Genomic DNA, 288,358 nt, shown 5'->3' on the forward strand with positions numbered 1-288,358 from the left:
ACCATGCTTATCTGTTGGTAGGGTGTTCCTTTCCTTAAACTTCATTGCATCATCTGTAAACAAACTGTTGCTTTGCATTGCCAAAAAGCTCTATTTTTGTTTCATCTGTCCACAGAACATTTTCCCAGAAGGATTGTGGTTCGTCAAGGTACTCTTTGGCAAAGATCAGTCGTTCCTTTTCATGTCTTTTCTTCAGCAATGGCTTGTTTCTTGGCCTTCACCAATAAAGCTCTTCTTGGTTTAGTGTGCAAGACTGTTCCAGGTTGGTCTTCAGTTCAGCTTGATGTGGTGTTTTTTCCACCATTAACACCAATCTTCGAAAACATCTCTTGTCAATTTTCCTCTTTCCCCCTCGTTCAGGGAGGTTCCTGATGGTACCATGCTTGGCAAACTTCTCAAAGGGAACCTGTCACCCCCGCTCAGGCGTTTGTAACTAAAAGAGCCACATTGTGCAGCACAGATGCTGCATTCTGACAAGGTGGCTCTTTTAGTTATGATGCCTGCACATGCTGAAATAATCACTTATAAAATGTGCCCCCTCTTACCCTGAAATCACCAGGGAGGCGGGTCTTTCCTTTCTAATCAGATGCAGCACAGCCGTCACTCCGACCCTGTGCGCGCCGGTCGCCGCCTCCTCTTGCTTCATTATCATCCCCGGCGCCTGCGCGCATTAAGTTTTTTTGGGGGCGTACGCTGTTGCGCTGCCCTTTGTACTTAAAGCGCAGGAGCCGGGGACGATAATGAAGCAAGAGGAGGCGGCGCTGGTGCGCACAGGCCAGGAGTGACGGCTGTGCTGCGTCTGATTAGAAAGGAAAGACCCGCCTCCCTGGCGATTTCAGGGTGAGAGGGGGCACATTTTATAAGTGATTATTTCAGCGTGTGCAGGCATCATAACTAAAAGAGCCACCTTGTCAGAATGCGATTTATAGAAAAATAGGGAGCACCACAGCTGGGCAAACGCAATGTTATGCTAATAGTAGATCTATAAAGGGGTGCAGCACCATGCATAGCCAAAAGGACATAATGGAGCAACCAAGAAAAGCAGACACGCAAAATGGAGCGCACACCCAGAAAAATACAAGCTAAGTAGCAACAAAATACAAAAAGTTTACTGAAAACAGAGACACATACACTAGAATAAAAGCATGTTAAAATATAACAACCACACCACTGATCCCATGGTATGGCCTCCCCACACTTTCTGGATCCCGGGATCATCTTCCCTTACTCCTGACTTCTGACAGCTGACAGCCCAGACCGCAGACCGGATGACCTGATCGGGTGATTTATACTCATACCTTGTGTTTTTTCTACCATTGTGCCACATATCCTGACCTTTGTGGGCACTTTTTTATAGCCTGGGTGATATTCTTGTTCCATCTGTCCACCCTGCTTTACATTTCTACTTTTCCTTTGGTTCAATTTACCTTTGCTGGTATTACCCCCCTTTTTTTTTTTTTTTGCCTATTATGGCCCCTTGATAGTCACAGGCTCGTCTTCTATAGCAAGGCTATTCATTCATAGTGGGGGTATCTGGGGACGCCCAGACCCTCTGTGCTCTTTTATATGTTTGCACTATTACATCTGTATTATTGAATTATTGAGCCACATTACATTTTTATAGGGCTTAGGGGGTTTCATTCCCCACTTTACAGGTCTTCCTTATATGCTGTCTAAATTATTGATTTTCATATATAGGTATTTTTTGGTTGCCATTATTGTTGTGTTGTATAGCACATACACTCACTGGCCACTTTATTAGGTACACCTGTCCAACTTCTTGTTAACACTTAATTTCTAATCAGCCAATCACATGGCGGCAACTCAGTGCATTTAGGCATGTAGACATGGTCAAGACAATCTCCTGCAGTTCAAACCGAGCATCAGTATGGGGAAGAAAGGTGATTTGAGTGCCTTTGAACGTGGCATGGTTGTTGGTGCCAGAAGGGCTGGTCTGAGTATTTCAGAAACTGCTGATCTACTGGGATTTTCACGCACAACCATCTCTAGGGTTTACCGAGAATGGTCCGAAAAAGAAAAAAAATCCAGTGAGCGGCAGTTCTGTGGGCGGAAATGCCTTGTTGATGCCAGAGGTCAGAGGAGAATGGGCAGACTGGTTCGAGCTGATAGAAAGGCAACAGTGACTCAAATCGCCACCCGTTACAACCAAGGTAGGCCTAAGAGCATCTCTGAACGCACAGTGCGTCGAACTTTGAGGCAGATGGGCTACAGCAGCAGAAGACCACACCGGGTACCACTCCTTTCAGCTAAGAACAGGAAACTGAGGCTACAATTTGCACAAGCTCATCGAAATTGGACAGTAGAAGATTGGAAAAACGTTGCTTGGTCTGATGAGTCTCGATTTCTGCTGCGACATTCGGATGGTAGGGTCAGAATTTGGCGTAAACAACATGAAAGCATGGATCCATCCTGCCTTGTATCAATGGTTCAGGGATGTGCAGCCGACAAATCTGCGGCAACTGTGTGATGCCATCATGTCAATATGGACCAAAATCTCTGAGGAATGCTTCCAGCACCTTGTTGTATCTATGCCACGAAGAATTGAGGCAGTTCTGAAGGCAAAAGGGGGTCCAACCCGTTACTAGCATGGTGTACCTAATAAAGTGGCCAGTGAGTGTATATTACTATTTGTATTTTGGGCTGTCTTTCATGAGTATTCACCATGGGATCAGTGGTGTGGTTGTTATATTTTAACATGCTTTTAGTCTAGTGTATGTGTCTCTGTTTTCAATAAACTTTTTGTATTTTGTTGCCACCTTGTCAGAATGCAACATTTGTGCTGCATAAGGTGGCTCTTTTAGTTACAAACGCCTGAGGGGGGTGACAGGTTCCCTTTAATAACAGTACGCACTGTTGAAACTGGGATACCAAAGTCTTTGGAGATGGCCTTATACACGTTGGAAGTCTTGGGTTTGCTAATAATAGCAGTTCTGATGTCCTCAGACAGCTCCTTTGTCTTGACCATTGTGACAAAGAACAGGGCCTACCATGGGGCTTTTTAAAACACTGAAGTCATTATTCATTGGCTAATTTATGTCAGCGACAATTAATCACAGGTGATTCTCATTTGTGATTTAGCACAGGCGAGTAAAAATATGTTTCCATACCAATTTAATGTAAAGGGGCCAATACCAGTGCACAGCAGCTTTAGGTTTTTCTATTTTTCTCTCCCATTGTTTTTTGCTTTAAATTAATGTTTATCATTTGCTCTTTTGTATTTAACACGAGTGCTCTACACAAAAAAAATGTTTTATTTGATTCATTTTTTTCGGGAGATATTCCACATTATGAACTTACACTTCATGTGTGCCAATAATGATAAGCAGGACTGTAAGCCACTAAAACCTAAAAATCCTTAAGCGCTTAGATAGGGGGAGCTGCTGGTCTTGCATCACCCTCATATTATAGAGCTATTTTATCTGCCAATGTGCTGCTTGGTGTTTGCCTGGAAAAGCTTGGTCACATTCACTGTGGATGTGTAATATTGAAAACGTCAGTTTCCCAACTGCAGATATGTATTAAAACGGTGAGCTCTAAGGGGTCTTATTCCCTTATTGCTGTATTAAAACGATGATTGGGAATAAGGCTGTAGCGCCCCCAGAGTTAAAAGTCTCCAGGGGTACCGGGCTACCAGGTGTAGCTGAGACCCTGGAGAACATGATCAGGGCTGGATTTTTCCAGTCCCCAATGATAGGAATTTTTCCTATTGGTTCCTTTTGATCACTGTGATAGACCCTATCACAGTGATCATAAGAAACAAAATAGTAAATCAAATCCCAATTTGTCATACCCTTAATTAGATAAAAATTAAAAAAATATATATATACTGTACATTTTTCCATTCTTTACAGTTGGGGTTGGGGTTAGAATTAGAATTGAGGGGTTTTCAAAAGTAAAAAAAAAAATATGACGATATGCCGGCTAGTGTTGAGTGTAAATGCTTGGTACTCGAGTTTGCATCGGGTGCTCGGGTATGCACAGAATATCGCAGATCCCTGCATTTTTTGGGGGTGTCTAACAGCTACAAAACATGTGAAGCATGTCGCTCGAGCACCCACGATAACATTCGGTGCATACCCGAGCACCTGATGCAAACTGGAGTAGCGAGCACTTGCGCTCAACACTAATGACAATATATTCAATATGACGACCTAATGTTATCAAATTCTATGTTGTCCACTGTTTAGGCACATCAGGAGCTCTGTAAACACGACATGGTGTCCACTAATTGTTCAAACAAATTTTACATTCAAAAAGTCAAATGGCGCTCCTTCCCTTCAGTGTCCTGCCGTGCGTCCAAACAGTGGATTTCCACCACATATGGGGTATAGGCATACTCATGAGATTTTGCACAACAAATTTTGTGGTCATTTTTCTCCTGTTTCCCTTGTGAAATAAAAAAGTTTGAGTCTAAAGTAAAAGTGCATTTTTTGTGAAAAACATTGAAATTAATCTGTGACCCCCTGGAACACTTTTCAGTTATTAGGGATGATTCCCACTTGCGATAAAATCAGAAGAATGCAATCCAATTAAAAATCAGATTGCATTTGGACCAATATTATTCTGTCATTGTGTGTTCATCCTTTTTTTTTTTTCCAGCTCACATTGGATCACGATCGCTTTGGAAAAAAAATTGCAGCATGCTACGATTGTAGAAGTCAATGGGTGCAGGAAAAAAAAAATCGCACAGCACTCGGATGACATGAGTGTTGTCCAATTTTTACACACCGATCTCCTTGGAAAAGCCAGCAATTCATCTGCCACATACAGTAAGATCACAGAGTGACAGGTTAGAAAAGAATAGAAAGAATAGATATATACACATAGAATACTGTGGTGCAGTGACCAATCTTACAGCCAGGGGGCGCTGTGTGTGCGCTTCAAGTTGCGCTTGGAGGCATAATGGTGATGAGAAAAAGTCCGGCAGGATTATAAATGGCCGGTATGTGTGTCGCAGAGGAGATCACTCTGTGCTGTCAGTCTAAAATTATGTTGTGTTCTGGGACCTGTAGTCCCACAAGTAATTGTGTAGTTCTAATGGGAGATTGGCAGGGCTAGTTATGAGAGATGGGAGGGTCAAACTAGCCACACACACACCCACACTCCCACCCATGGGAGTGGTTACAGGTAGATAATGTTACCAGGGTGTGGGTCACATGGTTCCTGTGCAAGGTCCTGGACGGTCGGTGTTGGAAGCTCCTGTGAGTGGAGTCTTCCTGGAAGCACCTGAGACCGTGGACTTGGTGGACGAGGTGTTGGATTGTCCAGGTATGGACTGGAGTCCTGCAAGCACCTAGTAAGAGTGTGAGTCCTGGAATGGTCAGGGTGTTGGATTGTCCTCGGATGGACTGGAGTCCTGCAAGCACTTGGTAAGATCATGAACTGATGGCCTGTGTGTTGAAAGTGCCTGTGATTGGACTTCCTGAAAGCACATGGAGAGGCTGCAACTACAGGGCCTGTGACGGCTTCTGTATTGGGCAGGCTACAGTTCCTACTGTGGGTCTGGACTATCCGAGGTGCCCTGGTCATAAGGACGGTGATCCCAGTGAGGCAGCTTTCCCCTGTGAACCAGCACTGGCAGGAGTCAGTGTATGGAGCCGGAGCTCCTGTAAGGTAACTCCAGGTAACAAGGGGTTACGGGCAGACATGGATCTGCCATTGGAACAGACTGTAGATGGTTAATGTGTTCCGTTGATGTAAATAATGAACTGTTTGTGTTATGGTTTATAACGTTTAATAAACCGGAATAGACTGTTTAAGTGAAGAAATCGTGCCTGGGTGCTTAAATCCCATGCCAAGCGAGTGTCCCCCAAGACACGTAGTGGGTGAAACGCTACAATTGGTGTTCGAATGCGGGCAACGCCCCAGAAGCACATGTACAGTGAGAAAATGCGTTTAGGCTGTAAAGCCGACTGTGTAACAGACAGGAGTCTGTGCTATGCTGACCGGGGTCAGTGAGAGACTGTGAAGTTTTTTTTCTCAAGTCAGCTTGCTGTGGCTCGGTGAGGTTACGAAGTTTGCTGTGGCTCGGCAGGGTCACGAAGGTGACAAGCGTCTTGCTGTGGATCGGCGGGTCCACGAAGGGGAAAAGCATCTTGCTGTGGATCGGCGGGTCCACGAAGTCTGCGGTGCAGAGCACTGTGGAGTATAGCTGCAGTTGCAGCAAAGAGAGAGAAAAAAAATAAGAAAAAGACATTGCTGGTTTAGAGCGTGCAGACTCTTAAAGGGCCAGTGCCAGGCCAGAGTCACATTGGTGTGCTGTGCAAGCTGGGGCCTGAAAGTACTGTTGGGAGTCCACGGGGTATACCCCAGGGAAGGGGTGGTGTCCCTAATAGGGTAATGTCCCAAAAAGGGGGCGGTAACCCAAACAGGTATGGTTGTAAAAACAAAGGGGGCGGAGTCCCAAAAGGGGGCGGTATCCCAAAAGGGAGTAGGTGCCCAAAAGGGGGTGGTGACCCTAAAGGGGGCAGAGGCCCAAAAGGGGGCAGAACCTCCTGAAACTAAAGGGGTGGCACAAACGGACTGTTGCCAGACACAATGGTACTATGTGTATCCAATTTTCCATGTGAACTACCCTCCTGGTAAGAAGCTGCGTGGGTGTGTTCTAGAGTTGAACGCAGATGTAGAGGATGTTTTTGGTCTGGTTGATTCGGGTAGCGCGGTGACCCTGGTAAGGGCTGTAGAAGATAAATTTGTAATGTCTGAAAGGAAGATTGAGGTCACATGCATCCATGGGGACACTAAGGTTTATTCAGTGGCCTTGGTACAACTCGAGATGGTCAGGAGCCATACAAGTCTGGAGGCCGCCATAGTTCCTAACCTACCTTGTCCGGTGATAGTAGGCCAGGACTGTAAGTTATTCTTAGACTTGTGGGAGGAGGGAGTTCCTCTGCAGCACGAGGATGGAAGTCTCATTACTGTGGCAGGGGCATACATTAAGACAGGAAAAATCCCACAATTGACGGATCAGACATCAGGGTTACCAGTGTGAAGGGTTTGTCTGCCCAACTTACCGACATGTTGTCACCTGACGTGTACCCCAAGATGACTGGTAGTCGTGTGTTAAATAAAACCTGTGTAGCTGACACCCGATTAGAAAGCAACTTGAGCGTTCACCATGTTGTGGGGTGTGACACAGACTCTGGGGGGTGACTGTGATGTTTCATTACCAGTCGCAACCAGTAGAGCTGAGTATGAGGTTGTGCGGACAGAAACACTGACACAGGGGAACAACAGTGCTCCACAAGGTAAAGTCAGGATGGCTGGGGCAGCCATAACAGAAATTATGACCTGTGTAAGGGGCGACTGCGGGTTCCAGGATGACCGATTGGGTGGTGGTGACTCCCATTCAGATGATGACGCCAGCGGAAAAGAGTGCAGTATAGCTGAGTCAAGTACTAGTGGCAAGTCTTCCTCCCGTCGCCGGAGACGTAAAAGAGGAAAAGGGGCTGAACAAATTGCACCTGGTGAGAAGGTTGTTAAAGAGGAGGTCCAGGATCTCGCTAATGAGTTGTCTCATGAGAAGCAAAAGGTAACAGATTTACAAGCCAAGTTAAGGCATCTGAGACAAGCAGCTGAGCACAGGGTGGATAAGCTGGAGAAAGAAGTCTCTGAGCTCCGAGGTCACCTGTCAATGTGGCAAAGTGTGAACAAAGCCTTAAGGAAAGATGTGGAAGTGCTCAGAGAAGCATTAAAGGGACTCTGTCACCTGAATTTGGAGGGAACAATTTTCAGCCATAGAGGCGGGGTTTTTCGGCTGTTTGATTCACCCTTTCCTTACCCTCTGGCTGCATGCTGGCTGCAATATTGGATTGAAGTTCATTCTCTGCCCTCCGTAGTACATGCCTGCACAAGGCAATCTAAGTGGTCTTCTGCAAGAGAAGGAGATGCTGGCCACAGACTCACAGCGGCAGTACCAGAATGGTAACTAGGTAAAGATGCCAGTGCCCATCCTGGCCAGGGATCTGGAAGAGTGTAAAGCGGAGGAAGAATTGGCACTAAAAACAGAACAAGACAGTCACCCGGTCGTGGCAGATGTCTTAATGGAAAGGTCCATGGAAGAACAGGAGCCGTCCGTCCATGAAGAGAGTGAGACCCCGCTCTTCAAGTGTGTGATTGATGTACCCGAAGAGGTGCAAGAAGCCTTTACCGGTGAAGGTGTGCATGAGGCCTTTAGAAAAGCAGTGGAAGCATGTAGTGTGCACTGGGCACCAGAGACTAAACAGTTGGTGATACTGTCGACTATGGAAGTCACAGTGAAGCGGGTGGCTATCATGAAGGATATGCACCTACAATGTCTCCGTACGAAACAGATGATCTTGTTGAGAAATAAGGAAGCCGCTCGACGTTTGGAGCATACCAGGAAAGTTCAAAGTCGGCTGGGCTTTGTGGAAGACATTGTTCAAGTACCCATAAGTCTAGTGGGGAAAGTCATTGGAAGATTTGGAAAAGTGATGCAAGACCTGGTGAATAGATCCGGTGTGGTAAGACTGAGGATACCGGATGCTGGTGAAGATGAGATGGTTCCATTTGTTGTAATTGGCTCAGTAGATAGCCTTAGGAACATTTGAGTGCTTCTTGAATACCGGGTGACGTATCTAAAGGAGATAGAGCAGCTAAGACTGGAGCGTCTGAAGATTAATAAATAGCTGCAGAATATAAGATGGCGACCACTTCCAACCCAGGGTTTGGAGATACGAAAAGGTACCCTAAGTAATAAAAGAGTTCAAAGTAGTGACTCCTCTGTTAGCTCGAGGCTGAGTGACCCAGGTGGGAGACCTGGTAGCTGATGTAGTAGCGAAGGGTCAGACTCAGACCAGACTGTCAGCTCGACTGTAAGTGGGTTGACCAAAAAGGGTCTGCTGACACAGACGGATGGTGACTCAAGGGTTGAAACTCAAGGCCGACAAACTGACCGCTGGGGACGGGGAAGGCCTATCAAAGGTGACATGGGTTCCCGGTATCGGAACTCCGGTATAACAGGCCAGATTAACCCCCCGCCCAGAATATACCCGGGGTTAAAGGGGCCTAGGCCAGATTATACCCCGGGTATATTCTGGCGTAGCCCAAACTATACCCCAGGGTATAAATTGAATAAACTGAACCACCAAGCAGTCATGAAATCCACAATTGATAATACTTTATTTATAAAAAATACACAACAATATTCCAGACAAAAAGGGCACAATAGGGCTAAAAGATGACAAAAAGGATGCCATCAGCATCAAGATATGCCCAAGGTAGGGTACGTCCCTGAATAGAGGCAATTGCATACAATCAACCTTGACAGGTGCAAAATGTAAAGTGCAAAGTGCAATACTCATAACATCCACTGGCACATGTGGCGATAATACCCGTATAGGCCATAAATGGGTGGTCTATTTTGCATACTCCATGGCTACAGTGCCGGTATCACAAATACCAAAGCCCATATGTAAATGCACATTACCTCATATAGATGACAAGTAGCACAGGGACACCCGTCCACCCCGACGCGCATTTCGGTATGGAACCTTCCTCAAGGGGCGCCAGTTTATACCCCTCTGGGCCAGATTATACCCCAGGTATATTCTGGCCTAGCCCAAACTATACCCCGGGGTACAAATTGGACTAGTCCAGTTTATACCCCTCCAGGTCAGAATATACCCCAGCTACTGTAGATTAGATTTTTCAGGCTTTTGAGAACCATTGAGTGACATTCTTAATAATGGGGCCCCAGGCAGCACACAGGGGCCGCAGGAAGCGCATGGGGCCCCAGGCAGAGCACAGGGGCCATAGGCAGCGCACGGGGCCCCAAGCAGCGCCCAGGGGCCCCAGGCAGCGCACAGGGCTCCAGTCAGTGCAAAGGGGCCCAAGGCAGCGCACAAAGGCCCCAGGCAACGTACAGGGCACCATGCAGGGCAGCATGCAGCACACAGGGGCCCCAGGCAGCACACAGGGCCCCCAGGCAGCACACAGGGCCCCCAGGCAGCACACAGGGCTCCAGTCAGTGCAAAGTGGCCCAAGGCAGCGCACAAGGGCCCCAGGCAACGTACAGGGCCCCAGGCAGTGCACAGGGCCCCAGACAGAACACAGGGCCCCATGCAGCGCACAGGGACCCATGCAGAACACGAGGTCCCAGGCAGCACACAGGGGCCCCAGGCAGCGCACAGGGCCCCAGGCAGCACACGGGACCCCAGGCAACACACAAGGTCCCAGGCAGTGCTCAGGGGCCCCAGACAGTGCACAGGGGCCCCAGACAGCGCACAGGGGCCCCAGGCAGCGCACAGGGCCCCAGGCAGCACACGGGGCCCCAGGCAGCACACAGGGGCCCCAGGGTACACACGAGGTCCCAGGCAGCACACAGGGGCCCCAGGCAGCACACGGAGTGGCAGAGACAGTGCACAAGGGAGGGGAAGAGACAGCGTGCAAGGGGGAAGAGACAGTGAACGGGGACCTAGGCAGCACACAGGGCCCCAAGCAGCGCACAGGGGGGCAGAGACAGTGCACAAGGGAGGGGGAAGTGATTGTGTGCAAGGGCAGGAAGAGACAGTGCGCAGGGCCCTGTGCGCTGTCTCTGCCCCCTGTGCGCTGTCTGAGATCCCATGTGCGCTGTTTGGGACCCCCTGTGTGATGTCTGTGGCCCCATTCTTGAGTATATTAAAGATTAAAGCATATTAAAGATCAGATTTTTCACGCTTATGAGAACCATTGAGTGATGTAGTCAAGAACGGGGCCCCAGACATCGCACAGGGGCCCCAGACATCGCACATCGCACAGGGGCCCTAGACATCTTAGGCTAGTTTCACATTTGCGCACGGCTGTGTACGTTCTTAGTGAAGCCCCGCCCACTGCAGCGCCCGCTAGTTAAGCTCCGCCCAGGTACGCATGCGGCCTGCGTACCCTATCTTTATCATTGGGTACGCAGGCCCTGCGGATGTTTGCGTCCAGATGTGTTGTTTTGACGATTCAGTGAACGCAAGAAAATCCAACTTGTTGCCTTCGCCGCGGGTTGCAGCACTGTCAAAAGAACGTGGGCGGAGCTTAACCAGCAGGGCGCAGCAGTGGTCAAGGCTTCACTAAGAGCGTACGCATGTGCACGGCTGTATGCAAATGTGAAACTAGCCTTACAGGATTGAGTGATATACTCAAGAGCAGAGCCCCAGACATCGCAAAGGGGGTCCCAGACAGCGTACAGTGGGTCCCAGATAGCGCACAGGGGGTCCCAGACAGTGCACAGGGGACATGCGCTCTGTCTATTTCCCCCTTGCGCGCTCTTACCCCCTTGCTCACTGTCTTTGCCCCCCTATGTGCTATCTGGGACCCCTGTGGGATGCCTGGGGTCCTGTGGGCTGCCTGGGGTCCTGTGTGCTGCCTGGGGCACCGTACGCTGTTTGGGGCCCTGTGCACTTCCTGTGGCCCCTGTGCTCTTCCTGGGCCCCTCTGTGCTGCCTGTTGCCCTGTGCTCTTCCTGGGGCCCCTCTGTTCTGCCGTGGGCCCCTGTGTTCTGCCGTGGGCCCCTGTGTTCTGCCGTGGGCCCCTGTGCGCTGCCTGAGGCCTCTGTGCACTGCCTGGAGCCCTGTGGGCTGCCTGAGGCCCCTGTGGGCTGTCTGGGATCCTGTGCACTGCCTGGGGCACCGTGCGTTGCCTGGAGCCCTGTGGGCTGCCTGGGGCCCCTGTGGGCTGTCTGGGGTTCTGTGCACTGCCTGGGGCACCGTGCGCTGTTTGGGGCTCTGTGCACTGCCTGGGGCCCCTCTGTGCTGCCTGGGGCCCTGTGTGCTGCCTGGGGCCCTGTGTGCTGCCTGGGGCCCCTGTGCTCTTCCTGGGGCCCCTCTGTGCTGCCTGGGGCCCTGTGGGCTGCCTTGGGCCCCTGTGTGCTGCCTGGGGCCCTTTGCTCTTCCTGTGGCCCCTGTGCTCTTCCTGGAGCCCCTCTGTGCTGCCTGGGGCCCCTCTGTGCTGCCTGTTGCCCTGTGTGCTGCCTGGGGCCTCTGTGCTCTTCCTGGGGCCCCTCTGTGCTGCCTGGGGCCCTGTGTGCTGCCTTGGGCCCCTGTGCTCTTCCTGGGGCCTCTCTGTTCTGCCTGGGGCCCCTCTGTGCTGCTTGTTGCCCTGTGCTCTTCTTGGAGCCCCTCTGTGCTGCCGTGGGCCCCTGTGTTCTGCCGTGGGCCCCTGTGCGCTGCCGTGGGCCCCTGTGCGCTGTTTGAGGCCCCTGTGCGCTGCCTGGCGCCCTGTGGGCTGCCTGGGGCCCCTGTGGGCTGTCTTGGATCCTGTGCACTGCCTGGGGCACCGTGCGCTGTTTGGGGCTCCGTGCGCTGCCTGGTGCCCCTCTGTGCTGCCTGGGGCCCCTCTGTGCTGCCTGGGGCCCTCTGCACTGCCTGGGGCCCCTGTGCTCTTCCTGGGGCCTTTCTGTGCTGCCTGGGGCCCTGTGGGCTGCCTTGGGCCCCTGTGTGCTGCCTGGGGCCCTTTGCTCTTCCTGTGGCCCCTGTGCTCTTTCTGGAGCCCCTCTGTGCTGCCTGGGGCCCCTCTGTGCTGCCTGTTGCCCTGTGCGCTGCCTGGGGCCTCTGTGCTCTTTCTGGGGCCCCTCTGTACTGCCTTGTGCCCCTGTGCTCTTCCTGGGGCCCCTCTGTGCTGCCTGGGGCCCTGTGCTCTTCCTGGGTCCCCGTGCACTTCCTGGGTCCCCGTGCACTTCCTGTGGCCCCTGCGCTCTTCCTGGGGCCCCTGTGCTCTGCCTGGGGCCCTGTGTGCTGCCATGGGCCCCTGTGCTCTTCCTGTGGCCCCTCTGTGCTGCCTGGGGCCCCTCTGTGCTGCCTGTTGCCCTGTACAGTGCCTGAGGCCCCTGTGCGCTGCCTGGAGCCCTGTGGGCTGCCTGGGGCTCCGTGATTGATTATATCACTCAATGGTTCTCAAAAGGCTGAAAAATCTGATCTACAGCACCTGGAGGGGTATAATCTGGACTAGTCCAATTTGTACCCTGGGGTATAATTTGGGCTAGGCCAGAATATACCCGGGGTATATTCTGGCCTAGGCCAATTTAACCCCGGGTATATTCTGGGCGCGGGGCTTAATCTGGCCTGTTACACCGGGTTTATGTCATGTGTCCACCCCAATAGGGTTGAACAAAGGGAAGAGGTATGTGGTGCAGTGACCAATCTTACAGCCAGGGGACGCTGTGTGTGCGCTTCAAGATGCGCTTGGAGCCATAATGGTGATGAGAAAAAGTCCGGCAGGATTATAAATGGCCGGTATGTGTGTCGCAGAGGAGGTCACTCTGTGCTGTCAGTCTAAAGTTATGTTGTGTTCTGGGACCTGTAGTCCCACAAGTAATTGTGTAGTTCTAATGGGAGATTGGCAGGGCTAGTTATGAGAGATGGGAGGGTCAAACTAGCCACACACACACACCCACACTCCCACCCATGGGAGTGGTTACAGGTAAATAATGTTACCAGGGTGTGGGTCACATGGTTCCTGTGCAAGGTCCTGGATGGTCGGTGTTGGAAGCTCCTGTGAGTGGAGTCTTCCTGGAAGCACCTGAGACCGTGGACTTAGTGGACGAGGTGTTGGATTGTCCTGGTATGGACTGGAGTCCTGCAAGCACCTGGTAAGAGTGAGTCCTGGAATGGTCAGGGTGTTGGATTGTCCTCGGATGGACTAGAGTCCTGCAAGCACCTGGTAAGATCATGGACTGATGGCCTGTGTGTTGAAAGTGCCTGTGATTGGACTTCCTGAAAGCACATGGAGAGGCTGCAACTACAGGGCCTGTGACGGCTTCTGTATTGGGCAGGCTACAGTTCCTACTGTGGGTCTGGACTATCCGAGGTGCCCTGGTCACAAGGACGGTGATCCCAGTGAGGCAGCTTTCCCCTGTGAACCAGCACTGGCAGGAGTCAGTGTATGGAGCCGGAGCTCCTGTAAGGTAACTCCAGGTAACAAGGGGTTACGGGCAGACACGGATCTGCCATTGGAACAGACTATAGATGGTTAATGTGTTCCGTTGATGTAAATAATGAACTGTTTGTGTTATGGTTTATGACTAGTGTTGAGCAATACCTTCCAATATGCATTGGTATCGGTATCGGATAATATCGGCCGATACCGGCAAAATATCGGATCTCGCCGATACCGATACCCGATACCAATGCATTTCAATGGGACGCAAAGTATCGGAATGGTTCCCAGGGCCTGAAGGAGAGGAAACTCTCCTTCAGGCCCTTGGATCCATATTTATGTGTAAAATAAAGAATTAAAATAAAAAATATGGATGTACTCACCTCTCCGGCGGCCCCTGGACTTTACCGATGTAACCGGGAGCCTCCGTTCCTAAGAATGAGCGCATGAAGGGCCTTCGATGACGTCGCGGCTTCTGATTGGTCGCGTGAGCGCTCATGTGACCGCTCACGCGACCAATCACAAGCCGCGACGTCATCGCAGGTCCTTCACGCGCTCATTCTTAGGAACGGAGGCTCCCGGTTACAGCGGTAAGATCCAGGGGCCGCCGGAGAGGTGAGCATATCCATATTTTTTATTTTAATTCTTTATTTTACACATGAATATGGTTCCGATACCGATTCCCGATATCACAAAAGTATCGGAATTCCGATACCGCAAGTATCGGCCGATACCCGATACTTGCGGTATCGGAATGCTCAACACTATTTATGACGTTTAATAAACCGGAATAGACTGTTTAAGTGAAGAAATCGTGCCTGAGTGCTTAAATCCCATACCAAGCGAGTGTCCCCCAAGACACGTAGTGGGTGAAACACTACAATACATAGAAATATACTGTAGATGTCAGTGACACACACATATATATATATATATATATATATATATATATATATATATATGTATATACACTCACCGGCCACTTTATTAGGTACACCTGTCCAACTTCTTGTTAACACTTAATTTCTAATCAGCCAATCACATGGCGGCAACTCAGTGCATTTAGGCATGTAGACATGGTCAAGACAATCTCCTGCAGTTCAAACCGAGCATCAGTATGGGGAAGAAAGGTGATTTGAGTGCCTTTGAACGTGGCATGGTTGTTGGTGCCAGAAGGGCTGGTCTGAGTATTTCAGAAACTGCTGATCTACTGGGATTTTCACGCACAACCATCTCTAGGGTTTACAGAGAATGGTCCGAAAAAGAAAAAAAATCCAGTGAGCGGCAGTTCTGTGGGCGGAAATGCCTTGTTGATGCCAGAGGTCAGAGGAGAATGGGCAGACTGGTTCGAGCTGATAGAAAGGCAACAGTGACTCAAATCGCCACCCGTTACAACCAAGGTAGGCCTAAGAGCATCTCTGAACGCACAGTGCGTCGAACTTTGAGGCAGATGGGCTACAGCAGCAGAAGACCACACCGGGTACCACTCCTTTCAGCTAAGAACAGGAAACTGAGGCTACAATTTGTACAAGCTCATCGAAATTGGACAGTAGAAGATTGGAAAAACGTTGCTTGGTCTGATGAGTCTCGATTTCTGCTGCGACATTCGGATGGTAGGGTCAGAATTTGGCGTAAACAACATGAAAGCATGGATCCATCCTGCCTTGTATGGAGCATCTTTGGGATGTGCAGCCGACAAATCTGCGGCAACTGTGTGATGCCATCATGTCAATATGGACCAAAATCTCTGAGGAATGCTTCCAGCACCTTGTTGAATCTATGCCACGAAGAATTGAGGCAGTTCTGAAGGCAAAAGGGGGTCCAACCCGTTACTAGCATGGTGTACCTAATAAAGTGGCCAGTGAGTGTATATACTGCTTAAAAAAATAGAGGGAGCTCTAAAATCCCACATCCTAGATATCATCAACGTAAATCACAACTAATATCCCACGGAGGTCTGGAGTTGGAATGATGCTCAAAATCAAAGTGGAAAATGAAGATACAGGCTGATCCAACTTCAGTGGAAATGCCTCAATACAAGGAAATGATGCTCAGTATTGTGTGCCCTCCACGTTCCTTTATGACCTCCCTACAATGCCTGGGCATGCTCCTGATGAGGCGGCGGATGGTCTCCTGAGGGATCTTTTCCCAGACCTGGACTAAAGCATCCGCCAACTCCAGGACAGTCAGTGGCGCACCGTGACGTTAGTGGATGGTGCGAGACATGATGATTCAGGTCTGGGGAACGGGCGGGCCAATCCACAGCTTAAATGCCTTCATCTTGCAGGAACTGCTGACACACTCCAGCCACATGAGGTCTGGCATTGTCCTGCATTACGAGGAACTCAGGGCCAACTGCACCAGCATATGGTCTCACAAGGGGTCTGAGGATCTCATCTCGGTACCTAATGGCAGTCAGGGCTGTGCGGCCCTCCAAAGAAATGCCACCCCACACCATTACTGACCCACTGAAACATCCTTCAGCATGACCGGTTTGGCAGGCAGCAGATCGCTCTCCACAGCGTCTCCAGATTCTGTCACGTCTGTCACATGTGCTCAGTGTGAACCTGCTTTCATCTGTGAAGAGCACAGGGTGCCAGTGGCGAATTTGCCAATCCTGGTGTTCTGTGGCAAATGCCAAGCATCCTGCATGGTGTTGGGCTGTGAGCATAACCCACATCTGTGGACATCGGGCACTCAGACCGTCCTCATGGAGTCGGTTTCTAACCGTTTGTGCAGATATATGCACATTTGTGGCCTGTTGGAGGTCATTTTGCAGGGCTCTGGCAGTGCTCCTCATGTTCCTCCTTGCACAAAGGCTGAGGTATCAGTCCTGCTGCCAGGTTGTTGCCCTCCAACGGCCTCCTCCACGTCTCCTGGAGTACTGGCCTGTCTCCTGGTAGCGCCACCAGCCTCTGGACACTACGCTGGCAGACACAGCAAACCTTCTTGCCACAGCTCGCATTGATGTGCCATCCTGGGTGAGCTGCACTACCTGAGCCACTTGTGTGGGTTGTAGAGTCCGTCTCATGCCACGAATGTGAAAGCACAACCAACATTCAAAAGTGACCAAAACATCAGCCAGAAAGCATTGGTACTGAGATGTGGTCTGTGGTCCCCACCTGCGGAACTGTAGCGCCCCCACTGTTGCAGGGCCGAGGGGTACCCGGTACCGGGCCTCTGAGTCTCTGCGCTGGGATTGTCACGGTGGCTAGACCCGGTCCGTGACCCTGCTGAGGGGCGCCCAATAATAGGTGTGGGAAGTGATGGTAGTGCGGTGGAGTGCCGGTCGCAGTAAATAACGAGGACACCAGGTTGCAGTCTCTTTACCTCTTTACTGGAGGCTTCAGGACCCTCAGTCCGGAATATGGTTAACTGGGCTGCGCAAGTCCGGCCGGTCTGATGGCACCTCCAGAGTTCCCTTTGCAGGAGGAAATCTGTGCCTACCTTCTAGCGCTTGTGTGTTGTGGTCCTCCCCTGCTGTGCTTACGGGATAGTCCCCACAACTGTTGTGTCTGTTTCTGAAGTTCCCTCACAACTCGATTCTGATGTTCTTCTTCGTCCCCCAGATTATATGGCTAGGACGCACCCGTATGACGGGTAGGCTCGGAGTTCTTCCGGGACCCTAGAGTCGCCCCTCTCCAAAGGTTGCCCCCTATGTCTTCGTAGGTGATTTGTGTGAGACAGCCCGCCTATAACTGACTGTCCTGCCGTAGGTTTGAAGTATTGCTTGGAGCCTAGTACTTCCTCGGCGTTCCGGCCACCGGCTGCGCGCCTCAGTAGGATGTTGCCTCGTCTTACAGCACGACTCCTACTGGTATTTCTCCTTGTTGCGTCGATCTCGTTTCTCACTCAGCACAATAAACCTCGCTTCTTATCCTTTCTTGGGGTACCGCTGCGATCAAGTGCAGGCGCGGTCCAGTAACGTTCTTTCTGTTCGCTAGGCCGCTGTCAGGATCCCACCCCTGACAGGGACCCCCCTGAATCTTCCCCTGCAACACCCTCTGCCACAGGATGTTGCCTGGTTCCAACCCAGTCAGCTTCTCCCTAACTTCCTATCCAACCCCCAGTTTTACCAGATTGTGAGGAGTGGCCTAATACATAGCACCCTTAGCTCCCCCTGGAGGCCAGACTGTGAAGTGTATTGGTGTCTGTGATACCTGGTCAGGTGAACTCCTTCAGTGCCATCAGACGTACCATAGCCCCCCTTAGCGGCGGAGCATCAGTACTGCAACGACCAGGACTCTGGGGCGCTGCAGAACCACTCCTTTATTGAGTGTGTCTTGATAATTGCCAATAATTTCCATCTGTTGTCTATTCCATTTGCACAACAGCATGTGAAATTGTCAAAAAGTGTTGCTTCCTAAGTGGACAGTTTGATTTCACGGAAGTTTGATTTACTTGACGTTATATTCTGTTGTTTAAGTGTTCCCTTTATTTTTTTGAGTAGTGTATATTACATAGATAGATAGATGAACTGTAAAATCACACTGACAGGTTAGAAAAAAATAGAAAGAATAGATATATACACATAGAATAGATAGATATATAGATGTCAGTGACACACATATATACAGTGCCTTGCGAAAGTATTTGGCCCCTGGAACTTTTCCCACATATCATGCTTCAAACATAAAGATACCAAATGTAAATTTATGGTGAAGAATCAACAGTGGACCACAATTGTGAAGTTGAATTAAATTTATTGGTTATTTTAAATTTTTGTGGAAATTCAAAAACTGAAAAGTGGGGCGTGCAATATTATTCGGCCCCTTTAACTTAATACTTTGTTGCGCCAACTTTTGCTGTGATTACAGCTGCAAGTCGCTTGGGGTATGTCTCATCAGTTTTGAACATCGAGACACTGAAAATTCTTGCCAATTCTTCCTTGACAAACAGCTCCAGCTCAGTGAGGTTTGATGGAGATCGTTTGTGAACAGCAGTTTTCAGCTCTTTCCACAGATTCTCGATTGGATTGAGGTCTGGACTTTGACTTGGCCATTCTAACACCTGGATATGTTTATTTATTTGTGAACTATTCCATTATAGATTTTGCTTTATGTTTGGGATCATTGTCTTGTTGGAAGACAAATCTCTGTCCCAGTCTCAGGTCTTTTGCAGAGTCCAACAGGTTTTCTTCAAGAATGGTCCTGTATTTGGCTCCATCCATCTCCCCAACAATTTTAACCATCTTCCCTGTCCCTGCTGAAGAAAAGCAGGCCCAAACCATGATGCTGCCACCAACATGTTTGACAGTGGGGATGATGTGTTCAGGGTGATGAGCTGTGTTGCCTTTACCCCAAACATATAGTTTGGCATTGTTGCCAAAAAGTTTGATTTTGGTTTCATCTGACCAGAGCACCTTCTTCCACATGTTTGGTATGTCTCCCAGGTGGCTTGTTGCAAACTTTAAACAACACTTTTTATGGATATCTTTGTGAAATGGCTTTCTTCTTGCCACTATTCCATAAAGGTCTGATTTGTGCAGTGTACGACTGACTGTTGTCCTATGGACAGACTGTCCCACCTCAGCTGTAGATCTCTGCAATTCATCCAGAGTGATCATGGGCCTGTTGGCTGCATCTCTGATCAGTCTTCTCCTTGTTTGAGATTAAAGTTTAGAGGGATGGCCGGGTCTCGGTAGATTTGCAGTGGTATGATACTCCTTCCATTTCAATATGATCGCTTGCACAGTGCTCCTTGGGATGTTTAAAGTTTTGGAAATCATATTGTATCCAAATCCGGCTTAAAACTTTTCCATAACAGTATCACGGACCTGCCTGTTGTTTTTTGGTCTTCATGATGTTCTCTGTGCTTCAAACAGAACCCTGAGACTATCACAGAGCAGGTGCATTTATACGGAGACTTGATTACACACAGGTGGATTATATTTATCATCATTAGGCATTTAGGACAACATTGGATCATTCAGAGATCCACAATGAACTTCTGGAGTGAGTTTGCTGCACTGAAAGTAAAGAGGCAGAATAATATTGCATGCCCCACTTTTCAGTTTTTGAATTTCCACAAAAATTTAAAATACCCAATACATTTCATTCAACTTCACAATTGTGTTCCACTTGTTGCTGATTCATCACCAAAAATTTACATTTGGTATCTTTATGTTTGAAGCATGATATGTGGGAAAAGGTTGAAAAGTTCCAGGAGGCCGAGTACTTTCGCAAGGAACTGTATATGTATATATTGCATAGATAGATGAAAAGCCGGCAGTTCACCAGCCGCGTACTGTAAAATCACACTGACAGGTTAAAAAAGAATAGAAAGAATAGATATATACCCATCAAATAGATAGATATATAGATGTCAGTGACACGCACATTTATATATGTATATATTGCATAGCTAGATAGATGAAAAGCTGGCAATTCACCAGCCGCGTACTGTAAAATCACAATGACAGGTTAGAAAAGAATAGAAAGAATAGATATATACACATAGAATAGATGGATATATAGATGTCAGTGACACACACATATATATATACTGTATGTATATATTGCATAGATAGATAGATGAAAAGCTGGCAATTCACCAGCCGTGTCAGTGACATATACAATTAGTACAGTGTGTGAGCAGCTTACTGCAAATATATTTTATTATTAAAAGATTATTTTTCTTGAAAAAATGGCATGGGCTTCCGCATAATTTTCTTAGCCAGCAGAGCGAAAGCTGACGGTTTTGGGACGTTTATAGCCTGGAAAGGGGGTAATACCCATGGAGCTCCCCAGGCTATTAATATCAGCTCACAACTGAATATTTAGCCTTTACTGGCTATTAAAATGGGGGACCTGTTGTGAATTCCGTTCTCGGGCTCCCTCCTGTGGTCATGAATGGTACTTTGGTGAGTTCTGTCCTTGGACACCCTCTGGTGGCTTTGAGTGGAACTGCTAATCTTTGAGGTTGGCTTTCTCAGCTGCCCTCGCTTATTGCTTCTGCTGGCTTCCCTATTTAACTCTGCCCTGGTCGTTAGTTCATGTCAGCTGTCAATGTCTCAGTACTGGTTCAGATCTCTCTTGGATTTCTCAGATGACCTGTCTACTCCAGCAGAAGCTAAGTCCCTGCTAGTTCATTTGCTGTTCATTGGTTTTTGAATATATTTCTCAGTACATGCTATGTTTCTAGTCCAGCTTGCTATTATGATATTTCCTTGCTAGCTGGGAGCTCTGGGGGTGCAGAGCTGCACCTCCACACCGTGAGTCGGTGTGGAGGTCTTTTTGCACACTCTGCGTGGTTTTTGTAGTTTTTAATATTGACCGCACAGTTCCCTTTCCTATCCTCTGTCTATCTAGAGAAGATTTGGCCTCCTTTGCTAAAATCTGTTTCATTCCTGTGTTTGTTACTTCCCTCTTAACTCACAGTCAATATTTGTGGGGGGCTACCTTTACTTTGGGGAATTTCTCTGAGGCAAGGTAGGCTGCTATTTCCATCTTTAGGGGTAGTTAGCTCTTAGGCTGTGAAGAGGCGTCTAGGGAGAGTTAGGCATGCTCCACGGCTATTTCTAGTGTGTGTGATAGGATTAGGAATTGCGGTCAGTAGAGTTACCACCTCCTCAGAGCTTGTCCCAGGTTTTCTGTTTTAACCATCAGGTCATTTCGGGTGCTCCTAACCACCAGGTCCATAACAGTACAGCTGGCCCACAAAGTGTTAATGCATCTCAAAAGAGGGATAAGAGAAGTTCTGAGTCAATTTTTTTTCTTTGCAGCTTGTTTTGTCTTCCTTTTCCCCTTAACCTCTGGGTGGTTCAGGACTCAGGTGTAGATATGGATATTCAATGTTTGTCCTCTTGTGTGGATCAACTCACTGCAAGGGTACAAAGTATTCAAGATTATGTAGTTCAGAATCCGATGTTAGAGCCTAAAATTCCAATTCCTGATTTGTTTTCTGGGGATAGATCTAAATTTTTGAATTTCAAAAATAATTGCAGACTGTTTCTTGCTCTGAAGCCCCGCTCCTCTGGTGACCCCATTCAGCAAGTAAAGATTATTATTTCTTTGTTGCGTGGCGACCCGCAAGACTGGGCATTCTCCCTTGAGCCAGGAAATCCTGCATTGCTTAATGTAGATGCATTTTTTCTAGCGCTTGGATTGCTGTATGACGAACCAAATTCTGTGGATGAGGCAGAAAAGATCTTGCTGACTCTATGTCAGGGTCAGGATGAAGCAGAAGTATATTGCCAGAAGTTTAGAAAGTGGTCTGTGCTTACACAATGGAATGAGTGTGCCCTGGCAGCAATTTTCAGAAAGGGTCTTTCTGAAGCCCTTAAAGATGTTATGGTGGGGTTCCCCACGTCTGCTGGTCTGAATGAATCAATGTCTTTGGCCATTCAGATTGATCGGCGTTTGCGCGAGCGCAAAGTTGTGCACCATTTGGCGGTGTACTCTGAGCGGAGGCCTGAGCCTATGCAATGTGATAGGACTTTGACCAGAGCTGAACGGCAAGAACACAGACGTCAGAATGGGCTGTGTTTTTACTGTGGTGACTCCTCTCATGCTATCTCTGATTGTCCTAAGCGCACTAACAGGTTCGCTAGGTCTGTCACCATTAGTACTGTGCAGCCTAAATTTCTCTTATCTGTTACTCTGATTTGCTCATTGTCGTCCTACTCTGTTATGGCATTTGTGGATTCGGGCGCTGCCCTGAACTTGATGGACTTGGAGTTTGCCAGGCGCTGTGGTTTTTCCTTGGAGCCTTTGCAGAGTCCTATTCCCTTAAGGGGGATTGATGCTACGCCATTGGCCAAGAATAAACCTCAGTACTGGACTCAGCTGACCATGTGCATGGCTCTCGCACATCAGGAAAATATTCGCTTTTTGGTGTTGCATAATTTGCATGATGTTGTCGTGTTGGGTTTGCCATGGTTACAGGTTCATAATCCAGTACTGGATTGGAAATCAATGTCTGTGTCTAGTTGGGGTTGTCAAGGGATACATAGTGATGTTCCTTTGATGTCAATTTCTTCTTCCACTCCTTCTGAAGTCCCTGAGTTTTTGTCGGATTACCAGGATGTATTTGATGAGCCCAAGTCCAGTGCCCTACCTCCTCATAGGGACTGTGATTGCGCTATTAATTTGATTCCTGGTAGTAAGTTCCCTAAGGGCCGACTGTTCAATTTATCTGTGCCAGAACATGCCGCTATGCGGAGTTATGTAAAGGAGTCCTTGGAGAAAGGGCATATTCGCCCGTCTTCGTCACCGTTGGGAGCAGGATTCTTTTTTGTTGCCAAGAAGGATGGCTCTCTGAGACCCTGTATAGATTACCGCCTTCTCAATAAAATCACGGTCAAATTTCAGTACCCTTTGCCTCTGTTGTCTGATTTGTTTGCTCGGATTAAGGGGGCTAGTTGGTTTACCAAGATTGACCTTCGAGGGGCGTATAATCTTGTGCGTATTAAACAGGGCGATGAATGGAAAACAGCATTTAATACGCCCGAGGGCCATTTTGAGTACCTGGTGATGCCATTCGGGCTTTCTAATGCTCCATCTGTGTTTCAGTCCTTTATGCACGACATCTTCCGGAAGTATCTGGATAGGTTCATGATTGTATATTTGGATGATATTTTGGTCTTTTCGGATGATTGGGAGTCTCATGTGAGGCAGGTCAGGATGGTGTTCCAAGTCCTTCATGCTAATGCGTTGTTTGTGAAGGGGTCTAAATGCCTCTTTGGAGTTCAGAAGGTTTCCTTTTTGGGCTTCATTTTTTCCCCTTCTACTATCGAGATGGATCCTGTTAAAGTTCAGGCCATTTATGATTGGACTCAACCTACATCTGTGAAGAGTCTTCAGAAGTTCCTGGGCTTTGCTAATTTTTACCGTCGCTTCATCGCTAATTTTTCTAGTGTGGTTAAGCCTTTGACTGATTTGACAAAGAAAGGCGCTGATGTGGTGAATTGGTCCCCTGCGGCCGTTGAGGCTTTTCAGGAGCTTAAACGTCGTTTTACTTCGGCCCCTGTGTTGCATCAGCCAGATGTTTTGCTCCCTTTTCAGGTCGAGGTTGATGCTTCTGAGATTGGGGCAGGGGCTGTTTTGTCTCAGAGAAGTTCTGATGGCTCTTTGATGAAGCCATGTGCTTTCTTTTCTAGAAAGTTTTCGCCTGCTGAGCGTAATTATGATGTCGGCAATCGGGAGTTGTTGGCTATGAAGTGGGCATTCGAGGAGTGGCGACATTGGCTTGAGGGAGCCAAACATCGCATGGTGGTCCTGACTGATCACAAGAATCTGACTTACCTCGAGTCTGCCAAGCGGTTGAATCCTAGACAGGCTCGATGGTCACTGTTTTTCTCCCATTTCGATTTTGTGGTCTCATACCTTCCGGGATCTAAGAATGCGAAGGCTGATGCCCTTTCTAGGAGTTTTTTGCCTTATTCTCCGGGAGTCCCTGAGCCGGCTGGTATTCTGTTATGACCCCAATGGCAGAGGGTCGCAGAAATAATTACTAAGTCTGCAAACACAAAAACCAGCTCATAGGGCAGTGGTAACTGGGCTGACCATATATCTAATCCTAGCACCACAAATAACAGCAGCCGGGAAACGTGCCTACGTTGATTCTAGACGTCTCGCGCCAGCCGGAGAACTAACTAACCCTAGAAGGGAAAAGAAAGACCTTTCTTGCCTCCAGAGAAAAGACCCCAAAAGTTGGATACAAGCCCCCAACAAATAATAACGGTGAGGTAAGAGGAAAAGACAAACGTAAGAATGAGCTAGGTATTTAGCAAAGAGAGGCCCACTAGCTAATAGCAGAATATAGTAAGATAACTTATATGGTCAGCAAAAACCCTATCAAAAATATCCACGCTGGAAATTCAAGAACCCCCGAACCGTCTAACGGCCCGGGGGAAGAACACCAGCCCCCTAGAGCTTCCAGCAAGGTCAGGAATCACATTTAGTACAAGCTGGACAAAAATGAGAGCAAGCAAATAACCCAAAAAACAAAGAAGCAAGACTTAGCTTAATTTTGCACGAACCAGGACCAGCAGATAGGAGCAAACAGAAAGGATCTGATTACAAGGATGCCAGGCACTGGACTAAGGATCCAGGAAGTTTATATAGCAACACCCCTGTACTAACGACCCAGGTGGGTGCAAACTGAGGGAAGAAAATCCCAGAGTCATATCACTAGTAACCACAAGAGGGAGCCAAAAAGTCTAATTCACAACAGTACCCCCCCCTTAAGGAGGGGTCACCGAACCCTCACCAAGACCACCAGGGCGATCAGGATGAGCAGCGTGAAAGGCACGAACTAAATCAGCCGCATGCACATCAGAGGCAACCACCCAGGAATTATCCTCCTGACCATAGCCCTTCCACTTGACCAGATACTGAAGCCTCCGTCTGGAGAGACGAGAATCCAAGATCTTCTCCACCACGTACTCCAACTCGCCCTCAACCAACACCGGAGCAGGAGGCTCAGCAGAAGGAACCACAGGCACAACGTAGCGTCGCAACAAAGACCTATGGAACACGTTGTGAATGGCAAACGACACCGGAAGATCCAAGCGAAAGGACACTGGATTAAGGACTTCCAATATCTTGTAAGGACCGATGAAGCGAGGCTTAAATTTAGGAGAGGAGACCTTCATAGGAACAAATCGAGAAGACAGCCACACCAAATCCCCAACACGAAGTCGGGGACCCACACCGCGGCGGCGGTTGGCAAAACGCTGAGCCTTCTCCTGTGACAATTTTAAGTTGTCCACCACATGATTCCAGATCTGCTGCGACCTATCCACCACAGAATCTACCCCAGGACAGTCAGAAGGCTCCACATGTCCCGAGGAAAAACGAGGATGGAAACCAGAGTTGCAGAAAAATGGCGAAACCAAAGTAGCGGAACTAGCCCGATTATTAAGGGCAAACTCAGCCAATGGCAAGAAGGTCACCCAATCATCCTGATCTGCCGAAACAAAACACCTCAAATAAGCCTCCAGAGTCTGATTAGTTCGCTCCGTTTGTCCATTAGTCTGAGGATGAAAGGCAGACGAGAACGACAAATCAATGCCCATCCTAACACAAAAGGATCGCCAGAACCTGGAAACAAACTGGGATCCTCTGTCAGACACAATATTCTCAGGAATGCCATGTAAACGAACCACATTCTGAAAGAACACAGGAACCAGATCGGAAGAGGAAGGCAGCTTAGGCAAAGGCACCAAATGGACCATTTTCGAAAAGCGATCACATACCACCCAGATGACAGACATACCCTGAGACACCGGGAGATCAGAAATGAAATCCATGGAAATGTGTGTCCAAGGCCTCTTCGGGACAGGCAAGGGCAAGAGCAACCCGCTGGCACGAGAACAGCAAGGCTTAGCTCGAGCACAAGTCCCACAGGACTGCACAAATGACCGCACATCCCGTGACAAGGAAGGCCACCAAAAGGACCTAGCCACCAGATCTCTGGTGCCAAAAATTCCCGGATGCCCTGCCAACACCGAGGAATGAACCTCGGAAATGACTCTGCTGGTCCACTTATCCGGAACAAACAGTCTGTCAGGTGGACAAGAGTCAGGTCTACCAGCCTGAAATCTCTGCAACACGCGTCGCAAATCAGGAGAAATGGCTGACAAGATAACTCCCTCTTTAAGAATACCAACTGGTTCTGCGACTCCAGGAGAGTCAGGCACAAAGCTCCTTGAAAGAGCATCAGCCTTCACATTCTTTGAACCTGGTAAATACGAGACCACAAAGTCAAAACGGGAGAAAAACAATGACCAGCGGGCCTGTCTAGGATTCAGGCGTTTAGCAGACTCGAGATACATCAGATTTTTGTGATCAGTCAAGACCACCACACGATGCTTAGCACCCTCGAGCCAATGACGCCACTCCTCAAATGCCCACTTCATGGCCAGCAACACCCGATTGCCAACATCATAATTCCGCTCAGCAGGCGAAAACTTCCTAGAGAAGAAAGCACATGGTCTCATTACCGAGCAACCAGGGCCTCTCTGTGACAAAACGGCCCCTGCCCCAATCTCAGAAGCATCCACTTCGACCTGAAAGGGAAGTGAGACATCAGACTGGCACAAAACAGGCGCCGAAGTAAACCGGCGTTTCAACTCCTGGAACGCCTCCACGGCTGCAGGAGCCCAGTTAGCAACATCAGAACCTTTCTTGGTCATATCCGTCAAAGGTTTAACAACGCTAGAAAAATTAGCGATAAAACGACGGTAGAAGTTAGCAAAACCCAAGAACTTCTGAAGACTCTTAACTGACGTGGGTTGAGTCCACTCATGAATAGCTCGGACCTTGACTGGGTCCATCTCCACAGCAGAAGGGGAAAAAATAAACCCCAAAAAGGGAACCTTCTGTACTCCAAAGAGACACTTTGAGCCCTTAACAAACAAAGCATTCTCACGCAAAACCTGAAACACCATCCTGACCTGCTCCACATGTGAGTCCCAATCTTCAGAGAAAACCAGAATATCATCCAGATAAACAATCATAAATTTATCCAGATACTTCCGGAAAATATCATGCATAAAGGACTGAAACACTGAGGGAGCATTAGAGAGCCCAAAAGGCATCACCAAGTACTCAAAATGACCTTCGGGCGTATTAAATGCAGTCTTCCATTCATCTCCTTGCTTAATGCGCACAAGGTTGTATGCACCACGAAGATCTATCTTGGTGAACCACTTGGCACCTTTAATCCGGGCAAACAAGTCCGACAACAGAGGCAAAGGATACTGAAATTTAACAGTGATTTTATTCAGAAGCCGATAGTCAATACAAGGTCTCAAAGATCCGTCCTTCTTGGCCACAAAAAAGAATCCCGCACCAAGAGGGGAAGAGGATGGACGGATATGCCCCTTCTCCAGAGACTCCTTGATATACGAACGCATTGCGGCATGCTCAGGTACAGACAGATTAAATAATCTTCCCTTAGGAAATTTACTACCTGGAATCAGATCTATGGCGCAGTCACAGTCCCTATGAGGAGGCAGAGCACTGGATCTGGACTCGCTGAATACATCCTGATAATCAGACAAATACTCAGGAACTTCCGAAGGAGTAGAGGAAGCAATAGACACCGGCGGGGAATCAGCATGAATTCCCTGACAGCCCCAACTTGACACAGACATTGCCTTCCAATCCAAGACTGGATTGTGGGTCTGTAACCATGGCAGACCCAAAACGACCAAATCATGCATTTTATGCAGAACAAGAAAACGAATCACCTCCCGATGTTCAGGAGTCATGCACATGGTTACCTGCGTCCAAAACTGCGGTTTATTTTCCGCCAATGGCGTAGCATCAATACCTCTAAGAGGAATAGGATTTACCAACGGTTCAAGAACAAAACCACAGCGCTTGGCAAATGACAGATCCATAAGACTCAGGGCAGCACCTGAATCCACAAACGCCATAACAGGGTAAGAAGACAATGAGCAAATTAAAGTCACAGACAAAATAAATTTAGGTTGCAAATTACCAATGGCGACAGGACTAACAACCCTTGTTAGGCGTTTAGAGCATGCTGATATAACATGTGTAGAATCACCACAGTAAAAACACAACCCATTCTGACGTCTATGATTTTTCCGCTCATTTCTAGTCTGAATTCTATCACATTGCATTAAATCAGATGTTTGTTCAGACAACACCACCAGAGGATTAGCGGTTTTGCGCTCCCGCAAACGCCGGTCAATTTGAATAGCCAGCGCCATGGAATCATTCAGACTTGTAGGAATGGGGAAACCCACCATCACATTCTTAATGGCTTCAGAAAGGCCATTTCTGAAATTTGCGGCCAAAGCACACTCATTCCACTGAGTAAGCACGGACCATTTCCGAAATTTTTGGCAATACACTTCAGCTTCATCCTGGCCCTGAGAAATAGCCAGCAAGGCTTTTTCTGCCTGAACTTCAAGATTGGGTTCCTCGTAAAGCAATCCGAGCGCCAGAAAAAACGCATCAATATTTGCCAATGCCGGATCTCCTGGCGCTAGCGAGAAAGCCCAATCCTGAGGGTCGCCCCGTAAAAAAGAAATAACAATTTTAACTTGCTGAGCTGAATCTCCAGATGAACGGGGTCTCAGAGAAAGAAACAATTTACAATTATTCTTGAAATTCCTAAACCTAAATCGGTCTCCAGAAAACAGTTCAGGAATAGGTATTTTAGGTTCAGACATAGGACTACTGGTAACAAAATCTTGTATGCCCTGCACACGAGCAGCAAGCTGGTCTACACTTGTAATCAAGGTCTGGACATTCATGTCTGCAGCAAGCACAAGCCACTCAAAGGTAAAGGGGAGAAAGAGAGGAAAAAAAAAAAAAAACTCAGAATTTCCTTTCTTATTATCCCACTTCTGCAATGCATTAAACATTCAATGTTGGCCTGGCATACTGTTATGACCCCAATGGCAGAGGGTCGCAGAAATAATTACTAAGTCTGCAAACACAAAAACCAGCTCATAGGGCAGTGGTAACTGGGCTGACCATATATCTAATCCTAGCACCACAAATAACAGCAGCCGGGGAACGTGCCTACGTTGATTCTAGACGTCTCGCGCCAGCCGGAGAACTAACTAACCCTAGAAGGGAAAAGAAAGACCTTTCTTGCCTCCAGAGAAAAGACCCCAAAAGTTGGATACAAGCCCCCAACAAATAATAACGGTGAGGTAAGAGGAAAAGACAAACGTAAGAATGAGCTAGGTATTTAGCAAAGAGAGGCCCACTAGCTAATAGCAGAATATAGTAAGATAACTTATATGGTCAGCAAAAACCCTATCAAAAATATCCACGCTGGAAATTCAAGAACCCCCGAACCGTCTAACGGCCCGGGGGAAGAACACCAGCCCCCTAGAGCTTCCAGCAAGGTCAGGAATCACATTTAGTACAAGCTGGACAAAAATGAGAGCAAGCAAATAACCCAAAAAACAAAGAAGCAAGACTTAGCTTAATTTTGCACGAACCAGGACCAGCAGATAGGAGCAAACAGAAAGGATCTGATTACAACGATGCCAGGCACTGGACTAAGGATCCAGGAAGTTTATATAGCAACACCCCTGTACTAACGACCCAGGTGGGTGCAAACTAAGGGAAGAAAATCCCAGAGTCATATCACTAGTAACCACAAGAGGGAGCCAAAAAGTCTAATTCACAACAGTATTCTCAAAGAGGGGGTGATTCTGTCTGCCATCTCCCCTGATTTGCGGCGGGTGCTGCAGGAGTTTCAGGCTGATAGACCTGACCGCTGTCCAGTGGAGAAACTGTTTGTCCCTGATAGATGGACTAGTAGGGTTATTTCTGAGGTTCATTGTTCAGTATTGGCTGGTCATCCTGGGATTTTTGGTACTAGAGATTTGGTTGCTAGGTTCTTTTGGTGGCCTTCCTTGTAACGGGATGTGCGTTCTTTTGTGCAGTCCTGTGGGATTTGTGCTCGGGCCAAACCTTGCTGTTCTCGTGCCAGTGGGTTGCTTTTGCCTTTGCCTGTCCCGAAGAGGCCCTGGATGCATATTTCCATGGATTTTATTTCTGATCTTCCTGTCTCTCAAAGGATGTCTGTCATCTGGGTGGTTTGTGATCGGTTTTCTAAGATGGTCCATTTGGTACCCTTGCCTAAATTGCCTTCCTCTTCTGATTTGGTTCCATTATTTTTTCAGCATGTGATTCGTTTGCATGGCATTCCGGAGAACATTGTGTCGGACAGAGGTTCCCAGTTTGTTTCTAGGTTTTGGCGGTCCTTTTGTGCTAAGATGGGCATTGATTTGTCTTTTTCTTCAGCATTCCATCCTCAGACAAATGGCCAAACCGAACGAACCAATCAGACCTTGGAAACCTATCTGAGATGCTTTGTTTCTGCTGATCAGGATGATTGGGTGACCTTCTTGCCATTGGCCGAGTTCGCCTTAATAATCGGGCTAGTTCTGCTACTTTGGTTTCGCCTTTTTTTTGTAATTCTGGTTTGGATCCTCGCTTTTCTTCAGGGCAGGTTGAGCCTTCTGACTGTCCTGGTGTGGATTCTGTGGTGGATAGGTTGCAGCAAATTTGGACCCATGTGGTGGACAATTTGACGTTGTCTCAGGAGAAGGCGCAACGTTTTGCTAACCGCCGTCGCTGTGTTGGTCCCCGACTTCGTGTTGGGGATTTAGTTTGGTTGTCTTCTCGTTATGTTCCTATGAAGGTTTCTTCTCCTAAGTTCAAGCCTCGTTTCATTGGTCCTTATAAGATTTCTGAAATTATCAATCCTGTGTCGTTTCGTTTGGCCCTTCCAGCTTCTTTTGTGTTATGATCCTTAGTGACTGAGGATCACAGAACTGACGAGCTAAGTAACTGAACATAGAACGAGCTCTAGGGAGGTGGTAACTGGACTGACCGCAATCCTGATCCTAACCAAACACACTAAAGGTAGCCGGTGAACGTGCCTGAATTCCTAGACGTCACGACACAGCCTGAGAAACTAGCTACCCCTAGAGATAGAAAGTAAGACCTCACTTGCCTCAGAGAAATAACCCCAAAGATATAGAAAGCCCCCAACAAATAATAACGGTGAGGTAAGGGGAAAATACAAACGTAGAAATGAAAACAGATTCAGCAAATGAGGCCCGCTAGTACTAGATAGCAGAAGACAGATAGGAAACTGTGCGGTCAGTAGAAAACCCTATACAAAATATCCACGCTGAGAATTCAAGAACCCCCACACCAACTAACGGTGTGAGGGGAGAAACTCAGCCCTCTAGAGCTACCAGCAAGCGAGGAAATCACATATTAGCAAGCTGGACGAGGACAGATAATAAACTAAGAAACATATTGAACACTGATGATCAAAAAATGAACAAACAGAAACTTAGCTTCTCTTGGAGAGACTGATAACGAAGGTAGTCAGGAGAGATCAAAATAGCACTGAATACATCGACAGCAGGCAAAAACTGAAAGTCCAGGTGAGCTAAATAGGAAACCAACTAGCAGATAACGAGACAGCTGATCCCAGCCACAGACCTGCAGAATGACAAAAAGAGCCACCAGAGGGAGCCCAAAGATAGCACTCACACAGTACCACTTGTGACCACAAGAGGGAGCCCAAAAACAGAGTTCACAACAGTACCCCCCCTTGAGGAGGGGTCACCGAACCCTCATCAAAACCCCCAGGGCGATCAGGATGATCAACATGGAAGGCATGAACCAAATCGGCCGCATGAACATCAGAGGCGACAACCCAGGAATTATCCTCCTGACCATAGCCCTTCCAGTTAACCAAATACTGAAGCCTCCGTCTAGAAATATGAGAATCCAAGATCTTCTCCACCACGTACTCCAATTCGCCCTCAACCAGCACCGGAGCAGGGGGCTCAACAGAAGGAACCACAGGCACCACATACCTCCGCAACAAAGACCTATGGAACACATTATGAATGGCAAACGACGCTGGGAGGTCCAAACGAAATGACACAGGGTTAAGGATTTCCAAAATCTTATAAGGACCGATGAAGCGAGGCTTGAACTTAGGAGAGGAGACCTTCATAGGAACATACCGAGAAGACAGCCATACCAAATCCCCAACACGAAGTCGGGGACCCACACCGCGACGGCAGTTGGCAAAGCGCTGAGCCTTCTCCTGTGACAACTTCAAATTGTCCACCACATGGTTCCAAATCTGCTGCAACCTATCCACCACAGAATCCACCCCAGGACAGTCAGACGGCTCCACCTGACCCGAGGAAAAACGAGGATGAAAGCCAGAATTACAAAAAAAAGGCGAAACCAAAGTAGCAGAACTAGCCCGATTATTAAGGGCAAACTCGGCCAATGGCAAAAACGCAACCATCCTGATCAGCAGAAACAAAACATCTTAAATAAGTTTCCAAGGTCTGATTAGTTCGCTCGGTTTGGCCATTCGTCTGAGGATGAAAGGCAGACGAAAAAGACAAATCAATGCCCATCTTAGCACAAAAGATCCGCCAAAATCTGGACACAAACTGGGATCCTGTTATGATCCTTAGTGGCTGAGGATCACGAATAGACCAGCAAGTGAATAAACTAAGGACAAGCTCTAGGGAGATGGTAACTGGACTGATCGCAAATCTGAACCTATCCAACACAAATAGAGGTAGCCGGTGAACGTGCCTAAAAAATTCCTAGACGTCTCGAGCCAGCCTGAGGAACTAGCTACCCCTAAAGAGAAAGAAAGTCCTCGCTTGCCTCCAGAGAAATAATCCCCAAAGATATAGAAGCCTCCAACAAATATTAACGGTGAAGTAAGAAGAAAGCACATACGTAGGGATGAAATCAGATTCAGCAAAAGAGGCCCACTAGTACTAGAAAGCAGAAAATAGAGCAGGGGTCTATGCGATCAATAAAAAACCCTTACAAAATATCCATCCTGAGATTTCAAGAACCCACGCACCAACTAATGGTGTGTGGGGAGAAACTCAGTCCACTAGAGCATCCAGCAAGCGAGGGAATCACATTTTAGCAAGCTGGACAAGAAAACATGATAAACACTGCTGATCAAAAAATGAGCAAACAAAACTTAGCTTGTCCTGGATGGACTGGGAGCAAGGTAGTCAGAAGGAATTTGAGTAGCACTGATTACATCGACAGCCGGCAACAAGTGAAAGCAAAACAGAGCTATATAGGAACCTCCCAGAGGATAACGAACCAGCTGATAGCCAGAGACCAGCAGGATAACAAACAAAGCCACCAGGGGGAGCCCAAAGCAAAAGTCACACCATACCACCAGTGACCACAAGAGGGAGCCTGAAAACAGAGTTCACAACAGGATCCTCTGTCAGACACAATATTTTCAGGGATGCCGTGCAAGCGAACCACATTCTGAAAAAATAGAGGAACCAAATCGGAGGAGGAAGGCAACTTAGGCAAGGGCACCAAATGGACCATTTTAGAAAAACGATCACACACCACCCAGATGACAGACATTCTCTGAGAGACTGGAAGATCCGAAATAAAATCCATGGAAATGTGCGTCCAAGGCCTCTTCGGGACAGGCAAAGGCAAAAGCAAACCGCTGGCACAAGAACAGCAAGGCTTAGCCCGAGCACAAATCCCACAGGACTGCACAAAGGAACGCACATCCCGCGACAAGGAAGGCCACCAGAAGGACCTAGCCACCAAATCTCTGGTACCAAAAATCCCAGGATGACCTGCCAACACCGAAGAATGAACCTCGGAAATAACTCTGCTGGTCCATCTATCTGGGACAAACAGTCTCTCTGGTGGACAACGGTCAGGTCTATCCGCCTGAAATTCCTGCAGCACTCGTCGCAAATCTGGGGAAATGGCAGACAAAATCACTCCCTCTCTGAGGATACCAGCCGGCTCTGAAACTCCCAGAGAGTCAGGCACAAAACTCCTAGAAAGAGCATCAGCCTTCACGTTCTTCGAACCAGGCAGGTACGAGACCACGAAATCGAAACGGGAGAAAAACAACGACCAACGAGCCTGTCTGGGATTCAGCCGCTTGGCAGACTCGAGATAGATCAGATTTTTGTGATCAGTCAAGACCACCACACGATGTTTAGCTCCTTCGAGCCAATGTCGCCACTCCTCAAATGCCCACTTCATAGCCAACAACTCCCGATTACCAACATCATAATTCCGCTCGGCAGGCGAAAACTTCCTTGAAAAGAAAGCACAAGGCTTCATCACAGAGCAATCAGAGCTTCTCTGCGACAAAACAGCCCCTGCTCCAATCTCAGAAGCATCAACCTCGACCTGAAAAGGAAGAGAGATATCAGGCTGACATAAAACTGGAGCCGAAGAAAAACGGTGCTTCAGCTCCTGAAAGGCTTCCACGGCCGCAGAAGACCAATTAGTCACATCAGAACCCTTCTTGGTCAAATCCGTCAAGGGTTTAACCACACCAGAAAAATTAGCAATGAAGCGACGGTAAAAATTAGCAAAACCCAAGAACTTCTGAAGACTCTTAACAGATGTAGGCCGAGTCCAGTCATGAATAGCCTGGACCTTGACTGGGTCCATCTCAATAGTAGAAGGAGGAGAAAAAATAAAATCCAAAAAGGAAACCTTCTGTACTCCGAAGAGACATTTTGAGCCCTTCACAAATAAGGCATTAGCACGCAGGACCTGAAATACCATCCTGACCTGCTTCACATGGGACTCCCAATCCTCAGAAAAGACCAAAATGTCATCCAGATACACAATCATAAATTTATCCAGATATTCTCGGAAGATGTCATGCATGAAGGACTGAAACACAGAAGGAGCATTAGAGAGTCCAAAAGGTATCACCAAGTACTCAAAATGGCCTTCGGGCGTATTAAATGCTGTTTTCCATTCATCCCCCTGCTTAATACGCACAAGGTTATACGCACCACGAAGATCTATCTTGGTGAACCAACTGGACCCCTTAATCCGAGCAAACAGATCAGACAATAATGGCAAAGGATACTGAAATTTGACCGTGATTTTATTTAGAAGACGATAATCTAAACAAGGTCTCAGAGAACCATCCTTCTTGGCCACAAAAAAGAATCCTGCACCAAGAGGGGATGAGGATGGCCGAATATGTCCCTTCTCCAAAGACTCCTTTATATAACTCCGCATAGCGGCATGTTCTGGTACAGACAAATTAAAAAGTCGTCCCTTAGGGAACTACCAGGAATCAAATTTATAGCACAATCACAATCCCTATGAGGAGGCAGGGCACCGGATCTGGGCTCATCAAATACATCCTGGTAGTCCGACAAAAACTCAGGGACCTCAGAAGGAGTGGAAGAAGCAATTGACACCAAAGGAGCATCGCCATGAATCCCCTGGCAACCCCAACTTGACACAGACATAGCTTTCCAATCCAGAACTGGATTATGGGCCTGCAACCATGGCAGACCCAAAACGACAACATCATGCAAATTATGCAGCACAAGAAAGTGAATCACCTCCTGATGTACAGGAGTCATGCACATGGTCACTTGAGTCCAATACTGAGGCTTATTCTCAGCCAATGGTGTAGCATCAATTCCCCTCAGTGGAATAGGGAATTTTAAAGGCTCCAGGACCAAACCACAGCTCCTGGCAAACGACAAATCCATCAGATTCAGGGCAGCATCTGAATCCACAAAAGCCATAACCGAGTAGGATGAAAAAGAACAAATCAAAGTAACAGACAAAATGAATTTAGGCTGTACAGTACCAACGGTGACAGATCCAGCGATTTTTTTTAAGCGCTTAGAGCATGCTGAGATAACATGAGTAGAATCACCACAGTAAAAGCACAACCCATTTTGACGTCTATGACTTTGCCGCTCAATTCTGGTCAGAATTCTGTCACATTGCATAGACTCAGGTCTCTGTTCAGAAAACACCACCAGATGGTGCGCAGATTTGCGCTCCCGCAAACGCCGATCAATCTGAATGGCCAAAGCCATTGAGTCATTCAGACTTGCCGGCGTGGGGAACCCCACCATAACATTCTTAATGGCTTCAGAAAGACCTTCTCTGAAATTTGCAGCCAGGGCACACTCATTCCATTGAGTAAGCACCGACCATTTCCTAAATTTTTGACAATACACCTCTGCTTCATCCTGTCCCTGAGATAGGGGCAGCAAAGCCTTTTCTGCCTGGTTCTCAAGATTAGGTTCCTCATGAAGTAGTCCAAGCGCCAGAAAAAACGCATCCACATTCAGCAATGCAGGATCTCCTGGCGTCAGGGAGAAAGCCCAATCTTGAGGGTCGCCACGTAACAAGGAGATAACAATTTTAACTTGCTGAGCGGAATCACCAGAGGAACGAGGTCTCAAGGAAAGAAATAATTTACAATTATTCTTAAAATTCAGAAACCTAGATCTATCTCCAGAAAACAACTCAGGAATAGGTATTTTTGGCTCTGACATAGGACTGTGAACAACAAAATCCTGAATGCTTTGCACCCTTGAAGCAAGATGATCCACACTAGAAGTCAGACTCTGAATATCCATGTCTGCAGCTGAACTCAAAGCCACCCAGAGATTAAGGGGATGAGAGAAGCTGGACAGACTGCAGCAAAGGGAGAAAAAAAAAATTGCACTCAGGACTTCTCTTATCCCACTTCTGCGATGCATTAAACACTCTTTGGCCTGCTGTACTGTTATGATCCTTAGTGATTGAGGATCACAGAACTGACGAGCTAAGTAACTGAATATAGAACGAGCTCTAGGGAGGTGGTAACTGGACTGACCGCAATCCTGATCCTAACCAAACACACTAAAGGTAGCCGGTGAACGTGCCTGAATTCCTAGACGTCACGACACAGCCTGAGAAACTAGCTACCCCTAGAGATAGAAAGTAAGACCTCACTTGCCTCAGAGAAATAACCCCAAAGATATAGAAAGCCCCCAACAAATAATAACGGTGAGGTAAGGGGAAAATACAAACGTAGAAATGAAAACAGATTCAGCAAATGAGGCCCGCTAGTACTAGATAGCAGAAGACAGATAGGAAATTGTGCGGTCAGTAGAAAACCCTATACAAAATATCCACACTGAGAATTCAAGAACCCCCACACCAACTAACGGTGTGAGGGGAGAAACTCAGCCCTCTAGAGCTACCAGCAAGCGAGGAAATCACATATTAGCAAGCTGGACGAGGACAGATAATAAACCAAGAAACATATTGAACACTGATGATCAAAAAATGAACAAACAGAAACTTAGCTTCTCTTGGAGAGACTGATAACGAAGGTAGTCAGGAGAGATCAAAATAGCACTGAATACATCGACAGCAGGCAAAAACTGAAAGTCCAGGTGAGCTAAATAGGAAACCAACTAGCAGATAACGAGACAGCTGATCCCAGCCACAGACCTGCAGAATGACAAAAAGAGCCACCAGAGGGAGCCCAAAGATAGCACTCACACAGTACCACTTGTGACCACAAGAGGGAGCCCAAAAACAGAGTTCACAACACTTTTGCCATCCATAATGTGTTCCATAGGTCGTTGTTGCGGAGATATGTGACGCCTATGGTTCCTTCCGTTGATCCTCCTGCTCCGGTGTTGGTTGAGGGGGAGTTGGAGTATGTGGTGGAGAAGATTTCAGATTCTCGTATTTCGAGACGGAAGCTTCAGTACCTGGTTAAATGGAAGGGCTATGGTCAGGAGGATAATTCCTGGGTTGTTGACTCCGATGTCCATGCTGCCGATTTGGTTCGTGCCTTTCATTTGGCTCGTCCTGATCGGCCTGGGGGCTCTGGTGAGGGTTCGGTGACCCCTCCTCAAGGGGGGGGGTACTGTTGTGAATTCCGTTCTCGGGCTCCCTCCTGTGGTCATGAATGGTACTTTGGTGAGTTCTGTCCTTGGACACCCTCTGGTGGCTTTGAGTGGAACTGCTGATCTTTGAGGTTGGCTTTCTCAGCTGCCCTCGCTTATTGCTTCTGCTGGCTTCCCTATTTAACTCTGCCCTGGTCGTTAGTTCATGCCAGCTGTCAATGTCTCAGTACTGGTTCAGATCTCTCTTGGATTTCTCAGATGACCTGTCTACTCCAGCAGAAGCTAAGTCCCTGCTAGTTCATTTGCTGTTCATTGGTTTTTGAATATATTTCTCAGTACATGCTATGTTTCTAGTCCAGCTTGCTATTATGATATTTCCTTGCTAGCTGGGAGCTCTGGGGGTGCAGAGCTGCACCTCCACACCGTGAGTCGGTGTGGAGGTCTTTTTGCACACTCTGCGTGGTTTTTGTAGTTTTTAATACTGACCGCACAGTTCCCTTTCCTATCCTCTGTCTATCTAGAGAAGATTCGGCCTCCTTTGCTAAAATCTGTTTCATTCCTGTGTTTGTTACTTCCCTCTTAACTCACAGTCAATATTTGTGGGGGGCTACCTTTACTTTGGGGAATTTCTCTGAGGCAAGGTAGGCGGCTATTTCCATCTTTAGGGGTAGTTAGCTCTTAGGCTGTGAAGAGACGTCTAGGGAGAGTTAGGCACGCTCCACGGCTATTTCTAGTGTGTGTGATAGGATTAGGAATTGCGGTCAGTAGAGTTACCACCTCCTCAGAGCTTGTCCCAGGTTTTCTGTTTTAACCATCAGGTCATTTCGGGTGCTCCTAGCCACCAGGTCCATAACAGGGACCCCTCCAAAAAAATGACTTGGGGTCCCCCAGGCTAAAAGCATCTGCTCTCAGCTGCCCCAGAAAAGGCATATCTCTAAGATGTGCCAATTTTGGCACCTAGCTTTGCTCGTCCCACCTGCCCTCTAGTGGTGGCAAGCAGGGTGATGGTTGGGAGGAGTTAAGTTCACCTTTGTATTGTCAGCGTCTGCTCAGTGTCTCCCTGTGAACTCTTATTCCCTGTCTGATGGCATCATGAGCGTGAGAAAATTCTCCTGCTTTCGGTGGCGTCTGACAGGTCCTGGGAGTTCACAGCCAATTAACTCACTTCACCTATCTGAAGTCAGTGGGAGCGCCGTGGGAACATTGCGGCGACATGTCAGCCATATAGATCTTTCTGGGCACATGACAGCTGATGTGGGCTCAGTGTCGAAGCCTGCAACAGGCAGGGGGAGTTCGACATGTGCGTACTATTACGGCACACGTCAGAAAGAGGTTAAATGTTTATTTTTTTCCTTCCACATTGCTTCAGTTCCTGTGAAGCAACCGAAGAGTTAATACACTTCTTGAATGTGGTTTTGAGCACCTTGAGGGTTGCAGTTTTTAGAATGGTGTCACTTTGTGTATTTTCTGTTATCTAGCCCTTCCAAGTCACTTCAAATGTGAGGTGGTCCCTAAAAAACTTGTTTTGGAAATTTTGTTGGTCAACTTCTATCCCTTATAACTTGCTAACAAAAAAAAAATGTGTTTCCAAAATTGTGCTGATGTTATGTAGACATGTGAGAAATGTTATTTTTCAAAAATTTTGCCAAATTTCCTTTTTTTTCATAAATAAACGTAAGTCATATCGAATAAATTTTACCACTATCATGAAGTGCAATATGTCACAAAAAAACATTCTCAGAATCAGTAGTATACATTGAAGCGTTCCAGAGTTATTAACACATAAAGTGACACTGGTCAGAATTGTAAAATTACACAATAAAAAAGTCTCGCACTCAACTTAAATCTTTTAGTTTGATAAATTTAATGGTATTGGAGTAGCACTGGAAACGTTTCAGCCCTTAACGAGCTTTCATCAGTCACGTGCTGTGCCTTTTAGTGTGTGTTAACCATATCTTTGGTTAGAATACAGATCATAGATTGTGCAGTAAATGACTGCCTGGTGGTAACGTGGTATATATTGGTGGTATGCAAAGTGCTTAGGAGCTCATATATGTCATATACGTCGTCAGAGGAAATAGAGCTTTCATCAGTCACTACAATATTCAAAATAACAATTATACAGTGTGTAAACCAAAACAAATACATAAAGAAACAAAAGTATATACATAATTTCTAATAATAGCCAAATATACAAAAAATATATATCATAGATACAGTGACTGATGAAAGCTCGTTAAGGGCTGAAACGTTCTCCCCTCCAGCCTTTACCTAAGTGCTGGCCCTCCCCAGTTAGGCTATTTCCTCTGACGACGTATATGACATATATGAGCTCCTAAGCACTTTGCATACCACCAATATATACCACGTTACCACCAGGCAGTCATTTACTGCACAATCTATGATCTGTATTCTAACCAAAGATATGGTTAACACACACTAAAAGGCACAGCACGTGACTGATGAAAGCTCGTTAAGGGCTGAAACGTTTCCAGTGCTACTCCAATACCATTAAATTTATCAAACTAAAAGATTTAAGTTGAGTGCGAGACTTTTTTATTGTTTACTGTATGGTTTGGGAACCTAGTCTCTGCACCGAAAATACAGCTGTGCACACGGCGTTTATATATATATATAGTTTACCCATACGTGTCTGCACGCTGTTAAGCCATGTCCACCCTTCCTACATTTTCCTACAACGCAGAGGAAACCGCTAACATCCTTGCCCGATCACAATTATCTAGTGAGTTCCTACTTATTCCACCACGAGAAATTCGTGGACGTGATTTGGAACGTGAACTCAGATCCCAAACCAACTTTGAACTCCATTGTGCCACTCTGTCAGAATATATGAGTACAAAGAATTCCAAGAGGACTACGGGTTCCTCTGCGCCCCACACTGTTTAAGGACTCACCTGACTTCTGTACTAGATTCGAGCACATCTTAAATAAGTGTTCCCTAGACCTAATCACCCTGACAGTAGAGTACCTCCAACGCGCTATAACTGACAGTACTGAAAAGATCAAGGCTATTGAATTACAGTTGTCTGCGACAGGTACACCGGAGGAGCTATCCACCCTCAAGACCGAAATCCAGGAGCGGATCACCAGACACAAAAGGGACATCGAGGTCAGGAAACGTAACAAATTTGCAAGAGACGCAGAGGACTATAAGAACAACAAAGTCTACAGATGGCAGGAGAATCCCCGACGCATGAATACACGTCCAATGTCCTCAGATCCATCTACTTCGGGGTCCGAACACGAATCTGGACCATCTACCACTATGTCTACTCTTCCTTTTTTAGGACCACGTCGCTACCCCACAAGAAGACGAGACGGGGACGGAAACGCAAGGAGGAATCAGGATACCTACAGAACCACCCGGTCGAAGGTATGGACAATTTAGTTATTAATATTTCCTCCCAGACTCTGAGTGTGGCAGAACATTCACTCCTACAAAAAGGACTATCATTCTGTCCATCGTATCGATGCCGTACCTTCGATTTAGACATGGATCTGCAGAGATTCTTTCGTCTAATTAGATTGAAAGCACATTTTTCTACCGTCCCTCAGGTTACAGATATGGTTCCCATTGAGTCGAATCCTAAATTATTATCTGCATCTAGTTTGGGTCTACGAAACAAAAGCCACTTTAAACCCCCACATTGCTCTCACGCAGTTGAAACCTTTATTGGTTTCATTAAGGACTCATTCACATCCCTTAAAGAGGACATTGAGAGGGGAAATCTATTCTATCCCCCAAACCTAACCACTGAGGAAAGACATTCTCTTAGAAACCTCCAGGGTGATAGGTCCATTATAATGAAACCAGCGGACAAGGGCGGGGCACTTGTGATCATGGACAGGTCCAAATACCTGTCTGAGATAATGCGACAACTGAGTGACAACTCCATCTACCAGGCATTGGACAGGGATCCTTCACCTGACATACGCCACAAGATAGAGACCATACTCCTCAAATATACTGATCTAGGAGTCCTAGATCAGAAAACATGTAATTTTCTCCTAAACTCCAATCCCATCATACCTGTCTTCTATACCCTACCGAAGGTTCACAAGAATCTGGAGAACCCACCAGGGAGACCCATAGTGGCCTCCACGGATTCCCTACTATCTCCCATAGCAAGGTACATCGAGCGGATACTTACCCCACTTATACAAAAGTCCAAATCATTCTTGTTAGACACCGGCTCCTTTCTACACCTTATTGGTGAGATAAAAACCATCCCTGTGGATGCCCTCTTAGTAACCCTCGATGTAAGGGATCTGTACACCTCCATCCCCCATGAAGAGGGTATACTCTCGGTACGCCACCTCCTTGAAGATACAGATAGGGACATAGACCAAACATCACTATGCATTGACCTCCTCAGGATCATCCTTACATCCAATTTTTTTCTATTCCAAGATACATTTTACTTGCAAAAACGGGGGACCGCGATGGGGTCACACGCAGCACCTCCATATGCAAATGCGTATATGGTCCAGTTTGAGGAGAGTATCATCTACCTCAGCACTCTATTCAGGGATAACGTTATTGTGTGGAAAAGATATATAGACGACGTCTTCTGCATATGGCAGGGTTCGGAAGAGTCGCTCCAAACTTTCCTGGCATTCTTAAACACTTCTTGGCCTGGCATTTCCTTTACCATGAGTTATGACCTGTGGAACATGAATTTCTTAGACACACTTGTGGTGAAAGACTCGAGCGGTCTATTAAGCACGGATCTCTATTGCAAGAGTACTGACCGCAATAGTCTTCTACACTTTCGGAGTCTCCACCCTCCGTCCACCAAAAGATCCATACCTAAGGCACAATATCAGAGGGTACGACGTATTGTTTCCGACACTGACATCAGGGAACGACGCACACAAGAGATGACCCAAAAATTCATAGCTAGAGGTTACCCCTCATCCCTCCTTGAGGAATCAAAGATCACCACCAATAGACCCAAGACAAACACCACTTCACGAATCCCTTTTGTGCATTCGTTTCATCCCTTCATGTACAGACTACATAGGGCCATCCGCGGTAATTGGTCAATCCTCTCAACAGCCTACCCGAATGTCAAGGAATTTCAAAACCCCTTCCTTCCATGCTTTAAAAGAGCCCCTAGCCTGCGGGATAATCTAGTGAAAGCAGATGTTGGCACAAACACCATCACAAGGCAAAGTTTCCTAGGCACACCAAGGGAGGGTACTTTCCCCTGCCTGCATTGTATCCAATGCAACAATGTCCAGAAAGGGAATGTTGTTAGACACCCACATTCTGGAAAGGAATTTAAAATCAGAGGATACTTCACGTGTGACTCCGCCTATGTGATATATGTGATAAAATGCCCATGCGGACTACTATATGTGGGGGAAACATCACAACCGATTAGGGATCGAGTGTCTAAACATAAATCCACCATCCGCTGCAATAATCTCCTGCTACCACTACCCCCATCACTTTCATGCATTAAAACACAACATCGCACAGTTGAAGTTTCAGGTTCTGGAGCAAGTCCCTAAGCAACGCAGGGGGGGCAACAGAATACTCATGCTTAAGAAACGTGAGGCATACTGGATCCACACGTTGGATACACTATCACCTAAAGGACTAAATAGGGAATATGAATTGTCAGCATTCACATGATGACAGGGCTCACGGTACCGAATTCCTGGTATTCATTGATGCGAATATCCTGTATAATATGTTTGAAAATACTGACTGATATTTTTGTCTTTTAGAGCCGTCTGTATTAATGATGATTGGCACATCACGAACGATCACCAGAGCCAGCACCACCTGTCGTGCCACCCTTCACCACGGATACATGTTTTTATGTGCACGGCACCTCGGTCACGGACTTTTACCACTCTAATAAGTCCATTTCTATAGACCACGAGGTACCGCACAGCATGCACGCATCACGTTCAATATCCCACAGGCACTTTTAAGTACATTACGTATGACACCTTGTACTTTTCAGTCTATCTATCCCAGTGGATGCCCACTCCTGTTTATCTTATACTCCTCCCCCTTGCTCCTCCTACTCCAAGTCCCCTCCCATCCCCGAGGAATAATTATACTTTTCACATAAAAACATACACTACATATGCCCACAGCCACGGTCTTTACTTACAACGTGCCCACACATATTAAATATACTTTTACAAAGGGCAACGCTATAACGCTGTCACAGTGGAACGCATATCCACAAGGTGAAACGCACGGCCATGCATTTCCGGACGCTAGAACGTCACATCCGGTCTAGGCGCCCTAACACGGCGCATGAGCGGTATTTAAATAGCGCGCACTCCACATACTCCACAGACTAGCGGCGGACACCGCGTCTGTGAGGGTAACTGATACACGAGGCGGCTCCTCTCCAGGTATGTTCTGACACGCTCTAGCGTTACATATACATTTAGCCTTATTGAGACTGATGGATGTTATTGCATTCCCCCCTAGCCCCCGTTTCTATGCCGGCAACTCCCCTCCAGGTATGACCTGATACGCTGTTACACAGCATTTGTAAGTAATTCCATATATACAGATAATCCTCTTTATTACATTTCTCATAGCCTTTACCTAAGTGCTGGCCCTCCCCAGTTAGGCTATTTCCTCTGACGACGTATATGACATATATGAGGTAATAACTTTTAAAAGGGATGATTACGGAACATAGACCCAATATAATATACAATAAATCTACATGAACCTCTCTCCTCCTCTGTTATTCTCAATTCCAGCTCCTAAGCACTTTGCATACCACCAATATATACCACGTTACCACCAGGCAGTCATTTACTGTGAGTATTCACTCCATTCTATTTGGGCTACAACACCTATAAGCCCCTGCTATACTACGACACATTTCTGTCCTCTTCTTATGCTCCATTAGGCACAATCTATGATCTGTATTCTAACCAAAGATATGGTTAACACACACTAAAAGGCACAGCACGGTATGTGTATCCTTAGAGTTAATAAAGTGTCGGACTAGTATGTATATGCATATATCCACTGCAATACTGTATCTATGATATATATTTTTTGTATATTTGGCTATTATTAGAAATTATGTATATACTTTTGTTTCTTTATGTATTTGTTTTGGTTTACACACTGTATAATTGTTATTTTGAATATTGTAGTGACTGATGAAAGCTCGTTAAGGGCTGAAACGTTCTCCCCTCCAGCCTTTACCTAAGTGCTGGCCCTCCCCAGTTAGGCTATTTCCTCTGACGACGTATATGACATATATGAGCTCCTAAGCACTTTGCATACCACCAATATATACCACGTTACCACCAGGCAGTCATTTACTGCACAATCTATGATCTGTATTCTAACCAAAGATATGGTTAACACACACTAAAAGGCACAGCACGTGACTGATGAAAGCTCGTTAAGGGCTGAAACGTTTCCAGTGCTACTCCAATACCATTAAATTTATCAAACTAAAAGATTTAAGTTGAGTGCGAGACTTTTTTATTGTTTACTGTATGGTTTGGGAACCTAGTCTCTGCACCGAAAATACAGCTGTGCACACGGCGTTTATATAGAATTGTAAAATTAGGCCTGGTCATTAAGGTCAAAATTGGATCGGTCGCTAAGGGGTTTAGAAAGCAAGTGAGCAGAATGTACCAGAACAGGATGACACCAGGACTATTAATGGTGAGCGGTAGCCCGGTCGCTCCACGCTGTAGGATGATTCCGATCACACTCAATTATTTGCGTTGTCCATCAGGACTCTACAGAATTTCCAGGGATATGATGACATAATGGCATGCTCTTATCGCCTCTGTGCCTTTTCAATGAGACGTTTACCAGCAGAGGGAGGAGACGACTTATCATACGGAAATCTTCTCTGAGAGTAAATGAGGTGTAAATTTATAAAGACGCTTGTTATGTTGGAAATGCACATCTGTTCAGCGGTGATACAGGGCAAGGCTTACAAATATCATAATTCTGCCATTTCTACAATGGGCTTCCTTAAAGAAAAACTCTGGCAAAAAAAAGGATCAACCTTGCTCCCCCTATCTTACACCCTACCAGCCCAAAGGAAATTTTAGATCACAGGGTACACTTGTACAGTGTCCCCAGTTACTAAAGCTTCTATAAGCAATACTAGTTGGAGAGTTCTATAAATCATGTGAACTGAAGCTTGCCCCTATAAAAAATACTAGTCAGCACAGTTCCCCAAACTCAGTGCCACTTAGAAAATGCCCCCACACTGTGTTCCAAATTATTATGCAAATTGGATTTAAGTGTCATAAAGATTTAATTGTTTTGTTTTTCAAATAAAGTCGTGGATGGTATTGTGTGTCAGGGCTCAATGGATCACTGAAATCAATCTTAAACACGTGATAATTAGTTTTCCAGGTGATTCTAATGAAAGGAAAACTACTTAAAAATGATGTTCCACATTATTAAGCAGGCCACAGGTTTCAAGTAACATGGGAAAGGCAAAGGATCTCTCTGATGCAGAAAAGCATCAAATAGTGCAATGCCTTGGTCAAGGGATGAGAACATTAGATATTTCCCGAAAACTTAAGCGTGATCATCGTATTGTTAAGAGATTTGTGGCTGAATCTGAGCACAGACGTGTTCGTGCTGATAAAGGCAGAATGAGGAAGGTTTCTGCCAGGCCAGTTCATCGGATTAAGAGAGCAGCTGCTAAAAAGCCATTACAAACCAGCAAACAGATATTTGAAGCTGCTGGTGCCTCTGGAGTCCCCCGAACCTCAAGGTGTAGGATCCTTCAAAGGCTTTCTTTGGTTCATAAACCTACTATTCGGCCACCCCTAAACACTGTTCTCAAGCGGAAACGGTTGCAGTGGGCCCAGACATACATGAAGACTAATTTTCAAACAGTCTTGTTTACTGATGAGTGTCAAGCAACCCTGGAGGGTCCAGATGGATGGAGTAGTGGATGGCCCTCATGTCCCAACAAGGCTGTGACATCAGTAAGGAGGTGGAGGAGTCATGTTTTGGGCCGGAGTCATGGTGAAAGAGCTGGTAGGGCCCTTTAAGATTCCTGAAGGTGTGAAAATGACCTCTGCAAAGTATGTAGAATTTCTGACTGACCACTTTCTTCCATGGTATGAAAAGCAGAAACGTGCCTTCAGGAGCAAAATCGTCTTCATGCATGACAATGCACCATCTCATGCTGCAAAGAATATCTCTGAGTCATTGGCTGCTATGGGCATAAAAGGAGATAAACTCATTGTGGTGCCACCATTTTCCCCTGACCTCAATCCTATAGAGAACCTTTGGAGTATCATCAAGCAAAAGATCTATGAGGGTGGGAGTTAACATCAAAACAACAGCTCTGGGAGGCTATTCTGACTTCATGCAAAGAAATACAAGCAGAAACTCTCCAAAAACTCACAAGTTCAATGGATGCAAGAATTGTGAAGGTGATATCAAAGAAGGGTTCCTATGTTAACTTGTAACTTGGCCTGTTAGGATGTTCGGGAGTTAAATAGCTTTTTTGTTCAGTGAATGTGACCTCCTAATGCTAATTCAACAAATTACCATTTTCAGTTCTTTAAAACATCAAATTTTTGGAAATTCTACTGTGCCTAATAATTTGGAACAGTGCATTTTGAGTTTTTAGTCATTTTGGAGATTATTCTGTTATCATTGGGAGTTTTTTTCAATAAAATTCGATGTATACTCTAAAGGGTGATGACTTTTATTAGACTGACTGTCATTTGCACCGACCATTTAGAAAAATCCGAGAAAAATGTCATTTGCATAATAATTTAGAACAGGGTGTTAAACAGTGAGATCAAATACAAAGTGCCTCTCATAATACCACAAGCTATACAGTACTACTAAACTGTCTGGGAAAAAAAACAGTGCAAGTCACAGAATGTACCTCCATTTTCCCCCAAAATAAGACCTACCCTGAAAAAAAAGCCCTAACATGATTTTTCAGGCTTTTTGGAGTATACATAAAATATAAACCCTACTCCAAAAATAAGCCCTAGTTACTGTTCAATAAGAAAGTGTCCAGGTAGCTAAAATAGGTAAAGAATACAGCCTAGCCCTTCATCAAAGAAAGCGGACTCCCCCCAAAAGAATTGCACTCATCAGACCCTAAACAATTAGTGTTGGCAAGTGCTGATGGTGGATGGGTTCTCACCCAAAGATCTACGTCACTGTCAATTCCCTCGCCTCTCCAGCTCTCATACACAGATCTAGTACCAGTATTACTCCGCACTCGAACGCCAGCGTTCTTTCTGCTTCCGGTCACTAGAGGGGGCAGCCGCTGTCAGTGGGACCTGACAGTGATGCAGATTTGTGTGTAACTGCCCATCCACTCACTAACTATACCGTAATTGTTTTGGGTCTGATGAGTGCAATTCTTTTGAGGGTAAATCAATATTAGCATTCAGTCCAAGTACATAGAAAATCATTGTAAGTTTAAGTAGGTAATTTAAACCATAGTAAACACGGTATGCACGCACCACTATAGGACTGGTATATATGGTTTTGCACCATGACAACAGCAGACCAGATAAGAAAATGTGCAACTGAACCAGTAATAGGAATAAACACAATTGTATTAACACAATTTAGATAAAATACCATTTATTGAAAAATGCAGATTAAAATATAAATATATCAATTAGCCAGTGGAAGGCAGCAAATAACATCAAATAATTAATCAAATGATAAGACCTCAGATTCCAAAAGAAATTTATACCACATCTATTTGTCATATACATGTGAGGTAAAATTCCTTTTGGAAATTGTAGGTTTTATCATTTGATGAATACTCCACTTAGGGTTACTACAGTAATTTATATGTTCATACCTTTCCCTATTTATTTTTTTATGTAGTGCCATCTACTGGATAATTTCTCTATTTATATTTTAATTAGAATTTTTCAATAAACTATATTTTATCTAAGTTTTGTTAATACATTTTCTTGTGCTCATTATTGTTCATGGAATATAAGATATCCTTTGAAAATAAGCCCTAGCACATCTTTTGGAGCAAAAAATGATATAAGACCCTGTCTTATTTTCTCAGAAACACGGTGTGAACAGTGCGTTCAATTATTGTACAAGCTGGAGAGAACCCCCATAAACAGTATCTGATAGAGAATTCTGCCATAAATTGTACAAAGCTAAAACCACAACACACAAGATCGGCAAAAATATAAAATAGTAAGATCAATCAATATAATATAAACATCTTTATAAAAATACAATATCTATATGTATAAATATATACATATATGAAATAAATCAAGTGTGTGGCAGAATCAAGAAAGTGGTAACCACTCAGTGAAAAGTAAAGCCAAAACCAAAGCACAGATTAGAAAGGAGGAATACCAGACAAGAAATCCGTATAATAGAAATATTTTATTAATTTTTATTTTTACATATGGCGATAAGGCAAATCATAGTAAAAAAAAATGGATTAAAACCACAACAACAACACACAACAGGGTACATAGAAAGGATAACATATAAGTTGCAGAACAGCTAATATAGAATATATAAATCCAGAATAGGTGCTAAACAAAGAGTGCCAATGAAAATGTACCAGACTATATGTCGTAGTATACAAAATACCTCGAGGGGTTAGAGTCCCGTGTGTGCACACGCGCCCCGACGCGTGTTTCAGTTTGACAATTGACAGACTTCCCTCATAAAACAGTTTCGGGACAGAATGCTGCCATAAACAGTGTCAGACAGAGAGTGCTCCCATAAAAATCTCCAAATAAGCAGTGTTGCTAGAGTGCCCCCACAGTGTCAACTAAAGAGCACCATGTAAAACAATACAAGCCAGAAAGCACCTCCAGAAACAGTGTCCAACAGAAAGTATGCCAAGAAATATTTCCAAATAGAAATTTTCTGGAAAAACGGTGCAGGCTAAATAGCACCTTTATATACAGTGGTTGAAAGAGAGTGCCCCCAGAAACCATGCGACTCAGAAAGGAATCCCTTTGCCAACGAGAGCCGGAAGTTAACTCACATGACGTACAAGCCAGAGAGTGCCCTCAAATGCAGGGCAAGCAGAGAGTGTCCCCATATGAAGTGCAAGCCAGAGAGTGCCCTCAAATGCAGCGCAAGCCGAGAGTGTCCCCATATGAAGTGCAAGCCAGAAAGTGCCTTCATATGAAGTGCAAGTGAGAGTGCCCCCATATACAAAGCCAATTAGTGTGTTTCCTGAAAAACAGTTCAAGAGAGTGCTCCTACAAATCGTGCCTGTAAATATTGTGCTATGCAGAAATTGCCCCCCAAAACAGTGCCAGACAAAATGCCCCCATTAAGAGAACCAGCGTGCTCCCTTAAACAGTGCTAGCACGAGTGCAGCGCCCCCACTGCCGCAGGGCCGAGGGGTACCCGGTACCGGGCCTCTGAGTCTCTGCTCCGGGGTTGTCACGGCGGCTAGGCCCGGTCCGTGACCCTGCTCAGGGGCGCGCAGCAAAATGATGGTTGTGGATGGTGGTGGTGGTGCAGTGCAGTAAATAACGAGGACACCAGGTTGCAGTCTCTTTACCTCTTTACTGAAGGTCTCTGGGTCCTCAGTCCGGAATACGGTTCACCAGGCTGCGCAAGTCCGGCCGGTCCAATGGCACCTCCAGAGTTCTCTTTGCAGGTGGAAATCTGTGCCTACCTGCTAGCGCTATGTGTTGTGGTTCTTCCCTGCTGTGCTTACGGAAAGTCCCCACAACTGTTGTGTCTGTTTCTTAAGTTCCCTCACAACTCGATTAGATGATGTTCTGCTAATCCTCCGTCCCTCCCTGATGTTACGGTTAGGACGGCACCCGTATGACGGGTAGGCTCGGAGCTCTTCCGGGACCCTAGAGTCGCCCCTCTCCACAAGTTGCCCCCCAAGACTGCATAGGTGATTTAGGTGAGACAGCCCGCCTATGACTGACTGTCCTTCCGTTGGTTTGAAGTATTGCCTGAAGCTGAATATAGTAATACTTCCTCGGCGTTCCGGCCGCCGGTTGTGCGCCTCATTAGGATGTTGCCTCGGTCTTACAGCACGACTCCTACTGGTATTTCTCCTTCTTGCTTTGATCTCGTTTCTCACTCAGCACAATATATCTCGCTTCTGTTCCTTTCTTAGGGCACCGCCGCTATGCTGAGCAGGCACGGTCCCGTGACGTTCCTTCTTGTAGCCAGGCCTCTGTCAGGGTCCCAAACCTGACAGGGACCCTACCGAATCTTCCCCCACAACACCACCTGCCACAAGGTGTTGCCTGGTTCCAACCCAGTCAGCTTTCTCACTAACTTCCTGCCTGACCCCCAGTTTACCCACACGGTGAGGAGTGGCCTAATAAATAGCACCCTTAGCTCCCCCTGGAGGCCCGACTGTGAAATGTATTGGTGTATGTGATACCTGGTCAGAGGAACTCCTTCAGTGCCATCAGACGTACCATAGCCCCCCTTAGCGGCGGAGCCACAGTACTGCAACGACCAGGACTCTGGGGCGCTGCACGAGCTTTCTGCTGCACCCCCGTATGTAGTATTCACCCTGGGTGACTGAGGAAAATGGCTGATAGTAGTCAGATAATAAACCTGTTCTTCGTGTTCTTTTGTTTTTCTGTTTTACAGAGAGATATGAATTCCTGGCGTGTCACCCACAAGCGGTTCGGGGAAATATCTGGTTATTCTACATGGTGACATGGGATATTACACAACCCCGGCAGTCCCCGACTGAGGCCGGTGCCTCCGCCGCAGCCCTAGGCCGCCATCCGCTGATACCACGGAGATTGTTATTATTTCTTTGTAGAGCTACATTGATTCCATGAGAATACACAGCATAGACGTATTTACATTCAGAGCTTTCTCAGCAATTTTCTGCTCCTGGGAAAGCTGGGTGACAACCAATATGGCAGCCATCATTGCTTATTGTCACCCTGCTTTTTTTGGCTGTACAGGCAACAGTGAGAAAACTGCCATATTATTAATAATATTACACTCGAGAGCCCTGGAAACACAGCTGTGTGTTCAAATTCAAATTGTCATGATGTCTTTTGTGACAAAGGGGCAGACACTGTTTCCAGCCACTTTAGAGTATGTCCGCACATTTTGAAGCCATTTTTAAGCTAAGCCCCTCTCACAATAATAATAATAATAATAATAAATAATAATATTGTTTCTTTATTCGTTAGTCATTTTACATTACTTAAACCCGCAGTTTGCCCATAGCAACAGATCAGGCCACAACTTATATTTCCAACAGGTTTTTTTTTTTCCCTAGCAACCAGTCACATCACAGCTTTCACTTGCCAAGCAGCTCTAGAAAAATGATACCTGGAGTCTGATTGGTTGGGAGGAAATTAATGTAAATATATAGGGATGGTTTTAGTGCCTCTAGTGGTAACACAGGGAGTATATGCCTCAGCAAATAGGCTATTACTATGGGCTCAGTAAGTGGGCGGGTCCAGAGATCATAACTGTGGCCAATGAGGTAAACTGACAGGAGAGGCTGCTGGGGGAAGGTTCTGGAAGTTTCTGAGGAAAGAGGAATGGAGGGAGGAAGGATGAGGATAAGGATGAGGATAAGGATGAGGATAAGGATACTTTCACATTGCGTTCTTGCACCTGTCACAAAACGCGATTTGGATGTATGTGCCGATGGGGCCATAGACTGCAATGGTGGCGGCAGAGCGAATGTGTGCATTTCCAAGCATGTACAGTGGGGCAAAAAAGTATTTAGTCAGTCAGCAATAGTGCAAGTTCCACCACTTAAAATGATGAGAGGCGTCTGTAATTTACATCATAGGTAGACCTCAACTATGGGAGACAAACTGAGAAAAAAAAATCCAGAAAATCACATTGTCTGTTTTTTTATCATTTTATTTGCATTTTATGGTGGAAAATAAGTATTTGGTCAGAAACAAACAATCAAGATTTCTGGCTCTCACAGACCTGAAACTTCTTCTTTAAGAGTCTCCTCTTTCCTCCACTCATTACCTGTAGTAATGGCACCTGTTTAAACTTGTTATCAGTATAAAAAGACACCTGTGCACACCCTCAAACAGTCTGACTCCAAACTCCACTATGGTGAAGACCAAAGAGCTGTCAAAGGACACCAGAAACAAAATTGTAGCCCTGCACCAGGCTGGGAAGACTGAATCTGCAATAGCCAACCAGCTTGGAGTGAAGAAATCAACAGTGGGAGCAATAATTAGAAAATGGAAGACATACAAGACCACTGATAATCTCCCTCGATCTGGGGCTCCACGCAAAATCCCACCCCGTGGGGTCAGAATGATCACAAGAACGGTGAGCAAAAATCCCAGAACCACGCGGGGGGACCTAGTGAATGAACTGCAGAGAGCTGGGACCAATGTAACAAGGCCTACCATAAGTAACACACTACGCCACCATGGACTCAGATCCTGCAGTGCCAGACGTGTCCCACTGCTTAAGCCAGTACATGTCCGGGCCCGTCTGAAGTTTGCTAGAGAGCATTTGGATGATCCAGAGGAGTTTTGGGAGAATGTCCTATGGTCTGATGAAACCAAACTGGAACTGTTTGGTAGAAACACAACTTGTCGTGTTTGGAGGAAAAAGAATACTGAGTTGCATCCATCAAACACCATACCTACTGTAAAGCATGGTGGTGGAAACATCATGCTTTGGGGCTGTTTCTCTGCAAAGGGGCCAGGACGACTGATCCGGGTACATGAAAGAATGAATGGGGCCATGTATCGTGAGATTTTGAGTGCAAACCTCCTTCCATCAGCAAGGGCATTGAAGATGAAACGTGGCTGGGTCTTTCAACATGACAATGATCCAAAGCACACCGCCAGGGCAACGAAGGAGTGGCTTCGTAAGAAGCATTTCAAGGTCCTGGAGTGGCCTAGCCAGTCTCCAGATCTCAACCCTATAGAAAACCTTTGGAGGGAGTTGAAAGTCCGTGTTGCCAAGCGAAAAGCCAAAAACATCACTGCTCTAGAGGAGATCTGCATGGAGGAATGGGCCAACATACCAACAACAGTGTGTGGCAACCTTGTGAAGATTTACAGAAAACGTTTGACCTCTGTCATTGCCAACAAATGATATATTACAAAGTATAGAGATGAAATTTTGTTTCTGACCAAATACTTATTTTCCACCATAAAATGCAAATAAAATGATAAAAAAACAGACAATGTGATTTTCTGGATTTTTTTTTCTCAGTTTGTCTCCCATAGTTGAGGTCTACCTATGATGTAAATTACAGACGCCTCTCATCTTTTTAAGTGGTGGAACTTGCACTATTGCTGACTGACTAAATACTTTTTTGCCCCACTGTATGTCTACTGGAGACAGGATAGAGGTAGCAGGAAAGTGACAGAGGCAGCTGAGGAGTATGGTGGCCGCTCAGGCTGAGTGGGGGACGTGTTATAACACAGATTGGGTGAACTCCATTCAGGATTAGCTATTTTACCTCAGGTAACAGTTTAGTTTAAGCAAACCAAAAAAGACCAAAACCTACCCCTAAAATCATCAATCTTTATTAATAATTACATATAATTCCAAAATATATCAAGTGAGATAAAAATACATCCCTATTGGGGCCCCCCAGGGATAGGGAAACAATTCTTGTCTAAAGGTACTGTCATGATTCTCAATGGCGAGAGAACATAGCCCAGCATATATGAGAACTAGCTCTTGGAAGATGGAAACTATACTGACCATGAACTAAACCTGCCGCACAACTAGAAGTGGCCGGGTAGCATGCCTACGTTTTTTATCCCTAGATGCCCAGCGCCAGCCGGAGAACTACCTAATCCTAGCAGAGGAAAAGACAGTCCTGGCTCACCTCTAGAGAAATTTTCCCAAAAGGCAGACAGAGGCCCCCACATATATTGGCGGTGATTTTAGATGAAATGACAAACGTAGTATGAAAATAGGTTTAGCAAAATCGAGGTCCGCTTACTAGATAGCATGAAGACAGAAAGGGCACTTTCATGGTCAGCAGAAAACCCTATCAAAACACCATCCAGAAATTACTTTAAGACTCTAGCATTAACTCATAACACCAGAGTGGCAATTTCCGCTCACAAGAGCTTTCCAGACACAGTAACGAAACAGCAGCTGTGAACAGGAACAAAATGCAAAAACACACAAGGACAAAAGTCCAACTTAGCTAGGAGTTGTCTAGTAGCAGGAACATGCACAGAAGGCTTCTGATTACATTGTTGACCGGCATGAAACTGACAGAGGAGCAAGGTTATATAGCGACTCCCACATCCTGATAGGAGCAGGTGAACAGAGGGGATGATGCACACAAGTACAATTCCACAAGTGGCCACCGGGGGAGCCCAGAATCCAATTTCACAACAAGGTACCCTCTATGGAAATTTTGTTGTGATACCGGAAAAAAACCAAATAGAAAAAATGAAAAAAGTTTTTTAAAGCAATAATAAAAAATTATCAAAAATGAAATGATCAAAAATTGAAAAAAAGAAACAAGAGCTTTCTGGATACAATATACCTCTACTGGCCCTAATAGGCCCTGGAAACTCTTATCCTTCCTAACAGCGGAGGTTGGCACCCTGTAATGCGATATGGCGCCCCCGCTCAACGGCAGCTGTCCCTAATATCCCTGGGTTATCCCTAATAAACTAATGATCACAGACAACAGACATACATATATGGATCAAGTTAGATCCACAATAATCAATGGGTACACCTCTATATGTTCCTCACAGTAAGCTACCACTATTCCATCCACCAGAATGTCTATGGAGAATAAATAGTATATGGTATACACTGTGGAATGCAGCTTGATATAACCATCTAATAATGCGCCTGCCAGCCCTCTCTATTATTCACTGTGCTGACTATGGGCTGTGTTATGGACCTGGTGGTTAGGAGCACCCGAAATGACCTGATGGTTAAAACAGAAAACCTGGGACAAGCTCTGAGGAGGTGGTAACTCTACTGACCGCAATCCCTAATCCTATCACACACACTAGAAATAGCCGTGGAGCGTACCTAACTCTCCCTAGACGCCTCTTCACAGCCTAAGAGCTAACTACCCCTAAAGATAGAAATAGCAGCCTACCTTCCCTCAGAGAAATTCCCCAAAGTAAAGGTAGCCCCCCACAAATATTAACTGTGAGTTAAGAGGGAAGTAAACACAGGAATGAAACAGATTTTAGCAAAGGAGGCCGAATCTTCTCTAGATAGACAGAGGATAGGAAAGCGAACTATGCGGTCAGTATTAAAAACTACAAAAACCACGCAGAGTGTGCAAAAAGACCTCCACACCGACTCACGGTGTGGAGGTGCAGCTCTGCACCCCCAGAGCTTCCAGCTAGCAAAGAAATATCATAATAGCAAGCTGGACTAGAAACATAGCATATGCTGAAAAATATATTAAAAAACCGATGAACAGCAAATGACTAGCAAGGACTTAGCTTCTGCTGGAGTAGACAGGTCATCTGAGAAATCCAAGAGAGATCTGAACCAGTACTGAGACATTGACAGCTGGCATGAACTAACGACCTGGGCAGAGTTAAATAGGGAAGCCAGCAGAAGCAATAAACGAGGGCAGCTGAGAAAGCCAACCTCAAAGATCAGCAGTTCCACTCAAAGCCACCAGAGGGTGTCCAAGGACAGAACTCACCAAAGTACCATTCACGACCACAGGAGGGAGCCCGAGAACGGAATTCACAACAGGGCTGCCATTCTAACAGTACAGGTACATGTATATAAAGATTGTGCTAATACTAGTTTAGCTACCTGTGTAACGTATCTTCACAAAAATGTAACTGCAAAAATCCAGATAGCCTTAATAGGCCAATCAAATATATCCACACAGCTCCACGTTATACAGAGGAACATATCTAAGTAAAGTGCTTCATATGTTAAACAAATGACACATAATTTGTTCCCATGTCATGAATACATAGCTCATAACCATCACTTAGCTCATTATTCCTGGGTATTCCCTTCAGGCTGCCATGCAAATGCATCGGCTCACACGCTGTCCCAACGCGTTTCTCCCCCGTTATCCAAGGGGGTTCATCAGGGGACCTTCAGATTAACAGTCCTTAATAGGTCATAGAGCTATAGACAGACATAGTAAGTCTATGCCCAGCGCTTTATTATCCACTGTCTTTTATAAGGTTGGATGCTGTAATCTCCACCCACCTTCATTAGGCTGAGCGTCCCAACATCTCGGACTCTATTATGCACGTGTTGTGCTGTGTCCGGAACTAACACTGCCCTTAGTGATGATGTCACGCATAATGTGTGGAACGCATATGCGCTCCACCATGTACGCAGCCGCAGAGTCATCCTCTGTTTCTAGGAGACAGACGCCTTCCTAGCTCTTCACACCTGCTAATAGACTGCGCAGGCGCGCGCGCCCTCACATATCTCCGTATGTTAACTATAGACATCTGCTACCAAATTTTAATGGACACCACTAACTAGTACATGTGCCCAAACAGAAATGTAACCAATAGAGCACAGTATGCAAACGAGAGTGGATATAAATGCATTATCGCATAGTGGAAGCTTTTTCAGATGCACGCATTAACTCATAAATATTCTTGCCCGCATATTAACCTATAACCAATCTAATCAACTCCGACTCAATAACGGATGTACACATCCAGGGGTAATCCTACCAACTGGAGTTAATAACAACCTATTAATAGGTATCTGGCTATATTGTTTTCTCGCATGGGGAATGTATCAACACCATAATCGTTAAATGAAGCTAGAAAAGGTCAACTGTTCATTAAGTCCTTTTGGATGGACTGTGTCCAACCAGAATATCCACCTAGTCTCTCTTTGTAGGATTTTTTTGTCCCAATCTCCTTGACGAACTGAAGGTTCCACTACTTCAATCGTCCTAAACGTAACAGACCCCAGATCTCCCCCATGATGCATATTCACATGACGCGCTAGCGGTGTATCTCTCTTGTTACGTATATCGCCCAGGTGTTCACCAATGCCCACTCTGAATTGCCTCTTGGTTTTGCCGATGTAGTTCAATGGGCAAATGCACGTGCATAAGTAGATGACTCCAACCGTCTTTCAATTTGCAAAATGTTTGTTATTATATGTTCTGTTAGTAACTGTGCTCGTGAACGTATTAGATGGCGTTACATACCGGCAATAGCTACAGTGTCCACACCTAAAGGTCCCTTTCGACCTATTGTCCAGCCACGTACCCTCTTTTTTAGGGGGGGGCATAGTGGCTATTGACAAGCTGGTCTTTTATGGATTTCCCTCTTCTATAGGTCACCGACGGTCTAGGTGTGATCCATTTTGCAATGTCAGAGTCACTTCTCAGCACATTCCAGTGCTTTCTAAGTATATGCATAACCTTGGGGTTTTGGTCGTCAAACGTGCCTATTAGTCTTGTGAGTTTCTCTGAATCCTGTACTTTTTTCGTCGTCAAGAGAGATGTCCTGTCAGTCCTAAGTGCATTATGATATGCTCTTTTTATTACTGGCCCTGGGTAGCCACAGTCTCTAAATCTATCAGTGAGGTCTCTCGCCTTAACACAAAAATCAGCTGTCCCTGAACAGTTCCTTCTAAGCCGAAGGAACTGGCCTTTTGGAATACCTTGTTTTTAGTTTCAATAATTTTTATTTTCAGTAACATATCAATTGAACAACAGATTCCCTTACAAGGGAGTTCAGTAGGCTTCAAACTAAACAAAGAGGAAAAACCATACATACATTAACTCAGATTCAAAGATACAAATATGACGAGACAAGAACATGGGGGGACATAAAAGAGGGAAAATGGGGAGGGAAATGAGATTCTGCACTTTACTTCGCGGTAAACTGCAGTACATTTACAAGACAAGATTATACTTTGTTCCGTTTTGTGAGTTCCACCTCCCACCTCCCCGCACCCCACACAACACAAGCTCAACCCCATTGTCAACGGAATCTCTCACAGGACAATGGAGTCTCAAATAGATAAAGTCAAGGTTTGTTCAAGATTCAAGTTCATGTTAAGATCCATCCATGGTTTCCAAATTTGGTAGAAGGCCTCCCATAAATCTTCCCTAGTCGCGTGTATACGTCCATATAAGAGAATTGAATTAATTTTATCTCTAACTGTTTGGACAGAGAGAAATGGCGTCCTCCAGTTGGTAGCTATATGCAGCTTAGCGGCCATAAGCAACTGGCTTATCAGCCTGTGGAATTTGTTAGAAAATCCTAGGTACTTGGCTCCCAAGAGGAATGTGGTCGGGTCAGGTTGTATTGCCCCGCCATACATTTTTTCAATTATTAATCCTACTTCCCGCCACATAGTCGAGGCTATCGGACATTCCCACCAGATATGCTTCATATCTCCCACTGCGTCACATCCTCTAAAGTAGGGTTGAGCGACTTTCATTTTTTTAAGATCGAGTCGGGTTTTGGGAAACCCGATTTTGTCCAGAGTCGAGTCGAGTGCAGTCGGCCGATTGTCGCTAAAAGTCGGGGATCGACCGAAACACGAAACCCAATGCAAGTCAATGGGGAAGCATAGTCGGCAGTGAGTGGAGGCCAGGAAAACACCTACAGTGCCCATTTTAATGCCAAAAACATCCATTCTTGTTTCTGAAGCTTGTCAATCTTAATTAACTTTATAATAATAGTTGGGCATTGGAACTTGGGGGTCATTTGGCAAAAGTTGTTGGGGGTAGGGCTGGTTCAAGGTTTTAATGGGCCCAGGAAACGTGGACTACGTCACGGCGGTGGAGCAGGGAGAGGTAAGTATTTCAACGTTGCAAGTGCTGTGATCCTGAGCAACCAGGGGGGGCCCACTCGTTCGCATTGGCACTGGCACAGGGCCCCTCAAAGTATGGCGGTGTGTTTGCATGGCGGGGGCATCTCCCACCAGCAGCGACACTTTTGCGTACTCTGAGGGGCCCTGTGCCAGTGACGTCGCCAACGAGTATGCCCCCCCCACCTGATGAAGGAACCTGCACTTTCATCTGCACCTTCCTCTTTGTCCCTGTGTAAGGTGGTGTAACATGCGGGAAGGGGAACCTTACTTTCAGCAGGGTCAGATTCTGGCTGTGTAGAGTGCAAGGGGAATGTAGTGGTCTAGGTCAATGTACCAGCAGACTCATCTAGCAGTGGCTGGGCAATGGGCAGGATGAGGAGGAAACAGATATAGGGCCAAAGAATAAATTAGGCTAAATGCAGTTCAAAATTGGTAACAGGACTAAACAGGCGGCATTGCTTTGTTCAGTGGAGTAGCAAACCCAAGAGCAGCAAACACTTTTTCAAGGGCCCAACCACACCAGTAGGCCAAATGCAGTTTAATATCTGATACTATAGGCCAAAAGCCAGAAGGTAGAAGCTCAGCTGTATTCAGTTGAGGACAAACACCAGGCAGGGGCAGACACCGTTAGTAGGCCCTAAACACCATTTTTTTTTTAAATAAACAGCACTTAATGAGAGCCAGAAGGTTGAAGCTCAGCTGTATTCAGTTGAGGACAACACCAGGGAGGGGCAGACACCGTTAGTAGGCCCTAAACACCATTTTTTTAAAACACAGCACTTAATGATAGCCAGAAGGTAGAAGCTCAGCTTTATTCAGTTGAGGACAACACCAGGGAGGGGCAGACACCGTTAGTAGGCCGGAACCACCAATTTGTTTAAAAGCAGCAGTTAATCAGAGCCAGAAGGTAGAAGCTCAGCTTTATTCAATTGAGGACAACACCAGGGAGGGGCAGACACCGTTAGTAGGCCCTAACCACCAATTTTTAAAAACACAGCACTTAATGATAGCCAGAAGGTAGAAGCTCAGCTTTATTCAGTTGAGGACAACACCAGGGAGGGGCAGACACCGTTAGTAGGCCGGAACCACCAATTTGTTTAAAAACAGCAGTTAATCAGAGCCAGAAGGTAGAAGCTCAGCTTTATTCAGTTGAGGACAACACCAGGGAGGGGCAGACACCGTTAGTAGGCCCTAACCACCAATTTTTAAAAGCACAGCACTTAATGATAGCCAGAAGGTAGAAGCTCAGCTTTATTCAGTTGAGGACAACACCAGGGAGGGGCAGACACCGTTAGTAGGCCGGAACCACCAATTTGTTTAAAAACAGCAGTTAATCAGAGCCAGAAGGTAGAAGCTCAGCTTTATTCAGTTGAGGACAACACCAGGGAGGGGCAGACACCGTTAGTAGGCCCTAACCACCAATTTTTAAAAACACAGCACTTAATGATAGCCAGAAGGTAGAAGCTCAGCTTTATTCAGTTGAGGACAACACCAGGGAGGGGCAGACACCGTTAGTAGGCCGGAACCACCAATTTGTTTAAAAACAGAAGTTAATCAGAGCCGGAAGGTAGAAGCTCAGCTTTATTCAGTTCAGGACAACACCAGGCAGGGGCAGACACCGTTAGTAGGCCGGAACCACCAATTTGTTTAAAAACAGCAGTTAATCAGAGCCAGAAGGTAGAAGCTCAGCTTTATTCAGTTGAGGACAACACCAGGCAGGGGCAGACACCGTTAGTAGGCCGGAACCACCAATTTGTTTAAAAACAGCAGTTAATCAGTGCCAGAAGGTAGAAGCTCAGCTTTATTCAGTTGAGGACAACACCAGGCAGGGGCAGACACCGTTAGTAGGCCGGAACCACCAATTTGTTTAAAAACAGCAGTTAATCAGAGCCAGAAGGTAGAAGCTCAGCTTTATTCAGTTGAGGACAACACCAGGGAGGGGCAGACACCGTTAGTAGGCCGGAACCACCAATTTGTTCAAAAACAGCAGTTAATCAGAGCCAGAAGGTAGAAGCTCAGCTTTATTCAGTTGAGGACAACACCAGGCAGGGGCAGACACCGTTAGTAGGCCCTAAACACCATTTTTTAAAAACACAGCACTTAATGAGAGCCAGAAGGTAGAAGCTCAGCTGTATTCAGTTGAGGACAAACACCAGGGAGCAGCAAACAGAGTATTAGGCCCCATCCAGCAATTTAAAAAAAAAAAAAAAAAAAAAAAAAGCTTAATAAGAACCAGAAGGTAGAAGCTCAGCTTTATTCAGTTGAGGACAACACCAGGGAGAGGCAGACACCGTTAGTAGGCCGGAACCACCAATTTTTTTAAAAACAGCAGTTAATCAGAGCCGGAAGGTAGAAGCTCAGTTTTATTCAGTTGAGGACAACACCAGGCAGGGGCAGACACCGTTAGTAGGCCGGAACCACCAATTTGTTTAAAAACAGCAGTTAATCAGAGCCAGAAGGTAGAAGCTCAGCTTTATTCAGTTGAGGACAACACCAGGCAGGGGCAGACACCGTTAGTAGGCCCTAAACACCATTTTTTAAAAACACAGCACTTAATGAGAGCCAGAAGGTAGAAGCTCAGCTGTATTCAGTTGAGGACAAACACCAGGGAGCAGCAAACAGAGGTATTAGGCCCCATCCAGCAATTTAAAAAAAAAAAAAAAGCTTAATAAGAACCAGAAGGTAGAAGCTCAGCTTTATTCAGTTGAGGACAACACCAGGGAGGGGCAGACACCGTTAGTAGGCCGGAACCACCAATTTGTTTAAAAACAGCAGTTAATCAGAGCCGGAAGGTAGAAGCTCAGCTTTATTCAGTTGAGGACAACACCAGGCAGGGGCAGACACCGTTAGTAGGCCGGAACCACTAATTTGTTTAAAAACAGCAGTTAATCAGAGCCAGAAGGTAGAAGCTCAGCTTTATTCAGTTGAGGACAACACCAGGCAGGGGCAGACACCGTTAGTAGGCCGGAACCACCAATTTGTTTAAAAACAGCAGTTAATCAGAGCCAGAAAGTAGAAGCTCAGCTTTATTCAGTTGAGGACAACACCAGGCAGGGGCAGACACCGTTAGTAGGCCCTAAACACCATTTTTTTAAAACACAGCACTTAATGAGAGCCAGAAGGTAGAAGCTCAGCTGTATTCAGTTGAGGACAAACACCAGGGAGCAGCAAACAGAGGTATTAGGCCCCATCCAGCAATTTAAAAAAAAAAAAAAAAAAAAAAAAAAAAAAGCTTAATAAGAACCAGAAGGTAGAAGCTCAGCTTTATTCAGTTGAGGACAACACCAGGGAGGGGCAGACAACGTTAGTAGGCCGGAACCACCAATTTGTTTAAAAACAGCAGTTAATCAGAGCCGGAAGGTAGAAGCTCAGCTTTATTCAGTTGAGGACAACACCAGGCAGGGGCAGACACCGTTAGTAGGCCGGAACCACCAATTTGTTTAAAAACAGCAGTTATTCAGAGCCGGAAGGTAGAAGCTCAGCTTTATTCAGTTGAGGACAACACCAGGGAGGGGCAGACACCGTTAGTAGGCCCTAACCACCAATTTTTAAAAACACAGCACTTAATGATAGCCAGAAGGTAGAAGCTCAGCTTTATTCAGTTGAGGACAACACCAGGGAGGGGCAGACACCGTTAGTAGGCCGGAACCACCAATTTGTTTAAAAACAGCAGTTAATCAGAGCCGGAAGGTAGAAGCTCAGCTTTATTCAGTTGAGGACAACACCAGGCAGGGGCAGACACCGTTAGTAGGCCGGAACCACCAATTTGTTTAAAAACAGCAGTTAATCAGAGCCAGAAGGTAGAAGCTCAGCTTTATTCAGTTGAGGACAACACCAGGGAGGGGCAGACACCGTTAGTAGGCCGGAACCACCAATTTGTTTAATAACAGCAGTTAATCAGAGCCAGAAGGTAGAAGCTCAGCTTTATTCAGTTGAGGACAACACCAGGCAGGGGCAGACACCGTTAGTAGGCCCTAAACACCATTTTTTTAAAACACAGCACTTAATGATAGCCAGAAGGTAGAAGCTCAGCTTTATTCAGTTGAGGACAACACCAGGCAGGGGCAGACACCGTTAGTAGGCCGGAACCACCAATTTGTTTAAAAACAGCAGTTAATCAGAGCCGGAAGGTAGAAGCTCAGCTTTATTCAGTTGAGGACAACACCAGGCAGGGGCAGACACCGTTAGTAGGCCGGAACCACCAATTTGTTTAAAAACAGCAGTTATTCAGAGCCGGAAGGTAGAAGCTCAGCTTTATTCAGTTGAGGACAACACCAGGGAGGGGCAGACACCGTTAGTAGGCCGGAACCACCAATTTGTTTAAAAACAGCAGTTAATCAGTGCCAGAAGGTAGAAGCTCAGCTTTATTCAGTTGAGGACAACACCAGGCAGGGGCAGACACCATTAGTAGGCCGGAACCACCAATTTGTTTAAAAACAGCAGTTAATCAGAGCCAGAAGGTAGAAGCTCAGCTTTATTCAGTTGAGGACAACACCAGGGAGGGGCAGACACCGTTAGTAGGCCGGAACCACCAATTTGTTTAATAACAGCAGTTAATCAGAGCCAGAAGGTAGAAGCTCAGCTTTATTCAGTTGAGGACAACACCAGGCAGGGGCAGACACCGTTAGTAGGCCCTAAACACCATTTTTTAAAAACACAGCACTTAATGGTAGCCAGAAGGTAGAAGCTCAGCTTTATTCAGTTGAGGACAACACCAGGGAGGGGCAGACACCGTTAGTAGGCCGGAACCACCAATTTGTTTAAAAACAGCAGTTAATCAGAGCCAGAAGGTAGAAGCTCAGCTTTATTCAGTTGAGGACAACACCAGGGAGGGGCAGACACCGTTAGTAGGCCCTAACCACCAATTTTTAAAAACACAGCACTTAATGATAGCCAGAAGGTAGAAGCTCAGCTTTATTCAGTTGAGGACAACACCAGGGAGGGGCAGACACCGTTAGTAGGCCGGAACCACCAATTTGTTTAAAAACAGCAGTTAATCAGAGCCAGAAGGTAGAAGTTCAGCTTTATTCAGTTGAGGACAACACCAGGCAGGGGCAGACACCGTTAGTAGTCCGGAACCACCAATTTGTTTAAAAACAGCAGTTAATCAGAGCCAGAAGGTAGAAGCTCAGCTTTATTCAGTTGAGGACAACACCAGGCAGGGGCAGACACCGTTAGTAGGCCGGAACCACCAATTTGTTTAAAAACAGCAGTTAATCAGAGCCAGAAGGTAGAAGCTCAGCTTTATTCAGTTGAGGACAACACCAGGCAGGGGCAGACATCGTTAATAGGCCCTAAACACCATTTTTTAAAAACACAGCACTTAATGAGAGCCAGAAGGTAGAAGCTCAGCTGTATTCAGTTGAGGACAAACACCAGGGAGCAGCAAACAGAGGTATTAGGCCCCATCCAGCAATTTAAAAAAAAAAAAAAGCTTAATAAGAACCAGAAGGTAGAAGCTCAGCTTTATTCAGTTGAGGACAACACCAGGGAGGGGCAGACACCGTTAGTAGTCCGGAACCACCAATTTGTTTAAAAACAGCAGCTAATCAGAGCCGGAAGGTAGAAGCTCAGCTTTATTCAGTTGAGGACAACACCAGGCAGGGGCAGACACCGTTAGTAGTCCGGAACCACCAATTTGTTTAAAAACAGCAGTTAATCAGAGCCAGAAGGTAGAAGCTCAGCTTTATTCAGTTGAGGACAACACCAGGCAGGGGCAGACACCGTTAGTAGGCCGGAACCACCAATTTGTTTAAAAACAGCAGTTAATCAGAGCCAGAAGGTAGAAGCTCAGCTTTATTCAGTTGAGGACAACACCAGGCAGGGGCAGACACCGTTAGTAGGCCCTAAACACCATTTTTTAAAAACACAGCACTTAATGAGAGCCAGAAGGTAGAAGCTCAGCTGTATTCAGTTGAGGACAAACACCAGGGAGCAGCAAACAGAGGTATTAGGCCCCATCCAGCAATTTAAAAAAAAAAAAAAAAAAAAAAAAAAAAAAAGCTTAATAAGAACCAGAAGGTAGAAGCTCAGCTTTATTCAGTTGAGGACAACACCAGGGAGGGGCAGACACCGTTAGTAGGCCGGAACCACCAATTTGTTTAAAAACAGCAGTTAATCAGAGCCGGAAGGTAGAAGCTCAGCTTTATTCAGTTGAGGACAACACCAGGCAGGGGCAGACACCGTTAGTAGGCCGGAACCACCAATTTGTTTAAAAACAGCAGTTAATCAGAGCCGGAAGGTAGAAGCTCAGCTTTATTCAGTTGAGGACAACACCAGGCAGGGGCAGACACCGTTAGTAGGCCGGAACCACCAATTTGTTTAAAAACAGCAGTTAATCAGAGCCAGAAGGTAGAAGCTCAGCTTTAAACAGTTGAGGACAACACCAGGCAGGGGCAGACACCGTTAGTAGGCCCTAACCACCAATTTTTAAAAACACAGCACTTAATGACTTAATGATAGCCAGAAGGTAGAAGCTCAGCTTTATTCAGTTGAGGACAACACCAGGGAGGGGCAGACACCGTTAGTAGGCCGAAACCACCAATTTGTTTAAAAACAGCAGTTAATCAGAGCCGGAAGGTAGAAGCTCAGCTTTATTCAGTTGAGGACAACACCAGGCAGGGGCAGACACCGTTAGTAGTCCAGAACCACCAATTTGTTTAAAAACAGCAGTTAATCAGAGCCAGAAGGTAGAAGCTCAGCTTTATTCAGTTGAGGACAACACCAGGCAGGGGCAGACACCGTTAGTAGGCCGGAACCACCAATTTGTTTAAAAACAGCAGTTAATCAGAGCCAGAAGGTAGAAGCTCAGCTTTATTCAGTTGAGGACAACACCAGGCAGGGGCAGACACCGTTAGTAGTCCAGAACCACCAATTTGTTTAAAAACAGCAGTTAATCAGAGCCAGAAGGTAGAAGCTCAGCTTTATTCAGTTGAGGACAACACCAGGCAGGGGCAGACACCGTTAGTAGGCCGGAACCACCAATTTGTTTAAAAACAGCAGTTAATCAGAGCCAGAAGGTAGAAGCTCAGCTTTATTCAGTTGAGGACAACACCAGGCAGGGGCAGACACCGTTAGTAGGCCCTAAGCACCATTTTTTAAAAACACAGCACTTAATGAGAGCCAGAAGGTAGAAGCTCAGCTGTATTCAGTTGAGGACAAACACCAGGGAGCAGCAAACAGAGGTATTAGGCCCCATCCAGCAATTAAAAAAAAAAAGAAAAAAAAAAAAGCTTAATAAGAACCAGAAGGTAGAAGCTCAGCTTTATTCAGTTGAGGACAACACCAGGGAGGGGCAGACACCGTTAGTAGGCCGGAACCACCAATTTGTTTAAAAACAGCAGTTAATCAGAGCCGGAAGGTAGAAGCTCAGCTTTATTCAGTTGAGGACAACACCAGGCAGGGGCAGACACCGTTAGTAGGCCGGAACCACCAATTTGTTTAAAAACAGCAGTTAATCAGAGCCGGAAGGTAGAAGCTCAGCTTTATTCAGTTGAGGACAACACCAGGGAGGGGCAGACACCGTTAGTAGGCCCTAACCACCAATTTTTAAAAACACAGCACTTAATGATAGCCAGAAGGTAGAAGCTCAGCTTTATTCAGTTGAGGACAACACCAGGGAGGGGCAGACACCGTTAGTAGGCCGGAACCACCAATTTGTTTAAAAACAGCAGTTAATCAGAGCCGGAAGGTAGAAGCTCAGCTTTATTCAGTTGAGGACAACACCAGGCAGGGGCAGACACCGTTAGTAGGCCGGAACCACCAATTTGTTTAAAAACAGCAGTTAATCAGAGCCAGAAGGTAGAAGCTCAGCTTTATTCAGTTGAGGACAACACCAGGCAGGGGCAGACACCGTTAGTAGGCCCTAACCACCAATTTTTAAAAACACAGCACTTAATGATAGCCAGAAGGTAGAAGCTCAGCTTTATTCAGTTGAGGACAACACCAGGGAGGGGCAGACACCGTTAGTAGGCCGGAACCACCAATTTGTTTAAAAACAGCAGTTAATCAGAGCCAGAAGGTAGAAGCTCAGCTTTATTCAGTTGAGGACAACACCAGGCAGGGGCAGACACCGTTAGTAGGCCGGAACCACCAATTTGTTTAAAAACAGCAGTTAATCAGAGCCAGAAGGTAGAAGCTCAGCTTTATTCAGTTGAGGACAACACCAGGGAGGGGCAGACACCGTTAGTAGGCCGGAACCACCAATTTTTAAAATAACAGCACTTAATGAGAGCCAGAAGGTAGAAGCTCAGCTTTATTCAGTTGAGGACAACTTGAATTAGGGACTGCAGACAGACTTAGCAGGCTGTCCCCTGTGTGGACCATGCATCCAATACATTAACCCATTGAGCCACAAAGGACACGTAACCTTCCGTGGCCATGCCTACAGGTCCATGTGTCTGTTGTCAGGTGTACCTTTGGACTCACAGATTGACAGAATGCAAGGACAATGCGGTCTTTAACATGCTGGTGGAGGGGTGGGATGGCTTTTCTCGCAAAAGAATTGTCAACTGGGTAGCTCATAGCGTGGTACATCGTAGTCCATCCTGGCTTTATTAATATTAAATAAAATAAAAAAATAGGCTCTATGCACTTTATAATTGGTTCCAGGGGTACACGGGCAGCAGTGGTCTGGTCAGTGGAGGCCTAGTGGAAGGAGGGACCGCAGACAGGCTTCGAAGGCCTAACACAATAAAATGGGCTGGCTGTAGGCACTTTAAAATTGGTTCCAGGGGTACACGGGCAGCAGTGGTCTGGTCAGTGGAGGCCTAGTGGAAGGAGGGACCGCAGACAGGCTTCGAAGGCCTAACGCAATAAAATGGGCTGGCTGTAGGCACTTTATAATTGGTTCCAGGGGTACACGGGCAGCAGTGGTCTGGTCAGTGGAGGCCTAGTGGAAGGAGGGACCGCAGACAGGCTTCGAAGGCCTAACACAATAAAATGGGCTGGCTGTAGGCACTGTAAAATTGGTTCCAGGGGTACACGGGCAGCAGTGGTCTGGTTAGTGGAGGCCTAGTGGAAGGAGGGACCGCAGACAGGCTTCGAAGGCCTAACGCAATAAAATGGGCTGGCTGTAGGCACTTTATAATTGGTTCCAGGGGTACACGGGCAACAGTGGTCTGGTCAGTGGAGGCCTAGTGGAAGGAGGGACCGCAGACAGGCTTCGAAGGCCTAACACAATAAAATGGGCTGGCTATAGGCACTTTAAAATTGGTTCCAGGGGTACACGGGCAGCAGTGGTCTGGTCAACGGAGGCCGATTGTAATGAGTGTCTGCCAGTTAGTAGTCAAAAACAACAATTAAATGTGAATGTCTCGCATTAAAACAAAACAAAAACACTAAAGGGTGCAATCATTAGGTTCAGGGGTGGGATCCTCTGCGTTGTTTCAGACCTACTAATTTAGCGCAAAGTATTTACTGTGGTAAATAGAGGACACTGCCCCTGACTATGTTAAGTACCATCATACATGTCAACACAATGGTATTGTCAGTGGCAGGTATGGAAGGATGTCATCGCATAGACTAAACATTGGTGGAAGTGTGAGAGATAACTGTGGAAGTGGTAGAGCAATGTTTGACCTGGGGGTGGGTGAACTCTCTTGTGGCCGGCGGTACAGGCCCAGGGCCCCTCATGTTACAACAGTGTGTCTGACGTTGGGTGCGCACCACCACCGCCAGAGACACTTTATTATACTATGAGGGACCCAGTAGCAATGCCGTCGACCAAAAGCAAGCACACCCACCTCTTCAGACAAACAACAGTCTCACGGGTGCTTGCGCCAAGTCGCGATACCACGGCCCCGTGTGGGGAGTTTGGCCATTTAGGGAGGTGTAAACATGTCGTATGCTGGACAATCAGCTGCAGAAAATTAGACATTAGAAAAGTAATTCACAGTAGTCCACAGGCAAGAGCTTTTCATAGGAAAGCTAGGTGTCGGCCGGGCAAGGTGGGGCAAAAGATTTCGAAATCCAGTTGTGGTTCATTTTAATGAATGTTAGATCATCAACATTTTGGGTAGCCAGACGAGTCCTTTTTTCGGTTAATATTGAACCTGCAGCACTGAATACTCTTTCTGATAGGACACTTGCTGCCGGGCAAGCAAGCTCCTGCAATGCATATTCTGCCAATTCTGGCCAGGTGTCTAATTTTGATGCCCAGTAATCAAATGGGAATGACGGTTGAGGGATAACATCGATAAGGGATGAAAAATAGTTAGTAACCATACTGGACAAATGTTGTCGCCTGTCACTTTCAATTGATGCAGCAGTACCTGTCCTGTCTGCGGTCATAGCAAAATCACTCCACAACCTGGTCAGAAAACCCCTCTGTCCAACGCCACTTCTGATGTGTGCACCCCTAACACTCCTAGTCTGCTGCCCCCTGGAGCTCGTGTGAGAACGATCACGTGCGCTGTGTGCTGGGAATGCCTGAAGCAAACGGTCAACAAGAGTTGATTGTTTGGTTGCTAATATTAGTTCCAAGTTCTCATGTGGCATAATATTTTGCAATTTGCCTTTATAGCGTGGATCAAGGAGGCAGGCCAACCAGTAATCGTCATCGTTCATCATTTTCGTAATGCGTGTGTCCCTTTTTAGGATACGTAAGGCATAATCCGCCATGTGGGCCAAAGTTCCAGTTGTCAAATCTCCGGTTGTGATTGGTTGAGGGGCAGTTTCAGGCAAATCTACGTCACTTGTGTCCCTCAAAAAACCAGAACCCGGCCTTGCCACGCAACCAATTTCCAGTGCCCCCGGGAAAGCTTCCACATTAAAAATATACTCATCCCCATCATCCTCCTCGTCCTCCACCTCCTCTTCGCCCGCTACCTCGTCCTGTACACTGCCCTGACCAGACAATGGCTGACTGTCATCAAGGCTTTCCTCTTCCTCTGGTGCAGAGGCCTGATCCTTTATGTGCGTCAAACTTTGCATCAGCAGACGCATTAGGGGGATGCTCATGCTTATTATGGCGTTGTCTGCACTAACCAGCCGTGTGCATTCCTCAAAACACTGAAGGACTTGACACATGTCTTGTATCTTCGACCACTGCACACCTGACAACTCCATGTCTGCCATCCTACTGCCTGCCCGTGTATGTGTATCCTCCCACAAAAACATAACAGCCCGCCTCTGTTGGCACAGTCTCTGAAGCATGTGCAGTGTTGAGTTCCACCTTGTTGCAACGTCTATGATTAGGCGATGCTGGGGAAGGTTCAAAGACCGCTGATAGGTCTGCATACGGCTGGAGTGTACAGGCGAACGTCGGATATGTGAGCAAAGTCCACGCACTTTGAGGAGCAGGTCGGAGAAACCAGGATAAGTTTTCAATAAGCACTGCACTACCAGGTTTAAGGTGTGAGCCAGGCAAGGAATGTGTTTCAGTTGGGAAAGGGAGATGGCAGCCATGAAATTCCTTCCGTTATCACTACCTTGCCTGCCTCAAGATCTACTGTGCCCAGCCACGACTGCGTTTCTTGTTGCAAGAACTCGGACAGAACTTCCGCGGTGTGTCTGTTGTCGCCCAAACACTTCATAGCCAATACAGCCTGCTGACGCTTGCCAGTAGCTGGCCCATAATGGGACAACTGGTGTGCAACAGTGTCATCTGCCGATGGAGTGGTTGGCCGACTGCGGTCTGTGGAAGAGCTGTAGCTTCTGCAGGAGGACGAGGAGGAGGAGGAGGAGGGGGTGCGAACGCCTACAGCCAACTGTTTCCTAGACCGTGGGCTAGGCACAACTGTCCCGAAATTGATGTCCCCTGTGGACCCTGCATCCACCACATTCACCCAGTGTGCCGTGATGGACACATAACGTCCCTGGCCATGCCTACTGGTCCATGCATCTGTAGTCAGGTGCACCTTTGTACTCACAGATTGCCTGAGTGCATGGACGATGCGCTTGTTTAACATGCTGGTGCAGGGCTGGGATGGCTTTTCTGGAAAAAAAGTGTCGACTGGGTAGCTCGTATCGTGGTTCAGCGTACTCCATCAGGGCTTTGAAAGCTTCGCTTTCAACTAACCGGTAGGGCATCATCTCTAACGAGATTAGTCTTGCTATGTGGGCGTTAAAACCCTGTGTACGCGGATGCGAGGATAAGTACTTCCTTTTTCTAACCAGAGTCTCATGTAGGGTGAGCTGGACTGGAGAGCTGGAGATCGTGGAACTTTCGGGTGTGCCGGTGTACATGGCAGACTGAGAGACGGTTGGAGACGGTATTGTTTCCGCCGGTGCCCTAGATGCAATATTTCCTCCTACAAAACTGGTGATTCCCTGACCCTGACTGCTTTTGGCTGGCAAAGAAACCTGCACAGATACTGCCGGTGGTGCGGAAAATGGTGGCCTTACAGTGACGGAAGGGATGTTGCGTTGCTGACTAGCTTCATTGGCCGAGGGTGCTACAATCTTAAGGGACGTTTGGTAGTTAGTCCAGGCTTGAAAATGCATGGTGGTTAAGTGTCTATGCATGCAACTAGTATTTAGACTTTTCAGATTCTGACCTCTGCTTAAGCTAGTTGAACATTTTTGACAGATGACTTTGCGCTGATCAATTGGATGTTGTTTAAAAAAATGCCAGACTGCACTCTTCCTAGCATCGGATCCCTTTTCAGGGATTGCAGACTGAGCTTTAACCGGATGGCCACGCTGTCCTCCAACAGGTTTTGGCTTTGACACGCGTTTTGGGCCAGATACGGGCCCGGCAGATGGAACCTGTTGCGATGTTGATGCCTGCTGCGGCCCCTCCTCCACCTCCGCTTCTGAACTACTGCCGCCTGCACCCTGTTCCCCCAATGGATGCCAATCGGGGTCAACAACTGGGTCATCTATTACCTCCTCTTCGAGCTCGTGTGCAACTTCGTCTGTGTCACTGTGTCGGTCGGTGGTATAGCGTTCGTGGCGGGGCAACATAGTCTCATCAGGGTCTGATTGTGGATCAGTACCCTGAGAGGGCAATGTGGTGGTCTGAGTCAAAGGAGCAGCATAGTACTCTGGCTGTGGCTGTGCATCAGTGCACTCCATGCCAGAATCTACTTGTAATGGGCATGGCCTGTTAAGTGTTTCACTTTCTAAGCCAGGGACGGTATGTGTAAAGAGCTCCATGGAGTAACCCGTTGTGTCGCCTGCTGCATCCTTCTCTCTTGTTGTAGTTTTTGCTGAAGAGGACAAGGAAGCGACTTGTCCCTGACCGTGAACATCCACAAGCGATGCGCTGCTTTTACATTTACCAGTTTCAGAAGAGGAGGCAAAAGAGCTAGAGGCTGAGTCTGCAATGTAAGCCAAAACTTGCTGTTGCTGCTCCACCTTTAAAAGCGGTTTTCCTACTCCCAGAAAAGAGAGCGTTCGAGGCCTTGTGTAGCCAGACGACGAAACTGGCTCCACAGCTCCAGACTTAGGTGGAATATTTTTATCCCCACGACCACCTGATGCTCCACTACCACTACCATCATTACCAGCTGACAATGAACGCCCACGGCCACGACGACCTCTTGCACCAGACTTCCTCATTGTTTTAAAAACTTAACCAAAGTAACTTTATTTGTTGCAGGCAAACAACTTACACGGTGAGCTACAACTTCAGTATGATTTCAATATCCCTTAACAGGTTGGTGAGACCACAAGGAAAATCAGGCACAATGTTACACACTCTGTTTTCTGTGGCACCAAATCACAGAGATGCCACACACGCAGGACTGTCACTCAAGCACAAATGTCAATATTAATCTCCCACTGTTTTCTTTTTTTTTTCTTTTTCAGGGAGACTTTAGAAACCAAATAATAAAAAATAAATAGGCTTTCTATGGCCCACTGAGTGAGAGATGGCACACACAGGAGTCAGGAGTGGCACACAAGCAGAAAGGGCAATATTAATCTCCCACTGTTTTCTTTTTTTTTTTCTTTTTCAGGGAGACTTTAGAAACCAAATAATAAAAAATAAATAGGCTTTCTATGGCCCACTGAGTGAGAGATGGCACACACAGGAGTCAGGAGTGGCACACAAGCAGAAAGGGCAATATTAATCTCCCACTGTTTTATTTTTTTTTTCTTTTTCAGGGAGACTTTAGAAACCAAATAATAAAAAATAAATAGGCTTTCTATGGCCCACTGAGTGAGAGATGGCACACACAGGAGTCAGGAGTGGCACACAAGCAGAAAGGGCAATATTAATCTCCCACTGTTTTATTTTATTTTTTTCTTTTACAGGGAGACTTTAGAAACCAAATAATAAAAAATAAATAGGCTTTCTATGGCCCACTGAGTGAGAGATGGCACACACAGGAGTCAGGAGTGGCACACAAGCAGAAAGGGCAATATTAATATCCCACTGTTTTATTTTTTTTCTTTTTCAGGGAGACTTTAGAAAGCAAATAATAAAAAATAAATAGGCTTTCTATGGCCCACTGAGTGAGAGATGGCACACACAGGAGTCAGGAGTGGCACACAAGCAGAAAGGGCAATATTAATATCCCACTGTTTTCTTTTTTTTTTCTTTTTCAGGGAGACTTTAGAAACCAAATAATAAAAAATAAATAGGCTTTCTATGGCCCACTGAGTGAGAGATGGCACACACAGGAGTCAGGAGTGGCACACAAGCCCTGACTGAGGCCAATATTTTTCTCCCACCGATTGATGTAGTGTTTTTTTTTCAGGTAGATTTTAGAACCCAAATCAAGCAAAAAAATTAATAGGCTTTCTATGGCCCACTGAGTGAGAGATGGCACACACAGGAGTCAGGAGTGGCACACAAGCCCTGACTGAGGACAATATTTTTCTCCCACTGATTGATGTAGTGTTTTTTTCTCAGGTAGATTTTAGAACCCAAATCAAGCAAAAAAATTAATAGGCTTTCTATGGCCCACTGAGTGAGAGATGGCACACACAGGAGTCAGGAGTGGCACACAAGCCCTGACTGAGGCCAATATTTTGCTCCCACCGATTGATGTAGTGTTTTTTTTTCAGGTAGATTTTAGAACCCAAATCAAGCAAAAAAATTAATAGGCTTTCTATGGCCCACTGAGTGAGAGATGGCACACACAGGAGTCAGGAGTGGCACACAAGCCCTGACTGAGGCCAATATTTTTCTCCCACCGATTGATGTAGTGTTTTTTTTTTCAGGTAGATTTTAGAACCCAAATCAAGCAAAAAAATTAATAGGCTTTCTATGGCCCACTGAGTGAGAGATGGCACACACAGGAGTCAGGAGTGGCACACAAGCCCTGACTGAGGCCAATATTTTTCTCCCACTGATTGTTGTAGTGTTTTTTTCTCAGGTAGATTTTAGAACCCAAATCAAGCAAAAAAATTAATAGGCTTTCTATGGCCCACTGAGTGAGAGATGGCACACACAGGAGTCAGGAGTGGCACACAAGCCCTGACTGAGGCCAATATTTTGCTCCCACTGATTGATGTAGTGTTTTTTTTTCAGGTAGATTTTAGAACCCAAATCAAGCAAAAAAATTAATAGGCTTTCTATGGCCCACTGAGTGAGAGATGGCACACACAGGAGTCAGGAGTGGCACACAAGCAGAAAGGGCAATATTAATCTCCCACTGTTTTATTTTTATTTTTTCTTTTACAGGGAGACTTTAGAAACCAAATAATAAAAAATAAATAGGCTTTCTATGGCCCACTGAGTGAGAGATGTCACACACAGGAGTCAGGAGTGGCACACAAGCAGAAAGGGCAATATTAATCTCCCACTGTTTTATTTTTTTTTATTTTTCAGGGAGACTTTAGAAACCAAATAATAAAAAATAAATAGGCTTTCTATGGCCCACTGAGTGAGAGATGGCACACACAGGAGTCAGGAGTGGCACACAAGCAGAAAGGGCAATATTAATCTCCCACTGTTTTATTTTTTTTTTCTTTTACAGGGAGACTTTAGAAACCAAATAATAAAAAATAAATAGGCTTTCTATGGCCCACTGAGTGAGAGATGGCACACACAGGAGTCAGGAGTGGCACACAAGCAGAAAGGGCAATATTAATATCCCACTGTTTTATTTTTTTTTTTCTTTTTCAGGGAGACTTTAGAAAACAAATAATAAAAAATGAATAGGCTTTCTATGGCCCACTGAGTGAGAGATGGCACACACAGGAGTCAGGAGTGGCACACAAGCAGAAAGGGCAATATTAATCTCCCACTGTTTTATTTTTATTTTTTCTTTTACAGGGAGACTTTAGAAACCAAATAATAAAAAATAAATAGGCTTTCTATGGCCCACTGAGTGAGAGATGTCACACACAGGAGTCAGGAGTGGCACACAAGCAGAAAGGGCAATATTAATCTCCCACTGTTTTATTTTTTTTTCTTTTTCAGGGAGACTTTAGAAACCAAATAATAAAAAATAAATAGGCTTTCTATGGCCCACTGAGTGAGAGATGGCACACACAGGAGTCAGGAGTGGCACACAAGCAGAAAGGGCAATATTAATCTCCCACTGTTTTATTTTTTTTTCTTTTACAGGGAGACTTTAGAAACCAAATAATAAAAAATAAATAGGCTTTCTATGGCCCACTGAGTGAGAGATGGCACACACAGGAGTCAGGAGTGGCACACAAGCAGAAAGGGCAATATTAATATCCCACTGTTTTATTTTTTTTTTTCTTTTTCAGGGAGACTTTAGAAAACAAATAAAAAATGAATAGGCTTTCTATGGCCCACTGAGTGAGAGATGGCACACACAGGAGTCAGGAGTGGCACACAAGCAGAAAGGGCAATATTAATATCCCACTGTTTTATTTTTTTTTTCTTTTTCAGGGAGACTTTAGAAAACAAATAATAAAAAATAAATCGGCTTTCTATGGCCCACTGAGTGAGAGATGGCACACACAGGAGTCAGGAGTGGCACACAAGCAGAAAGGGCAATATTAATATCCCACTGTTTTCTTTTTTTTTTTCTTTTTCAGGGAGACTTTAGAAAACAAATAATAAAAAATAAATCGGCTTTCTATGGCCCACTGAGTGAGAGATGGCACACACAGGAGTCAGGAGTGGCACACAAGCAGAAAGGGCAATATTAATATCCCACTGTTTTCTTTTTTTTTTTCTTTTTCAGGGAGACTTTAGAAACCAAATAATAAAAAATAAATAGGCTTTCTATGGCCCACTGAGTGAGAGATGGCACACACAGGAGTCAGGAGTGGCACACAAGCAGAAAGGGCAATATTAATCTCCCACTGTTTTCTTTTTTTTTTTCTTTTTCAGGGAGACTTTAGAAACCAAATAATAAAAAATAAATAGGCTTTCTATGGCCCACTGAGTGAGAGATGGCACACACAGGAGTCAGGAGTGGCACACAAGCAGAAAGGGCAATATTAATCTCCCACTGTTTTATTTTTTTTTTCTTTTACAGGGAGACTTTAGAAACCAAATAATAAAAAATAAATAGGCTTTCTATGGCCCACTGAGTGAGAGATGGCACACACAGGAGTCAGGAGTGGCACACAAGCAGAAAGGGCAATATTAATATCCCACTGTTTTCTTTTTTTTTTTCTTTTTCAGGGAGACTTTAGAAAACAAATAATAAAAAATAAATAGGCTTTCTATGGCCCACTGAGTGAGAGATGGCACACACAGGAGTCAGGAGTGGCACACAAGCAGAAAGGGCAATATTAATATCCCACTGTTTTCTTTTTTTTTTCTTTTTCAGGGAGACTTTAGAAACCAAATAATAAAAAATAAATAGGCTTTCTATGGCCCACTGAGTGAGAGATGGCACACACAGGAGTCAGGAGTGGCACACAAGCAGAAAGGGCAATATTAATCTCCCACTGATTGATGTAGTGATTTTTTTTCAGGTAGATTTTAGAACCCAAATCAAGCAAAAAAATAAATAGGCTTTCTATGGCCCACTGAGTGAGAGATGGCACACACAGGAGTCAGGAGTGGCACACAAGCAGAAAGGGCAATATTAATCTCCCACTGATTGATGTAGTGATTTTTTTTCAGGTAGATTTTAGAACCCAAATCAAGCAAAAAAATAAATAGGCTTTCTATGGCCCACTGAGTGAGAGATGGCACACACAGGAGTCAGGAGTGGCACACAAGCAGAAAGGGCAATATTAATCTCCCACTGATTGATGTAGTGATTTGTTTTCAGGTAGATTTTAGAACCCAAATCAAGCAAAAAAAAATAGGCTTTCTATGGCCCACTGAGTGAGAGATGGCACACACAGGGATGGCACTCTAGCAGAAATGCCAATCTTAATCTCCCACAAAAAAAAAACAAAAAAAAAAACAGGGACTGTCCTACAATTACTATCTCCCTGCAGTAATCTCAGCCAGGTATGCCAGGCAGCAATAAGGAGTGGACTGATGCACAAATTAAATAAAAAGTGTGGACAAACAAAAAAGATAGCTGTGCAGAAAGGAAGGAACAAGAGGATATGTGCTTTGAAAAAAGCAGTTGGTTTGCACAGTGGCGTACACAAAGCAATACAGCTATCAGGGAGCCTTCTAGGGCAGCCCAATGAGCTACAGCGCTGAGAGAAAAAAAAAAATGTAGCTTCCACTGTCCCTGCACACCGAAGGTGGTGTTGGACAGTGGAAATCGCTACAGCACAAGCGGTTTGGTGGTTAATGGACCCTGCCTAACGCTCTCCCTGCTTCTAATGAAGCGGCAGCAACCTCTCCCTAAGCTCAGATCAGCAGCAGTGAGATGGCGGTCGGCGGGAACGCCCCTTTATAGCCCCTGTGACGCCGCAGACAGCAAGCCAATCACTGCAATGCCCTTCTCTAAGATGGTGGGGACCAGGACCTATGTCATCACGCTGCCCACACTCTGCGTTCACCTTCATTGGCTGAGAAATGGCGCTTTTCGCGTCATTGAAACGCGACTTTGGCGCGAAAGTCGCGTACCGCATGGCCGATGCAACGCTGGGATCGGCTCGGTTTCATGAGACGCCGACTTTGCCAAAAGTCGGCGACTTTTGAAAATGAACGACCCGTTTCGCTCAACCCTACTCTAAAGCATTTATCTGAAATGTTGGGGTATATAGTGTGGAGTTTACTTGGGACTTGGTATGTTCTGTGCAGGACCTTAATGGATGTCTCTGCCAGGGAGGCTTGATGGCTACCCCTGGAAACTGTGTCACAGCATCGCCTCCAATTTTCCAAAGTTAATTGGATACCCAGGCCTTCCTCCCACTGTTTCATGTAATGTAGTTTGTCAACTCCATGTGCCGCATTGAGAGATCTGTATAGCAGAGAAATAGTTCCCCTTCCCAGTGGGTCATCCATTCACCTCTGTTCAAAGCTAGTCGCGTGAAAAGGGATTTCATGTTGTAGAAGCTGTTTCGCAAAATGGAAAACCTGATAGATGCGAAAGGTTTCATTAGTGGATGGATTGTATTTATGTAGGAATTCTTGTCTAGATAGAATTATATTAAAGGGTGAGCAGAGGTGTTTTAGTGTGGTAATTTCATTAAGTTTCCACCAAGTAAAAGAGCGCGGGTCAAGTCCTGGTGGGAACATGGGGTTACAGAAGAGGGGGGTCAGCGGGGCGGACTTAGATTGGAGTTCAAATTTAAACCTTTCCTTCCTCCAAAGGATCAGGGAATGTGCTGTGAAAGGTGCTGTAATGTGTAAGCCTTTTGGTAGTTTTTGTGTGGACCACATAAGGCCAGGCAAGGAAAATGGTAGCAAGAGGGACGATTCCAGACCAACCCATCTCGGAGCATGAGTGGCAGAGCAAACATTAGTCAATTGGGCCAATTGAGCTGACTTGTAATACAGTGTGAAGTTAGGCATGGAAAGCCCCCCCAGCCTTCTGTGTATGAACACAGTTTTTTGACGGATTCTGGGTTTTTTTCCCTGCCAAATAAATTTTGAAATCATAGAGTGAACCTCGTGTAAGGTCTCATGGGGCAACGGAATGGGGAGAGAGCGGAATAAGTACAGAAATCTAGGCAGAGAGACCATTTTAATTGCATGCAATCTGCCCAACCAGGTCAACTTCATGGCAGACCACCTGATTAAGTCAGTTCGGAGGTTTTTTATTAACGGGAGGTAGTTCCACTTGAACAAGGTCGACTTATGAGAGGTAAGATTAACTCCGAGATAAGTTATATAATGTTCATTTTTTACAAATATTTGTTTGCATGTCCTTAGTGGTGTTAAGAAATAGAGCTTCGGATTTGTCAACATTAATTTTGAGTCCTGAGATCGACTCAAATCTACGTAGAACTGAAAATAAATTTGGGAGAGTGGTAAGTGGACTGGACAAAGTCAACAATAAGTCATCCGCAAATAAACTTGCCTTATATTGTGCGTCAAGTCCTGCAGGCCCAAGTATGTTCAGGTTAAGCCTTATTGCCTCAGCTAGTGGTTCCATGGCCATGGCAAACAGGGCTGGAGAAAGTGGGCAGCCCTGTCTCGTCCCCCTTTGTATGTTGATAGGAGAAGGTCTAGTTGACGGGAGTTTCAGATAAGCTGTAGGGCTGTCGTACAGTAGTTGGAGGCATGAAATAAGGGTGCGATCTGGATAGGACTTCAAATAGGTAGGACCATGAGACTGAGTCGAAAGCTTTCTCTATATCTAAAGCTAATAATAGCAGGGGTTGTTTGTGGTAGTTTGCTGAATGTATAATATTTAAATTTCTCCTAATGTTGTCGGGGCCTTGTCTATTGGGTATGAACCCAACTTGGTCACGGTGAATAAGGGTAGGTAAAAATTTGTTGAGTCTAGTGGTAATGATGGATGTAAAGAGTTTGAGATCAACATTTAATAACGATATAGGTCTATAATTCTTGGGAAGGAGATGGTCTTTCTTTGGTTTTGGAATACCTTGTTTTTGAGGGACAGGATGGTGGCTCTCCCACCTCAAAAGACTGTTAGTAGCCGTGGGCTTACGGAAAATCGATGTTTTGAGCGAACCATCTAATTGTATAGAGATGGATACATCAAGGAAGGCAATTTTTTTGCCCCCTATCTCATACGTATTGAAGGGGCATTTAAATCTGAGACTGATTTCACAAATAAGGAGGAAAATGTAAGGGTGGCCGTAGAAAAATACCAAGCGGCACTGAAGGAAAGAAAACATAAACGTTTCCTAAGAGATTTGGCGGAATTCAGAGAAAAACAAGCATACCCTAATCTATATACACAGGGAGCATGAAACACTGATATTTCCTCCTCTGATTTAGAGTCATCAGACCCTGAGACAAATCCAAGAGGGACCGCTAGGTAATATGAGAGATTTTCTATCCAACATAGGAGGGGAGGACGTTCAAAGAGATGGCAGAGAAAGGGGGGAGCTACTGCAGGGAGAGGGGGCTCATATCAGAGCTCAGCTTCTACATCATCATCTTCCTACTTAGTACAACAATCTCCCTCTTTTTTAGAGAGTCGAGATGCTCGATACCAGCTTCGAGGACGTACAGTCACCTACAATTAATAGGCAACTCAGATGACAGGGAAACTGACTGGGGTTCACGTGAATCAGATAGTAACTGTATCATAAATTTATCTTCTCACATACTTACGACATCTGAGTACAAGGTGTTAAAAGCGGGGATGACCTTTGTGCCAACCACGAGGTTTGACCCATTTGTCTGGGTTAAGGATGTACATCTATTCCTAAGAAAACTTAGATGGAAAAAATTATTTGCCCATAATGATAGGGATAAGTGCCGACAATTGGGTATATCAATTGAAGAGCTTCCAGATGTTCTAGTATTAAATGATTTAGCCAGGGAAGGTGAAAGAAATATAGGAGAAGGCCCCTTCACTAACCTGAAGTGTAAGTGCAGCGCCCCAGAGTCCTGGTCGTTGCAGTACTGTGGCTCCGCCACTATGGGGAGCTATGGTGCGTCCGATGGCACTGAAGGAGTTCATCTGATCAGGTATCACAGACACCAATACATTTCACAGCCGGGCCTCCGGGGGGAGCTAAGGGTGCTATTCATTAGGCCACTCCCCACCATAGTGGGTAAACTGGGGGTCAGGCAGGAAGTTAGACCAGAAAGCTGACTGGGTTGGAACCAGGCAACACCTTGTGGCAGAGGGTGTTGTAGGGGAAGATACAGTAGGGTCTCTGTCAGGGGTGGGATCCTGACAGAGGCTTGGCAACGAGAACGAACGTAACGGGACCGTGCCTGCTCCGGGTAGCGGCGGTGCCCAAGAAAGGACTAGAAGAGAGATAGATTGTGCTGAGTGAGAAACGGGATCACGCAAAGGAGAAATACCAGTAGGAGTCGTGCTGTAAGACCGAAGCAACATCCTACTGAGGCGCACTACCGGTGGCCGGAACGCCGAGGGAGTAGAATAACATTCAGCTTCAAGCAATACTCCAAACAGCGGCAGGACAGTCAGTCTCAGGCGGGCTGTCTAACTCAAATCACCTATGAAGTCTTGGGAGGCAATTGTGGGAGAGGGGCGTCTCTAGGGTCTCGGAAGAACTCCAGGCCTACCCGTCAAACGGGTGCCGTTCCTACCCGAACCTCAGGGAGGGATGGAGGATTAGCAGAACATCATCTAGTCGAGTTGTGAGGGAACATCAGAAACAGACACAACAGTTGTGGGGTACTTTCCGTAAGCACAGCAGGGAAGGACTACAACACATAGCGCTAGGGGGAAGGCACAGATTTCCTCCTGTGAAGAGAACTCTGGAGGTGCCATTGGACCGGCCGGACTTGCGCAGCCTGGTGAACCGTATTCTGGATTGAGGACCGAGAGATCTTCAGTAAAGAGGTAAAGAGACTGCAACCTGGTGTCCTCGTTATTTACCGCGACCTGCACCCCACAACTGCACCGTTACAACACCACTTATTGCACCGGACGTCCTGCACTGACAGACAGGGCCACGGACCGGGTCTAGCCACCGTGACAACCCCAGGACTGAGACCCAGAGGCCCGGCTCCGGGTACCCCTCGGCCCTGCGGCGGTGTGGGGGCGCTCCAACTTGGCGTCACGAACAGGATCTACTTAAGCCTGAAGAATCAGGTCATGTGTGCCTTGGAACTGTGATTTACTGTACTTTATTGAGAGACTGTGTATTGCCATTGACCCAGAGAAGTTCCCGCCAAAAGCCGCCGCCATTGCTACGCCGGAGAAGAAGGAGGGCGTGCCATGGGAGGAGACCACCAGAGTGGCGCGAGAAATGGCTATCGCCCCCTGCGCTTCTGGCTGCAAAGTGAGGACCTGCCCTCAAGCAGAGGACGACCCCCTGATTTGCAACGGCGGGAAGCAGGAGATGGAGAAGCTCGGCCCCGGAGAAATGGCGGGGTCCGATGCATGCATTGCCACCGATCAGCAGATCATGACGAAGAACAGCGAGTGCCGGAACGGGGAAGGAACAGTCCCGGTTTGCACTCGTTTATCGGGGGCAGACCCGTGTCCCCTGCAGCCGGAGGATCCGAAGCTCCTGGAACAGATAGCGAAGCTGAGTCCACCAATCCCGACCTCGGAGTCAGCGGAGGAGGAACCACAGCGAGCGGAGCCGTGTCCGGGGACCGTCTTAGAAGAGCCGCGGTCCGAGCAGCAGCTGACTCCAGTGTCCTTGTCAGCGGAACGGATCGACACCGGTGGAATCACATCAGGCGCAGGTATGGAAAGCGCCCCTACTCCCCCGGCCGATTCTGCTCCCCCGACCGATCCGGTTCCCCCGATCGATCCCGCTCCTGTGAGCGCTCCTCACCCCAGCAATAATCGTTTCTTCTCGGTGGAACGGGTGATCCTCACCTCTAACACGATGGGGAAGCTAGTGCCTCCACTACCAACCCAGATGGGAGAACCCATAGATGTGGGCCCAGACGGGGTGGTCCTCCGGTGGGCCACCCCCTGGACCGGGCCGGGTGGAGCCCAGAAGGACGGCCTCACCCTTGCCGTGCTTACTTGGGAGCAATATAAGCAATGCCTAATCCATCACTGGAAGGATCGAGACGAGGTTGAACAACCGGATACGCAACGCAGAAAGTCTGTGCAGGGCAGGAAAGGCGTGGTAAAGCGGGGGACTGTGTTGGCCTTCCACCCGAAGAGGGGATTGGGTTCCATCCAGGAGCCGGGGCTACCCACTGACGTCTTTGTTACAAGTTACAATGTGAAAACTCCCTGCTGCGACCGGAATGGCGATCCACTACGAAGGGGGGACCAGGTGACGTACACCCGTCACAGGAGCGCACAAGGATGGTGTGCTCGGGATGTTCGGTGATGTGAACCTGAGGGGGCGTCACCTGTTGCCCCGATCATGACAGATCCGGATTTGTCAGATCTTGTGACCATCACCACCGTACGCGTAGTAGCGGCTGCTGAACTCGCAAGCAAGGTCAGTCTTCAAATTCAGACACCGGGTGACCTGGTGGTCCCTGCGGGGCCTGCCGCTGGTATCCGTGCCACAGTAGTCGGGGCCCAGGGGCCAAGGCCACCTGAGTAAGAATAAACCTCGATACCATGAGTATGTATATAGTTACTGTTTCCTGTTGTTGCTGCTAAACCCGTCCAGGGTTAATTCCTTATGGATCCCTTTGTTGACCCAGGATCCTTGTTGTTTTGTTTATTTTTTCTAAGTTTTTGCACAAGTCTTAAAAAACTGCCGCAATCATGAACAGTGCATGATACAAACTTCTTGTACATAGTTCACACCTTCTTAAGGGTGTTTCCTACTGGTTTTACTTAAAGACTCTTTGCGAAGATACCGTACCGGAACCTTTGCTGAGCATGGACTGGTAGTCTGAGAAGACGAACTACCTCAGAAAGACTTGATCCCCACTTAAAGGGGATGCCAAAAGTGTACTTATGAGTGATACTGTTTTAGAACAGTAATGTGATAACAATGCTTAAAGTGAAAATGATAATTTTTTACACGAAACAGTTATATGTATTTGATTGGTTAAACGTAAAGAAATGTAGATGATGTTTCCAGAAAGAAAGTTAGAAGAAAGATGCAGAAGGCCCGTAGGGGTAGACAGAGTGTTCTGCATAGTCAGTAGTAAGAACGTAATAATGAGGATTGATGTTATAAGAGAATAGTTGATAATGTTGATAAGAAACTGGGGATAGAAGGTAAACCCTGAGTCCTCCATAGTAAGTTAGTCATTGTAAAGAAAGAGTTAATAATGTGTTACAGAGGACAGAAAGTGAACCCGTAGGGGTTGGGTAGTGAGTCCTCCTAGGAGCCATACGTAGATGGCTCAGTGCTTCTAAAAACTGAAAGTAATGTTATGATCTATACTGTGTATAGAAGTTGAAAAGGCAGTAGGCCCTGGCTGAACGGGGCGGTCCTGTAACAGAAAGGAGAGGCAGTAGGTCTGGTGCCGATAGGACAGGCGGTCCTGCAGACTCAAAGAAGGAGAATGAAAAGTTAACTTACCTTATAATGTGATTATAGGAAGGTCTTTGGTGGATACAGAGTGTATGTCCTTAAAGGCAATGTTAAAGTACTGTTCAGCAATTTTTGCACTTAGTAGAATACCCGGTTGGGTAACAGGAGTTATTTATAGCCTGTAATTTATAATGTTTAATGTTTAACCATGTTTGGTAACGTTCAAGTGTCCTCACCTCCCATAAAGGGAAGCTTGTTCAAGTATACGTATTGTTATTTGCACTCAACAAAAATTGTATGTCTTTTTGCTAAACTTGTATTGTTGTTTTCTTCTCAGTCCCGGAGTACTGTGTTTAACCAGGGGGGAGTGCAGCGCCCCAGAGTCCTGGTCGTTGCAGTACTGTGGCTCCGCCACTATGGGGAGCTATGGTGCGTCCGATGGCACTGAAGGAGTTCATCTGATCAGGTATCACAGACACCAATACATTTCACAGCCGGGCCTCCGGGGGGAGCTAAGGGTGCTATTCATTAGGCCACTCCCCACCATAGTGGGTAAACTGGGGGTCAGGCAGGAAGTTAGACCAGAAAGCTGACTGGGTTGGAACCAGGCAACACCTTGTGGCAGAGGGTGTTGTAGAGGAAGATACAGTAGGGTCTCTGTCAGGGGTGGGATCCTGACAGAGGCTTGGCAACGAGAACGAACGTAACGGGACCGTGCCTGCTCCGGGTAGCGGCGGTGCCCAAGAAAGGACTAGAAGAGAGATAGATTGTGCTGAGTGAGAAACGGGATCACGCAAAGGAGAAATACCAGTAGGAGTCGTGCTGTAAGACCGAAGCAACATCCTACTGAGGCGCACTACCGGTGGCCAGAACGCCGAGGGAGTAGAATAACATTCAGCTTCAAGCAATACTCCAAACAGCGGCAGGACAGTCAGTCTCAGGCGGGCTGTCTAACTCAAATCACCTATGAAGTCTTGGGAGGCAATTGTGGGAGAGGGGCGTCTCTAGGGTCCCGGAAGAACTCCAGGCCTACCCGTCAAACGGGTGCCATTCCTACCCGAACCTCAGGGAGGGACAGAGGATTAGCAGAACATCATCTAGTCGAGTTGTGAGGGAACATCAGAAACAGACACAACAGTTGTGGGGTACTTTCCGTAAGCACAGCAGGGAAGGACTACAACACATAGCGCTAGGGGGAAGGCACAGATTTCCTCCTGAGAAGAGAACTCTGGAGGTGCCATTGGACCGGCCGGACTTGCGCAGCCTGGTGAACCGTATTCTGGATTGAGGACCGAGAGATCTTCAGTAAAGAGGTAAAGAGACTGCAACCTGGTGTCCTCGTTATTTACCGCGACCTGCACCCCACAACTGCACCGTTACAACACCACTTATTGCACCGGACGTCCCCCACTGACAGACAGGGCCACGGACCGGGTCTAGCCACCGTGACAACCCCAGGACTGAGACCCAGAGGCCCGGCTCCGGGTACCCCTCGGCCCTGCGGCGGTGTGGGGGCGCTCCATAAGAGCACGAGGATGCCACCTATTGGAGAAAGTAGTAGTATTGATATATTTCTAAAACTTGTGGTTGAAGACATTAAGAAAATTAAAACTAAAGAGAATAGAATACCCCCGAATTTGACATATGATGACATGTTGGCAATACAGAATTTAAAAGAGAATGCGTCCCTTGTGATTAAGCCCTCGGATAAGGGGGGCAACACTGTAGTGATGAACAGTGAACAATATCGTGATATGTGTATTGAGTTACTGTCTGATAGGACGACCTATGAGATTCTAGCAGGTGATCCCAGCCCTGAGTATCTGTTGTCTCTAAAAAAGATTGTGTTTGAAGCTAAACAGAAATGTCTCATTTCTGTGAATGAAATGGATTTTCTCTTACCAAAGTATCCACTGTTTGCGACATTTTACGCAAACCCCAAGATACACAAAGGATACCCTCCCTTAAAAGGGAGGCCTATAGTGTCTGGCATAGATGCATTATGTCAGAACAGTAGTGTGTATCTTGACCAAGTCTTGAGGAATTTTGTAACGGCTCTTCCATCATACCTTAGGCATACCACGGATCTTCTTAAAAAGCTGGAAGGCATCAGTGTTGAACCAGGTACTATCCTGGCATCAATTGATGTGGAAGCTTTATATTCCAGTATACCTCATGAACAAGGCATAATGGCAGCCAGATATTATTTGAGCACCAGAGGCAGCCACTTAACACCACATAATGAGTTTATATTGGACTTACTTCAGTTTGTCCTTAGACACAACTTTTTCCTCTTTGGAGGGAGGTACTACCACCAGCTCAGGGGCATGGCTATGGGTAGCCCTTGTGCACCCACATACGCCAATCTGCTCCTGGGCTGGTGGGAAGATACCGTGGTATTCAAGGACGGGGATGTCATCTGGGGCCCTAATATTCAATTTTGGGGCCGTTATATTGATGACATCCTCGTCCTGTGGATAGGCAGCAAAGATGAATTTGCCACATTTGTTGGTCATCTCAATGAGAATGGTCTGGGTCTTAAATTTACGTATGAGATAGGGGGCAAAAAAATTGCCTTCCTTGATGTATCTATCTCTATACAATTAGATGGTTCGCTCAAAACATCGATTTTCCGTAAGCCCATGGCTACTAACAGTCTTTTGAGGTGGGAGAGCCACCATCCTGTCCCTCAAAAACAAGGTATTCCAAAGGGCCTGTTCCTTCGGCTTAGAAGGAACTGTTCAGGGACAGCTGATTTTTGTGTTAAGGCGAGAGACCTCACTGATAGATTTAGAGACTGTGGCTACCCAGGGCCAGTAATAAAAAGAGCATATCATAATGCACTTAGGACTGACAGGACATCTCTCTTGACGACGAAAAAAGTACAGGATTCAGAGAATCTCACAAGACTAATAGGCACGTTTGACGACCAAAACCCCAAGGTTATGCATATACTTAGAAAGCACTGGAATGTGCTGAGAAGTGACTCTGACATTGCAAAATGGATCACACCTAGACCGTCGGTGACCTATAGAAGAGGGAAATCCATAAAAGACCAGCTTGTCAATAGACACTATGCCCCCCCTAAAAAAGAGGGTACGTGGCTGGACAATAGGTCGAAAGGGACCTTTAGGTGTGGACACTGTAGCTATTGCCGGTATGTAACGCCATCTAATACGTTCACGAGCACAGTTACTAACAGAACATATAATAACAAACATTTTGCAAATTGTAAGACGGTTGGAGTCATCTACTTATGCACGTGCATTTGCCCATTGAACTACATCGGCAAAACCAAGAGGCAATTCAGAGTGCGCATTGGTGAACACCTGGGCGATATACGTAACAAGAGAGATACACCGCTAGCGCGTCATGTGAATATGCATCATGGGGGAGATCTGGGGTCTGTTACGTTTAGGACGATTGAAGTATTGGAACCTTCAGTTCCTCAAGGAGATTGGGACAAAAAAATCCTACAAAGAGAGACTAGGTGGATATTCTGGTTGGACACAGTCCATCCAAAAGGACTTAATGAACAGTTGACCTTTTCTAGCTTCATTTAACGATTATGGTGTTGATACATTCCCCATGCGAGAAAACAATATAGCCAGATACCTATTAATAGGTTGTTATTAACTCCAGTTGGTAGGATTACCCCTGGATGTGTACATCCGTTATTGAGTGGGAGTTGATTAGATTGGTTATAGGTTAATATGCGGGCAAGAATATTTATGAGTTAATGCGTGCATCTGAAAAAGCTTCCACTATGCTATAATGCATTTATTTATATCCACTCTCGTTTGCAAACTGTGCTCTATTGGTTACATTTCTGTTTGGGCACATGTACTAGTTAGTGGTGTCCGTTAAAATTTGGTAGCAGATGTCTATAGTTAACATACGGAGATATGTGAGGGCACGCGCGCCTGCGCAGTCTATTAGCAGGTGTGAAGTGCTAGGAAGACGTCTGTCTCCTAGAAACAGAGGATGACTCTGCGGCTGCGTACATGGTGGAGCGCATATGCGTTCCACACATTATGCGTGACATCATCACTAAGGGCAGCGTTAGTTCCGGACACAGCACAACACGTGCATAATGGAGTCCGAGATGTCGGGACGCTCAGCCTAATGAAGGTGGGTCGAGATTACAGCATCCAACCTTATAAAAGAGAGTGGATAATAAAGCGCTGGGCACAGACTTTTGCAAGACAGGACCACTATGTCTGTCTATAGCTCTACGACCTATTAAGGACTGTTAATCTGAAGGTCCCCTGATGAACCACCTTGGATAACGGGGGAGAAACGCGTTGGGACAGTGTGTGAGCCGATGCATTTGCATGGCAGCCTGAAGGGAATACCCAGGAATAATGAGCTAAGTGATGGTTATGAGCTATGTATTCATGACATGGGAACAAATTATGTGTCATTTGTTTAACATATGAAGCACTTTACTTAGATATGTTCCTCTGTATAACGTGGAGCTGTGTGGATATATTTGATTGGCCTATTAAGGCTATTTGGATTTTTGCAGTTACATTTTAGTGAAGATACGTTACACAGGTAGCTAAACTAGTATTAGCACAATCTTTATATACATGTACCTGTACTGTTAGAATGGCAGCCCATAGTCAGCACAGTGAATAATAGAGAGGGCTGGCAGGCGCATTATTAGATGGTTATATCAAGCTGCATTCCACAGTGTATACCATATACTATTTATTCTCCATAGACATTCTGGTGGATGGAATAGTGGTAGCTTACTGTGAGGAACATATAGAGGTGTACCCATTGATTATTGTGGATCTAACTTGATCCATATATGTATGTCTGTTGTCTGTGATCATTAGTTTATTAGGGATAACCCAGGGATATTAGGGACAGCCGCCGTTGAGCGGGGGCGCCATATAGCATTACAGGGTGCCAACCTCCGCTGTTAGGAAGGATAACAGTTTCCAGGGCTATTAGGGCCAGTAGAGGTATATTGTATCCAGAAAGCTCGTTTCTTTTTTTCAATTTTTGATCATTTCATTTTTGATAATTTTTTATTATTGCTTTAAACAATTTTTTTCATTTTTTCTATTTGGTTTTTTTCTGGTATCACAACAAAATTTCCATAGAGGGTACCTTTAGACAAGAATTGTTTCCCTATCCCTGGGGGGCCCCTATAGGGATGTATTTTTATCTCACTTGATATATTTTGGTATTGTATGTAATTATTAATAAAGATTGATGATTTTAGGGGTAGGTTTTGGTCTTTTTTGGTTTGCTTAGTCATTTACTCCCCTGTAAATAATTGGCTGGTTAGTTGAACGGTTTAGTTTACCAATTTCTGCCCTGAGGGTCCTTTTATATGGAGTATCTGTCACAATTTTACATTTTTCGTACTTACTGCAAAGTGATGACTTGTACAGGATGGCGTGTGGTTTGCCACAGTTTGAAGATTAGATGGAGATGGAAACTGCCACAAAACTGTAAAAGCACCACTGTCCTGCGTAACACACCCCATCTACAGCTGGCGTCGGTATATGTCCTTGGCAGGGCCGGGTACATGGGGCAGGGGGCTCTTCACTTTCCATTTTTCCTTCTCGCCTTCAGTAGACCTAGAACTTGTTTATTTTTCAGTCGATGGTGCCATTTTGGGTTTCATCTCTTTCTGCACGAGTTGTAGCTTTTAATGGTGCCATTTTGCTTTGTATCTAATCCCATCCTGTGTGATACCATCTGCTGAGCTGCGTATCTAGTCACATCCTGTGTGATACCATCTACTGAGCTGTGTATCTAATCACATCCTGTGTGATACCATCTACTGAGCTGTGTATCTAATCCCATCCTGTGTGATACCATTTACTGAGCTGTGTATCTAATCCTATCCTGTGTGATACTGTCTGCTGAGCCGTGTATCTAATCCTATCCTGTGTGATACTGTCTGCTGAGCCGTGTATCTAATCCTATCCTGTGTGATACCATCTGCTGAGCTGTGTATCTAATCCTGTCCTGTGTGATACTGTCTGCTGAGCCGTGCATCTAATCCTATCCTGTGTGATACTGTCTGCTGAGCTGTGTATCTAATCACATCCTGCGTGATACCATCTACTGAGCTGTGTATCTAATCACATCCTGTGTGATACCATCTACTGAGCTGTGTATCTAATCACATCCTGTGTGATACCATCTACTGAGCTGTGTATCTAATCCTATCCTGTGTGATACCATCTGCTGAGCTGTGTATCTAGTCACATCCTGTGTGAAACCATCTACTGAGCTGTGTATCTAATCACATCCTGCGTGATACCATCTACTGAGCTGTGTATCTAATCACATCCTGTGTGATACCATCTACTGAGCTGTGTATCTAATCCCATCCTGTGTGATACCATTTACTGAGCTGTGTATCTAATCCTATCCTGTGTGATACTGTCTGCTGAGCCGTGTATCTAATCCTATCCTGTGTGATACTGTCTGCTGAGCCGTGTATCTAATCCTATCCTGTGTGATACCATCTGCTGAGCTGTGTATCTAATCCTGTCCTGTGTGATACTGTCTGCTGAGCCGTGTATCTAATCCTGTCCTGTGTGATAATGTCTGCTGAGCCGTGTATCTAATCCTATCCTGTGTGATACCATCTGCTGAGCTGTGTATCTAATCCCATCCTGTGTGATACTGTCTGCTGAGCTAGTAATAATGTAACACACACCCAAGTGTGAACAACGCCTAAATCCCAGGAAACAGAAGTCCTAGAGTCTTTAAATTCTATTCTGACAATTCCTACTGGTGTGTTCTGGTTTCATAACTAAAGCTACTTGGTTTGTTACTTTATAGCTGCTTTTACTGAAATTACTGAAACCCTTTAATTGCAGCACCTTATGTACCATGGTAAGAAAAAAAAAAGAATCAGGCATTGAAATTTCTAAGGCCCAATCCTTATATCCATCACCAAGTGGGAAGGCCCCCATACATTATTATTATTATTATTATTATTTATATAGCACCATTAATACATATCAGATGGTTGACTGGTCCCGCCAAAACAAGCGGGTTTGGCCAAGTTTTCTCTAATGTGTAAGGAGGCCTAATGCATGGACACATGGAGAAATGTCAGGTTACTTCATAACATTTCATCAGCACAGCCCATTGACTGGCAACTGGATGGTCCAAGAAGAAACCTCAACACCAGGTGGATATATGTTATTCACTAATGTGCTCTCCATGTGGCCCCTTCAAGGCTGATTTCTGGGGGTAATTAAACAGCTGAGAGAAATTCTAGTGGCAGGAAGGTTTATGCGAGACGGCAGCAATATTACATGAGACTATAATAATCTCACTGTGTGATTACCTGTATCTCTTCTAGAATTTTGGAGCCTTCTTGCTGCAGCCTCTTTCCAGATGACCAGTGGACATTTCCGGTCTGTTACTGAGAATTCTATCTGCGGGACTGTTCAGTAGTAAATGGTTCTTCTCTGGTCCTCCTGATAAATTTCATAAGCTTCACAACCCTGATCGCTGGTTATGGCTCATTCTGATTTCCTGCTGATCACCATCCAGAACTAATTATACTCGTTATATCCACTGCCAAGAACATCTGACAATCTAGAGGTCCCAAAACGCTTACTAGTAATTACCGATGAAAGAGTTACTGGAGTCTCTCTAGGTCAGGAGAGTCATGGACCTGAGTCTGTTCAGACCTCCAACCTAGGGCTTGCCAACTGCAAATTCTAACCTGCTCTGCTAAGTTGTAGCCCTGCCACAGCTCAGGAGCCCTTGTTAGGAGACCACTTTCTTAAGAGATTTATTTTTTTGCTAACTTTTTTATCCTATTTCCATTAATTTATTTTATATGAGGTGGCACAAACTGGTTCTTTGAGAAAAAGTTACACCAGGGACCAACACTTGACATTCACATGCCTCAAAATATGATGGTGCCATATTTTATAGGATATCTGTATAGCTTGCACTCTATATAACATTGTCAGGGGAAAAGAGGATGTCCTCTTTCTTTTCCGCTCCTTCTTGGCACATAGGTTTTTATACTTGACTCCAGTCATTAACGTCCAGCAGAGATGTGACATATATGAACAGTGCCACCATCAAGATACTGCATAAATTAAATATTCACTAGGGGGCAGTATAGGCCTGATTATACTGTACTGCTCTGCTCCACTTTCTTGTTGATAGCTTTGCAGTGGAAAGTAATTTTTGGGGGGGTTTTGTAGGTTCTGACCAAGTATCGTGTACCTGTTCTATCCATTAGAATAGGACAAGTACAGTGGCATGTAAAATTTTGGGCACCCCTGATCAAATATACTGTTATTGTGAACAGTTAAGCAAGTTGAAGATAAAATGATCTCTAAAAGGCCTAAGGTTAAAGGTGACAAAGATGACCCATTTGTATTTTGGGATAAAAAAAATATACATATATATACACACACACACAAACACACACACACACACACACACACACTTGTGCGGCAAAAAAAAACTTTACATGTAAAATCCACGTCATGATTTCACTTCTAAGGGTGCGTGCCCACGATCAGGTATAGCAGCGTTTTGAACGCAGCTCACCTGTGCTGCGTCCAAAATGCTGCGTTCTACAATGCAAGCACAGTGAATGGAATTTATAGAAATCTCATGCCCACTGTGCTTCTATTTGACACAGCGTAAACTCAACTGCTGTGCATGTTTACAAGCTGCAGCATGACAATTTCTGTTGTGGAGATGCAAATCTCTGCAACAGAAATCGTCACAATAGAATATATTGGATGCGTTAAATCTGCAGTGTTCAATGAACACAAAAGCGGATTGGATGCAACAAAAATACGCTGCGTCCAAAGCGCTGCTATTTCCTGATCATGGCCAAGTACCTTTAAAACTGCACACAATGGGGGAGATGATCAAAAACTGTCTAATAGAAAAACTGTCTTAGTTACCCATAGCAACCAATCGAAGCTCAGCTTTCACTTCTTACACTGTTCAGGTAAAATGAAAGCTGCACTCCGATTGGTTGAATGTTTTAAGATTTTGTGGTTTCATTGAACTTGTAAAGATTTTTTCTGTTGGCACTGTATATTTTCATCTTTTTACATTTTAAAAATTACAAAAAGGAAAATGGGCCGATGCAGCGTTTGTGCACTCCGCATGGTTAGTACCTAGTAGAACCCCCTTTCGAAAGTATCACAGCTTGTAAACTCTTTTTGTAGTCAGATAAGAGTCTTTCAATTCTTGTTTGAGGGATTTTCATCCATTCTTGCTTGGAAAATTCTTCCAGTTCTGTGAGATTCCAGTGTCGTCTTGCTATTTTGAGGTCTAGTCACAGATTTTCAATGATGTTCAGATCAGGGAACTGTGAGGGCCGTTGTAAAACCTTCAACTTGAAGGTCGTCTATTGTGGATTTTGTTAGGAACATTATCCATTTGTAGAAGTCATCCTCTTTTCATCTTCAGCTTTTTTACAAATAGTGTTATGCTTGCATCAAGAATTTGTTGAAATTTCATTGAATCCATTCTTTCCTCTATCCATGAACTGTTACCCATGCCATTGGCTGCAACACAACCCCAAAGCATGATTGATCCACCCCCATGCTTAGTGGCTGGTGATATGTTCTTTTCCTCGAATTCCTGTGCCCTTTTTTCTCCACACATACCTTTGATCATTGTGGCCAGAGTGTTCTATTTTAACCTCATCAGTCCACAGGACTTGTTTCCAAAATTCATCAGGTTGTTTAGATGTTCTTTTGCATATGTCTGACGCTGAATTTTTGGTGAGGATGCAGGAGAGGTTTTCTTCCATGAAGGACATATTTGTGCAGGTGTTTCTGAACAGTAGAACAATGTACCACAAGTCCAAAGTCTGCTAAATCTTTCTGAAGGTCTTTTGCAGTCAAGTGGGGGTTCTGATTTGGCTCTCTAGCAATCCTACACGCAGACCTTATCTTGACTTCTACTGTTTCTGCTAACTGCCAGCTCTTAATTACATGTAAAACTGAGGAAAGGGAAACTTGAAAACACTTTGCTATCTTCTTATGGCCTTCTCCTGTTTTGTGGGCCTCCAACATTTTCATTTTGAGGGTATGTTCCCATGGTCCGTAAACGCTGCGGGTTGGATGCTGTTTACATCCGCAGCGTTCAACCCGCAGCATCCAGATGTTAAAGCCTAGTGGATGGGATATTTCAGTTTTTCTTTTTTATTAAATTTGAAAAAAATTCTACATTTCTGTGTTTTATCAGTCAAGATGGGGTGCAGAGTGAACATTAATGTGAAAAAAATGAACTTTTTTGAATTTACCAAATGGCTGCAATGAAACAAAGAGTGAAAAATTTAAAGGGGTCTGAATACTTTCCGTGCCCACTGTACAGTGCTGAGAAGTGTTTTTATGAGCCCGGATTATGGGTCTGGGTTTTACGAGCAGCTGAAAGAGCTGGATGGGATCGGCTGCTCACTTACCTCCAGTCCATTTCTTGGATGGTCTTATTTAAGGTGGCTGGGGCTGTCTCAGTCTGCCTGTGTGTTTTGCAAGGTCATTAACCCCTTAGTGACGGAGCCAAATTTTTGAAATCTGACCAGTGTCACTTTATACACAAAAACACTGCATTGAAGCATAAACTCACAAGGAAGTAGAAGTAAAATTACATTTTATTATGACCTTACAAAACATGCATCTAGACAATGCTAGATTTATATTATGACAATCAAATTACAGTTTAACACAAGCAGAGTAAATTTGAAACAGAAGCAAGGGTGCACCCACTAAAATGTGTAGCACCACATGGTCAGCATGGGTATATAGATGGAGGGTATAGGCTCAAAAACAACCAAAACCTAAAGTGCTAGTGCATAAAGTGACAGTGGTTGTAAACTACTCAGGTGTCCAGTACACCAACATGATAACGGTTTATCCGATTCAATCAGTAAGGGAGCCTCTGAATATCCCACAAAACAATGTTCCCATCAGATAGTCTTACCCATGGTCCTGTCCATGTGCATACACACGCGCCCCAACGCGTGTTTCGCCCTCGGCTTCCTCGGCTTCTTTTGTAGTGTTATAAAAAATGGTACAAAAACATTGACGTTTCCTGAATCGTCTTCCACTGAAAAAATCTGTCATTTACACATACCTTTTATTTAGCAAACAAACCTGTTACCGCACAGTAGACGTTGGTACAACTCTGTCAGAGGTATTTGTTGTGCAGTACTCCCAATGTATAGTATATTAACAAAATTGATCACACCCCTAAGTGAAAATTACCAAATTTTGCCTATTTAGTCATTTTCTCTCCCTGTTGTCATGTGACTTATTAGGCTGTATGCACACGTAGCAGATTTTTTGCGTTTCTTTCGCGGTATTTCGCTATAGAAACGCTATAAAACCGCGAAAAAAACGCTAACATTAAGCATCCTATGTAACAGATTGCAATCCGCATTTTTTGTGCACATGCTGCATCTTTTTCCTGAGCGGAATCGCAATCCAGAAAAAAAACGCAGCATGTTCATTAAAATTGCGGAATCGCGGCGATTCTGCACACATAGGAATGCATTGATCTGCTTACTTCCCGCACGGGGCTGTGCACACCATGCGGGAAGTAAGCAGATCAAGTGCGGTTGGTACCCAGGGTGGAGGAGAGGAGACTCTCCTCCACGGACTGGGCACCATAAGTGGTAAAAAAAAAAGAATTAAAATAAAAAATAGCGATATACTCACCTTCTGGCGGCCCGACCTTCTCAGAGGCTTCCGAGGTGTGTGTGAAGGACCTGCGATGACGTCGCGGTCACATGACCGCGATGACGTCGCGGTCACGTGCCCGCTACGTCAATGGAAGGTCCTGAACACACGGCATTAGGAACGGAAGCCGCTGAGGTGAGTATAACCTTTTTTTTTATTTTTTTTATTATTTTTAACATTCTATCTTTTACTATAGATGCTGCATAGGCTGCATCTATAGTAAAAAGTTGGTCACACTTGTCAAACACTATGTTTGACAAGTGTGACCAACCTGTCAAACAGTTTTCCAAGCGATGCTACAGATCGCTTGGAAAACGCTAGCACTCTGCAAGCTAATTATGCTTGCAAAACGCTAGTTTTCTGTGGGTATATGCATGCAAATTCTGCATGCGATATACCCGCGGCAGGAGGTGCAGAATTGCCGCGGAAATTTCCGCGGCAATTCTGCTACGTGTGAACTCAGCCTTAGTGTTTCAAAAAAGGAGGGTTATTCCTGGCACCAAGTCACTTTTTTCTGTGTGTTATTTCTACCCAAATCCTCAGAAATAGCCTCGTCGTATCTCTTCTGGGTGCAGGTGTCAGGGGAGTTTTTTCATGAACAGTGAGACCTGTCCGGCAGGTCTCACTGTTCATAAAAAAAAAAAACTCCCCTGACACCTGCACCTCCGTTAATATCAATGTAACCAATTTTATGGATTAAAACCACATCTTGAAAGAAGGATTGAGTAAGTGCTGTTTTTCTTGTTACTTTTTCCAATATAATACATATTCTTTATGCATGCACCACCCAGAAGAGATACGACGAGGCTATTTCTGAGGATTTGGGTAGAAATAACACACAGAAAAAAGTGACTTGGTGCCAGGAATAACCCTCCTAATTTGAAACACTAATGACTTATTAATGTTACAAGGTCTCAGGTGTGAATGGTGTTATCGCTCTCATACTGGTCACTGGAAGTTCAACATGGCACCTCATGGCAAAGAACTCGCTGAGGATCTGAAAAAAAGAATTTTTGCTTGACATAAAGATGGCCTAGGCTCTAAGATGATTGCCAACACCCTGAAACTAAACTGCAGCACGTTGACTAAGACCATACAGCGGTTTAACAAGATAGGTTCCACTCTGAACAGGCCTTGCCATTGTCGACCAAAGAAGTTGAGTGTATGTGCTCAACGTCATATCCAGAGGTCGTCTTTTCAAAATAGACATGAGTGCTGCTAGCATTGCTGCAGAGGTTCAAGGGATGTGGGTTCTGCCTGTCATTGCTTAGACCAGACGTTGCACATTGCATTGAATTGGTTTGCATGGCTGTCGTCCCAGAAGGAGCCTCTTCTAAAGATGGTGCACAAGAAACCCCGCAAACAGTTTGCTGACGACAAGCGGACTAAGGACATGTCTTACTGGAATCATGTCCTGTGGTCTGATGAGAACAGGATAAACTTATTTAGTTCAGATGGTGTCAAGCGTGTGTGGCAGGAACTAGGTGAGGAGCACAAAGACAAGTGTGTCGTAAGTCAAGCTTGGTGGAGTGTCATGGTTTGGGGCTGTGTGAGAGCTGCTGGCTGTGTGGAGCTACAATTCATAGAGGGAATCAGGAAAGATATATATCTTGGTACCGTGTTAGCCAGTAGATAGAAAAATATTTAGAATTGAGAGTCCTCAGTGGTTGATACCTTTTAATGGCTAACTGAAAAGATGGTAACAAATTGCAAGCTTTCGAGACTACTCAGGTCTCTTCATTAGGCAAAGACTAAAAGAAATTCTGAAGAATCACACATTTATGCACAACATAGAACAGAAAGAAAAAAACAAACAAAACATGGATAAGACAGGTGACATGAAGCAGAATGTGTTGTGCATAAATATGTGATTCACCAGAATTTGTATTAGTCTATGCCTGATGAAGAGACCTGCGTAGTCTCAAAAGCTTGCAATTTGTTACCATCTTTTCAGTTAGCCATTAAAAGGTAACAACCACTGAGGACTCTCAATTCTAAATATTTTTCTAGAGGGAACCGTGAATTCCAACATGTACTGTGACATACTGAAGATTCCCTCCCTTTGAAAACTGTACCGCAGGGCAGTATTCCAACATGATAATGACCCCAAACACACCTCCAAGATGACCACTGCCTTGCTAAAGAAACTGAAGGTAAAGGTGCTGGACTAGCCAAGCATGTCTCCAGACCTAAACCCTATTGAGCATCTGTGGGGCATCTGCAAACAGAAGGTGGAGTAGCGCAAGATCTCCAGCATCCACCAGCTCCATGATGTCGTCATGCAGGAGGGAAGAGGATTCCAGTGGCAACCTGTGAAGCTCTAGTGACCTCCATGGACAAGAGAGTTAAGGCAGTGATTGAAAATAATGGTGGTCACACAAAATATTGACACTTTGGACACAATTTGGCCATTTTCTTTTAGGGGCATACTTACTTTTGTTTCCAGTGGTTTAGACATTATTGTGTCACAGGGTTACCTCTGTAACAGAGAGGAGCCAGAAGACCGCAGCGTTTGATTGCACCTATCCCTGCTCTGAATCGAACCACTTCACCTTCTTATTAACCCCTTAATCCCATATAACGTACTATCCCGTCAAGGTGACCTGGGACTTAATTCCCAAAGATGGGATAGTACGTCATATGCGATCGGCCGCGCTCACGGGGGAGCGCGGCCGATGGCGGCCGGATGTCAGCTGACTATCGCAGCTGACATCCGGCACTATGTGCCAGGAGTGGTCACGGACCGCTCCCGACACATTAACCCCCGGCACACTTCGATCAAACATGATCGCAGTGTTCCGGTGGTACAGTGAAGCATCGAAGAGGGAGGGGGCTCCCTGCGTGCTTCCCTGAGACGATTGGTACAAGGTGATGTGCTCACCTTGTACCGAGCGTCTCCTCCCTGTAAGCCCCGGATCCAAAATGGCCACGGGGCTACTTCCGGGTCCTTCAGGGAGGTGGCTTACCAAGTGCCTGCTCAGATCAGGCGCTGGTAAGCTAGGAGCAGGGCACGTCAGATCGCTGATCTGACACAGTGCTCTGCAAAGTGTCAGATCAGAGATCTGTCACTATACAGTGATGTCCCCCCTGGGACAAAGTAAAAAAGTTAAAAAAAATTTTTTAAATGTGTAAAAAAAAAATTAAATTCCTAAATAAAGAAAACAAAAAATATTGTTCCCATACATACATTTCTTTATCTAAATAATAAAAAAACAGTAAAAGTAAACAAATTTAGTATCGCTGCGTCCGTAACGACCTGACCTATAAAACTGTCCCACTAGTTAACCCCTTCAGTGAACACCGTAAAAAAAAAAAAGAGGCAAAAAACAAAGCTTTATTATCATACCGCCGAACAAAAAGTGGAATAACACGCGATCAAAAAGACGGATATAAATAACCATGGTACCGCTGAAAGCGTCATCTTGTTCCGCAAAAAGCGAGCCACCACACAGCATCATCAGCAAAAAAATAAAAAAGTTATAGTCCTTAGAATAAAGCGATGCAAAAATAATTATTTTCTCTATAAAATAGTTTTTATCGTATAAAAGCGCCAAAACATAAAAAAATTATGTTAGTGAGGTATCGCTGTAATCGTACTGACCCGAAGAATAAAACTGCTTTCTCCATTTTACCAAACGTGGAATGGTATAAACATCCCCCCCAAAAAAGAAATTCATTAATAGCTGGTTTTTGGTCATTCTGCCTCACAAAAATTGGAATAAAAAGCGATAAAAAAAATGTCACGTGCCCAAAAATGGTACCAATATAAACGTCAACTCGTCCCGCAAAAAAACAAGACCTCACATAACTCTGTGGACCAAAATATGGAAAAATTATAGCTCTCAAAATGTGGTAACGCAAAAAATATTTTTTGCAATAAAAAGCGTCTTTTAGTGTGTGACAGCTGTCAATCATAAAAACCCGCTATAAAAGTAAATCAAACCCCCCTTCATCACCCCCTTAGTTAGGGAAAAATAAAAAAAAATTATTTATTTCCATTTTCCCATTAGGGCTAGGGTTAGGGCTAGGGTTAGGGGTGGGGCTAGGGTTAGGGCTACAGTTAGGCTAAGGGCTACAGTTAGGGCTGGGGCTAAAGTTAGGGTTGGGGCTAAAGTTAGGGTTGGGGCTAAAGTTAGGGTTAGGGCTACAGTTAGGGTTGGGGCAAAAGTTTGAGTTAGGGTTTGGGCTAAAGTTAGAGTTATGGTTTGGATTACATTTACGGTTGGGATTAGGGTTAGGGGTGTGTCAGGGTTAGGGGTGTGGTTAGGGTTATGGTTGGGATTAGGGTTAGGGGGTGTTTTGGATAGGGTTTCAATTAGAATTGGGGGTTTCCACTGTTTAGGCACATCAGGGCTCTCCAAACGCGACATGGCGTCCGATCTCAATTTCAGCCAATTCTGCGTTGAAAAAGTAAAACAGTGCTCCTTCCCTTCCGAGCTCTCCCGTGCGCCGAAACAGGGGTTTACCCAAACATATGGGGTATCAGCATACTCAGGACAAATTGGACAACAACTATTGGGGTCCAATTTCTCTTGTTACCATTAGGAAAAAAAAATTGGGGGGGCTAAAAAAACATTTTTGTGGGAAAAAATTTAATTTTTATTTTCACGACTGCGTTATAAACTGTAGTGAAACACTTGGGGGTTCAAAGCTGTCAAAACACATCTAGATACATTCCTTAGGGGGTCTACTTTCCAAAATGGTGTCACTTGTGGGGGGTTTCAATGTTTAGGCACATCAGGGGCTCTCCAAACGTGACATGGTGTCCCATCTCAATTCCAGTCAATTTTGCATTGAAAAGTCAAATGGTGCTCCTTCCCTTCCGAGCTCTGCCATGTGCCCAAACAGTGGTTTACCCCCACATATGGGGTATAGGCATACTCAGAACAAATGGCACAACAACTTTTGGGGTCTAATTTCTTCATTTACCCTTGGGAAAATAAAAAATTGGGGGCGAAAATATATTTGTGAAAAAATATGATTTTTTATTCTTACGGCTCTGCATTATAAACTTCTGTGAAGCACTTGGTGGGTTAAAGTTCTCACCACACATCTAGATAAGTTCCTTAGGGGGTCTACTTTCCATAGTGGTGTCACTTGTGGGGGGTTTCAATGTTTAGGCACATCAGGGGCTCTCCAAACGCAACATGGCGTCCCATCTCAATTCCAGTCAATTTTGCATTGAAAAGTCAAACGGCGCTCCTTCCCTTCCGAGCTCTGCCATGCAGCCAAACAGTGGTTTACCCCCACATATGGGGTATCGGCGTACTCAGGACAAATTGAACAACAACTTTTGGGGTCCATTTCTCCTGTTACCCTTGGTAAAATAAAACAAATTGGAGCTGAAGTAAATTTTTTGTGTAAAAAAGTTAAATGTTCATTGCAGTTTTTAGAATGGTGTCACACTTGGTTATTTTCTATCATATAGACCCCTCAAAATGACTTCAAATGTGATGTGATCCCTAAAAAATATTGGTGTTGTAAAAATGATAAATTGCTGGACAACTTTTAACCCTTATACCTCCCTAAGAAGAAAACATTTTGGTTCCAAAATTGTGCTGATGTAAAGTAGACATGTGAGAAATGTTACTTATTAATTATTTTGTGTGACATATCTCTGTGATTTAAGGGCATAAAATTAAAAGTTGAAAAATTGCAAAATTTTCAAAATTTTCGCCAAATTTCAATTTTTTTCACAAATAAATGCAAGTTATATCAAAGAAATTTTACCCCTATCATGAAGTACAATATGTCACGAGAAAACAATGTCAGAATCGCCAAGATCCGTTGAAGCGTTCCAGAGTTATAACCTCATAAAGGGACAGTTGTTGTGAAATTGGATTCTGGGCTCCCCCGGTGGCCACTTGTGGAATTGTACTTGTGTGCATCATCCCCTCTGTTCACCTGCTCCTATCAGGATTTGGGAGTCGCTATATAACCTTGCTCCTCTGTCAGTTTCATGCCGGTCAACAATGTAATCAGAAGCCTTTCTGTGCATGTTCCTGCTACTAGACAACTCCCAGCTAAGTTGGACTTTTGTCCTTGTGTGTTTTTGCATTTTGTTCCTGTTCACAGCTGCTGTTTCGTTACTGTGTCTGGAAAGCTCTTGTGAGCGGAAATTGCCACTCTGGTGTTATGAGTTAATGCTAGAGTCTTAAAGTAATTTCTGGATGGTGTTTTGATAGGGTTTTCTGCTGACCATGAAAGTGCCCTTTCTGTCTTCTTTCTATCTAGTAAGCGGACCTCGATTTTTGCTAAACCTATTTTCATACTACGTTTGTCATTTCATCTAAAATCACCGCCAATATATGTGGGGGCCTCTGTCTGCCTTTTGGGAAAATTTCTCTAGAGGTGAGCCAGGACTGTCTTTTCCTCTGCTAGGATTAGGTAGTTCTCCGGCTGGCGCTGGGCATCTAGGGATAAAAAAACGTAGGCATGCTACCCGGCCACTTCTAGTTGTGCGGCAGGTTTAGTTCATGGTCAGTATAGTTTCCATCTTCCAAGAGCTAGTTCTCATATATGCTGGGCTATGTTCTCTCGCCATTGAGAATCATGACAGTTTGACCGGCCCAAAAAAAAGGGGTTAAATTACTGGCTGAGAAAGGAGAGAAAAAAGAAGTCTGCTACAATTTTTTTTTTTTTTTTTTTTCCTCTAGTTCTGAGTGTGCTCTTAATTGAATCACTTGCTAGTCTGCCTATACTGCAGCCTTCCTCTCTTTCTCTCCTTCTTATCCTTGAATGGCTCTGTGTTCACCTGTTTCAAATGGATCTTCAGAGTGTAGCTACAGGTTTGAATAATCTCGCCACAAAGGTACAAAATTTGCAAGATTTCGTTGTTCATGCACCTATGTCTGAGCCTAGAATTCCTTTGCCTGAATTCTTCTCGGGGAATAGATCTCACTTTCAAAATTTTAAAAATAATTGCAAATTGTTTTTGTCCCTGAAGTCTCGCTCTGCCGGAGACCCTGCACAGCAGGTCAGGATTGTAATTTCCTTGCTCCGGGGCGACCCTCAAGACTGGGCTTTTGCATTGGCACCAGGGGATCCTGCGTTGCTCAATGTGGATGCGTTTTTTCTGGCCTTGGGGTTGCTTTATGAGGAACCTCATTTAGAGCTTCAGGCGGAAAAGGCCTTGATGTCCTTGTCTCAGGGGCAAGATGAAGCTGAAATATACTGCCAAAAATTCCGCAAATGGTCTGTGCTTACTCAGTGGAATGAGTGCGCCCTGGCGGCGATTTTCAGAGAAGGTCTCTCTGATGCCATTAAGGATGTTATGGTGGGGTTCCCTGTGCCTGCGAGTCTGAATGAGTCCATGACGATGGCTATTCAGATCGATAGGCGTCTGCGGGAGCGCAAACCTGTGCACCATTTGGCGGTGTCTACTGAGAAAACGCCAGAAAATATGCAATGTGATAGAATTCTGTCCAGAAGCGAGCGGCAGAATTTTAGACGAAAAAATGGGTTGTGCTTCTATTGTGGTGATTCAACTCATGTTATATCAGCATGCTTTAAGCGTACTAAGAAGCCTGACAAGTCTGTTTCAATTAGCACTTTACAGTCTAAGTTTATTCTATCTGTGACCCTGATTTGTTCTTTGTCATCTATTACCGCGGACGCCTATGTCGACTCTGGCGCTGCTTTGAGTCTTATGGATTGGTCCTTTGCCAAACGCTGTGGGTATGATTTGGAGCCATTGGAGGCTCCGATACCTCTGAAAGGGATTGACTCCACCCCATTGGCTAGTAATAAACCACAATACTGGACACAAGTGACTATGCGTGTTAATCCGGATCACCAGGAGGTTATTCGCTTTCTGGTGCTGTATAATCTACATGATGTTTTGGTGCTGGGATTGCCATGGCTGCAATCTCATAACCCAGTCCTCGACTGGAGAGCTATGTCTGTGTTAAGCTGGGGATGTAAAGGAACTCATGGGGACGTACCTTTGGTTTCCATTTCATCATCTATTCCCTCTGAGATTCCTGAATTCTTGTCTGACTTTCGTGACGTTTTTGAAGAACCCAAGGTTGGTTCACTACCTCCGCACCGGGAGTGCGATTGTGCCATAGACTTGATCCCGGGTAGTAAATACCCTAAGGGTCGTTTATTTAATCTGTCTGTGCCTGAACACGCGGCTATGCGAGAATATATAAAGGAGTCCTTGGAAAAGGGACATATTCGTCCTTCGTCATCTCCCTTAGGAGCCGGTTTTTTCTTTGTGTCTAAGAAAGACGGCTCTTTGAGGCCGTGTATTGATTATCGACTTTTGAATAAAATCACGGTTAAATATCAATATCCGTTACCACTGCTTACTGATTTGTTTGCTCGTATAAAGGGGGCCAAGTGGTTCTCTAAGATTGATCTCCGTGGGGCGTATAATTTGGTGCGAATCAAGCAGGGGGATGAGTGGAAAACCGCATTTAATACGCCCGAGGGCCATTTTGAGTATTTGGTGATGCCTTTTGGTCTTTCAAATGCCCCTTCAGTCTTCCAGTCCTTTATGCATGACATTTTCCGCGATTATTTGGACAAATTTATGATTGTGTATCTGGATGATATTCTGATTTTTTCGGATGACTGGGACTCTCATGTCCAGCAGGTCAGGAGGGTTTTTCAGGTTTTACGGTCTAATTCCTTGTGTGTGAAGGGTTCTAAGTGTGTTTTTGGGGTTCAAAAGATTTCCTTCTTGGGATACATTTTTTCCCCCTCTTCCATCGAGATGGATCCTGTCAAGGTTCAGGCTATTGGTGATTGGACGCAACCCTCTTCTCTTAAGAGTCTTCAGAAATTTTTGGGCTTTGCTAACTTTTATCGTCGATTTATTGCTGGTTTTTCTGATGTTGTAAAACCATTGACTGATTTGACTAAGAAGGGTGCTGATGTTGCTGATTGGTCCCCTGATGCTGTGGAGGCCTTTCGGGAGCTCAAGCGCCGCTTTTCTTCCGCCCCAGTGTTGCATCAGCCTGATGTTGCTCTTCCTTTTCAGGTTGAGGTCGACGCTTCTGAAATCGGAGCTGGGGCGGTGTTGTCGCAGAGAAGTTCCGACTGCTCCGTGATGAGACCTTGTGCTTTTTTTTCCCGTAAATTTTCGCCCGCCGAGCGGAATTATGATATTGGGAATCGGGAGCTTTTGGCCATGAAGTGGGCTTTTGAGGAGTGGCGTCACTGGCTTGAGGGGGCCAGACATCAGGTGGTGGTATTGACTGACCACAAAAATTTAATTTACCTTGAGTCTGCCAGGCGCCTGAATCCTAGACAGGCGCGCTGGTCGTTGTTTTTCTCTCGGTTTAATTTTGTGGTGTCTTACCTACCGGGTTCTAAGAATGTTAAGGCGGATGCCCTTTCTAGGAGTTTTGAGCCTGACTCCCCTGGTAATTCTGAGCCCACAGGTATCCTTAAAGATGGAGTGATATTGTCTGCCGTTTCTCCAGACCTGCGGCGGGCCTTGCAGGAGTTTCAGGCGGATAGACCTGATCGTTGCCCACCTGGTAGACTGTTTGTTCCTGATGATTGGACCAGTAGAGTCATCTCTGAGGTTCATTCTTCTGCGTTGGCAGGTCATCCTGGAATCTTTGGTACCAGGGATTTGGTGGCAAGGTCCTTCTGGTGGCCTTCCCTGTCACGAGATGTGCGAGGCTTTGTGCAGTCTTGTGACGTTTGTGCTCGGGCCAAGCCTTGTTGTTCTCGGGCTAGTGGATTGTTGTTACCCTTGCCTATCCCGAAGAGGCCTTGGACGCACATCTCGATGGATTTTATTTCGGATCTGCCTGTTTCTCATAAGATGTCTGTCATCTGGGTGGTGTGTGACCGTTTCTCTAAGATGGTCCATCTGGTTCCCTTGCCTAAGTTGCCTTCTTCTTCCGAGTTGGTTCCTCTGTTTTTTCAAAATGTTGTTCGTTTGCATGGTATTCCGGAGAATATCGTTTCTGACAGAGGGACCCAATTCGTGTCTAGATTTTGGCGGGCATTCTGTGCTAGGATGGGCATAGATTTGTCTTTTTCGTCTGCTTTCCATCCTCAGACTAATGGCCAGACCGAGCGGACTAATCAGACCTTGGAGACATATTTGAGGTGTTTTGTGTCTGCGGATCAGGATGATTGGGTTGCTTTTTTGCCTTTGGCGGAGTTCGCCCTCAATAATCGGGCCAGCTCTGCCACCTTGGTGTCCCCGTTTTTCTGTAATTCGGGGTTTCATCCTCGATTTTCCTCCGGTCAAGTGGAATCTTCGGATTGTCCTGGAGTGGATGCTGTGGTGGAGAGGTTGCATCAGATTTGGGGGCAGGTGGTGGACAATTTGAAGTTGTCCCAGGAGAAGACTCAGCTTTTTGCCAACCGCCGTCGTCGTGTTGGTCCTCGGCTTTGTGTTGGGGACTTGGTGTGGTTGTCTTCTCGTTTTGTCCCTATGAGGGTTTCTTCTCCTAAGTTTAAGCCTCGGTTCATCGGCCCGTACAAGATATTGGAGATTCTTAACCCTGTGTCCTTCCGTTTGGACCTCCCTGCATCCTTTTCGATTCATAATGTTTTTCATCGGTCATTGTTGCGCAGGTATGAGGTACCGGCTGTGCCTTCCGTTGAGCCTCCTGCTCCGGTGTTGGTTGAGGGTGAGTTGGAGTACGTTGTGGAAAAGATCTTGGACTCTCATGTTTCCAGACGGAAACTCCAGTATCTGGTCAAATGGAAGGGATACGGTCAGGAGGATAATTCTTGGGTCACTGCCTCTGATGTTCATGCCTCCGATCTTGTCCGTGCCTTTCATAGGGCTCATCCTGATCGCCCTGGTGGTTCTGGTGAGGGTTCGGTGCCCCCTCCTTGAGGGGGGGGTACTGTTGTGAAATTGGATTCTGGGCTCCCCCGGTGGCCACTTGTGGAATTGTACTTGTGTGCATCATCCCCTCTGTTCACCTGCTCCTATCAGGATGTGGGAGTCGCTATATAACCTTGCTCCTCTGTCAGTTTCATGCCGGTCATCAATGTAATCAGAAGCCTTTCTGTGCATGTTCCTGCTACTAGACAACTCCCAGCTAAGTTGGACTTTTGTCCTTGTGTGTTTTTGCATTTTGTTCCTGTTCACAGCTGCTGTTTCGTTACTGTGTCTGGAAAGCTCTTGTGAGCGGAAATTGCCACTCTGGTGTTATGAGTTAATGCTAGAGTCTTAAAGTAATTTCTGGATGGTGTTTTGATAGGGTTTTCTGCTGACCATGAAAGTGCCCTTTCTGTCTTCTTGCTATCTAGTAAGCGGACCTCGATTTTTGCGAAACCTATTTTCATACTACGTTTGTCATTTCATCTAAAATCACCGCCAATATATGTGGGGGCCTCTGTCTGCCTTTTGGGAAAATTTCTCTAGAGGTGAGCCAGGACTGTCTTTTCCTCTGCTAGGATTAGGTAGTTCTCCGGCTGGCGCTGGGCATCTAGGGATAAAAAAACGTAGGCATGCTACCCGGCCACTTCTAGTTGTGCGGCAGGTTTAGTTCATGGTCAGTATAGTTTCCATCTTCCAAGAGCTAGTTCTCATATATGCTGGGCTATGTTCTCTCGCCATTGAGAATCATGACAGACAGTGGTCAGAATTGTAAAATTGGCCCGGTCATTAATGTGCAAACCACCCTTGGGGCTTAAGGGGTTAAATGGTGTAAATTTATTTTGGCAGTGCAGAAGTTAATTTGCTCTTCTGGGAGCTAAGGCTGAGCACTATTACCCACTCCTATCCCCTATATAATCTGGGTTCTGACTGATGCACATAGTCAGAGCTAGCTTATGCTGCATGGCAGGGAGGATAGTAGTTACGAGATGGTTATATGAGAAGGCGTTTGGTGGATTTATCTGTGACTGTTGTTTGGTTTACTAAGTCCCTTTCTTCTCCTACTTTGGTTTTACCCCATCCTCCACTCCCTGGTGCATACCTGTTATATGTGAGTGTATATTTGTATGCCTGGTATTTTCCGGTTCCCCTGTTTGTATTACCTTGTTCATCTGGTTGGTGTACTACTGTGCACTGCTACTCCCCTCTTCCCTGGGTGGGGGAAGGGTACAGACCGAGAGTGGATTCAGGAGATAAGGCAAGGTACGTGCCCCAGCATCTTCACCTTCAGAAGTATCCTGGGGAACAAGGCGAGCTAGGGCGCCCCCTAGTGTTAGGGACAGGGAATGAGCCCCTGTTCCCGCTTCACCTGACAAGAGTCGTGACATATTGGCTGTGTGTTTAGTTATTTAGAAGATTCACCAAATTTACACTGTTATACAAACTGTATTACATTGTGAGAGGTGTTCTCACTTTTGTGATATACTGGATATATCTGTTGGAAGGCTCAGACATGGTGTGAATAGGGCATAGACTTAATTTCCTTTTGCCACCTATTTCATCACCTAGTAGCTTATACTAACCAACTTGTTAAAGTATCAGAAGAATAGGGATAAAGTTTTATGGACCTGACAGTGTTTGAGTAAGAGAATTAATTATGTAATTTATATCCCAGGAGGAAGTAAAACTCTTGTTTCAAGGCTAGGAAATTGGCTTTAGTTTTTTTTTTTTTGTTTGTTTGTTTTTTGCACAAGACCTCTGCTGAATGCTAGGAATGTGACCCTCATACTACATCCCTCCTACATGATTGCCAATATTGCAGAGGGGCATTCTGCACAGATTCTTGAGGCCCTATTACAAAATGAGATGGAAAAACCATGGCTGGGCCCTATCTCCCCAAGGAGATGTCTGCATTACATGACCTGTGCTAAAATACCCTGTTAGTAATAGTGACTTAAAGGGCAATATCTCTTACTTTCTTTGTTCCTGCTATTGGATATTTTCCTACCTGTTAGACAAAAATTCTCGTAATAATATTATGTTAGAGAATCGCTCATCTTGTAAAGCGCCCTTACAAGTCACAATGCTGGTATTTGATTAGCACCTTGCCCTATAGCAAGCTGGCAATACTGACACCACAAAACATTAAATATTTCAAGTTGTTAATCTTATTCACCCAAACATGATTAGAAATGAAATCCCCGTCTCAGGCCGGAAAACCACAAGGATTTACTGGTAAGTAAACTCTATGTTTCCCAAGGAATCTACACACTGTATGCCAGGGGTTGTGTATACCAACGCATCGGCTGTATAAATCCTGGCAGGGTTCCAGTAGGTTCATTTCACTTTGTGTTTTACGTTCATTGCTGCTGAAATGCTGATGAGTTCTGTGATGTTTAAAATTAATTTCATTTTCTGCTGCATTAAATTCTCCTAAATTAAAGGGAATGTGTCATCAGAAAATGACCTGTTGTTTAAATCAGGTTTTTATTTTGCATATATTTATTTTGTTCTTATTTTAATGTTGTAGCATAGCGCCTACTACGTGTCTTGGGGGACACTCGCTTGGCATGGGATTAAAGCACTCGGGCACGGTTTTCTATCAAAAACACAGTCTTTTAGGTTTATTTCGCACAACATAAACCACATCCACAGGAACTTAGTAACAGCTTGAACAGTATCTGGACACATTCAACTTTACCACAGTTCGTCTCTAACCCCGGTCAGCATTACACATGGTTTTCAGACCGTTACCTGTTGGCAACCTTCACGGGTTCCTGGACACCCCTTGGCCTCAGAGGTGCCCCAGACACAATGTCTCTCTCTTTCTTTTACTCTGACCCCGGTCAGTACAACATGAATCTCCATTCGTTCCACAGTCTGGTCTGTGCGAGGTCCAGAGTCCCCGCCATGTGCTCTTCAGGGAGCCGCCACTTCCAACACATGGGGCTCTCTCCAGGACCTTCCGGCATAGACCATTCAGGTCCACACCCAGAGCCCATATGACCAGACCTCAGTCACATTATATAGTACTAACCACTCCCACAGGTGGGAGTGTGGATGTGTGGCTAGTTTGTCCCGCCCATCTCACACAACTAGCCTAATAAGTCTCCCTTACAACTACACCATAGATATACACACTCTTGAGGGACTACAGGTCCCAGAATAACAACATTGCATCAGACTTACCACGCAGACTCCCTCTGCGACACATATCAGCCATTCACAATTCTGCCAGTCACTGTTTCACCACCATTATCATAACAGATATGCCTCAATGCATATCCCAAGGAGCACACACAGCGCCCCCTAGCTGCCACAGGGGTCACTACACCACAATGTTCAATGTGTAATAAATTACAAAATTAGGGATCTTGCAATTTACAACTGGACTTTTTTAGACTCATACTTCCTGTTCTTTTGGGAAGTTTTCAGCAAGTTCTTTATCATCAGAGGCATGATTACAATGACAGGTAACACCTCTACACACAGCTGATAATACTGGATTCTCTAGTCACAATAGGCGATATCACAGCTAACTTTCTCCCTCTTTCTTCACCTTGACTTTTGCACATGCTCATTAGATGCTTCAATATAAAAGATAGGCGCTAGGTATGACCATTGTGGCTATGTATATGTGTTGTTTACTGAAACAGCAGGAAGTTAAGGTGTAAAAAAACAACCCCAGTGGCCAGTGTGAGAATTGCAAGATTTTTGCTTTTTTTTTTTTTTTTTTCATACAGATTATAATTTGGGGAAAAAATAGCCATAACAAAAATACATAAAAACCTGATTTTAAGAATAAGTCATTTTCTGATGATAGTCCGATCAGATACTCCTTTAAAGGAAAGCTAAGTGGTGGCATAGTTAGAATATGGTGTCATTTTGTGAACATTGGGAGTGCCTCCAATCTTGAAAATAAACTGTAACCAAGCCCCCATTTACTGCTGTTCACATTCACAATGGGTGGGGGAACCACTATGTATGGAATAACAAACCCAAATCTTATTTAGGCTAAATTGTCATTATCAGAGGAAAAACCTCACTGCTGTATAAAGAGATGGCATAAAAACTAGTACTGATAAATTAGAGTCAAGAGACCTGGCTGAACTCTATGGCCGGCGTCACACTAGCGAGTTTTACGGACGTATGAGAGGTGCAGAAAATACGGATTGCATACGGTACAATGATTCTCCAGCTCCTATCTGCCGTATTTTACTGATCCGTATTATACGGTCTTGTACGGCCGTAGAAAATCGCAGCATGCTGTGTTTGTCACCGTATTGCGCAAAAAAAATCGCCAATGAAAGTCTATGGGGGTGAGAAAAATACGGATTACACACGGACCAGCAGTGTGACCTGTGAGAAATACGCAGCGGTGGGAAAAATTCCCACGCTCGAGTTCATATGAGGACATCCAGCAGAGGGCGCATCTCCGGACTCAAGGTAACTACAGGACATTCCCCTGCATTCCATTCATTCCCCGGGGTTTTACAGCCACGAGCACTACATTAGCACAGCTCCTGGCTGTAAAATGATTTAACCCCTTCAGATGGATTTACATCGTGGGACTGACAGAACGACGGAAGGTATGGGATATTGTTGATTTTTTATGTTACCTTTTTTACAGGACGAGGATCTTCAGGTGGATTACCAGTATAATAAAATATTAAAACACCCTGTGTCTTTATTTCATTAAAATACTTTTAAATAATGTGTGTGTGTGTTTTATTAACCATTTCGTACTATTGGATTAATAATGGATAGGTGTCATAATTGACGCCTCTCCATTATTAATCTGGCTTAATGTCACCTTACAATAGCAAGGTGACATTAACCCATATCCCACCGCTACACAGGAGTGGGAAGAGAGAGGCCAAGTGCCAGAATAGGCGCATCTTCCAGATGTGCCTTTTCTGGGGTGGCTGGGGGCAGATGTTTTTAGCCAGGGGGGGCCAATAACCATGGACCCTCTCTAGGCTATTAATATCTGCCCTCAGTCACTGGCTTTACCACTCTGGCGGAGAAAATTGCACGGGAGCCTACGCCAATTTTTTCCGCGATTTAACCCTTTATTTTAGCAGCTACAGCGCCCAAATTTTGCACATACACACTACTGACATTAGTAGTGTGGAATATGCGAAAAAAAAAGGGATATAAGATGGTTTACTGTATGTAAACCATGTCTCATATCATGTCGGGTTTGTGAAGGAGAAAGAAAAAGCCGGCAATTGAATTACCGGCTTTTCACATATCTCGCGCTGAATTAAATATAAATACAGTATATATATACATGTGTGTGTTTTAACGGACATTTGAGCACATAAATCCATTAGATGTCGGTTTTGCAAGCCTGTGAGAAAATATCGCAGTACGGATGCCATACGGATTACATACGGAGGATGCCATGCGCCAAATACGCTGCCACACCCTGCCTACGGATGACATACGGATCACTATTTTGGGAACATTTCTGCGTATTATGGCCGTAAAAAATGGACCGTATTTTCATACGCTGAGTGTGACGCCGGCCTATGGCATCATCATTTAGTAGGCCATCACGAGGGGAGGAGAATCCATACAATGGGGGTGCCAGATTCTTCCTACCAGCAGATCATGGCAGAACAAAGAGTGAAAATCTTTGTTTTCACTAGTGATAAGCCACCAGCAGAGGTGTCCACTGCTTTATTCACCTCTCCCCATGGAGAACACATGCATGAGGTTATGTGCACACAATCAGGTTTTTTCGCGTTTTTATCGCGATAAAAACGCTATAAAAACTCATTAAAACGCATACATTATGCATCCTATAATTTAGAATGCATTCTGCATGTTTTGTGCACATGATGCGTTTTTTTTTCTGCAAAAAAAACGCATCGCGTTAAAAAGAGCAGCATGTTCATTAATTTTGCGGGTTTTCTGTGTTTTTCCCGCTATTCTATGCATTTGAAAAAAACCGCACAAAAACGCATCAAAAACGCGAGAAAAAGCATGCGGATTTCTGGCAGAAATGTCCGGTTTTTGACAGGAAAATTTCTGCAAGAAATCCTGACGTGTGCACATACCCTGATAGTCACAGATAAACAAGCATCTTAATGGAGGAAAGTCAGGAGAAATAGCTCTTTAGTATGTGAATGTCATAGAGAGGGGTCATCTGCTTGTGATCCCCCCCCCCCCACCTCTAAATAAGGCATGGTCTGAATCGAAAGTATGTATAGTAATTTAAACAATGAAAGTTTTACCGATTCGCCCGTTCACCTCACTAATCTCCTATGTTCTGCCCTTTCTGGGTAAGACTTTTTTTTTCTTTATTCTGTTGGGTGGAGTTAATTATCCCTTTCAATAGGAGAACAATGAGCGAGTACTCGGCTGCCACCTAACCTTACATTAATCCCGGTTAATATTTGTACAGCTCATGTGACCTGTCATTTACTTAAGAAATTAGTACAAGTTTGGAGAAAGTTTTCGGTTTAAACTTGTAGGACGATTTTAAGGAAATCTGTGCAGAACAGGATGCAGCCATGAAATGAAGAAGATCAGTGCTTTGTGCACAGTTTTGGGGATCACATATTTTTTTGAAGATTGACCAATGTTTCCCTGATTGACAAAAGATTGATTGCTGATATGAGGGGATTCCTGGAGATCATCATCCTAATGACTCTAATGGGTTTGGCCAGCCTACTGACCTCCAGATGTCCAGACATCTGCAGCTGTTCTCCAGGAGTTGTAGACTGCTATGGAAGAGGTCTCTATTTCATCCCAGAGGATTTGAATGAGGACACTCATACCATTCTCCTCGCCTATAATAAACTCACTGCCCTGAAGATGTTATCATTTCATAATTATCCACACCTTAATCGCCTGGAGTTACAGAATAACCTAATATCCTACATTGATTCTCAGGCCTTCAAGAACCTTCAGAACCTTAGCTACTTGGATCTCAGCAGCAACCAGTTGTCCACCCTAAAACCAGAGGTTTTCAAGCCCTTGTCAAGTCTAAAAACCTTAAACTTGGGGAACAACCGTATTTCTTGGCTGTCAGAGAACGTCTTAGAGACCCTCGGAAATCTTACCACGCTTTATATACACAACAATGCCTTGACTGGCCTAAGGGTGGACATTTTATATAATCTACCAGCCTTAACACATCTAAGATTGGATGGAAACCCCTGGGTATGCACCTGTCAGATTCAGTATCTGTTGTCTTGGATGATAGAAAATGCAGAGAAAATTTATGGTAAGAGTCTACTTAGGATAATTTGTCCTACAGGATCAGGTATACTGAGGCAATGTTATTGAGGCTGTGTCTTTTTAAGGATGGCTTCTTGTTCAATAATTGGAAGACTTTAGATTATTTGGGAGACTTGATTCAGTTCACAAATATGTAATGTACTACTCTCTAGCTAAGACTATTCTTAATATTTGACAAACCCCAACTAGGGCACCTACTAAATGTTGTGATTGAGATGAGATTATGTTCACAGCCTTAAAAGACGATCATTTGGCTAGAACTATTAAGTAGCACCTCTCATTAAATGTGTAATTAGGGGGTAAGTCCTAGACTGGAGGGGCATCCGACCTACAATAATCACTACAATGGGGTGCTGTAAATTGCTTGTTGTCAAATGTAGTATATCTCTATTAGTAGTCAGCAAGACAGATTATAGAAATTAGGGGCATTTTTTTCTCTAGAGGGAGTGGGTTTTTCTCTCTACATGAAGTGGGGGGTGGGTTTTTGTCTATTTACAGGAAATGTAGGCAGGACGTTTATCTCTACTGAAAGTGGAGAGGGATCTTTGTTGCTATAAGAGCTATAAGAGGGGGGCTAATCTTTGTACAGGAAATGTGGGGTGGGTCTTTGTCTCTGCAAGAAGTAGTAGAGGGTCTTTGTGGGGGGTCTTTGAGAGTCGTTTACATACATGCATCACAGAAAGGCATCTTTAAAGGTACCTTCACACTAAACGACTTTGCAGCGATAACGACAGCGATCCGTGACGTTGCAGCGTCCTGGATAGCGATATCGTTGTGTCTGACACGCAGCAGCGATCTGGATCCTGCTGTGATATCGCTGGTCGTTGCTGAAAGTTCAGAACCTTATTTGGTCGTCAGATCGGCGTGTATCGTTGTGTTTGACAGAAAAAGCAACGATGCCAGCAATGTTTTACAATGGTAACCAGGGTAAATATCGGGTTACTAAGCGCAGGGCCGCGCTTAGTAACCAGATATTTACCCTGGTTACCATTGTAAAAGTAAAAAAAAAAACAGTACATACTCACCCTCTGATGTCTGTCACGTCCCCCGGCGTCCGCGCTGCTGCTCAGAGCTTCCTGCACTGAATGTGTCAGTGCTGGCCGGAAAGCAAAGCACAGCGGTGACGTCACCGCTGTGCCCTGCTACTGCCGGCGCTTACACAGTGCAGGGAAGCGGACGCCGGGGGACGCGAATGTAAGTATGTAGTGTTTGTTTTTTTACATTTACACTGGTAACCAGGGTAAACATCGGGTTACTAAGCGCGGCCCTGTGCTTAGCAACCCGATGTTTACCCTGGTTACCCGGGGACTTCGGCATCGTTGGTCGCTGGAGAGCTGTCTGTGTGACAGCTCTCCAGCGACCACACAGCGACGCTGCAGCAATCGGCATCGTTGTGTGAAGGTACCTTAAGATTATAGCAGGTAAGCAGTTGACTGTGCCAGGATCAATTTAGACTGGGAATTCAAGGAAAGGAAGTTCTTGCACTCATAGTGCTGGGAGAATGTGACTGAAGAAGAACCACCCATTAGATGGCAAGTTCTAGTGCTGAAAAATCAGGACAGTTCCCATACATATTGGACTAAGATGTGAACCAGAAGAATCTTTAAATTGCGGGAGATTAAGGGTAGAAAGACCAAGGTTTTATCAGGTACGCCTCTACAAAATATATATATATTTTTATTTTTAGGGTTTTTGTTTGTCTTTCAGAAAAAGAACGAACTTTATGTGGCGTCCCAAAATATCTGGACCAGTATCCAGTCCTGGAAATTGAGAGTGATTCTTTTGACCACTGCCAGCACTTCTTCACGCTCTATGAATACCTATATTTCCTGCTAATCGGCATGGCGCTTTTCCTGAGCAGCATTATCCTCTGCTTGGCAACTGGGTCACTCATTGTTTCTTACGAACGGTTGTTGCTAAAAACCCAAAGAAAACCACATGTGTATAGGAGGAAGACAGGAAGCGGGACAATGTAACCAATGGACCGCACATACCAGTATGCTGTATATATAGAGAGAAAATTATGACCTAACCTGCTCATGTATTTGCTTGATGAAAATGTTACGGAACCTTTCAGTTACAAAATACGGAAATATATTACTTTATTTTAAACATCATAATCTCCTATGACCCCGTCTATCTCATATATCAATCCAAAAATATATTTTATGTATTACTTAGTACACATCCATTGTGTCTCCACTACAATTTTGGAAAAGGGCTTTGACTGCCCCATGGAGGGCAGAGCACTAGAAAGTTCAATGATCCACACTCCAGACCCAACAGGTCCAGCAGAAGAACCTCATTTATAGGTGACTTTGGGACATAATTTCCAACTTTCCCAGGGCAGGTGCCCATAAAAAGAAAAGACCTTTCATACCTATGGAAGAGTTGGCAGGTATTTTGAGCAAAGCTGAAATCGAGAAGTAGGGGATACTGCAGAAACCATGTCGCCGGGCTAGGATTATACTGAATCATCAGGTGCAATGATGGTCCATAAAGCTCGCACTTTGCAGTCACATTTAGGGTGGCCTGATCTGATGCTGAATTATTGTGGGGTCTGAATAGTTTTTTTTTTTTTTTTTTTGGGGGGGGGTGTTATATGAATGGTGTGGTCTGGGGTCTCTATAAATGGAGCAGGGCTGTATTTATGGGTGGACAAACACATATCCCTCATAGAAAGACTCTGTTGGGACCATGAAACCACAATCCAAAACTGGTTCTATGCGTCTGTAATTGCGACCAAGAAAATTATACCCCAACCTTCAGTCAAAACCAATCCAAACTATCTCAGCCAAAAACACAGGAGAACTGGCAAGAGGAAAATGGCGATGGTAGAAGACTTCTGTATCTCTCGGACTGGCTTTTCCCATATTTCAGGATGTAAAAAAAGTCATAGGAATTAAATACATGAAAACTGATATTTTTCAAGAACTTTTATTTATAAATCTCCTTTAAATAATTTTCACATAGAGTGGCATATACAGAAATGGTTACCCAGAGAACGTAATGACTGAGCACTCAAGAATATAGTCTGAAATACAAATCTGTAAAAACAAATTATAGCAATATATATTTATATAGGAAATATATATACCGTAATATATATAAACATACATCTGACATCACCCCTCATACTAGATACTCAAGCCTGGAATGATGGCTTAGCACCTGTGATCGCCAGTAGCTGTGGAACTACAAGTCACATCATGGCAGGGACATGTAGTTCTACCACAACTGACAAGTCAGAGGTAGAGTAAGCCTTGTTTACTGTAAATCGTATTACTTCAGGGAAAATAAATAGTCATGTACAGACTTACATGCCCAAAATGTCCTGTAGAGTGTAATTGCACATAGACAGCGATACCGTTCATGTACAAGGGTAAATTCTATGTAGTCCAAAGCGTCATCATTAGTGATGAGCGAGTATACTCGTTACTCGGGTTTTCCCGAGCACGCTCTGGTGATCTCTGAGTATTGGTTAGTGCTCAGAGATTTAGTTTTCATCGCCGCTGTTGAATGATTTACAGCTACTAGCCAGGCTGAGTACATGTGGGGGTTGCCTGGTTGCTAGGGAATCCCCACATGTAATCAAGCTGGCTAACAGATGTAAATCATTCAGCTGAGGTGAGGAAAACTAAATCTCCGAGCACTAACAAATACTCGGAGACCACCCAACGTGTATACTCGCTCATCATTAGTCATCATATGTCATTTCCCAGTCAATTTTTATATTTTTTTTATCATGTAGCACACAGACCAATCTAGACTATAGTTAATTAAAGTGAGGAAATTAGGTATATGATGGTCATACATATAATATAGTGTAAGTAAGTATGAAAGCAGCAAACCATAAGGAACACATCCATAATAATAAAATATTACAGAATTGCCAATACATACAATAGAAAGGAAGAAAAAATGGAAAAAAAATTAATGATAAAACATGACATATAGAAAATATCAGGAGTTAAAGGGGATGTCTGATTTAGAAAACCCATTCAAAATAGGCAAATAAAAAATGTTAGAGTGTATCTGGCTTTGAAGGACCTGGCAAGTCCATAAATTACAGGGACTAGGCTATGCATTTCATTAACATATAATCATAGGGGCACTGAAATGGTACACTTACAGATCACAGGTGATCGCTAAGGCTATGTGCACACGTTGCAGATTTTGCTGCGGATCCGCAGCGGATTGGCCGCTGCGGATTCGCAGCAGTTTTCCATGCATTGTACAGTACCATGTAAACGTATGGAAAACGAAATCCGCTGTGCACATGCTGTGGAAAATACCGCGCGGAAACGCTGCGTTGTATTTTGCGCAGCATGTCAATTCTTTGTGCAGATTCCACAGCGGTTTACACCTGCTCAATAGGAATCCACAGGTGTGTAAAACCGCAGGTGGAATCCACATAAAAACCAAAGGAAATCCGCGGTAAATCCGCAGTGCGTTTTACCTGCGGATTTAGCAAAAACGGTGCGGAAAAATCCGCACACGAACACGCAACGTGTGCACATAGCCTAAAGGTCTCAGCAGCATGACAATTGAGTAGATTTAATTCCTTTTAGCAAAATAAAAGATTGTCTAAAGCAGAAATCCCCTTGGTTATAGTGCAGTAAAGCGGCACTGTCGCTGACACCAGTTATTTTATTGTGTAAATCAATTACCTAGAGAGTCTGGGCATTTGTATAGGTCCAGAGGTCTAAATCTTCTACTTATTGACCCATGTAAACATGTCATTGATCAGACTGCAGCGCTTGCTTTCAGAGAAAATTGCATCTTTTAAAAGATTATCATTGTCAGCAGCACATTGCCCCATAAAACAGTGTATACTGCTCACAATACGCACGCTCTGTGTGGACCGCATTATCGTATTAGCAATACAGAGTTTGGTCATGTAAAAAAGAGATTTTCAACGAGCGGCAACTGAGTTATTATACTGTAATTTTGAAGTGAAAATAACCTTTAGGGTAGGTTGCCATGTAACATAAATGCCGGAGATTTTCCATTTAAGTTTCCAAGACAGAAATCTTGCTGGTATTTATAAAGGTTTTTATTTTCTGCAAAAATTGTATCCGTAGCATTTCAAGTTATCCTGCGGATGCTATTTGCTTTACAAAGAGTGAAACATGCTGCTTTACTACACCATATTTCAAGGACATGCCCCATGGGAACCTACCCTTACGCCGGTTTCACTTGTATGGCATGTTCGCTTTGAGTACTGTCCTCAATCTCCGGACTGGCTGGAGGTCTCCTGACCCGCACTCAACAACCTCATAAATGCCCATGAGACTTTTGAGTTCAGGGCAAGAGACCACAGTACTCAGATCGTGAATTTCAAATGTGTGAAATCGGCCTTTACGGGGAGAGTATGGGATTTTTGTTACAATTTTATAAGGGGAGAATTTAATAAATGCATTAATAAAATATATAAGTGAATGCACGAATGTAACACAGAAGCTGCAACTAGTTTACTAGCTACAGTCAACTAAAAACCACTCAGTCCGGATGAAATGGGCCAGTAAATTGCTACTGCTTTAGATAACGAAAAGACGTCATTACTCATTATCATACGAAACCGTCAAGTGGGTGAGTACATTATCAGCAAGATTAGCTATAAGAAAACCTTAAAAGAAACATATAAAATAATAATTTGGCGATGACTTCATACATTATATAGATATAGTAATGTTAAATGACTGTAATGTTACAAAAAAAATCACTTCTAACAACCCAAATACCTCCAAAACCAGATTGTTAAGGTATGGAAAGAAATATAATGAGTTAAATGATCAAATATTTTTGTTAGCATTAGACCATTAGGTGGTGGACTGTAAGAATTTTTCATTTTGCCAGTTAGACTTTGTAAAGTTGGGCTCTTCCAGCAATTGTCATACTTACAACTCCATAAGTCCTATGCATTCCCAGGTGTTAGAGGCGGATATAAAAATTTTATGATTTAAATATTGAATTGGTAGTCTTGATTCAAAAACTTAAAATGGCCTCAATATCCAAGGGGAAGGCACCTGAAAACACATGTCCTTGTGTATCAAAACTGGCAAAAAAAGGTGCTCAAAGCAAATCATAAATCTGTCATTTTCCAAAGGCAATACAAAAAATACCGTAGCTAAAAGTGCATTCTGATTGGTTTGCATCTCTCTTTTTGATATATGAGGTCCATTGATTGCTATATGTAAATTTGGGTTGCATCATTTTTTAAATTCTGCACAACCCATAATTAGGGTCTAGTGATTTTATATCTACATCTGTTGATCCAACACAGATTCTGCCCCATTTGGTGGTAAGAATTGAGCAACATGCAGCACTATTCTTTCCACCAAGATGGCGGACTCTACAACAAAACCATTCAGACTCTATTATATGCACTGTCTGCGCCTGTCATGATGAAGCAGAAATGACAAGGAGCAGCCTGACCTGTCAACTGAGGAACTGTTGTGATATGGTAATTTTATATTAGTCGACAAGTAAATTATATAATTCAGAGTTTGGCACTGTCAAAATACCAGGAGTATCCCAAAAGCTTAATAGTGGGCTTTAAAGGTCATTTGAAGAAGACTCTGGAAAAATCACTTCCCCCTATCGTTTATTTCGTATTTGTTGATTCCCAAATAACCTTATGGACCATGTTGGTGAGTGACATATCCTTTAGAGAAAATGTATCATTTACTGGCATTGAAAAGTCACAAACATCACAAGTGGTATTTTTTGCACCAGCCCTGTTCCTTTTTTTAAAAAAAAAAAAGTGACGAGCTTACCGAAAAGTATAAAAAAAATATTTTTAAGCTATGTTCATGCGTTGTGTATTTTCAGCGTTTTTATGCAAATTTTCTGCTTTGGTTTACAGTACCAACAAAGTCTATGACATTTCAGAAATCTCATGCACACAGCCTGTTTTTTCTCAGTATTTTGTGCAATACCTTGTTTTTTGCCAAATGCAGCATGTCACTTTTTTCATTGTTTTCCACCCGTTGAAAGGAATGTGTGATGCATAAAATGCAGGTATCAAGTTTTGTTGCGTTTTTGGTGCCAAAATCTGATGAAGTAGATTTTTTTTATGCACTAAACTTTATCAGCATACACAGGAGACAAATGTGCCCTTACAAAAACGGAGCAAAAAGCAATAAAAAGAAGCAAAACCTACTTTTTGAGGCAAGTTTCTTACTGCCCAGAGAGCAGGTTTTGCCTTAGGAAAAAAAACAGCAAAAATGCAACGTGTGAACATAGCCTAATGAATTCCCCCTTATTTATGCATTCCTCATGCTATAATTGAAACAAGCACATATTATGTATAAATAGGATAAGAACCCACAGAATTATGTTCTGGCAAAAATTAAGAGACCACCACATGAAATCCCTGTCATGGGCAGCCCAATCTCCAGACCTGAACCCCATTGAAAACCTCTGGAATATAATCAAGAGGAAGATGGATAGTCAAAGCCATCAAAGAAAGAAGACCTGCTTACATTTTTGCGCCAGGAGGAGTTTGAAAGACTGGTGGAAAGCATGCCAAGATGCATAAAAGCTGTGATTAAAAATCAGGGTTATTCCACAAAATATTGATTTCTGAACTCTTCCCGAGATAAATCATTAGTATTGTTGTTTCTAAATGATTATGAACTTGTTTTCTTTGCATTATTTGAGGTCTGAAAGCACTGTTTTTTTTCTGTAATTTTGACTATTTCTCCTTTTCAGAAAAAAAAATACATTTATTGCTTGGAAATTCGGAGACATGTTGTCAGTAGTTTATAGAATAAAAGAAAAATGTACATTTCACTCAAAAATATACCTATAAAGAGAAAAATCAGACAAATTGAACATTTTGCATTGGTCTCTTAATTTTTACCAGAGCTGAATTTCAGTATTTTCCTGGAGGAAAAAATAGCAATAAGGTGCTTGATACTGCAACAAACAGAAGAGGATAGTGCCAACTCACAGTTGAAGTTTATAGGAGGCCAGCGTGCACAGAACCAAGAGCCGACCATTCATGTATAGCAATTGCAGGAAAAAGTAGAAATGTTCCAGCTTCTTGTAAAATTTTCAGAGTAATCATTATTCCATCAAAAAACAATTAAAAAAATATAGTGAACTCCAGGAACAAGCGATGTGCTTCAAACACGGTTGTTCTTTATCAAGCTTGATAAAGAACAACCAAGTTAGAAACGCGCTGCTTGCTCCTGTTCCTGTCCACAATATTTTTTTATATTTTTTTTTCTTTTTTTTTATGGAATATAGATTACTCTGAAAATGTTACCAGAAGCTGGAACGTTTCTTCTTTTTCCTGCAATTGTTTGATACTAAACCTGCAATTAGTTTGGACCACCAGGGAACTAGATGGACCTTCAATGATTCCAGGTTCTGATACTAAAACAATTTCATCAAAACCTGATAGTGGATCCGTTAATAATCTATTAGTCCCTAAGTAATTATACAGCATGAACCTGTTGTCTATAACTTGTAGCTCTCCTGCTGCTGTGAAACTACAACTCCTAGCATGTCCAGATGGCTGTGGACTTTCCAGGCTGTTAGAAGTTGCAGTGCTGTTTAAATCCCACCTCCAGTTCCATCCAGGAACTCCCTTGAACCTGCCAGGGAAGCCCACTTTTGGGAAAGGATTACGTAAGCCCCACCCTTTTCAATGTAGGGCATGACGAATTTGCCCAGTCTGAATTGGGACGGTCGGTAATTTTGGTACCAGCTGGAGAGCTGCAGGGTGAAGACCACAGGCCTATGCAAAGATGACATTATAACTGCACTTATCTTGCATATCTCATCTTGATATTAAAGAAGGTCAGACAATTATATATAACTACAGTCAAAAATACATATAGTAATAACTGTAAATGGTGGGGTAATATTGTTAACTAATGTCACTTCTGTTCTCACACTTACAGATTACAGATAATCCATGAAAATGGCCATTTTTATAGCCAGATATAACACTTCATGGAGACATACCTAAATGAAAAGGTAACATGCTTGAAAATATTATTTTTACTAAAAAAATAAAATGGCCTCCCACAGAGATTACATGTGACAAGCCCAAGTAATGGCCACTTAGGATGTCTGTGAAAAATGTTTGCTTCCGTCATACTACATGGTGAAAATTGGAAAAAAGTGTTGCATGAAGCATGGATGTGAAATCAATCAGTTCCTAGCTGAATTTTTTTTACCCAAGATACGGAAATGAGAGTCCTGATCTGATTGGCCATCTTTTTATGACTGGTTATCAAATCTACATATACTTACACACGAATACAAGTTAAATTCTTAAAGGAATTGTCAAAGATTAAAAAACTAACAAACAACGCTTTGCTTCTTTTCCGGAGACTGCAGCACTCTGTCCGTGGGTGGCGTCTGGTATTACTGCTCAGTACTATGGTAATTACATAGAAAGAAATGAGCTGCAATATGGCACTCAAACCATGGACAAGAGGTGCATCACTCCCAGTAAAAACAACAAAAATACTCCTTTTTTTCTCACCGTTTAAGGGACTGTCCCAACTCAGGAAGTTATCACCTATCCACAGCTGAGCTGATCCCACCGATTCCAAAAACAGAGCTCCAAAACACTCCTCTCTATTCATTGCGTATGGGACTACAGCAGATAGCCTGCAGATAGGTGATAACTTGCTGAGTTGGGGCAAGCCCTTTCAAAGAAACACTCCCATAAAAAATATTTATCCTCTAAATATGTTGCAAATCATATTATATAGCACTATGTACTTACAATTGCTCATTTTGTCTTTCTACCTAGCTAATTCTTCTCTTCTCTCTGCTCTATGTTGAAACTGGAGATCTCCTGTCCCTGTAGAAATTATTTCCCTCTTTAACTCTTGACCCTGCTGCTGCTCCCTCCTCCCCATCAGGGACCTTTGCTGTGACGTTTGAGTCATATGGTGAAAATTGATCTCCTGTTTGTACAAAGAGCTTAGAAGGATTCAGCTAGTCAGTTTTTAATACGTGATGTCATAGACCTAATGGAAAAGAGAACAATTAGATGGCTAGAAACGCAAACTGAGCAATTGAAAATACACAGTGCCATATAATGTGATGACTGCAATACATTATGAGGATAAAAATTTTCATGGGAGGAGAAGGGCTTCCTTAATTGGAAAAGTAAAACCTAAAAGACTGTCGAGAGCAGATTTTCACATTTCGTATAATACATGTGCGGAAATATACATCCCATGCGTATTAAAGACATTTTTTGCTGATGGGAAAAAAAGAAGGTGATGATGATTTGCATTACGATAATAACACAGATACAGCAGCAAAAATATATATATAAAAACAAAATAAAAATAAATAAATAAAAATATTCAAATATTGTTCTGTTCGTCCATTTAAATGTTTGATTTACAGATTTAAAAAAATAGGAAAAAAGGTGGAGAGAAGGGCAAATTTAGTAGGCAAAAAAAAAAAACATCTGTTCATTTCTCTCCAGTAAAGGTTTGAAGTGTAAAATCCAACCATCGAGCCAGGTGTAGTGAGCAAAGGGGTATGGGGGTATATGTGGAAAACATGCAGTCCCAGAGTCCTGTTGTGACCTCTTTCTTACCAGTTATGCAAATGTGAATTGCGTTGCTCTTAGGTCCATTATATACCATCCACAAGCCAGAACAGTCACTGTCTCTCTTCTTTGTACTACACCACAGTGCTAACAGAGGGATCGGACAGATTTAGCTGACCCGTGATGTCAGTTGGATGGTATTGCTGTAAAATACAAATATACAGAGAGGAAAGGTGAGGATCAACTGGGGCCAAGCCTGGACTCTGCCGATGTAGCTTCTGTTTCATTCTGCAGAGTTTTATGTCTGTAAAAATGACAATACGGTGGGCCAGTTATATACTCTGATGGTTTACTGGCTGCTTAGAACATTTGTTACACTAATAACAATATACAGGACACACATTGGAAGTCACTCTCTCTATTTGATATGTATTACAACTGGAAGATGTAAGTGTATTAATGTATGAGAAGTGCAAAAAGTTGTACTATAAAGGGAGAGTGTTTGAAATCCCGGCTGCTAATAATATAATGCTGCTGTAAAATGTCTACGGTGTGAAAATGACTATTGTAATCCGGCCTCTTAAGTACAAGAATACGACTATAATACTGCTCCTATGTACAAGAATATAACTACTATAATACTGCCCACTATGTAGAAGAATATAACTACTATAATACTGCCCCTATGTACAAGAATAAACTACATTTAATACTGCCCTAAAGTACAAGAATACGACTATAATACTGCTCCTATGTATAAGAATATAACTACTATAATACTGCCCCTATGTACAAGCATATAACTACTATAATACTGCTCCCTATGTACAAGAATATAACTACTATAATACTGTCCCCTAAGTACAAGAATATAACTACTATAATACTGTCCCCTAAGTACAAGAATATAACTACGGTACTATAATACTGCTCCTATGTACAAGAATACAGTATAGCTACTATAATAATGCCCCTTGTACAAGAATATAGCTACTATAATAAAGCACCCTATGTACAAGAATATAACTACTATAATATTGCCCCATATGCAAGAATATAACTACTATAATACTGCCTCTATGTTCAAGAACAAAACTACCTATAATACTGCTCCTATGTACAAGAATACAACTGCTAGAATACTGCCCCATATACAATATAACTACTATAATACTGTCCCATATGTACAAGAATACACCGTATATACTCGAGTATAAGCCGAGAATTTCAGCCCATTTTTTTAAGGCTGAAATTGCCCCTCTCGGCTTATACTCAAGTCATACCCAGGGGTCGGCAGGGAAGGGGCAGCTGTGTAATAATACTCACCTGCTTCTGGCGTGATGTCCCTGGTTCTCCGGCGCTGGCAGCTTCTTCCTGTATTGAGCGGTCACATGGTACCGCTCATTACAGTAATGAATATGGACCCGACTCCACTCCCATAGGGGTGGAGCCGCATATTCATTACTGTAATGAGTGGTACCATGTGACTGCTCAATACAGGAAGAAGCTGCCGGCGCTGGGGAACCAGGGACGTGCAGGGACCACGCCAGGAGCAGGTGAGTATAACGCAGTGCGCGATATTCACCTGCTGCCCGTTCCACCGCCGCCGGTTGCGGCTACATCTTCCGCATCCTCTGCAGTGACGCTCAGGTCAGAGGGTGCGGTGACGCGATTAGTGTGCGCGCCACGCTCTGCCTGAACGTCAGTGTAGAGGATGTGGAAGACGCAGCGGCGCCGAAGGTGGAACGCGGAGCAGGTGAATATAGCAAGTGGCGGGGGGCCTGAGAGGTGAGTATGTGATTTTTTTTGTAATTTTTTTTTTATCGCAGCAACAGCATATGGGGCAAATGTCTGTATGGAGCATCTTATGGGGCCATGTGCAGCATTACATGGGGCAAATATCTGTATGGAGCATCTTATGGGGCCATGTGCAGCATTATATGGGGCAAATATCTGTATGGGGCCATGTGCAGCATTATATGGGGCAAATATCTGTATGGGGCCATGTGCAGCATTATATGGGGCAAATATCTGTATGGGGCCACGTGCAGCATTATATTGAGCATCTTATGGGGCCATAATCAGCATTTGTGGAGCATTATATGGGGCAAATGTGTCTATGGAGCATCTTATGGGGCCATAATCAGCATTTGTGCAGCATTATATGGGGCATATTTTAATATGGAGCATCTTATGGGGCCCATCATAAACTGTATGGAGCATTATATGGGGCGTATTTTGTATGGAGCATCTTATGGGGCCATAATCAGCATTTGTGGAGCATTATATGGGGCAAATGTGTCTATGGACCATCTTATGGGGCCATAATCAGCATTTGTGCAGCATTATATGGGGCATATTTTAATATGGAGCATCTTATGGGGCCCATCATAAACTGTATGGAGCATTACTGTATATGGGGCGTATTTTGTATGGAGCATCTTATGGGGCTCCTGCTTCAATATGGATATTCAAAAACACTTAACCTACTGATGTCAAAATTAATTTTAGTTTTATTGGTATCTATTTTTATTTTTGAAATTTACCAGTAGCTGCGGCATTTTCCACCCTAGGCTTATACTCGAGTCATTAAGTTTTCCCAGTTTTTTGTCACAAAATTAGGGGTCTCGACTTATACTCGGGTCGGCTTATACTCGAGTATATATGGTAACTACTATAATACTGCCCCATGTGCAAGAATATAATGCTATAATACTGCCCTAATGTACAAGAATATCACTACTATAATACTGCCCCAATGTACAAGAATATAATTACTATAAACTGCCCCCTATGTACAGGAATATAGCTACTATAATACTGCTCCTATGTACAAGAATATAACTACTAGAGTACTGCCCCATATACAATAATATAACTACCATAATACTGCCCCCTATGTACAAGAATATAACTACTATAATACTGCCCGCTGTGTACAAGAATATAATTACTATAATACTGCCCCATATACAAGAATATAACTACTATAATACTGCCTCTATGACAAGAATATCACTACTATAATACTGCCCCTATGTACAAGAGTATAACTACTATAATACTGCCCCTATGTACAAGAATATAACTACTATGATACTGCAACTATCTAAAAGAATATAACTACTATAATGCTTCCTCTATGTTCAAGAATATAACTACTATAATACTGCCCCATGTACAAGAATATAACTACTATAATACTGCCCTCTATGCCCAGGAATATACCGTAACTACTATAATACTGCAACTATTTAAAAGAATATAACTACTGTAATACTTCCCCTATGTGAAAGAATATAACTACTATAATACTGCCCCCTATGTACAGGAATATAACTACTATAATACTGCCCCTATGTATAAGAATATAACTACTATAATACTGCCCCTATGTAAAAGAATATAACTACTATAATACTGCATCTATGTACAAGAATATAACTACTATAATACGTCCCTATGTATAAGAATATAACTACTATAATACTGCTCCTATGTAAAAGAATATAACTACTATAATACTGCCCTTTATGTACAGGAATATACCGTAACTATTATAATACTGCACCTATCTAAAAGAATATAACTACTAATAATACTTCCCCTATGTAAAAGAATATAACTACTATAATACTGCCCCCTATGTACAGGAATATAACTGCTATAATACTGGCCATATGTACAAGAATATAACTACTATAATACTGCCCCCATGTACAAGAATATAACTTCTATAATACTTCCCCCTTGTAAAATAACATAACTGCTATAATACTGCCCCATATACAAGAATATAACTACTATAATACTGCCCCCTATGTACAATAATATAACTACTATACTAATACCCCTATGTACAAGAATATAGCTACTATAATACTGCCTCTATGTTCAAGAATGAAAATACCTATAATACTGCTCCTATGTATAAGAATATAACTACTAGAATACTACCCACTGTGAACAAGAATAAAACTACTATAATACTGCTCCTATATACAAGAATATAACTACTATAATACTGCACTTATGTACAAGAATATAGCTACTATAATACTGCCCCTATGTACAAGAATATAACTACTATAATACTGCCCCCTATAGACAAGAATGTAACTACTATAATACTGCTCCCATGTACAAGAATATAACTACTATAATATTGCTCCTATGTACAAGAATATAACTACTATAAGGCTATGTTCACACTTTGCGGTTTTTGCTGCGGATCCACAGCGGATTTGACGCTGCGGATCCGCAGCAGTTTTCCATGCAGGGTACAGTACAATGTTACCCTATGGAAAACAAAAACCGCTGTGCCCACTTTGCGGAAAATCCCTTTAAAAACCGCGCGGAAATGCTGCGGAAAAAAAGAAGGAGCATGTCACTTCTTTCTGCGGATTCCGCAGCGGTTTTCAACATGCACCAATAGGAAAGTGCTGTTCAAAATCCGCAGAGGAATCCGCAGAAGAAACCGCAGGAAAATCCGCAGGGAAAACCGCAGCGGTTTTTCAATGCGGTTTTTCCAAATCCGCTGCAGAAAAATCCGCAGCAAAATCTGCAAAGTGTGAACATGCCCTAATACTGCCCCTATGTACACGAATATAACTACTATAATACTGCTCCTATGTACAAGAATATAACTACTATAATACTGCTCCTATGTGCAAGAATATAACCACTAGAATACTGCCCACGATGAACAAGAATAAAACTACTATAATACTGCACTTATGTACAAGAATATAACTACTGTAATACTGCCCCTATGTACAACAATATAACTACTATAATACTGCCCCCTATGTACAAGAATATAACTACTATAATACTGCCCCCTACGTACAAGAATATAACTACTATAATACTGCCTCCTATGTACAAGAATACAACTACTATAATACTGTCCCCTATGTACAAGAATATAACTATTATAATACTGCCCCTATGTACAAGAACATAACTACTATAATACTGCTCCTATGTAAAAGAATATAACTACTATAATACTGCCCCCTACGTACAACAATATAACTACTATAATACTGCCCCCTACGTACAACAATATAACTACTATAATACTGCCCCCTATGTGCAAGAATATAACTACTATAATACTATCCCCTATGTACAAGAATATAACTACCATAATACTGGTCCTATGTACAAAAATATACTATAATAAATCATATTAAGAAATACTCTTTGCTTCCTTTATGATCTGGCCAAGAAATTACCTTAAAAAGAGGATACTCCTTAAATCCCTAAAAGGATGTAAAAAATGGGCCTAACAATGATCATCTCAAGACAGAGATACTCATTATCGGGTATGGTTGATGATGATAAAAAAAAGCAGCCCCTAAATCTGGTTATCATTGAATTGGCAGGATACAAAGATTCATTATGTGGACATACTCTAGCGGAGGACCCTTTTTCTTACAGACCTTTTTTGGGGTTTTCCAGGTTCAAGAGTAATTTCTGCATTCATTCTATGTGAGTGTAGATGCACACACTTTCAGGATTCACCTCTATTTCTAGCCTGGGTGGGAGGTCACGTGCTGTCTAGATTCTCATCCGCTTCTCTCAATAGCACATGTGACCACCCTCCTGTGCTGGAAATAGAGTGGTACCCTGTCAGGGAGGGTGCACATTGCGCACTTGCAGGGTTCAGAACTCTGCATTTATATGTAGTGAGTGCAGAAATTTCTTGTGAGCGAGGAAAGGCCCTTTAAAGTGTGCTTGAAGACATAGCTAGAAGGTGATGGATGTAAGTCATTTTTGTTCTACTTCTAATATAACAATATATGGTACGATTCAACTTTTCTTTCTGACCCTATTGATGGTTTAGTAGGTGTAATTCATCTGAGAGACTCATTTTTGTTTGTGAAAATTCTTCTGTTTGGTACAAGGGTGAATTAAGTATAAGACTGTATCTGGGATTTTCAGCATTTGCGACCATCCTTCCCTTCCCAGCATCCTTTCCTTATTTCTGTCTAGAATAGAAGGTTAAAAATACATCTGCCTTCTATTGTGCCGCCCTGGCAGGGGAGACTGTGTTCAGCAAACTCAGTGAAAGGCAAGGAAAAGTCACAATGTGTCAGAAGAAAAAGCACCATTGTGTGCCTGTCTGATCTGTGCACAGTGTGCGCTCTGTATGCTCCGCTGCCGTCAAAGCACTCGCTCAATATGTGCTTGTATTACTGCCGTCTCCGACTGACTCTGTATAGTACCTACATGGCCATGCTAGCCTCACATTAATAGATGTGTTATTACATGGAGTATTAACAGCTTTTATTAATGATATCTCATACAGGAATAGCAGATTATAACAAATCCGACATATCTAACCCTCTATAATCTTGGTAGTAAAGACCACAGGCAGCCACACCTTGGCCATCTATGTGATGCAGAGATGTGCTCCATTAGTCAGACCTGGAGCTGCTCTTTATAGGACCTCTCATCTACAAATCATTATAGGGCAAAAGGCAGATGTTGCTCTCTTGAAACAACCCATTTAAAAGGAGAAGCATGCAAAATCTCTCTCCCCTGGATGGATAAAAACTGTCTGAGGCACCACTGATAGATAACTACCCTGTAAGTCACTATTTAACTTGTAAAAGAACCACAAGTTTGTGACACCGTCAAGACAGCTGTCTGAACTACCAAAAATGGGATTCAAACGCGCTCCCAACAGGTGCTTAGCTTTCAGAGTCCAAAACATACAACTTTGGCCTCTGTATGAGCTTCTGTGTAGACATGGTTCATCTTTGAAGATGGTAACAGTAGTGTAGTCTACTGCATTGTTAGTGCACTATCTTAGGGTAGTAACACCCAAACCTATTAGATAGGAGACAGACTTGATTAATTCAGAAGCAATAACACAGAAGAATGCTCTGAACTACGGTAATTAGGATACAGTTTCCAATATTGTTCTTTCTAGGCTTTGCTCTGCCTCCTTATCCAGAGTTTAAATTTAATAATGAGCCACTCACCACCTGGAACATGTCTAGTTGACTTTTGGATTGTTTGAAACATGGGCCACCCTATGTAGGTTACAGTAGTCAATGTGTAAAATCAGTTTTACAGTTGTGTGAAAAAGTGTTTTCCCCCTCCCTGATTTCCTATTCTTTTGCATGTTTGTCATGCTTAAATGTTTTCAGATCACCAAACAAATTTAAATACTAGACAAAAATAACACAAGTAAACACAAAATGCAGTTTTTAAATGAAGGTATTCATTATTAAGGGAAAAGAAATCCAAATCTACAGTGCCCTGTGTGAAAAAGTGATTTCCCCCTAAACCTAATAACTGATTGAGCCACTCTTAGCAGCAACAACTGCAAACAAGCGTAATTCAACCACACTGGAGGGTTTCCGAGCATGAACCGCCTTTTTTAAGGTCATGCCACAGCATCTCAATCGGATTAAGGTCTGGAGTTTGACTAGGCCACTCCAAAGTCTTAAATTTGTTTTTCTTAAGCCATTAAGAGGTGGACTTGCTGGTGTGTTTTGAATCATTGTTATGCTGCATAATCCAAGTGCGCTTCAGCTTGAGGTCATGAACAGATGGCTGGATATTCTCCTTCAGGATTGTAAACAGCAGAATTCATGGTTCCATTTTCCATAATAAGTCTTCCGGGTAATGAAGCAGCAAAACAGCCCCCAGACCATCACACTACCACCACCATATTTTACTGTTGGTATGATGTTCCTTTTCTGAAATACTGTGATACTTCTATGCCAGATATAATGGAACATACACCTTCCAAAAAGTTCAACTTTTGTCTCATCAGCCCACGGAGTATTTTCCCAAAAGTCTTGGGGATATTCAAGATGTTTTCTGGCAAAACTGAGAAGAGCCTTTATGTTCTTTTTGCTCAACAGTGGTTTTTGTCTTGGAACTCTGCCATGCAGGCTATTTTTGACCAGTGTCTTTCTTAGGGCAGAGACCAACTGCCGTATTTCTCGTGCGAGAATGGCATCATAAACCTCGTACTGGCTGTCGACATGAGCTTGACAGCTGCATAGAAATACAACATACTGTCTTGCTCAGGTCAGGAGAGGTGCCAGGCCAGTGCGTGCAGTGCGATGAGATTCTTGCACGAGAAATACGGCAGTCTGTCTGTGCCCTTACTGTGACGTCATGAACATTGACCTTAACTGAGGCAAGTGAGGCCTGCAGTTCTTTGGATGTTGCTGTGAGGTTTTTTGTTACCTCTTGGATGAGTCGTCGCTGCGCTGTCAGGGTAATTTTGATCGGCCGGCCACTTCTGGGAAGGTTCACTGCTGTTCTATATTTTGTTTTTGCCATTTGTGGATAATGGCTCTCACTATTGTTCACTGGAGTCCCAAAGCTTGAGAAACGGCTTTATAACCTCTTCCAGACTGATAGACCTCAATTACTTTGCTTCTCATTTGTTCCAGAATTTATTTGTATTGCAGCATGATGTCTAGCTTTTAAGGTTCTTTTGGTTTACTTTGTCAGGTAGGTCCCATTTAAGTGATTTCTTGATTGAGAACAGGTGTGGCAGTAATCAGGCCTACGAGTGGCTAGGGAATTTGAACTCTGCTTCCCAAAGATGTGATAAACCACGGTTAATTTATGTTTTCAGAAGCGTGCAATCACTTTTTCACACAGGGCAATGTAGGTTTGGATTTCTTTTTCCCTTAATAATAAAGACCTTAATTTAAAAACTGCATTTTGTGTTTACTTGTGTTATCTTTGTCTAATATTTAAATTTGTTTGGTGATCTGAAATATTTAAGTGTGACAAACGTGCAAAAGAATAGGAAATCAAGAAGGGGGCAAATACTTTTTCACTTAACTGTATGCCACAGAGGATGACAAAATACTTCAGTAAGGATGAGATCCCAAAGTGCGGCTGATCATGTTGCTAAAACTCTGCTCACTCACAATGGCCAATAGCTGCATGGTTACTGGCCACCGTAATTGGATTGTTAATCCGTAATATGGTTTCTCCCTACTTGTAGCATATATTTGAAAGTTTGTAAAATACAACCCTAATGGTGCAGTATAAGAAGGCACCCATTACCTAAGGGATTGCCTATGCTGAGTAGTAGGTAACCTGATATGTATAGACTGTATGTTATCATAGTGTGAGCAGACATAGGGTATACAAGTTTGGTTAAACTGTGACAATTTACAAGGTATACAAACCTAGCACATGGTACATCCACACAATTATTTTTTCACATTTTTTTTCACATTTATAAACACAGTAAAAACCGGTAACATACAATTCGACAATTCTGAGGTTTTTTTGTGTTGGTATAATCCTATAAAGAAGGTTTTGTAAGGTCTTTAATCAAGCAAATTGTTGCATTTGGAATTAATGGAACATATCTGGAAAGGGATTGAGATTTAAAAGGGGTTTAATTTCTTGGTGTGGGAAAGAGAAGGGGTCTCGTCAGCAAAATGCTGTCATCACAAACAAAAAAGTACACAAACTTGTAACACGAACATGACTCTCAGTGATGTGAAACTTTGCCAAAATAACAAAAATAGAGTGTGTCCAGAAGGTGTACAACAACGAACAGGAAGGAACACGTAAAAAAAAATAAGAAGAAAAGATAAGAAAAAAATAAACACAAAAAAGTCTCGGTTTGAGATTGGCACCAATAAACGCAAAGTATTTTATTTATTTTTATTTTTTTAAAGAATAAAAAAAATGCATTTAGCAGCTTCTTAAAACTGACCAAAAACGTATAGAACGGCTCCACTTTTCTTGATGGAGCCCAGAAAATTAAATTTGCCTAGATTTTTTTTTCCATGACTGACTGTTGACGAAAACATGGGGCTGGAATGTACTTGCATGTACAATGCTCAGCTTCTGGATGGGCGTTTGGCAACCAATGAAATGGTAGAGAAAATTAAGGAACAGAGAGATAGAAAAGAGCAGAAGACAAAGACGTAGAGTCAGAAGAGAAGATGGAGAGGTTGAGCCATACAGAAAAGAGAGCAAGCGAGAGACAGAAAAAGAGAGAGCAAAGCTCTTCCTCTGAGAGTGCAAGCAAGAGAAAGAGTAAGAGAGAAAGAGAGAGCTGATTCTTCTTCCTTACCGTGTCTTTGCAGGACCTACGTCTCTTGAAGCTGGAGGCCAGGGTTGAGGTGATGGACCTAAAAGAGGCTTTCTTTTTAGGGTCAGGTTCTGCTCTACCAATTTTTCTATCCTAAAATGAATATGTATAAGCAATTAGATACCTAATGTGTCTCTACTTCAACTACCGCTAGTCTGAATATAGTCCAAGCTGATGAGGTGTTGGCCTGTCTTTTGTGGCAACTTAAGAGTAGCTACGGTGGATTCACCATCAGGAGGGACATGTTAGCAAACTGGTCACCAGTTATATATTAGAACGTTCTTTAGCGGTACTGGGTGACATCCACCAAGGTCTTCTGGAGTCAAAATAAGGATAATGTGTATCTATCTCTGCTTACTACCACTTTACATATGGCCTTAATTAGGGTAAATCTTCTTGAGCGAGACATTAAAGTTTCACTGGTCCATATTAAAATGCCAATTTTGTAAAAAGAAAAATAACGGTGACCATAAATGTTATCTCTAATCTCTGCTTTGGCATTGGACAGTGGTCAATTCTAAGGAAGTAAGGGGTGTAAGGTCTGTGAGGGTAACTAGAGAAGGTGAGGATCTTTAAGCTGGAGGCAATGTCACAAGAAAGATAGAAGACGGCATTAGAAAGCAGCCATTGTATGAGATTTCTGTAAAAAATGTAGTAAAAAATTTTAATGGTGCATTGGCGCAAAGCGTTTGTTTATTTTGTTTGTTTTATTTCCAAAAGCCAAAAAAAAGAAAACCAAAAATATTAAAATAATAATTTTTTAAAAAGAAAGATAAGAAAAGCAAATAAAATAGAGAAGCATTAGCTATTTTTGACATTGCATAAGAAAATGTTGTGAAATCATAAAAGGTGGGAGAGAAAAGAAAAAAGATGAGGCTTGTTCTGTTATACCAACTTTGAGTATAACAAAAATTTATTCCATAGGTGCCTGGGCACCATCAATGGGATAAATTTTGGGATTTGTTGTTCTCATTTTATATAAGCATGCACAAATGGGGTTTAAGCGGGATGGATGGCATGGAATGACTATATTTTGCTCCATGTATTATCCCAAATCCAAATTTTTGCTTAAACAAATAGATTTTTTCCACTTGCCTTCCTTCTAGTAACGTGACAGACTTTTGTTTTCTGTAGTTCCCACCTGTGGAAAGGTCTCAGATTGTAAGATTGTTTTTGGTTTTTTTTTTTCACAGTCCCCACAGAGTTACATGCACACGTAACATGTACAAAGAAAAATTTCCCCTACGTTGACACGGGGTGCAGGGGATTTCTAGAAGGTTGGCAAGTGAAAATTGTGGTGCTCGTGACAGTCTAGTACCTCTGTCCGGCAGACTTCTCCCTGGGCAAACACAAAGGGAGAGTGTTCCCGAGAGACCAGACACCTGAAATTAGCTCTTACCATCTGTATTCAGTCTGCACTTTTAAGGAGGTGCAGCAAAATTTAAAAAAAAAAAAATCAAAAGCAATTTTAAATATTTAAATTCAAAAGCTGTGTGTATAAATATATATACACCTACAGTACAGACCAAAAGTTTGGAAACATCTCATTCAAAGATTTTTCTGTATTTTCATGACTAAGAAAATTGTACATTCACACTGAAGGCATCAAAACTATGAATTAACACATGTGGAATTATATACTAAACAAAAAAGTGTGAAACAACTGAAATTATGTCTTATATTCTAGATTCTTCAAAGTAGCCACCTTTTGCTTTGATTACTGCTTTGCACTCTCTTGGCATTCTCTTGATGAGCTTCAAGAGGTAGTCACCGGAAATGGTTTTCACTTCACAGGTGTGCCCTGTCAGGTTTAATAAGTGTGATTCCTTGCCTTAGAAATGGGGTTGGGACCATCAGTTGTGTTGTGCAGAAGTCTGGTGGATACACAGCTGATAGTCCTACTGAATAGACTGTTAGAATTTGTATTATGGCAAGGAAAAAGCAGCTAAGTAAAGAAAAACGAGTAGCCATCATTATTTTAAGATATGAAGGTCAGTCAGTCCGAAAAATTGGGAAAACTTTGAAAGTGTCCCCAAGTGCAGTGGCAAAAACCATCAAGCGCTACAAAGAAACTGGCTCACATGACGACTGCCCCAGGAAAGGAAGACCAAGAGTCACCTCTGCTTCTGAGGATAAATTTATCGAGTCACCAGCCTCAGAAATCGCAGGTTAACAGCAGCTCAGATTAGAGACCAGGTCAATGCCACACAGAGTTCTAGCAGCAGACACATCTCTACAACAACTGTTAAGAAGAAACTTTTGTGCTGCTGGCCTTCATGGTAAAATAGCTGTTAGGAAACCACTGCTAAGGACAGGCAACAAGCAGAAGAGACTTGTTTGGGCTAAAGAACACAAGGAATGGGCATTAGACCAGTGGAAATCTGTGCTTTGGTCTGATGAGTCCAAATTTGAGATCTTTGGTTCCAACTACCGTGTCTTTGTGCGACACAGAAAAGGTGAACGGATGGACTCTACATGCCTGGTTCCCACCGTGAAGCATGGAGGAGGAGGTGTGATGGTGTGGGGGTGGTTTGCTGGTGACACTGTTGGGGATGTATTCAAACTTGAAGGCATGCTGAACCAGCATGGCTACCACAGCATCTTGCAGCAGCATGCTATTCCATCCAGTTTGCTTTTAGTTGGACCATCATTTATTTTTCAACAGGACAATGACCCCAAACACACCTCCAGGCTGTGTAAGGGCTATTTGACCAAGAAGGAGAGTGATCGGGTGCTACGCCAGATGACCTGGCCTCCACAGTCACCAGACCTGAACCCAATCGAGATGGTTTGGGGTGAGCTGGACCGCAGAGTGAAGGCAAAAGGGCCAACAAGTGCTAAGCATCTCTGGGAACTCCTTCAAGACTGTTGGAAGACCATTTCCGGTGACTACCTCTTTAAGCTCATCAAGAGAATGCCAAGAATGTGCAAAGCAGTAATCAAAGCAAAAGGTGGCTACTTTGAAGAACCTAGAATATAAGACATAATTTCAGTTGTTTCACACTTTTTTGTTAAGTATATAATTCCACATGTGTTAATTCATAGTTTTGATGCCTTCAGTGTGAATTTACAATTTTCTTAGTCATGAAAATACATAAAAATCTTTGAATGAGAAGAGGTTACAAAGAATCTGGGTCACTAATTAATCAATTAATTAATTAATTAATTTTTCTACCACTTTTTTTCAGCGGGTTACACTCTATAGAAAATCCAATGAGAAGTTTATTAGTCTGCTCTACTAGACTGATATTTTTTAATACTATACATACTTTGTATCCAGAATTATGTGTATAATATGTAATATACCTTACAATCAAATGCTAAAAAAAATAATTTCTGTATTTCCACGTATGGACTCTTAACGCTCGGAAAATGCACATCTGATCTAAATGTCACGGTGCACCTCTGATCCCTCCCCTTACTTAAAAGGGTTATCCCTTTAAATAAATGGTACATTACTATTCGTAATTATTATGTTTTTTATTATTTTATTGATCTAAAAAAACACTACAATGTCCAGATATTGTTATTGTGGCCCCATGATGTGCTATTGATTTCCTCTTAGAATGTTCACCCAACTGTGCCCAGTATCGGTGGTCACACATGCTCAGTAGCTCAGCCCCGCCTCTCGCATCTTCTTGTATACTGTTTGCGGAGTGATTGCTACTATTATGCTTACCAATAGGAATCAGCACCCTAGTACTGGCATCTTCTCACCGTCGATGCACACATTGCGCGGATATTCTAGAGGTAATTAAAAGGGCAGCAGGGGGGCATAACATGTAAGTATTGAATAGCTGAGCACAGGATCATTTTTAAAAAATACTTAATCAAAATGTATATTTTGTGTGAGATAATAGAGCAAATTATTCAGGATTAGAAAAACAAAGCTGCCTTCTTCCAGGACAGCGCCACTCCTATCCACAGGTTCTTTGTGGTATTACATGCCAGGTTATTCACTTCAATGCAGCTGTGCTGCAATGTAAGGCAAAAAGGATGTTTTTTTAGCTTTTTTATTATTTAATTGGGTAATAACCCCTTTTAAGGATATTTTTTAGTTTCTATATATTACATATACCCTGTTATTATATCCCTCTCGCCATAAATCATTGTCTAGGTCTCCCAGGTCTGCAGGACCTCACAGAAAGAGCACATGCACCACAATATTATGGATTAATCTTGATTATGTAGATTGCAACTGCACTTTATTTTTTTATATATTTTTTTTCCACAAACCTGTTATATTTTATATAGATATATATATATATTCATATGAACTTTATAATCATCAGCATCTGTCTTCAATTTTTAACAGTAGATTAACAGCAACATGGCGGCTAATTATCATCTATTACGCTACAGGACAGACATGGGTTCATTATCCATTTGTCACCAACATATGTGGAGGAACGGGTTGACTCTGCGGCAATGGTCTGTCGGTGTTTGAAGAGCCTCAATATCTTGGTGACTGAGACACATGGTTGTGTGATAGCCGTGGGGCTGTGTTTCAGTGTGGTATATGGAGGTTGTATGGAAATATGAGGTTGAATGGAACAGTAAAGAACCCATGTGGATGCTGTAGACCATCAGGAAAGTGCAGTCCAATATAACATCAATGAAATGGATTCACTTGGTCACGATTCTTTGTTGCCCCGGCTGAAAGGGAAGGATTAGTCTGACATCACATTCAACAGAATATGAATTCCTGTATACACAAACACATAGAGAAATAGTATTACCTGCAACAAAAGACAAAAACTAAAACTGCAGTATTCACCGGATAGATCACTGAAATAAAAAATAATTTCTAGTAAATAAATTTGTTTTGATCTTTTCGGGCACATATAATAATATAATATACTATGCATTCTGTTTTCTAGAAGGAAAAAAGTTTGTTGTCAATCTAATGTAGTCTTTATCACAGTTTACACCCATGTACCTAGATAACTGGAACAGTGATGTAGAGGAAGAGGGGACACAAGTGGTTGCCCTCTGTGCAAAATTTTTAGAGGCTCAAAACTCCTTTTGAAATTTTGCGCCCCTAGGAAGTGAGATCACTACCGAACACCCAGGGCAGTGCACATACCCCAGACTTGGAGCTGCGTGCCCCAGATCTCTGGGTCGAGAGCCATTTTATTGGCATAAACATAGTCCAATACAGTTGGGTCCTATGTTAGAGCAGAGAGCCAAAGGCCCTACCAAGCTCTACCATGTCAGCCTCACAGCCCAATGACGGATTCCTGGTGAGGGAAGAAGGGGACTCAGTTGCTCTAATTAGGTGAGTATAAATTAGTTTTTTTTTTGGGGGTGGTACATAGGTAGCATTATTACTTTTGGAGGTGGCACTCAGTGGATCATTGCTTTTTAAGGGGGCATGATAACTGACTTCGGGGGCAACCCACACTGAGCCACTGCTTTAGAATATGACTTCTATATTCCCTTATATTTAACATTCAGGTGCTGATAAATGTCAAGGTGCACACATTTCTTTTTGTCTTTTTTCCATTTGAGGCGTGATATGGAAGAGACCCTTTCAAGATGCTTATTACTTAAATCTGCCGACGTCTTTATCACCTATACACCTGGCCTCAGAGGAATAAGCTGACTTTCAGTTAACAGACTGGCTGCTATAAATCAACTGCTTAACAACAGAATTTTATAAGAGGTTGTCAGGCAGCTATTCCCTAGCCACTAGTCTCTGGTCTCTACTAAGATTAGTGAAGGAACAGGAAGGCTTTACACCACCCCAAATATTTCAGTCTTTCTTTTATAGACTGTATGTGTATGTCTAGGTGGAGAAATCCTTTAAGACATATGAGCAAAGTATGATACCTAATACCCATTTTGATATGTTAGGAAGAAGAGTAAGTAAAGATTTTGAATTTGAAAAACTGCTGGTTGCTTGGGATTTTGTTGCCTGACAACTTCATATAAAATTGTGTTGTTGTTAGGCCGTGACTCTATAGCAACCAGTAAATGTCTTCCCTTGCTGTTTCCCTAACTGCAGTTTTAGTATCTTGTATTCACAATGAACAACAAATGTCTTTTAAGAAAAAAATAAAAAATAAATGTGAGACAGAAATGACCTGTTCAGTGTCAGGAAGTCCGATTTTCAGCCATCTTCTGACACTGACCTAGTCATAACACAGAATCTAAGGCGAAAAAACAACACATTGTAACATGGCTACACCCGAAAATCCACAGTGAAATGGAGAAGGTTTTAATGTAGACTGGACAAGACGAGGACTGGACCATGGTGAAGAATCTGGGCTCTGACAAAGAAACGGGAAACGCACCTGTTGGTTAAGTTCTCTAAAACGTTTTGTCATACCTGCAGGTTTTTTCGCCATACGTTCACTGCGGCAAAAGCGAGCTGCATCTGCTTCCTCCGGGCATCCTTGTGACGTTTGTACGCTATTTCAATAAATATCAGGAAGATTCCGGCAACAATACCACCAGCGACAAGCATAAAGACACCTGGGGAGAAAAAAAACAGGTAAGAAATAAAATGTGCAACAAAAAAAAAGTAAAAATGCCTTGAATTAAAAAACAAACAAAAAAAATACATACTAAAACTTTTACTTTTTTATTTTATTTTCATAAAAATAAATCTATCATACAGTTTTCACTATTTTTTTCATTTTTCCTTTAAAATTCTTTTTTTTTCTTATGTTTATATTATTTTCAGAGATGTTTTAATTATATTTATGTTATCCAGTTTTATCTTTCAGTAGTTTATATGTATTTTTTTTTTCATTACCACTTGTGACTTTTTAGGTTACATTTATTTATTATTGCGGTTTATATTGCCCCAACATATTATGCAGAACTTTACATATATTGCCATAGTTTATTGTCCCCATTGAGACTCACAATCTAAATTTCCCATTAGGATATCTTTGGATTCTGTGAGTGGGACCCACAAGCCCAACGTTGCAAAGCAATAAGGCTAACCACTGAGCCAGTGTTGTCTACATTTCTAGTTTCCTGCGTAAAAGGAATGTGCCATCAGAAAATTATCTATTGTTTTAATCAGGATCCTTTATTATCTTTTTATTTATTTTTGCCAATGTTTTTTTCTCCCATATCACAATCGTAATAAAAAAAAAATACATTTTACATTGCAGTTTTCACATCGGCCACTAGGGCTTTTCAGATATAACTTCCTGTTGTTTTAGGAAATTCACATCTACATATCCAAAGGTCATTGTGAAGGAGAAGCAGTGTCAGCTGTAACATCCCCTATGATTGGTGTTTCCTGTGTTTTTAGCTGTGTATAAAGGTGTTGCCGTTCATTCTAACCCTGCCTCTGATGATAAAGAGAATGCTGTAAACTCTTGTGAAAGGACAAGACAAGTCTAAAGTGCCCAGAGTGAAAATTAGCAAGATTACTTATTTTTTTCTTTTTTATAAAGATTGTGCTGTGAAAAAAAGCCATTTAAAAAAAAATAACTGTAATTCTAGAACTGATTTAAATAGGTAATTTTCTGTTTACACTTTGAAAAAATGGATAAATGAACAACTGTCATTCATTAGCAATCTCTTGTTACATTGATTATATGAGAAAAGCATAACAATTATTTTAAGTCCTTCAATTAATACATGCCCCCGGAAGAAGCTGGCGGCAAAATGCGCGCCGGGGTGAGGGGATGCTGTGGCGAGTACCCTCCACTTGGAAATCATTGACATCTCTTTCCTAAGGTAATATAGGCACGGAGCACTTTATTAATGCTGATGGAGTTATCAGCTACAGATTCATTACTTCATGCATTCCTCGCTGTCTGGCCTCAAAATTGTATAGATTGAGGGCCAAGACACTGACCCACATACACAGTATCACTCTGCACTTGCAGTATACAACATAATTCCAGCCATAATTTGGGTTTATGTGTCTCCCCTCCTTCTTCATTATGTTGGTCTGATCCAATGATACACTGAGGATTCATATGCATCTTACCTGTCTTTTTTTGCGTCCATTACAGTGTATATTGTGTATATCCTGGTCTGATGTCATTCATTTGGGAATTGTAATTTAACAAGGGAATGGACATATGTACTGTATATAACATCATGATATTACTTAAAAAGGTTGATTATTAGTAATTTCTCTATATCTCCGCTTCCCTACTTACCTTTTTTACCGTATCAGCGTCCCCTACAATCTCTGCTTAGGCCATGTGCACACGCTGCGGATTCCATTGCGGAATTTTCCGCAGCGGATTTGATAAATCCGCAGTGCAAAACTGCTGCGGTTTTTACTGTGGATTGATCGCCGTTTCTATTGCGGTTTCCTCCTGCAAATTTCTATTGGAGCAGGTGTAAACCCGCAGCGGAATCCGCACAAAGAATTGACATGCTGCGGAACATAAACCGCTGCGTTCCCGTGCGTTTTTTTCCGCAGCATGTGCACTGCGGATTTCGTTTCCCATAGGTTTACTTTGTACTGTAAACTCATGGGAAACCGCTGCGGAAACGCTGCTGCGGAAACGCTGCGGTTCCGCAGCAAAATCCGCAGCGTGTGCACATACCCTAATAATCATGTTTTTTTAAAACAATTTTTGTATCAATAAAATGAAATTTTAAATGGATCTCTTCCCAAACTCGACCCTTTATTCTATTCTGTGATTTTAATTCACATTGTGTGATATACAGCCTTTTGAAGTGCCATACCTAATTTTGAACGGATATTTTGTGGTTAACTGACTTAAATAGGTAATTTTCTAATTACACCTTTAAAAAATGGATAAATGAACAGCTATCATTCATTAGCAATCTCTTGTCACATAGATTGTATGAGAAAAGCATAGGAATTATTTTAAGTCCTTCAATTAATATAAGAGTAATATTAAGAAATGTCAAAAACTAGAATAAAAGAGTATACTGCAAATATACATAAACTATAAAAAAAAACACTAAAGGAATCTCCATAAATTAATGCATATCCACTTGGACAGGTTGAGGTTGTCAGAGAATAAAGGTTCAGCATGATAGATCATATGTCACTGTGCAGGCAGGAGCGCCAACTGCTATTATACTGTATGTGTATGAGCAGCCTATGTCCGTGCTGGGAGAACAGCTGAGAAGGCGGTGGGAATGTTCCCTCAGTGCTGAGGTCCTCAGGGGGCATCATTAGGTCACTGTTAGGAAGGCTTAGCCCTGAATGTGCCTGTTAAAAAGCTCCAAATATTATTACCTACCTGCCATGTTCTCAAAAGTTAGTGTAGCTGGGGCATTGCTGCGAGAGTCACATTCCTGATATCTGACCCAAGTCTTATCAAGATCTTCCATAAAACCATTCTCATGGGATCTAGGAAAAAAAAGATCATATACAGTTAGAATCCCATATCGTTTATTAATGGTGGATGCCAGTCAATCACAAACTACTGGATACAGTCTTCCAATATTATCTGAGCCCAGAACTGAAAAGACACATACAATTCCCTTATACACATATTTGGTGTTGTCCAATTTTAAGGGCAATGCATATCACATTCTAAATTCAGATTCAGCAAGATGTGCAATATTATGGTAGTTATATTCCTGTACATAGGGGCAGTATTATAGTAGTTATATTCTTGTACATAGGAGCAGTATTATAGTAGTTATATTCTTATACATAGGGAGCAGTATTATAGTAGTTATATTCTTGTACATAGGGGATAGTATTATAGTACTTATATTCTTGTACATAGGAGCAGTATTATAGTAGTTATATTCCTGTACATAGGGGCAGTATTATAGTAGTTATATTCTTGTACATAGGAGCAGTATTATAGTAGTTATATTCTTATACATAGGGAGCAGTATTATAGTAGTTATATTCTTGTACATAGGGGATAGTATTATAGTACTTATATTCTTGTACATAGGGAGCAGTATTATAGTAGTTATATTCCTGTACATAGGGTCAGTATAAGGCTAGGTTCACATTGCGTTAATGTGTGCACGCTAACGGACAGCGTTGCACGGCGAAAATGTCGCAATTAACGCCGTGCAACGGGTCCGTTAGCGCACCCATTGACAGCAATGTAAATTTCGCCTGTAGCGCATCGCTAGCGCGTGCCTTTTTCGGCTCGCGCTAGCGATGTGCCGTTCTTCTGTGACGCGCCGCGGACGCTGCTTGCAGCGTCCGCGGCGCGCCCGAGGTCCGTTCCCCGCTCTCGCAGATCGGGGATCTGCTAGAGCGGGGACGTTAACGCGACCCCTAAACGCGGCCCCGAAAAAAACATTGCGTTAGCGCAATCCGCTAGCACTAGCGCTAAACGGATTGCCCTAACGCAATGTGAACCTAGCCTTATAGTAGTTATATTCTTGTACATAGGGGCAGTATTATAGCAGATATGTTCTTGTACATAGGAGCAGTGTTATATTAGCTATATTCTTGTACATAGGAGCAGTATTATAGTAGTTATATGCTTGTACATGGGAGCAGTATTGTAGTAGTTATAATCTTGTACATAGGGGGCAGTATTATAGTAGTTATATTCTTGTACATAGGGACAGTATTATAGCAGTTATATTCTTGTACATAGGAGCAGTATTATAGTAGTTATATTCTTGTACATAGGGGCAGTATTATAGCAGTTATATTCTTGTACAAAGGGGCAGTATTATAGCAGTTATATTCTTGTACATAGGGGCAGTAATACAGTAGTTATGGCGCACCCCATGGGGCCCTGGGGTACTCGGTACCGGGTCCGAAACGGCAGCTTTTAAAGGGGAAGGTCACGTCAGCAGTGACCAGGTCCGTCGCCCTGGGCGTACAATAATAAAGTGATATTTTTGTGGTAAATGAAAAATGGGAATAAAGTTTATGGGGAGAAGGGGAAATGTTTGTGACGCCATCCGTGGTGTTCGGCAATGAGGCGGTGGCCGACGCTGCAGTTCAGATCCTCTGGGGCAGATGGTGATGCAGCAGAGTTGGTGCAGCACTCCACGGGTAGAGCTAGCCCCAGGGCAGATGTAGTGTAGAAATATAAGATGGCGGTGGTGGCTATGCCAGGCAGCTGCAATTGGAATTATGCAAAGGATACAGCAAGGGCAGTTTCCAGACTTTTACTCACAGTTCTTTATGGCACCCAGCCGGGTGTGCTGTGTCCTCCGGGTCTGTGGTCCAGCAAACTCCCAGGTAGATTGGGATGCACCTTTCCAGGACTCCTTTCATATGCCTTTCTCTAGTCGTCTCTCTACGCTGGCTTCCACTTTTCCAGCGCCTTACCCACAGTGTCACAAGCCAAAAGCCACGAGCCTGGTCGGGCGACGTTCCCTGCGTCCCCTGGATTCTCTCCGTCTGCCTTTTTGGCGAAGTGTGGGTGGATGTGGCTGTGACTCTTGCAGAAGCCACAGCCTCCGGTTTCTTAGCTAGACTTGCAGTTTCTCACTAAGTTGGGGCCGGTCCCCTTACTGCGACTTGGTCCCTCCACATCTGATACGGGCCCCACGGGTGGCTTCTGCACTTCCCGTGCCCCTAGCGCCACTTCTGTTCTTCTGGGAGCTTCTTTCTGTCTATATTTCAATCGTCTTCCTTTCTGTCTGTCAGGAGCTGAAGACCTGCACATCTGCTCAGCTCCACTTCCTCCCTCCTTCTCCTCACTTTCCCTCCTAATTAGCTCCTCCCCTACTCTACCTATCCCACCCACTCCCAACACCCATTCCTATCCAGGCTGGGATGAAGCCTTCCTCTCTAAGGGTTTGCCCAGGTGCCCCGACTGAACTGGTGTGTGTTGGATGTGAGTGTTAGAGTCTTGGATAGTGCTCCCTCCTTACCTGATAGTGGGATACCACACCTCAGGATGAGGTGCAGTATCTCTGTGGTGACTGGACCCCAGGGGCACCACAGTTATATTCTTGTACATAGGGGCAATAATATAGTAGTTATATTCTTGTATTTAGGGGGCAGTATTATAGTAGTTATATTCTTGTATTTAGGGGGCAGTATTATAGTAGTTATATTCTTGTACATAGGGGCAGTATTATAGTAGTTATATTCTTGTGTATGGGGTAGTATTATAGTAGTTATATTCTTGTATGTGTTGAGTGAAATCTGTGCTTTATCTAGAGGCATGAAAAAAGTGACATTTAGATCAATAAGATATTTAGCTAGAGCTTTGTTTTACATTTAGTTAACATTACGGATATTGAACTTTTACATCTCTGTTGATATCGGTTGTGATTGGCAGCTCTAGATAAGTGTGGAACATACTTGAGAATGTTGAGGGACACATTCTGTTTCCAAGGACTGTCCTTTCTCATACCGATTCCAAAACCAGAACGGAAAAAGAGTTCTCCTGTAGTGACAAGATCACATTTCTGGGAAGCCTCAAATTCCAATACGGCAGAATCCCAGATGAAGGCATGCAGTTTACTGAGAAAGATAAGAAGAAAAATTCAAGGAAAAATGCCTTTGAAACCCCAGTTTTTATGATGGTTGTAGATCCCACAAATATCTGCGAAAAATGCCCCTATAAATGTCTACATCAGGTTTCCCTAAAAAAATGCATCCTGGGGTTAAGTGTTGTGCATGTTGGGAATGTACTATGTACAGTACAGACCAAAAGTTTGGACACACCTTCTCGTTTAAAGATTTTTCTGTATTTTCATGACTATGAAAATTGTACATTCACACTGAAGGCATCAAAACTATGAATTAACACATGTGGAATTATATACTTAACAAAAAAGTGTGAAACAGCTGAAAATATGTCTTATATTCTAGGTTCTTGAAAGTAGCCACCTTTTGCTTTGATGACTGCTTTGCACACTCTTGGCATTCTCTTGATGAGCTTCAAGAGGTAGTCACCGGAAATGGTCTTCCAACAATCTTGAAGGAGTTCCCAGAGATGCTTAGCACTTGTTGGCCCTTTTGCCTTCTAGATGAGCTTCAAGAGGTAGTCACCGGAAATGGTCTTCCAACAATCTTGAAGGAGTTCCCAGAGATGCTTAGCACTTGTTGGCCCTTTTGCCTTCACTCTGCGGTCCAGCTCATCCCAAACCATCTTGATTGGGTTCAGGTCTGGCGTAGCACCCCATCACTCTCCTTCTTGGTCAAATAGCCCTTACACAGCCTGGAAGTGTGTTTGGGGTCATTGTCCTGTTGAAAAATAAATGATGGTCCAACTAAACGCAAACCGGATGCAATAGCATGCTGCTGCAAGATGCTGTGGTAGCCATGCTGGTTCAGTATGCCTTCAATTTTTAATAAATCCTCAACAGGGTCACCAGCAAAGCACCCCCACAACATCACACATCCTCCTCCATGCTTCACGGTGGAAACTAGGCATGTAGAGTCCATCCGTTCACCTTTTCTGCGTCGCACAAAGACGCGGTGGTTGGAACCAAAGATCTCAAATTTGGACTCATCAGACCAAAGCACAGATTTCCACTGGTCTAATGTCCATTCCTTGTGTTCTTTAGCCCAAACAAGTCTCTTCTGCTTGTTGCCTGTCCTTAGCAGTGGTTTCCTAGCAGCTATTTTACCATGAAGGCCTGCTGCACAAAGTCTCCTCTTAACAGTTGTTGTAGAGATGTGTCTGCTGCTAGAACTCTGTGTGGCATTGACCTGGTCTCTAACCTGAGCTGCTGTTAACCTGCGATTTCTGAGGCTGGTGACTTGGATAAACTTATCCTCAGAAGCAGAGGTGACTCTTGGTCTTCCTTTCCTCATGTGAGCCAGTTTCTTTGTAGTGCTTGATGGTTTTTGCAGCTGCACTTGGAGACACATTCAAAGTTTTCCCAATTTTTCGGACTGACTGACCTTCATTTCTTAAAGTAATGATGGCCACTCGTTTTTCTTTACTTAGCTGCTTTTTTCTTGCCATAATACAAATTCTAACAGTCTATTCAGTAGGACTATCAGCTGTGTATCTACCAGACTTCTGCACAACACAACTGATGGTCCCAACCCCATTTATAAGGCAAGAAATCCCACTTAGTAAACCTGACAGGTCACACCTGTGAAGTGAAAACCATTCCCGGTGACTACCTCTTGAAGCTCATCAAGAGAATGCCAAGAGTGTGCAAAGCAGTCATTAAAGCAAAAGGTGGCTACTTTGAAGAACCTAGAATATAAGACATATTTTCAGTTGTTTCACACACTTTTTTGTTAAGTATATAATTCCACATGTGTTAATTCATAGTTTTGATGCCTTCAGTGTGAATTTACAATTTTCATAGTCATGAAAATACAAAAAAATCTTTAAATGAGAAGGTGTGTCCAAACTTTTGGTCTGTACTGTATATAAATTGAAGACATTAGTAAAAAAAATCATTATTCGTAGAGACTTAAAAGGCTTGTCCCATACATATCATTGGACAGATGATGCATGTATAACTGCTAGGGGTCTGATTGTTGAGAACCCCATTGATTCTGGCAATGGGGGGTGTCAAAGTCTGCTTTCTAAATGGAGTGGCTGCAAATGTGTGCCCATCTTTCCTACAGACAGTGAATAAGCCAGGGTCACACATGCTCATTAGTGCTCTATTCACACAGGGGACTTTCGGACCCCTGTTCTAGTGATTATTAGGGGTGGCCAGAAGACCAGTGATAAAAAAAAATTGTCATCTATTCAGTGAATATGTGATATATTTTTTTATTGACAACCTCTTTAGAGTAGCAATCCCACCTTGTACAGTAAAGATTTATCTTAGCGATTTTATAATCACTGGGGTCTGACATCTGAGACACCCCCAGACAACCCTTTTAACTTGAAGATTTTCAGCTCCAATGCAAAATCTGCATCAAGCCCTGTATGTAGCATTCGTCATCTGTAAGTTTTTGAATTCCTTTTGTATAATCTTGCTTACATAAAGATCAAAATCAGACACACAGAAATGCATCTACTATTATGTAACATCCCATGGGTAAATCCGTGAATTTAGATTGTAAATTTCATGTGAGATTAGGTGGGGCATTATAAACTAGTGTTTGCAATTATAGGATGCAGTGCCCTCTAGGGGCGCACTCAGACACTACCACTATGTCATTCTATCAGGTGTTGTCATACATTTCTGTAAGAATCATACAATGACCTCAGTGAGCAATGCCGTCCGTTTACATTCCACATTATTATCGGTATTCGGACGCAGAGGGCTGAATTTCTCATAGTTTGCTTGTGCAACAGGTTTCTTACAGGACCACAATGCAGTGTGTAGAGAAAGGGGCACTTACTTATCACGCACTGCCTGTATGGCTTCGGCTGCACTCTCGTAGTTATGTTTCTCCATGTGCCGATACATCGTGCTCAGCTCCACCTGTCTCCTGAAGTAAATGTCCACAGAGCTTTGCTTGACTGTGGCGTAGATGAATTTGTCACTGGGGTTGCGAAGCTGCAGAGATAAACGATAAAAGATACACACATAAAAAAAAGATAAAGCGGTAGAAATCGACGGGTTAGGTGTTTTTTTGTTAGGAATTTACAAAACTTTGGGCAACAAAAAAAAAGTTATTCTCTATCCATAGGATTTGGAACAACTCGCTGATCGCTGGTGGTCCCAGTGGTCCTGACAACCCGCGAACGAGGCGATGCAGCCCCATATTCAATGGAGCAGAAGTTCACATGCTCGACATCAAATCTATTTATTGTGTATTGGACGGTCAGAAATAGCCGAACGCTTCACTCTGACAATGAATGGAGCAGTGGGACCAGAGCATGTGCTTGTGTACCTCCGCTTCATTCAATATGGGGCTGCAGATCTCTGGGGGTCCATGATGTTCAGAAAATGGGATTAACCCTTTAAAATCTTACTGAAAGAGCACTGTGGGTAAAATTGATACTGTATTTTGGCTATTTTAGGGCCTGAGGGGCAGAGCTTGGTATGGATTCTCTCTTTATTGTCTTTGATCACTGTGTTATGCCAAACTTGAGCAGAGCCTCCTTTTGCAATTCCAGGCCTCTGAGATCTCCCCATCTCCCAGTTGTAATTTACGAGTGAACTTGTTAACAAGTGTATGTAACAACCTAGGTAAACGGTTGTTACAGTACCGTTGCTTTCCTCTCGTGGAGGGTGATGCCATGCTTGGAAGCGAGGAAGGATCCCTGTAACAGGTAACCAGTACATGCAACGCTGTTCTGACTCCAGGCCAGAAGGGAGAGCTCAAGACCCGGATTCAGGGGAACTTCCCTATATATTCTGGCCTGGGGAGGAGTTAGGCAGTCTGTGAGAGGAGTCTGTCGGAGGGACAGAGGAGAGAGGAAGCAGACAGAGAGAGTCTAAGAGAGGAAAGCTGGGGCCATGCAGACAAATGGATCTGCAGCTCCTGGATGGAGAGAAGAGAAACAGAGCAGTCTGTAGGAGACTGATGGGGGAAGAGAAGCACAGGAGAAGTAAAGAGCTGGAGGGAAGCTGTGACTGAGCTCCCTCCACCCTGAAGCGCAAGAAAGCGGTAGCCGGAAGACCGAGGTTGTGGGGGTAACTGTATGCCCCGCAGCAGAAACCGGCGGACAGGAGATTGCAGGTCGCCTGCCCACCATTAACACCCAAAGGCACGGCAGCACATAGAGCCCGGAGTCATACTTGTAAAAAGACACCTGTAAAAAGGCTCGCGCTGCCTGCCATGCGAATACTAAAAGGGACAGAAAGAAAGTGAGGACCTTGTGCGAGGCATAAGGCAGCAAGGGACTACAACACAGTGCAGAGAGGAAGGCTTCCAACCCCACCTGGCTAGAGGGATTCCCAAATCGCTTCTAAGCTGGCCGGACCACACCAGCACATGTGATCCTTACCCTGGACTGTGGCTGCCTTATACCAGTAAAAAGGTAAAGAGATTGCAACTTTGTGTCCTCTAATTCTTTCTACACCACCTAACACCTGTCCCTACTACATCGGGAGCCCTGGGGACTAAGCTTCACCTGTGGGAAGCCATACCATCAATGCTGCAGCACCATCACCCCAGTGGACCCCTTTAAGCAGCGTCGGTCATCCCTGACCAAATACAACAGGTGGCGTCACAAACAAACTTTATAAACTTTATTTCCCATTTACTTCAACCCCTTTTATTGGATGCCCAGGGCCACAGACCGGGTCACTGCCACCGTGACACATCCCTTTAAAAACAGGCCCAGTACCGAGTACCCTAAGGCCCTAGTGGGGTGCTCCATGTACACTTTCCCTACAGCGCCACCACAGGACAAGTGAAGCATTACTCAATTCTTATTGATTTTAACTGGATGTCCACATGATGTATGAATGTGCTGAGTCCTCCCAAAGGAGAGACGCTATGTTATTTAAAAAAACAGTCTCTAGTCCAGTATTTCCCAAACTCCAGTCCTCACGGACCCCAACAGGTCACGTTTTCAGGATTTCCATAGTGCTGCACAAGTGAGAGAACTCCTGATACTTCCATCACCTGTGCAATACTAAGGAAATCCTGAAAACATGACCTGTTGGGGTCCGTGAGGACTGGAGTTTGGGAAACCCTGCTCTAGTCCAACGTCTCATATCGAGTGGAATCTGTGACCAGCTGGAAGGATTTCCCTTCCCATACATAGTAAATCACAATAAGGAGACAATGTGTGAGGCTTATCTGATCAGCAGTCACATTGTGCTGTACCTATTAGAGAATGGGGTTCAATATTTCATCCTCTCCCATCTGAAGTCCTGTATCAGTCCGTTACAAGGGCAATGATCCCAATCTAAACTCTGATGCACATCTCTAGATACGGGATAATGGGAAATCTCACCCCATTCCATTTACTGTAAGGCTGCCGTCAAACTGGCAGTATTTGGTCAGTATTTTACATCAGTATTTGTAAGCCAAAACCAGGAGTGGGTGATAAATGCAGAAGTGGTGCATATGTTTCTATTATACTTTTCTTCTATTTGTTCCACTCCTGGTTTTGGCTTACAAATACTGATGTAAAATACTGACCAAATACTGCTAGTGTGACAGCAGCCTAAGGTTGTGTGCACAGGGTGTATTTTTTATGTGTTTTTTTCCTAGTTGATTTGGCCCAAAAACGCTAGGGAATCCTTATCCATTAAAGTCAATGAGAATCCTGAAGTGTTGTGCACATGATCAGTATTTTTCCTTTCAGGATTTGCTGTGCGTTTTAATCTGCAGCATGTCAATTCTTTGTGCCTTTTTGCCTGCGTTTTTGACCCATTGAATGCACAGGAAAAAAGTATTAAAAAAACGCATGGAAAAATGTTGGGATTTTCCTCAGCATTTTTGCTGCCAAGAGATGCAGAAACCTTGCAGAAATTTCTGCAAGCAAATACTCAACAAGTGCACATTCCGTAAGGGTGCGTCCAAAATAGTTGCTAATCTGTACTAGGATTTGCAAATTGCAAATGTTGCCATTTCTATGGTTGTAATTGTAAGAAAATAAAAAATCCATTCCCCCCTATATGAATAGCAGATATGCACTTTTCTATGAATGTTTACAAGAGTCGCTCCTAACTTACGCTGCCTCATGCCACTGATTGCCAGCAAGGAACAGGAATCTGGTGAGAAGGCCTGGAAGCCTATCAATGCATCCACCATTGGTTCATGCACTATTGGTTATTGTTTGCTGCTGTCTTATGTCCTATTACTTACCCGGGGGTCATTGATCCCCGTTATCCTTTCCTCTGGCCTGTCCAGCACCAGGAAGGCAGCGAGGTTAGCAGTGTAGGAGGCTACAATGATCATAGCAAATCCAGCCCATACCATCCCCAAGATCCGGGCAGAGAAGCTTCTTGGTGCCCCTGTGAAAGAAGACGTCATTAGTCTCTGCCATGGGAACATTTGATTTATTTCAACCATTTAGATTCTGATCCCTACTGCTGACCCCAGCTGACAATGCAGAATATAATGCAGGCAGGGGAAACAGATTGCTGGTAATTAATTATGTGTTCTATCATGGGAAATAAACATTCATGGCTGCCAAGTGCTACAACATCATTTATTGAAGCACTGTACTTATTACTATACTAATAAATGACCGTGTGCTGGAAAACACTTTTATCAGCAAGTCCAGGGTATGCCAAAGCTAAATATGTGTAAATCTAGGAGTGGAAGCAGAGCGCACAATATGGTGATACCCTATGGAGAGAGAGTAGGAGAGTGCTGGTTACACTCACCTGGTGGGGTTGTAACAGCTACAACTCCTATAAGAGAAATGGCTGCTGCTGCCCAGTGGCTGGTGGATAAAACCTCCAAGAGATATTGGATAAACACGTAGGTTGGCTGCGTTGCTGGAATAAATCAGTTCTTAAGAAAAGATGATGAGGAAGAGGCTTTTTATTCACAATGCATTTCAATGCCGTACCGGAGTTTTTCTCCAGTGAAAAAAAAAATACTTCATCACTTGAAAAAGGTGCCAGTACGATATTGAAACGCGTCGTGAATAAAAAGTATTTTCCCCATTATCTTTTCTGAAGAATTGATTTACTCCAGCAGCGCAGCCCACCTACGTGTTTATCCAACTGGATCCAAAGCTAAATATGACATGACACACATTAGGACTATGCCGATAGCCAACGACAGAAGCAGCTCTTTGTGCCCAGAGCAAGTAAAAACAATACATTATTGAAAAGGAACATCTCTCATGTGACAAATTATTCCTTTCTTATGGTAAGCATTTGGATAGTTGCTCCTGTGCCCAGGGGGCAACTAATAATAGGCGATATCGAGCTACACAGGAGAATACTTACTACTTGCTGCTAATTATGAATAGATCTACTTAGATCACATATATTAAATTCACCTTCTCCAATTCCAGAGTTCAGAAGGACACCCCAGGAGAACCACATAGCAGAAGACAGTGTCAGAGCATCCTCCTCTTCCTCTTCGGTGTTCACTTTGAAACGACCAAACGGACTGGAATTAAAAGTTTTTTTTACATTGTGTAGGTTAGTATATGCTAACCATGTAAATATAAAATATGATATTCAAGTTAGTAGGCAATTGAGGATGCTGAGTACTCCAGACCACAAGTGAGATGCAACAAGAGAGGGTTTATGTAGAGCTCAGCAACCAAGGAATCATTAGGACATTATGTGTAGAGTTACATGATACCTCCTAGGTCATTGGTCTTTAATTCATTTCAATAGTATAAATTATACAAATCAAGCTGTAAGGCTGACCTGAACCGATCCAGTAGATACAACATAACTGCCACCACGTGTACAGAGAGGCCAACCAGGAGCCATAGAGTACTCTGGAAAGGCTGCATAAATGAGTCCAGTGTACTCCTGGGGATTTCCTGTAACAACAGATGGTGTTATTATTATTATGTTTAATGCTTTACATATATAATTATATGCAGGAAATACCAAGGATATACCAGCTGTAAATATATAACTATGTACAGAAGATGTTCGGGTCATACAGACTGTACATATATAAGTATATACAGGAGATGCCTTGGTTATACCAGCAGTACATGCAATATATCATTTTATAACGATGCCCAGGTTATACCAGCATGATCCATATCACTATTTATACCAGTTTTACATATGTGACATAGTCAAAAATTTAAAATCCATAAGACATATCTCTGTCACATTGAACATAACTGGCGAAGAGAGAAAGAACTAACACTTCAACTGCCATTGAAGGACTCCACATTGGAGACGGGAAGTACGCTTCCCAGACATAAATTTCCTCTTATCAAAGAATGGCTTCCAGACCTTTTGGAGCCAGTGGTCAGTGATGAATATTGGGGTTTACAGTGATCCGATATTTGTGGGAGATATATTTTTGGCATTGTAGTGAAGGGACAAATGTAACACATTCACTCACATCACTGTTAGGCCATTCTAACACGTCCAACTTAATAACGGAAGATGGATGATGCTATCCAGGCCATGTTTCTTGCCTATATAAAGGTAAAATCGCAATAGGAAACATAACAACAATATCTACAGTCTGGGTACTCCAGGGGCGAAGATATCCGGTAAGTTGGGGATTTCATAACATTCTGAAAGACCTAGCACATTCCACACCTAACCCCCACAAGAGGAGGTATGTAGGGGTAGCCTTGATATAATAAAAAGCAGAATTAGGGTTTGGTCATTTGTCTGTCCTGGAAGGTGCAGCATGCTGTAGTTATGTCCGTTTGCTTAAGGAGTATCTCCTTTCACTAAGCTCAGAGCCATTTCCGTGACATCAGGTTTAGTCATTTTAATTTGTTATCTCTTTTATGTTATGTAATTATATATACCATATTGTTTTGTTCCCATTTTCTATTCTCTTTGTATATTTTTTTATAAACCCTGCGTATCTTTCTGGATTAAATATATAAATTGTAATAGTTCTATACTTCTTACACTGGAAACCGCACCCTTGAAGCCATATGCTACCCGTAATGATTGGTGGTGGCAGTTAGTAGTTCCCTTTTATTATTGTGGAGTGAGCAGTGATTGCATCGAGATATACGTATATATATATATATATATATATATATATATATATATATATATAATGCAATGGAATCAGAGGTGAATATACTATACACTCACTGTGAGTCCTCCAATAACCAACCCCTTTAATTTCTGAATAATATTCTAGTTGGTCTATGTTTTTCCTCTGCAATTTAAGGCAAAGTGCATTTTCTTTTGCTTATTTGAATGCTAAATTTTTTACATTTTATCTGAATACTTATCATGTTTTACTTTGCATTTTTTGCCATAGAAATAAAAGTCATGCCTCGCTTTGTAGCCAGATAGACTTGTTTTTTTCTAGATTTTTTTCTTTTGGTATTCTGCTCATTACATAAACAAACTACACAGTGCAAAGTCAATGAACTTTAGTTACCTTGTTCTTGAGAATGCCTTTAATTGGTTGCCCCAACCTGACTACCCCAATACACATGGACTAGGATGCATAGCCCTTACAAAGAAGTGTCCACCTGGAAGCTCTCAGAAAAGGAGAGATGACCCACATTTTCAGAAGAATTGGCAAATTTTCCAGGCGTTGCAAAAGCTATCAGCAAAGCATCGCTCCCTAAATTTCACCAGGCTCCGCTCTGATATTCAGATGCTCAATCAGGGGACAAAAATGTGTCCGAGAGGGGGTATGGCCTGTAAAAGGGGACATGTTTCCTAACAATTTTTCATGCACAAGTTTCCTTTTCAATGTGGAGCTCCACATTAAGGTAAATTGGCCCCAAAGCAACATCTCTCTGCAAGATTGGTAGGACAATCGATTAGTTCCGTACTGGCCAGTTCTGAGAAGGGTGTGGTGACCAGCACCAGTATAAGTCCCCATATTGTTCTTGTTCATTCTCACCAAATTCTACCCCACCTACCTTTTTCACAAGGATGGTCAGCCCCTGGTACTTAAATGGTTTTGAGAATTCGATGTATTGAGCGCGCTCGTTGTTGATGGTCAGCGGGGCGACGATCATGTCAGCTTGCCCGCTCAGTAGCTCACCCATCATCCCATTCCATTCTTTCTTATTACTGTTATTAACCTGAAATGAAACGATGACCACGCTTTATTCTCCATCCCGGCGCAGATGGACTCTCTTATCAGGTTAATCAAAGATGATTATAAGTGCAAGTTTTATAACATTAGGAACATCTGACAACAAAAGAGTCTAAGAGACAAATAGAATTTGTCAGGTATTATCCCAGATTAATCCACCAGCAGCTGCACGTAATCTGACAAGTGGATGAGCCAGTGGCATGTCGTCCCACCCGGCCTGCAGGGTCAGTCACTTCATTCTGGATTCAATGCTCTAATGTAGCTCCAATTCCTGCACAGTCTGCCAGACTATGCATGCATATCTACATGGTGAATATTTATTCACAGATATAATCTCTTATTTTGCCTGCCATTGAAGTCCATTCAACCAGGGTTGTAAAACTTTACCCAAGGGTGGCCATTTGGGAAGAACATCTTACATTTGTATGTGGGTTGGCTTCAGGTCTATGTGAGTCCTTGTCTGCCCCACCTCCAGATTGACAAGTGTCGAATATGACTTTAAAAGAGAAGGGTGCAGATTTGGGTAAAAGTGTTTGGGGCATGATCTAGGCCCTTCATTGTACACATCATAGACCTCATTCCAACCACTTTAAGTATAATTTAAAAAAAACACCCAATTTCAGGCTTATTTGTATAAGTCCCTCTCCATTCATGGTAACATTTTATTGGCTAGAATGGTAAACATATAAATTGTGGTAAATAATGGATGTGAATAATTAGCTGATGACCTCCACACAACTCACCCGCTCCTGGGTACCAAACTTCCCATCAGCCACTAGGTGAAACTCATAATTGAAGCTCATTTCCTTGGCGAGTTTGAGTAATAAATCAATACAGAAGCCATAACAGCATTGGGGTACGGTGGGTCGACCTAGTAACGAATGATGAAGATCAGAATATAGCATAGCAAAATAGAAAGAGAGTCAAGTCCACTCACTCAGAAAATCCTCTACCTGGAATGGTGTCATTGGGTCCTAAACATGGCACCTTTTTTATCAGGTCCCCAGTTATGGCATATTCTTCCTTACAGGATCCGTCCGGTAGAGCCGGTTTCACATACACAAACGGTTCTTGATGAATTGTAACTATCTGTGGGAGAAACGGCAGTGAATAAAATGAGAATAGTGTTGAAATAATGCTTATTATTGTACACTAGATGGTGGCCCGATTCTAACGCATCGGGTATTCTAGAATATGCATGTCCACGTAGTATATTGCCCAGTGACATACACTGTGTTCCAAATTATTATGCAAATAATATTTCCTCATATTTTCTCTAAATTACCTATCTGAATCGCAGTCATTGTTATTTTCCAGTCATCTACTATTCTAGTATAATTGCAATGTTTTGGAACAAACTGCCTATGAAAACAGTATCCTTTCTAAAAAAATAAACACTCAAAATGCATGTTCCAAATTATTATGCACAGCAGAGTTTTCAACCTTTTTTTTTTTATTTTGAACAAAAAAATGGTCAATTGTGAAGTTATAAGCATTATCAGCTTATTACAAAATGAAATCAAACAGTTTTCAATTAAAAACTTTATTCTAGGTGATCTTACATTTGCACATAGGACCCCTTGTTCGAAAGAAGCTTTTGAACTCTCTCGTCCATTGAATTTGTCAGTTTTTGGATGGTTTCTGCTTCATATGTTTTGCATGTGGACAGAATACCCTCCCAGAGCTGTTACTTAGATGTGAACTGCCTCCCGCCATCATAGACACTCCTTTTGATAATGCTCCAGAGGTTCTCAATGGGGTAGAGGTCAGGGGAAGATTGTGGCCACACCATAAGTTTGTCCTCTTTTATGCCCATAGCAGCTAGAGATGCAGATGTGTTTTTTGCAGCATGAGACGGTGCATTATCATGCATGAAAATGATCTTGCTGCGGAAAGCACGGTTCTTCCTCTTGAACCATAGCAGGAAGTGTTTTTAGAAACTCCACATAGATTATGGAGTTTATCTTTACCCCCTCAGGGATCATAAAGGGGCCGACAATCTCTCTCCCCATGATTCCAGCCCAAAACATTACTCCACCTCCTCCTTGTTGGCGCCTTAGCCGTGTTTTCATGGGGTGTCCATCAACCAGCCATCCTCCACTCCATCCATCTAGTCCATCGAGCGTTGCACGGCACTCATCTTGGAACAAAACAGTTTGGAAGTCAGTCTTCATGTATCGTTTGGCCCACTGGAGCCGTTTCTGCTTGTGTGCAGTGGATAGAGGTGGTTGACAGGATGGCTTACGCACAGCTGCAAACCTCTGAAGGACCCTGCATCTTGTTGTTCTGGGGACGTTGGAGGCACCAGCAGCTTCAAAAACTTGTCTGCTGCTATGACAAGGCATTTTTGCAGCTGCTCTTTTAACCTTACGCAATTGCCTGTTGGAAAGAGTCCTCAATTTTTCCTTATCAGCACGCACACATGTGTGCTGGGAATCAGCTACATACTTCTTGATTGTGCGATGATCATGATGAAGTGTCTTGGCAATGTTGATTGTAGTCATGCCTTGACCTAAATACTCCACAATTTGTTGCTTCTCAGCAGCCGACACATCCTTTTTCTTTCCCATTTTGGCAAAAAATGTAGGCTGCTTAATAATGTGGAACAGTCTTCTTAAGTAGTCTTGCCTTTATTTGGACACACCTGCCAAACTAATTTGCACAGGTATCTGCAATTGCTTTCAGTGATATAAAGAGCCCTGACACACATCACCATCAATGAGTTTAAATGACAAACAAAAAAATTCTAACCTTATCACTCCTAAACTCTTTGTGCATAATAATTTGGAACACAGTGTAGTATATTGCCTAGTTACGTAGTATATTGCCCAGTGACGTAGTATATTGCCCAGTGACGTAGTATATTGCCCAGTGATGTAGTATATTGCACAGCCACGTAGTATATTGCCCAGTGACGTAGTATATTGCCCAGTGACGTAGTATATTGCCCAGTGACGTAGTATATTGCCCAGTGACGTAGTATATTGCACAGCCACGTAGTATATTGCCCAGTGACGTAGTATATTGCCCAGTGACGTAGTATATTGCCCTGTGACGTAGTATATTGCCCAGCCACGTAGTATATTGCCCAGTGACGTTGTATATTGCCCAGTTACGTAGTATACAGCACAGAGCCACGTAGTATATTGCCCAGCGACGTAGTATATTGCCCAGATACATTGTATATTGCCCAGTGACGTAGTATATTGTCTAGTTACGTTGTATATTGCCCAGTCATGTCGTATATTGCCCAGTCACGTAGTATATTGCCCAGTGACGTAGTATATTGCCCAGTTACATTGTATATTGCCCAGTGACGTAGTATACAGCACAGAGCCATGTAGTATAATGCCCAGCCACGTAGTATATTGCACAGTCACGTATGTCACAGGTTAAAAAAATAAAAAATAAACATATACTCACCTTCCGCAGGCGCGTTGTAGCTCTGTCGCCTGTGTGGGGTGCCAGGGTGTGATGACGTCGTGGTCACATGACCGTGACGTCGACTCATGGCAGGTCCTTCTGCCAGACCATCCTTGCCACCGGAACGTGCCGCTTGTGCATGGACAGGCCGGAGCATCGCGAGGAGCGAGAAAGGCGGCGTAGGTGAGTATATAATGATTTTTGATTTTTTTAAATTATTTTTAACATTAGATGTTTTTACTATTGACGCTGCATAGGCTGCGTCAATAGTAAAAAACTTGGTCACACAGGGTTAATAGCGGCGGTAACGGAGTGCGTTACCCGAGGCATAACGCGGTCCGTTACCGCCGGCATTAACCCTGTGTGAGCGGTGACCGGAGGGGTGTAAGCGGGCGCCGGGCAGTGAGTGCGGGGAGTAAGGAGCGGCCATTTTCTTCCGGACTGTGCGCATCGCTGATTGGTCGTGGGCATTTTGCCACGACCAATCAGCGACTTGGATTCCATGACAAACAGAGGCCGCGACCAATGAATATCCGTGACAGACAGACAGAAGGACAGACAGACAGACGGAAGTGACCCTTAGACAATTATATAGTAGATATTCAATCAACTGCTAGTTACTATTGTTTAATAGTGCATGAGTTTCTGTCTCCAGCAAAAGTGTTATATTGCCAAAAAATCACTGTTTAAAAAAAAAAAGCAACAAGAAGTTCCTGGTCATGGTGTGTGTGGCACATTCTTTCACTTTGCAAGCGGACAGACACAATGCTAAAATCCTAAGCTATGATTAATACCAGTTGTAAGCTTTGCTATCTTTGTTCGTGAGTAAATATATATTCACGGTTGAACAGCTGGACAGTACAGGGATTAATCTGCTGCCAACAGGTTATGGACCCAGAAACCCAAAGACCCAGAGAACCGCCCAGAGGAGAGATAACAGCAGTGCACAAAGCATAAAAAGCAAAGATGGCCGCCAGCAGCAACTCTGTGAAGTTCACTGTGCTGCATCTAACTAACAAAAACTACCAATCCTAGAAATTCAAATTACAGTGGGTACGGAAAGTATTCAGACCCCTTTAAATTTTCCACTCTTTGTTTCATTGCAGCCATTTGGTAAATTAAAAAAAGTAAATTTTTGTTCTCATTAATGTACACTCTGCACCCCATCTTGACTGAGAAAAAAACAGAAATGTAGTAATTTTTGCAAATTTATTAAAAAAGAAAAACTGAAATATCACATGGTCATAAATATTCAGACCCTTTGCTCAGTATTGAGTAGAAGCACCCTTTTGAGGCAGTACAGCCATGAGTCTTCTTGGGAATGATGCAACAAGTTTTTCACACCTGGCTTTGGGGATCCTCTGCCATTCTTCCTTGCAGATCCTCTCCAGTTCCATCAGGTTGGATGGTGTTATGATCTGGTGGCCTAGGAGCAGCATGGGACGTACTCTGGAGAAGGTGGTACCTGTACTGACCGCAGATCCAGAACTTAACACCGCAACTAGAAGTAGCCGTGGAATGTACCTAACACTCCCTGGACATCTCGACACAGCCGGAGGACTAATTACCCCTAGAGATAGAAAAGGGAAAACTATCTTGCCTCAGAGAAAATCCCCAAAGGATAGACAGCCCCCCACAAATATTGACTGTGAGAGGAGAGGGAAATAACATACGCAGACTGAAATCAGAATTTAGCAAAGGAGGCCACTTCTAGCTAAATAGAAAGGATAGGACAGAGTACTATGCGGTCAGTATTAAAACACTAGAAAATATCCACCACAGAAAATACAAAATCTCCACATCTAACTAAAGACATGAAGGGTATATCTGCATCTCCAGAGATACCAGCTTGGCTGAACAAATCCTTATACAGACCAAGCTGGACAAAACAAAACATGGAAAATAACTTGAACGATTAGGCCCACAGCATGTGGACTGCAAAAAACAAAGCCAGAACTTATCTTTGTTGAAATGAACAGCAAGCAAGAGAGACCAGGCAGGGAAGTGAATCCTCCAGGAAACAATGGACAACTGGCACTAACTAAAGGGTCAAGCAAGACTAAATAGCCCAGTCAGAATTGCAATAAGTGGACACACCTGATGAATGCTGCGATCCAAAGACAGCAGCGCTACCACTTATAACCACCAGAGGGAGCCCAAGAGCAGAATTCACAACAGTAATAATCTTTATTTTTTTTTATATAGCGCTAACATATTCCGCAGCGCTTTACAGGTTGCACGCATTATCGTCGCTGTCCCCGTTGGGGCTCACAATCTAAATTCCCTATTAGTATGTCTTTGGAATGTGGGAGGAAACCGGAGTGCCCAGAGGAAACCCACGCAAACCCACGAGAACATACAAACTCTTTGCAGAGTCAAGTCCTTAGTGGGGCTTGAACCCAGGACTCCAGTGCTGCAAGGCTGCTGTGCTAACCACTGCGCCACCGTGCTGCCCCCCTTGAGGAGGGGTCACCGAACCCTCACCAGAGCCCCCAGGCCGATCAGGACAAGCCAAATGAAAGGCACGAACCAAATCGTCAGCATGAACATCGGACGCAACAACCCAAGAATTATCCTCCTGGCCATAACTGTTATGAACTGGTGGCCTAGGAGCAGCATGGACGAGCTCTGGAGTAGGTGGCCTCTATACTGACCGCAGACCCTGAACTTAACACATCAACTAGAAGTAGCCGTGGGATGTTCCTGTCACTCCCTAGACACCTCGTCACGGCCGGAGGACTAATTACACCTAAAGAAAGAAACAGGAATACTATCTTGCCTCAGAGAAAATTCCCAAAGGATAGACAGCCCCCCACAAATATTGACTGTGAGAGGAGAGGGAAATAACATACGCAGACTGAAATCAGAATTTAGCAAAGGAGGCCACTTCTAGCTAAATAGAAAGGATAGGACAGAGTACTATGCGGTCAGTGTTAAAACACTAGAAAATATCCACCACAGAAAATACAAAATCTCCACATCTAACTAAAGACATGAAGGGTATATCTGCATCTCCAGAGATACCAGCTTGGCTGAACAAATCCTTATACAGACCAAGCTGGACAAAACAAAACATGGAAAATAACTTGAACGATTAGGCCCACAGCATGTGGACTGCAAAAAACAAAGCCAGAACTTATCTTTGTTGAAATGAACAGCAAGCAAGAGAGACCAGGCAGGGAAGTGAATCCTCCAGGAAACAATGGACAACTGGCACTAACTAAAGTGTCAAGCAAGACTAAATAGCCCAGTCAGAATTGCAATAAGTGGACACACCTGATGAATGCTGAGATCCAAAGACAGCAGCGCTACCACTTATAACCACCGGAGGGAGCCCAAGAGCAGAATTCACAACAGGATGGTGAACGTTGGTGGACAGCCATTTTCAGGTCTCTCCAGAGATGCTCAATTGGGTTTAGGTCAGGGCTCTGGCTGGGCCAGTCAAAAATGGTCACAGAGTTGTTCTGAAGCCACTCCTTTGTTATTATAGCTGTGTGCTTGTGGTCATTGTCTTGTTGGAAGGTGAACCTTCGGCCGAGTCTGCGGTCCAGAGCACTCTGAAAGAGGTTTTCATCCAGGATATCTCTGTACTTGGCCACATTCATGTTTGGTTCGATGACAACCAGTCGTCCTTTACCTGCAGCTGAAAAACACCCCCATAGCATGATGCTGCCACCACCATGTTTCACTGTTGGGATTGTATTGGGCAGGTGATGAGCAGTGCCTGATTTTCTCCACACATACTGCTTAGAATTATCACCACAAAGGTCTATCTTCATTTCATGAGACTAGAGAATCTTATTTCTCATTGTCTGGGAGTCCTTCATGGTTTTTTTTTTTAGCAAACTCTATGCGGGCTTTCATATGTCTTGCACTGAGGAGAGGCATCCGTCAGTTCACTCTGTCATAAAGGCCTGACTGGTGGAGGGCTGCAGTGATAGTTGACTTTGTGGAACTTTCTCCCATCTCCCTACTGCTTCTCTGGAGCTCAGCCACAGTGATCTTGGGGTTCTTATTTACCTTTGTCACCAAGGCTCTTCTCCTGCAGTTGCTCAGTTTGGCTGGACAACAAGGTCTAGGAAGACTTCTGGTGGTCCCAAACTTCTTCCATTTAAAGATTATGGAAGCCATGTGCTCTCAGGAACCTTGAGTACTGCAGAAATTCTGTTCTGTAACCTTGGCCAGATCTGTGCCTTGCCACAATTCTGTCTCTGAGCTCCTTGGCCAGTTCCTTTCACCTCATGATTCTCATTTGGTCTGACATGCACTGTGAGCTGTGAGGTCTTATATAGACAGGTGTGTGCCTTTCCAAATCAAGTCCTATCAGTTTAATTAAACACAGCTGGCCTCCAATAAAGGAGTAGAACCATCTCAAGGAGGATCACAAGGAAATGGACAGCATGTGACTTAAATAGGAGTGTCTGAGCTAAGGGTCTGAATACTTATGAAAAAAGCAGGATGAGTCCAGCTGATAAAAAGGCTTGTCTTTATTCAAAATTCATAGAAATGGTTACATGCCACCCAAATGCGCAGCTACGTGTTTCGAATACTTGCTGTGTTCTTTGTCAAAGCTTTGAACAGCTGACATGTGCACGCAATACCTGCTGGTGGAATCGCGATCCACCCGTGGCTATTAACCAGTTAAATGCCGCTGCCAAACTCTGACAGCGGCATTTAACAAGCGCTTCCGGCAATCGCGCCGGAAATACGCACACTGGTGACACCCGTCACATGATCGCGGGTCACTGGTGTGTTGGCATGACAACCGGAGTTCTCCTGGAGATTTCTATGGTTGTGAGTGCCGGCTTGCTGTGAGTGTCACCCAGTGTTTGGCGCTCATAGCAAGTGAGTAAATCTGCTATATAGAGGCGATCTGATCATCACCTCTATGGAGCAGAGCCAATCGGGTTGTGGCCGCTTCTAGTCTCCTATGGAGACTATTGAAGCATGCCAAAAGTAAAAAGAAAATGTTTTTAAAATTATAAAAAAAATAAAAGTCAAATCACCCCCCTATCGCCACATTCAAAATAAAACAAATAAAATCAAACATACACATATTTGGTATCACTGTGTTCAGAATCGCCTCAACTATCAATAAAAAAAGATTAACCTGATCGCTAAACGGCGTAATGACAAAAAAAGTCAAAACACCAGAATTACCTTTTTTTGGTCGCCGCGACATTGCATTAAAATGCAATAATGGGGGATCCAAAGATCGTATTTGCACCAAAATGGTATCATTAAAAACGTCAGCTCGGTACACAAAAAAATAAGCCCTCACCTGACCCGAGATCCCGAAAAATGGAGATGCTACGGGTATTGGAAAATGGCACAATTTTTTTTTACAAAACAAAAGTTTGTATTTTTTTATGTTTTTTTTTAATGTTTTTTTTTATGGCTGATTACTAGGATTTAAGGGTTTTGATGCCCCCTAGAGTTGTAGCTGCATGCATATACCAATGGGCTTGTTATGATATGGCTATTTAAGAATGAATGTTCTAATTTAATGTGTCTGATAATATACGACATATATAGAGGCAACCCAGAAATACAAAAGAGGTGTTGCTTATGATATTTTAAAACTATGTAGTAAGTATAAGTGTCTTATTTAACTTGAGTTGGTAACAGACTCTTTTTTGATAGTATTGCAGAATTGATGGCGGTATACGGCATTTTGTATATTTTACTTGCACTTACCGTATATACTCGAGTATAAGCCGAGATTTTCAGCCCAAATTTTTGGGCTGAAAGTGCCCCTCTCGGCTTATACTCGAGTCATGATCGGTGGTGGGGTCGGCGGGTGAGCACTGTCATATACTCACCTAGTCCCGGCGATCCTGTCGCTCCCCCTGCCTGTCCCACTGTCTTCGGTGCCGCAGCCTCTTCCCCTGAGCGGTCACGTGGCACCGCTCATTAGAGAAATGAATAGGTGGCTCCACCTCCCATAGGGGCGGAGCCGCCTATTCATTTCTCTAATGAAGCGGTGCCGGTGACCGCTGATAGAGAAAGAGGCTGCGGCACCGAAGACAGGCAGGGGGAAGGAGCGGGACGCCGGGAGCAGGTAAGTATCGCATATTTACCTTCCCTCGTTCCACACGCCGGGCGCTGTCTCCATCTTCCCGGCGTCTCTCCGCTCTGACTGTTCAGGCAGAGGGCGCGATGACGCATATAGTGTGCGCGGCGCCCTCTGCCTGATCAGTCAGTGCGGAGAGACGCCGGGAAGATGGCGCCGAGGAGCTGCAAGCAAGACAGGTGAGTATGTTTTTTTTTTTTTTTTATTGCAGCAGCAGCAACAGCTATGGGGCAATAATGGACGGTGCAGAGCACTATATGGCACAGCTATGGGGCAATGGTGCAGAGCACTATATGGCACAGCTATGGGGCAATAATGGACGGTGCAGAGCACTATATGGCACAGCTATGGGGCAATGGTGCAGAGCACTATATGGCACAGCTATGGGGCAATGGTGCAGAGCACTATATGGCACAGCTATGGGGCAATGGTGCAGAGCACTATATGGCACAGCTATGGGGAAATGGTGCAGAGCACTATATGGCACAGCTATGGGGAAATGGTGCAGAGCACTATATGGCACAGCTATGGGGCAATAATGGTGCAGAGCACTATATATATGGCACAGCTATGGGGCAACGGTGCAGAGCACTATATGGCACAGCTATGGGGCAACGGTGCAGAGCACTATATGGCACAGCTATGGGGCAATGGTGCAGAGCACTATATGGCACAGCTATGGGGCAACGGTGCAGAGCACTATATGGCACAGCTATGGGGCAACGGTGCAGAGCACTATATGGCACAGCTATGGGGCAATGGTGCAGAGCACTATATGGCACAGCTATGGGGCAATGGTGCAGAGCACTATATGGCACAGCTATGGGGCAATAATGGACGGTGCAGAGCACTATATGGCACAGCTATGGGGCAATGGTGCAGAGCTCTATATGGCACAGCTATGGGGCAACGGTGCAGAGCACTATATGGCACAGCTATGGGGCAACGGTGCAGAGCATTATATATATGGCACAGCTATGGGGCAACGGTGCAGAGCATTGTATATATGGCACAGCTTTATGTGGAGCATCTATGGGGCCATAATGAACAGTGCAGAGCATTATATGTGGCACAGCTTTATGTGGAGCATCTATGGGGCCATAATGAACGGTATGGAGTATCTATTTTTAATTTTGAAATTCACCGGTACCTGCTGCATTTTCCACCCTAGGCTTATACTCGAGTCAATAAGTTTTCCCAGTTTTTTGTGGCAAAATTAGGGGGGTCGGCTTATACTCGGGTCGGCTTATACTCGAGTATATACGGTATCTTGACACTTGCACTTTTTGCACCATTGCACTTTAATTATATGTTAGGTTTTAATATATTTTCTTATTAAATGTTAAGTTTCAATATCCCAATTTACTTCTAAGTACACTGTAATCCTGATTGGGTAAACTAAGGCCCTCTCTGATATAAAATACTACTATAGTGTCCCTTGAAGATATTAACCACTCATTTTAAGGCATAACATATTATTACAATAAATTAGCATTAAATTTAATAGGATTTTTTTTTTCTACATGGAAAAATGACCAAAAAAAACCCTTTTACCTTCAAATTCGTTGACATTTTGTAACCTTGTGGTTTCTCTGTTTCACCGCCTGGCCAAATTATTTTTCTATCATTCTGTAAAATCTAAAAAGGGGAAAATAATTACCGTAACTGAGTCAACTACAATCCCATTAGATAGGGCAACAGAAAAGGGATCTTCATACTATTTGGGAAGATTGAAGAACCCTTTAACTGCAAATTCTAGTAGAAAACTGAATGAAAAGCAAAAATTAATGACATAGACTTTCATGACAATATAATCTAAAATTAGAGTAAATAAATAGTAAAAGAAATTCTAGAAAAAAAATAAATCACAGTTACTAAACAGATATGTAGGATTTATTTTAGGAATTAAATATGATTGCAAAATGTCCACTATGTCCTGACTCACATGACTTCCGTTGAATATACCGACTTGGACGAGTTTCCGGTTCTGCAGATTCATGATGCTATAATTAGCAAATTTTCTATCTCCATCCTCATTAAACTCTACTCGTCCTGTTACTCCCTCGGGATACTTGGAAGACATGAGAACCCTATAGCAACAGAGTATAGAATGGAAATCTATTGACCTGCCCAATTCACAAAAACTTTAGCACGGTAACTTTTGCAAACATCATACAGGGAGCAGGAAAAGGGATTAGTGGTACCTCACCAGGATCCAAATGAACACAGGTGCCAGGAACAAGTGGCTGGATACCACTTAGTAGCAATAGCAAAAAAGGAAAAAAGTTCCAGCACCAGGTGTCTCTTCATAAAATCATCAGTATTTTATTTTCAGGTCAAGAAAGAAAACATCATGCGGGGACGCAGCCTCTAAACGCCTGACGCATTTCAAACAAAGTTCTTAGTCATAGGCAAAGGCATATGCCTATGACTAAGAACTTTGTTCGAAACGCGTCAGGGGCTGCGTCCCCGTATGATGTTTACTTTCTTGACATGAGAATAAAATACTGAAGATTTTATGAAGAGACGCCTGGTGCTGGAACTTTTTTGCTATAATTTTTGCAAAGACTGAACGACATTAAGTTTTCACATAAGCTTCTTAAGCAAGCCTACTATACTCCTGTATCCTCATGACAACACTTCCTGCCTAGTACTTGTCATAGGGATATGATACAGATCTGAATCCATCCACATCAATGTCCACACTCCAGTTTGCCTCAAAAGTGGTCTTTGTAAAAGTCACTTTCCCAAATTGGAGAGTTGTAACAAGTTTGTTACCAGCTTTGACTCATAAGGTTCTCCCTGCTCCTTTTGGATCCTAATTCAATCTTTTTGAAACAACCCCTTTTTAAGTGATTTTACTCAACACTATACCCCCTCAACCATCCAGGATCCAGTGGGACGCTTCCTGGTTTGGTTAGCTGTTCCTCTGCCCAGTTTAGTCTGCTTCATGGCCTTCATTTAACTGTATCTTTTAGGAGTAGTGGGTGGACTCTACTAAATTGCACCTACCGCCTCAGTACACACAAAGTGAAGAGGTGCACCTTTCGTTGTAAGAATGGTGCTAGATTATTATTTTCTTTTATTAGCCAGTAGAAGGGGCTCATTTTGTGATGTACCATGGGTGCATCATACTGTGTGTGGGGGCATCATACTGTGCGTGAGGGCACTTTGCAGGTATAATACTGTTTTGATAAAGGGGCAATATGTGGACATTAATGTGTGCGAGGAGCATATTTGAGACTTTACATTGTATGGAGGGTCCATTGTGGGGGTGTTATACCACATGGAAGTCATAAAAGGGGTAATAAATTGTAAAAACACTAAGGGTCTCCACTAGAGCCTCTATTTCTTTATGGGTGTGCAAAAAGGGCTCGACAGGGTTAGGTGTGTGGCTTAGCTGAAAAAATATGACGGTTCTTCATCCCTGTCCTTCAGAGTTAGGAGGGATGTTGAAACTGATATTATTGGTATTTGGATCCACATACCCAATGGATGAACAAGGGCAGGAAATGTTATCAGGGGAACACAGGAACCACTGATACTCTGCTCACTTTATTATGCTGGAGCAGGTCCTTCCTCCTCCCCCTATCCTATGACCACAGTAGATATATAAGCACCTCTTAAAGAGTGGCCCTGTTTTCCATATATTGGTGTTCCCAACACAACCTCTCGGTGGATCAGTAATATTTTCCTTTTCAAACAAATCATGAATCGCCTGAGCCACGATCGCAACAGCGTCACTTATATGAGCGGACTCGTTTTTCCCATTGATCAGCTGAAGACCGATGACTCCTGCCGGAAGACGAGACAGATCGTTATAGGTCGGCCCTCACCCAATGATCCAATACCTTTAAACCTTACCCATGATAACAAACAATTCTCTAAAATGTTAATAAAAATAACAACATTCGGGGAAGCTCATTACGTTACCATCAGGAGCGTATCGCAGGGCACTTCCTGAGATCTCCCGTTCACCCACCAACCAGACATAACCGGGCCCGGTCATTTCTAGGACCAATGCTGTTTTATATATGGTGCTGGCATCATCCTCACTGAAAAGGAAAGAAAGCAAGGCAAAGATGGAAAAAAAAGCATATAAAAGACATCAGAGGACTGCCACCTGACATAGTATTGAGTGCAATTTAATAAGGGCAACGGCTCCCATCTCAGATTCCACCATGAAATGTTCTGGACTCGTTCATTGACTTCCATTAGCTTTGCTACAAGTCTCCGCATGAAGCAGAATATTTACATTATATACTAAGACAACAAAAGAAATATCAAAGTGGACAAGCGAGGCAGCTATGAGGTCTAGAGTTACCGTATGGTTTACATCAGGAGGAATGAACATGGAGATGTTCCAGGCATGGTTGCCAAACGTCCAAAAAATTATGTAACATTCAATAAAAATAGGGCACAATTTTTTTCCCGTCCATAAAAAAAATTGTTTAATCTGTGATTTTTTTTTTGAAGGTGGAGAAACTCATACAGATTATTATGATTGTAGTTATCATTCTTTTGCAGTTTTGACAAAATTCTGGTATAAAAAAGTGAAGATGCCTTTTCTAATCCAAGACTTGCAGCAGCGATGTTTCAGCACCACCCACTTGAGGGAAAGTTTTTTCAGCAATAGATAATCAACTGATATGAGATAGATGTTCAATAAATAGATAGGAGACAGATATGAGATACAGTGAGGGAAATAATTTGATACACTGCCAATTTTGCAAGTTTTCTCACCTACAAAGAATGGAGAGGTCTGTAATTTTTATCATAGGTACACTTCAACTGTGAAAGACATAATCTTAAAAACGACGACACAGGATTTCTTCTTAATTATGCCAGACGTAAATTTCGTAGGCCCACAATCATAGAATGTTGTCAGAAGTATTGACTCTTCTTGTTGGTTGAATTAATATTTGTAAATGGATGAATGATTGTTATTTACCTCTTATATCAGCTCCTACAGCATATTGTACTGTTATCTTTGCAAAATTGACAGCGGCATTTAACAGGTTAACAGCCGTGGATAGATTGCGATTCCACCCGCGGCTGTTAGGGGTACATGTCAGCTGCTGAAATCAGCTGACATGTGATGGAAAAGATGTGGGCTCAACGCCGAAACCCACATCAAAGGGGGAGACCCGACATGTGTCGTACATGTACGGTGCATGTCGTGAAGGGGTTAAACAATGAAAACTCCCCACAAGTGACCCCATGTTGGAAACTAGACCCCCAAGGAGTTTATGTAAATGTGTGGTGAGCACCTTGAACCCCCAGGTGCTTCACAGAAAATTATAACTTTGAGTTGTGAGAATTCAAAAATTACATTTTTTTCCACAAAAATGATCTTTTAGCCACAATTTTTATTATTTTCACAAGGGTAGCAGGAGAAAATGGAACCCCAAATCCTTCAGCAGGGCTCGGAAGGGAAGGAGTGACATTTTGGACTTTGATGGAATGGTCTTTGGGCATCATGTCGTGTTTGGAGAGCCCCTGATGTGCAACAGTGGAAAACCCCCACTAGTGACCCTATATTGGAATTGATCTAGTGTTTTCCTGGTATGTGAATTTTGTGGTGGCATACATGAGTTATGTAGTGTTTGTCAGTTTGGCATATGTGAGTAGTGTAGAGTGCATCAGGTTGGAATATTAGTTGTGTGGTTTGCGTCAAAATGGCATATTTAGTTGTGTAAGTCAGAAATAAATTTATTAGTCCATGTGTAAGATGCCAAAGCGAGGTAGTCGTGGGCGAGCTTCGGTCCCCACTCGCTCTGGCATCCTACAGACAAGGTGTGTCTCAGTCCCGGTGTGCTGCTGAGTATGTGGTGCTTTCCACTTACTTTTGGCCTGCAGGCCTTTTTCTGACCCCAGGAATCCTTCTTCTGGAACCAGGGCAGCAATTAATCCAGGAGACACTTGGTTCATAAAAACCAAACTTTTTCTTTGTGAATGGCAGTCTGTACAGTATTTACAAGCAGATGCAAAGGATAAGGCCCAATGGGTTGTCATCTTTCCCACAGGTACCAGATACAACTTCAGCCCTAGTTCTCGGTATAGGTGGCATGTCTCTCTCACTGGCTTTCCTAGAACTAGGGAATTTTTCTCACCTCTAGCAGTATATGCTGATTGCAATACCTTCTGCCCCACATAGTCTGAGTCCATCTTTCCCTGTAGCTTCACAAGCTGAGTGTGCCTCTGGCCCCCATGTCCGTGCCTCTGGCCCCCATGTCCATCTCGAAGTTGCCCCAGGCCATTAGACGGAATCACACGGAAGGGTATTTACGGCAATCCACTGCCCCAAGTATTAGGCTCCTACTCCTTCCTGACTGCCAAATATTAAAGCCTTCATCACTACTAGATTCCTTGATAGGGCGTTGATCCAGGGAACTAGTCTGAACGCCGTATGTGGAGTCAAGAAGGAATTTTTTTCCCTAATGTGGAGCTTACTCTTTGCCACATGGGTTTTTTTTTGCCTTCCTCTGGATCAACATGTTAGGGCATGTTAGGTTAGGCTATGGGGTGAACTAGATGGACTTACAGTTTTCCTTCAACCTTAATAACTATGTTACTATGTTACTGCAGCGCCCCAGAGTCCTGGTCGTTGCAGTACTGTGGCTCCGCCACTAAGGGGAGCTATGGTGCGTCTGATGGCACTGAAGGAGTTCATCTGATCAGGTATCACAGACACCAATACATTTCACAGTCGGGCCTCCGGGGGGAGCTAAGGGTTCTATTCACTAGGCCACTCCCCACCATAGTGGGTAAACTGGGGGTCAGGCAGGAAGTTAGATCAGAAAGCTGACTGGGTTGGAACCAGGCAACACCTTGTGGCAGAGGGTGTTGTGGGGGAAGATACAGTAGGGTCTCTGTCAGGGGTGGGATCCTGACAGAGGCTTGGCAACTTGAACGAACGTAACGGGACCGTGCCTGCTCTGGGTAGTGGCGGTGCCCAAGGAAGGACTAGAAGAGAGATAGATTGTGTTGAGTGAGAAACGAGATCACGCAAAAGGAGAAATACCAGTAGGGATCGTGCTGTAAGACCGAGGCAACATCCTACTGAGGCGCACTACCGGTGGCCGGAACGCCGAGGGAGTATAATAACATTCAGCTTCAAGCAATACTTCAAACAGCGGCAGGACAGTCAGTCTAAGGCGGGCTGTCTAACTTAAATCACCTATGCAGTCTTGGGGGGCAACTTGTGGAGAGGGGCGACTCTAGGGTCCCGGAAGAGCTCCGAGCCTACCCGTCAAACGGGTGCCGTCCCAACCAGAACACCAGGGAGGGACGGAGGATTAGCAGAACATCATCTAATTGAGTTGTGAGGGAACTTAAGAAACAGACACAACAGTTGTGGGGACTTTCCGTAAGCACAGCAGGGAAGGACCACAACACATAGCGCTAGAAGGAAGGCACCGATTTCCACCTGTGAAGAGAACTCTGGAGGTGCCATTGGACCGGCCGGACTTGCGCAGCCTGGTGAACCGTATTCTGGACTGAGGACCCAGAGATCTTCAGTAAAGAGGTAAAGAGACTGCAACCTGGTGTCCTCGTTATTTACTGCACTGCACCACTACAACATCACTACCATCATCCATATCTATTATTCACTGTGCGCCCCACGGCAGGGTCACGGACCGGGGCCTAGCCACCGTGACAACCCCAGAGCAGAGACTCAGAGGCCCGGTACCGGGTACCCCTCGGCCCTGCGGCAGTGGGGGGCGCTACAACCTTGGCGTCACGAACAGGATCTACTTAAGCCTGAAGAATCAGGTCATGTGTGCCTTGGAACTGTGATTTATTGTGCTTGGACTGTGACTTATTGCAAAGACTGTGTATTGCCACTTGCCGCCAGAAGTTCGCGCCAAAACCGCCGCCATTACAGCGCTAAGGAGAGCGCAGGAGAAGAAGAAGGGCGTGGAGTGGGCGTAGACAAGCTGGAGAGCGCGAAGGACAATGGCCGCCCAGTCTAAATATTTCAGCCCCTTGAGGACGTGTCCGTCAGCCGCCGAGATTCGCCTACTGATCCTCAATGGGGGGCGGAGACAACGAAAGCGAAACCGCCCACGAAGGAGAGAGCGGGAAAAGGACCAGGAAGAGGAAATGAGCGACATGGAGGACGCCATGGCCAGCCGCCTGGAGCCGGAGCGTGGGGTCGGAGCCGAGGACTCCCCCAGCTACTCGGAGAGGCACCGCAGCCAGACCTCCGCAGCTGACGCTGACCTCCTGCAGATCGGAGCGGACGAGCTGACCCACCAACTCCTGCAGACGCAGCTGAGCACTGAGGCCGGGTGGAAGAAGACCATCATCGGGAGCCTCACCAGACGCCTGTCGGCAGCCTCGCTTGGTCCGAAGCTGGAAAGCAAGGCCCTGCCGGAAAGCGGTATGCTGCATGCAGAGATGACAACGCCGCAGCACAAGGCCCCGCAACCAGCGTTCCAGACCCCAGCGGAGACGGAGCAGACCGGCATCGGAGGGACCGCATCTGAAGCAGGTATGAAAGACGACCCTGCCCCGACGACCGACACCACTCCAGTGACTGCTCTTGCAGCTGCTCTTGCTGACTCCGTTCCAGTGACTGATCTTGCAGCAGCCGCTACCTCTGCTGCAGCAAATGCCCATACTCAAGCTGCGCAGACCTACATCGCTGCGCATGATTTAACCGTACATGAAAGACGGATTAACGGCGTTTGTCCAGCACTGGGTGTAACTCTGGACCTCACTTTGCCCAGGCCAAGAAGGGTTAAGTGCCAGGTGCAGCCCTGGAAGCCGTCCAACTAAACCTCGGAAACCTGAAACTGTACATAGTTAACTGCTTGTTTCCCTGCTTTTTGCTACTAATACCCGACTTGGGTTATTCTTAAAGGGATGCCTTAGTTTACCCGGGATCCCTATTGCTTTTATTTTTGTTTTTATTTTCCTTTTGCTCCTTGTTTACCCAAGTTTACAAAGAACTGCTGGATCATGAACAATGCATGATACAAACTCCTTGTATATAGTTTGCACCTCCTTAAAGGTGCTCCCCACTGGGTTATCAAAGACATTTTGTGAAGAAACCGTTCCTGGAAACCGTCCAAGAGTTTCTGCGGAAAACAGACTTGCAGATTGAGAAGTTGCACTACCTCATAGAGACTTGGTCCCCTCTTAAAGGGGACGTTCACATTTTTGCACTTATGAACAGTGTTGCCTTGAGATGGTTAAGATGGCAGTAATGTTTTGAAAGAAAGTTAATGATGCTGCTGATGAAAGAAAGAAGTGTTTAATAATGTGTTCTGAGATAAAGTAATTATTGGAAAGGTGCAGTAGACCCGTAGGGGTAGACATGAAGTCCTGCATAAGTGAAAGTTAGAAGAAAGATGCAGCAGACCCGTAGGGGTAGACATAGCGTCCTGCATACGTGTTAGTAAGAAGGTAATGAGAAGGTTTAATGTTATGTAAAGAAAATGTTTGATAATGTTGATAGACAATGGGGATAGAAGGTGAACCCTGAGTCCTCCTAGGAGTCATGTAGAGATGGCTCGGTGCTCTTAAACTGAAAGTAATGTTATGTTCTATACTGTGTATAGTAGTTGAAAGGCAGTAGGCCCGGGCTGAACGGGGCGGTCCTGTAACAGGAAGGAGAGGCAGTAGGTCTGGTGCCGTTAGGACAGGCGGTCCTGCAGATTTTAAGAAGAAGAATGTAAAAGTTAAATTGCCTTATAATGTGATTATAAGAAGGTCTTTAGCGGATTTAGAGTGTACATCCTTAAAGGCGATGTTAAATTATTGTTCAACAATTTTGCACTTAGTAGAATACCCGGTTGGGTAGAAGCCAGTTATTATAGCATGTTGCTATGACATTTAACCATGTTTGTAACGTTCAAGTGTCCTCACCTCCCATAAAGGGAAGCTCTGTTTAAATATGCTTATTGTTATTGCACTCAACAAAACTGTATGTCTTTTTGCTAACTTGTATTGTTGTTTTCTTCTCAGTCCCGGAGTACTGTGTTTAACCAGGGGGGAGTGCAGCGCCCCAGAGTCCTGGTCGTTGCAGTACTGTGGCTCCGCCACTAAGCGGAGCTATGGTGCGTCTGATGGCACTGAAGGAGTTCATCTGATCAGGTATCACAGACACCAATACATTTCACAGTCGGGCCTCCGGGGGGAGCTAAGGGTTCTATTCACTAGGCCACTCCCCACCATAGTGGGTAAACTGGGGGTCAGGCAGGAAGTTAGATCAGAAAGCTGACTGGGTTGGAACCAGGCAACACCTTGTGGCAGAGGGTGTTGTGGGGGAAGATACAGTAGGGTCTCTGTCAGGGGTGGGATCCTGACAGAGGCTTGGCAACTTGAACTAACGTAATGGGACCGTGCCTGCTCTGGGTAGCGGCGGTGCCCAAGGAAGGACTAGAAGAGAGATAGATTGTGCTGAGTGAGAAACGAGATCACGCAAAAGGAGAAATACCAGTAGGGGTCATGCTGTAAGACCGAGGAAACATCCTACTGAGGCGCACTACCGGTGGCCGGAACGCCGAGGGAGTATAATAACATTCAGCTTCAAGCAATACTTCAAACAGCGGCAGGACAGTCAGTCTAAGGCGGGCTGTCTAACTTAAATCACCTATGCAGTCTTGGGGGGCAACTTGTGGAGAGGGGCGACTCTAGGGTCCCGGAAGAGCTCCGAGCCTACCCGTCAAACGGGTGCCGTCCCAACCAGAACACCAGGGAGGGACGGAGGATTAGCAGAACATCATCTAATTGAGTTGTGAGGGAACTTAAGAAACAGACACAACAGTTGTGGGGACTTTCCGTAAGCACAGCAGGGAAGGACCACAACACATAGCGCTAGAAGGAAGGCACCGATTTCCACCTGTGAAGAGAACTCTGGAGGTGCCATTGGACCGGCCGGACTTGCGCAGCCTGGTGAACCGTATTCTGGACTGAGGACCCAGAGATCTTCAGTAAAGAGGTAAAGAGACTGCAACCTGGTGTCCTCGTTATTTACTGCACTGCACCACTACAACATCACTACCATCATCCATATCTATTATTCACTGTGCGCCCCACGGCAGGGTCACGGACCGGGGCCTAGCCACCGTGACAACCCCAGAGCAGAGACTCAGAGGCCCGGTACCGGGTACCCCTCGGCCCTGCGGCAGTGGGGGGCGCTACATTACTACTTCCTGAAACAGAAGGAAGTGGTCTGGCCTGCACATCGTGATAGCACAAAGGCAGTACACTGCCATCTGTATGATGTGCATGGCCAGCTTCTTGTACCATACCTTGTCTTTTCTCATGCGCTGAACTGCTGGAGGACTTGATCAGAGAGATCAACTCCCCCCATGTTCTTGTTGTACCCCAGTACACAGTGTGGTTTGTGAACCTGTGTAGAGGTATCTCGTACAGTGTTGGGGGTGCTGCCATCACCATGTATGGCGGTCAATAAAAGGACATTCCTCTTGTCCTTGTACTTGACCACCAGCATGTTGTCGCTACATTGGTCTCTGCTCTCGCCCTTTCTGAGCAGCTGCCCAATTAGCGTCCAAGGGAGGCCTCTGATTTTTGCAGACAGTACCGCAGGCTGCAGTAGCTCAAGCAGAGAGGGACTTGAACAGGGGATGCTGGTATAAAAGTTATCTACAATCTACATAGAGGTGATAACCTTGATCCAGCAGTTGGGAACCAAATCCCACACAATTTTCCCAGTCACTCCCAGGACAGGGGGACATTCAGGGGGTTGAATCCGGGTGTCCTTCCTTTCATAAACTCTACAGCCATTGCTGGAATTTGCGCCTCCCCTTGAAGTCAGTAAGACAAATCCTGGGTACCATCAATAGAGATTGTAATTTCATCGATTTTGTGTGTGACAGTCTTAAGTACATTTTGACATATAATGCGTTTACTTTTATGGACCTCTGGTACATTCAGATCGTCGGTACTGCCATGGGGACTCCGGCAGCATGTAAATTTGCTAACCTATATTTGGGTCATTTTGAAGAAGCATACATATATTCGGCTGATAACGTATTCTTGAAGCAGATCAAATTGTACCTCAGATACGTCGATGATTTGTTCTTTGTGTGGGATGGATCGGAGGAGAGTTTTGCGCAATTTATTGCTTACCTTAATGTCAATACTATGGGAATGTCCTTTACGTCCTTTTTGGGGGGATCCCAATTGAATTTTCTGGATTTTCTGGATGTGTCTATAAAAATTGAGGGAGGGGAGGTACGCTCCTCCCTATATCGCAAACCGGTAGCCACCAATTCGGTCATGCACTATGATAGTTATCACCCTACCCACACGAAATGCTCGTTGCCGTATAGCCAACTTCTGAGAACACGTAGGGCCAACAATACTCAAGAGGGATTTAAGTTACAATCTCGGGAACTAGGTCAGAGATTAAAGGGGAGAGGGTACCCGGATAGAGTTTGGCAAGATGCAATGAGGAGAATGAGTGAGGGGAGCCATGTTAATGCTCGGGAGATACGAGACATAAAAGAAAAAAAGGTTTACATTTTGCTTCCAATACGGTCCCATGGACCAGCAAATACGAACTGCCATCAGGAAGAACTGGCATGTTTTGGAGAAAGATAAAGATCTAGCTGGAATAGCGGCTAGGGGACCCCTAATCTCCAACAGACGCAGTACAAGGGTCAGAGATATTTTGGTGAAGAACCGTATTACAAAAGATGAAGCGAATAATTGGCTAGGGCAGGGTGTCCCGAAGGGAAATTATCTTTGTGGACATTGTTCATATTGTAAATACCATGTTACAGAGCGGGTCTTAAATATAGGACCCGTTACCCATAGGGTGACTCATTTTATATCATGCAAAACGGATTATGTTGTATATGTGCTCTTTTGCCCGTGTGGGCGGTATTATATAGGCAAAACGATACGGCATTTATATATACGGTTTAGAGAGCACTTTAAAGCTGTTATATCTGGTAAAGGGGTCCCTTGGCTCATTAGCCTTATTCGAGAAGCCCATGGGGGGGAACCCCAGGGTAATGACCTTCACTGGTATTGAGAAAGTAGGACCTGTTGTGACTTCCGCTCTTGGGCTCCCTCCGGTGGTTGTAAGTGGCACTTTTGCGAGTTCTGCTCTTGGGCTCCCTCCGGTGGTTTTAAGTGGTACTGCTGCTCCTTGGATTTAGTAGTCAGCAGCTGCTTCCACTGATTGTCTTTCTGGCTCGGCTATTTAGCCTGGTTCTATCCTTCAGCCTGTGCCAGTTGTCAATGGTTCCTGGTTGGATTCACATCTCTGCTGTGATTTCCCTGATATTCTGACCAGTTCAGCAAAGATAAGTCCTTGCTTTGTTCTTTTGTAGTCCACTTGTTGTGGACTTAATCTTTCTGCACTTTCTATGTTTTTTCTAGTCCAGCTTGTCAGTATGGATTTATTCAGTTAAGCTGGAAGCTCTGGGAAGCAGATTTACCCTCCACACCTTTAGTCAGGTGTGGAGATTTTTGTAAACTCTGTGGTGGATTTTTCTAGTTTTTAATACTGACCGCACAGTATTCTTTCCTGTTCTATTTATCTAGCTAGACTGGCCTCCTTTGCTACATCCTGGTTTCATTCTGCGTATGTCATTTCCCTCTCCACTCACAGTCAATATTTGTGTAGGGCTGTCCTATCCTTTGGGGATTTTCTCTGAGGCAAGATAGCTTTCCTGTTTCTATCTTTAGGGGTAGTTAGTCCTCCGGCTGTGACGAGGTGTCTAGGGAGTGACAGGAACATCCCACGGCTACTTCTAGTGTTGTGTTTAGCTCAGGAACTGCGGTCAGTACAGGTACCACCTCCTCCAGAGCACATCCCATGTTGCTCCTAAACCACCAGACCAGATCATAACAAGCACTGTCTGAGAGAGGAGGGGATCTCCATAATCTCTTATTGAGACAGGAGGCTAGATGGATAATACAAACAGAGGCGATGGGTCCATTAGGACTGAACGACAGGGTAGACATGTTGATTTTTCTATGAATGGGATAACTTGTACTATCTTCATGGGACATATTACTATAAATGAATGGGATAATTTGCATTACCTTCATGGGATATAACACTATAAGCATAAACTGTCCCTTCCCCTTGGAATTTTAGTAATGTGCTTGTACTTCGGCCAGATGTATTTTGTGACGTTTTCTGGTAGAAAGGTGTTCCAATTTGATCCTATCATTTGTTATAGTTCACTGCCATTCGGTGTGTCATTTATGCTAACTTACCTTTGGGGTCCCAGGGATAGTTGGGGCAGGGGTTTGAGAATAATGGGTGATAGATCATCCTCATTGTGGGGATATAGCTTTTTCTTTCACAGTAATAACGTTTATATTATCTTGTCCAAATAATTTAAGCTTAACATGTTAAAAGTAGAGCATGGGTTGTTTACTTGTTTTTAATTGTTTTTAGTGTTTTGTGCGGTGAATGGGCGGGATGAAGCAGGGAGGAGTTATGCTCACGGCAGGTACTTCTTCTGGCGTCATGTCCGTTCATTCACAAACCTGTTGAAGCGCTTGAGCAGCGCGAAACGGCCATCGTTTGACCTGTACACTCTATTGTATATGCACCCCCGAGCCGTGAAGATTTTACCGCAATAAAGTATCACCTGCTTTGAAGATCGGTGAATGCTGCCGTCTCCTTCTTTGTTCGCATCTGCACTGTTATGTTCTCTTGGTCCAGCACCAGAGATCTAGTGGCCGGCTCATGCTGACAGCTATTGTGTTCATTTAGTCAGCGTCTTGGTGGTGCGGTCAGCTGTTTCTTGATTGAATGAGTGCTGGAATTTGTGCCTCCCCTTGAAATGGATTAGGGACTCATCCACACAGATGTCCTTTTGGGGGTTGTACACCTCAGCAAACTTGTTGCTGAAGTGTTCAATGACTGGCCGAAAGTCGGTCAAAGTTGGGGTCATCTCATGGAGGACATTGTGCACTATCACTGTAATGCAAGGTTTTGTGAATCGCCTCAAAGTGTGTCCATGCCATAGCCATGCGGAACACTGAAGTGTTATACAAAACGTCAACACTCCAGTATTGCCGAATTTCTGGCTTCTTCATAATATCCATGTGAAGTACCAGGCCCCAAAACTTCATAATTTCTATGGCGTATACAGGGGTCCAGTTGGCAAATGATGACGTCGGATCTTGGGATAAATGCTGGGCATACAAATTGGTCTGCGACACCATGAGATTTACAAAATCTTAAACGAAAAAGACTTTGAAAAAATACATTTCTGGGAGGCTGGTGGTGACAAACAGGATTCCTGATTGCGCCACAAAATCAGGAATTTGTGGCTCATAACTTTCAGGAGGTTCATTTTTTCTGTATCACTAGAGGATTAGGAGGAGGAAGAATAAAGGAAGGTGGGATCCTCTCCCTCACTGTCAGTGTCAGAGGCAAGGAAAGCATTTGGGATGGGTTTGGGACGAACGGGATGACATTTCTTTCACGTATACGGTGTTTGTACCAAATTTTATTCAGTTGTGTTTATGAGTGCTTGGTGTAAACTTCTTTTTTATTTAGCAAAATATAGAATATAGAAAGAAAAATATAAAAATTTGGTAAAATAAAAAAGGGGTCTAAGGGGTAACGTTTCTCCTTATGGAGAGTGACATACCAGCTGGCTTGTCAAGGTAAGGAGGCTTATTCGCCGTGCAATGCTCCTCTGGGAAATTAAATATGCAAATTGCCTCTTCTCAGAAAAAAAAACAAACTTACTAAACGGACGTCAGTAAAAAACAAATTACTGAGCACCCACAACTGACACTAAATCGGATTAAATTCAGTAAAAAATACTGTAGCAGTCGATGAGTACTACTTCATATCTTTACTGCCCCTAATCTAATCCTATCAACTAATCTAATTTTTTTTTTCTCTTTACTGACACTAACTGAATTTAGTAAAAATTACTGTAGTAAACGATGATTACTACAGTATATTTTTTACTGTCCCTAACTAATCTAATCCTATCAACAATGGCATACCGCCAATGGTGGGTCTGGGAGCCCACCAGAGTCAGACCACAATGGCTGTGAAAGGGGTGGACATACCTCATGTGCAGCTGGTGCGGCTGCACGGGGCCCAGAAGAACTGGAGGGCCCTGCAGGGCACCTAATAATGATGGCAATCTGTCTGGTTTATCCGGCCCCAAGGCTCCAGGGGGCCCCTGGCCAGATTGCCCTCAGATCCCTGCAGCTCCACTGCCTACAAGAGAAAATGGCAGTGGAGCTGCAGCGATCTGTCTGTTTCCTGCCTGCGCTTCCTGTCTCACACAGCAGTCAGCGGTGTGGCTGGATGACATCATCATTCAGCACCATGGCCGCTGTGCCAGTGAGAGGAAGCTGGTGGTGACGGTGATGCTGTGGCTGTGAGAGAGCGTGTGGAAGTGAGAGGTGCTGTCTGCTGTGTGTGTGTGTGTGTACATACGTGTGTGAGTGTGTGTAGACATGAGTGGTGGTGTGTGTGTGTGTGCGTGCGTAGCGCTGTGGGGGAACATGCAGAGAGGTAAATGGTGCTGTGTGTGTGTAGGTGGAGGAGAGGGCAATGATGGGGGTGTTGGGGAGAAGGCAATGATAGGGGTGACGGAGAGGGCAATGATGGGGGTGGTGAGGGAGAAAGCAATGATGGGGTGGGAAAAGGGCAATAATGGGGGTGGGGGAGGAGGAAATGATGGAGGTGGTGGATTGGGCAATGATGTTGGTGGTGGGGGAGAAGGCAATGATGGAGGTGGTGAAAAGGACAATGATGTTGGTGGTCGAAAGGGCAATAATTGGGTGGGGGGAGGAGGAAATGATGGAGGTGGTGGAATGGGCAATGATGGGGTGGTGAGGGAAAAGGCAATGATGATGGTGGTGGAAAGGGGAAGTGGAGGACGAGGAAATGATGGAGGTGGTGGGGAAGAAGGCAATGATGGTGGCAGTGGAAAGGACAATGATGGTGGTGGTGGGGAAGGAGGCAATGATGAGGTAGTGAGGAAGAAGGCAATGATGTGGTGGTGGGGGAGAGGGCAATGATGGGGTGATAGGGTGAAGGCAATGATGGTGGCAGTGGAAAGGACAATGATGGGGTGGTGGGGAAGGAGGCAATGATGGAGGTGGTGAGGAAGAAGGCAATGATGGGGTGGTAGGTGAGAGGGCAATGATGGGGTGGTGGGGGAGAAAGCAAGGATGGAGGTGGTGGAAAGGGCAATGATGGGTGGGGAGAAAGCAATGATGGAGGTGGTGGAATAGGCAATGATGGGGTGGTGGGGAAAAGGCACTGATGGTGGTGGTGGAAAGGACAAAGATGGTCGTGGTGGAAAGGGCAATAATGGGGTGCTGAGGGAGGAGGAAATGATAGAGGTGGTGGAATGGGCAATGATGTTATGGTGGGAAAAAGCAATGATGGTGGTAGTGGAAAGGACAATGATGGTGGAAAGGGCAATGATGGGGGTGATAGGGGAGTAGGAAATGAAGGAGGTGGTGGAATGGGCAATGATGGAGGTGGTGGGGAGAAGGCAATGATGGAGGTGGTGGAATGGGCAATGATGGGGTGGTGGGGAGGAATCAATGATAGAGGTGGTGGAAAGGGCGATGATGGGGTGCTGGGGGAGAAGGCAATGATGGGGGTGGGGAGAGGACAATAATGGGATGCGGGGGAGGAGGACAATCAGGGGTGGGGGATTGGGAAGGGAGGAAGGGGGATTTATAATGGATTTAGGAACAGGGGGAGGTGGAGGAAGATGTTATCTCTTATTATGTTTAACACAATCCCTTAGTATATAGTGTATTCACTTATTATACATAGCACAGCCCCTTAATATATAGTGTACTCACTTATTATGTATAGCACAGTCCCTCAGTATATAGTGTAGTCACTTTTTATGTATAGTGCAGTCCCTTAGTATATAGTGTAGTCACTTATTATGTATAACACCATCCTTAGTTACATAGTTTCCTCTTTTATCATGCATAACACCATCCCTTATAACATACCATCCTCTCTAGTTATATATGGTGACGTCTCTTGTTATATAGCTTCCTCTGCTGTTATGTACAGTGTATTCTTGTTATTTTTGTTATTCACAGCGCCCTCTTTTATTGCATAGTCCGCTCAATTGTTAGATATAAAATGACTGCTGATGGAGGAGCTATATATACCGCTGTGGCAAAAATTAAGAGACCACTGCACAGTTTTATAAAAATCAGCTTCTCTAGATGTCTGACAGCCAGTGTCAGTTGAATTCCAACCAGAGGACACCTTATTCTACTTAATGTGCTTCTTATTAGGTGATCACCCGAACCAAATCTTATTTAACAAAGGAAAGTATAAAAACACTGCTGTGGTGTTCACAATCCTCTTGCAATAGGACAAGATGGATGGCAAAATAAGTGCTAGTAATATCCCAAAAGTAATAGGAAGGAAAAATAACTTTTAACCATGCCAAATGAGTTGAAAAAAAAAATCTTGAGTGAGGAAAAGAAGGGCTCAATTCTGGGTTTAATAGTAGAGGGACACAGTGAGTGCCATGTTGCCTCCATCCTTAAAATTTCTAATACGGCAGTCCATAACAAGCAGCAGACATTGGGGACAATAAAGCTGCAGACCGGCAGAGGGCAAAAACGACTCTCCACTGACCGGGATGACCGTCATCTTATTCGAATGTCACTCAGCAACTGCAGGATGACATCAAGTGACCTACAAAAGGAATGGCAAATGGCAGCTGGGGTGAAGTTCATGGCAAGAAGAGTTCGTAACAGGCTACTAGAGGCAGGACTCAAGTCATGTAAAGCTAGGAAAAAGCCTTTCATCAATGAGAAACAAAGGAGAGCCAGGCTCAAGTTTGCCAAAGACCGTAAGGATTGGATCATAGAGGTCTGGAGTAAGGTAATCTTCTCTGATGAGTCTAATTGTCAGCTTTGCCCAACACCTGGTCAGCTAATGGTTAGACCAGTGGTCCCCAACCTTTCTGACCTTGAGAGCCACATTCAGCTTAGAGAGAGGGTCCCGAGCCACATTCAGCACTGAGAGAGGGTTGCGAGCCACATCCAGCCCCCACCCCCTTCAAAGTAGTGTCAACCAAAGCCCCCATTACAGGTATAATGATAACCAAAGCTTTTCCACAGAAATCAATCCAGAGCAGTACACTGAGATCCAGGGGTTCCCACAATACCTCCATTCAATATTCTCCCAACACACTGTCACATCCAGCTTTGAGCACCTCCTCTAACAGGTAGTAAAAACCTCCAGCGTACCTAGAACATCTCTAAACCCCTAAGACCAGTAAATGTGCATCCAGATCTGCAATTCTGTGCAGGGCTACTCACAAAATTCACCATTTTGAGATGTGCTTTTCATACCTGTTTGCTAGACCTTGACCTAATGCATCAAGCTGGCAGACAGTCGCGAGCCACAATTCATGGGGCCGCGAGCCACATGTGGCTCCCAAGCTACAGGTTGGGGAGCTCTGGGTTAGACGGAGACCTGGAGAGGCGTACAAGCCACAGTGTCTTGCACCCACTGTGAAATTTGGTGGAGGATTGGTGATGATCTGGGGATGCTTCAGCAAGGCTGCAATTGGGCAGGTTAATCATTGTGAAGGGCGTATAAATCAAGCCGCATACAAGGTTATCCTGGAAAAACAATTGATTCCTTCTGCTCAGGCAATATTCCCCAACTCTGAGGACTGGTTTTTTCAGCAAGACAATGCGCCATGCCACACAGCTAGGTCAATCAAGGTGTGGATAAAGGACCACCACATCAAATCTCTATCATGGCCATCTCCAGACCTGAACCCCATTGAAAACCGATGGAATGTATTCAAGAGGAAGATGGATAGTCACAAGCCATCAAACAAAGAACTGCTTAAATTTTTGTACCAGGAGTGGCATAAGGTCACTCAAAAGCAGTGTGAAAGACTGGTGGAAAGCATGATTAAAAATCATGGTTATTCCACAAAATATTGATTTCTAAACTCTTCCTGAGCATTATTTGAGGTCTGCAAGCAATGCATTTTTTGTTTTTTTTTTACCATTTTTTTTAAGTAAATACAAAATGTATTGCTTGGAACTGCGGAGACATGTTGTCAGTAGTTTATAGAATAAAAGAGCAATTTACATTTTACTCAAAAATATACCTATAAAGAGAAAAATCAGGCAAACTGAAAATTTTGCAGTGGTCTCTTAACCCCTTTCTGCCATTGGACGTACTATTCCGTCCATGTGGGGTGGGCCCTACTTCCCAAGGACGGAATAGTACGTCCAGCGCGATCAGCCGCACTCACGGGGGGAGCGCGGCCTATTGCGGCCGGGTGTCAACTGACTATCGCAGCTGACATCTGGCACTATGTGCCAGGAGCAGTCACGGACCGCCCCCAGCACATTAACCCCCGGCACACTGCGATCAAACATGATCGCAGTGTTCCGGCGGTACAGGGAAGCATCACGCAGGGAGGGGGCTCCCTGCGTGCTTCCCTGAGACGATCGGTACAAGGCGATGTGCTCACCTTGTATCGAGCGTCTCCTCCTTGCAGGCCCCGGATCCAAAATGGCCGCGGGGCTGCATCCGGGTCCTGCAGGGAGGTGGCTTCACAGCGCCTGCTCAGAGCAGGCGCTGGGAAGCCTGGAGCTGTGCACTTCAGATCGCCGATCTGACACAGTGCACAGCAAAGTGTCAGATTGGCGATCTGTCACTTTACTGTGATGCCGCCCCCCCGGGGCAAAGTAAAAATGTAAAAAAAAAAAATTACATGTGTAAAAAAAAAAAAAAAAATCCTAAATAAATAATAATAATAAAAAAATATTGTTCCAAAAAATACATTCCTTTAGCTAAATAAAAACAAACAAACAATAAAAGTACACATATTTAGTATCGCCGCGCCCATAACGACCCGACCTATAAAACTGCCCCACTAGTTAACCCTTTCAGTGAACACCGTAAAAGAAAAAAAAACGAGGCAAAAAACAACACTTTATTATCATACCGCCGAACAAAAAGTGGAATAACATGCGATCAAAAAGACGGAAATAAATAACCATGGTACCGCTGAAGCGTCATCTTGTCCCGCAAAAATGAGCCGCCATTCAGCATCATCAGCGAAAAAATAAAAAATTATAGTCCTCAGAATAAAGCGACGCAAAAATAATTATTTTTTCTATAAAATAGTTTTTATCGTATAAAAGCACCAAAACATAAAAAAATGATATAAATGAGGTATCGCTGTAATCGTACTGACCCGAAGAATAAAACTGCTTTATCCATTTTACCAAACGTGGAACGGTATAAACGCCACCAAAAAGAAATTCATGAATAGCTGGTTTTTCGTCATTCTGCGTCACAAAAATCGGTATAAAAAGCGATCAAAAATGTCACGTGCCCGAAAATGTTACCAATAAAAACGTCAACTCGTCCCGCAAAAAATAAGACCTCATATGACTCTGTGGACCAAAATATGGACAAATTATAGCACTCAAAATGTGGTGACGCAAAAAACATTTTTTGCAATAAAAAGCGTCTTTTAGTGTGTGACGGCTGCCAATCAAAAATCTGCTAGAAAACGCGCTATAAATAGTAAATCAAACCCCCCTTCATCACCCCCTTAGTTACGAAAAATTAAAAAAATGTATTTATTTCCATTTTCCCATTAGGGTTAGGGCTAGGGTTAGGGTTAGGGTTAGGGTTGGGGCTAGGGTTGGGGCTAAAGTTAGGGTTGGGGCTAAAGTTAGGGTTAGGGTTTGGATTACATTTACGGTTGGGAATAGGGTTGGGATTAGGGTTAGGGGTGTGTCAGGGTTAGGGGTGCGGTTAGGGTTACAGTTGAGATTAGGGTTAGGGGTGTGTTTGGATTAGGGTTTCAGTTATAATTGGGTGTTTTCCACTGTTTAGGCACATCAGGGGCTCTCCAAATGCGACATTGCGTCCGATCTCAATTCCAGCCAATTCTGCGTTGAAAAAGTAAAACAGTGCTCCTTTCCTTCCGAACTCTCCCGTGCGCACAAACAGGGGTTTACCCCAACATATGGGGTATAAGCGTACTCAGGACACATTGGACAACAACTTTTGGGGTCCAATTTCTCCTGTTACCCTTGGGAAAATACAAAACTGGGGGCTAAAAAATAATTTTTGTGTAAAAAAAAAATATTTTTTATTTTCACGGCTCTGCGTTCTAAACTGTAGTGAAACACTTGGGGGTTCAAAGCTCTCACAACACATCTAGATGAGTTCCTTAGGGGGTCTACTTTCCAAAATGGTGTCACTTGTGGGGGTTTCAATGTTTAGGCACATCAGTGGCTCTCCAAACGCAACATGGCGTCCCATCTCAATTCCAGTCAATTTTGCATTGAAAAGTGAAACGGCGCTCCTTCCCTTCCGAGCTCTCCCTTGCGCCCAAACAGTGGTTTACCCCCCACATATGGGGTATCAGCATACTCAGGACAAATTGTACAACAACTTTTGGAGTCCAATTTCTTCTCTTACCCTTGGGAAAATAAAAATTTTGGGGCGAAAAGATCATTTTTGTGAAAAATTTTTTTTTTATTTTTACGGCTCTGCATTATAAACTTCTGTGAATCACTTAATGGGTCAAAGTGCTCACCACACATCTAGATAAGTTCCTTAGGGGGTCTACTTTCCAAAATGGTGTCAATTGTGGGGTGTTTCAATGTTTAGGCACATCAGGGGCTCTCCAAACGCAACATGGCGTCCCATTTGAATTCCAGTCAATTTTGCATTGAAAAGTCAAATGGCGCTCCTTCGCTTCCGAGCTCTGCCATGCGCCCAAACAGTGGTTTACCCACACATATGTGGGTATCGGCGTACTCAAGACAAATTGTACAACAACTTTTGTGGTCCATTTCTCCTGTTACCCTTGGTAAAATAAAACAAATTGGAGCTGAAGTAAATTTTTTGTGTAAAAAAGTTAAATGTTCATTTTTATTTAAACATTCCAAAAATTCCTGTGAAACACCTGAAGGGTTAATAAACTTCTTGTATGTGGTTTTGAGCACCTTGAGGGGTGCAGTTTTTAGAATGGTGTCACACTTGGGTATTTTCCATCATATAGACCCCTCAAAATGACTTCAAATGAGATGTGGTCCCTAAAAAAAAATGGTGTTATAAAATGAGAAATTGCTGGTCAACTTTTAACCCTTATAATTCCCTAACAAAAAAAATGTTGTTCCAAAATTGTGCTGATGCAAATAGACATGTGGGAAATGTTACTTATTAAGTATTTTGTGTGACATATCTCTGTGATTTAATTGTATAAAAATTCAAAGTTGGAAAATTGCGAAATTTTCAAAATTTTCGCCAAATTTCCATTTTTTTTCACAAATAAACGCAGGTAATATCAAAGAAATTTTACCACTATCATGAAGTACAATATGTCTCGAGAAAACAATGTCAGAATCACCGGGATCCGTTGAAGCGTTCCAGAGTTATAACCTCATAAAGGGACAGTGGTCAGAATTGTAAAAATTGGCCCGGTCATTAACGTGCAAACCACCCTTGGGGGTAAAGGGGTTAATTTTTGACAGAGCTGTATATATATTTATATATACGTAGCTTTGTCGCCATAAAAGGAGGGGGCCCAGATACATTTCTTGCACAGGGGCTCCAAGCTGTCAGTGTCCGCCCCTGGGCTGTGTTGTGCCGTGTGCCTTTAATTACATGTGCACGCCGCCATCACTCTGTACATGGCTCCTCCTAACTCCTCTTTTCTAGTCCTGCACTGCTCTCGGCTGAACTCTCTGGCTGGTTTTGCCTAAGGACACCTCGTCTCCTGGCTGATGTAGCTTTCCAACCAGAGAGAGCAGTGTATGCTGGGTCCGGCCGTAGTAGTTGCACATGTAAGGACAGCTACCGGCTGTTGGAGGCGGAGTGCAAAGAGCTGAGGCTGTGTGGAGACGCAAGACGGTGAGCTGGGCCCGGTAGTGAATTTTTTTTTTCAGGGGGGCCCCATTCAGACTTTTGCTATGGGGCCCCATGATTTCTATGTACGCCCCTGCGTATCAACTAATCCAAATTATTTTCTTCTTGATTCCCTTTTCACAAAAAAAAAAAAACAACAACAACTGGAGGCCAGGTCAGTGATGTTCGTCACCGACCAGTGCTCGACGGCTGAAGAATGCACAGATGGATATGGTACAAAAAAGGGATAAAAATAATAGAGACAGGAAAAAAAGTCCTTGCCAAAAACAAGTACAAGTGCTTATCAGAGGTGTACAGTTTGTCTGATCAGCGGCTCGTCAGCTTTAGGACGCACACAAGGAGTGGTGCAAAGTGGTGGGAGAAATACAGGTGCTTCTTTCAAAATCATCAAAAAGTTTATTTATTTCAGTTCTTCAATACAAAAAGTGAAACTCATATATTTTACAAACAGAGTGAACTATTTCAAGTGTTTATTTCTGTTAATGTTGATGATTATGGCTTACACCAATGAAAACCTAAAAGTCATTATCTTAGGAAATTAGAATACTTTATAGCACCAGCTTGAAAAATTATTTTAAAACACGAAATGTTGGCCTACTGAAATGTATGTTCAGTAAATGCACTCAATACTTGGTTGGGGCTTTTTTTTACATCAGTTACTGCATTAATACGGCGTGGCATGGAGGCGATCAGCCTGTGGGGTTGCTGAGGTGTTATGGGAGCCCAGGTTGCTTTGATAGCAGCCTTCAGCTCATCTGTATTGTTGGGTTCGGTGTCTCTCATCTTCCTCTTGACAATACTCCATAGATTCTCTATGGGGTTAAGGTCAGGCTAGTTTGCTGGCCAATCAAGCACAGTAATACTGTTGTTGTAAACCAGGTATTGGTACTTTTGGCAGTGTGGACAGGTGCCAAGTCCTGCTGGAGAATGACATTTCCATCTCCAAAAAGCTTGTCAGCAGAGGGAAGCATGAAGTGCTCTATAATTTCTTGGTAGATGGAAGCGCTGACTTTGGTCTTGATAAAACACAGTGGACCAAAACCAGCAGATGACATGGCTTCCCAAACCATCACTGAGTGTGGAAACTTCACACTAGACCTCTAGCAGCTTCGATTTTAGCCTCTCCGCTCTTCCTCCAGACTCTGGGACATTGATTTCCAAATGAAATGCAAAATTTGCTTTCATCTGAAAACAACACCGTGGACCAATGAGCAACAGTCCAGTTATTTTTCTCCTTGGCTCAGGTAAGACGCTTCTGGCCTTGTATACTGGTCATGAGTGGCTTGATACAAGGAATGTGACACTTGTAGCCCATGTCCTGGATATGTCTGTGTGTGATGGCACTTGAAGCAATGACTCCAGCAGCAGTCCACTCCTTGTGAATCTCCCCCAAATTTTTTGACTGACCTTTTCTTAACAATCCTTTCAAGCCTGCGGTTATCCTGGTTGCTTGTGAACCTTTTTCTGCCACACTATTTCTTAAACTCAACTTTCCTTTAATGTACTTGGATACAGAACTCTGAGAACAACCAGCGTCTTTAGCAATGACCTTTTGTGGCTTAGGGTACTGTCACACTCTGCAACTTTCCAACGATCACGACCAGCGATACGACCTGGCCGTGATCGTTGGAAAGTCGTTGTGTGGTCGCTGGAGAGCTGTCACACAGACAGCTCTCCAGCGACCAACGATGCCGAAGGCCCCGGGTAACCAGGGTAAACATCGGGTTACTAAGCGCAGGGCCGCGCTTAGTAACCCGATGTTTACCCTGGTTACCATCGTAAAAGTAAAAAAAAAAAAAACAGTACATACTCACATTCTGGTGTCCGTCAGGTCCCTTGCTGTCTGCTTCCCGCTCTGACTGAGTGCCGCCGTAAAGTGAAAGCAGATCACAGCGGTGACGTCACCGCTGTGCTCTGCTCTTACTTTCCGGCCGGGAGTCAGTCAGAGCGGGAAGCAGACTGCAAGGGACCTGACGGACACCGGAATGTGAGTATGTACTGTTTGTTTTTTTTTACTTTTACGATGGTAACCAGGGTAAACATCGGGTTACTAAGCGCGGCCCTGCGCTTAGTAACCCGATGTTTACCCTGATTACAAGCGTACGCATCGTTGGATCGGTGTCACACACACCGATCCAACGATGACAGCGGGAGATCCAGCGACGAAAGAAAGTTCCAAACGATCTGCTACGACGTACGATTCTCAGCAGGGTCCCTGATCGCCGCTGCGTGTCAGACACAGCGATATCGTATGGATATCGCTGGAACGTCACGGATCGTACCGTCATAGCGACAAAAGTGCCACTGTGAGACAGTACCCTTACCCTCCTTGTGGAATGTGTCAATCACTGCCTTCAGGACATCTGTGAAGTCAGCAGTCTTCTCCATCACTGTGGAGCTTCAGAAACAGACTAAGGGACCTTTTTAATGCTTAGGAAGACTTTTCAGGTGTTTTTTGTTAATTATTCTAATTTACTGAGATAATGACTTTTGGGTTTTCATTGGGTGTAAGCCATAATCATCAACATTAACAGAAATACACACTTGAAATAGATCACTCTGTTTGTAATGACTCTATATAATATGAGTTTCACTTTTTTATTGAAAAACTGAAATAAAATAACTTTTTGATGATATTCTAAAATTATTAAAATCTAAAGTTAATGAAAAAAAAGTTGTGGAAAACAGCGAGCACGAATGCTGACTGATGAAGAACGGTTTTGCATCAATGATAAACGCTCAGCAGCTGTAGGATGCACACACGGAGGTGGTGCAAAGGGGGGGGGAATGGACAGAGACAAAAAAAAGTCAATGAAGAGAAGGGATTGAAGGAGGCACTCCAAACCTGGTCCTAAAATTATCAAGTATGCATGTATTTAAGGCTTGATTCATTTGACTGTAGACATCCTATGACTAAAGGCGCAGGTGTTTTTTAACGTTTTTAAACATGGCTGACATGCCTTGAATAAAGTTTTTTTTATCATTTTAGCACCAGGTTTGGAGTGCCTCCTTCAATCCCTTCTCTTCGTTGTTGTTGCTATGCTCTCCAGCTGGATTGGCACCCACCTGTGTATTGGTGATTGGACTCAACCTCATTTAGCTGGATTTTCTCATCACGTCTGCAGCTCCCACACCTCTCTCCTGCACCCCAAAAAAAAAAGTCCTGGAAACCAGCGAGCACGGACGTTGATCAGTGAATTGCAGGACAGCTGAAGGATGTACGAACAAAAAAAACAAGCGATCAAATACTGATCGGTTGGAGAAGGGGGTAGGGGGAGGAGGTGAGGTGGTAAAAGAGGGGATGGTGGGAGATGGGGATTAAGGAAAGATCAGGGAGGGACCAGGAACTCTTCTTTAACAGGACCAACAAGAGGAGCAGCAGCAGCAATCTCAGTGATGGCACAGGCTTCTGTGGCAACACAAGGCCCAGCACGGCGCACAGACGAACTGAGTGACCGCCCGGTACAAATCTGAAGCCAGACTGAGGATGTACAGGGTGGCCACTTGCACGTCACAGTGCGTCTGTGAGCTCTCATTAGTGAGATCAATGTCATCATGTTCAGGATTGAACAGCCAATCACAGCGATGGTAGTTGCGGGAGACGTCGCCACACCCTAGAAGGAAGGCCCCATGTTCCCTGCTGTGGGAAACATGATTGACATGATGTACATATACTGCATCTGTAGGGAAAGTCTTCCCGATCATCACGTATATGTACTGCAAATGTTGGGAAGGTGATTCAGTTCTGGTTTTTTTTTATTGTATCAAATACTTATGTGATTTTGTTTTTTTTAGTTTTAGATTCAGTCTCTCATAGTTGAAGTGTACCTAAGATAAAAATTACAGATCTCTCCATTCTTTGTAGGTGGGAAAACTTGCAAAATCAGCAGTGTATCAAATACTTATTTTCCCCACTGTATTTAGATAGATATGAATAAATAATGAACCAACCAGGAATTCTGAAATTATGTGTTTTCATTGGATGCTATTGGAGATGCTCCCCACCTAGGAATATATTTTGAAACAATGCTGATAAAGATGTGACATAAAGAGAGAAGGTGGACAGATACAAAGATTCATAAACCTACATTATATAGATGAATAGATATGAGATTGATCAATACTGTAGACTGATATGACCCTGATATGTAAAGGATTTTAGCTAGATATAAATCAATAATCAGAGATTATTAAACTGTGTTTTCATTGGATGCTAGTGGGTAGAAATATACAATGAACCAATCTTAATAAAGAACTCAGCAACCAATAGGATACAGTACGCTACACCTAATGCGCTTAGATAAAAATAACAACTAAAAATGTAATAAAACAAAGAAGGTTTGCTAAGAATACCTGAACTAGGACAGTAGTGCATATATTTCTGGTCAACAAGGAGCTGAGGACAAAATATTAATGGCATCATTACAATATCATAAGAATATTTTTAGGATGAAAAAAATGCATATTGTAAAGTTCGTCAGGAGACATGTTTCCGTCTAAGCTTGGCTTTGCTTAACATGTTAAATATAGCAGAAGAAAACTCGAAATAATATAAAAGATGCTCTGTTGGCAAATAGTGGGGAGGGAGAGAAGGAACACTTCCAAAATGTCAGTCAGTTACTCAGATCCGGGTGCCGAGGGTGCCAGCTTACCTAGCAGAGAGGATGATCACTCTGGCTTCCAGTCCTTTCGCTTCGGTCAGAAGAGCAGTCACATTTTTGGTCCCAGGTTCAAAGTGAAGAACTTTTTCTGCCTGTGATTAGTGTGAGCAAATGGAATTAGCAGGGGTAATACATACCTTCCTGAGAGAGAGCCATGCTATCTAGAAAAAGAAGGTTACACACTCTTCTTACAGTAAGCAGAGACCTTTTTTATTAAATCTATGTCCAATATTTTCTTTCATTATTTTTTCCTTTTCTTTTTTTCTTTATTTTTTTTCCTTGCTTTCATTTTGCACTCTGCATGCAAACTGAATGTCGCCAAGACCCAAAAAGAAAAAACAAAAAAACAAAAAAAAAAAAGAGACGTGCATTTTATAAGATATTAGGAGAAAAAGCCTGGAAATGCAATTTAAAAATTAAAAAAATCCAATGAGTGTCCTCGTCCCAAAATAAAAAAACCAAAAAGAATATATCAGAAACAAAAAAAGAGAAAAAAATGTTTTTAACACAGAATTGACCTTTGAAGAATAAAAGTGATTTTTTTTTTAGACTGTAGAATCAAATCTTCCTTAATTAAAAAAAATAATAATGATAAAAAACTTGCAGGTTAATTCATTGGTTCACATGCATTCCTAACAAACTTTAGCTGCTGGAGGTGCCCACAATTGATTTTTTTAATATTAGTATATATTTTGTAGATATTTTTATTTTATTTTTTGCTAGCCCCTCCAGCATCAAAGAATAAACAGAGTTCACTGCAGGGGCAGGCTCAGCACTTACATTTTCCATTGTCTTGTCCAATCCATTACCGGATTGCACAAAAATAGCAGACAGTCACGGACCACCTAATTTAGGTGGGGGGCAAGGGATGAATTTAGATTGCATTGTTTTTGGTTTTGGGGTGTCTGTGACTTGGTTAGAACCGGTGGGCTACGTGCATTTTCCATGCATATATACCTTGGGTCCACGCTTGTTGTCATAGGAAAGTTGTTCGAGGTTTTCATAGTTCCTTTTTTTACTCTGATGAATAATGTGCACAGAGAAAATATGTAGACACAGAAGAATATTATAAACAGTTGAATATGGTGTGTAGAAAAGCAATCCAACATCCACCTCATCTCTCCACCTCAGCTAAAGGGTGATAATAACACTGGAGCTTGCAAAAAAAAACCATGATGTGTATCAGTGAACCTCGACCGTAGTCAGCGGAACTGTTGTACGCAGAGAGTTGAGGTCAGCTTAAAGGGAATGTGTCTTCAGAAAATGACCTATCGTTTAAATCAAATGTTATATATATTTTTATGGCTTTTTTTATTACTACTTATATAAAAAAAAAGTACGGTAATTATAAAAAATCTTGCAAATTTCGGATTGGCCACTAGCCCTAATATTAGACTCCTACTTTCTGTTCTTCACATAGGCATTAGCAGCAATAGACTGGCTCAGACGCTGCTTTCATTGAAGCATTGTCTGAGCATGCTGTAGGATGGCCAATTGTTATTGTGAACAGAGGGGAAGGAGGTGAGCTACGACATCACCTATTGTGAATGATAGATCCTGTGCTAACTACTCTATATAGAGGTCTCTGACATTGTGCAGGAGGAGAAGGTGAGCTATTACATAATCTATTATGAATAGTAGAAGAACATGTGTCATATACTCTATATAGAGGCGGTCTCTAACATTGTACAGGAGGAGGAGCTGAGCTATTACATCATCAAAGTGAATGGCAAATCCTGTGTAATCTATTGTATAGAGGTGTTATCTATCACTGTAAAGGAGAAGGAGGTAAGCTGTGTCATCTCCCTCTGTGGATGGTGGAGGCTGTGTTACTTACTGTATATAGAGGTGTTATCAGTAGGGACGAGCGAACCCGAACCGAAATACCAAACCCCAAACACGGACATTTTACTGTATGTCCAGTTTCCTGTTTGGGTTCGCCAAGCTAATAAAACCTGTTGAAAAGCTGCAACCGCTGTGTGTACTGTGTACCCCCTTGCCTGCAGGAGTACTGTCCGTTAAGCGGCTGCATGTACTCTGCACCCCACCTGTGGGACTGCTGTCCTTTAAGCCCCTGTGTGTACTCCACACTCATATCTGTGGGAGTACTGTCCTTTAAGCTGCTATGTGTACCCTGCACCAACCCCCGCCTGTGTAAGTACTGTCCTTTAAGCCGCTGTGTGTACCCTGCACCAACCCCTGCCTGTGGGAGTACTGTCCTTTAAGCTGCTGTGTGTACTCTGCAACCCATATCTGTGGCAGTAGTGTGCTAGTACTGTGCTAAAAGCCGCTGTCTGTACTCTGCACCCATATCTGTGGCAGTACTGTCCTTTAAGCCACTGTGTGTCCTCTGCACCTCCCTGCCTGTGGGAGTACTGTCCTTTAAGCCACTGTGTGTACTCTGCACCCATATCTGTGGGAGTACTGTCCTTTAAACCGCTGTGTGTACTCTGCACCCTCCCACCTGTGGGACTACTATCTTTTAAGCCTCTGTGTGTACTCGTCACTCATATGTGTGGGAGTACTGTCCTTTAAGCTGCCATGTGTACTCTGCACCCCCGCCTGTGGGAGTACTGTCATAAGCAACTGTGTGTACTCTGCATCCCCCTGCCTGTTGGAGTACTATCCTTTAAGCCACTGTGTGTACTGTAGGACCCATAACTGTGCTACTACTGCGCTAAAAGCTGCTGTGTGTACTCTGCAACCCATATCTGTGGCAGTAGTGTGCTAGTACTGTGCTAAAAGCCGCTGTCTGTACTCTGCACCCATATCTGTGGCAGTACTGTCCTTTAAGCCACTGTGTGTCCTCTGCACCTCCCTGTCTGTGGGAGTACTGTCCTTTAAGCCACTGTGTGTACTCTGCACCCATATCTGTGGGAATACTGTCCTTTAAACCGCTGTGTGTACTCTGCACCCTCCCACCTGTGGGACTACTATCTTTTAAGCCTCTGTGTACTCGGCACTCATATGTGTGGGAGTACTGTCCTTTAAGCTGCCATGTGTTCTCTGCACCCCCGCCTGTGGGAGTACTGTCATAAGCAACTGTGTGTACTCTGCATCCCCCTGCCTGTTGGAGTACTATCCTTTAAGCCACTGTGTGTACTGTAGGACCCATATCTGTGCTAGTACTGCGCTAAAAGCCGCTGTGTGTACTCTGCACTCTCCCACCTGTGAGAGTACTGTCCTGTAAGCCACTGTGTGTACTCTGCACCCATATCTGTGGGAGTACTGTCCTTTACTGTAAACCGCTGTGTGTACTCTGCACCCCCACCTGTGGGACTACTGTCCTTTAAGCTGCTATATGTACTCTGCACTCATATGTGTAGGACTGCTGTCCTTTTATGCTGTCATGTGTACTCTGCATCCCCGCCTGTTGCGAGTACTGTCATAAGTAGCTGTGCGTACTCTACACCCTCCTGCCTGTGAGAGTACTGTCCTTTAAGCCGCTGTGTGTACTCTGGGACCCATATATATGCTAGTACTGTGCTAGTACTGTGCTAAAAGTCGCTGTCTGTACTCTGCACTCTCCCGCCTGTGGGAGTATTGTCCTTTAAGCCGCTGTGTGTACTCTGCACCCATATCTGTGGGAGTACTGTCCTTTAAGCCATTGATGTACTCTGTGCCACCCCTCCTGTGGGAGTACTGTCCCTTAAGCTGCTGTGTGAACTCTGCACCCCCCACCCCAACTGTGGGAGTACTGTCCTCCAAGCTGCTGTGTATATGCACCCCCCACATGTAGGAATACTGTGATTTAAGCTGCTGTGTGTACTCTTCATCCCCCTGCCCCTGGGAGTACTGTTAATTTAAGCCGCTGTGTGTTTTGTAGTAGTGTGAGACATAAATAATTGGCATCACCCATCTCAATGCCATTAGTATGCCAATTAAATCATTTTTCATGACTGCTCTGTTTTCCTAGAAGTTTTTCAAATCAGTATATCGCATCAGCTGTCTTTTTGCCATTTTTAGACCCCAAAGAGAATTTTTATGGACTGGTGTATGTTTTTATTAGTCTAGGACATAAATAATTGGCATCAGCAGTCTAGTTGTCATTTCTAGGCACAAAAAAAAAATTCTGTTGATTGTTGTGTGTTTTTTATTAGTCTGGGAAAAAAATAATTGGCATCAACCGTCTAATTGCCATTTCTAGGCCAAATAAATATTTTTTTCAGGACCACTCTGTTTTTTTTAGTACTGTTGCAAATAAATAAATCTAGTCTTCTGCCATATCTTTGCGAGTAGTGCTTAGAAAATGAACTTCCAAAAGTTAGGAGAGCATCAAATACAGGCCATGGTGGTGCTGGTGTAGCTGCTGTTGATGGTGGTAGTGGTGCAGCTGATGCAGGGAGAGGGCGTGGTCGTTCTGTACCTGCTACATGTCCTAATACAACAAACCTTCCTCTGGTGCACACAGGCGACAGAACGTTATGCTTCCTTTTGTAGGCCACAGGATACTGAAAAGGTGTGAGACCAGATGGCTGAGAGTGGCTCGAGTTCTTTCGCATTATCTTCCAGCCGGTCCAGTGCAGAAAGTGGCACCTGAGGAACATGATCATCCGGCTTCCACCTCACCCCTTGCAAATCAGCCATGCAGTCTGAGCCCCAAGTCATGCTGCAGTCTCTTCTTCTTTTTGATCACTCCACTGGCTGATGTTTCGTGGCCCATCCACCTGCCCCTGCTCCAGAAGCGGAAGAAACTGAGTGCACTGATGCCCAACCACTTGTTAGGTTGGATAACCAGTATGTGGGAGGGCTAGTGGACCACCGCAGCACATGTCAGATGATGACGAAACTCAGTTGCCAACTGCAGCGTCTTTATGAGGTGTGCAGACTGGCAAGGAGGGCAGAGTTGAGGAGTCGGAGGAAGATAATGTAGTGAAGTGCGCAGTTCAGTGGAAGAGGAGGTGGTCACACTGCCACAGCAGCACAGCAAAATAGGGAGCAGGGTGCAAAGGCACAGGAGGCAGCCCCTAGCCAGTACATCGGCTGCTACTGCCCACCAAACCACTGATATAAGCACACCAAAGACAGCTCAAGAGAGCTACCTGGTGTGGCACTTCTTGAGGGAAGCAACTGGTGGTTTGCACTCTGTGCCGTCTGTGATGTCATAAATGTTCTGAATCTCTGCACCACCTGTATGATGAGGCATCTGAATTGCAAGCACGAAGTGCAGTTGAGTACACACCTTAAAAAGCATGAGAGATCTGGGCTTCTTCGCAAACCCTCTTTTCCTGCGGTCTCAGCCTCTTCCTCCCGCTCAGGATCAACAGGGCCTCCTGCCTCCCCACATAGAGAGGATGTAACAGCATCACCACCATCACCAGAGTCATCGAGCATCTCCACACCGTCCCATGGAAGTATTCAGCTTTCCATCCCCCAAATACTTAAGAGAAAGAGGAGATTCCAACATAGCCACTCACAAGTCGTGGTCCTGAATGACAGCATTACCAAATTACTTGCCTTTGAATTTCTGCCATTCCGCCTGGTGGAGATGGAAAGTTATAAAAAATCTGATGTCGGTGGCTGTCCTGCAGTACATTGTTCCCAACTGCCACTTCTTTTCCAGGCGGGCCATCCCTGCCCTGCACAAACATATTGCGGACCAAATTAAGTGTGCGCAGCGCACACTTATCAGTGGCAAGGTCTACATAACCACCGATAACTGGACCATAAAAAGCACGGCCAGGGACATTACATCTCCCTAACTGCCCACTGGGTAAATGTAGTGGTGGCTGGGGCAGAGGTGGAAAGTGTTCTAGCTCATGTCCTTCCCATACCTACAGTAGTATTGCTGGACGTTTATCTGTCCAGGTTGCCTCCTCCTGCTACTCTTCTTCCTCCACCTCCTCCTCATTCGGAAGACTTGCACAACCAACTTAAGCACAGCCAAGGGGAAACGACAGCACTCTGTTCTTAAACTCTTCTGTATGGGGGACAAATCTCACAACGTGCAGGAGCTGTGGACTGGGATCAAACAGCAGACAGATGAGTGGTTGGTGCCGGTGAACCTCAAGCCAGACTTGGTGGTGTGCAATAACTGGTGAAAACTGATAGCAGCTCTGGGCCCAGCCGGTTTGACGCGCATCCCTTGCCTGTCACATATGCTAAACTTGGTGGTGCAGAGCTTCCTGGAAAACTACCCACACGTGTCGGAGCTTCTGCTGAAAGTGCTGGCAGTGTGTGCTCACTTTCGACGTTCTCACCCTGCTGCTGCTCACCTGTCTGTGCTGCAGCGTCACTTCTGCCTTCCTGCTCACTTGCTGACATGTGACATATCAAAAAGGCAAAGGCTAGAGAGACTTTGAGAACAAGCAGCAAGCAATAGTGGAGTTTCAGCTCAGTGGAACAACTAATCAGAAGCGGAGGAGGAAGTCACCAATGCAGCTCGGGCACCACCAGTGGAACGCCCACCAGGGCCGTGGGGATACTCGGTACAGGGTCCGGTCTTCAGGGGCATGTCACGGTGGCTGCGACCCGGTCCGTGGCCCTGGGCGCCCAATTAAAGGGAAAAGGTCTTGTAACAGGATTTGTGAATAAAGTCTATTGTTCGTGACGCCACCTGTGGTTCTCGGTCATTAGGGACCGACGCCGCTCAAAGGAGTCCTCTGGGGTGATGGCATGGCGGCTGGATGGCGACGGTTCCCACAGGTGAAGCGGGGTCCTCAGGGCTCCCAAGGTGTATGGCAAGGATGTTGTATGCCGACGAATAAGTGGAGGACACAAGTTGTAAAGTCTTTACCTGGTTTACTGGTGGTAGTAGTCCACAGTCCAGGGTACCAGGTACAGGTGTCCTGTGGTCCGGCTGGCTCAGAGGCAATGAGAGAATCTCTTTCCCAGTTGAGGTCTGTGAGCCTTTCCTCCTTGCACTGTTGTATGAGGTCCCTGCTGCCTGAAGCCTTCTGGCAAAGTCCTCTTTTCCCCTGTCCTGGAACAGGTACCTGCATGACGGGCAGCTTGAGACGTTTTACAGGGGACTCTATCATGCCCCAGACTCTTCAGGTGCTGCTGCGTTTCAGGTGTGGTGTAGGCTTACACTTAAAGTTCTTAGCCCTCCGGTTCTGATAAGTGTCCTAGAGTCCCACTAAAGCCTCGGGCTCCCGGTGCCCGGTTTCTACGTTCTACGCTCTGGTTATTAGGGTGCCCGGTCGCAGTTCCCCTCAGAGCCCTTTTATCTATCCTCTGCTCCTTTCCTCTGTAGCTCTACCACATTCAACCCCTCGGGTTCTCTGTCCTTCCTGGAGCTGCAGCTCAATCCTTGCTGCCAGCTCTGCTGTCTGGTCTGTGTCTCTCCTAGACATCTGCTCTCCTTGGTCTCCCTGGACCAACTGTCTACTTCATCCTCCAGACCAGGAAGCCTATAGCCCAGGGAAGCTCCCCTGAATCCGGGTCCTGAGCTCCTCCTTCTGGCCTGGATTTGGAATGTGTTGTGTGTGGGTGGCTTACCTGGTAAAGAGAATTCCATTGCCTCCAAGCAAGATATTACCCTCCCTGAAGGGAAGGCAACATCACTGTAACAACCGGTTACCTGGGGTGTTACACCAGCACCTCAGAAGGCATGGTTAGCATGTCCGAAATGTGGAAACACTTTATGAATACTAGCCACAACATCCAGCACACCATCTGATATGTTCCGTAGTAGCAGGAGGCATCATTACAACAACATGGTGGAAGAGTACGTGACCACACGTCTCCACACACTAACAGATAGGTCTGCCCCATTTAACTTCTAGGTCACCAAAATGGACACATGGCCTGAACTTGCTCTCTATGCCTTGGAGGTGCTGGCCTGCCGTGCCCGGCCCTGCAGCAAGTGTACTGTCGGAATGTTTGTTTAGTACTACATGGGGTGTAATCGCAGACAGGCGCATCCTCCTATCCACATTCAATGTTGGGGAATCTAACATTCCTTAAAATTAATTTGGCGTGGATCCCACGGGACTTTGTCCATGCCTTTGGATGACTAGACAACTATAACAGCCGCACCCAGCCCGTCTTTAGCTCTATTTGCCATTTGTTTCATTTAAAGGCCTCCTCCACAAAAAAAAACTGTGTTGCCTATCTACCCCTCTGCCTCTTCCACCTTTTCCGGCACGTCTACCTCCTCCTCCACCTGGACCTGTTCCTCCTGGTTAAAGATTCTTTTTTTTTTTCTACTCTGCTTAACAAAGGGACAGGACCCAGCTGTAGCGAGGGATAGTATTAGGTTTTGTGTGTGCGCATTTAACAAAAACAGTCTCTGTTTACTCTGCATCCATGTGTGATAGTACCGGGCGTAACCAAAAGTTTTTGTAATCTTCAATGAAGTCGGTGGGAGTGATGTGGTGATGTGTGTTTAAACATATTTTACTACTCTTAGGAAACCATCTCTGTGACAGTACCTTGCCAAAAGCTGCTGTGTGTATTCCTTAACCCATGTCTGTGGGATTACTGTGACAAAAGCCGCTGTGTCTATTCTTTAACCCGAATTTGTGGGAGTAATTTGCCTTTAAGCTGCTGTCTGTACTCTGGAACCCTGCCTGTGGGGGTTCTGTGGGCCATTGTCTGTGTGTGAAATTTACCAGCTTCTGTGGGGAAAATGTGGAAACATTCTCTGTGGGTGAAATTTTAACTGGACTGCTGGTAGCAAGCCTCGCTGTGGACCGCCAGCTCGATCAAAGATCATACTACAGGCTTTTCATTGACTGCATTTGGAATGTACTCTACTAGAGGAAACATTTTGGAGCTGTGGGGGTACTGTGCCCCATGCTCTGTAGGTGAAATTTGTAAGCTACTTCTAAGAGGGTATGCAGCGCCCCAGAGTCCTGGTCGTTGCAGTGATGTCGCTCTGCCACTAAGGGGAGTGATGTTACGTCTGATTGCACTAAAGGAGTTCACCTGACCAGGTATCACAGTCACACATTACACTTCACACTCTGGCCACCAGGGGGAGCAAAGGGTTCTATGTATTAGGCCACTCCTCACACTTTGGTAAAACTGGGGGTTGGATAGGAAGTTAGAGAGAAGCTGACTGGGTTTTGCCCAGGCAACATCCTGTGAGAGAGGGAGTTCCTGGGAAGATTCAGGGGGGTCTCTGTCAGGGGTGGGATCCTGACAGTGGCCTAGCGAAAAGGACAGATCGTTACGGAGCCGCGCCTGCACCCGTTGCGGTGGCATCCTAAGGAAGGACACGAAGCAAGGTTTATTGTGGAGAAGTGAGAAACAAGATCACAGCACAAAGGAGAATAGAACCAGTAGGAGTCGTGCCCTAAGATCTTGGCAACATCCTACTGAGGCGTGTAGCCGGTGGCCAGAATGCCGAGGAAGTATTGGGCTCTAAGCATTACTTCAAACAGCGGCAGGACAGTTAATTATAGGTTGGCTGTCTCACCTAAATCACCTAAGCAGACAACGGAGGCAATTGTGGGAGAGGGGCGTCTCTAGGGTCCCTATAAATTAACTCCAGGCCTACCCCGTCATACGGGTGTGTCCTAGCCATATCATCTGGGGGACGGAGAGAGAAAGAACATCAGAAACAGACACAACAGTTGTGAGGACTATCCCGTGGTGCTCAGCAGGGAGGTACTACAACACCCAGGCGCTAGAAGGTAGGCACTGATTTCCACCTGCAAAGGGAACTCTGGATGTGCCTTCGGACCGGCCGGTCTCAGCCAGCCCTGTTAGCGGTGCTCTGGATTGCGGATCCTGAAGCCTTCAGTAAAGAGGTAAAGAGACTGCAACCCTGTGTCCTCGTTATTCCTCGCACCTTGCACCACGCACCATCATCACACCTTTCATTGGACGCCCCTTAGCAGGGCCATGGACCGGGTCTAGCCACCGTGACAACCCCAGGACTGAGACAGAGAGGCCCGGTACCGAGTACCCCGCGGCCCTGCGTCTGGGGGCGCTCCAGGTACTCTACCTCATGCTCCGGGGGTGACATTTTTAACTGGACGGGAAGTAGCTAGCCTCAGTCTCTGTGCGGGCACTCTTAACATTTTTATGTTATTCATTTACTTCCTATTTTGCGTTGATTGCAATGGCGACAGAACCTCTTTAAGTAATTTCCCTATTCACATTTGTTTGTGGGGCAATTGTCCTGCTCTTAGCCCCATCTAGCTTCCTTTTGCAGCCCCCTAGCCCTGATAGTGATCATAATATAGCACAGAAGTTTGGGTCCCCATTGACTTCTATTTGGTTTAGGTCTGTGGTCAAGTTCGAGGTCAAGTTTGGACCCGAACCAAACTTTTTACTGTATATTCGTCGAACCCGGCAAACCCAAATATCCATGGGTTTGTTCATCTCTAGTTATTAGTCATTGTACAGGAGGGGGAGAAGGTGAGTTCTGACATCACCTATTGTGAATTGTGGATCCTGTGTTGTCTACTCTATATAGAGGTGTTATCAGTCATTGTACAGGGGGAGGAGGTGAGCTGTGACATCACCTATTGTAAATGGTAGATGCTGTGTTATCTACTGTATATAGAGGTGTTACCAGTCATTGTACAGGAGGGGGAGAAGTTGAGTTGTGACATCACCTATTGTGAATAGTGGATTCTGTGTTGTCTACTCTATATAGAGGTGTTATCAGTCATTGTACAGGAGGGAGAGAAGGTGCGCTGTGACGTCACCTATTGTGACTGATGGATGTTGTTTTATCTATTGTTATAGAGGCGGTCTCTAACATTGTACAAAAGTGAAGGGGGAAAGCTATTACATCATCCAAAGTGAATGGGGAATCCTGTGTTATCTATTGTATAGAGAGGTGTTATCTGTCTTTGTACAGGAGGAGGAGGTGAGCTGTGACATCACCCATTGTGAATGGTGGATCCTGTGTTATTTACTGTATATAGAGATGTTATCAGTCATTGTACAGGAGGGGTGAGGAGGAGATATGTAGCATCACCTCTTGTGATGGATGGATCCTGTGTTATTTCCTGTACAAGAACAATATATCGTCCTTTTGCAGTCCAATAACTCATCATAGTGCTCACTTTTTCCTGCTTTGGAGGTGAGAATTGGACCCCCTTGCCTCTTGGGCCCTTGTGCGGCTGCACAGGTTGCACCAATTATATGTCCACCCCTGGATTCTGTTTTATCTACTGTATATAGAGGTGTTATTGCAGCGCCCCAGGGTCCTGGTCGTTGCAGTAATGTCATTTTCCTCTAGGGGGAGTGATGTTACCTTTGGAGGCAATAAAGGAGATCTCTTTACCAGGTATCACAAACATACAACACATTTCATACTCCAGTTCACCAGGAGCTATGCTCCTATTTATTAGGGCACTCTTCACACTTACTGTAGGTAAAACTGGTGGCCTGGAGAGGAAGTTAGGCACTTGCTGGCTGAGCTTCGGCTCAGGTAGTTGGTCCCTGACAGAGGTGGGAGCCTGTCAGAGGCCTAGACGGAAGGTCACGGAGCTGCGCCTGCCCCACATGCGGCAGTTCCTAAGAACGGACACGAACAGAGAACTGTATTGTAGAGAGGGTGAGAAAGAAGTCATAGCAAACGAGTGGATACCAGAAAGAGTTCTGCCCTGCACAGGCTGCCTCCTTCTGAGGCGCAGGATCCGGTAGCCGGAACACCGAGGGAGCAACAGTCCTTTATGCCTTGCTCCAGAGACCGGCAGGACAGCTAATTTCGCTTTACTGATCTGCCCCATACCCAGGAGGCAAGGTGGCACCCACGAGAGGCTGGGGCATGATAGAGTCCCTGAAAAAAACCTCAGGCCACCGGTCATACGGGTTGTCCTATCCATCTGGGGGACAGAGAGAGAGACATAACATCTAGAACATCTACAACAGTTGTGAGGAGCTTATGAGAGGCTCAGCAGTAAGGTACTACAACACCACGGCGCTAGAGGAAGGCTACTGATTTCCACCTGGATTAGGGGACTCTGGATTTGCCTCCAAACCGGCTGGACTGTGCCTGCCCTGTGATCTGTGCTCTGGACTGTGGATGCTGAAGCCTTGTTATGAACTGGTGGTTTAGGAGCAACATGGGACGAGCTCTGGAGGAGGTGGTACCTGTACTAACCGCAGTTCCTGAGCTCAACACAACACTAGAAGTAGCCGTGGGATGTTCCTGTCACTCCCTAGACACCTCGCCGGAGGACTAGCTACCCCTAAAGATGGAAACAGGAAAGCTATCACCTCAGAGAAAATTCCCAAAGGATAGGCAGCCCCCCACAAATATTGACTGTGAGTGGAGAGGGAAATGACATACGCAGAATGAAACCAGGATGTAGCAAAGGAGGCACAATCTAGCTAGATAGATAGAACAGGACAGAATACTGTGCGGTCAGTATTAAAAACTAGAAAAATCCACCACAGAGTTTACAAAAATCTCCACACCTGACTAAAGGTGTGGAGGGTAAATCTGCTACCCAGAGCTTCCAGCTTAACTGAATAAATCCATAGTGACAAGCTGGACAAGAAAAACATAGAATGTGCAGAACGATTAAGTCCACAATATGTGGACAGCAAAAGAACAAGCAAGGACTTATCTTTGCTGAACTGGTCAGAATATCAGGGAAATCCAAGCAGAGATGTGAATCCAAGCAGGAACCATTGACAACTGGTACAGGCTGAAGGATAGAACCAGGTTAAATAGCCGAGCCAGAAAGACAATCAGTGGAAGCAGCTGCTGACTGCTAATTCCAAGGAGCAGCAGTACCACTTAAAACCACCGGAGGGAGCCCAAGAGCAGAACTCACAAAAGTGCCACTTACAACCACCGGAGGGAGCCCAAGAGCGGAATTCACAACAAGCCTTCAGTAAAAGGTAAAGAGACTGCTACCTTGTGTCCTCGTTCTTCACTTCACCTCACACCATCCACCATCTACACATTGGGAAGCCCTGGGGACACACTTCACCTGTGGGAAGGTATACCATCTAGCTGCCATAACATCACCCCAGCGGACCCCTTAAAGCAGCGTCGGTCACCCTGACCGAATACCACAGGTGGCGTCACGAACATAAACTCTATCCCTTTAAAGACCTTTAACTTTTACATGAACATCCCCCTGTGAACCGAAGGATCTGGTACCGAGTACCCCACTGCCCTTTGGGGGCGCTCCATCTTCAGTCATAGTAGAGGAGGAGGAGGTGAGATGTGACATTGTGAATGGTGGATACTGTGTTATCTACTGTATATAGATGTGTTATCAATCATTTTTCATGAGGATGAGCTGAGCTGTGACATCCATCACCTCTTGTATGCATATATGTTATCTAATGTATATTCAGGAGGAGGAGGTCAAGAGCTGTGACACTATGAATTAATGGTGGATCCTGTGTTCTCTACAGTATGTAAAGGTTTCATAAGTCACTGTACAGGAGGAGGAGGTGAGCTGTGACATCACCTATTGTGAATGGTGGATCCTGGATTATCTACTGTATATAGAGGTGTTATCAGTCATTGTACAGGAGGAGGAGGTGAGCTGTGACATCACCTATTGTAAATGGTGGATCCTGGATTATCTACTGTATATAGAGGTGTTATCAGTCATTGTACAGGAAGAGGGGGAGAGGAGGTGAGCTGTGACATCACCTATTGTGAATGGTGGATCCTGTATTATCTGATGTATATAGAGATGTTATCAGTCATTGTACAGGAGGAGGTGAGCTGTGACATCACCTATTGTGAATGGTGCATCCTGTGTTATCTAATGTATATAGAGGTGTTATCAGTCATTGTACAGGAGGAGGAGGTGAGCTGTGACATCACCTATTGTGAATGGTATATCCCGTATTATCTGATGTATATAGAGATGTTATCAGTCATTATACAGGAGGAGGAGGTGAGCTTTGACATCACCTATTGTGAATGATGGATCCTGTGTTATCTACTGTATATAGAGGTGTTATCAGTCATTGTACAGGAGGGGGAGGAGGTGAGCTGTGATATAACCTATTGTGAATGGTATATCCCGTATTATCTGATGTATATAGAGATGTTATCAGTCATTGTCACCCTGTCTGTGATGAGAATGACAGCAGAAAAGTCATCTGTACAAATCAGGAAGTATGAGTCCAGTATTAGGCCTAGTGGCCAATGTTTACACTGCAACATTTAGAGATAGATAATTATGTGGAACGTTGAACAAAAAATTACACAATTTTTTACAAAATTGAATTTAAGATAGAATCTCGATTTAAACAACAAGTTGTTGTTTGATGCCACATTTCTTTTAAAGGGTAAATATACAAAACCTCATTTATCACCTATCCTGTGGATTATAGTATGATTGCTTGAGGATTGGAAATGACCTGACTCCTGGAACGCTCAGCAATTAAGAGGTCCCAAAGTCTCCTGTGTGATTGGAGCAGTAGTGCACATTTATAACCATTCCTCTGCTTATACGAGGCCAGGACACCAGTCTAGTCATGCAGGGGACTTTGGGACCTCATGATCAGTAGCAATCCCAATGATCGGACATGCAGCAATCACCCTGTAAGTGATGAATGTTGCTTATGAGTAGTGTTGAGCGATACCGTCCGATACTTGAAAGTATCGGTATCGGAAAGTATCGGCCGATACCGGCAAAATATCGGATCCAATCCGATACCGATACCCGATACCAATACAAGTCAATGGGACTCAAGTATCGGACGGTATCCCTGATGGTTCCCAGGGTCTGAAGGAGAGGAAACTCTCCTTCAGGCCCTGGGAACCATATAAATGTGTAAAAGAAAGAATTAAAATAAAAAATATTGCTATACTCACCTGTCCGACGCAGCCGGGACTTCAGCGAGGGAACCGGCAGCGTTGTTTGTTTAAAAATCGCGCTATTACTTGGTTACGTGAATTCCCGGCTTGTGATTGGTCAGGTCGGCCATGTTGCCGGGACGCGGACCAATCACAGCAAGCCGTGACGAAATTACGTCACGGCTTGCTGTGATTGGTCCGCGTCCCGGCAATATGGCCGCCCTGACCAATCACAAGCCGGGACGTCACGGGAGGCTGGACACGCGCTCATTTTAAAATGGGCGCGTGTCCAGCCTCCCGTGACGTCACGGCTTGTGATTGGTTGCGCCGCGATCAACCAATCACAAGCCGGGAGGCTGGACGCGCTCATTTTGAAATGGGCGCGTGTCCAGCCTCCCGGCTTGTGATTGGTTGACCGCGACGCAACCAATCACAAGCCGTGACGTCACGGGAGGCTGGACACGCGCCCTTTTTAAAATGAGCGCGTTTCCAGCCTCCCGTGACGTCACGGCTTGTGATTGGTTAATGGCGGCCATGTTGCCGGGACGCGGACCAATCACAGCAAGCCGTGACGTATTTTCGTCACGGCTTGCTGTGATTGGTCCGCGGCCCGGCAACATGGCCGCCCTGACCAATCACAAGCCGGGACTTCGCGTAACCATGTAAAAGCGGGAATTTTAAACAAACAACGCTGCCGGTTCCTGCGCTGAGGTCCCGGCTGCGTCGGAGAGGTGAGTATAGCGATATTTTTTATTTTAATTCTCTATTTTACACATTTTAACATTAATGTTGTTCCGATACCCGATACCCGATACCACAAGAGTATCGGAATCCCGGTATCGGAATTCCGATACAGCAAGTATCGGCCGATACCCGATACTTGCAGCATCGGAATGCTCAACACTACTTATGAGACAACTCCTTCAACCCCATAAATGACGTAGCCAAATTTTTGAAATCTGACCATTGTCACTTTATGTTGTAATAACTCTAAAATTCTTCAACAAATCCCAGTGATTTTGAGATTATTTTTTCGTGACACATTATCATTTATGATAATGATAAATTTAGGTCAATATGTTTTGTGTTTATTTATAAAAATGTTTGACAAAAATGTAAAAAAAATTGCATTTTTCAAACTTTTAGGGGTGCTCTATACTTGGACATATCGGACACTAAGGTATATATAATTCATCTCTTCTATGTGCCATTTTTTGGAGTGCGCATCGGACTATTTATTATAACACATGTAAATGTGTGTGTACATCTATATATATGGTGTTGCTTTCACCTTTTGATATATCATAATCCCTTAAACATAATATATATTTTTTGGCACATCATTTGATTTTGTATTCATTTTATACAATCTCTGTTATAGGTATTTGAGATACACATATTTCTTTATGTGGGGGTACATACTCACAGGCATATACAGTATATATATATATATTACAGGTTACACCTTTTTTCCTTTTGCACTAAATTGATGTATTATTGTATATAGTATATACTTTTTTACACATATATAAAATAAATTATTTGTACACTTTTGTTTGTGGGAGGGGTTTCAATCACATTTTTTACAAAATTTATTGGCTGTCCCCTTGCACATGCACTTTAGATTTTTATATTACACTATATATATATATATATATATATATATATATATATATATATATATATATATATATATAATCATGTATACGTAAATTAATTCATTTTATTAGATGGTCTTAAATTGTTATGCATACATAAAATACACGCGTAAAATTACATAGGAACATATATATATATTTCAGACGATTGTATAATATTCCTTCTTGTCCGTGATTTTTATAGATTTTTAACCATTTTTGTAATATTTCCAAGTACATGCACACTTAGTGCTATGTTTTGCCAAGTATAATAAAGGCATTTTTATTATATATATTGTGGCCATTGTTTCTTATATATCTCCCTATTATTATCTAAAAAAAAATTTTACTTTTTTATTTTTTCACTTTGATTTTCCATATGACGGTTTTGTTTTTAGTATTTTTCAAACTTTGAATGATTATCCCTTTAATCCAGATGGTCACACCGCAGAAAAAAATGATTATCCCTCATGTCGGCTTTACATCAGCCCTATTTGTAAAGTGTTATTTTATTTTGTTTGCATTTTAGGAGGTTTAAAAATGTAGCAGCAATTTTTCATTTTTTCAAAGTACAAAATTTATTTGTTTAGGGACCTATCCAGGTTTGAAGTGACTTTGAGGGTCCTATATATTGGAAGACCCCCAAATGTGATACCATTTTAAAAACAGCACCCCCCGACATATTGAAAACCTCTGTTAGGTAGTTTATTTACCCTTTAGGTGATTTTAGGAATTAATATAAAGTGGCATGACAGAAATGAAAAATTGTATTTTTACCACCTAACTTCTGAACAGGCCGCTGTAGCCTGGAGTCCCTAAGGCCGCTATTTGGCCGTGAATTGCCATTCATAGGAAGCCCCCACATTCTGTTATATGATGTAGTCACTATTGACAGCAGCATCTAAGGAGTTAAACAGATATGGACGGTGCAAACACTGATCGTGGCTGGTGCACCAAGTTATCAGCTATAGTGTACAGCCGACAGCTGCTGAATTGTCACCTGTATGGGGAGGCTATTCTCTTATATCTCAGGTCAGTAAAAAGACGTATTTTTTTTATTTTTTCAAGTCACGTTCAAATGCACGAAATGCAATATAAAGATCCATAACTGAACACATAGAGCTAAGTGTCGTTGTTTCTTGGTGTGAACAACCGATGACGATCTTAATATCTGGACCCCAACAATCAACAGTAATTAACACAGGTTACAGCATATCAAAAATATTTGATAAACTTTTCAAATATGTTTTAAAAATTAAATTAAATACAATTATATTTGTAACAACTGGCCCATATATTTGTTTTTTATTTCCATGAATGTATTAATGCTAAATATCCCAGATTCTATAAAGTGTAAAAAATAATATAAAAGTAATCATTATAGAATAAACTAATATTTACATAACATTTCCAGTTCTTTAAAAACTGTAAATATGTTTCAGTTTAATTAATAAAAAACAACTGTTAATTAATAGATTATTTTAAAATGTATTATATAGATCAGAAATGTTTAAGTCCAAGTAGTTTGATGAAAATGTTGCAAAATAGGAAAAAAGTGCCCAGTGTAGTACTTCAATGACATTACTAATGTGATATGGAAGTCTTTTTAACATTTATGTGTTAATCTTTTTAACATGTATTTTTATATACATATTTTATTTTTATTTAAATTCTTCAGCAAATTTGATGAAGAATTGTCTTTAATTAAGCTAAAGAATTAAAGGTCATGATCATGAATAAACAAAACATGAACCCTTGTAAATACCTCAGTCAGATTAATACTCAATATTAAGTCATTTCTCTCCATTAAGAAAGTGTTACAATGAATTTATTTCGTACATGTTTATTGTATCAATATTGTTACTTTTTTTTTTCTTGTGTCAATATTAATTTCCAAAATATGAAAAATAATTTCTGAAATAAAAAAATGTAAAATTACTAAATGTGTAATTTTTAAATAATAAAAAATATATTTAATATATTTACATTTGCTTGAAATGTTTGCATATTATATGTGACATTCTCAGTTTTTATATCTAATAATTATTTATAGGATTTAACATTAACGTACAGGTGCTATGTAATGACCTGTATTCTAGAGCAGTGTATGTGCTGTATATTGGCTTCAGTGATTTATGAGATATTTGCAGAGTTTGCAAAGCTGAGTGTATGGAGAAGGCGTATGATGTTATCACACTGTAACGACTCCCAAACAAACTGCTGTTACCAGGAGATGTCACCACGTGTTTGTCACATACACCTATGTACTAATGGGTTATTATTAGGGTACCGTCACACAGTGAAATTTCCATCGCTACGACGGTACGATTCATGACGTTCTAGCGATATCGTTACGATATCGCAGTGTCTGACACGCAGCAGCGATCAGGGACCCTGCTGAGAATCGTACATCGTAGCACATCGTTTGGAACTTTCTTTCGTCGCTTGATCACCCGCTGACATCGCTGGATCGTTGTGTGTGACAGCGATCCAGCGATGTCTTCGCTTGTAACCAGGGTAAACATCGGGTAACTAAGCGCAGGGCTGCGCTTAGTAACCCGATGTTTACCCTGGTTACCAGCGTTAACGTAAAAAAAAAAAAACAGTACATACTTACATTCCGGTGTCAGTCCTCCGGCGTCTCAGCTTCTCTGCACTGTGTGAGCGCCTGCCGGCCGGAAAGCGAGCTCTGCTTTCCGGCTATGGCGCTTACACAGTGGAGAGAAGCAGAACGCCGGGGACAGACACCGGAATGTGAGTATGTACTGTTTGTTTTTTTACGTTAACGCTGGTAACCAGGGTAAACATCGGGTTACTAAGCGCGGCCCTGCGCTTAGTAACCCGATGTTTACCCTGGTTACCCGGGGACTTCGGCATCGCTCCAGCGCCGTGATTGCAAAGTGTGACCGCAGTCTACGACGCTGGAGCGATATTCATACGACGCTGCGACGTCACGAATCGTGCCGTCGCAGCGATGGAAATTTCACTGTGTGACGGTACCCTTAGTGATGAGCGAGCGTGCACGGATAAGGTGTTCTCCTAGCATGCTTGGGTGTTATCTGAGTATCTTGAGCATGCTCGAATAATATGTTCAAGTCCCTGCGGCTGCATGTGTTGAGGCTGTTAGACAGCCACAACACTTGCAGGTATTGTTTTTTTGGCAGACTCTTTCTTTTAATCTAATCCTTGAAGAGTCCTTTAAAAGGACTCCAGCCCTCTGACCATGATTTTAAGGGTCACTTACTTGGTACAGATGCACCAATAACTCATTTTTGGTGGAAAATCTTATAGGTGACCCCGTAATACAAACAAGACTGAAGAAAACTAGGAGGACACAGATAAAGACGTCTGTGAATTAAAATCTTCTATCAAGAGAAGAATGGGAGACTGATATGGCTACTTAGGGCTTCCTGAAAAATCTACTATATTGGGTTGATTATCTGAATCAGTTGCATTAATTTTATATATTGTGACCCAGCTGAAATACTCCGTGCTCCTTTGACTATGTTAATATTCTAACTTATCATACCTTCGTACCAGTCACTCGATCAATCACTGGTTCTTATTGTGAAGAAATCATGGCCCATGGGATTAGATAGATGGGTCTATAGTTAATATCAAAATTAGGCCCCTTCCCCTAGTATTGGGCAACTGTACCACACCAATGTGGGACAAAAGGGCCTTTCTGTGTATCAAAAAATAACATGACCGATGGACTATCACCACTTTATCAGCTATGGAGACTTTGGAGAGGCGGAACAAAGCTGGTCCACATTGCCCATGGAAATGGTACATGGGGCATAGCTGTGTCAACCCGATAGGACATATAAGCTTTTGTTAATGGGGTTGTCCATGACTTGGATATTAATGATTGTTGCATAACTTAGGTCACCTAATCTGACTAGTGGGGGTCAGGCACCCGATACCCAGCTGTTAGCAGGAGGTACACAGTATTCGGGGACAGTGCAGCACCATACACTGTGTAGTGGTTACTGCAGCTCAACTCCCACTGGTTTAAATAGGAAGCAACGTGCAGTACCTGAAAATGGCCGCTAATCAGTGTACAGCACAGTGGTGTTCTGACTTCTTATAATGTGCACTCCTGGAGCCGGCAAGACCTGGTTACACCTGACCAGTGGAGGTCCAAAAGCCAGTACCCCACCATCTGATATTAATGACCTGTACAAGGAACACCATCAAGTTTTTTCTTATTACAAGGGGTAGAACATCAATATCATGGTCCTGAACATTCCCTTTAAAATATCAGAGAATGATGTGAAAATCATAACTTCTAGTTCTCGCATTAATCCATTATTTAACAACTTGAATAACTTTTCCAAAAGTTGTGAAACGCGTGGCAATGAGCGTGTATCATGTACAGCCTACATGTAATTGCATGGCCTGATTTGTTGGCTCAGCAGCATGCTAAACCGTTAATATATCCTGTATATTTTTTGGGGGTGTCTAATCATTTAAGCCAAATCAAGCACAGTGCATTTTCTCAGGGAGCTGAGCAGCCAGCGGGGGGTTTCCAATCTATCGCATGAGCAATGTCAGCAAAAGCCATGTTGACAGCGTGTTGGATGGAGATGATGGAGCAAATGTCAATGATGTAACAGCAAGAGCTCCTCTGAGAAACGGCACCACGCGGACACAACTCAAAAAGTTCCAGCTTGTTTTTAGTCTTCACTAGCCAATTCACCAAGCTGCTGGCCACGTGAGGTGTTCCTGCCATGTGACGCCAAACTGTTGTGAAATCTGCATGATGTGGGCATTGTGATTAGATTTGCAAAGCTCCAGGCTATTCCCTTGTATTGATTGACTTAACCGTAGGAGATTTGGCCTATGGCAAAGCATGTGGAATGATTTCTAGTACAACGGTTCGTCTGGTGCTAGTGACACACTCTAGATGTATAAGCACAATGCTGTCATGTTACAATGAGAAGAGAAACATGTCTTAACATATAGAAATCTACATAAAGGTCACAGTCTGAGGAACGATAACGGGGTTAAAACAAAAGTCAACGAGAGCATCCAATGCTAACCTTGGACTCCTTTTCTTCCAGCAGTGTCTCTAGCTTCTTCTGGGCGGCCCGACCTTCGTGGTCATCGCTCACTATAAGAATTACGTGATTCCAGCCAAAGATGCGCATCATCTCAAACCATACCAGAGCCTGATGGGAATATGGAGGAACTGTGCGCAGGAACGAAAGATGTATGCTCTGGAAAGGAAGAATCAGAGAGATATGGCCTAAAGCACACTGGTAACAGAAAAAATATAATTTTATTATACTATATGAAAGATATTACATACACTATGTCTTTATATAAGAATGAGGTGTAACATACCTTATCAGAGTATATAGACATCCGAGTTGTAAGACCGATGACTGGGATCCGGTAGAATCCGGCAGTGTATGAGACTGGTGTCGGCGTCAGGTGATCTGTGGGTGCCGGAGGGTGACTGACCAATATGGCATAGACCTGGACATGGAACATATAAAGACAAAATTGTAATAATTTACATAAATCTGTTCAATATTCTCTATTATGTACAGTAGAATACTGTATTAAGGTTTTATGAAAAATAGATATTGGCGTGCACACTGAGGTATTTCACTGACGGAGGTGCCAAATGAGGGGATTGGTGAGGTCCCTCATAGATTATATAGAATAAATATAAATTGCACACTCCTTTTGGATGCAAACAAAATTTCTTTTATAAGGGTATGTGCACATATTGCAGATTTAGGTGCAGAATTTTCTGCATAAAATCTGATTCTCCTGGCAGAAAACGCAGGTGCAGATTTGATGTGTTTTTTTTATGCGGATTTTGTGCGTTTTTCCTGCGGATTTCATGCGTTTTTTACCCCTGCGGATTTCTATAATGGAATGGGTGCAGAAACACTGCAGATCCGCACAAGAGAAGTGACATGCTCCTTCTTTCAATCCCCTGCGTTTTCCGTGCTGAATTTTCCGCACCATTAGCACAGCATTTTTTTTCCCATTGTACTGTAAATCACTTTGCGGATCTGCAGCGTTTCTGCGTGGAAAAAAAACGCTGTGGATCCGCAGGAAATCCGCAATGTGTGCACATAACCTTACAGTTCAAAACAGAAGAGCAACCTTTGAGTGTCAACGCGTTTCAGCCAAACAGGCCTTTTTCACGACAGTTGCATTCAGTAGGTAATCTCTTCTAGACAGGGATTTTCTCTTCCCTGGCGGTGCAATTTGTTAAGTCTGAAGTGTATTGTTCAAGAGATATCCATAAGTAGGTTGAAAGACCTGTATTTCACATGCCCGGACCGGGTGATTGCTTTAGTGCGCGCACAGTACATTTCCTGAGGAGAAACCTCCGTTACCTCTGGGTGTGTCAGTAGAAACCTTATCCGTAGTTAAAATAGCAGATACTTTGTCTCTTAAACAGGTTCTGGAGGTCCAAGTGTTTGTTAGCTGAGATACAGATTTTTTCTCTGAGCTCCCTGGACGTACTTCACTATTCCAATATTACACTGTCACGGAGCCACAGGTCAAAATCCATCTAAGGCCGTATCGGGTGCCTGAGGCCCGGCGACAAACCATCTCGGAGGAGGTGAAAACTATGCTACAGTTAGGGGTCATTGAAGAGGAAGTCAGTGGGCCAGCCCAATAGTCATAATACCTAAACCTGATGGTACACTAAGGTTCTGTAATGACTTCAGAAAACTTAATGAAGTTTCAAAATTTGACGCTTACCCCATGCCCCTGGTAGATGAATTGATAAAGCGGTTTGGGTAGGCACGGTATTTTTCAACCCATGACCTGACAAAAGGATACTGGCAAGTGACCCTAACAGAGGCAGCTAAGGAAAAAACGGCCTTTGTAATGCTCAAGGGGCTATTCCAGTATAAAGTATTACCCTTTGGTTTGTATGGCGCGCCAGCGATGTTCCAGCGGTTAATGGATATTGTTCTCCGCCCCCATTGCCGTTATGCCTTAGCCTATCTGGATGATATTGTTGTGTACTGTGCAGACTGGGAAAGTCACATACCAAAGGTACAGGCGGTGATAGCACAGCACCCCAGGTAACCGGTTGCTGCAGTGATGTTGCTTTTCCTTCGGGGAAGGTACTGTCATGCAATCGAATTCTCTTCACCAGGTAAAGCACACACATGCAACACATTCTGATTCCAGGCCAGGAGGGGGAGCTCAGGACCCGGATTCAGGGGAGCTTCCCTAAGCTACATGTATCCTGACCTGGAGGAGGAGTTAGAACAGTCTGGGAGAGACACTGAAGAGGAAGGACGTCTGGAGCAGACGTGAGAGGCCTGGCAGCCACGAGGGAGCTGCAGCCTCAGAAAGGACAGATAACCTGGAAGGGTTGAATGTGGAGTAGCCGGAAGGGAAGGAGCACTGGAGAGGAACAGGGCTCAGAGGGGAACTGTGACCGAGCACCCTCAGAGCCATAGTGCAGAAGCCGGGTACCGGGAGCCCCAGGCCTTAGAGGAACTGTATGACACTTGGCAGAACTGGAGGACTAAGAACTTTATGTGATTGGCCTACACCACACCTGAGACGCAGCAGCACCTGAGGAGCCCGGGGCATGATAGAGTCCCTGTAAAAAAGCTCAAGCTGCCCGTCATGCAGGTACCTGTCTCAGGACAGGGGGAATAGAGGACTCTGCAGAAAGCTTCAGGCAGCAGGGACTTCATACACAGCAGGTGCTAGTTGGAAAGGCTCACGGACCTCTACTGGGAAAGGGAACCCTCCATTGCCTCTGGGCCGGCCGGCCCATACCATCATCCGTGCCTGTACCCCGGACTGTGGCCTGCTAACTACAGTAAACCAGGTAAAGACTTACAACTTGTCTCCTCCATTTATTCATCGGCACATACCATCATCTTGGCCACACACCATAGGACCCCTGGGGACCCCGCTTCACCTGTGGGAAGTGTAAAACCCGTGCTGCCGCAACATCCCCCAGGGGACCCCTTCAATGCAGTGTCGGTCCCACTACTGACCGAACACCACAGGTGGCGTCACGACAGACTTTTAACATTTTCCCCTTTAAAGACTGTTCCCCTTTAACATTGAGCCCCAGGGCCACGGAGCGGGATGCAGCCACCGTGACATCCCCCTTGCAGACCGGACCTGGTACCGAGTACCCCACTGCCCTGGTTGGGCGACTCAACTTTGGCGTCACAAACAGGATTCGAACCTGTGCGGGAAACCCCCTTCAGAGACTCTAATGCTAAACAAAGATGTCTGTCACCAGGACGGGTCCGCCCCCGGAGATGGCTGGCGGGAAAGTGCGGGAGGCACTGTAAAAAGAGCCCGGGACATGTGAGAGAAGCACGTGGAACAGCGTGGCAGCAGGATGGCTGCATGCAACCTGGTTAAGACCCTGGTGGACAGCAGAGAAGCGCTGCCAGAACTAGCAGATACCCTGAAAGATGTCCCTGGTCCGCAGCGGCAAGAAACCTCAGACCTGCAACCTACCCTGGATCCGGAGCTCCTCGCCGCAGAGATGGAGGAGCTGGCCCAAGGACTTCTAAAGACCCAGAAGATAGCAGTGGCCGCCTGTACATAGTCACTCTCTCTATATCTTGTGTATAATACATAGTATCCCCCTCTATATCCTGTATATAATACATAGTAACTCCCTCTATATCCTGTATATAATACATAGTAACTCCCTCTATATCCTGTATATAATACACAGTAACTCCCTCTATATCCTGTATATAATACATAGTAACTCCCTCTATATCCTGTATATAACACACTAGATGGTGGCCCGATTCTAACGCATCGGGTATTCTAGAATATGTATGTAGTTTATTTATGAAGTTTTCAGAATAGTGCAATTTATACACAGGATTCGGCAGGCCGGGCGTGACCAATTAGCTAAGAGTGGTTCAAATTCCGCGCCAATTCTCAAGTGGACTGCGCCTGTCGCTGATTGGTCACGCCCGGCCGGCCGTGAACAATCAGCGAAGCCAGGGCCGGCTCCAGGTTTTTGAAGGCCCCGGGCGAAAGAGTGTCAGTGGGCCCCCCTCTTTAACACATACCACGATTCATGATGCACAGATACAGCAGAGAAATATACCTCAGCCAAGTAGCATATAACACAGCCCACGTAGCATATAACACAGCCCATGTAGCATATAGCACAGCCACGTAGTATATAGCACAGCCCACGCAGTATATAGCACAGCTCACGTAGTGTATAACACAGCCCACGTAGTATATAGCACAGCCCACGCAGTGTATAGCACAGCCCACGCAGTGTATAGCACAGCCCACATAGTATATAGCATAGCCAGCCCACATAGTATATAGCACAGCTCACGTAGTATATAACACAGCCCACGCAGTGTATAACAGCCCACGTAGTATATAGCACAGCCCACGCAGTGTATAGCACAGCCCACACAGTATATAGCACAGCCCACGCAGTATATAGCACAGCCCACGTAGTATATAACACAGCCCAAGTAGTATATAACACAGGCCACGTAGTATATAACACAGCCCACGTAGTATATAACACAGCCATGCAGTATATAGCACAGCCAAATAGTATATTGCCCAGCCATGTATATTGCACAGCTACATAGTATATAGCATAGCCCACATAGTATATAACACAGCCACGTAGTATATAGCACAGCTCATGCAGTATATAACACAGCCACGTAGTATATTGCCCAGCCACGTAAAATATTGCACAGCTACGTAGTATACAGCACAGCTCACGTAGTATATAGCACAGCTCACTGTCATGTCGGACGCTGTTCAGACCAGGTCGTTCGACAGACAGCGGTAATTCCGCTTTTGACCACTATGTGCTCATTGGCGTCGGCTAGATTTTATCTAGCTGGTCCGGGGTTAATTTACCTGATGCTCGGATTGGAAGCTGGGCCATGCCCATTGCCTTTAAATAGTTCTCCTGATCATTGGGCGTCGCCGATTATAGCTTCTGTCTTGTGCGTTGTTATCTCGGTCTGGAATGGTGAGCAAGTAGTTGGAGTATCGTTGCTGGTGGTGTATTTCCCTTTGTCTTATTTACTCCTTCCTATATTTGTATTTATTTTGCCTTGCGCATTTATAGTGTATTCCTGAGTGACTGCGGCGTGGTGTATATTTTCCGTTATCCTTGTCTGTGCTAACTGTGGGTATTGGTGTATGATCTTTTCACTGGGGGGTGGGCCGTGGTTTCAGCCTAGGGTTGAAACAGGAGACAGGGCGAGGGTCGAGGCCTAGACATGCACACCATCAGTGTAAACTCTAGGTAAAGGGTCAGTCAGGATTTCCCTAGTCTGAGGGAAACTGCAGGGGCCCGGGTTATTAGCTCTTGCCCACCTAGTCTCCCCGTGACATTATAATCGGCCTTTAAAACAAACAACAACAAAAAAAGGGGTTTCCTTTTTTTTTGTCATGGATCCCATGACTTCCATAACCCGCCAGTTGGAGGCGCTGTCCCTACAGGTCACTGAGTTGAGGGGGGCAGTGCAGCAACAGGGACTAGCAGTATCTAATGTGCAAGCTGGAGCGACAGGTAGAGTTGCTGAGCCTAAGTTTCCTTTGCCTGAAGAATTTGCTGGGGAACGCAGTAAATTTGTTTCTTTTCGTGAAGCTTGCAAACTATATTTCCGTATGCGCCCGATCTCAGGTAATGAGGCTCAGCGTGTGGGCCTGGTGTTGTCATTGTTAAGCGGGGATCCCAAGCATGGGCGTTTTCTTTGCCATCTGATTCTGCTGCATTTGACTCTGTGGAGAGTTTTTTTTCATTCCTTGGAAACATTTACGATGAGCCAGACAGAATGGCTCTAGCAGAATCTAAGATACGCACTATTCGCCAGGGGGAGCGAGTTGCAGAGGATTACTGTTCTGAATTTCATCGCTGAGCGATCGACACACAGTGGAATGATCCAGCGCTGCGGAGTCAGCTTATTCATGGGGTTTCTGGAAGGGTTAAAAAAGCCCTTCTGATGTACGAGACTCCTACTTCTCTAGATTCCGCTATGAGTCTGGTTGTCCGCATTGATTGCCGTTTGCGTCAGGGGGAGCATGAGACACCGCCTATGGGAGAGGCTTTAGGTTCACGTGTGGTTGCTGCAGGTGAGCCCACGGAGCCTATGCAAATCGCAGGGGTGTCACATGTGAAGCGTCGAGCCCCTGAGCTCAGTAAGCAGGGAGCCTGTTTTTACTGCGGTAAGACTGGTCATTTTATTAACATCTGTCCTCTACTGTCTAAGAAAAATGCAACTGCGGAAAACTTCTAAGCTCAGAGGGTGTGGAGGAGACCAATCTGAGCTTATGTATATCCTCCATGGTGGTTTCTCAATGCATGCTCCCTGCTAAGGTTATAATCGCTGGCAGTGAGCTGCTAATTACTGTTTTTGTGGATAGTGGTTCAGCCACAAATCTCATTGATGAGGAGTTCGCGCGCACAGCAGGTTTTAGGATTGAAAAACTGCCTCATCCTATCCACGTGGTCACCATCAATGCTGCTCCTCTCTCACGGGGGAGATTACTGAATTTGTGGCTGAGGTGAAACTCCACATTGGGGTTCTACATTCCGAGCAGGTTACATGTAAGGTGCTCAGGAATCTTCCTGCTCAGGTGGTTTTGGGTTTTCCATGGTTGTCTATGCACAACCCGGTAATTGACTGGAAAACTCAGGACATAATTAAGTGGAGCGAGTTCTGCCAGGAGAATTGCCTGGCCACATGTATGTCTGCTGTGACTTCAAGCGTTCCGGAGTCACTTCTGGATTTTGTGGATGTGTTCTCTGAGAAGGGTTGTTCAGAGTTGCCACCACATCGCCCCTATGACTGTACTATCAGGTTTAAACCAGGGGCCAAATTGCCTAAAGCAAGGATGTTTAACATCTCCGGTCCGGAGAGACAAGCATTAAAGGATTACATTGCTGAAAGTTTGAGCAAAGGGCACATCAGGCCTTCATCCTCGCCTGTGGCAGCAGGGTTCTTCTTCGTGAAGAAGAAAGATGGCGGATTACACCCGTGTTTGGATTTCAGGGAATTGAACCAGATTACGGTTCGTGATCCATACCCTATGCCACTAATACCAGATTTGTTCAATCAGGTGGCAGATGCTAAGTGGTTTACCAAGCTTGACCTCAGGGGGGCGTACAACCTCATAAGAGTCCGTCAAGGTGATGAGTGGAAGACGGCTTTTAATACCCCTGAGGGTCATTTTGAAAATTTGGTGATGCCATTTGGGTTGACTAACGCACCTGCAGTGTTCCAACATTTCATTAATGATGTGTTTTCGCATGTTTTGGGGAAATTCGTTATCGTGTACCTAGATGACATTCTCATATATTCTTGCGACCATGATACTCATTTAGATCATGTCAGGCAGGTGTTACAGCTTCTCAGAGAGAATAAGCTGTATGCTAAACTTGAGAAATGTGTATTTTCTGTTCAAGAGTTGCCTTTCTTGGGTTATATTGTGTCTGCTTCTGGTTTTAAAATGGACGCCGCTAAGGTGCAAGCGGTGCTGCATTGGGAACGGCCTGATAACCTGAAAGCACTTCAGCGGTTCCTTGGGTTTTCTAACTACTATAGGAAATTTATCAAGGATTTTTCCATCATTGCTAAACCGCTAACTGACATGACTAAAAAGGGTACCAATTTCTCCGTTTGGCCTGAGGCTGCTGTGCGCGCATTTGAATTTCTTAAGAACAGTTTTGTTTCAGCCCCCATTCTTCTGCAGCCAGACGTATCAAAACCTTTTGTTGTGGAAGTCGATGCGTCTGAGGTTGGTGTGGGGGCGGTACTATCACAAGGCTCATCTTTGAGTGGTTTGCGTCCATGCACCTATTTCTCCAAGAAACTGTCGTCCTCCGAACGTAACTACGATATCGGCAACAGGGAGTTGTTGGCAATCAAGTTGGCCTTTGAGGAATGGCGACACTTCTTGGAGGGGTCGGTACATCAGGTTACTGTTATTACTGATCATAAGAATCTGCTGTATTTGGAGTCAGCCAAGCGTCTGTCCCCCAGGAAGGCTCGCTGGGCATTGTTTTTCACGCGGTTCAATTTTGTTGTAACTTACAGACCGGGGTCTAAAAACACTAAAGCGGATGCTCTGTCCAGGTCTTTTCAGGGGGAGAACCTCGGGAAGATCCAGTACCCATCCTCCAAAAGGGTGTTGTGGTTTCGGCTCTCACTACCGAGGTTGAGGCTGAGATTGCCGAGGCTCAGGAGGAGGTACCATCTGAGCTTCCCATCAACAAATCTTTTGTACCGCTTCATCTCCGCTTAAAGGTTTTGGCGGAGCATCATGATGCTGTCCTGGCTGGCCACCCAGGGGTTAGAGGTACCTTGGAGTTGGTGTCACGTCGGTTTTGGTGGCCCAAGATCCGACAGGACGAGGTCTCATACGTGTCAGCTTGTACCACGTGCGCTAGGGCTAAGACGCCCCGCTCCCGTGCTGTTGGCACACTACTTCCTCTTGAGGTACCTAGTAAGCCATGGACGGAAATCTCCATGGATTTCATCACTGATTTGCCCTCCTCAGCTGGGAACACGGTCATCTTGGTGATTGTTGATCGGTTTTCAAAAATGTCGCACTTTGGTGTCTTTGCCTTCGTTGCCTAACGCTAAGACTCTGGCTCAGGTATTTGTGCAGGAGGTACTTACGCTGCTTTGTCTCTGATAACCAGGAGGAGTGGTCTACCTTTCTTCCTTTGACTGAGTTTGCCATCAATAATCACCGCCAGGAGTCGTCTGGGGAGTCTCCGTTTTTTTGTGTTTACGGGCTACATCCTCAATTTGTACTTTGAGTCAGAGGGGCTCTTCCGGCATTCCGGAGGAAGACCAGTTAGGAGCACAATTGTCATCAGTCTGGAGGAGAGTTAAACAGCGCCTGTTGAGTGTGGGTGCTAGGTACAAACGTGTGGCTGACAGTAGGCGTGTGCCAGGTCCGGACCTGAGTGTGGATGACTGGGTGTGATTATCCACAAAAAACATAAGACTCAAAATACCATCCCTTAAATTGGGTCCACGGTTTATTGGTCCATTTAGGGTCGCCGCTGTCATTAACCCAGTAGCGTACCGATTGGAGCTTCCTACGGTGTATAAGATACACAACGTGTTCCACAGGTCTCTTTTAAAGAAGGTGGTGGGTTCTGTGGATGCGGCGCCTATGCCACCTCCAGTCTTGGTGGATGGTAATTTGGAATTTGAAGTCTCCAAGGTGGTTGACTCTCGTGTAGTGCGCCGCACTTTACAGTACTTGGTACACTGGCGTGGTTATGGGCCTGAGGAGAGGTCCTGGGTACCAGCCTCGGACATTCATGCGGATCGGCTGGTTAGGTTTTTTCACCGCCGCCATCCGGACAAGCCGGGTCCTATAAGCCGTGAGGGCCCTGGGGTCCCTCGTAGAAGGCGGGGTACTGTCATGTCGGACTCTGTTCAGACCAGGTCGTTCGACAGACAGCGGTAATTCTGCTTTTGACCACTATGTGCTCATTGGCGTCGGCTAGATTTTATCTAGCTGGTCCGGGGTTAATTTACCTGATGCTCGGATTGGAAGCTGGGCCATGCCCATTGCCTTTAAATAGTTCTCCTGAACATTGGGCGTCGCCGATTATAGCTTCTGTCTTGTGCGTTGTTATCTCGGTCTGGAGTGGTGAGCTAGTAGTTGGAGTATCGTTGCTGGTGGTGTATTTCCCTTTGTCTTATTTACTCCTTCCTATATTTGTATTTATTTTGCCCTGTGCATTTATAGTGTATTCCTGAGTGACTGCGGCGTGGTGTATATTTTCCGTTATCCTTGTCTGTGCTAACTGTGGGTATTGGTGTATGATCTTTTCACTGGGTGGTGGGCCGTGGTTTCAGCCTAGGGTTGAAACAGGAGACAGGGCGAGGGTCGAGGCGTAGACATGCACACCATCAGTGTAAACTCTAGGTAGAGGGTCAGTCAGGATTTCCCTAGTCTGAGGGAAATTGCAGGGGCCCGAGTTATTAGCTCTTGCCCACCTAGTCTCCTAGACACTGCGTCCGTTACCCCTCTCGTCTGTGCCGGATACGGCCTCACCTAAGACTGGCTTCTTACTACCAATGTGGCTTAATTTACCCTCGGTGACCATAGAAAATTCCATAAGCTCTAAAAGAGGTACATTGATGAAGGTCTAGTTTTGACCGAAACGTCTACTGTATGTACTCTTTTCCATTAAATTTACCCTGCATCCTACCACGTGTGTGCCAAGTTTATCTCTAATACCTCTTGAAGCTCATCAAGAGAATGCCAAGAGTAGGCAAAGCAGTCATCAATGCAAAAGGTGGCTACTTTGAAGAACCTAGAATATAAGACATATTTTCAGTTGTTTCACACTTTTTTGTTAAGTATATAATTCCACATGTGTTAATTCATAGTATTGATGCCTTCAGTGTGAATTTACAATTTTCTTGGTCATGAAAACACAGAAAAATCTTTAATTGAGAAGGTGTGTCCAAACTTTTGGTCTGTACTGTATAACACAGCCTACGTAGTATATAACACAGCCCACGTAGTATATAGCAATGTGGGCACCATATCCCTGTTATGAAAAAGAATTAAAATAAAAAATAGCTATATACTCACCTTCCGGCGGCCCCCGGATCCAGGCGAGGCGTTTAGAGATGCTCCTCGTGACGCTCTGGTCCCAAGAATGCATTGCGGTCTCGTGAGATGATGACGTAACGGTCTCGCAAGACCGCTACGTCATCATCTCGTGAGAACGCAATGCATGGCCCAGAGCGTTGCAAGGAGCGGGAAAGGCGCCGGAAGGTGAGTATATAATGATTTTTTTTTTATTTTTATTAATTTTAACATTAGATCTTTTTAATATTGATGCTGCATAGGCAGCATCAATAGTAAAAAGTTGGTCACACAGGGTTAATAGCAGCGTTAAAAGACTGCGTTACACCACGGCATAACGCGGTGTAACGCAGCCATTAACCCTGTGTGAGCGCTGACTGGTGGGGAGTATGGAGGGGGCACAGACAGAGAGTAGGAAGGCGCGAATTCGCAGCCGGATAGAGTAACCCCCTATATATCCTGTATATAATACATAGTATCTCCCTCTATATCCTGTATATAATACATAGTAACTCCCTCTATATCCTGTATATAATACATAGTATCTCCCTCTATATCCTGTATATAATACATAGTAACCCCCTCTATATCCTGTATATAATACATAGTAACCCCCTCTATATCCTGTATATAATACATAGTAACCCCCTCTATATCCTGTATATAATACATAGTTACTCCCTCTATAGCCTGTATATAATACATAGTAACCCCCTCTATATCCTGTATATAATACATAGTAACTCCCTCTATAGCCTGTATATAATACATAGTAACTCCGGCTATATCCTGTATATAATATATAGTAACTCCCTCTATATCCTGTATATAATACATAGTAACCCCCTCTATATCCTGTATATAATACATAGTAACCCCCTCTATATCCTGTATATAATACATAGTAACCCCCTCTATATCCTGTATATAATACATAGTAACTCCCTCTATAGCCTGTATATAATACATAGTAACCCCCTCTATAGCCTGTATATAATACATAGTAACCCCCTATATCCTGTATTTAATACATAGTAACCCCCTCTATATCCTGTATATAATATATAGTATCTCCCTCTATATCCTGTATATAATACATAGTAACCGCCTCTATATCCTGTATATAATACATAGTAACCCCCTATATCCTGTATTTAATACATAGTAACCCCCTCTATATCCTGTATATAATACATAGTATCTCCCTCTATATCCTGTATATAATACATAGTAACTCCCTCTATATCCTGTATATAATACATAGTATCTCCCTCTATACCCTGTATATAATACATAGTAACTCCCTCTATAGCCTGTATGTAATACATAGTAACCCCCTCTATATCCTGTATATAATACATAGTAACCCCCTCTATATCCTGTATATAATACATAGTAACCCCCTCTATATCCTGTATATAATACATAGTAACCCCCTATATCCTGTATTTAATACATAGTAACCCCCTCTATATCCTGTATATAATACATAGTATCTCCCTCTATATCCTGTATATAATACATAGTAACTCCCTCTATATCCTGTATATAATACATAGTATCTCCCTCTATACCCTGTATATAATACATAGTAACTCCCTCTATAGCCTGTATGTAATACATAGTAACCCCCTCTATATCCTGTATATAATACATAGTAACCCCCTCTATATCCTGTATATAATACATAGTAACCCCCTCTATATCCTGTATATAGTACATAGTAACCCCCTCTATATCCTGTATATAATACACAGTATCTCCTTCTATACCCTGTATATAATACATAGTATCTCCCTCTATACCCTGTATATAATACATAGTATCTCCCTCTATATCCTGTATATAATACATAGTAACCCCCTCTATATCCTGTATATAATACATAGTAACTCCGTCTATACCCTGTATATAATACATAGTATCTCCCTCTATATCCTGTATATAATACATAGTATCTCCCTCTATATCCTGTATATAATACATAGTAACTCCCTCTATATCCTGTATATAATACATAGTAACCCCCTCTATACCCTGTATATAATACATAGTATCTCCCTCTATACCCTGTATATAATACATAGTATCTCCCTCTATACCCTGTATATAATACATAGTATCTCCCTCTATATCCTGTATATAATACATAGTAACTCCCTCTATATCCTGTATATAATACATAGTAACCCCCTCTATACCCTGTATATAATACATAGTATCTCCCTCTATACCCTGTATATAATACATAGTATATCCCTCTATATCCTCTATATAATACATAGTATCTCCCTCTATATCCTGTATATAATACATAGTAACCCCCTCTATACCCTGTATATAATACATAGTATCTCCCTCTATACCCTGTATATAATACATAGTAACTCCCTCTATATCCTGTATATAATACATAGTAACCCCCTCTATACCCTGTATATAATACATAGTAACTCCCTCTATATCCTGTATATAATACATAGTAACTCCCTCTATATCCTGTATATAATACATAGTAACCCCCTCTATACCCTGTATATAATACATAGTAACTCCCTCTATATCCTGTATATAATACATAGTAACCCCCTCTATACCCTGTATATAATACATAGTAACTCCCTCTATATCCTGTATATAATACATAGTAACCCCCTCTATACCCTGTATATAATACATAGTAACTCCCTCTATATCCTGTATATAATACATAGTAACCCCCTCTATATCCTGTATATAATACATAGTAACTCCGTCTATACCCTGTATATAATACATAGTAACTCCGTCTATACCCTGTATATAATACATAGTATCTCCCTCTATACCCTGTATATAATACATAGTAACCCCCTCTATACCCTGTATATAATACATAGTAACTCCCTCTATATCCTGTATATAATACATAGTAACCCCCTCTATATCCTGTATATAATACATAGTAACTCCGTCTATACCCTGTATATAATACATAGTATCTCCCTCTATACCCTGTATATAATACATAGTAACTCCCTCTATATCCTCTATATAATACATAGTAACTCCCTCTATAGCCTGTATATAATACATAGTAACCCCCTCTATACCCTGTATATAATACATAGTAACTCCCTCTATATCCTGTATATAATACATAGTAACCCCCTATATCCTGTATATAATACATAGTAACCCCCTCTATATCCTCTATATAATACATAGTATCTCCCTCTATACCCTGTATATAATACATAGTAACTCCCTCTATAGCCTGTATATAATACATAGTAACCCCCTCTATATCCTGTATATAATACATAGTAACTCCGTCTATACCCTGTATATAATACATAGTAACTCCGTCTATACCCTGTATATAATACATAGTATCTCCCTCTATACCCTGTATATAATACATAGTAACCCCCTCTATACCCTGTATATAATACATAGTAACTCCCTCTATATCCTGTATATAATACATAGTAACCCCCTCTATATCCTGTATATAATACATAGTAACTCCGTCTATACCCTGTATATAATACATAGTATCTCCCTCTATACCCTGTATATAATACATAGTAACTCCCTCTATATCCTCTATATAATACATAGTAACTCCCTCTATATCCTGTATATAATACATAGTAACCCCCTATATCCTGTATATAATACATAGTAACCCCCTCTATATCCTCTATATAATACATAGTATCTCCCTCTATACCCTGTATATAATACATAGTAACTCCCTCTATAGCCTGTATATAATACATAGTAACCCCCTCTATACCCTGTATATAATACATAGTAACTCCCTCTATATCCTGTATATAATACATAGTAACCCCCTCTATACCCTGTATATAATACATAGTAACTCCCTCTATATCCTGTATATAATACATAGTAACCCCCTCTATACCCTGTATATAATACATAGTAACTCCCTCTATATCCTGTATATAATACATAGTAACCCCCTCTATATCCTGTATATAATACATAGTAACTCCGTCTATACCCTGTATATAATACATAGTAACTCCGTCTATACCCTGTATATAATACATAGTATCTCCCTCTATACCCTGTATATAATACATAGTAACCCCCTCTATACCCTGTATATAATACATAGTAACTCCCTCTATATCCTGTATATAATACATAGTAACCCCCTCTATATCCTGTATATAATACATAGTAACTCCGTCTATACCCTGTATATAATACATAGTAACTCCCTCTATATCCTCTATATAATACATAGTAACTCCCTCTATAGCCTGTATATAATACATAGTAACTCCCTCTATATCCTGTATATAATACATAGTAACTCCCTCTATATCCTGTATATAATACATAGTAACTCCGTCTATACCCTGTATATAATACATAGTAACTCCCTCTATATCCTCTATATAATACATAGTAACTCCCTCTATAGCCTGTATATAATACATAGTAACCCCCTCTATACCCTGTATATAATACATAGTAACTCCCTCTATATCCTGTATATAATACATAGTAACCCCCTATATCCTGTATATAATACATAGTAACCCCCTCTATATCCTCTATATAATACATAGTATCTCCCTCTATACCCTGTATATAATACATAGTAACTCCCTCTATAGCCTGTATATAATACATAGTAACCCCCTCTATATCCTGTATATAATACATAGTAACCCCCTCTATACCCTGTATATAATACATAGTATCTCCCTCTATACCCTGTATATAATACATAGTATCTCCCTCTATATCCTCTATATAATACATAGTAACTCCGTCTTTGCTGCCTGAATAGATTCTTGCTTACATGCAGTAGAGAACACCCTGTGCACACTCAGTCCTTCTCTCTGAACTGTGCTTCTTCTTGTAGGGGGTGCACAGATACAATGTAAAACAGCCAATTTGACAAGTCTCTCCTGGATGGCCTACTCGTAGTAATGATGAATATACCATTCTACACAGAAATGTATCCAAGGCAGCAGAGTGATCCTGTGAAAAATTATTTATTTAAGCAATAACATAGCCTAATAACATGCGACGTTTGGGCCACAATAGTATGGATGGCTTTATCGAGCCAAATATAGAAAAATGTCAGCAGACATATCTGTTATACGAGGGAGCAGCTAAAGGGGCAGAGCCTTTAGTAGGCTTTGTCTGCTCTGTGAATGTTCACGGATCCCGAAACTGATGAAAATGTGACTAACGTCCTGTTAGCCTTTCTGCAAGATCGTAGTCGGACCATTGATGAACTCGGGGAGGGGGCTGGGATTTCATGCACGTTGTTTGAGTGAATCGGGCATCACAAAACAGGCGAAAGATGAAATCATTAAAATCCGTGAAGCCATATGAAACCTTTCCCAACAGCTTCCCCACTTTCAGTTAATGGCGCACGTCCATATTACAGACGCCTGCCTCCAGAAGACGAGTCCTTTCTCTTATGTACCCGCTCGTTTAGCCGTGTAGATAGGTCAGCCACAGGGGAGACACTCTGCCCATTAACTAAGCAGGTGATCAGACTGCCACTGTGCCCCCCATCCATTTAATCATGGCATTCCCCACAGTGTCTTCTGTTCTGCCAGTCCCAGACAGTCACACCGCAGAGCAGCATTTCATTTACCACACTCTCAGCAATCCCCTGTGTGAGATCTCTAATGGACGCCTGGGATCTGGCAAAGACAACTCTCTGGTTTTCAGAAGGATGAAGCTTTATTACGACCTGTCAGCAAATTAACTGACCATAAAATCAAACAATCAGATTTTACCAATCCATCATTAATCGCATAGAAAATAACATCCTCCATCACCATGTGCCCTGTTCTCACTGACATCATCACATGGTCAATGCCCCCCAAGAGAGCAGCACAATCCTCTGCTGACATACTCTTCCCTCCACTATCAGCCTGTGGCCTCCCCATTCTCTTCTCCTTATAAAATGACATTGTTCTCAAGGAGATGAGCACAACCTCTCCTGAAATGCTCTGTGCTGCTTGGTGGCCTTGTTCCTCCTTTCACAGCAGAGCACAGAAGCAGAGAGCACTAGGACAGACGGATGGATGGATGGATGGAAGGATGGATATATACGAGATGAATAGACAGGCTGAAATTGATGTGCAAAGAAATGATACTTTAGATAGATATGAGATTAATTCATAGACAAATATGACATATATAGACATGAATTTATATATTTGATGAATTGATAGCTAGATACATTGGTATGTGTGTGTGTGGTGTGGTATGTGTGTGGTATGTGTGTGTTTGTGTGGTGTGTGTGTGGTATGTATGTGGTGTGTGTTTGGTGTGTTACGTGGTGTGTGTGTGGTGTGGTGTGTGTGTTTTTGTGTGGTGTGTTATGTGGTGGGTGCGGTGTGTGGTGTGGTGTGTGTGTGGTGTTTTTGTGTGGTGTGTTGTGTGTGGTGTGGTGTGTGTGGTGGTGTGTGTGTGTGGTGGTGTGTGTTTGTGTTGTGTGTGTGGTATGTGTGTGGTGTGTCTTATGTGGTGTGTGTGGTGTGTGTGTCTGTGTTGTGTGTGTGGTATGTGTATTGTGTGTGTGTGTGTGGTGTGTGTTGTGGTGTGTGTGTCTGTGTTGTGTGTGTGTTTGTGTGTGTCTGTATTGTGTGTGTTTGTGTTGTGTGTGTGTCTGTATTGTGTGGTGTGGTGTGTGTGTGTCTGTATTGTGTGGTGTGTGTGTCTGTATTGTGTGGTGTGGTGTGTGTGTGAAGCGCCCCCACTGCCGCAGGGCCGAGGGGTACCCGGTACCGGGCCTCTGAGTCTCTGCTCTGGGGTTGTCACGGTGGCTAGACCCGGTCCGTGACCCTGCTGAGGGGCGTACAGTAATAGATGTGGATGATGGTGGTGGTGCGGTGCAGTAAATAACGAGGACACCAGGTTGCAGTCTCTTTACCTCTTTACTGAAGGCTTCTGAGTCCTCAATCCGGAATACGGTTAACAGGGCTGCGCAAGTCCGGCCGGTCCGATGGCACCTCCAGAGTTCCCTTTGCAGGTGGAAATCTGTGCCTACCTTCCTGCGCTTGTGTTGTGGTCCTCCCCTGCTGTGCTTACGGGATAGTACCCCACAACTGTTGTGTCTGTTTCTTGTGTTCCCTCACAACTCGTTCCTGATGTTCTCCCTCTACGTCCCCCTGATCTTACGGTTAGGACGCACCCGTATGACGGGGAGGCTCGGAGCTCTTCCGGGACTCCAGCGTCGCCCCACTCCTGTTGTTACCCCCCCTGTGTCTTCCTGGGTCAATTGGGTGAGACAGCCCGCCTGTAACTGACTATCCTGCCGTAGGTTTGACGTTTGGCTTGGAGCTCTATACTTCCTCGGCGTTCCGGCCACCAGTTGTGCGCCTCAATAGGATGTTGCCTCGTCTTACAGCACGACTCCTACTGGTGTTTCTCCTTGTGCGTTGATCTCGTTTCTCACTCAGCACAATAAATCTCGCTTCTTATCCTTTCTTGGGCTACCGCCGCTATATCGTGCAGGCGCGGTCCCATAACGTTCTCTCTGGTTGCCAGGCCTCTGTCAGGATCCCACCCCTGACAGGGACCCCTCCGAATCTTCCCCCTACAACACCCTCTGCCACAAGGTGTTGCCTGGTTCCAACCCAGTCAGCTTTCTGTCTAACTTCCTGCCTGACCCCCAGTTTTACCAGACTGTGAGGAGTGGCCTAATAAATAGCACCCTTAGCTCCCCCTGGAGGCCCGGCTGTGAAATGTATTGGTGTCTGTGATACCTGGTCAGATGAACTCCTTCAGTGCCATCAGACATACCATAGCCCCCCTTAGTGGCGGAGCTACAGTACTGCAACGACCAGGACTCTGGGGCGCTGCACGTGTCTGTATTGTGTGGTGTGTGTGTGTGTGTGTCTGTATTGTGTGGTGTGTGTGTGTGTGTGTCTGTATTGTGTGGTGTGTGTGTGTGTGTCTGTATTGTGTGGTGTGTGTGTGTGTGTCTGTATTGTGTGGTGTGGTGTGTGTGTGTCTGTATTGTGTGGTGTGTGTGTGTCTGTATTGTGTGGTGTGGTGTGTGTGTGTGTCTGTATTGTGTGGTGTGTGTCTGTATTGTGTGGTGTGGTGTGTGTGTGTCTGTATTGTGTGGTGTGTGTGTCTGTATTGTGTGGTGTGGTGTGTGTGTGTCTGTATTGTGTGGTGTGTGTGTTCGGTATATACATAGATCCATAAGATAGATACATAATAGAGTAATTGCTAGCTATGCAATGTAGATACATGAGAGCTGAGCTAGCTATGAGCTGAACAGACAGATAAACACACTGCTGAGGTGACGACCACGTCCTCCATAATCCATATCCACCAACTTGTCCATGTTCCCCCCTATTTGTCGCCCGCGCTGTATGCTGTATACGGCCGTGTTTTCTATCCCCCTGCACCTCGGGTATGGACGCTGCCAGATTAGTCCAGGGTAAGGACTGTAGGGATCTATACGGGAGTGTCATACAAATGTCGCAGGTCAAAATGTGATCGGGATTTCGCTCTGCGTCCCTTCACGATAGAGGGACACGATAGTCGCATTTGCAGAGCACCAACACTGTGTCACTTTCTTTGGAGTAACAACTAGAGGAAGCTACTGATCGCTCCAGGACATCGTGCAGGACACCGCGGGCCAAGCTGGCGCTGCTGGGGTGATCGGATCCGTCCAGGGATCCAGGGATCCGGCCCGGTAACCAGCTGCAATGCGGAAAATGGTGCTTCATTGGAATTCATCAAGGCGGCTCGTAGGGGGCAGGGGAGGGAGGGCTGTGCAGTGCTGTACTCCGGTGTGCGGCGCACAGGTGGGATCACAGCCTGCTCCCTGGGAAATACAGCTCCCAGCATGACTGTGACTGCCAGCAGATGCTGAGAGTTGTAGTTCCAGTACGGTGTGCAGACATGGACACTAACAAGATTCAGCCTCACAATCTCCATGCCCCTCGGGGATTGCAGTAGGGAGGGGGTGTAGCTTTCTGTATAGGTGGGAATTAACCTTTCACATGCCGCTATGGTCACAGTGTGAGGATTAGAGCCATTCATGTGTTACAGGCAGCGCCAGAGACAGACTGATGTATGTAAGACTGTGCACTCAGAAGGAAATCAGGTGACAATGGGATGATTTCATAAGATTATAACGTTTTGGTCCCACTTGGACCTTCCTCAGATAAATACGGATTGTGTCAGGTAATGCAGAGCCCGCAGCGCTGCTGTGAGGTGACTGTAGCACCATGGGGGTCGGTTCTATCAGTTATTAGGGATTGGAACACTCCTCGGGCACCTCTCTATGTACCCCTCATGTACTGTATATACATAAATGTGATGTGTGGTATACAGAGGATAGTCCATACACCTGATAGATAGATATATATATCAATGTGATGTGTGGTATGTAGAGGATAGTCAAAACACCTGCTATACATATACACAATGTGGAATATAGGGGATAGTCCATACACCTGATATAGATAGATAGATAGATAGATAGATAGATAGATAGATAGATAGATAGATAGATAGATAGATAGATAGATATGTGATGTGTGGTATATAGAGCATAGTCCATACACCTGATACATACATATATATAAATGTGATGTGTGGTATGTAGAGAATAGTCCATACACCTGCTGTACATATACACAATGTGGTATATAGAGGATAGTCCATACACATGATATACATAAATGTGATGTGTGGTATATAGAGGATAGTCCATACACCTGATACACATAAATGTGATGTGTGGTATATAGAGGATAGTCCATACACCTGATACATATAAATGGGATGTGTGGTATGTAGAGGATAGTCCTTACACCTGATACATACATATATATAAATGTGATGTGTGGTATGTAGAGGATAGTCCATACACCTGCTGTACATATACACAATGTGGTATATAGAGGATAGTCCATACACCTGATATATATAAATGTGATGTGTCAAATGTAGAGGATAGTCCATACACCTGATATACATAAATGTGATGTGTGGTATATAGAGGATAGCCCATACACCTGATACACATAAATGTGATGTGTGGTATATAGGGGATAGTCCACACACCTGATCTACTGTATATAAATGTGATCTGTGGTATATAGGTGATAGTCCATACATCTGATACACATAAATGTGATGTGTGGTATATAGAGGGTAGTCCATACACCTGATACACATAAATGTGATGTGTGGTATGTAGAGGATAGTCCATACACCTGCTGTACATATATGTGATGTGTGGTATATAGAGGGTAGTCCATATACCTGCTGTACATATATGTGATGTGTGGTATGTAGGGGATAGTCCATACACCTGATCTACTGTATATAAATGTGATCTGTGGTATATAGGTGATAGTCCATACACCTGATACATATAAATGGGATGTGTGGTATACAGAGGATAGTCCATACACCTGATACACGTAAATGTGATGTGTGGTATATAGAGGATAGTCCATACACCTGATATACATGATGAGGTACATTGTATACTTTAGATATACATATATACAATATATACATATACATGATGTGAATACACTCACAGTCCAGTCTCCAAGTAAATAATCTTTCTATGATGATTTCTGAAGATTATCGATCTCCCAGTTAAAGATTACAGCCTGGTTAGAGATTGCCCTGTGCCACATATTGGTCCATGCACTCCAGTCCTGGTGATGCCATACATTCTCTTTTGCCCACACTGACTGGTATGCCAGTACCTCCATTGATTCAGTCGCTCATATTATGCCTACAATCACATTGATAAGACGGCATTCACCTGCCAGTCGTTACCCAGTGCCCATTCCCTGGCCATCTTTGCCCACATTTACCTGGCTGGAGATGAGGTCCTCGCATACAGACAGTGCCATCTGAATGGCATTGGGCCTGTGGGTGACTGAGGTGGCATTGAGTTGGATCTTCCAGGTGCCATGTCTCTTGTTTGCTTGGTTCACTGCTTCCCTAAAAATCTGTTCATGTTTTTTAGTGCTCAAAACCGCCCCAATGTTCACAATTTTGGGGTCGCACCCAGCTCTAGCGAATGAGAACAAGAATAGAACGGCCAAAAGGAAAAGGCGCATTCTGTCCATGGGTTTTGCACACCCCGGCTGAGCCAACGTCCTGTATTTGGGGGGCTCCCCAGCTCCAAACAGGGTGAAGCCGATACGCCACAGTCTGGGAGACACCTTGATTTTCTGCAAGATGAAGGGGTGGGCTGTGGGTGGAGGAATGGTAGTCAGTGAGGAGCCGAGGTCTTGATAATTCAGAGGAGAGGAGACCATGCATAAATGTCCTTGCTAGGTAGAAGTCCTGATTAATCTTGGTCACTCCTCTTCCAGATCTCCTGAGATCTCAGGTGTCTCTGAGGATGGAGAGATGTGGGAGATAATGGAGTAGATGGAGTCAATGGTCAAGTCTACAGATGGTAGTCATGGACATCACAGGGCTCAGAGGCAGAGCTGATGGTGGGGTGTATGATGGGGGTGAAGATGATATTAGGGGTGATGGTGACAAGGGCAGAATCCTGGGGTGTCTGGGTGCTATCATGGATGATCAGTGATGGACAGGAGGGTGGGTGCAGAAGACCTCTGTTCTATGGAGGGGCTGCCGCTGTCCTTGGTGCTGAAATGAGAGCTGCGGCTGATTCCCTCTCTGTCTCCTCTGCAGTGACACACTCTCCACCAATAGAGAGGAGGGGGGGTCTCTCTCCCAAATAACAAACCCACCCACAGACCCGCTGCTACATTAACCCCTAGTGCGCCGGCTGCCATTGCATAGACCGACGTCTTCCCCCTCCGTTGTCTTGAGCAGTCATTAGCGCAGAATACGCGGGTGACTAGGTAATTGGGGCAATGTTAGAGATTCTCTTCAGAGCACTATAGCGCAGGATGCACCGAGCCCCTTATAGTATTTTCCTGCACTATGAGGCTGAAGCAGAATGATGGATGTAGGGAATATATAGGTATGGGCTGCCCAGAGAGGAGCAATGAGGAACACTGTCTGATTTCCACCAGAAATGGAGGTCTGCACTGAGGAGCTGTAGGTCGTTACAGTCCTGGTGGCATCCAGTTACCTAGGGCTCAAGCGATGCTGTGTAGAGGGAGCCCAGGACTGAGCAGCTACAATCACTGAGGGACAGACAGTGTGTGCTGGATGTCAGGAGCACCAGGGTGGTATCATGGAGGATAGCACACACTCTCTGTCCTTTCACCCTCCGTAAAAGGAAACCACAGCATCATTGTGTATTTGGGTGGAATTACTCTCTGTGGAGGTTTTTCCTGTTTTGCAGTCATCAGTGAAGGTCTTTAATCGTGGACCAGGGTTGCTGGCACCAGTAATGTAATAGCAGTCCACTGAAATGGGGGCACTCAGTGTTATCAAAGCGGTGTTTACTGGTAAGGAGGTGCTGTGGATGTCACATTATAAGGGTGCTGTGGATTTGCTCTTATGGGGGCAATGTAGCTGTCTCTGTAATCTGGGTGCTGTCATTGTTGTTGGGGTGCTGTGGCTGTCACTTATTGGGGTGCTGTCACTGGTATGGAGGTGCTATAGCTGTCACTTATTGGGGTGCTGTCACTGGTATGGAGGTGCTGTGGCTGTCACTTATTGGGGTGCTGTCACTGGTATGGAGGAGCTGTGGCTGTCACTTATTGGGGTGCTGTCACGGTATGGGGGTGCTGTGGCTGTCACTTATTGGGGTGCTGTCACGGTATGGGGGTGCTGTGGCTGTCACTTATTGGGGTGCTGTCACTGGTATGGGGGTGCTGTGACTGTCACTTATTGGGGTGCTGTCACGGTATGGGGGTGCTGTGGCTGTCACTTATTGGGGTGCTGTCACGTTATGGGGTGCTGTGGCTGTCACTTATTATGGTGCTGTCACTGGTATGGGGGTGCTGTGACTGTCACTAGTATCGGGTGCTACAGCTATCACTGTTATAGGAATTTTACTTTTCTAGGGACAGCAAGTGATGGAAGTCTCACAATGCTAATGGGGTTCAGACGCTTTCCTGGGTCTTCCTGTTTGCTCCATTGCAACTGGAAACCTTGTGCTTGGGTCCATGTTTTTCCTGGTGAGGAGCTGCTCTCTGCTGCTCTTCCTCCTCTCTCACAGCATCATTCCCAGACATGCACTGAGGGGAGGATACTGTGCTACAGACCCCTCATCCCTTCCCTTCAATTGTTTCTTTTTTTGTATGAGGAGATTTCTGAGCATTTACTGAGAATTTTCAGATTGATGTGCTCTTCACTGACAACTTCATGTAGGGCAGCCACATTTGTTACCTGCATTAAGGGGCCCCTCATCTGTCACTTCACGACAGGTCAGAAATAAAGGACACAATTACGCAGACCACCCTTGTAAATCTGCTTCATTCTTAGTGTATGTATATGAATGGCGGTCCTTTCTGGCGCTATAATTAACGACACCCTCTCTACAGAGGCCCACACTATTCTGAGCTAAAAATCCCACTAATCAGTTACCATGGAAACCAAGTGCTTAGAACAATAGGAGCGTTACGTCTTCCAAGTGGCAGGAAATTATAGATTATATCGGTAAACTGTATTATCTATAATGTAGTAGGCTTTATATACTATATCATCGTGCTATACTCCTGACATGTCCTGATAGACCCTTCCTGAGCAGCTGTCGCACTGGTCTCCAGTTTTTGGCAGATGTTTAATGTGTTCAACTTTTTGAATAGAACCTATCAGTAGTGGAAGTAGCGGGTCAGCTGCATATGTTTCTCCCCCAATAATGATACTTTTTATGTAGAGATTTGATGTGGCGGTCATGAGAAATCTAGTGTAGAAACCATATGTATATCTATCAGACTGGAAGTGCACAGAGGGTGTGTCAATGTACTTAAAGGGGTTGTCCACTACTCGAACAACCCCTTCTCAATTGCTATATTCCCCCATATAAAATAATATATTATTATAACATTATACTCACCTTCACTGCTGGTGCTGTTCCTGTGATGTCAGGTCTCCCAGGGCTCACATGATGTTATTATGTCACGTAAGCCCTGGAGCCAATCAGCGCCCACTTTACTCTCACTTTCTTCCAGCAAAACTGGCACCTGGAAGAAGTAAGAACTGCTGCTCCCTCATCACCTGCTTCTCAAGTGTTTCGGCTTCATCCAGCCTTCATCAGGTGTGTACAGATAGTAACAGCAGATTTAAACACACATCCTAAATTAGCGGGGTTACATACAAATTATATATACTCATATATATATATATATATATATATATATATATATATATATATACACTCACTGGCCACTTTATTAGGTACACCTGTCCAACTTCTTGTTAACACTTAATTTCTAATCAGCCAATCACATGGCGGCAACTCAGTGCATTTAGGCATGTAGACATGGTCAAGACAATCTCCTGCAGTTCAAACCGAGCATCAGTATGGGGAAGAAAGGTGATTTGAGTGCCTTTGAACGTGGCATGGTTGTTGGTGCCAGAAGGGCTGGTCTGAGTATTTCAGAAACTGCTGATCTACTGGAATTTTCACGCACAACCATCTCTAGGGTTTACAGAGAATGGTCCGAAAAAGAAAAAAAATCCAGTGAGCGGCAGTTCTGTGGGCGGAAATGCCTTGTTGATGCCAGAGGTCAGAGGAGAATGGGCAGACTGGTTCGAACTGATAGAAAGGCAACAGTGACTCAAATCGCCACCCGTTACAACCAAGGTAGGCCTAAGAGCATCTCTGAACGCACAGTGCGTCGAACTTTGAGGCAGATGGGCTACAGCAGCAGAAGACCACACCGGGTACCACTCATTTCAGCTAAGAACAGGAAACTGAGGCTACAATTTGCACAAGCTCATCGAAATTGGACAGTAGAAGATTGGAAAAACGTTGCTTGGTCTGATGAGTCTCGATTTCTGCTGCGACATTCGGATGGTAGGGTCAGAATTTGGCGTAAACAACATGAAAGCATGGATCCATCCTGCCTTGTATCAACGGTTCAGGCTGGTGGTGGTGGTGTCATGGTGTGGGGAATATTTTCTTGGCACTCTTTGGGCCCCTTGGTACCAATTGAGCATCGTTGCAACGCCACAGCCTACCTGAGTATTGTTGCTGACCATGTCCATCCCTTTATGACCACAATGTACCCAACATCTGATGGCTACTTTCAGCAGGATAATGCGCCATGTCATAAAGCTAAAATCATCTCAGATTGGTTTCTTGAACATGACAATGAGTTCACTGTACTCAAATGGCCTCCTCAGTCACCAGATCTCAATCCAGTGGAGCATCTTTGGGATGTGGTGGAACGGGAGATTCGCATTAGGGATGTGCAGCCGACAAATCTGCGGCAACTGTGTGATGCCATCATGTCAATATGGACCAAAATCTCTGAGGAATGCTTCCAGCACCTTGTTGAATCTATGCCACGAAGAATTGAGGCAGTTCTGAAGGCAAAAGGGGGGCCAACCCGTTACTAGCATGGTGTACCTAATAAAGTGGCCGGTGAGTGTATATATATATATATATATATATATATATATATATATATATATATATATATATATATATATATATATAAAGGAATACAGCACACAAAAAAATAGAAAAAAGTGGACTTTAATGCCTGAACGGCGTGGCAACGTTTCGGATGTGATATCCTTTTTCAAGCAATGAACATTCAAGTGAGATACTTTTATAGAGAACACATATGTTCTTCATTAATACATTGTTAAACAATTTTAAAAATTTTAAACGTCCGTGCAATCATGATTGGTGATCAAAAAAAGTGCATAAGTGCATTTTTGATAAATTCATTAAAATACATTATTTGTATATAAACAACATAAAGTGCAATGTAATTATTAATAAAATTTACTAAACAATCAATTAAACCAAATCAGGTGTCCCCATCTTATGAAACAAAATCACCGCACACTTACACTTGTATTCCTTAATGTGCGCCTAATCTTCGGCGTCCTCCTAGAGCTACTGCGCATGTCTGTGACGTATACTCAAAAGGACTCATAGCATTCTGGTCCACTTCTGCGCAGAGCTATTCTGAGGATAACGGCGCCATATTGGTTAAGGTATACCCCCATATTTACAAAAAAACGTAAAGGGGGAAACTCAAAAAATAAGAAAAATAGATGAATAGAAATCGCAATCATAATCTCTTGTGATAATATGAAGGAGTGCACCCCAGATTTTTCAGAAAACTGAATCAATATATTGCTGGCACAAGCAGTCAGGACATAAGTCCAGTATATATAGTGTCACTAGATCCAAGATACCCTCCCCAATCAAGTGGGGCATCACGAACCAATGCAAAGACCTAGAGACCCTAAGGAGCGGATGGTCCCCCGCGTTTCTCTTATCTATTGCAAGGACACTAAATGACCACACATATTTGGCCGCAATATTAGTAGTTCCTTATAGAACATACAAAGAAATAAAATCAAAAAGAAGAAGGGGTGCAGTTCCAATATTTCTTTATTAATCTTGTTCATTCTCAATAATATAAAAATAAATAATTCCCAAAAATATTTATAAAAAAAATAACCAAAAAATAACCAAATTATTTATTAATTGTGCTGGTTTCATAGACCGGGACATCTGAAAAAACAGAGAAAAAAGATTATTATTTCAAAGAAAATTCCTCAACATAGTAATAACAATAATAGAAAGAATAAAAATCACTATATTTCAAATAATTTGATTTAATTTGAAGTCTACATTAAGACCATGGCGATCAGGGTGCAGGCTCTGCAATATATGATAGATATGTTGTGAGAATTCAAAGAGACCAAAACATTGAAAATTAAGGAATCTTATCAATCAGGGTGCGAACATGATTAAATTGCATAGCTTTCCACAGCATTTTGAACCACATCGGCTTTCTTAATATATAATTTAAATAAAGGGAACTTGTACATTAATTGTTGTTATGTTATCATTTTATTAAGTTGTGTTGTATATAAATACAGGTCCTTCTCAAAAAATTAGCATATAGTGTTAAATTTCATTATTTACCATAATGTAATGATTACAATTAAACTTTCATATATTATAGATTCATTATCCACCAACTGAAATTTGTCAGGTCTTTTATTGTTTTAATACTGATGATTTTGGCATACAACTCCTGATAACCCAAAAAACCTGTCTCAATAAATTAGCATATCAAGAAAAGGTTCTCTAAATGACCTATTACCCTAATCTTCTGAATCAACTAATTAACTCTAAACACATGCAAAAGATACCTGAGGCTTTTAAAAACTCCCTGCCTGGTTCATTACTCAAAACCCCCATCATGGGTAAGACTAGCGACCTGACAGATGTCAAGAAGGCCATCATTGACACCCTCAAGCAAGAGGGTAAGACCCAGAAAGAAATTTCTCAACAAATAGGCTGTTCCCAGAGTGCTGTATCAAGGCACCTCAATGGTAAGTCTGTTGGAAGGAAACAATGTGGCAGAAAACACTGTACAACGAGAAGAGGTGACCGGACCCTGAGGAAGATTGTGGAGAAGGACCGATTCCAGACCTTGGGGAACCTGAGGAAGCAGTGGACTGAGTCTGGTGTGGAAACATCCAGAGCCACCGTGCACAGGCGTGTGCAGGAAATGGGCTACAGGTGCCGCATTCCCCAGGTAAAGCCACTTTTGAACCATAAACAGCGGCAGAAGCGCCTGACCTGGGCTACAGAGAAGCAGCACTGGACTGTTGCTAAGTGGTCCCAAGTACTTTTTTCTGATGAAAGCAAATTTTGCATGTCATTCGGAAATCAAGGTGCCAGAGTCTGGAGGAAGACTGGGGAGAAGGAAATGCCAAAATGCCTGAAGTCCAGTGTCAAGTACCCACAGTCAGTGATGGTGTGGGGTGCCATGTCAGCTGCTGGTGTTGGTCCACTGTGTTTCATCAAGGGCAGGGTCAATGCAGCTAGCTATCAGGAGATTTTGGAGCACTTCATGCTTCCATCAGCTGAAATGCTTTATGGAGATGAAGATTTCATTTTTCAGCACGACCTGGCACCTGCTCACAGTGCCAAAACCACTGGTAAATGGTTTACTGACCATGGTATTACTGTGCTCAATTGGCCTGCCAACTCTCCTGACCTGAACCCCATAGAGAATCTGTGGGATATTGTGAAGAGAAAGTTGAGAGACGCAAGACCCAACACTCTGGATGAGCTTAAGGCCGCTATTGAAGCATCCTGGGCCTCCATAACATCTCAGCAGTGTCACAGGCTGATTGCCTCCATGCCACGCCGCATTGAAGCAGTCATTTCTGCCAAAGGATTCCCGACCAAGTATTGAGTGCATAACTGAACATTATTATTTGATGGTTTTTTTGTTTGCTATTAAAAAACACTTTTATTTGATTAGACAGGTGAAATATGCTAATTTATTGAGACAGGTTTTTTGGGTTATCAGGAGTTGTATGCCAAAATCATCAGTATTAAAACAATAAAAGACCTGACAAATTTCAGTTGGTGGATAATGAATCTATAATATATGAAAGTTTAATTGTAATCATTACATTATGGTAAATAATGACATTTTACACTATATGCTAATTTTTTGAGAAGGACCTGTACAGTTTTATGATAACAGAATTCATGAAACCAAGATAAATTGATTTGATCTTTATTTTTATTAAATATTTGCCTCCAAAAATTACAATGCAGCCAGTTTTTATATTCTTTTTATTCATGCTGTATATCGTAATATATACTTACCTTGTAATGTCTTCACATCCTGTTCTCGTCCAGATGTGTCCGGATACCAGAATTCCAAGCGGCGGAAGTTCATCGACCTCCATATTGGGACACACGAGTGATGGGTGTCTCAATATGGAAACTGATGGTGGTACCAGCCTCTTGGGCGGTACCACCAGCAGAACACTGTCGCATCACACACACACACTGAATACGCGGTACGCCTCCCCCCCCACACACACACTGTATATGCCGTACGTACCACACACACTGTATAGGTTGTACGCAGACTCTTGCGCGGTACCACCACCGGAACACCGTCGCTAACACGCCGTCGCTGGGATCAGCCGAATGATTCACTGACTGCCACCATCTTTGTACAGGAGGAGCTCGAGTGGATAGGTGGGTGAGCACATGGGGGGGGATTCTCAATGCTGCACAGCCTGCCCCCATCGTGACATTACTGCCCTACCGATGCGATAGCATCGGGCCTCCATCTAGTATTTATATAAGTATTGAACACGTCAGTTTTATAAGTAAATATATAAACACAAAAACACAAAGCTATTTGGAAAAGGCTAAAAATATTTTATTTCAATGCATTAAAAATGAAAAAAATAATATATGTATATACAGGTTTGTATTCCCCATTTCTTCTATATACATATACAGGTGCGTCTCACTAAATTAGAATATCATCAAAAAGTGAATTTATTTCAGTTCTTCAATATAAAAAATGAAACTCATATATTACATATATATATTATATACATAGTAACATAGTTCTTAAGGTTGAAGGAAGACTTTAAGACCATCTTGGTCAACCCATAGCCTAACCTAACATGCCCTAACATGTTGATCAAGAGGAAGGCAAAAAAAAAAACATGTGGCAAACAGTAAGCTCCACATTGGGGAAAAAAATTCCTTCCCGACTCCACATACGGCAATCAGACTAGTTCCCTGGATCAACGCCTTATCAAGGAATCTAGTGTATATACCCTGTAACATTATACTTTTCAAGAAAGGCATCCAGTCCCCTCTTAAACTGTAGTAATGAATCACTCATTACAACATCATACGGCAGAGAGTTCCATAGTCTCACTGCTCTTACAGTAAAGAATCTGCGTCTGTTATTATGCTTAAACCTTTTTTCCTCCAGACGTAGAGGATGCCCCCTTGTCCCTGTCTCAGGTCTATGATTAAAAAGGTTATTAGAAAGGTCTTTGTACTGTCCCCTCATATATTTACACATTAACATAAGATCACCCCTTAGCCTTCGTTTTTCCAAACTAAACAACCCCAAGTGTGATATAGAGTCATTACAAACAGAGTGATCTATTTCAAGTGTTTATTTCTGTTAATGTTGATGATTATGGCTTACAGCCAGTGAAAACTCATAAGTCATTATCTTAGTAAATTACAATAATTAGCAAAAACACCTGAAAAGGCTTCCTAAGTATTTAAAACCGTCCTTTAGTCTGTTTCAGTAGCTCCACAATCATGGGGAGTGCTGTTGACTTGACAGATGTCCAGAAGGCAGTCATTGACACACTCCACAAGGAGGTGCTGCTGCTGGTCTCTGGTACTGCGGGGGCCCTGCCGACATTTTGTGAATGGCCAGAGCCCCCGCAGTTCCATGGTTTCCTGTGCGGTGGACTCCGGGAAAATGGCCGCCGGAGGGCGGCGCATGCGCAGATGGAGATCTCGGCACCAAGATCTCAAGAGATGAGATTAATATTTTTAATATATTGAACTAAAAATATTTCTTAGCCTTTTTCAAAAGGCTTTGTGTTTTTTTTTACCCCCAAAAGACTCCATTGCTGAATAAAAAGCATGGTCATGTACGTTTAACCACTTCACCCACAAGCATGATTTCATCTTCATGACCAGGCCAAATTTTACAATTCTGACCAGTGTCACTTTGAGTTAATAACTCTGGAACGCTTCAACGGATCCCACTGATTTAGAATTTTTTTTGCGACATATTGTACTTCATGATAGTGGTAAAATTTATTCCATTTGACTTGTGCTTATTTGTGAAAAAAGTGGAAATTTGGTGAAAATTTAGCAATTTTCAAAGTTTCAATTCTTATACTTTTAAATCAGAGTTATGTCACACAAAATAGTTAACAAATAGCCGGTAGACAATGTTAGGCAAACCGGCCGCTCCCAAAAAGCATTGAATATAGGTTACAGCTGCAGGTGCCTAGACAGCTGCTGCGCTCAATCTGTCAGTACCAAGAAAAGGCAAACAAAAATTACAACACAAGGTCACCGCGCTACCCTATACAGAATAGGATAAGTAAGAAATTGGAAAAGAACGTTCCTATATGAACATAAAGGCTTGGGTTCATATAGGAACGGTCTTTTCCAATTTCTTACTTATCCTATTCTGTATAGTGTAGCGCAGTGACCTTTTGTTGTAATTTTAGTTAATAAATAGCATTTCCCGCATGTCTACTTTGCATCAGCACAATTTTTAAACATTGTTTTTTATTAGGAAGTTATAAGGGTTAACAGTTGACCAGCGATTTCTCATTATTCCAATAAAATTTACAGAACCATGTTTTTAGAGACCACATCACATTTCAAGTGACTTTGAGGGGTCTATATGACAGAAACTACCCCAAACTGACACCACTCTAAAAATTGCACCCATCAAGGTGTTCAAAACCGCATTCAAAAATGTATTAACCCTTCAGGTGCTTCACAGGAATTAATGGGACATAGAAGGAAAAAAATAAACATTTCGCTTTTTTTCACAAAAATTTTATAATGGACCCAATTTTTTATTTTTGCAAGAGTAACAGGAGAAAACGGACCCCAAACTTTATTGTGCAATTTCTCTTGAGCACGCCGATACCTCATATGAGGGGGAAAACTACTGTTTGAGCGCACAGCAAGGCTCGGAAGAGGAGTGCCATTTGACTTTTGGAGAGCCCCTGATGTGCCTAAACAGTGGAAACCCCTAACAAGTGAAACCATTTTGGAAACTAGACTTCTCAGGGAACTTATCTAGATGTGTGGTGAGCACCTTGAACCCCCAGGTATTTCACAGAGGTTTATAACGTTGAGTCATAAAAATAAAAACAAATCACATTTTGCCACAAAAAAATTCTTTTGGCCACAAATTTAGCATTTTAACAAGGGAACAGGATAAATTGCACCATACCATTTGCTGTGCAATTTCTCCTGAGTATGCTGATACCCCATATATGGAGGAAAACTATTGTTTGTGCGCACTGCAGGGCTCGGAAGGGAAGGAGCACCATTTAACTTTTTGAATGCAAAATTTGCTGAAATAATTAGCAGACACCATGTTGTGTTCGGAGAGCGCCTTATGTGCCTAAACTGTGGAAACCTCCCACCATTTTAGAAACTAGACCCCTCAAGAAACGTATCTAGATGTGTGGTGAGCACCTTGAACTGCCAGGTGCTTCACAGAAGTTTATAACGTTGAGCTTTGAAAATAAAAAATCACATTTTCCCATAAAAATGTTATTTTAGCACCATTCTTTTTCATGAGAGTAAGAGGACAAAATGGACCCCAAAAATTATTGTGCAATTTTTCCTAAGTACACTGATACCCCATATGTGGTTTAAAACTACTTTTGAGGTACAGTGCAAAGGTCAGACGGGAAGAACCATATTGGAGTTCAGATTTTGCTGGACTGGTTTGAGGGTCCCATGTCACTTTGGCAGATTCCCTGAGGCGCCAGAACAGCAGAACCCCACATAAGTGACCCCATTTTACAAACTACACTTTTCAATGAATTCATCCAGAGGTGCAGTGATCATGTGACACCACAGGTTTGTCACAGAATTTGATACCACTGTGCAGTGAAGAAAAAAATAATTACATTTTTACCATCACAATTTAGTTTTAGCTCCAGATTTTACATTTTCACAAGATGAAATGGGCAAAAATGGTATCAAAATTTGTCCCACAATTTCTGGTGAATGTAGACATATCCCATATGTGACTGTACAGTACTGCTTAGCCATACAGCGAGACTCGTGAGGGACAGAGCGCTATTTGCCTCCTGTAGTGCAGATTTCCCTAGAATAGTTTGCGGACTCCAATTACATAGGCCCCAAGTGCTAGAAAAGCAGAATCCCTTATCAAGTGACAGCATTTTGGAAATTATACTTTATCTACAGGTGCAGTGATGATTTTGACTCCATGAGTGTTTTCCAGAAACAAGAAGCAGTGAATGTTGCAGAGTGAAAATTGCAAACTGCCATTGTAGTGACCAGTACGTTGTAGTGATCAACTCATGCTTCTGGAGACACACACCTGTAAATTAGGTGAGCTCTCATCACTACAGAAATGCCAAATGTGGGTGCTAAATGTGTTTTCGGCACACTGGGGCTCAGAAGGAATGGGGGCATTTGGATTTGGGAGTACAGAATTTGTTGAATTTCTTTTACTGGGGGTGAAGAGACATTTCACTTTTACAGAACGTGGAAACCCCCAATTTGTATATTGCATATGGAGGTAGCCTCTCCTTGTATGCACCTATTCACACTCGTCTGGATGTGCCAGTCAGTTTTTTGTCTTTTGTATGTTAGCTTACTGACCAAGCACTCCACCCTCCACCAGGTGGTGATTTTAATTATAGCAGGTCCCTACTTACCCATAAATGCTGGCATTGCTGACAGAGGTGTTCACATTCACCCAGGAATTCAGTCATCAGCCTTAGAGAGGTATTCACACAGGTCCGGGACCCATCAGACTGAGATCACCTTGATAATGGTTGGTGGGCACATAATATTTGGCCAAATTTTATGCTAAGCCTCTCATATTTTTTCCTAATCCTCAAAAGCCGTATTGCTATTCAGATTTCACATATTTCAAATTGACATGTTCTAGCATGATAGAGTGCAACCTTTTTTATATATATTCTACACATTGTCAGGTTCGGCAGGGAGACCGCCCAGCGGAGGAATATTGTTCTGAGTTCCGTAAGTGGTCCACGGATACTAAGAATGACCCTGGGCTCTGTACTCAGTTCAGTCGGGCTTTCTGGGAGGGTAAAGGGATCGGCAGGGAGACCGCCCAGTGGAGGAATATTGTTCTGAGTTCCGTAAGTGGTCCACGGATACTAAGAATGACCCTGGGCTCCGTACTCAGTTCAGTCGGGCTTTCTGGGAGGGTAAAGGATGCCTTTGCTCTGCATGCGATCCCGATTTCTCTGGAGCTGGCCGTGTCTCTGGCTACTCATGTGTACTGTCACGTTTGTTAGAGACATAAAGAGACATTCCAACGTTCGGGGGGCCTGGAGTCTAGGGAAACTAGTGCTGAGTCAACTGAGGAACCCGTGCAGTTGAGAGGGACAACTTGTTTTTCTGGTTCTCCTGTAGTTCGTCGTAAAGGGGGAGTGTGCTTTTTCTGGCGTGGGAAGGGTAATTTTGTGTGTCCTTCCATACCTCACAGATAATAAATGATTTGTCAAACCAGAGAAAGGAATGTTCTCAGTTCAGGAGATCCCTTTTCTGGGTTATTACTTATTGCCCACCAGTTTTCGCATGGGATCATCTTGAGGACTTAAAGGCGTTACAAAGGTTTTGCCAACTACTACCGTAAGCTCATCAAAAACTTTTCGGTAGTGGCTAAACCTCTAACTGATATGAGGAAAGGGACGGACTTTTCCAAATGGTCCATTCCGGCCAGTGAGACATTTGATACCTTAACCCCTTAAGCCCCGAGGGTGGTTTGCACGTTAATGACCGGGCCAATTTTTACAATTCTGACCACTGTCCCTTTATGAGGTTATAACTCTGGAACGCTTCAATGGATCCCGGTGATTCTGACACTGTTTTCTCGAGACATATTGTACTTCATGATAGTGGTAAAATGTCTTTGATATTACCTGCGTTTATTTGTGAAAAAAACGGAAATTTGGCGAAAATTTTGAAAATTTCGCAATTTTCCAACTTTGAATTTTTATACAAATTAAGAAACAAAAAGCCAGCTCACCAGGCAGCCCCAGCAGGTGCACGGAACTTCCACATTGATGTGCGTGGTGTTGAACAGACAAAAGAAGAAAATATTCGTTCCAGCTCCAAATTGTAAAATTCCGATTCTTTATTGATCCATATTAAAAACATGGGCTGAATAACTCTCCATGGCATGGTAGGAAATGAATTGTTTGAATTTTTATACCCTTAAATCACAGAGATATGTCACACAAAATACTTAATAAGTAACATTTCCCACATGTCTACTTTACATCAGCACAATTTTGGAACCAAATTTTTTTTTGTTAGGGAGTTATAAGGGTTAAAATTTGACCAGCAATTTCTCATTTTTACAACACCATTTTTTTTTAGGGACCACATCTCATTTGAAGTCATTTTGAGGGGTCTATATGATAGAAAATAACCAAGTGTGACACCATTCTAAAAACTGCACCCCTCAAGGTGCTCAAAACCACATTCAAAAAGTTTATTAACCCTTCTGGCGCTTCACAGGAATTTTTGGAATATTTAAACAAAAATGAACATTTAATTTTTTTTCACAAAAAATTTACTTCAGCTCCAATTTGTTTTATTTTACAAAGGGTAACAGGAGAAAATGCACCACAAAAGTTGTTGTACAATTTGTCCTGAGTACCCCGATACCCCACATGTGGGGGTAAACCACTGTTTGGGCACATGGCAGAGCTCGGAAGGGAAGGAGCGCCATTTGACTTTTCAATGCAAAATTGGCTGGAATTGAGATGGGACGCCATGTTGCTTTTGAAGAGCCACTAATGTGCCTAAACATTGAAACCCCCACAAGTGACACCATTTTGGAAAGTAGACCCTCTAAGGAACTTATCTAGATGTGTAGTGAGCACTTTGACTCACCAAATGCTTGACAGAAGTTTATAATGTAGAGCCGTAAAAATAAAATATAATATTTTTTCACAAAAATGAATTTTCGCCCCAATATTTTATTTTCCCAAAGGAACCAGAAGAAATTGTACCCCAAACGTTGTTGTGCAATTTGTCCTGAGTATGCTAATACCCCATATGTGGGGGTAAACCACTGTTTGGATGCATGGCAGAGCTCGGAAGTGTAGGAGCGCCGTTTGACTTTTCAATGCAAAATTTGCTGGAATTGAGATGGGACACCATGTTGCGTTGGAGAGCCCCTGATGTGCCTAAACATTGAAACCCCCCACAAGTGACACCATTTTGGCAAGTAGACCCCCTAAGGAACTTATCTAGATGTGTGGTGAGCACTTTGACCCACCAAGTGCTTCACAGAAGTTTATAATGTAGAGCCGTAAAAATAAAATATAATATTTTTTCACAAAAATGAAATTTTCGCCCCCAATTTTTTTTCCCCAAGGGTACCAGAAGAAATTGTACCACAAAAGTTGTTGTGCAATTTGTCCTGAGTACGCTGATACCCCATATGTGGGGGTAAACCACTGTTTGGGTGCATGGCAGAGCTCGGAAGGGAAGGAGCGCCATTTGACTTTTCAATGCAAAATTGGCTGGAATTAAGATGGGACGCCGTGCTGCATTTGGAGAGCCCCTGATGTGCCTAAACCCCCACAAGTGACACCATTTTGGAAAGTAGACCCCCTAAGGTTCTTATTTAGATGTGTTGTGAGAGCTTTAAACCCCCAAGTGTTTCACTACAGTTTATCACGCAGAGCCGTGAAAATAAAAATTCTTTTTTTTTTCCACAAAAATTATTTTTTAGCCCCTAGTTTTGTATTTTCCCAAGGGTAACAGGAGAAATTGGACCCCAAAGGTTGTTGTGCAATTTGTCCTGAGTACGCTGATACCCCATATGTGGGGGTAACCACCGTTTGGGCGCATGGCAGAGCTCTGAAGGGAAGGAGCGCCATTTGGAATGCAGACTTAGATGGATTGGTCTGCAGGCGTCACGTTGCATTTGCAGAGCCCCTGATGTACCTAAACAGTAGAAACCCCCAAGTGACCCCATATTTGAACGTAGACCCCCCAAGGAACTTATCTAGATGTATTGTGAGAACTTTGAACCCCCAAGTATTTCACTACAGTTTATAACGCAGAGCTGTGAAAATAAAAAATCATTTTTATCCTACAAAAATGTTATTTTTGCCCCCAAATTTTTATTTTCCCAAGGGTATCAAGAGAAATCGGACCTCAAAAGTTGTTGTCCAATTTGTCCTGAGTACGCTGATACCCCATATGTGGGGGGGAACCACTGTTTGGGCGCATGGCAGAGCTCGGAAGGGAAGGAGCGCCATTAGGAATGCAGACTTAGATGGATTGGTCTGCAGGCGTCATGTTGCATTTGCAGAGCCCCTGATGTACCTAAACAGTAGAAACCCCCCACAAGTGACCCCATATTGGAACCTAGACCCCCCAAGGAACTTATCCAGATGTGTTGTGAGAACTTTGAACCCCCCAAGTATTTCACTACAGTTTATAACGCAGAGCCGTGAAAATAAAAAATCATTTTTTTACTACAAAAATGTTTTTTAGCCCCCAAATTTTTATTTTCCCAAGGGTATCAAGAGAAATTGGACCCCAAAAGTTGTTGTCCAATTTGTCCTGAGTATGCTGATATGCCATATGTTGGGGTAAACCCCTGTTTGGGCGCACGGGAGAGCTCGGAAGGGAAGGAGAACTGTTTTACTTTTTCAACGCAGAATTGGCTGGAATTGAGATCAGACGCCATGTCGCGTTTGGAGAGCCCCTGATGTGCCTAAACAATGGAAACCCCCAATGCTAACTGAAACCCTAACCCAAACACAACCCTAATCCCAACCACACCCCTAACCCCAACCCTAACCACACCCTTAACCCTGACACACCCCTAACCCTAATCCCAACCGTAAATGTAATCCAAACCCTAACCCTAGCCCCAACCCTAATCCTAACCCTAATCCTAACCCTAGCCCTAACCCTAACCCTTGCCCTTACCCTAGCCCTAACCCTAATGGGAAAATGGAAATAAATACATTTTTTTTTTTTTTCATTTTTCCCTAACTAAGGGGGTGATGAAGGGGGGTTTGATTTACTTTTATAGTGGGTTTTTTAGCAGATTTTTATGATTGGCAGCTGTCACACACTAAAAGACGCTTTGTATTGCAAAAAATATTTTTTGTGTTACCACATTTTGAGAGCTATAATTTTTCCATATTTTGGTCCACAGAGTCATGTGAGGTCTTGTTTTTTGCGGGACCAGTTGACATTTTTATTGGTATCATTTTCGGGCACATGACATTTTTTGATCGCTTTTTATTCCGATTTTTGTGAGGCAGTATGAACAAAAACCAGCTATTCATGAATTTCTTTTTATACTGTTCTGCGTTTGGTAAAATGGATAAAGCAGTTTTATTCTTCAGGTCAGGACGATTACAGCAATACCTCATTTAGATTATTTTTTTATGTTTTGGCGCTTTTATACGATAAAAACTATTTTATAGAAAAAATAATTATAATTTTTGCATCGCTTTATTCTGAGGACTATAACTTTTTTATTGTTTCACTGATGATGCTGTATGGTGGCTCGTTTTTTGCGGGACAAGATGACGTTTTCAGTGGTACCATGGTTATTTATATATGTATTTTTGATTGCGTGCTATTCCACTTTTTGTTCGGCGGTATGATAATAAAGGGTTGTTTTTTTGCCTTTTTTTAAAAATTTTTTACGGTGTTCACTGAAGGGGTTAACTAGTGGGCCAGTTTTATAGGTCGGATCGTTACGGACACGGCGATACTAAATATGTGTACTTTTATTGTTTTTTTAATTTAGATAATGGAATGTATTTATTGGAACGATATATTTATATATTTTTTTAATTTATTTAGAATCATTTTTTTTAATTTTTTTTACACATGTAAATTTTTTTTTTTTTCTTTGCCCCAGGGGAAGGGGGCATCACATTATATTGACAGATCACTGATCTGACACTTTGCTGTGCACTGTGTCAGATCAGCGATCACACAGGCACAGCAGGGAGGCTTACCAGCGCTCGCTCTGAGCAGGCGCTGTTAAGCCACCTCCCTGCAGGACCCGGATGCAGCCCCGCAGCCATTTTAGATCCGGGCCTGCAGGGAGGAGGAGGTAAGAGACCCTCGGAGCAACGCGATCACATTGCGTTGCTCCAAGGGTCTCAGGGAAGCCCGCAGGGAGCCCCCTCCCTGCGCAATGCTTCCCTATACCGCTGGAACACTGCGATCATGTTTGATCGTAGTGTGCCGGGGGTTAATGTGCCGGGGGTGGTCCGTGACCGCTCCTGGCACATAGTGCCGGATGTCAGCTGCAATAGTCAGCTGACACCCGGCCGCGATCGGCCGCGCTCCCCCCGTGAGCGTGGCTGATCGCACTGGACGTACTATCCCGTCACTGGGAATTAAGTCCCAGGTCACCTTGACGGGATAGTACGTCCAATGGGATTAAGGGGTTAAATAAATGTTTCGCTTCTGCGCCAATACTTCACTCAGGCATTCATTGTAGAAGTTGACATGTCTGAAGTGGGGGTGGAGGTCATATTGTCGCAAGGCGCATCTCCAAGTAAATGGCTTCCGTGTGCATACTTTTCAAAGAAACTGTCATTTGCTGAGAAAAACTATGAAATTGGTAATAGGGAACTCTTAGCTTACAGTGGGCTTTTGAAGAGTGGCGATATTTTTTGGAGAGGGCAGTACATCCAGTCATGGTAATCACTGATCATACAAATCTTTTATATTTGGAATCTGCTAAGCGTCTGATACCTAGACAGGCAAGATGGTCATTATTCTTCACCAGATTCAACTTTTTTTGTGATGTATAGGTTGGGGAATAAGAACATTAACGATGATGCCTTATCTCGTTGTTTTCCTGAGGGTGGAGCTGTGAACAGGTCTCTATACTACAGAAAGGGGTAGTTATTGGAACTATAAGTTCTGATTTGGAGAAGGAAGTGGTAGAGGCTCAGAGGGACGTCCCTGTTGCCTGTTCATTAGGTAAGCTGTTAGTTCCTGTGAATCTCTGTCCTAAAATGTTTTTTGTGTAAGTCAAGTTTATTGAATTAGATAGGAATAAAAGTTCAGTTGTTATTAATAAACAATCATATACTGTAGCTTGTACAACAATATGCAGGTATTAATGACATCCTTTAATGTAGATTTATATTTAACATCTATTTACCCCAACCTCTTAGTCATTGATATAACATGTTTTGCAATTAAATCCATAAATAAAATCCTGAGATAACAATATCGACTCGACTCTACTGTGTATTTTGAATCAGATATCTATTGTTCAACTATTAGGTTACAGAAGAAGTGTAACTGAAGATTTATAGAATACTTCAAAAACTTTATAAGTTTTAATAAGTATGATCCCCTAACAACCTATCACTAGAAATGGCATGAGCTATAATTAAATGATAATTAAATGGGGATTTTTAAAAAAGGAATAAAAAGAAAATGAAGAAAAAAAAAGTGGGGGGGAATAAGAAAAAGATATGGAGTAGAATAGGCTAGAGATAGTTGATAAGGGTTTAGCAGGAGAAGATGGAGTAAAGATCTGTTTTTTCATTCAACACATCTTGTTTCTGTAGTTATTACTACTAGTCATGGTCTAAATTTTCACATTAGGGAGTATTAAAAAACATAAGTTAGTTTATTTCCGTTAGGCCATTTTATTTAACCAGACGGTCAGTTCCTCAGTCTCCCTAAATGCAATCCAAGGTGTCCATATATTGTAGATCTTGTCTGAATTTCCAGTGCTTTGACCTATCAATTGCTCCATTCTGAAAATATGATAAATTTCTCAAACGAAATCAGAGCGAGAAGGGAACTTTGTTTGTTTCCAGTAGCGGGGAATTAGATTTTGTGTGGCTGTTAAGAAATGTCTAAGCCTTTTTTAAATTTGGAGATGGGGATGTCACATAAAGATAGTAAGTCCAATTCCATTGTGGGCAAAATTTCATAGAGAGACAATTTATTATATAGGTCGAAAACAGCCGACCAGAAGTTTTTAGTAGGTGGACATCACCACCATATATGTGAATATGTGCCCTTTTCCTTCCAACACCTCCAACATATGTCTGGCGTTGTGGGGAACATATGGTGAATAGCGGATGGGCATCTGTACCACCGAATCAGCAGTTTGTAACTGCTTTCCTGGTATGTCGAGCATAATGAGGATCTGCAAGTGAAAAGGAGAATCCTGGATCGGTCCCCAGGCATCAACGGTTTATTAAGTTCGCTTTCCCACTTAGAAAAGAATAAAGGAGGATCATGCAAAGTCATTAGATTTTCTTGAAACATACAGTAGAGAAATTATGTGATCTAAAGTGCTCTCCCCCAGACACCCAATGTAATGATTATAGGGGATAACTCAGGAGACTCTTTGCGTGGAACAAGACAACTACAGGACACAGTTTTATAAGTGGTAAAGTCTATATTATCACACGGTGATTCAAACAGGTGCAGAGCAAAGCTCAAGTCCACAACACTTGGTGTAAATATAAAATGCAGCTTAACAGTCTATAAGAACTTTAGAGGAAAAACGCAATCAAGCAGAAAGTCTATGAAGCACAGTTGTACTTGAGGAAACTTGACACGAATAAGTCCTTGTTTAGTCCAAACACAGATAGATATGCTTATAAGGCAGTTCAAGCAATGTCTTAGCTCAACCAGGAAGGCCTGGGTGATAATCTCAGGTTTAAGCAGAGCAGCAACAGCTTACATGTCCAGCAAATGCAGATGAAAACAAACACAAGCAGCCAGATGGAGGATTACAGGAAACCGATGTATGCAGCAGAAACTCAGAGCTGAGTAGCAAGATCTCCACACAGGTTCACAGGAGCAGGTGCAGGTGCAAAGCCAGGAAGTCGCCAGGGTCAGGAGCTGGATGCAAGGCAGAATACTCTAGCACAGACTAAAGGCTGGGGTGGAGTAATATAGCAGGAAGACACAGTGCACATGAGACCAAAGATGCCATCTTGGAAAAGGGCAGTAATGCACAAAAGGTAATCAAAATGTTCAGAGTCCTGACATTACTCCCTCTGTAGAAGCGGCCTCAGGACGATCCTGGACCTGGTTTCTCAGGGAATCTTTGATGAAAACGAGAGATCTTCTGTTGGGCATTGATGTTTTCCACAGGTTCCCAAGAGTCTTCCTCAGGGGGATATCCCTGCCATCTTATAAGATATTGGAGCTGATTCCTGCAAATCCTGGAATCAATAATTTCCTCCACCACAAATTGTTCTTGCCCATCAATCACCACAGGCTGCAGAGGTGGCACAACACGTCCCTGGAAGGTATTAGGAGATACAGGCTTTAGTAAGGATACATGAAAAACTGGGTGTACCTTCATAGTCCTAGGCAGCTTCAGACGGCAGGCCACAGAGCTCACAATACCGTTGATCTTGAAAGGGCCAATAAATTTCTGTTCAAGTTTTTGTGAAGGAACGTTTAACTTCAGATTCTTAGTTGATAACCACACGGAATCTCCTACCTTGAACATGGGTGCAGGCTTACGGAATCTATCAGCCGATCTCTTATAACGTTCTTGAGCCGTGGTCAGGGATTCCTTCAGAACCTCCAGATTTTGCCTCATCTCAGTCAGCCTTTCCTCAACTGCTGGAACCGGAGAATTAATCGGAGACCTAGGTAAGATACATGGATGATAACCCAGATTGGCAAAGAAAGGAGTGAACTTAGTGGAGGCGCTCTGAGAATTGTATGAAAATTCGGCTAACGGCAGTAACTACAACCAATCATCTTGGAGATGGCTGACATAGCATCTTAGATATTGTTGCAACGTCTGGTTGGTACGCTCAGTCTGACCATTTGTCTGGGGATGGTAAGCGGAAGAGAGACAGACATTAATAGAGTGCAGAGCAAAACCCCTTCCAGAATCTTGAAGTGAACTGTACTCCACGGTCAGAAATGATCTCATCCGGGACCCCATGCAGCCGGAAGACATTCTGAATAACCAAGTTCACTGTATCCTTAGCTGAGGGGAGGCCGGTGCATGGAACAAAATGAGAGGCTTTAGTCAGGCGATCAACTACCACCATGATCGTATTCATGCGCCCGATGTAGGCAGCTCCACAATAAAGTCCATTGATATAGACCCCCAAGGGCGGGACAGAACAGGTAATGGTTGCAGGAGACCCGTAGGTGCCACACGAGGAGTCTTGTAACGAGCACATACCTCACAAGAGAGAACATAGTCCTTAGTATCCTTCAGGCAAGTTGGCCACCAGAAAAATCGGCTTAGGAACTCTTGTGTCTTCTGTACCCCCCTGTGACCAGCCAACTTGGAGTCATGTACCAACTTGAGGATCTGCAGCCGGCCGGCCTCAGGGACGTAGATACGTCGATCTCTGAACCACATGCCACCCTTAAAGACAAGATTAATATCAACAGGTGGGTTGGCCAGAAATACATCACCGTCATAAGCCTCCCTGCACTTCTTCCACAAGTCCTGATCATGGATAACTCCGATGAAATTGGCATCAGATAGAATGGTCTTGGACGGGGCTCCAGGTACGGAATCCGCAGCATGGATTCAGGATAAAGCATCAGCCTTCCCATTACGAGAACCTGGACGGTACGAGATAACAAAATTAAATTGATTTAAAAATAAATTCCAACGAGCCTGACGAGGAGAAAGACATCTAGCGGATCTGAGGAACTCTAAATTGCGATGGTCAGTAAGCACTACGATCTGTTGTGCAGCTCCTTGCAGATGATGCCTCCATTCCTTGAAAGCCGCAATAATAGCCAGTAATTCCTTGTCTCCCATGTCGTAATTCTTCTCTGCTGAGGTTAGTCTATGGGAAAAGAAAGCACAAGGATGTAGCAGACCCTTATCTCCAGTTCTTTGGGAGAGAATAGCCCCAAGGAAGGCATTATCAGAAGCGTCCACCTCCACAAGAAAGTGTTGGCTCTGGGTGTATCAACAGCGGTGCTGATGTGAAACAGGTCTTAAGCCGATCAAAAGCTTCTTGAGCCTGTGATGACCACTTAAAGGGCTTTTCCTTCTTTGTCAAGGAAGTAATGGGACGGACAATATCAGAAAAATTTTGAATAAAACGTCTGTAGAAATTTGCAAAACCAATAAAACGTTGGACCTCCTTAACGTTCTTGGGTACCGGCCAGTCAAGGATACCCTGAATCTTACCAGATTCCATGTTCAGTCCCTGGGGAGAGATGACATAACCTAAGAATTGTATCTCAGAACGATGGAACTCGCATTTCTCCGGCTTAATATACAGATGGTGCTCTTTCAGATGTCTTAAAACAGCTTTGACATGTTCTTCATGTTCCTGTAGAGAGTCAGAAAAGATTAGAATATCGTCCAAATAGATCACCACAAACTGGTCCAACAAATCTCTGAAAATGTCATTAGCAAGGTGTTGAAACATTGCAGGGGCATTACAAAGCCCGAAGGGCATCACGAGATATTCAAAGTGTCCATACCGGCATCGGAATGCTGTCTTCCACTCATCGCCTGGACGAATATGCACCAAATTATAAGCCCCACGAAGATCCAGTTTAGAGAACACCTTAGCATGGCGGACTCTTTCCAGTAATTCGGGTATCAGAGGCAAAGGGTAACGATTCCGTATGGTTACCTTATTGAGCTCTTGATAGTCCACACAGGGTCTCAGGGACCCATCCTTCTTCTTTACAAAAAATATAGGTGCCTCTGCTGGTGAGGAAGAAGGAACGTATGAAGCCTTTGGCCAGATTTTCATCAATATACTCATTTAAGGCTTGAAGCTCAGGTGCCGCAAAAGGATGTACGTTACCAAAAGGAATAGCTGCCCCAGGAAGCAACTCAATGGGACAGTCATAATGCCTGTGTGGAGGAAGCTGATCTGCATTCTTCTTGTCACAGATGTCAGAGAACTCTTTATATGCTGAAGGTAAAGTAAATACCTGTACCGGTGGTTCCGTAGCTGTGGACTCGGGGACAGCTTCAGTTAATGCTGAGTTGCTCCTTGTTGGAAAGATAATCTCCTTGGTCTCCCAGTTGATAGTTGGATTCTGAGAACGCAGCCAAGGGATGCCTAAAATCACAGGAAAATGAGAAGAAATTAACAAGAAAGAGAGTTGATCTTGATGATTAGACTCCAACAAAATCTCAAGGGGTGCGGTCTCCTGATCCACAGGCCCGGAGATTAAAGGAAACCCATCCACTGTTTCCATGGTAATTGGAGAGGCTCTTTGCTGAATTTCAATACCATGTTCCTTGGCAAATGCGATATCCATAAAATTGCCACCTGCACCAGAGTCAATCATAGCTGCACTGGAAATCCACTGTCCTGTACACAGTATCTTAATTGGGAGAGAACAGTAAGAGTTCTTTTCATTTAGCTCCTTGGCTGGTGAAGTCATAGAAAGTGAATGGAATACAGCGTTTAAAGGCAGGCTACATTCAGAGATGTCAGATTCATCATCATAGTTGTCATACTCCACTACTGCTGCTAGCACTTTGTTAGACCGCTTGGGACACATGGGACAGTTGATTAGAAAGTGGTCAGACTGGCCGCAGCAGAAACATAGACTTTCTCGAAGGCGATGCTCCCGGCGCTCATTACTCTTGCGCCTCTGAACAGAATCAATTTGCATGGGCATCTCCTCCACCTCCCGAGAGGTTTTACCTGCAGGCTCTTTGGAAGGAAGGGAAAAGTTAGAAATGCGGTTATATGCAGCAAACTTCTCCTGCCTACGCTCAGTAAGGCAAATGTCAATGCGCACACAATGCTGTATAAATGTTTCTAGCTCTTGTGGTGATTCAGAGCGAGCTAATTCATCTTTTACAACAGAGGTGTCAAACTGCATTCCTCGAGGGCCGCCAACAGGTCATGTTTTCAGGATTTCCTTAGCATTCCACAAGGTGCTGGAATCATTCTGTGCAGGTGATTAAATTATCACCTGTGCAATACAACGAAATCCTGAAAACATGACCTGTTGGCGGCCCTCGAGGAATGCAGTTTGACACCTCTGCTTTACAATGCTAGACAGACCCCTTTTAAAAATAAGCAATTGAGCATAACTATCCCAATTAGTATCTACCGCTAATCTCCAGAATTCAGTAGCATACTCAATAACAGAACGTTTAGCCTGGCGTAAAGACAATAAAGCAGATTCAGCGGTTGCACGGCGATTAGGGTCATCAAACATTTGTCATGTCGGACGCTGTTCAGACCAGGTCGTTCGACAGACAGCGGTAATTCCGCTTTTGACCACTATTTGCTCATTGGCGTCGGCTAGATTTATCTAGCTGTTCCAGGGTTAATTTACCTGATCCTCGGATTGGAAGCTTGGCCATGCCCATTGCCTTTAAATAGTTCTCCTGATCATTGGGCGTCACCGATTATAGCTTCTGTCTTGTGCGTTGTTATCTCGGTCTGGAGTGGAGAGCTGGTTGTTGGAGATTCGTTGCTGGTGGTGTATTTTCCTTTGTCTTATTTACTCCTTCCTATATTTGTATTTATTTTGCCCTGCACATTTATAGTGTATTCCTGAGTGACTGCGGCGTGGTGTATATTTTCCTTTATCCTTGTCTGTGCTAACTGTGGGTATTGGTGTATTACCAACACTGGGTGGTGGGCGGAGGTTTCAGCCTAGGGTTGAAACAGGAGACAGGGTGAGGTTCGAGGCCTGGACATGCACACCATCAGTGTAAACTCCAGGTAGAGGGTCAGTCAGGATTTCCCTAGTCTGAGGGAAATTGCAGGGGCCCGGGTTATTAGCTCTCGCTCTCCTAGTTTCCCCGTGACATTATAATCGGCCCCAAAAAAAAAAAAAAGAAAAAAAAAGGGGTTTCTTTTTTTTGTGTGTTTTGTCATGGATCCCATTACTTCCATAACCCGCCAGTTGAGGGCGCTGTTCCTACAGGTCACTGAGTTGAGGGGGGCAGTGCAGCAACAGGGACTAGCAGTATCTAATGTGCAAGCTGGAGCGACAGGAAGAGTTGCTGAGCCTAAATTTCCTTTGCCTGAAAAATTTGCTGGGGAACGCAGTAAATTTGTTTCTTTTCGAGAAGCTTGCAAACTATATTTCCACATGTACCCGATCTCCTCGGGTAATGAGGCTCAGCGTGTGGGCCTGGTGTTGTCATTGTTAAGCGGGGATCCCCAAGCATGGGCGTTTTCTTTGCCATCTGATTCTGCTGCATTTGACTCTGTGGAGAGTTTTTTTTCCTCTCTTGGAAAAACCTACGATGAACCTGACAGAATGGCTCTAGCAGAATCTAAGATACGCACTATTCGCCAGGGGGAGCGAGTTGCAGAGGATTACTGTTCTGAATTTCATCGCTGGGCGATCGATACACAATGGAATGATCCAGCATTGCGGAGTCAGTTTATACATAGGATTTCTGGAAGGGTTAAAAAAGCCCTTCTGATGTACGAGACTCCTACTTCTCTAGATTCCGCTATGAGTCTGGTTGTCCGCATTGATCGTCGTTTGCGTCAGGGGGAGCATGAGACACCGCCTATGGGAGAGAGTTTAGGTTCACGTGAGGTTGCTGCAGGTGAGCCCACGGAGTCTGTGCAAATCGCAGGGGTGTCACATGTGAAGCGTCGAACCCCTGAGCTCAGGAAGCAGGGAGCCTGTTTTTACTGTGGTAAAACTGGTCATTTTATTAACATCTGTCCTCTGCTGTCTAAGAAAAACGCAACGGCGGAAAACTTCTAAGCTCAGAGGGTGTGGAGGAGACCAATCTGAGCTTATGTATATCCTCCATGGTGGTTTCTCAATGCATGCTCCCGGCTAAGGTTATAATTGCTGGCAGTGAGCGGCCAATTACTGTTTTTGTGGATAGTGGTTCAGCCACAAATCTCATTGATGAGGAGTTTGCGCGCACAGCAGGTTTTAGGATTGAAAAACTGTCGCATCCTATCCGTGTGGTCACCATCAATGCTGCTCCTCTCTCTCAGGGGGAGATTACTGAATTTGTGGCTGAGGTGAAACTCCACATTGGAGTTCTACATTCTGAGCGGGTTACATGTAAGGTGCTCAGGAATCTTCCTGCTCAAGTGGTTTTGGGTTTTCCTTGGTTGTCTATGCACAACCCGGTAATTGACTGGAAAACTCAGGACATAATTCAGTGGAGCGAGTTCTGCCAGGAGAATTGCCTGGCCACATGTGTGGCTGCGGTGACTTCAAGCGTTCCGGAGTCACTTCTGGATTTTGTGGATGTGTTCTCTGAGAAGGGTTGCTCAGAGTTGCTGCCACATCGTCCCTATGACTGTTCTATCAGGTTTAAACCAGGGGCCAAATTGCCTAAAGCTAGGATGTTTAACATCTCCGGTCCGGAGAGACAAGCGTTAAAAGATTACATTGCTGAAAGCTTGAGCAAAGGGCACACCAGGCTGTCATCCTCGCCGGTGGCAGCAGGGTTCTTCTTCGTGAAGAAGAAAGATGGCGGATTACGCCCGTGTTTGGATTTCAGGGAGTTGAACCAGATTACGGTTCGTGATCCATACCCTATGCCACTGATACCAGATTTGTTCAACCAGGTGGAAGGTGCTAAGTGGTTTACCAAGCTTGACCTCAGGGGGGCGTACAACCTCATAAGAGTCCGTCAAGGTGATGAGTGGAATACGGCTTTTAATACCCCTGAGGGTCATTTTGAAAATTTGGTGATGCCTTTTGGGTTGACTAACGCACCTGCAGTGTTCCAACATTTCATCAATGATGTGTTCTCGCATGTTTTGGGGAAATTCGTTATCGTGTACCTAGATGACATCCTCATATATTCTTGCGACCGTGATGCTCATTTAAATCATGTCAGGCAGGTGTTACAGCTTCTCAGAGAGAATAAGCTGTATGCTAAACTTGAGAAATGTGTATTTTCTGTATTTTCTGTTCAAGAGTTGCCTTTCTTGGGTTATATTGTGTCTGCTTCTGGTTTTAAAATGGACGCCGCTAAGGTGCAATCGGTTCTGCATTGGGAACGTCCTGATAACCTGAAAGCACTTCAGCGGTTCCTTGGGTTTTCTAACTACTATAGGAAATTTATCAAGGATTTTTCCATCATTGCTAAACCGCTAACTGACATGACTAAAAAGGGTACCAATTTCTCCGTTTGGCCTGAGGCTGCTGTGTGCGCATTTGAAATTCTTAAGAACAGTTTTGTTTCAGCCCCCATTCTTGTGCAGCCAGACGTATCAAAACCCTTTGTTGTGGAAGTCGATGCGTCTGAGGTTGGTGTGGGGGAGGTACTATCTCAAGGCTCATCTTTGAGTGGTTTGCGTCCGTGCGCCTATTTCTCCAAGAAACTGTCGTCTGCCGAACGTAACTACGATATCGGCAACAGGGAGTTGTTGGCAATCAAGTTGGCCTTTGAGGAATGGCGACATTTCTTGGAGGGGTAGGTACATCAGGTTACTGTTATTACCGATCATAAGAATCTGCTGTATTTGGAGTCAGCCAAGCGTCTGTCCCCCAGGCAGGCTCGCTGGGCATTGTTTTTCACGCGGTTCAATTTTGTTGTCACTTACAGACTGGGGTCTAAAAACACTAAGGCGGATGCTCTGTACAGGTGTTTTCTGGGTGGTGAACCTCGGGAAGATCCAGTACCCATCCTCCAAAAGGGTGTTGTGGTTTTGGCTCTCACTACCGAGGTTGAGGCTGAGATTGCCGAGGCTCAGGAGGAGGTACCATCTGAGCTTCCCATCAACAAATCATTTGTACCGCTTCATCTCCGCTTAAAGGTTTTGGAGGAGCATCATGATGCTGTCCTGGCTGGCCACCCAGGGGTTAGAGGTACCTTGGAGTTGGTGTCACATCGGTTTTGGTGGCCCAAGATCCGACAGGACGTGGTCTCATACGTGTCAGCTTGTACCACGTGCGCTAGGGCTAAGACACCCCGCTCCCGTCCTGTTGGCACATTACTTCCTCTTGAAGTACCTAGTAAGCCATGGACGGAAATCTCCATGGATTTCATCACTGATTTGCCCTCATCAGCTGGGAACACGGTCATCTTGGTGATTGTTGATCGGTTTTCTAAAATGTCGCACTTTGTGTCTTTGCCTTCGTTGCCTAACGCTAAGGCTACTTTCACACTAGCGTTAACTGCATTCCGTCACAATGCGTGTGTTTGCAGGATGCGTTTTTTCGCCATTGATTAACATTAAGCGACGCATTGTGACGGATTGCCACACGTCGCACCCGTCGTGCGACGGATGCGTCGTGCAGTGGCGGACCGTCGGGAGCAAAAAAGGCTACATGTAACGTTTTTTGCTCACGACGGTCCGCTTTTTCCGACCGCGCATTCGCGGCCGGAACTCCGCCCCCACCTCCCCGCGCTTCTCCGCACCTCACAATGGGGCAGCGGATGCGCTGGAAAAATGCATCCGCTGTCCCCGTTGTGCGGCGGAGACAACGCTAGCGTCGGGAATGTCGGCCCGACGCTAGTGTGAAAGAAGCCTAAGACTCTGGCTCAGGTATTTGTGCAGGAGGAGGTCAGACTTCATGGGGTTCCGTCTGACATCGTGTCTGATAGGGGGTCTTCTTTTATGGTCACCGCTGTCATTAACCCAGTAGCGTACCGATTGGAGCTCCCTACGGTGTATAAGATACACAACGTGTTCCACAGGTCTCTTCTAAAGAAGGTGGTGGGTTCTGTGGACGCGGCGCCTATGCCACCTCCAGTCTTGGTGGATGGTAATTTGGAATTTGAAGTCTCCAAGGTGGTTGACTCTCGTGTAGTGCGTCGCACTTTACAGTACTTGGTACACTGGCGTGGTTATGGGCCTGAGGAGAGGTCCTGGGTACCAGCCTCGGATATTCATGCGGATCGGCTGGTCAGGTTTTTTCGTCGCCATCCAGACAAGCCGGGTCCTATAAGCCGTGAGGGTCCTGGGGTCCCTCGTAGAAGGCGGGGTACTGTCATGTCGGACGCTGTTCAGACCAGGTCGTTCGACAGACAGCGGTAATTCCGCTTTTGACCACTATTTGCTCATTGGCGTCGGCTAGATTTATCTAGCTGTTCCGGGGTTAATTTCCCTGATCCTTAGATTGGAAGCTGGGCCATGCCCATTGCCTTTAAATAGTTCTCCTGATCATTGGGCGTCGCCGATTATAGCTTCTGTCTTGTGCGTTGTTATCTCGGTCTGGAGTGGAGAGCTGGTTGTTGGAGATTCGTTGCTGGTGGTGTATTTTCTTTTGTCTTATTTACTCTTTTCTATATTTGTATTTATTTTGCCCTGCACATTTATAGTGTATTCCTGAGTGACTGCGGCATGGTGTATATTTTCCTTTATCCTTGTCTGTGCTAGCTGTGTGTATTGGTGTATTACCGACACTGGGTGGTGGGTGGAGGTTTCAGCCTAGGGTTGAAACAGGAGACAGGGTGAGGTTCGAGGCCTGGACATGCACACCATCAGTGTAAAGTCCAGGTAGAGGGCCAGTCAGGATTTCCCTAGTCTGAGGGAAATTGCAGGGGCCCGGGTTATTAGCTCTCGCTCACCTAGTTTCCCCGTGACAACATTAATGCCATAGCGGCCAAACAATCGTCCAAATTATTTAACCGTGGGTCACGAGACTCAATCATCGGATTCGCCCAGGTGAGCGCTCGTGCGGTCAGCAGCATTATTATCATCAAGTAAAAAGGCAGCACACTGCAGCGCTAAGACATGCAAACATGAAACATGAAAACTGAACTGCAATACTGCACTAGAAATATGAAAAATTAGAGCGTTTAGCGCATAAAAATGGCCAATTTTATGTGTACCTGATAGCCCCTTTACGGCATCTCTCGTATATCAGGTCCTACGCTTGCCTACCTCGCTGAGAATAAACGTCTCCATGTGAATGGGTACCTGTGAAAACCTCTTCCTAGACTCATATTCTCTCTCTCTGTGGAGGGGTACTGGACCTGCTGCGATTAAAACACCTGGGCTAGGAGGCGGAGTGCTCAGTCAGAAGGCAGCATTATTACACACAATACTTTGGATCTATCATTAGGAAAACGGTCAGCATGCACATCAAAATATAGCATACATTGATTCACAAAGCCACGAAATTTGTCGCGATCACCATTAAATCTGAATGGGGGCAACTTAGGTGGGCTAGCTGGTGGCGGTTGCCCAGAGGGTAACGTGGCTTGTGCCGCTACTTGTGTGCTTATGTCCTGAAAAGTCCATTCATACTGGGACTCCACACCAGCAAGTTTGTTTTCCTGGACTGCCATTCGGGTGCTTAAGTCCTGCAAAGTTTGTCCAAACACTTGTTGATTGTGTTCAAATCTTCCAAACTTCTTTTGCAGACCTTCCACATCTTTCTGCAGTGATCTAATTATGGAAAACACCTGCTCTAGTCTGCTTTCTGCAGTCATTGTTCCAGCAGTCTCCTCTTTTGAGGCTAGAGTATCCTGTAATGATTATAGGGGATAACTCAGGAGACTCTTTGCGTGGAACAAGACAACTACAGGACACAGTTTTATAAGTGGTAAAGACTATCACACGGTGATTCAAACAGGTGCAGAGCAAAGCTCAAGTCCACAACACTTGGTGTAAATATAAAATGCAGCTTAACAGTCTATAGGAACTTTAGAGGAAAATCGCAATCAAGCAGAAAGTCTATGAAGCACAGTTGTACTTGAGGAAACTTGACACAAATAAATCCTTGTTTAGTCCAAACACAGATAGATATGCTTATAAGGCAGTTCAAGCAATGTCTTAGCTCAACCAGGAAGGCCTGGGTAATAATCTCAGGTTTAAGCAGAGCAGCAACAGCTTACATGTCCAGCAAATGCAGATGGAAACAAACAAGCAGCCAGATGGAGGAGGATTACAGGAAACTGATGTATGCAGCAGAAACTCAGAGCTGAGTAGCAGGATCTCCACACAGGTTCACAGGAGCAGGTGCAGGTGCAAAGCCAGGGAGTCGCCAGGGTCAGGAGCTGGATGCAAGGCAGAATACTCTAGCACAGACTAAAGGCTGGGGTGGAGTTATATAGCAGGAAGACACAGTGCACATGAGACCAAAGACGCCATCTTGGAAAAGGGCAGTAATGCACAAAAGGTAATCAAAATGTTCAGAGTCCTGACACCCAAGTTCAAAAGAAGTGAGTGGCCTAAAAATGTTGGTTTTTTTTAGATATTGTGTTAATAAAACTTTTAAGTTGTTCATAAAAGAACCATGAGCCTACAGGGGGTTCGGTTCCCAAGAAGATTTTCTGTAAAGGTTTTATTCTAGAGTGATCAATCTAAATATATAATCGTCTAAAGGGCACTTCCGTCTGTTTGTCTGTCTGTCTTTCTGTCTGTCTGTCACGGAAATCCCGTGTCGCTGATCGGCCGCGACCAATCAGCGGCGGGCACATTCCAGCTGTGAATTTGCCCCTTCCTACTGTCAGTGTCCCCTCCATACTCCCCTCCAGTCAGCGCTCACACAGTCCATTAAAGCTGCTATTAACCCTGTGTGACCAACTTTTTACTATTGATGCTGCCTATGCAGCATCAATAGTAAAAAGATCTAATGTTAAAAAAAATAAAAAAAATAAAAAATCATTATATTCTCACCTTCCGTCGCCTTTCCCGCTGCTCCTCTCGACGCTTTGGTCCATGCATTGTGGTCTCGCGAGATGATGACGTAGCGGTCTTGCGAGACCGCTACGTCATCATCTCGCAAGACCGCAATGCATTCTTGGGACCGGAGCGTTGCGAGGAGCATCGGGCTGGATCCGAGGGCCGACGGAAGGTGAGTATATGACTATTTTTTATTTTAATTCTTTTTTTTAACAGGGATATGGTGCTCACATTGCTATATACTATGTGGGCTGTGTTAGATACCTATGTAACAACAGTCGCACTCAATAAGGAGAGTTCTTCTGAATTTTGTTAGTCAAAAAAACGTGGTTTCTTTATTGTGAACAAACACCAAAATAAAGGTATCACCGCAGTGTTTCAAGTTAACGTTTCGACCCACAGGGTCTTTCTCAAACCTTACTGAAACAGAAAACAAAGTATACAAGGTATCACAAAACATGAACAAGTAACATATAGTATTTACAAAATTAATATATAGTATTTACAAAATTAATATGTACAAATACAAGGTCCCTATCTATTTGAAATATGTGTTATGTCGCCATGAAGGTCGACAGGAAGACAGCATTGCAGGACCCAACAAGATACTTGAGGAGATACATTGGTGAGAAACATCAGGGTAGTCCTTGGACGTAGTCATGGAAATGAGGAAACAATGGAATATCTGTGCGGTACAAGCTGCAGAAGCGGGGCGTACTGCAGGAATAATATCATACAGAAACCAAGACTATGGTAAAATCAACCAGTATTCTAGATAAACAATAGAATATGAGTATAATGGTCAGGCAGGCAGAAATAGTATCGGACAAACATAATGCCATAATGCAATGATATAGGTGAGGGTCTGAGATACCCAGGTGGTGGATGCTGGTAGGGGCAAGAGAATGACAGAGGCAGGAAACTGAGGCAGAGGCGCCTCTTTTCCGGGTCCCACACACACCACCACCGCAGACGCCAGTCACTCTCTAGTTACAGGTAATTATATCCGCTGTTCTCTCCTTTCCCCTGCTTTGTACTCAGAGCCTCCATCATCATATTCACTACTGTGGCATTCTTTCCCATAGCCCCTAACGGGACTCCTGCACCTCTCCAGGGATATGTGCCCTCTGCTCGGTATCTACTATTATAAGGTCAGTTTCCTGCCTCAGTTTCCTGCCTCTGTCATTCTCTTGCCCCTACCAGCATCCACCACCTGGGTATCTCAGACCCTCACCTATATCATTGCATTATGGCATTATGTTTGTCCGATACTATTTCTGCCTGCCTGACCATTATACTCATATTCTATTGTTTATCTAGAATACTGGTTGATTTTACCATAGTCTTGGTTTCTGTATGATATTATTCCTGCAGTACGCCCCGCTTCTGCAGCTTGTACCGCACAGATATTCCATTGTTTCCTCATTTCCATGACTACGTCCAAGGACTACCCTGATGTTTCTCACCAATGTATCTCCTCAAGTATCTTGTTGGGTCCTGCAATGCTGTCTTCCTGTCGACCTTCATGGCGACATAACACATATTTCAAATAGATAGGGACCTTGTATTTGTACATATTAATTTTGTAAATACTATATATTAATTTTGTAAATACTATATGTTACTTGTTCATGTTTTGTGATACCTTGTATACTTTGTTTTCTGTTTCAGTAAGGTTTGAGAAAGACCCTGTGGGTCGAAACGTTACCTTGAAACACTGCGGTGATACCTTTATTTTGGTGTTTGTTCACAATAAAGAAACCACGTTTTTTTGACTAACAAAATTCAGAAGAACTCTCCTTATTGAGTGCGACTGTTGTTACATAGGATTATATTCTGGAGTATCCCTCCAAGTTCAGTCTGCACCAACACTAGCGAGAGTGCACGTCTTGTCCTGTACTACGATATCTTTAGTTGACGATTGCACCCGCTCCCTCGATGACGACCAACACCTTCGCTTTTGACGAGACGACAGCATCCAGGATACTATCAAGAATAACTACATCAGGTGATTTTCTCAAAACTCCTGCTCATGAAATACGGACTCGAGACTATGAAAGAGAACGGAAACGTTTGACTTCATATGATCTACACGCCACCACCCTGGCTGAATATCACAAACTCAGCAGAATACCACGAGGCCTGCGGTGCCACCTGAGACCCACCTTATTCTCAGATAAACCCGAATTCTGCGAGAAGTTCCAATCAATACTTAATAAGTGCTCCTTGGATATCATACTACTCACCATAGAGACCCTACAGACTGCCATCACTGAATCAGCACAGAAAATTACCTCCATTGAGGAACAACTTGGCTCAACCCTGTCCAGCACTGAGTGGCAAAACCTGAAAACCAGAACAGACAAAACCATTGAGGACCACCGTAAAGCTTTACAAGACAAGAAAAGACTTAAATTCCAGAGAGACTCTGACGACTATACACAAGACCGGGTATATAGATGGAAAGATTCCACCAATACGGGCTCCTGGCGACGAAACTACAGCTACAACCCAAGATTTACCGGCTCACACAGTACAGACAGCGACAGCTCAACAGGCACTTTTTCTCAGAACCGTTTTTTTCAGAAACGACCACCAACCAGAGCACGTGGCCGACATACAGGAGGAGACGCACAAGGAGGGCCGCCCGTAAACACCGCAGATCGGATGACGACCAGATCACAGGTAAACCCTCCACCTCCATTCTCAACATTTCCACATACACACTCAGCCCGTCTGAACTAGCTATCCTCCAACGGGGGCTTTCATTTTGCCCAACCCCCCCATGGGATAAATTTCAATTATCCCAAGACCTCGAACATTTCTACAGAAACATTCGCCTGAAGACGCACTTTGGGCATGAACAAGAGACTAGAGGGAACAGAGTCCTTCCACCCGGAGGGAACCCTGCTCCCGAGCTATCCATTACTGACCTGGGTCTACGGAACCCAAGCAATTTCTGTCCCCCACGCTCATTTAATGCCACAGAAGCCTTTATTGATTTAGTGCACAGGGACATTAATAGGGTTCTAGACCAACACCAAAAGGGCCTTTTGCCTACAAGCAACAACATCTCACCCATTGAGAAACAAGCAATTAAGTCCCTTCAGGAAAATAAACATATTGTTGTAAAACCCGCCGACAAGGGCGGTGCTATTGTCATCCAGAACCACACTGATTACGTTAAAGAAATCCGTCGCCAACTGTCTGACACTACCACGTATTTACCCATCCCTCATGATCCGGTACTTACAATTAGGTCTAGAATACAACAGATCTTATCTAAATACGTAGCTTTGAACACTATTGACTCTAAAACTGCCACCTTCTTGGTAAATCAAAATCCGGTCACCCCAGTCTTTTACACTCTGCCCAAAGTCCACAAGTCCTTAGTAAATCCCCCCGGCCGCCCAATAGTGGCCTCGACGGATTCCATTCTAGCTCCAATTTCTATCTTTCTGGAAAAGATACTTACACCACTAACTAAGAAAACTCAATCTTTTATTTTGGACACGGGCCATTTTCTCCATTCCATTAGCCAGATTACCAACATACCCTCTGATTGTATTCTGGCAACGTTCGATGTCAAGAGTTTATACACCTCTATAGACCACAACTTGGGTATCACCGCTGTCGCAGATCTCCTCCAATCATCCAACCTCAGCAATAACTCCACCCAACTATGCCTTGACCTTTTATCCATTGTTTTGAGGGAGAACTATTTCCTATTCGGGGATCAGTTTTACCTACAAACACGCGGGACCGCCATGGGCGCCAACGTGGCGCCCGCTTACGCCAATATTTATATGGATAACTTTGAGCAATCATATGTCTACACCAATACCCTTTTCCAACAAAACAGCAAATGTTGGCTACGCTTCATAGATGACATTTTTTGCCTATGGGGGGGGTCTTCTGAGGACCTTTTATCTTTCACTGAGGTACTCAATTCCATAAGGCCGGAATTACAATTTACTCTAAATTGGCATGTGACACAGATTTCATTTCTGGACACCTTGGTGATTAAAAATGACATGGGTACCCTTTCCACCGATATTTTCACAAAACCCACTGATACCAACAACTTACTCCACTATACCAGCTGTCACCCCTCCTCAACTAAAAACAGTTTACCTCGCTCTCAGTTCGCACGAATCAAGAGGATAGTATCCGACACTAATCTCATTTCTACCCGCCTAGATGAGATGGCCAATAAATTTAGAAACAGACAATATCCTCAGGAACTCCTCACTAAAGAGAAGGCTAGAGCCACTGTACCTCAATCAATATCACCTACTGCCCCTACCAAAGAAAGGGTTACATTCGTTCATACACATCATCCTATAATGCCAAAAATCTACACCATCATCCATAAACATTGGTCTATCTTGACCAAATCCTACCCCAGTGTTGAAGCCTTCCAGACCCCTGCACTCATGTGTAAACGACGCCCACAGAACATCAGAGATAGCCTAGTTAGAGCAGACATAGGGAGTTTCTCTAGGGTCCCTAAACAGACCTTTCTGGGCACAGAACGTCGTGGTACATTCCCGTGCCTCAACTGTGCATGTTGCTCCAACATCATCAAAGGGGAAAGAATCACCCACCCCCACACCGGTAGATACTACAGCATCAAAGGATTCTACACATGTGATACCAACTATGTTGTTTATCTCATAAAGTGCCCGTGTGGTTTACTTTATGTGGGTGAGACCACCCAGCATCTACGTGACAGAATTTCTAGTCACAAGTCCACCATACGCTGCAAAAAAACCTGGTTACCAGTTCCCCACCACTTCATCAGTGCGAACCACAGTGTCTCGCAACTGAGAGTGCAAGTGATTGAGCACGTTGAGAGGCCTCGAAGAGGGGGAGATCACATCAAGCGATTGAAGGAAAGAGAGGCCTACTGGATTTATACCCTTCAAACACTGGCTCCAAGAGGCCTTAACCGAGAACTGGACCTCACATTCAAGTAACCATACTTGTATTACTGTAATGGAATTTTGATTACTGTCATTGAATTTTGACTTTTATACCCATACAGGTGGTGGATAAACGATCCTTTTTTTTCCTTTCAACTAAACTTTACTTTATTTTTCCAGACACACTAGTCCTCTGCCTTCCCCGTAGGGTGAGTATGGTACATTGTGCAGTTATATTTTTTCCAAATTTTTCTAATTTTTTCCAATTTATTTTCATTTTTTACTTTTATTTCTTATTTTTATTTTTAATTTTATTTTAATTTTTCTATTATTTCTATTATTATTATTTTTATTTTTATTTTTATTTTTAGTTTTAGTTTTATTTTTTCCTTGATTTTTATTTATTTCCAATTTATTTTATTATTTCATTACTTCTTGATCATCCTTATTTTATCATTATTTTTATTAATTTTTATTTTTCATAATGTTCATCATTTTCTACTGCATTTTATTTTTAGCAGTATGTTGTTGCATTGTTTTCCCATTGTTTCAGCTCCCTCTAGCTTCATTATTTGATTATTATTTTTTTATTTCATCTTAATTTTTCATTTCATCTAATTTCCCATTTCATCCATTTTTTTACACACATTCTCCCTGTTGTATACAAGGTCATAGTTTCCTCTACATATAGTTCCTGCCCAATGTTTCAAGTCCTGCACACTAGGTCACATACAACGAGCCCCCAGCAGGCTCTTTTCCTGTTTCGTTACTATGTACCACCAGCGCTCCCAGCACATTATGCCTGAGACCTTTCGTTTCCCCTCATCATACCAAGCTATCTCTTCATGGGGAGTATGGCACTCTGTGTCCTCTTACACATCATTTTCACTTACAATCCATGTCTCACCGCTACTCTGCGCTCCTGCGCAGACGATTACCACCGTGATCCCCGCCCCTCGCCCTTTGTGCACACTGCGCATGCGCAACTTGGCTCATCGTCTCCAAGCGTTCCAGACCTCTCTCTGCGCACAGCACAGTGCGCCTGCGCACCCCATGCCCCGCACTTCCTGCCGCCCGGCACAAAAGGCGCCTCTTTTCCGGGTCCCACACACACCACCACCGCAGACGCCAGTCACTCTCTAGTTACAGGTAATTATATCCGCTGTTCTCTCCTTTCCCCTGCTTTGTACTCAGAGCCTCCATCATCATATTCACTACTGTGGCATTCTTTCCCATAGCCCCTAACGGGACTCCTGCACCTCTCCAGGGATATGTGCCCTCTGCTCGGTATCTACTATTATATGGTCAGTTTCCTGCCTCAGTTTCCTGCCTCTGTCATTCTCTTGCCCCTACCAGCATCCACCACCTGGGTATCTCAGACCCTCACCTATATCATTGCATTATGGCATTATGTTTGTCCGATACTATTTCTGCCTGCCTGACCATTATACTCATATTCTATTGTTTATCTAGAATACTGGTTGATTTTACCATAGTCTTGGTTTCTGTATGATATTATTCCTGCAGTACGCCCCGCTTCTGCAGCTTGTACCGCACAGATATTCCATTGTTTCCTCATTTCCATGACTACGTCCAAGGACTACCCTGATGTTTCTCACCAATGTATCTCCTCAAGTATCTTGTTGGGTCCTGCAATGCTGTTTTCCTGTCGACCTTCATGGCGACATAACACATATTTCAAATAGATAGGGACCTTGTATTTGTACATATTAATTTTGTAAATACTATATATTAATTTTGTAAATACTATATGTTACTTGTTCATGTTTTGTGATACCTTGTATACTTTGTTTTCTGTTTCAGTAAGGTTTGAGAAAGACCCTGTGGGTCGAAACGTTACCTTGAAACACTGCGGTGATACCTTTATTTTGGTGTTTGTTCACAATAAAGAAACCACGTTTTTTTGACTAACAAAATTCAGAAGAACTCTCCTTATTGAGTGCGACTGTTGTTACATAGGATTATATTCTGGAGTATCCCTCCAAGTTCAGTCTGCACCAACACTAGCGAGAGTGCACGTCTTGTCCTGTACTAGGCTGTGTTAGATACTGCATGAGCTGTGTTATATACTATGTCTCTGTGCTATATACTACATGGCTGTGGTATATTAAGTGGCTGGGCAATATACTACATCAATGTGCTCTATACTACGTGGCCTGTTATATACTGCATGGGCTGTGTTATATACTACGTGGCTGTGCTATATACTACGTGGCTGTTGAATATATTACGTGGTTGTGCAATATATTACGTGGCTGGGCAATATACTACATGGGCTGTGTTATATACTGCATGGGCTGTGTTATATAGTGCATGGGCTGTGTTATATACTACGTCTCTGTGCTATATACTATGTGGCTGTGGTATATATTATGTGGCTGGGCTATATACTACATCACTGCTCTATACTACGTGGCCTGTGTTATATTCTACGTGGCTGTTGAATATATTATGTGGTTGTGCAATATATTACGTGGCTGGGCAATATACTACATGGGCTGTGTTATATACTGCATGACCTGTTATATACTGCATGGGCTGTGTTATAAACTACGTCTCTGTGCTATATACTATGTGGCTGTGCTATATACTATGTGGCTGTGCAATATATTACGTGGCTCTGCAATATATTACGTGGCTGGGCAATATACTACGTGTCTGTGCTATATACTACGGGGGCTGTGCTATATACTACGTGGCTGGGCAATATACTACGTGGGCTGTGTTATATACTACGTGGGCTCTATGCTACTTGGCTGTGCTATATTTCTCTGCTGTATCTGTGCATCATGAATCGTGGTATGTGTTAAAGAGGGGGGCCCACTGAGACTCTTTCGCCCGGGACCCTCAAAAACCTGGAGCAGGCCCTGGCTAACTGATTGTTCGCGGCCAGGCGTGACCAATCAGCGACAGGCACAGTCCGGTCGCGAATTGGGGCAGAATTTGAACCACGCTTCGCTAACTGGTCACACCCGGCCGACCGAATCCTGTGTATAAATTGCATTATTCTGAAAACTTCATAAACTACATACATATTCTAGAATACCCGATGCGTTAGAATCGGGCCACCATCTAGTGTAATCATAAACAATCATCATCGGATGATTGTCTTTATGTTTGTGTAGGAAAATAGTTTTATTTATGCCTATAGGGAAAGCTGGGTTATCAAAGACTGGTGTTAAGGGGCCAGATATGGAAGATATATTCATTTTTCTGTTACCATGTTTAAGGAACAGAGCCAAATTTCTCGTAAAAAAGGGGAGAGCACCACCCTCTGACCTAAAATTTTAAGCGAACATCATGATTTGTTCTTGGCCGGGTATTCTGGCAGTAAAGCCACCACAGATCTCCTTACGCTGTGTTTTTGGTGGTTTGGGGTGCACCAGGATGTTCGGGAGTATGTAGCTTCCTGCAGTGTTTATGGGTGTTCTATGTCCAGTCATACTCGTCCGTCTGGGATTCTTCAAACATTGACAATTCCCAGTAGACCTTGGACTCATTTGCCGGTAGATTTCAGCACGGATCTACCCATATCTTCAGGTAGTACAGTAATATTGGGGGGACAGATTCAGAAAGATGTCTCATTTTATTACGCTACCTGCTTTACCTAATGCCAAGACCCTGGCTCAAATTTTAATCAAAGAAATGGTGTATGTACATGGGATTCCTACGGATATTGTTTCTGACTAGGGGGTGCAATTTATTTGTAAATTTTGGAAAGCATTTTGTGCTTCTTTGGTGTTTTCTCCAGCCTTTCATCCACAGTCTAATGGGCAAACTGAATGTGTAGACTAGAATCTTGAGACTTATCATAGGCTACGTTCACATTTGCGTTCAGCGCCGCGTCGGGCGCCGCAGCGTCGCCGCATGTGTCATGCGCCCCTATATTTAACATGGGGGCGCATGGACATGCGTCGCACTTGCGTTTTGCGCCGCATGCGTCACTGCGGCGCCCGCCTACCGGGCGCAGAGGATGCAGCAAGTTGCATTTTTGCTGCGTCCAAAATCAATGAAAAAAAGGACGCATGCGGCGCAAAACGCAGCGTTGTGCATGCGTTTTGCTGCGTTTTTGTTTGCGATGTGCGTTGCGGCGCCGACGCTGCGGCGCACAACGCAAATGTGAACGTAGCCTTAGGTGTTTTGTGTCTGAGAATTGGGAAGATTGGGCTACTTACTTACCTCTAGCTTAATTCACCATGAATAACCATTGTCATAAGTCTACTAGCAAGTCCCTGTTCTTTAGGGCATACGGTTTTCATCCTCAATTCTGCTTCTTCAGTAGGAATCATTCTTCAGTAGTGCCTGAGGAGGAATGGCTTTCTTTGTCTATTACATTACTGTGATAAGGTGTTCTGGATAATTTGAGGAGGATGGGGTCTAAATATAAGAGTGTGGCTGATCAGAGACGTTTGGTGGGTCCGGACCTGTGTGTTGGTGATTTGGTGTGGTCGTCCTTGAGGAACGTTAAGTGGAAGGTTCCTTCTTGGAAATTGGGACCCAGGTTCATCAGTACCTATAAAATTGTGGCAGTCGTCAATCCAGTAGTATTTCGCCTTGCTTTGCCACACACTTTTAGGATTCACAATGTGTTTCACCGGTCTCTACTCAAAAAATACATTGCGTCCTCGGGACCATCCCCACCACCACCTTCCTTTCCTGGTCATTGTTGATGGGAACTTGGAATTTCATATAGCTAAGATTATCAATTCTCGCTTGGTTCATCGATTTCTTCAGTATCTGGTACACTGGAAGGGTTATAGTCCTGAACAGAGAATATAGGTACCAGCATCCGATGTCCATCCGATGTCCATGTGGTCAGGTTGATACATTTTTTTCATAGGGAACACCTTGATAAACCTGGCCCTGAGGTTCCGGAGGTTCCTCTTAGAAGAGTGGGAGTGCAGCGCCCCAGAGTCCTGGTCGTTGCAGTAATGTCGCTCTGCCGCTAAGGGGGGTGATGTTACGTCTGATTGCACTAAAGGAGTTCACCTGATCAGGTAACACTCACATTACACTTCACACTCCGGCCACCAGGGGGAGTGGTTCTATCTAGTAGGCCACTCCTCACACTCTGGTAAAACTGGGGGTTGGCCAGGAAGACAGTGAGAAGTAACTGGGAAGAGCTAGTGAGAGGACCTGTCAGGGATGGGATCCTGGCAGACTCCTAAGAGCAGAACTAACCAGTGAACAACGGGAATACAGTAAAGAGGAATTAGGACCAGAAGGAGTCGTGCTGTTAGACCGAGGCAACATCCTTCTGAGGCGCAAACAGTCGGTGGCCGGAACGCCGAGCAAGTAAGAGACTCTAAGTACTACTGCAAACCACGGCCGGACAGCCAATTATAGGTTGGCTGTCTCACACAAATCACCTAAGCAGACAACGGAGGCAGCTGTGGGAGAGGGGCGACTCTAGGGTCCCGGAAGAACTCCAGGCCTACCCCGTCATACGGGTGCGTCCTACCATATCACCTGGGGGACGGAGAGAACGAACATCAGAGACAGACACAGCAGTTGTGAGGACTATCCCGGGGTGCTCAGCAGGGAAGAACTACAACACCCAGCGCTAGAAGGTAGACACTGATTCTCACCTGTAAAGGGAACTCCTGATGTGCCTTTGGACCGGCCGGTCTCTGACAGCCCTGTTGACAGCGCTCTGGACTGAGGACTCTAAAACCTTCAGTAAAGGGACTGCAACCTGGTGTCCTCGTTATTTACTGCACCGCACCACCACCACTATCCACATCTATTACTGTACGCCCCTCAGCAGGGTCACGGACCGGGTCTAGCCACCGTGACAACCCCAGAGCAGAGACTCAGAGGCCCGGTACCGGGTACCCCTCGGCCCTGCGGCAGTGGGGGCGCTACAATTTGGCGTCACGAACAGGATCTACTTAAGCCTGAAGAATCAGGTCATGTGTGCCTTGGAACTGTGATTTATTGTGCTTGGACTGTAACTTATTGCAAAGACTGTGCGTCGACAATTGCCGCCAAGAGTTCCCGCCACGATTCGCCATCGCAGTGTGCGGAGGGAGGAGCCACAGCTTCGTGGGCGGAACCGGCCAAAAGAAGCGCGGAACGAGAAAGCGCGGTAACGTGCCGATCCCGGAAGAGGAACCCCGATCTCCAGCAGGTTAGTGGAGGAAGGGCCAGCCATGTCCGAGTCGGGAGGAGCGGAGGAGGAGGCCGCAACCGGGGACGCAGGGGCACCTCCGGGCCCCACTGCGGGCGAAGCCACGGCCCTAATACAACCACCGGTTGCCGCAGAACCCGCTGCCCCCCTCAGCCAGTCGGACGCTGCCGCTAACACAAAAGCCATAATGCCCTTCTCTATGCTGTACCTGCCCGGAGCGGCCTGGCTCCCACGATATTCCGGGGAGTCGCATACATTCACTGACTTTAAAGAAGGAATCTGCAGCCTGATCGAGTTCTATCCCCTGACAGAGCCTCAGAAGGTTCATATGATAACCGGCCAACTCTTTGGGGCGGCTCTGAGAGAAATGAAGTCCTGGCCCGCCGCGGATAAGGAAACGGCACAGCAGGTGTTTGCAAAGCTTAAAGCCATCTTTGATACCCGCACTGCTACAGAGATTAAATTGACTTTCTATGGATGCAAACAGAGACCGCAGGATAGCTTACGGGACTATGCCCTTAATCTCCAGGAGGCGCTGCGGGCCATTAAGCAGAGTGACCCCGACAGCGTGCAAGATGAGGATAAACTCCTGAAAGAACGGTTCATTGAAGGGCTCCTGTGCAGCCACCAAAGGGGTCAACTGCACTTCCTGGCCATGCAAAATCCAGACTTGACTTTTGCGCAATTCAAGGATAAAGCTATCCAGGCATGGCAGGAGCGACAGCCTAGCCGTGCAGCACCTCCCAGGCGTCCCGCTCTCACATACCACCAGGAGGTGGCGTCGGATGCCCCAGTCACCGCCGAGGCCGAGAGCCAGAGTCTAGAGGACGACTCCCCTGCAGGACTCCGCCTCCAGATGCAAGAGCTAACCAAGAGCGTTGCTGCCCTGGCCCGGACGGTGCAGTCCCTACAGGAGGCCCCCAGGGAGAAGATCCAGCTGGCCTCCAGACCGGAGGATGTTCCTTGGATGCGACAGAGGAGGACCCCGCCGACCAGACGCCGGTCCAACGATCGCTTCCATGAGGATGGACGACCCATCTGCCGCCGCTGTCATCAGGTGGGCCACCTTGCAAGGTACTGTCCTTTAAACGAGCAACCCCTGGGGCAAAGGGCCAACCCCCAGGAGTAGGACGGTCAGGCCCACAGCATTGGAGAGCCAAATACATTGGAGGGCGACCAGTTCTTCCTGTAGTGGTTGACGGCATCCCCCTGAATGCTTTGCTGGACACCGGTTCTCAGGTGACGACTATGCCTTATGTACTCTATAAACGGTATTGGGAGGACACCGATATTACTCGTGGCCCCGATGACGATTTCACCATAATAGCCAGTAATGGTCAGCCATTGCCACAAGTGGGGTATAAAGAGGCCACTATCAAAGTGGGGCGGGTAGAATTGAAAGCCCAAGGGATTGTGATTGTTGATATTGACCGTCGAGAATGTAATCCCATGATGACTCTTGGTACTAATGTTATAGAAAATTGTCTTGCAGAAGTTATTGTTTTATTGCAACAGGTGGCAGAAACCGCTGGCCACAGTGAGCAACGTGCCCTGCAGAAGGAAATCAGAGCTCTGATGCAGAGACAGCAGGTAGAGCTGACTGGTGGTGAGATTGGTCGTGTCACTGTGAGTGATTCAAACCCCATCGCGATACCCCCCAGGAGTGAAATGTTAATATGGTGTCGGGCAGCCATAGGCCTCAGGGGAAAGGACTACCAGGCCTTGGTAGAACCCGTATATTCAGACAATAGGCCTACTATTCTGACAGCCCGGGGGGTGGTCGACGTTCGCCAGGGGAGAGTGCCCGTACGTGTCCTCAATTGTGGGGAGGAAGAGGTTCACCTCACCAAGTATGCCACGCTTGCCAAATTGTTCACTGTTAATAATAGTGTGATACAGACACCTGAACCCTTGGTCCCGTCAAACGTGGCGGAGGACAACGGTTCTGCAGAGCACTCGAAAGACTGGTGTCGGGAATTGCATGTGGGCACTGACTCTACCCCATCCCATCAAAAGCAGGGGGCCTACAGGGTGGTACACGAGTACGAGCAGGTATTCAGCAAACACCCCTTAGATTTTGGGCGGGTGAAAGGGATCCAACACCATATCCCCACGGGAGATCACCGACCCATAAAAGAGAGATATCGCCCTGTACCCCCAGCTCATTACCAGTGTGCCAAGGACATGTTGCGGGAAATGAAGGAGGCTGGGGTGGTGAGAGACAGCTGTAGCCCCTGGGCAGCTCCGTTAGTCCTTGTTATAAAGAAAGATGGTACAATGAGAATGTGTGTTGATTACAGGCAGTTGAATCGCATTACACATAAGGACGCATACCCACTGCCCAGGATAGAGGAGTCTCTGGCTGCCTTAAAATCTGCTAACTACTTCTCTACCTTAGATCTCACCAGTGGGTACTGGCAGGTTCCTGTAGCGGAGGCGGACAAAGAGAAGACGGCCTTCACGACACCAATGGGTCTCTGCGAATTCAATTACATGCCCTTCGGATTGTGCAATGCTCCCGGGACGTTCCAGAGGATGATGGAGTGCTGCCTGGGACACATGAACTTCGAAACCGTGCTGCTGTATTTGGATGATGTCATTGTCTTCTCTAAGACCTACGAAGACCATCTGAAGCACCTGGCCGAGGTGTTTGAAGCCCTGTCCAACTTTGGCTTAAAGGTGAAACCGTCCAAGTGTCATCTGCTAAAACCTAAAGTGCAGTACCTGGGCCATGTGGTGAGCGCTGAAGGAGTGGCCCCAGACCCCGACAAGGTCACGGTGATCAAGGACTGGCCAAAGCCCAGTGACCTTCACGAAGTCCGGCAGTTCCTCGGGCTGGTAGGCTATTACCGGAGGTTCATTAAGGACTTTACCAAGAAGGCCGCACCCTTGCAAAACCTGTTGGTGGGCCAACCAAAGAAGACCAAGGGGAGGAGCACCCCCTTTGATTGGAACGAGGAGCTGGAGGGATCCTTCACTTGTTTGAAGTCGGCACTGACGGGAGAAGAGGTACTGGCTTACCCCGAATACGACCAACCGTTTGTGCTGTACACAGATGCCAGCAATGTGGGATTAGGAGCCGTGCTGTCCCAGGTCCAGAAAGGCAAAGAAAGGGTGATCGCTTACGCCAGCAGGAAACTCCGTCCCACGGAAAGAAACCCTGACAACTACAGTTCCTTTAAGCTGGAGTTCCTTGCCATCGTCTGGGCAGTGACAGAGAGGTTCAAACACTACCTGGCCTCCGCGAAATTCACCGTCTTCACGGATAACAATCCGCTAACGCATCTGGATACCGCCAAACTCGGGGCCTTGGAACAGCGGTGGATGGCCCGGCTGTCCAACTACGATTTCACCATCAAGTACCGGGCAGGACGCAAGAATGCCAATGCCGATGCCTTGTCCCGAATGCCCAATTTGCCAGAAACGGGAGAAGACCCGGAGGCACTTGAAGAGGTGGAGCTGCCTGCATTCCATCGCCCCAAAGCCACTCAGAACTCTCATCATGTGAAGAACAGGCACAGGAACCAACCGGATGCCACGCTGAATCCCCTGCCCCATCACGGATGGGCGGAAACTCAGGATGGTGACCCCGCGGTCCGTCGGGTGAAAGAGCTCTTGACGCACGCAGGGTTGCATCCCGGCCCAGATGATCCACAGTAAACCCAACAGCTGTGGAAGGGGAGAAGCAAACTGTTTATCCATGATGGCAAGCTGTGCAGGAGGAGCATCGACCCACGTACTCATGAATTGGTGTGGCAGATAGTGGTGCCAAGGCGAGATGCGCCCATGGTTCTGGGAGCCTACCACGATGGAGCCGGACACTTCGGGTGGAGGAAGCTAGAGAGGCTACTCCGAGGGAGGTTCTATTGGATTGGCATGAAGAGAGCCATTGAGAAGTGGTGTCGGGAGTGCGGTCCATGTAGCCTGCGCAGGAAGGACCGTGGCAGCCAACGGGCTCCCCTGCAGGCTATCATCACCAAACGGCCGCTCGAACTGGTCGCGCTGGATCATGTGAAGTTGACACCTAGCCGGTCCGGCTATATCTACGCTCTTACCATCGTAGATCACTACTCCAGATTTCTGGTGGTTGTACCTGTCAAGGATCTAACGGCCAGGACTGCCGCCAAGGCCTTCCAGCAGTACTTTTGTAGGCCCCATGGCTACCCGGAGAAGGTACTGACTGATCAGGGACCAGCATTCGAAGCAGAAGTGTTCCAAGAGTTCTGCCAACTGTACGTGTGTAAGAAGATCCGAACCACGCCGTACCATCCTCAAACCAATGGGATGTGCGAAAAGATGAACCAGGTGGTGATCGACTTATTGAAGACCTTGCCCGTAGAGGAACGGAACCTGTGGCCGACAAAGTTGCCTGACTTGGTGGATATCTACAATCACATCCCAGTAAATTCCACCAACTGTACTCCAGCGTACCTAATGAGGGGAAGGCCTAGCCAGTTACCCGTTGATCTGGACATGGGGGTCCTAGTCCCCGAAGATACCTCGCCGGATGCAGATTGGGATGCAGAAAGGCAGCGAAGGTACCGCAAAGTACAGGAGTGCGTGGAAAGAAGTCTCGCCCAGGCTAGGCAAAAACAAGAAAGGGACTACAACCAGCACGCTCCTGCGATTCCCCTGTCACCTGGTGAGCAAGTACTTAAACGAAAGAGGAGACTACACAAGCTCGATGACCAATGGGAAGCAGAACCGTATACCATCCTGCCATCCGATTTCGACAACACGAAGGTCTGTCTCATCAGCAGGGACAGAGGGGAGACCTCGACAGCGGTATCCAGGGATCACCTTAAGGTCTGCCCCGATAAGTTGAGAGAGAGGGACACGGCCCCAGGAATCTCCCCGCTGGTGGAAAAGGAGAAGATGATCCATACCGTCCTAGGTGACTTTCCCCAGTCCTGGACTCAGATAAATCAGGCCATCGTGGTACCTGTTCTAACGTTTCAACAGCCGGACCCACCAGAAACAATGGTGGTACCAGATCATCCAGCCCCGCAACCTCAACAAGCCCTACCTGAAGATGCCATGCCAACCGTTGAACCGGCAAATCCTCCCTCTGCTATCAGTGAGCCTGCCGTGCCTACTGTTGCCAGCAGCAGCAGCCCTGAGAGCTTCAGCCTGCCAGTGCTACCCAGACTCACTGAAAGTGTAGCTAGAAGGCAATACACTACACCAGGGGTAGCAAGTATAGTGGGCCCTGTTAGGCCAGTAGCAACCCCTGTGCTGCGAAGGTCCACACGCAGCACTCAGAATCAAATTCCCCTCCGCTACAAAACTTAAAGATATTAATATGGGCTGCTATGTAGTTGAAAATGGTTGTGTGCATATCTTCTGTTACAGGTTTTAAAAATGGACAGCGGAGTAATGGACAGTGAATTGCTCCAAAAACTTCTAAAAGGGGACCCCTTTGTTTACCCGGGGTCCCCGCTGTTTCAACCACTGAACTGAGAGTCATAAACTGTGCATGACCTAACTTTTGCAACGTTCAAGAAGTCCTCACCTCCCATAAGGGGAAGCACTGTTATGTTTAATTGTTTATAACCTTTCAAATTGTTGTGTGTTTCCTGTTAACGTGTATTGTTGTTCTTGTTTTCCCAGTCCGGGAGTACTGGATTTAACCGGGGGGGAGTGCAGCGCCCCAGAGTCCTGGTCGTTGCAGTAATGTCGCTCTGCCGCTAATGGGGGTGATGTTACGTCTGATTGCACTAAAGGAGTTCACCTGATCAGGTAACACTCACATTACACTTCACACTCCGGCCACCAGGGGGAGTGGTTCTATCTAGTAGGCCACTCCTCACACTCTAGTAAAACTGGGGGTTGGACAGGAAGACAGTGAGAAGTAACTGGGAAGAGCTAGTGAGAGGACCTGTCAGGGATGGGATCCTGGCAGACTCCTAAGAGCAGAACTAACCAGTGAACAACGGGAATACAGTAAAGAGGAATTAGGACCAGAAGGAGTCGTGCTGTTAGACCGAGGCAACATCCTTCTGAGGCGCAAACAGTCGGTGGCCGGAACGCTGAGCAAGTAAGAGACTCTAAGTACTACTGCAAACCACGGCCGGACAGCCAATTATAGGTTGGCTGTCTCACACAAATCACCTAAGCAGACAACGGAGGCAGCTGTGGGAGAGGGGCGACTCTAGGGTCCCGGAAGAACTCCAGGCCTACCCCGTCATACGGGTGCGTCCTACCATATCACCTGGGGGACGGAGAGAACGAACATCAGAGACAGACACAGCAGTTGTGAGGA

General features: G+C 44.3%; 2 protein-coding genes across 15 annotated transcripts; one reads left to right on the plus strand and one right to left on the minus strand.

Moving 5' to 3' along the window:
* The first annotated feature begins 111,310 nt into the window (after positions 1–111,310).
* Positions 111,311–117,671, plus strand: LOC143805143 (leucine-rich repeat-containing protein 26-like). The gene is made up of 2 exons (XM_077284058.1): positions 111,311–114,804; positions 116,526–117,671. The coding sequence occupies exons 1-2, from the start codon at positions 114,192–114,194 to the stop codon at positions 116,792–116,794; spliced, it is 882 nt and encodes a 293-aa protein (XP_077140173.1). The 5' UTR covers positions 111,311–114,191; the 3' UTR covers positions 116,795–117,671.
* A 68-nt stretch (positions 117,672–117,739) lies between these two features.
* GRIN1 (glutamate ionotropic receptor NMDA type subunit 1) lies at positions 117,740–239,522 on the minus strand. Of its 14 annotated transcripts, XR_013221180.1 has the most exons (22): positions 238,674–239,519; positions 217,579–217,713; positions 217,275–217,451; positions 196,867–196,929; positions 195,901–196,001; positions 171,292–171,413; positions 170,979–171,153; positions 169,304–169,448; positions 168,913–168,996; positions 158,816–158,951; positions 158,606–158,733; positions 157,684–157,848; positions 155,516–155,634; positions 155,137–155,249; positions 153,987–154,135; positions 150,618–150,775; positions 147,654–147,815; positions 144,649–144,758; positions 141,783–141,928; positions 136,547–136,592; positions 135,434–135,544; positions 117,740–125,555 (listed from the first exon to the last, which is right to left on the minus strand). XR_013221180.1 is itself a non-coding variant. In XM_077284059.1 (21 exons), exons 1-21 carry the CDS (start codon positions 239,121–239,123, stop codon positions 125,487–125,489), a joined length of 3,018 nt encoding a protein of 1,005 aa, XP_077140174.1. In that variant the 5' UTR covers positions 239,124–239,519; the 3' UTR covers positions 117,740–125,486. The 14 variants fall into 14 exon arrangements, 13 of the variants coding, with proteins under 13 accessions (XP_077140174.1, XP_077140179.1, XP_077140183.1 ...); XM_077284059.1 differs by lacking the exon at positions 136,547–136,592; XM_077284064.1 differs by lacking the exon at positions 135,434–135,544.
* Positions 239,523–288,358: the final 48,836 nt, after the last annotated feature.

This window comes from Ranitomeya variabilis, chromosome 2 (genome assembly GCF_051348905.1).
Source record: "Ranitomeya variabilis isolate aRanVar5 chromosome 2, aRanVar5.hap1, whole genome shotgun sequence".
NCBI lineage: Eukaryota > Metazoa > Chordata > Amphibia > Anura > Dendrobatidae > Ranitomeya > Ranitomeya variabilis.

Bases quoted from the DNA above. Each gene is read 5' to 3' on its own strand.
- GRIN1 (XM_077284059.1), bottom strand. From the start codon at position 239,123: ATGGTCTCCTCTCCTCTGAATTATCAAGACCTCGGCTCCTCACTGACT. The intron at 171,154-171,291 runs GTAACGTAATGA...GTCTTCCGGCAG, and splicing joins CCTGCGATACGCTCCTGATG to GAGTCATCGGTCTTCAGCTG. The intron at 155,250-155,515 runs GTCAGCCTTACA...TTTTAATTCCAG, and splicing joins TATCTACTGGATCGGTTCAG to TCCGTTTGGTCGTTTCAAAG.
- LOC143805143 (XM_077284058.1), top strand. From the start codon at position 114,192: ATGAGGGGATTCCTGGAGATCATCATCCTAATGACTCTAATGGGTTTG. The intron at 114,805-116,525 runs GTAAGAGTCTAC...TTTGTCTTTCAG, and splicing joins AAATGCAGAGAAAATTTATG to AAAAAGAACGAACTTTATGT.